General features: G+C 39.6%; 1 protein-coding gene and 1 long non-coding RNA gene across 8 annotated transcripts; one reads left to right on the forward strand and one right to left on the reverse strand.

Annotated features, from left to right (window-relative positions):
* Positions 1-64,992: 64,992 nt before the first annotated feature.
* ELAVL2 (ELAV like RNA binding protein 2) lies at positions 64,993-175,779 on the forward strand. 7 transcript variants are annotated; one of them, XM_027721998.2, is made up of 8 exons: positions 87,170-87,355; positions 131,297-131,387; positions 135,159-135,399; positions 156,515-156,618; positions 166,862-167,015; positions 169,031-169,256; positions 172,548-172,586; positions 173,050-175,779. In XM_027721998.2, the coding sequence occupies exons 2-8, from the start codon at positions 131,316-131,318 to the stop codon at positions 173,378-173,380; spliced, it is 1,167 nt and encodes a 388-aa protein (XP_027577799.1). In that variant the 5' UTR covers positions 87,170-87,355; positions 131,297-131,315; the 3' UTR covers positions 173,381-175,779. The 7 variants fall into 7 exon arrangements, with proteins under 7 accessions (XP_027577791.1, XP_027577799.1, XP_027577795.1 ...); XM_027721990.2 differs by lacking the exons at positions 87,170-87,355; positions 131,297-131,387 and adding an exon at positions 64,993-65,082; XM_027721994.2 differs by lacking the exon at positions 131,297-131,387 and having other exon boundaries at positions 87,332-87,355.
* On the reverse strand, positions 155,115-164,347 carry LOC120323087. The gene is made up of 3 exons (XR_005563230.1): positions 164,315-164,347; positions 157,442-157,508; positions 155,115-155,320 (listed from the first exon to the last, which is right to left on the reverse strand). It is a non-coding gene; the product is annotated as an uncharacterized LOC120323087 (long non-coding RNA).
* Positions 175,780-288,358: the final 112,579 nt, after the last annotated feature.

The raw sequence follows: 288,358 nt of genomic DNA on the forward strand, positions 1-288,358 counted from the left end.
AAACAGTACAGAAAGTTACTGGAATGTGTGGAAGACAACTTCCTGGCAGGCGTTGGTGAGTGAGCCAGCTGGACCTTTTTGTTTATGATCTGAAAAAGACTGGTGGGTGATGGGATGCTTGGAGGACATCTTGGGCTCAATGACCACAAAATGATGGAGTTTCTGTCTCTTGGAGAAGTAAAGAGAGGGATCAGTAGAGCCATCACCTTAGACTGCCAGACGACAGACTTAGCCTGTTTGGGAGACTGGTTGAGAGTCCCTTGGGAGGCAGTCCTGAAGAGCAACAGAGTCCAGGAATGTTAAACATGTTTTAAGAAGGAAAGCTTAGAGGTGCAGAAGCAGGCTGTACCCATGTGCTGGAAGATGAGACAGCAGGGAAGAAGGCTGGACTAGATGAAGAGAGAGCTTTGGTTGGAACTTGAGGAAAATAAGAGTGTGTATCAGCTCTGAAAGAAGGGGCAGGTAAATCAAAATGATTACAAGGATTTGGTGAGGATTTTCAGGGAGAAAATTAGAAGGGTCAGAGTCCAATTAGATCTTCATCTGGTTACCGATGTAAAAGACAATGAAAAACGGTTTTACAAATACATCAGCAAAAAGAGGAGGACCAAGGAGAATCTTCCATCCCTTGTTGGATCCAGAGGGAAACACAGTGACAAAGGATGACGAAAGGGTTGTACTTAAACACCTACTTTTCCTCAGTCTTTAATAGCAAAACCAGTTGTCCTCAGCGTACCCACTCAGACCCCCTGAGCTGGAACAGATGAAGTAGATGAATAGCAAAATTAAGACTCCATAATGAACTAGAAAATGGTTAGCAAACTGCTACGCAACTGAGACACCACAAACCTATGGGGCTGGAAAGGATCCATCCAAGAGTACTGAAGGAGCTGGCCAAGATGTTCACCGAGGCACTTCCCATCATTTACCAGCAGCCTTAGCTCGCTGGGGAGGTCCCAGTTGAATGGAGCTTACCAAATATGACTGCTCATCTAAAGAAAGGCCGAAAGAAGGATCCAGGGAACCATGGGCCTGTCAGTCTGACAGTGGAGCTGGGGAAGGTCATGGAGCAGATCATCTTGGGTGCCATCACACAGCACAACCTGGGGCAGGGGACAACCAGAGCATCAGGCCCAGTCAGAATGGATTTAGGAAAGGCAAGTCCTGCTTGACTAACAAGATCTCCTTCTGTGACAAGGGTGACCCATTTGGTGGATGAGGAAAAGGCTGGGCATGTTGTCTACCTGGACTTCAGAAAAGTCTTTGACACCATTTCCACAGCATTCTCCTGGAGACACTGACAGTCTATGGCTTGGTCAGGTGCACTCTTTGCTGGGAAAAGAACTGGCTGGATGGCTGGGCACAGAGAGTGGTGGTAAAGACAGTTAAAATCCAGCTGGTGGCTGGTCATTAGTGGTATTCCCCAGGACTCAGTATTGGGGCCAGCCCTTTTTAATATCTTCACCGATGATGTGGATGAGGGAATCAAGTGCACCCTCAGTCACTCTGCAGATATCACCAAGTCGGGTGGGAGTGTCGATCTGCTGGAAGGTAGGAGGGCTCAGCAGAGGGATCTGGACAGGCTGGATCAATGGGCTGAGCCCAGTCCTATGAGGTCCAACAAGGTGAAGTGCTGGGTCCTGCACTTGGCTCACAACAACCCCAGGCAGTGCTACAGGCTTGGGGAAGAGTATCTGGAAAAGAGCCCATCAGAAAAGGAGCGGGTGGTGCTGGTTGACAGCAGCTGAACCTGAGCCAGCAGTGTGTCCAGGTGGTCAAGAATCCAGTGGCATCCTGGTTTTGTATCAGCAATGGTGTGTCCAGCAGGACAGGGATTGGCCCTCTGTACTTGGCACTGCTGGGGCCACACCTTGAGTTCTGGGTCCAGTTCTGGGTCCTTCGCTACAGGAAAGACATTGAGGTGCTGGAGCACATCCAGAGAAGGTCAGCAAAGCTGGTGAAGGGTCTAGAGCACAAGTCTTATAAGGAATGGCTGAGGAGCTGGGAGTGTTTAGTCTGGAGAAAAGGAAACTGGGGGGGGACCGTATTCCTCTCTACAACTACCTGAAAGGAGGTTGTAACAAAGTGCAGGTCAGCCTCTCCTCCCAGGTAAGTGACAGGATGAGAGGAAATGGCCTCAAGCTGTGACACAGGACTTATAGGTTGGGTTTTAGGAAAAAAATTCTTCACTGAAAGAGTGGTCAGGCATTGCAATAGGCTTCCGAGTGAAGTGGTGAAAATCAGCAACTGGTGGAAATCTTCCAAAGGAGTGTGGATTTGGCACATGGGGACATGGTTTAGTTGTGAACATGGTGGTGCCTTATTAATGGTCAAACTGAATGATCTGAGAGGTCTTTTTGAGCCTGCAAAGAGCATTCTCTTAGTGCTTGCATTTTGACTTTTCACTCAGAATGAATAGTAGGTTGACATTTTTTGAAAGCAATGTCTGATGCAATACAATACAGAGACTGCCTTGAACTGATGTCCCTCAAGTTGTATCAGTCAGATGAGAAAGCTTGAAGAAATATAAAATAGAATTACACTGTCTTCAAAAACAAGATAGCTTTATGTATAAATGGTAAAAGAAAATAAATAAACTGGTATATATATTGTTCCGAACCTTTGCTTTCAAAATTCCCAAGCTTAAATCATGGATTTTTCACCTAATCTGATGTACAGTGTACCATCAACTCTCTAGAACTGCTGAGTGGTCTGAAAATCTCTCTGCAAAATCAGGACACTTAGAGATACCATCAGTCATCAACAACATAAAAAATGTATAAGATTAATATATCTCTGTATATGTGTATACATATATATATAAATATAGATAGATACAAATACAAACTGAAAAACATGTATATATATATATATATGCCCATATGCATGCATGTAAAATACTTTATGCATGCTAGTTCAATACTTACTGAAATTGATATGTTCTCAAGACCGCTATTTTGCTGTTTGCCATGGAAAAGTAGTTAAGTAATAAATACTGGTATATTACAGCTATGTACAAGAAGCAAGTGCTGACTAATCTCAGGTAATCAAAAAACACATTACAGAGATTTTCAAAGTATTTTCCAATTTTAAATGTAAAACTTCTATAACTTCTAGTAACATGTAACATGTACAGATATGGACAGATATGCATTTTCTATCAATTTATGAGAAAACAGATCTGCAGATGTTTCCTTTTTTTAAATCTACATAAAATTCAATGGAAACAATTGTCAGAGACTGGGCATTCAGCAGCACTAAATGAGCAACACAGTAAAAACTGGCACAAGGACAAAAGGTAAAAGTAAATTGTTGCTATCATTGTGGGGAAAAAGAAAATATGTGTGCACATTCAAAGTCATTAGGAGAAAACACTGTTATTACACTTTACCTAAGAAAGATTCTACAGGGGAATATTTGCAGTAATATTTGTCATACCAAAAATCACCTCTTAATTTTGTGCACATCCTCACACAAACTTCAATTTCACACAAGACCTGCCCTTCAGGCCCAATATCCTACCCATGATAGCAGCTCATAACACCATATGCTACAGAAAAAGGTGTCATAGCTCTGTAGTAAGCATATGTAGGATAATCTGTTTCCCCAGATAAACAGTTATAGACTCAGAAGGGTGAACGCTACAAGAATATCTTATGTAAATAATCAACATAAAAATCAGAATTTGGAAGACTGGCTGTTTGCCATTTGAATTCTGCATCTCTGCTTCTCTTCTTGTAACATTGCTAGAAAGGACATTGTCTGATTTTGCAGTATTGTCAAATGTCATTGCATAAAGCACAGCAAGGCAACTATTTCACATTTTTCTTGTGTGCTTGCTTTGACAATCCCTGCAGACTATAAAGAGCAATTGTTTAAGGTGACTTGTATATTAGCATTTACTGTGTATTCAGCCCAATCCCTTTGTTCCATTACTAATATCTGCTTTAGAATGTAAAAGCCTTTCCTAATCAAGTGAGAACAATACTCTAAAGTTGCAGTTTGATTTTTTGCAAATAGCAAATTATGCTATTTAAATAGCATAATTCAATAGCATTATGTAATGCTGGGCTGCAAAAGAAGAGAGAAGACAGTGTAAGATTTAGATTCACTTGAACATTATTAATATTTTTATTAATTTTTATTGGCATAAAAATAACCCAATTAAATAAACACTAAGCCAACATTTTTCCAGTAGTTAACCTCATTAATTCACACTACTCTAAAAATGAATTCTATGTCATTACTGAAACATTTTGATGATGTCACTGAGAATAAACTTACCCAGTTTTATATATGACCCAGGCAAGTTAATTAAATTAACCCTCTGCTCTTGTAATATGCATAACAAAGTCTGGGGTGGTAGGTGCATCCTACACAAATTATAAAACTAACATGCATCATCTGCTGATGATGTTGTGGTTGTGACAAGAAGTGACAGAGTAGTCCCAGACCACTTGCCTCTCAGCCACACTGCTATCAAAGGATCAGATCACCGACAAAACGGATCCCGATTTCTGTGGTCTAGGCATGTATTTTCTAGCAAGTTCAATGGAAGAAACAGGTTAAAAGCACCGTTCATGTTTTCTGGAGAACAAACAAACAAACCCCAAAACCACAAACAAACAATAAAAAGAACAACAACTAGGAGATTCTAATTGACCTTGACCCAAAAAAGGACATTAAAAGAGAGGTAAGGAAAAGTAAATGGCTTTGCATAGACAGAAAAATTATGTTACTGAGTAGGTGATACACATTGCTGTAATCATGCTCCAGAGATTATTGAATATTACTACAACATCTATAAATTCTTATCAATTTATAATACTGTGATTTCAAAAACATCTTGGAAAGAGACACAAAATAATCCTTGTCACTACAATATAAGACAGCGTGTCATTCCCTTTTTTTACAGAATTTGCCATTTAGTTACCATTAAGAAAATTGCTTGTGGAAATCAATGGAAACTGAGCAAACAGCAGTATAAACAAGGCAAAAGAAAGGAATATTATGAAATCACAGACATTTTGGAGAAAAGAGACAAATATAAATAAATTATATTTCCAATTGCTGTATTGCTTATTCCTAGAAAAAAATACATTTCACTATTTCAATATCTTCCATCCCTACAAAGGGGGGGGGGGAGGGGTGTCCCTAAGTAGGCAGAAAAATAAAATGTTATAATTAAAAGTGCATTTGTATAAAAGAAGGAATCATGACAAATCTCCCATGAAAATAAAAATCCGCTAGGCAGAATTTGCCCAATACACTCCAGAGGTTTCATGGGAAAACAAATAACTTTACCTGAAAATTATGCTTTGCACTTATTGATGTGATGAAGAGTGAGGATTCTGACCCTTTGTTGTAGTTGTACTGAGTTGTATTATGAATAAAACTTGTACTAAGTTTATTAAGAATTTTGTTACTTCTCATGAAAACTTCAGGAGGAGAAGAATAGACAAATCCAAAAGAATTTTTAGAAAAAAAAATATAACAAAGGAAAATACCTTTTCTGCCAAACAACTCCCCTTTGTCCTTTCCCACCTTCTTCTCACTCATGTTTGAATGTCCTAGTTTTCCAAGGTTATTAAATTCTCTGCTCTTCTTTCCCCCTTACCCCAGCTGAAGGTAACTTATAATTCCTGTTTCTTATTTTGAGGGAACAAGATGGGAGAGAGAAGAATTAATTTCTCAGTTTGTATGATCCAGTAACAGAAGAAATGTAACTGTTAAGTTACAATAAATCAAAGTTAATAATACAAATTCTTAAAATACAGTGTTGCTATAAGAAATGCATGCATGATTGAATGTTTTATATATATATGTGTGTGTATACATATATTTATATGTATATATGGGAGGGGATGTCAGTTGCTCACATTTATTTATTCTCACAGCTCATAAACAGCTAGCACAAATTTAAACATCCATGATGTTATATAGAAACAGCCATTCTATCCTTTCTAAGTAAGTATAGATTAAATTTGGCAAGGAGACTGCTTTTCCTTGATCCTTCTATGGCTATGTTTTCACTTTGTACTTCAGAAGTTTGAATGCAAATGAAATTTGTTTGATTGAAAATATTAGTTTAGTGAAACTATAAACCTTATTTAGAGGTACGTAGGACAAGAACCACTGTATAAACTGGGGGGAAGTTACCCAGAAGAGAGGTCAATCTGGGTTCAGGAGGGGGATCTGGCATCAGTCAGCAGGTAGGGAGAAATTGTACTGTGCATCACTTGTTTGGTTTTTTCCTTTCCCCTTTTATTATCATTATAAATATCCCTTACCATTATTACTGTGTTTTACTTCATTTTCAGTTATTAAACTGTTCTTACCTCAACCTACAAGTTTTACTTTGATTCTCCTCCCCATTCCACTGGGGTGTTGGGAAAAGAGAGGGGTTGAGCGTGCAGCTGCTTGGTGCTTAATTTCCATCTGGTCTTGAACCACGACACTTCACTAAGTCCTTTCTAGGAACCTCTCTAGACATGAGATCTTTCTAGAAACAAGCAAGTGAAGCATGGTTAATATGAAACTACTGTGAGACCAAGTAAAACTTTCAGACAGACCGGAGGTATGTAGTTATCAGTGGTGTATTATAAAATGTGAAGGAAAATTGAATCTTCTGCAGGTGTATGTTTGATATTATTCAATTTCTTAATTAAAATGTGCTTATTAAATTCACAGAGTGCAGAAGGACTACACACACTTTGAGCAAAACAGAATTAGAAATCAAAATTATCGTGAGAAATTGGAGAACAGATCTGACAGAATAAGACTAACATGAAGTTCATACCTGGACAAGTGACCAATCCTGAAGCTGACAGATAGGGAAGAACTGATTAAACAGATCTGCTGAAGAAGATACATAAGTTATAGTAAATTGCAAACTGAAGAACAGGTCAACAGTGGAGTGCTATTTAAAAAAAAAAAAAAAAAGGCAAATATCATAGGAAGATATATAGAAAGATGAGGAGAGTTGTCAACAATACGTGTAAAGCAATCTTCCACTCTACTCGGACAGAGTAGAATCCACAGAATACATTCCATTCCATCAAATGGAAATGATCCAGAGAAAACTAACATTCTAGAAAACATGAAGTAGGTAAAAATATTGAAGGAAGTAGAAATCTCTGGATCATAGACATAAAAAGGAGAGGCATACATTTGTCAATGAAAATAGGTAAAAAGAAATTGTAAGAAAAGAAGGGAAACAATTCTGCTCTCTTCTTTTATAGAGACCAGAAGTAATGGGCTTGGATTGCAATGCATGGTTGAAGCTTAGTATCAGGAAAAACTTTTAGTGATAAAAGATACTCAAGCATAGGACTAAGTGGCCTGGGAGATCTGCAAGCTGTACCAGTGTCATTCCAGAAACCTGCCTTGGACCTGTCTTGAAAAAGATGAACTACAGCACCTCTCAAGGTCTTTTCCAAAAGGTCCTTTTCTGATTCTGTGATGAAATACACATGAAGGCTTCAGCAGCAGATATATCTTCTAGACAGGTATGTCACTGGAATTCTTCAATAAAAAGGGATGACGTGCTTTTATGCACATAGAGCAAACGGTCATTTGGGGAGCTTCTGATGAATTTAGACTGTAAGCCAAAACACATACTCTGGATCTATATCCTCTGTCACCACAAAAAGAGTGGGAATGACTGAGCTGATAACCATTCTTATAGAGATGGTGAAATGACCATGCCTCAAACCATCCATACAAAAAATCTTATAATACAAAAAATCCTGGACATATCCTACTTGCTGAGATTGCCTTCATCTGTATTTGTCCATACATGTTCCTCAGGGGAATAGTAAATAGGCAATTAAAAAATGTCTATTCTCATACTGCTGGATTTGCCAGCTCCTTAAATGCTGTTAATTGTGAAGTACTGTTGACTTAGTTGAAAACTCTTCTAGGGGTTAACACAACTGTCTTTCAGTGAATTTATTCTTTTCTCTCAGCAGTCTTCTGTCCAATTGTTTTTTTACTGTGAGTTCTGTATCATTTATCTGAGGATCTACTGGATATCATCCTGCCTACCTCTGAGTCTGTAAGGTCAGTAATATTGTTAACGAAAAAAAAGCAAACAAAAAAAAGAAAGAAAAAACCAAACAAAACCAATCAAAACAAAACAAACAAAACAAAACAAACAAACAAACAAACAAACAAACAAAAAGAAAAAAAAAGACCAACCAAAAAAAAGAAACAGCCAACCAAAACCAAAGTGAGAACAAACTGAGAAAATCCTCTGCTCTTGGAAACACCCATTCATCTGGGACAAAATGGGGTATCCACTGCCTTGTACATTCTGTTGTCTACTATTAGCCTGAATAGCCTGTAACATGATTAGGGAAGAAAATTTTTTCCTTGTTATGTTATTATGATATAACAGCAATTTAAATAACGCTACTTAATTGCAGTGCCTTACATAGTGCCTTAGAAGCACCAGTGCCTGCATCAGAACCTGATACATTAAGCACAAAGGAAGAATTCCCTGGTTTCTTTAAAGTCTGTATGTTCTTTAAGACTTTCTACCCAAAGAAATATGAAGTGAACATGCAGTTTACACATATATCTGGAATTAATCTGTAGACTATATTAAGCAAAGGAATAAGGAATCTCATTTCACTGAGTTAAGTCTCTGACTTCCATGTTTGTGAAAGGCAACCCGAAAACAAACAGTAAGTCCATCTTTCACCAAGACTCCAGGGCTCAGACTGCATAAAAACAGATTTCAGCCTTTTTTTTACTTTAAATGTCATGATTTGTGCAGGTCTTAGGATGAAAAATATGTCAGATGAGAAACTTAAAGCACAGATTACAGGCATTTGCAGAGATAAAAACCAGCAGAGAACACAGTTAAGCTTCGGATAGCGCCAAGATGTGAACTCTTCATCTCCTGTTTCTTCCCTAACAATTTACAGTCTCCTGATCTCCCTGGTGGTGAGTAAGCTGAAGCATATTGCTCTCTCCTCTCTCGTCTTCCTCCAGCCACTGCAGAAAAAGCAGTGCACCATGCAGAGCTGTACTGATCAAGTATTTGGTTCTGAAGATGCTCTGCTGGAAATGTACCAAAAAAATTTATCAGTTCTGTTCAGACACGACCAGTGTACAAAAGGTGCACTATGCAATTCTTGCTTGCTGCCAGCAACCTGTATTGTTGGCAGTGCACAAAGGGACAGGCCAATGATCCCATCTCTTCCCTATCTTATTTCAAAGAGGTCAATAAGAACAAGGAATTAAAATGGCCTTAGCTGTGCTCTTCGTTTCTGTAGTATGGTTATATATAAAGGACAAGGAATAAAACAGCAGTTTCTAAACATACAACAGTTGTTGACCCAACAGTTTCAGAGAGGTACCACAACCCTGCAAGTGTTGAGCCATCACACATCAAAAGACAATCTAGGACCTTTGAAGGTCAAAGGCTCAAGACATTAACTTTGTGACAAATTAACGTTACACAAAAAAGAAAGCACCCGCTAACAATATATGCAGATCAAACAGCAGTTTCCAGTCCTGCAAGATCTCTACTACAGCTTTCAGATCATTGGAAGGACTATGGGATACCATTATTTAAAATACCACTTTGCAAGTTTTAAGAACGAGAATTTATTCAAACACTGATAGGAGGAAAAAAAATGCAGATAGGTAATTCTGGGGTATTATTTGACCAGTTTTATTTCTAAGCAACTTTTTTTTATTAAAATGTCTGTTGAGTGTAAAGCATCTATTAATTTTTCATAAATGGCCACTGAACTGAAGCCACAAATTCTGCAAATAAACTTGTTCCAAATATAGCTCTGTGCACAGAAGAAAACTGATTTATTCGTGATTGACTGCTTAGAAGTGCTAGGATACCCAGGAGTGATGTTTCTCTTTAGCCAACAACTATTGGGCTCTAGCTGCACCAAGCATTCCCTAGTCACAGCCGTCTGTGTCAATCTCAGGCAAATGTTTTAAGATACAAAACTATTATGGCATATCAATTATTAATTTTATTACAAGAATTTCATGAGTAATTTTATATATGAGGATTGGAAGGCTGAGTAGTTTGGGCACCTTTCCCACTATGGAAACATTCAAGTTTCCAAATACCTTTTTTTAGCTTGATTAGTGTTTCCTGCAATATTGTAAAATACCCATGATGGTTCTATTTTTATCAGGATTTTTACTTCCAACTGTATTTGGTTTCATATATTCTAATGAGATTCACTTCTCCTTGGAGGATGGTAGCTTCTTGCCCAGGGATAACAGTATCATTGCTGAGATAGCAGTTTTAATTTTTATTGCAATATTTTAAGAAAATCTTATTATTGATCCTCCCAACCAATCAAACACAACATCCTTTGTCCTCCCTCAAATCTAACTAACCACATGCACTCTACCCTCAGTGCTATTCAGCTCTCCCCACTCACACACCTTACAGAATCTCACAGAGAAGAGTTCAGAATTCCTGCTCTGCTGAACAAGTTCATTTCAATGGTTCCAGAATTCTTGCCTGAAGAACTGATTTCTCATCATCTTTGTTAGGCACATCTCTGGGCACAGGTCAACATGCTGCCCTGCTAGCATAGATTCCCTAAAAACATGTGAGCATCAGACACCTGAAGACACCTCCTGCACAGAGAGCATCACAACCTAACCTCCACCACTCAGGAAAACCTACAAAACTGCCCAGAACCAATGGCCAGACCCTTCAAGTTCAGCTTCTCCATGTCTCTGCAAGAACTAAAAGGAAATGGAGATTCATCAGCAAATAACTTGCATTTGAAGAGGAAATAAGCACTGGAGTGCTCTGTATACTGATGCTTAGCCCCGCTGTAGCTAAGGGAGCAATCAGTTCCTAATAATAGCTTTTGACTGGTGGCTAAGTATCTAGAAATACGGTTCAGCAAAGAGTAAGTGAGAAGTTTCATATCAGATAAAACAGTAAGTTGTATGGTTGTGTACATCTTAATTTGCTTACAATGAGAATATAAAAAATCCAGCACTAAAACCACTATTGAAAACGGGGGAGATACAAATTAACAACGTGACATGAACTTTCATCCTTCACAATAACATACTTATCCTGGAAGAGTTTTGCCTTAACATCATTATTCCATACACTGTCAAAAGGACATTTCCTCAGATTCCCTCCAGTTTCTCTCAAGTCAAATGTGAGTGTTTGTGAGGGTTCATCACTGTTGCCTGACTTCAGCAACTCACATGAGTTTCTGTCTCCAGAAAAGGCATGGCTGATGTATCATGAGGGGTTAATGAACCCTTACCCTCACCTTGGAGTCAGGGCTGTGACATGACCCTAATGTCAGAGCTCAACTAATGCCAGCAGCCTATGCCACTAGCTGCTCTAGTTTTCAGATGAGGTTCGAGGTGCCAGAGTATTGGCAGTGCTACATTTCTATTTCAAGTCCCATGATATCTGATGCTGTTTTTAATATCCATCCCATGCCATTGTATAATTCCATGAGAATCTCTGCTTTCATTTTCAAGAAGGCAAGTTTCTAATCTGTTTAATTTTGAGGAAAACTTGAACACATACCTCAAGTGCATCTTAAAAATTCAGAAGCAGGAAGGCTGCATTATGTAATCAATTAAGAAAAGAGGTTGACAGAAGTCGGGGGGCTTATGAAAGACAGGAGTGTACAGAAAATGGGGAAGAGATAAAGCCATCATTTCAAATGCACCTTCACGTTCTTATAACAGAGCTAAATGAGAACATGCCAACACATGGAGTGTTTTGACTGCATATGGAAAATTTAAAGGCATTACTGTGGGTGATCTTTTATTAATCTTGCCAGTGAAGTTATTTTTTGAAACAATATGATTGTGGGCCAGATCCTCAAGAGATCTTAAAGACATTGTTTCAGGGAAGAAAGATGAACTACAAATAGGTAGATAGATTAGCTGTAGGACAAGGTCCTCTGGTATTGTCATATTCATAGCTATCTCTGCAACAAAGACTGCTGGCAGAAGTCAGTTTAAAATTACAGAACAAAGCATTAGGAAAAAAGGGGGCAGCAGGAGGGTCTAAGATGATCCAGGGGAAGTAGCCTATGGCCAACTATGCAGGGAACAGTCTGCATCCGGGTCGAGATTGCCCTTCTTTCCTGGGGCTTTTCAGGACATAGCAAAGGCATTTGGGAGAAGAGCAGGAAAGGTGCTGTGAGGCTTGTGGTTTGGCCTTGGAAAGGCAGTTCCTCTCTGCTTGTTCCTGTCTCTCTGCCTGCAAAGCAAAAGAAAAATCAATGGCTACTTTCAAGTTCTCTGAAGCTGGCAAGAAAAATACTTTTTCAGAGAACTAATTACAAAGGCTGCATTCAAACCATGAATTGTGCTGACCTTTGTCCGTCATATTTCAGAAAAGGATGCCACAGCAAGACTTATTTTAAGGCACCTGTTTCTACAGCTAGATAACCAAATCGTCACTTGGACCTAGAGTGAATTGCACCATGTCCCAGCCTGAATTCAGCACTGATCATCCAAATGGTGATTTGAACCTAAGGCTGCCAACAAGAAGTGAGCTGAGGAGATGAAACTTCAGGATAAAACTGAAAAGCTTAACAAATTGAACACATGTCCACCTTGTCCACCAAACCACCAAACCAAATAAGAGCAAAGCTGCTGGGATGACAACTAAATGATGTAAGGGGAAGCCTTTTCTGTTTATAGAAGTAATATCTTGTGCTAGGTCTGCTAGCTGGGCCTGGAGGGTACACCATAATATGTGCATGCCTCCTCCTGCTGTGTCAGATGGGCTAATAGGTGGTGCCTCTTCTTGAACTATGCTCCTCCTGTTCTCTACATTGTTCTTTTCTTCAATGCCTACAACAGTGACACAAACACTACTGGTAGGAAATGGCCCTACATTGTTGTTCCCTGATATGAACTTTTTCCTCTGTGCAAGGGAGAGTGACAGGCTCATCAGTAACAGCAGTGACTTCACTCCTTGACTTTTAACAGTGTCCCTGTGGAGAGAGAGGGATGTGGAAAATATTACAGGGGTCATTGCAATATTCAAGCTCCAGATTTTAAGGCTCATTTCCAAATGCAAGTCCGCCTCCACCTCTCTGCCTAAAAACTCAGTCCATCTGTCTGTCTTTCCTAATGATCGCTCATATTTTTATTTGTTTTTACTTCTAAAGTAGCTGGTGGTACAGAAAACAAAATATGTAAAGAGAGAGTTTGTTTGAGGATTTTTTTTTGCTTATTTTTTTCTCCATCTCTCATTCTCTCTGTGAACTTGCTATAAGGTATTGGTTGAAATTGTTGCTTTTAAGTTTCGGTTGTGAAGAAGGATTTCATGATTCCTGGCCCCCAGAGAATTTTTCTTTACCCTAACACTTTTTTCTGCCATCTGGCATGTTTACTTGAGTAAATGTGCAGGGTCAGAGGCCAACGCGGACATGTGGAGGGACAGCTTTGTCATAAAAGCTGTAAGGAATGAGTGGGTGCTTCTGAATATAGCAGTGTGCACTTTATTCAGCTGCTGTACACAAAGAAGTGAGGTTAGTCATATTGCTGAAAGGAAATAAAGAAAACCAAACAGACAAGGAGAGTGTTAGATTTTACAACACAGGTTACTCAGTCCCTTTTACTTGGTTGTTTGTGGTTTTTTTTTTCTCTAAGCCTTTCTGGGGACATTTTCAAAAAATATGGCAAAGGGGACAATAAAATCTCCCTCTCTGCAATCTTTTGGCGACAGGGTTTATACAACAAGTTCAGTAGTGGCCTAGAGGCCTTGAACTGCTGCAGGTACAGGTAGGCAGGCGGCAACAAGTGCCAATACCCATGTTCCAGCTGTCAAGCCACCATCCATTTAAATGCAAAATTCTGATTTTGGCATCTAAGGACAGGAGTTAATTCAACACAACTTAGAGGAAGGAAGGAACAAAGTTGAATGGGTAATATGAATGTAGCTGTTTAAATGTGAGTGACCTTGCACCATGTGAAGGTTTCTAGGTAGAAGGGATAGGTCTGGGTAAGTCACAGACACCCTTGCTTTTTTCATTGCTAACTTTGTCCAGAGTGGGTCAGATTTGTTACTCCTATGTGACTAGTACTATGTTAGCTCAAAGTCCACTCCCTCAAAGATTTTCTGCTTTCATGAACACTTCCCTATCAAACCTCATGGCATCTCTACTACACAATTCAGAGTTGCTTTGTTGTTGCCTAGAAAGTGCCAGTATCCCCAAGAAGAAAACCTAGTTCAACTTGGGATCTTTTTGTATGGAATTTAATCAGCAGCTTTAAGAGAAAGAGGTTTACTTGGAAGTGGTCCCCTCTGAGAGGTGAAGCCTTCTATGTGGCTTCAGTGGGGGTTGGTGGCAGCAGAGATGGGATTCTCGAACCCTAGTGAAAGAGTGGCATTGGGGTTAGATCACAAAACTGGCCCCTTAGAATCTATCCCTGGGTCCAGCAGAGATGTTCAGCCTTCAGGGCAGAGGATAAGCCTGCCTCAAGATCTGCCTTCTTTCATCACAGGATAGGTGCCAGATAAGAAAGACCTGCAAGACCTGCAGGACCTGCAAGGTTTATTTACTTCTACAAACAGGAGAGCAGAGACTGATTGTGGTGACCTCTCTGCACAAAGTCTTTCCATTAGGAAAAGAGAGAAGGCTGTAACCACAGAAAGGATAGCACAAATTATTACTCTCTGAGAGCAAAGGAGAGCAGGAAAGGACACCACTCAGAAGTACAGCCACGAGAACTGCCCTTTATGAAGATTACTGGGTGAAAAAGAATTCATCCTGCAGATTTCACTGCACAGCATAACATCACTACATACTGTAAAGGGCCTTCAAAAGAGCAAAACCATCTGTCTAAAATTACTCCAACTACTTTCAGATGATATCTAAATCTGACCATATAGCAAATAACACACAGCTTAATACTGACATCTTATTGATGGATCCCTTTTTGAAGCTATGACATAACGTAATCTCTGAATCAACTTTACTGCATAAAGTCTCTTTCATTTATGTTTAATACGTGAGCTCTATTAAAAGTTTGTATTAAGCCCAGACAATGAAAAAATGGAAAATTTCATCTGAGATCCTATCAAATTATCCTTGGAAATAGATCAATCAAATAAATAACAAATGCAAAAAAAAGCCCAAGCACTATATGTTTTATCTATATCAGCCTCAATGTTGACATCACTGTGAAGTAATAGCTTTTTCTTTTGGCTCCTAGTCAAAACTCTTTCCAGGTTTCAGACCACTTGTCTCACTGCAATTCCTTTTTCCTCTCTATCTTAACATGTGCTGGTAACATGTTAAAAGAAAAAAAAAAAAAACCACAAAAAACACTGTGGACTGTTTTCTTTGAGGCATGATGGAATTAGAAGAGCTAAGTGATTATTCTGATACAAACCTGATATTCAGATGAGTAAAAGCATGCCTCTCTAGAGTCTACCCTACATCTTAGAAGGTATAGCACAAGTTCTCCAGAGATATAACTATCACTACAAGGAAATTAAAAAAAAAAAAAAAGGGAAGTGTACTAATACAATTATATTAAATAGGTATAAATATTAACAAAGGTACACTAGTCCTCTCATGATAAATGTTACAAGAAAATCCAGGAATAAAAATTAATAGAGTGACTGGACATTTACAGTGGAGAAAAGAAAGAGATGTACCTTTACACTGAGAAAGTACTAAACGACTGCTCTATTTGTGACCTAAAGTAAAAGACTAATTTCAGAAAAACAGCTTCAAAACCCTGCATTTCCACCAATTTGATCTTTTTGGGTACTTTCATAAGAGTAATTGCTATTGAACCAAGATGAGCAGGAAAAAAAAAGGGGAAATATCAGTATTTTTTATGGACAAGTCCCAAATACATTGCAGGAAGCACATGAACTCCCTCAAGGATATGCCCTCCTGGTTTCAGGTGGGATAGTGTTAATTTTCTTCTTAGTAGCAGATACAGTGCTGTGTTTTGGATTCATATTCTCAGTATGATTCATATTCTCAGTATGAGAGTAATGTTGAAGACACGTTGCTGTTTTGGCTGTTGCTGAGCAGTGCTTACCCTGAGTCAAGGACTGCTCAGTGTCTCATACTCTGCCAGCACGCAGGTGCACAAGAAGCTAGGGGACGACATGGTCAGGACAGCTGACCTGAACTGGCCAAAGGGATATTCCATACCACGGAACTTCATGTCCAGTACATAAACTGGAGGGAGTTGGCTGGAAGAGACCAACTGATTTTTGGGCATTGGATGAGCATTGATCAGCAGGTGGTGAACAGTTGTATTGTGCCTCACTTGTTTCTCTTAGGGTTTATTTCTCTCTCCCCTTTACTATTATTGTTATTGGTGTTGGTGTTGTTAGTTTTGGGTTGTTTTTTTTTAATTATTAGACTGTTCTTATCTCAACCCATGAGATTTTTCTGATTCTGCTCTTGAGCAGGAGGAGGTGAAGTGAGAAAATGACTGTGTAGTACTTGCATACTGGCTGGGCTTAAACCACATCAGGAGGTCAGTTCACTTGTCTGCCTACACAGGAATTACATCATGGGTCCACCCCTATGAGTGTCATCTCAAATGAAATGTCAGCCTAACAGATTTGTATTTGGGAATCTGAAGCACAATCCTAAAGCAGAGCTACTCTTCAAAACTTCTACACCGGGGACTTAGAAGTTGGTACATCAGATCTTGTTTACTATTTCATGTTTTCTTCTGAAATTCCTTCTATAACCTTTTGCAAAGTTTATCAGTAAATAGCCTTGTCTTTTACTGACAAGGCTATTTACACTTCAGAAATCAGCCACCAATTTTGTGTTGGGCTAACTTTAACCTTGCCTAACAGTGGTACTGGCAGTATATAAGCATGAGATACCAAAAAACCTTTTCAAGAAGCTTTGGACACTTCTGTCACTACATCAGTGGCAGAACTGATTCAGTACCATTGCAACTACAGACATTCATGTAACTCTTGGATCATTTATTCCATTTTCAAGTCTGTGATGAATAGAAAGCAGGTTCCTCCTAATTCTATTTAGAACTCTAATTGGGTTGCACTGTCAAGGGACTTCAGTGATCAAACTTGCACATGTGGGGTAAAAAGGCAGAAGGAATCAAGTTTACTCATCTGAAGGAGTCTCAAGTATAAGATTGTCCCAATACCACTCTGTATTGACAGTTAATGTTTCACCTATTGGTGCATACTAATCCAAATGGATTTTGCCAGAACAACGCTCAGCATATGCAAACATTAGAAGGACAGTGAGGCAGCACCAAGGACCAACCTCATGAGGAGCCAGAAACCCATGGCAGCCAAGCGGGTGAGCAGGGGCTTGTGCCAAGAGCAATCAGGGGACTTTTAAATGGCTCCAGGGAGAGCAAGTGACCCAGAATGTGGGAACAGGAGCAGGAAAACAGGGTCACGGCAGGGCAGTGCACGGCAGTTCATGCAGGCAGAGTGAGCAGGAAGGGCTCCTCTCTGCCCATCCAGGGGCAGCCAGTAGAGGCAGAAAACAGACTGTAGCAATAAGGAAGAACAAAGATCCTTTCAGTCCCAGTCTTATTAGCATATTAGTTAAAGCTTTCTCAGCTATGGTTCTGACTCTCTAAAGCTCAGTCCTCCGTAGCTGCCGGAGTCACTGTACCAGCAGTGTCAGAGGCCTCCAGACAGACAGACCTGCTGATGGCAGATGCAGCTCTCCAGGTCACAGGTTGCCAGGAGCACCTGATGCCTGTTTGTGAGGCTGGGGCAGACAGTTATTTTGTAGAAGGTGTGCCATGGATAAACACATCATGCAGTAGGTGAGCAATTGGCTCATGGGTCAATCACAGAGGGTTATGGTCAATGGGGTAATATAAGACTGGCAACCTGTAGGGTTCCACAGGGCTCCATTTTAGGCTCTGTTGCAGGACTGGAAGGGATACTAAGCAAGTTTGCAGACAATACAAAACTGGGAGGAGCTGTTGACTCCCTCAAAGGCAGGGAGGCCCTGCAGAGAGACCTCGACAAACCAAAGGACTGGACATTCACCAGCTGTATGAAGTTCAACAAGGGGAAGTGCTGGATTCTGAACCTGGGATGGGGCAACCTGGACATACATGCCGACTGGGGAATGAGATGCTGGAAAGCAGTGCCACAGAAAGGGACTTGGGGTTCCTGATCAATCGTAAGTTGAATCTGAGTCAGCAGTGCCCTGGCAGCCAGGAGGGACAACCCTGTCCTGGGGGGCATCAGACAAAGCATCACCAGCTGGTCAAGGGAGGGGATTGTCCTGCTCTGCTCGGCACTGGGGCAGCCTCACCTTGAATATAGTGTGCAGTTTTGGATGCCACAATATAAGAAAGATATTAAGCTATTGGAGAGTGTCCAAAGGAGGGCAATGAAGATGGTGAAGAGCCTTGAGGGGAAGCCGTATGATGAGCAGCTGAGGGCACTTGGTCTGTTAAGCCTGGAGGAGACTGAGAGGAGACCTCACTGCAGTTACAACTGCCTTGTGAGGGAAAGAGGAGGGGCAGGCACTGATCCACCTCCTGGTCACTCTGTGGTAACCAGTGACAGGACCCAAGTGAATGGCCTGAAGTTGTGTCACGAAGGTTTAGGTTGGATACTAGAAAGAGGTTCTTCACCCAGAGGGTGGTTGGACACTGGAACAGGCTCCCCAGGGAAGTGGTCACAGCACCAAACCTGACAGAGTTGAAGAAGCGTCTGGATGATACTCATGGTGTGACTCGTGGGGATGGTCCTGTGCAGAGCTAAGGGTTGAACTCGGTGATCCCTGGGGGTCACTTCCAACTCAGCATATTCCATGCTTCTGTGACTTTGTTGGGTATCAACAAATCAAATGCACTTCGCGTAAGCATTCATATCAACAATCTTATTTTAAAATTTTAGCCTTTGTAGTCAATGTTAAAACAGTATCACAAAGTCAGTCATTTCTCTTAAGTAGTGCTTTGAATTTTCTATATCAATAGGCAGTTAGAAATGTGTACTATTTGTTCATAAACATGAACACAAGAAAAGGAACTGATGTCTATACAATAATTTATTACAAATTGTTTGGTTAGTTCTATAAAAATGCTCATATATACATGGAAATGTACATGCTCTCCCATGTACTTACTCCTGAAGAAGTAAACAGAGACTTATCCAATGATTTATAACAGTATTTTACAACGTCTTTGAAATATATAGCTTAGCTACTTAGTTCTGTTTTTTAAATGTTCCCTTTATCATTATTAGACAGTAATGATATTTTAATTACAGTAATTTTTATGTTTTCTTTTTATGTCTTGCTTACTCTTCAGTGACTATTGTAATTTGTGGAGAAATGGGGTTGTCATAGTGTTTACATGTGGTATGAAAGAAAAGGTAGTTCAGGAAACCATGATGATAGACACTCTGATAGACAAAATGCTGGATGTGAGCATAAGCAGCTAGCTCACCCTATTATGCTGCTAGTTTGGGCTATGCATAAGAGTCAAGATCTTAATAACCTGAGTTTAGTTAAATATCACATCTCTGCAATTGCAAAATGAATATGTAACAAGCATGGCCTTGTTCCATTGTCATGATTAATACACATCAAAAGGGATCTATATTACCATCCGGTGGAGATCCACATGGCAGGCTAAAGGTCCAGGACTAAATTTCTGCTGACAATAGTGTTTGCTTATAATCTTGATGTGTATGGATGCAATAAGCCTTACCTTGTAATATTAATTTAATACTGCCTGGGGTATAAAGTACACAAACTGTGAAGGACAAAGGCATCACAGGGCAGAGATTTTCCATTAGATTCCTTTTTTTTTTTGTAACTTCAGTTGAGGAAGTTGAACAGCTCTGATCAATGATCCACCTCAAGTCTTGTCAACACACAGAAGATTGAACCACCTCAATTTTAGTTGTTTTTCTAGCAAAATTAAATAAATGAATACTAGCTTGTTGGTAAACATCCCTTAAGAAAAAAAATTTGCACCCATTTAGCTGAAGTTAATCACAAAATACTTCTATTAACAGAAATAACACATTTAATTTCAGCCAGCTAATTTAACTCTATTTATTAGTTAAGATCAGCATGTAGTTATATAGACAATGATACATTAAAGGTACAGAGGTTTTCTAAAAATAACAAAAACCCAGTTCAAAGAGAAATTGCCACAATGCATACTGAAGAAGTAGTTTACATTCTTTGGAATCAGCTGAAGTGTTTGACAAAGAAGTATAAAAGTTAACAAAGTTAGAATTTCAGAGCAAAAATGATCGTCCATTTCTCCACTTCAATTTTATGTTCAGTCCACTAAGTGCATGACAAAATAAGAGAATTTTGAGGATAAAAGACTGAATTGTGTGTCTGGTTGGCCAATGCCTTTAAATACTAAATACCATAAGGTAGCAACTTCAACCTCAGGTTTTTACAAGTGCGTTCGCAACTTGCAGCCCATGTGCATGGAGGTCAATCTAACCATGTAAGAGTGATTTGAGGTAGATTTGGTGCTTTAAGTGCTTGATCCTGTTTGAACTTAAACCAAGTTGGAGTGGTCCAGAGACTGTAAAAGTCAAAGAAAACCTTACTAAGGTTTATAATAGAGAGTAGAAATCATCTTGAAAGTGCCACAGTTTAAAATAACTCAGTTGCTCTCCCTCAATGCCTTAGTTGAGTAAACACATACTGCAACAGAGCCCTGATATATCTTAGATGAGAAAATCCTCCAGCCAAATGATTATCATTCTATGTTGTGATCTTTCATTTTAAAAAGTCTGGCATCGAAAAAATAGTTACATCTACCTCTGTACAGGCATTAAAGTTCCAAAAGATATGAAAATAATGGTGCCCTGAAGAATTAATCTCGTGGTCAGATCCATCCAGATGGACTCTTGTTCTCATCCAGACTCAATAGCAAATGTTCAGGCTTAAAAGAGTAATTGCCATAATTTTATGCACAGTCACATCAAATTAAGGATGTCATGTGTCATAGCCATTTCTGGCTCAAAATGGATAAATATATTCATAAAGTTGTCTTACAAGTCTAGCTTGTAGCTTTTTGCATTTCAGATCATAGCATTGTTTAGATTTGAAAAGACCTTGAAGATTATCAAGTCCAACCATTAACCTCACAGTGCCAAGACTAACAATAAATCATATCTCTAAACTCCACATCTGCACATCTTTTAAATATCTTCAGGGATGTTACCTTCCCTGGGTAGCCTGCTCCAATGTCTTAGAACCCTTTTGGTGAAGGAATTTTTTCTAATATCCAAACTAAAACTCCTCTGGCACAACTTGAGGCCATTTCCTCTCATTCTGTGGCTTGTTGCTACTTGAAAGAAGAGACTGATACCCATCTCATTATAACCTCCTTTCAGGTAATTTTAGAGAGTGATAAGGTCTTCCCTGAGCCTCTTTTTCTCCAGACTAAACACAGCTTCCTCAGCTGCTCCTCCTAAGACTTTTACTCCAGATACTTAACTGGCTTTGTTGTCATCCTCTAGACACACTCCAGCACCTCAATGGCCTTCCTGAATTGAGGGACCTAGAACTGGGCAAAATATTCAACGTGGAGCTTCATCAGTGACAAGTACAGAGGGATGGTCTCTGCCTTGGTCCTCCTGGGACACACCACTGCTGATACAAAACCAGGATGCCACTGGATTCTTGGCCACCTGGACACACTGCTGGCTCAGGTTCAGCTGCTGTCAACCAGCACCACCCGCTCCTTTTCTGATGGGCTCTTTTCCAGATACTCTTCCCCAAGCCTGTAGCACTGCCTGGGGTTGTTGTGAGCCAAGTGCAGGACCCAGCACTTCACCTTGTTGGACCTCATAGGACTGGGCTCAGCCCATTGATCCAGCCTGTCCAGATCCCTCTGCTGAGCCCTCCTACCTTCCAGCAGATCGACACTCCCACCCAACTTGGTGATATCTGCAGAGTGACTGAGGGTGCACTTGATTCCCTCATCCACATCATCGGTGAAGATATTAAAAAGGGCTGGCCCCAATACTGAGTCCTGGGGAATACCACTAATGACCAGCCACCAGCTGGATTTTAACTGTCTTTACCACCACTCTCTGTGCCCAGCCATCCAGCCAGTTCTTTTCCCAGCAAAGAGTGCACCTGACCAAGCCATAGACTGCCAGTGTCTCCAGGAGAATGCTGTGGAAATGGTGCCAAAGACTTTTCTGAAGTCCAGGTAGACAACATGCCCAGCCTTTTCCTCATCCACCAAATGGGTCACCCTTGTCACAGAAGGAGATCTTGTTAGTCAAGCAGGACCTGCCTTTCCTAAATCCATGCTTGGTGGGCCTGATCCTTTGGCTGTGCTGCATGCCACCTGATGGCACCCGAGATGATCTGCTCCATGACCTTTCCCTTCTTGCAGATGGGTGTCTAATTGGCTAAGCTCCAGTCAATTGGGCCCCTTCCGGTTAGCCAGAATTGCTGGTAAATGATTGAAGGAGGCTTGCTGAGCACTTGTTCCAGCTCACACAGTACCCTTGGGTGGATCCCATCAGGCACCATAGGCTTGTGTGTGTCTAAGTGGTGTAGCAGGTCACTGATCATTTCCTACTGGACTATGGCAGCTTCATACTGTTCCTCATGTCTGTCTTCCAACTTACAGTCTCCGTACTTCCAGAACTTCCATTAAAGACAGGCAATGAAGGCATAAGAACCACAGACTTTTCCTCGTTCTTTGTCAGTGTTTCCCTCTGCATCCAATAAAAGACGGAGATTCTCCTCAGCCCTCCTTTTATTGCTGATATATTCATAGAAACTTTTTTTGTTTTCTTTTATGGCAGTAGCCAGATGAAGTTCTAGTTGAACTTTGGACTTCCTAATTTTCTCCTTTCCTGACCTCACAACATCATTGTAGTCCTCTCGAGTTGTCTGCTCCTTCTTCCAAAGACCTTATCTGACGCTAGAAACTACAGATAACACAAATTATTTATTTCCAGTTTTAATGTTACCTAACTCCACTCTATGCAAAAGTTCAGTGTCTAACAAAGTAAGAATCAACCTCAAACTGATATTGATCCTCTCTGAAGGCAGAACTGAAGTTATCAATACTCTTAGGTGATGTAATAATGAGAGAGTTAAGTATATCAGTCTTTTCTTTAGACTCAAAAGTTTATTAATAGTTATTAAAATAAAGATGATCCTAAAAATGAACATCAGAAATACGTTATAGTGGTTGGACCTTCATGTTGCTATAGCTTCAGCTTTCAATAACTCCTTTTTTACAGTATCAAGATAAACACATACAATTTCCTCTCCCCCTCCTCTTCATACTTTACTTTATAACCTTAGGTTCTGCATCAGAGACCTGTATTTCTGTTTTGATTCCCTTGCCACACAGGTAAACATTGTACTTTTTATTCGATATATGTCATTAAAGTCAGTAAACAGCAAAAATGAATAAAACAGCAACTTGTGTATTTTTAACACCTCTGTGTTAAAACTACTTTGCAATAGGGAAGAAGAACAGATGCTCATTTCTAAATGCTAAAGCCACCAACTGGGAATATGCCAGTTGTAACTGCTGCCATCTGTTTTCAACTGTTCTTTTTACCTAGCTCGCTGAGATTCATATCCAAATTCACAGCCATACGTTCCACTAGGAAAAGGGCAGTGAGAACAGTATAAGCAGGATTTTTCCCATGTGCTCTCACCTGCATTAAATAAGAACTTTCAGTAATTACTGGTCTGCAAGATCACTGTGAAATGATAAATCGGGGGCACTTTTTTCAAGGATTCTATGGTGATAGCAGTTGTTTAATAACCATTTTTTGTTACTGCTTTCCCACATTTCATATAACTTGTTTACTTTCCCACTACTGCTGTTCATCTTCCTACCCTCTCCCTAGTCAGGTAGAAGTCAATTATATAGCTCTAGGCTTCTATAGGGGCAATCCAACTCCTGCTGGAAACAAAGCACCTTGTGCATAACAAAGTGTCTGTTACAGAACCAAGTTACATTGTGCAGTTAATACCTATTTTTGTGTAAACACATTCAGATATCCCTTAGGTGCATGTATTCATAGTTTCTGCAGTGTCTGAGACAGACTATGGAAGTATCAAATTGACATAAGTACACTATGACATATATAATTAAAAAAAAACCCCAAACCTCCCATTAACACCAGCAAAACCCCTTTGAAGTGCACAAATGTTCTTTTGTTAGTTAAAAAAAAAAGTATATCCATTATTAATTCTTCTACTGATTCCCACACATATACAATAAAAAGCAAAAGAAAAAAAAAATTCTTCATCCCCTCGTCACCCTCAACACCATTACTGGATAACTATTTGAAAGATTGTATGTCATTATCTGGGCTGTTCTTTGCTGACCTAGAGTGTATCACTACTGGATATTTTATATATAAGGGTTTGCAACTAGTCTACAAAAGATGTGTGTCTGCAACAGCTCCAGAGTGACTTCTGTTTTTCAGGGGAGCTGCTGCCTTAGCCAACATAGCTACTGAGTCAAGCTCTTCGGGCGTAAACCACAAGAGAGGCTAATATTTGCACGAAAAAGCCAAGACCTGTAGCTGGTCTCTGCTACAGTCTACATCTCCACACCTCAGACAATTTTTCTGGGGTGTTTTCATAGACAGGTTGGCCTGGGATGCTGGCAGTATCTTCATTTTTCAATAAAAGATGCTGCTGTAGGATTCTATCAATGTTTACTGATCCATGTATCTTTTTAAAAGGTGGGGATCTCACCTCTCAAAGATGTGAGCAGTTTTCAGCAGCATTGGTGGCATGAGCAATACTGAACCTCTACCTGCAATCAATCTGATCATTATCTTCTGTTTTCTCTCTCCATCATCAATTTATTGCAGTCTTACTAGTCATTTTAATGAGTAAACTTTGAGCTATAACAAAACCACCACTCCACCTGAAGGTGGAAGAGATGAATAGAGAGCACTAAAATGATGTAAAAACCATGGGTCAAAGTAAGGCATTTCTCAAAACAATATGAATATGAAGGATGTCATCTCACTTAGTCTTTGCTTCTCATGACCATTTTTATCCTGAATGTTAAAACATACAATTGAGAAAAGTTCTACCTAACTATACTTTTGCTTCCCTTTATTAGGATTATCACCTAAGAATAATAAAATTTAAAATTGTCAGAAGAAAGAAGTATTTTTCTTTTGAGCTCTGTTGTTACATTTAGTGCCTTTGACAGCACTTTGTTCCTCATTACCTTGTATTGATAACGATTCTTGAAGTGGCATCAAAAGAGAATGCAACATTTCTCACTCTACTTTCCTTTTTTTAATGTGCTACAGTGATCACCAAAAGGAGGAAAGGGCAAGTGCCACTTTTATTGAGCTACATCAGAACTGGTAGAAGTCTGTGGACCATAAGGAACAGCAGAAATCCTGTAAACAGATACAAAATGCACACTCTTACCATCTTTTCAACACACACTCTCATGTTCCTGTTTTGTAAACAATGTGGTGTCATGTCATAAAAAATAATTATATGAAAACCAACACTGATGTGCACAATTCATGAGTCAAGTTACTGTGATATAGAGCTTTGGGGTCTGGAAGCCTCTGGAACAGTGGGTTCAACAGCATAGCACAAAGCAGGTGATTTTTGTAATGATTCTGGCCTCATATCCCTCTCTGTAAAAAGGCTCTACTCTGCACCTTTTGCTATCCTGTTTAATATCAAATAACACTTTTGGGGCATAGACAATAGATATGCATGGCATTCTAAACTTGTCTGGAGCTTGCAGACAACCTATACAATACAAACAACAGCTAATTCCTGCTCATCTTTCTGATCAAGTCAATCTTTTATTTCATTGGTCTTTCAAGGGGTTATCCTTGTTGTATTAAGCAATGATGAAACAGTGAAACCCAAAAAATCTTCCTCCACCATCTGGAGAAAATCAAAGCCCCGCATTATGCAAGAGTCTCACCAGCAGTGTGGGACTGGTCAGTATGAGTTTATCATAAAGCCTGGCATGCTAAAGGAGTGGTCTCAGAGTGTCACTGACAGACTACATACTGTATGGCTTGCTTTTCCTTCTGAACATTCCAGGAGAAAGAGGGGAAGGGAGACAGGAGTGAGTCTGTGGGACAGACAATGACAATGAGATCAAAGGAAAGGAAAAAACGATTCTTTTATAATTTCATTACTAAGTTCAGAGAGAGTTTAAGTGTTGTTTTTTGCAGCTGTTTTTGGCCCCTGCATGACTCTTCTGAAAATTCATATTAAAGTGTTTAAAGGTTAAACACCACAAATGAATTTACCTCATGATAATTGAAATGTCAAGGAAAAGAACTAAATGAGATGTCCCTCAGTAGTCAAAGTCATACCTTGCACTACCAAACAGATCTTACCAGCTTTAAATATCTTCCTTTTCTCTTTATTCTTAAAATAAGTTCAGAGCAAGACAAGACACGAAAGGGGAAGAATGTGAAAAGCTAATAATAATTACTAATCAATAGTTCTCTTGAAAAGAAATCAATGTATACCAAGAGCAAGGTACAGGTAGCATATTTACTAACTACAAAAACTTACTGTGAAGAATATGAGGGCTTCTTTATTGGTTTGAGTAAATTATTTCAAAAGTGGTATGCCCTTTAAACTGAAACTTAACTTTTTTTTTTTTTAATCAAAAAAGAAGATTTAAAAAGTTCATGTATTACAGTATCATGGGAAAATATATATAGAAGACATATCACTTGGGAAATCAGTTTCTGAAATGGAACTGCTTTGTAATTAGTGTTTGAAAAAAGACCCCAAAAACTCACAACTCAAAACCAATCAAAGAAAACCACCAAAACCAGCCAAACTTAAACAAATAAACTAAAACCAAACAAAAAAAAAAAAAAAAAAAAAAAAAAAAGGCAGAACTAAAGAGGTGAAAGATGTACCAAGATCAGGAAACAGCCACTGTCATGGGAAATGTCAAAAAGGACTCAAGGCTAGTGAGCCAATGAAGATACAGGGAATGATTTATGGGCAGAGATTCCTAAACAATGCTATTGGCATCTTGAGGCATAGACACCAATCTATATATAGACCCAGAAAATTTCTGTCAGTTCTCCAGTTTAGAGGTAGAAGCTCTTCCTGCTTTTTTCCCACGAGAAAAAGTGTCCGGACAAGCATCATCCTTCTGCAGAGAACAGCTGACAGGTGGAGCAACTACAGGTAGTAGCAATACCACTAATTCCATGCCACTGACACCATGGCATGGCACACTTTTCCTCTGATGGTAACAGTAAGAAGCCACAGAAATGTCTGGGGAAAAGTAGCTGAAAATAGGAATCTCCTTATAAATGTTTTCTTCTTTCTCACTTTTTTGTAGATGGTGGTCCTGAGTAGGGTCTTTCCATATTGTCAGGTCGTTAGAGAATGAGAGCAGTAGACAATAGAAAAAGGGGTAGTGGGATTAAAATCTGGGACAGAGCCCAGGAACTGCTCAAACAGAGCTAGCAGTGCAAATTGACTCAAGTAAATCTGAATCTAGGCTCTGAGGTTTGATGAATTTGCCTGGATTGTCAATGGTGTATGAAGAATGATTTACAAAGCTTTTAATGGATGTCCTCACTGGGAACTGTCTCCTCTACAAAAGTAAATGTTCCAGTTTTTTTCTTCATCTGTTTTTGGCCTAGAATATCCATAAAATATTTTTTAATATCAGCATCTGTTTAGTCAGTGCATAAAAATAGCACTTTTTGTCTCCTTCTTGTGTCTGAGCACATATACTAATTTTCACACACCAACCTCCAGCTCCACAGGAGAGCAAAACACTTCAGAAAAAAAAACTAAAGGTTTTCTTTAAAAGTATATGTGAGATTGAGACACCATTTCTTCAGATGTAACATTACAACTGTTGTTTAACTTACTCCCCTCTTTAGAAAAATGTTTTATTATCGTCTTCACTGGCCCTTATGTGCCAAATGTTACCAGCCTGACCATGATCTAGAGTTGAATAATGTCACTAATGCTTCAGGCTTTTATTACAAACATAGAATTGATCACTGAGGTTTTCAAAAATTAGAAGTTAAATTTAGGGTTTTTCTTGCATATTTTATTATTTTAATAAATGGTTAGTTACTGATTACTGCTAATCAGCCAGAATTTTTGCTTTAACCAAGATTCTAAGTAGTGAGTATTACAAACATAGTCCAAGTATTAAAATAAATGTGGAGATTTCAAATTCACAGTGTTTCTTTTCCATCTTGTAACAGGGAAAAACAAATCTTGCTGAAACTGCCCTGAATTGCACCAGGGCAATTTCACGCTTGTGTATTTCATGAATTATTTACCCATATACAGTAAAAATGTGAATCATTCTCTCTTTAATTGCCAATATGTCACTGCTAAGTGTACATATGCAGCTGACAGACTGGCCCAACATTTGCTGCAAGGGGACAGTATTGAGAAGGCAGCTGTCATGGTGATATCAGTGCTCTGGTCAGGCAGAGCAAGCAGACCAGGCATGCACAGATTCCATTATTTTAGCCTTATTCTTAATCTTGCCACCCTACAGAGAAGGGTTGTTACAGGCTCAGCAAGCAAAGGCCTCAGCTGCAGTCTCCTGTTAGCTACCGGCCATAGTAGCCTCTCTGGGGAACTGCTAGTCCGCTGCTTTCGTCTATAGATGTTAAATGTTTTTCAAATCTTTGGCATGGATTCCCTGGGGGCTTACCAACTTGTTTTTATCATGTTTTTAAAGATTTCTCTTCAGGACGTTTGACTGTACTTTTCTACAGTTAGCTGAAATTCAGGGAAGTTCATAGGTTCTGTATGGTCGAGACCACACACAGAGGTGGGGAGCAAGGTATTTGGTAGCATTTATTGAATATTTTTCATTAAGGGAGCCTAGCAGCTTGAGGGATTGCAGGACAATTGGATCAGATAGACTACTGTGCTCACTTGGTTTGTTAAAAATCCCTTTAGCTCTGGAGTCAATGTATCTAAAGTACTGTTGCAGCTTTCTAGCAGTTATAGGTAAAGGATCTGAATAGCCTCATTTAATTTCTTTACTTCTTCAGAGGTCTGCATACTTTTATCAACTCCATTACTTTAGGGGCTGTGATTGGATTTAACTTCCTGCACATGAAATCAGTGTCAGCTGTTATTCTTTGCATACATTTGTTAAACTCAGCCTGATCCATATGGGGCTATGAGGCAGAGACATAATAGGTATATTACAGTTTACCACAGAAAGACTAAAGGACCTAAGATCTGGAATGATTGTCCAAATAAAGACAACTAAGTTCATATTTTTACTGCAGTGCTTTTAAAGGCTGACATAATTGATGTAAGCCTCTGCAGCCTGCCCCTCCAAGTGTTAGGAATGGTAAGCAATACAGAACTTTCTCACACTGAACTGCTTAGTGCCCCACTAGTGCCCCACTGCTCCCCTCCCTCCAATATAATATCAGTGAGTTTGTGGATGATGCTGGGTTAGCATCTCTGGAAAAATATACTTTTTGTCTAGGAAATAGGCATAGCAAAGACAGAGAGAGAAACTGCAGAGTAGATTCTACAACACACATAATTCTTCCTGAGCACCTTTTTTTTTTTTTTTTTTTACCAAGAGAAGCTTAGGTCCAGGCATCATTGGCCTTCCTAGCAAGGATTTCCACTCTACTACTGGAATCCTAAATGGTTTGCTGACAAGTTACCAAAGCTCTCAAACACTTTTTGTAGTTTTACTTCTATTACATCTTCAATAATATGAAAATTGCTGGATTTTTAAGATAATTAATGTGTCAGATAAAATATTACTTCTGACTAACTTTCCTGAAATTCTTCTGATGCACATACGTCTTCCAGCTCTGTTTGTTACCCTTTTCTGCCATCTAACTAGACTAAATTTCCTCCTATCCCGTGCTTCGTGCTGAGCAAGTACAAAGATCATAAGCCTAGTCGCATCTGATGGGCCTTCACGAGAGGCTGGTGGTATGCAACACTTTCAAAACAGAAGTTAGGAACTCCCTTTTTTTTTCTGTGGCAAAATTAAAGGAATGGTATGTTATCTTACTCTGTGTGCTACTGCTAGGAATAACTGAAACATGGTGGGACAATGCAGATGACCGAAGGATCACAATAGGGGGCTACAGGATGTTTAGTAAAGACAGGCAGTGAGGAAGAGTAGGAAGAGCCATGCTCTATGTCATTAAGTAAAACCTGGAGTGCATAGAAGTCAACTCTGCTGATTGTGGAAGCCCTATCAAATGCTCCTGGGTTGAGATCAGAGCAGTAGTCTTCAAGACAGGTATCTGCTATTGACCTCAAAACCAAGATGATAAGGCCAACAAAGCAATATTTAGGTCACTTCAGCATGCTTCAGTCTTTTCCATAGAAAATCAACACAGTCTGATTTTTATGGGCACCTTCATTTACCCAGACATTTATTGGAAGAACAGTGGAGCAGCTCACATGTCATCAAGTTCCTGGAACACATAGAAGCCTGATTATTCATAAAAAAAAAGTTAGATTTGCCAACTGGAAAGGAGGGACTGCTGGACTTGTTACTCACAAACCAAGAAGACCTGCTTTCTAGTGGTAGCCTTGGCTGCAGTGATTACAATATTGTGGAGCTTGAGCACATTGAAGGTTTTAGACTTTAGAAGACCAAACTTAAGCTAGCTCAGAGCTCAGTTGGGAGAAATCTCATGGAAAGATGCCATGGAAGACAAAGGACCTGGTGAGTGCTGTGTGTTTTTCAAGAGGTTCAACAGGACAGGTAAATTACCCAGTCACCAACAATGCTGAAAAGACAGATGTTCTCAACACTTTCTTCATTCTGTCTTTACCAACACTGTTGGGCCCCAAGCCTTGGGAGAAAATATCCAGGTTGATGCAAACACAAACCCGTGACCAGTGAAGAAATAGTGGGCATATGAACTATTATAGGAGCTGAAAATATCCACCCAAAGGCGTTAAGAGAGCTGGCTGACGTCATTGCAAGGACTATCTCCACAATCCTTGAGAAGTTGTGGAGATCAAAGGACATCTCAGAAGTCCAGAAGAAGGCTAATATCATTCCCATCTACAAGATAGGCTTAAAGGAAGATCCAGGAAATTATAGGCATATCAGTCTTACTTCAGCCCCTGGGAAAGTTATGCAACAAGTCCTCCTGGGGGCTGTCACAAGTCAGATGAAGCACATGAATGTGAAAATCCAAGACAGACCTGGTTTCTAAGACAAAGCAACATGCTCGGTTGATGTGGGGCAGGCAGTGGACATTGTCTATCTGGATTTCTCCAAGGCTTTCCATACAGTTTCCCACAGCTTCCTCCATGAGAAACTGATGTGTGACAATCTAGACAAGTGGTCCGTGGGGTGGGTGGGGAACTGACTGACTGGCTGCACCCAGCTCCTTTTCAAGCTGGTGACTTATCACAAATGGAATCCTCCCAGGATAAATATTAGGCCCAAAGCTGTTGATTACTTTCATAAGGGATCTGGACAATGGGATCAAATGTACCCTGATGAAGTCTGCTGATGATACCAAACTGAGTGGGGAAATAGGTACTTTCAAAGGGAGAACCACCCTGCAAGAAGACCTGGATGGGCTGGAAGAGTGGACCAACAAGAACCTTATGAAGTTCAAGAAGGCGAACATAAGGTCTTGCACCTGGGAAAACATAATCCAGGAGTGCAGCACAGGCTGAGATCTATGGAGAAGGGGAAGAGCTCTGTGGAAAGTGACCCGGGTCCTGGGGGACATCAAACTCTGTGAGTGAACTGTGAGCTCCTGTGGCAAAGAAAGCCAATGGGATGCTGCACTGCATCACCTACAGAGGAAAAGAGGCCATTATCCCACTCCACTCAGTGCTTGTCAGGCCACACCTGAAATACTGTGCTCAGTTTTGGTCCCTGGTATTTGAGGAGGCTGGAGAGAATCCAGACAAGGGCCATAAAGATGATCCAAGGACTAGGAAACCTGGCTGAGAGAGCTGAGTTTATTCAGTGTTGGGAAAAGAAGGCTCAGGGGAGACCTTGTCACCATGTTCCGTATTTAAAGGGTGGCTACAAAGAAGATGGAAACTCTTTTTGCAGGGAGTCACATGGAAAAGACAAGGAATAATGGATACAAGTTAGTCCTGAGGAGGTTCTAATTGGATACAGAGGAAAATTTTTCACAATGATAACAATCAACCATTGTAATTATCTCTTCCACAGAGAAATGTCTACCAACACTGGACACTTTTAAGATTCAGCTGGACAGGGTGCTGGGCCACCTTGTCTTGACTGTGCTTTTGCCAAGGAAGGTTGGATCAGATGGTCCTTGAGATCCCTTCCTAACCTATATTCTATGATTAAGCACATTTCCTAGTCTTTTGGAGCCATCTTAAACATGTAACAGTCTAGAGCAATGTTCTCACAAGCAAGGTTTATCAAGTCCTGAGATTCATGAAATAGAATTCAATATTCATTATAAAACTGAAACCAGTAATTTGTATTCTGCAAATATGATTTGCTTTGATTTTAAAATGCAGATTTATAAAGGATGTGCTGTGGTTGAGAGAGATGTGCGAAAAGTCAGATTACAAAGTTTACATATCACAGGTCACAGAAAATCTTTACACAGTCTACGAAAGCCTGGCACTCAGATAGGACAATTACAAATGAACCATGATGCTGAGAAATATAGGGCAGCATATATCAGGAGTAATTTTCACATGTATATGGCAAAACATGAAATGAGTTTTCACTATTCAGGAATATGTACTGGGTACAACTGAGTATACAGTGCACAATGCTTCAAGTATATTATAAAAGTATGGAACTCTTTACCAATTACAGTGCTTCATCACCTGTCCTGAGAAAAGTGCAGAAAAGGTATTTGTTAATGTTTGGCCATTTATCAGTTAATTACAAAGGTAGAAATCTCAGTTTATTTTCCTGAAACAAACTCTTTCCCTAGTCTGCCACATGGTTGTACTGGCTGGCCTGTTCAGGACTGGCAGAACAAGGAAGTAGTGGGAGCCTCTCTTCTGTGGCTTCCCTGGTGTTACCCTTATTGCAGAGCCTGCAGAGACTACGATGATATCTTAATCCATCCAGCTCTGAAGTTAGACCCCATTTCAGCATATGAATGGCTTTGAATGGCTAACTCAGCTCATCCTAATTGCAGAAACCACACTGTAATATTTTTATTAGTATATTTCCAACTCTAGGACATGGACAACACCATGTATCTTACTTACCTTCCCACAGCCTCTGTACATTGATATAGAACACATTTAGATTACTCTTTGATTCTTTTTTCATAAAAATGTGATGAAATTAACTATTTCTGCCATACTACAAAGGTATTTGTTATTACCTTTTTTTTGGCACACATCATGCATGCCAGCAGCCATAGTTTGCTTTTGCAGCTGTGAGGTAAGCTGAAAAGGGATGATGCATACTTCTTTTCTTTGTTAAAGAGTAAATTGTATTTTAGAAAATTTGTTCTGACGTTATGGTTTAAAATGCCAAAAGTGGAGACGTTCCCAATCAAAACTAAAAGTAAAAGGTAAAGGAGTTGGGTTGTGAAGGTTATAATATGCTATCTGTCATATCACCAAACACCAGAACCCTTTTCTAGTCCTGCAGTTCCTCTCCATTTTGGTCAGATATTCAACAGTGCAAGCACAGCAAACTATTGAAATAATACTTTTTTACTTCAGGGTGGAAAAGAACAGACTTCTAGTTATCCCTTTAGCTGCTGTTATATTGATGTATAAGTTAGGGCTACTGATCTGATAGAGGGACCCAGCAATGAGACTGACGAGATCCAAGGGGAGTGGTTTCTCAGGAAGGCTCATAATTTCTGAGCCTTGTTAAGATGTCTGAGTGAACACGGGGAGGGAAAAAAATCATTTTATGTGGAAACCTGGAGCAGTATTACTGCTTTCTGACACTGCTGGTTACATCTCTTGTCATTGCTGATTCCCAGACGTGGAATGCAACCTATGGCAGAAGCATCAACAAGAGAAATGCAAAGAAAGTACCTGACAAACAACTGAGGCAAGAGATAAAGAAGCTGAGACATACAATGAAGCTGACTCCTGCTTTTACCTCCATTCCTTGATTCATCCTTTCTTAGGACTGAGATTACTACCTTCAAATAGTTCAGATTAGTCTTGCAATCCTTGGATTTTCACCACTGCAGGGTACAGTGTGAGCTCTGTCTAGCAATTCAGGCATCCTCAGACGAAGGAGGTATCTGCCAAAGGCTTTCCGCTATCCTGACCACTGCCTGACTGCTATAAGGCCTGCAGAAGACTAAATGCCAGTCAGTCTGGTGATACTCCTGAGACGGCATAAGCAAAAGCAACCACACTCACAGACTTTTTTGCCTACCTTCCCTTCTGTTTCTGACGCAGGAAATAAGCAGCAGTAAATCCCACCCAAGTGTTTCACCTGAGGGATGTAACTGGCATGTTGGCTGGAGAAAACAGTTCTGCAGCAGAAGACTCCATGTTATCAGTTAAGAGTAAATCAAGTGTCAAACAAAAAGGTGCCTGAGCAGCCTTGGTTAATTACTGAACAGCATCTACAAAGACTGCTGCCCTGTACTCACTTTCTGGGCCAAAAAGTCTTGTAGACCTTGAGCAGTTGCATCTATACTGCAGGGCAGATGTGCTCTGTGTTATACCCTAACTGCATTCCAAACCCCAACTAGAAAGAAACCTGAGTACACACCTGAGAGGAAGCCAGGTTGTACAAGCTTTGTAAAGCCCCTAGGGAGTTCCCTAGCCCTGAAGGTCAGGGGACTGGGCTGTGAGTTGTCTTCTACAGAACTCATACTGAAAAATGCTTATAGCAAAAGCATTTGATATTAACTTCTTTTACTTGAGTTAAACTAGAAAGGGGTAAAAAAGCCAAGGACTTAGTTGGGCTATAAAGTGTCAGAATTTAAGTTTCAGTGCACCTTTGTTTGATCCCCAAAAGACAACAATCTTAAGGCTATAGACTCACAGACACATATAAACAAAACATATTCCTTAAAAAAAAAAAAAAACACATAAATAAAATGCTCTTTTCTGGAACATGAATAATTGCATAAGTTACTTGCTCTCCTCCCAGTGGTGTTAGCAATGGTCCTGTTCTGAAACAGCTCAAACGCTGCTTGTTGGTGTGAGGAGAGATATTCTATTGTTTGATCTTCTTTTAAACTTCACAGTCCTGTCCTCAAAGATAGCATTGCCAAAATTCCTCCTTCCTTCGGATTTTTTAAAGCTACTATATTTTAAACTTTTCAAGATAAGAATTTTGTAATAAAGAGAGTTGCAACGTCTTCTCTAGAGAGAATGGAAGCTGGATTTCTCTAACCTGCATTGTGAATCATTTTAGTTTAAACTGGCCTGTGGGCTTAAATAAATAGCTGTATTGATTTGCCTCCTTTCAAAACAAGCTGCATTGTTTCACAGTAAGGCATGCCCCAGTCTTGTTCTCTTATCTCTTGTCAAAGCTTGAAAGTACACTACTGCAGAACAGACTGTTCAGAATACTGCAGAAGAAAAAATTGGTTATTGATGATATCTTGGGCTTGTTTTGTGCCATCGAATTAGAGAGAACCATGCTTGAAATCACCACCTTTGTTCAACTTTAGGTAGCATGAAAGAAAACTGCACTTCAGGTACTTCAGGATAAGTATTAACCTTTGGACAGTCAGACAAGGTCAAACCAATTTGGAAGAAATAGCTAACAATAATAAGAAATATCTAAAGGTCAGTTACCTCACCTTTACATTATTGGGTAAGGTACTAATAACAGCAGCAATACAGATGTGCTGTTTAAAGGGTTTTATTTGTACCAGAATTGAAGAGATTTCTCTTGTTTTGGCTTAGAGCTGTCTGGGACTTTAAGGGGAAAAAAAATACCACTTGGATGAGATATATTGGGCTACAATTCTGAAAGCATTTTCCATTTATTGTCCAGGAAAGAATTTTAAAAGTATGAACTAAGTCACAAAAGACTGTTTGGCTTTAGGAGATACGCAGTTTTAGGAAAAAAAAACAAAACAAACCACAGAACCAAACCACCGATCACAAAACCACCAAAACTGGGTTCCTTGTGCTCCTTTCACAGTTCCATTTACTTTTCAGGTTTGTATTTTCAAAGTTCTCGAATTTTCAAAAATTTTCTTTAACTGAAATTGGTGCACTTTGCACCTTAAAAATTGTAGAAATATTAAGAAATGTGGAAAATTTGCAATACAGCTGATTTCAGTCCCACTACAGGTAATTGGAAGGAATTACTAAGTGAATCATACGACAATATGATCCAGGTGTAATTATGAGATGTAAAAGATCATCCATGTGTCTAAGATTTTAAACTTCTAGGACTTTGTCACTATGGCTATTAAATCAACCTCAGGATATTCACATCAGCATAATAAGTTTTCTGGAGAGTAAATCATTTGTCTCTGTAGGAGAAGAATGATATTCACAGGTCCACATTCTGTGGACATGTTTGTATGTTTGAATGACCTTTTTTGCTGCTGTTTCTCACTTAATCACAGAACATCTTCATAGCAGGGATAAGATACTATATGGCAGGCTATGAACTAAATACAGGATGGTATCATGCTGCTACTTGGATCAGTCAGAGATCCATAAGCTACTCCTAAAGGTATGATACTGATTTCAACTTTTTGGCTAGCTAGCAGTATTATTCTTACTGTATTTGTAATGTCAGGTAGCCATGACCTTGGGAGAAGAAATCTGTATTTAAATAGCTTAAAGGAGAGACACCAAAACAAACCAATAAATACATTACTTATACATTCAATTACACAGTTGCTTATGTAAGGTATAGAGGGGAATGTAAATTGAATGACTTGTTTTCTCATGAATTGTTGTTTCTTGTCTATCTTTACATGAAACAAGTCACAATGCTTATGTTGTTTGCCCTAGATCTCTTTCCAGCAGGCAGTACTGAAACATGAAGGCACAGTGAGAAGCTGGGACACTTAGTATCTGGAAAGCTCCCGTGAACCTTGACCTCAAGTTTCATATTATTGACAGGACTTTTTTCAGCAGCCAGTTTGTTGTTTTGTTGGTTAGAGAGTTTAAGGAATATGTTGAAATAAATTCATTGTCCTGTTGGAGGTAGCAAGGCAATTTTTTCCCTTTCCCACAAGACTTCAAGTATTCCTGCATTTTGTGATACACTATAGCAGGTCTCTCCATCTGTTTGGTGAGACCCTTGATGTTTGAAACTGTTGGAAGAGATGAAGATGAGTGGCAGAGATACGAGGCATGGAGGAAAATCTACAACCCATGATTAGACATTTATATATTGGACTGGACTCATTTATACCGGATGTGACACCCCATGGATGCGACAGTTTCACCCTAGTTCTCCCCAGTTTATTAATGTATTGTTGTATTGTTATGAGTACCCCCAGCTGTTGTTTTTTAAATTATCTTCCATGTTGTCTTCTCCTTCTCCCCACAGTTTTCCCGCCTTTTCCCTGTTTTCCCGCTCCTCTGCCTGCCATTGGTCAGTATTTGGTGCAGTGCAGAGGTAGCTGTCATTGGTCCATTCTCCTAGTTACACCCTAACTCCTCCCCTCTTTACTCCGTTGCCCAATCACCTTCTTCCCTAAGTTGTCAGTCTCTTGCTCCTCCCTAGCCCAAACTCCACCCTCAAACCTACCCTATATAAGTTGTTGTTCCCTCAATAAACTTTGGCATTGCACCTTGACCTCCATTGTGCAAAACCAGGATGTTTAGTTAACCACAACCTACTGGCTTTGTGTGCCAGAGAAGGTGTAGCATGTGAATGTCACGTGGATACCAACACTTCAGCCTATAGACTTTAAGCGCATTATGTGAACGTGGTGTGAACACGAGTACCCGCCTGCAGTAAACGCCATTGCTGGCTGACTACATGGCAAACATGCTGCTGCCATCACCTGTCGCAAAGTGTGCCACTCAGACTCTATAGAGGTAAGTTCCCAACGCGCTCAGATGGAGATCTCCCCCTCTGATGGACAGAGGAGGGACCGGATCTACGGGACGCTGCTGGATGGTGGTGACTATCCTTTACTTTCTGTAATTACTCTTTGCTTTTTCCTACTTTTCTCTCCTCTTTAACAGAGAATAAAAGTGAATTATTGTTTTGGTTACCAGCATCTGACCTCATTTGTGTCTTAATCTCTCTCCAGGTATATTCGAACTTTTCTGCTTTCCGCACTTGCGTATTGAGACAAAATTTGCCTCTCCGCACTCTGTGGATTGGAACATCACCCTGCAAGAGGTGATCAGCATGAGTCCTCTTCTGATTGTTCCCTGACTCTGACAGTAACAGCCCCATGAGGATGAAGACAGCTGCCTCTCTGCAGCAGCTGGAGTCAGACTAGAAAATGAGAGGGAGGAAAGAAAAACATGTTGCTGTCAGTAGCCAGACTTCACTAGGACAAAAATTTTATTTCTGGACAAATTCTTTATGCCCACACTTGACTGTGCCAGGTAATCAAGTGCAAAAGCAAACACACAGATCAGTGACTTTCTACAGGCCGAGGAGAAGAGAGATTTCCTCTGTACGGGCATGATTTTGCACCAGCATCCTATGAGTCCTCCAGCAGATCAACGCTGCCTCAGAAGACGAAGTAGAGGGTTACATTGAATCACAGAAATGTTAGAAGGTTATAAACACTATGAGAAGGAATAGTTAGAGTCAGATCTCAGCCTCTGTAGCAGCAGCTAGACTCAGCAAGCAGGCAGCAAGGGCTAGGGATATGAATTTCATATCAGCCTTTAGCTAATGCAGATAAGAACCCAAAGCATTTGGTATTGATTTAAATACGAATAGGAACAGGCCTACAGAAACAGCTACAAAATCACCTTATGTCTTACTGGGATGAAAAAAGCTTAAATTTAACACAGGAAGATAAAGGAAAGTCACCATCCTTTATTTGACTGTGGAAGAAGGACTCATTTCTAGCTCAATTAAAATAATAAATAATGTTACAGTTGGATAAGAAAGAGGCCAATGGTCTGGTAAGCTATTTAACACCAGTTTTTATGCACTCCACTGAGCCAGCAATAGAAAATTCAGACTTTAACTCTGTGTAATGACTGTTGTCAGAGGGTATCACCAAAAAAATGAAATTCTAGTGCACTTTAGCAGAGGAAATAAGTAATAATTCAACATCAAACAGGAAACTATTTATAAAATGACTAAATGAAAATGGATGGTTTACACATAAAGAGAGGGCCTGTTTAATGGGTTGGTGGCTGTATTGTGTTTTTCTAGATTGAAGATCTTTTCTTGTCCAAACCAGCAGAGGATTCCAGTTTTATGGAATTAAGGTGTCCAAGATAAAAATGAAAGTTAAAAGTATTGAATTAGCTGCAATACTGACTGCCAAAGAATGAGAGACTACAAGCTAATTTACATTGTATTTTTTATCTACATGCCAAAATGCAAAGAGTTTTTTCCTCTGTCCCATAGCCAGGGAAATTGAGGCATAAACAAATCAAGGGATTTGTCCAGGGAAATATTATTACAAAAGACTTGTACTCAGATCTCCAACAGCAGAGACAGTTCCGGAAAGGGAAGAACAATATGTGGAAAAAAAATAATTTTAAAACCAAGGTAGCTGAAAATTAAAGATGTAGCTACTTTGTTCAGATCTTATGTATGCAGTTGTTGGTTGGATAGGCTAGAGGAAACTGAGCAAAGTAACAAATACTGTAGAGAATTGATACATGTATATCTTTTCTGACTCTATTTGTGCTCAGCAGTGGAAATCATAGTGATGTATATTACTGATACTTTTTGGAAAAGAAAAGGTGGCTAAAACTTTTGCAAAGACTCCTTCCTCTGTAATACCAGATATGTTCGTAACAGAACCATCTTTTTGCATCAGAGAAGAGGTCTGCAGGTATAAACACCGAAAGAGGTATTTTTATGTGTATACTCTGGAAATATTTGCCATGAGAAATGAATTCTTTTCTCAAAGTTGAGGAAGCAAAGAGGCATATTATTTTTCAATACTGTCATGGTGACAGCCATCTTTTCAGGTTCTCACATAATCCTAAGAAATATTGAATGTTCTCTTCGACTGTTTGCTGGCTCCAGCCAACCAGTTACTGTTCTTCCTCTGGTTTAGCAGTCATGAAAGCCTCAAGCTATTATCTTCTGTTTCTACTTTAGAATCCTCATCCATCTATTTTAGTGTCCAACTATATTGAAAGCAGACCTCTCTTAGCATAGTAGATACCTACTTTTCAGTTACAAAAGTTGTAAGTGGTTGTACAAATGATAATTCTGGTCTTCTTATGCTATTATGAGGAAACTGATGGTACCCGATTGTGGTTTAATCCCAGCTGGCAGCTAAGCCCCACATAGCCAATCACTCACTTCCACACCAGCAGGATCAGGGAGAGAATTGGAAGGGTAAAAGGTAGAAAGGTCTTATTTTGAGATAAAAACAGTTTAATCGGGAAACCAAAAGCCACACACATAAGCAAAGAAAAAAAAAGAATCACTTCACTGCTTCCCATGGGCAGGCAGGTGTTCAGCCACCTCCAGGAGAGCAGGGCACCATCACATGTAACGGTGACTTGGGAAGACAAACACCATCACTCTGAATGCCTCCCCATTTTTTACTGCTTCCCCCCAGCTTATGCACTGATCATGATGTCATATAGTCTGGAATAACCCTTTGGTCAGTTTGGGTTACCCGCCCTGGCTGTGTCTCCTCCCATCTCCCATGCATCCCCAACCTTGCTAGTATAGCAGTATGGAAAGCAGAAAAGGCCTTGGCTCCATGTAAGCAAAGCAAAACCAAAGACATCTCTATTATCAACACTGTGTTCCTCTCAAATCCAAAATACACCTCCATACTAGCTGCCCTGAAGAAAGTTAACTCCAGTCCAGCCAAAACCAGCACACGCCATTATATCAACTTTCTGACTGTAAAATTATGACTCTCCTAAGAGAATGAAGTCATACCTTATCAGACTTTACAGCTTACAGCTACATGACAGCTTAGCCTAAATTTACCATTATAGAGAGGTGCCTTCAGGTATCTTCCGTGGCCCTGCTCAGAGTCCAGCTAAAGCAGCCTGAAACCTTGCTCCATTTTATGATTGAGTTGATAAGACTGAAGTAAAAATAAAGGGTGGGGGAGAGGGAGAGAAGGGTGCTGTGTTGATTTTAGTATCGATGGAACCTTTATTACAGTGAAAAGTTGCAAGAGTTCCTTGAACTGAAGGAAGGCTCTATGACAATAAGGGCTTTAAGAACAGTTTAATGTAACAGCATTAAAGCCACACTGTTATCAGAAACCTTCTAAAATGTGAAAAGCAGATCCAAAACCACCCACTTTAGGATTTCATCTGAATTCTGACCTGTACTTTTTGTTATTTATTAGACTAGGAATTATGAAACACTGTAAAAGGAGTACAATCATTTTTCTGTCCCCTTTTGGCAAAGTATGGCATTTCCTGCTGTAGTTGTAGCTACAGATCCTAGAATTAGAAAATAAGAAAGCAAGAAATGTTTTGACATTTAAATGTTATTTCATATATTCTGGATTGACAACATGGACAGGTAGACAATTGTATTTTGAAGCTGTAACTATTAAAATTATTACAAAGTCATGAAAGAAGTTCTATGTCAAGAATAAAGAACCCCATGCTGCTGTTTCTCAAGAAAAACATTTTTGAAAATTTTGAAGCTTTGAAAATATCATTCCCCCCTCTCTGGGTTTTAGTTGTTTGGGTGGGTAGATAGGTTTTATGGTGGTTTACTTTTTCCTGTGAGAAAGCCAGTCACCATTAGCTTTCATGATTCCCCCCCCCCCTTCCTGCACCTTCTTGTTGCTCGTTAGTGCACAATGACAGGTTTATATGTTCATATCACTACTTATCACTACAGCAGTTGGCTGAGGCATGTCCCTAACTCTGCCTGGCTGCTTGGCACCTCAAAATTGCTGCTGGAAGCCTCAGCATTAAAACACAGTATCAGTTTGAGGTTTGAAGGCAAGAGGCCTCTTCAGGATGGCGTGCCAAAGTGTTCTTCCAAGCTCATCTGTGAACAGGCCAAAGTCGGATCTCTTAAACCCAGGATTGTGGTCATTCTTTTATACCCTGAACTGTCCTCTCAAGAACTCTGAACACTGTGTCCCATGGCTGCTGCTGACTTCACAGTTGCACTATCTACCACATCTCCAAACAGGTCTTCAGAGTTTTTGAGGTACAGAAGTACATTTTCCCTTGTTGACTCCATGATCACTTGTCATGGAGTCAGGGATCTGCTGTCAATATACTCCAGAAACCTACTTTGACCAGCTGTGTTGTCACTCCAGAAGACACTGGAGTGGTTCAGGTCCTCCAGGAAAACCACAGCTGGCAGACCTGAAGCTCTGCCAGGATGAGTTTGAAGAATATCTCATCCATTTTCTTCTCGACCAGATGGTCTGCAGCAGAGACCCAAGACAACATAACTCATGTGGATCTGCAATTATCTTCACACACAGGCTCTGAGCTGGTTCCTCATTAATCCTAAATTAGAGCTCCATACATCTCTGCTGCTCTCTCACATAAAGAGCATTCCCCCTCCTCACAGTCCCATCCTGGGTTTCCTAAAGCACCTGTATCCATATATGTCAGTTCACCAGTTGTGCAAGCTATCCTACCACATCTTCATGATCTCCATAAGTTCACAGGCCTGCAGCTGCATGCAGACTTCTAATTCCTCCTGCCTTTTCATTTTGCTGCACACATTAGTAGAGGCACTTCAGACGGACACAATCTGTTGAAAAAGGTGCTTTTTCTCCTCTTCTTCAGTTGGACCATGCCTCTTCCAAGCAGCAGTTAATCTCAAAGATCATGGTCACAGAAGTCAAAACCCCATTGCAAACACCAGGTGCACAATCAACTGTTGACTTACAAGAACTAAACCATCCTTCTCAGGTCCTTTCCCCTCTCCAGCAGGATCAAGGAAACACCAGCTGATCCACCATGCCCTTGATCACTGCCTCTAGAGCCCTGTAGTCACACTTGATACTTCCCAGGTTATCCCTGGATGTATCACTGGGGGAAAACCAGTAGACAGTCATAATCTTGAGAGCTGCACCATCCCCAGCAGCCTCTTCCAAAAACAAATCCACAGCAAGCAGCAGATCTCCCTAGATGACAAAACAGGCAGACAGATGGGGACCTCTGTCCTCTGCAGCAAGGAGTCTCCTGCTACTATGACATGCATCTTCTTCTTGGTGCTCCTGAGCAGCTCAGGCTCAGTCACTGAAGATGCACATTGGATGGCACTTACAGCTCCTCATCAGTTAGAAGGGTAACTGCATGTTTTCAGAGGGAGAAGGAACCTTCAACTTTAATCATAGTTGGAATTTTCACTTCCCAGCTTCATAGTCAGAGACTCTTTCTGCCCTTCCGCTACAGCTGGAGGGCTGGGCTTTTGAAACTATGGGCACTTGGAGGAGACTCAGTCAGTCTCTTCCTCGTCCTTACCAATGCTCTCCATGTTGCTGACCTCCTCCCACAGTTCTTTCACTTGGTGACAAAGCTCCTCAGCAGCTGCTGACCTCCCCAGGCCAGAAGATCCTGTGTCTCAGCCATAGCAAGAGGGTTGACTCTCTGTAATCAGGGGTCAGCTAGAACAAAGGCTGCAAGCATCCTTTGTCAAGGGCAGCTGACATAGTCCATTAGAAGACACTATGTGTACTCTGTTGTTACCTTAGCCTTATTTCTGTCTTTATCAGGCTGCAGGTGGAGCCTTTCAGTTCTTCAGAGGGATGCTAAGAATACTCCAGTCATCCTATACAAAGTGGCCAGAAGCTCAAGAAGGTCTCAAGAGGATCTCAAAGAAGTGGAGTACAAAAACTGCAGTGCAAACTGCTGCATCTGTCTGGGACATTTGGTCTATAGTCAAGAGTTATGACCACTGGGATCTGTGAAGACACCCCATCACCAGGAAGTCCTCCCCTTAGATCCAAGTGGTGGGAAGGGGTAGAATGCCTGAAACCATGTCCCTTTGGACCTAGCTCACTTTTCTTTAATATGTATGAAACACTCTCTTTATGGCATCTTGAAAAATGCACTTTCTGCACTCAAAGCAAAGTAAACAATGCATTTACAATAATCAGGTCACACGAAGCTTACATGAAAAAGAAGGGTAAGTATACACCCTGGATTTAGCCAATGAATTGACTACAGCTTGAAAGATACACATCATAACGGCATAAAAAACAATCAGGGTTCCCAGCTGACTGACATTTAGGAGCAGTGTTCTTATAGGGTTATTTAGACTTTGGTATATTACAGGGACTGACATTACACTCATCAACATAGGGCTCATAACACAAAGCAAAAGGCTTAACATCCACTGTCATCATGTTCTCAGACAAGTCTGCACTTTGCAAATGGGTTTGCTTACATAGATCCAACTCCAAGACCTAACCCTGAACATTTGCAGTCAGGACTATATTCTTTATTTTCACTGCTGCACTATTTCCCCCTCTACATCTCTCAATAAAAGGTTCATGGGAAGGTTGTGGCACTGTCTGTAAGTCATCACTGCAAATTCAGTAGTAACTCACGGGTTCCAAGGATGGAAGGGTAGATGGGGTATACCCATGTGGAGACAGCACAGCAGGTTTTGATCTTTTTTTAATTCACTTCCAATACCTTCCAGGTTTAATTTATTTCATTTCATTTATTTGTGGGAACAGATATTTTTTGAAAAGTCTTCCAATTTTGCCTTTACTTCATGAGCAGATGCAGTGTGGAGCTGGATCTTTTTTAGATGTGCTTGCTCTCAATTTCATACGCTACTCCTGAAGTGGCTCACATCAGCCAGAGGTCCTGCACCTCCACCTCTCAAGTCATTTGATATCATCAAACGAAACAGACAACAGACTCCCAAAGGCTTTCTTTCGGTGCTGTGACTTAGAAATGTGGCAGTTAAAAGCCTTAGAGAAAGGCAGGCAGCACTTTTTTGAGTGCAAAAGCACAGGGAATGCAGAAAGATTATGTGACCCATTGTAAAAAAGTGGAATTTCTTAAAAGGTGTTTCTGTAATTTGCATCTACTCTTTGAAATCCTAATGGAAAATTGAATATAATACATTGGGACACAGCTCACCAAACATACAGATATTATGTTGTACTGGGTTTGGACTTGGTATCCTATGAGTACTCTGAAATTGTTGAAAATTTCAAACTATGAAATGTGTCCAAACATGACTCCTAAAAATCTGAATTACTTCATATTCTGAGTAAGCAATAAACATGAACAACCATATTCTGCTCAAGAGCTATGAAACACAAAGTTATTGCTGCACTACACATGAAATTAAATAAAGTTATCTTTCAAATACAATGGACTCCTATAGGCAAGAGCTTATTCCTCTACTGGTCAATAACAACATGTGAAGATTTAATTATTATTTTATGCTATTTTAGTATTTATACACATACATGCATCTATTTATATTTATTTCAAGTACGTTTATTTGTTTGTATAACTGAGATAAAAAAAAAATCATCACTATTTGACTGATGAACATCCCTGGTCTTCTGAAATGTGTTCAGAATGACTTCACAGCTTTGGCATTAACACATAGTATTGATTATAATTTTCTCTTTGTGAAGTGAGAAGTTAAATCATGGCAAGAGTTTTCCACTTCTGTTGGAAGATCCTTTGACCTTTCTTCTCTGTGTCTACAGGTATATATACTGGAACCCAGCCAGTCTTGGTTTTGATCTTTGATTTTCTGTCAACATACAGCATGGGCTCCTGCAAACTATCATACTCTTACCTCAACCTGGGTCTAGAATCTGTGGATAATGATAATTAGCTCTTTTATGCATCTCATTTAAGTGAGGAAAAGAATTAAAAATGTTAAGATTTATGTAATGCCACTTACAAAATACACTATGTCAAGAAAATATATTCCTACATCTTTCTTAATTTATTTCTCAGGCAGAGATTGGGAAAATAAACATGAGTTTACAGACTCTACATATTGAAAATAGCACAGCCTCCCATTTGCAGTCTCTATGTTGCTCTTTTTCCTTTTTCAATAAGAATTTCATTTCTATATTCAAATTGACATTTTGAATCAGAAGATTATAAGATTTTCACTGTATGGGAAAAATTGATTGACTATCTCAACATTTTCATTTTACAAATACAAAATGTAGATTTCACAGATAAAGCACTAAAAGCACTGTTGAATCTAAGTAGTATTTTCTTTCCACATTTTCAAAACAGGAAGGAAAAGTAACTGCAGGTTTGTGTGGCACACAAGTGAGCACAAATAAGGAATACGTATTGTTGTCTCCTGAATAGACTTGTCACATTACTATTCAGAGCTTTTGTCTAGTGACAGTGGAATATCAAAAAGATACTGAAAAATACAGCAAAACTCTATTGTGGCATGAGATCTAATCTTTGTCTGCATGTAATTGCCTTATTAAAAGATTTCCAAGCTTCCTCTTTCTGTGATTCTGAAGGAACTCAAAAAAACTTGTGTTTTTAAAAAAATAGCTAAAGCTTCTGAAACTCCAGTCCCTGTGATATGACAATACTGTGTAACTTAAACTGATAATTAAAACTACAACCCTCTAGTACTATTACAATGGTAAAGATGCTTCCAATGCTGCAATTATCATCAAAGATAGGAGTGGCACTTTGCCGCCTTTCCCCCTCACCCCATCTCCTCTGAGAGTCTCGTGGGCAGTGCTGCAGGAGCTGTGTATGTAAACTTGACAATCCCATTTATTTTGTAATATGTGTTATGTGGCACCTCATATTCTGCCTGCTGCTTTGTCCCTGTCTGCCACAGCTCACAGAGAGCAGATAGGACAGGACTCCCCAGATTTCTCAACTACTCCCCAGCTTCCTGCAGTGTCACAACCCAGAAGCAGAAGAGAAGTAATTGCACCTTTCTGTTGCCAACATCCATTACAAATTGTCAGCTTTCATAAATAGTATGACTGGATGAAACATTTCTTTCTGCCCTTCAACCCGTTTCCTTTTATTTATTGTGATGGTTTACCTTTTGATTGTATGGAAGGCATGGGATTGCTACCCTTAGCAACCAAAATGACTGGGTTTTTTTATGTGCAGATAAGGCAGCAAGGTATAATGCAAGCTTCCATACGCAGAGCTGTGTTAATTCAACTCATGCTTGGCCTGGACACACCATTCTATTTAGACAAGAGAGTAAAAGCCAGTTTAGTTGTTCTTGATGTCCTAGGTGTTATTTCAGAAACATCAGTTGCTTTACAGCTTTGCCTTCTGCACTTGATTTTCAACTTCAGAACTTAAAAGCATTGTTTTGGCAGTGGTCACATATAAAAATTGTGGCATTATTATAGAATCTAGCCTGGGAACATTTTACTCCTTGATAACTATATTTTCCCTTTAAGATAATCAAGACAAACTAGATAAAGACTTGTGAATACCTAATCCCATGATTTAACAAGACAGTGAACATCTACTTCCAGGATCACAAATATGTACCCATGACTCAAACACGATGAAATCTGAAAATTAAACATAAACGTTTAATCATTAAACGTGGTTGATCATTTAAACTTCCTGCCATCCCATTCAAACTAAAATGATACAGGTATTTTTTTGTTCCAAAATTTTTTCCCTGTATTTTTAATATAATGAAATGCAAGTTGAGCGAAACGTCTACTTCACACAATGAGAATCGGGTAAACACAAGAGATTAAACGTAGGTGCAATGGCATATCTTATTGCATATAGATGACGTGAAATTTGAAGTGCTTTAAAAAAAACCTGATAATCTTACTTTAAATTTGATACCTAAAATCTACTTTTAATTAGTATCATTAAGAGGAAGTTGAATAAAATGTAATCATAGATGTTATTTATAAGTCATGCAACTTACACTAGCAAAGGTGCCTTTTTATGGCAAGAAACTGAATAAACTGTAATGAAAAGTTCATAGATATATTTTTCTTTATTTGCATTCCATATGACTGTGCCATTTAGACATTTAGACTACCAAAATGCCACGGCCCGCAGGAAAAAGGGAATGGGGACGCGGCACTGCACTCAGGTTTCGGACACAGTTGAGATGAGGGAAGCAATGCCGACTTTATTGAGTGTAACAGCGACTTAAATAGGGTAGGTTCAGGGGGCGGACTCAGGCTGGGGGAGGAGCAAGAGACTGACAACCCAGGGAAGCACTTGATAGGACAACAGGGTACAGGTGGGAGGAGTTTTGGTGTCTCTGGGGGAATGGGCCAATAGGAGCTACCTCTGCACTGCAGCAAACCACAACCAATCGCAGGCAGAGGAGCGGGAAAACAGGGGAGAACAAGGAGATAAACAAGTTTAGGCGGGAAAATGTGGGGAAGAAGGGGAGACAAAATGGAGGACATAAATTTTTAACAATAAACTGGGGTACATGGAACTTCATAACAACATAACAACGAACTGGGGAAAACTGGGGTAAAACTGTCTGTCCAGTGAATGTCTAATCCGGTGTAGGAATGTCCATTTCAGTAATACAGTGTCCATTCTGGTATAAAAGTGTCCATTCAAGGATCATAAATCTTTCTCCATGCTTCATATTTTTCCCATTCCGTCTCCTCTCCTCCAACACCAAAACATATAAAAGTCTACCAACAGTAACCAGCAGCTATGTAAGGTGCACAGAGAATGGGTGCTTTAAAGCAAAGTTTTCATGTGCAATGCAATTTTCTTATGCCAAGGTAGAAGATGAAAAAGTATTCCTGTGGAAAAGAGTTTGAATCTTTTTGCTACAAAGCTGGAGCACGTCTGGATGTGATTTATCCATATTTTTTTGCAATAACAGATATTGGCTGTTGTGAGGGAAGTGTGATTGCTCTGCTTTTCAGCCCAAGTCTTTGATATACAATTATAAGAAAATCTTTCATTAAGGGTCATTTTCCATGTAAAACTGGTATGAATTTTACAAAACTAAAAGAATAAAACAAAATTGCTCTCTCATATTTCATCCATGAGTGTTTCCACCATGTGCTTCTCTGACAGAAGTAGCAGGTGTTGCTTGGGGAGCATCATCACTCAGGTGTTTTCTTTTGGAAAGAATAAAAAAACTCTACTTACAAAACAATTTAGAAATTATGTAGGTTTGATTCATGATACTTTGATATCAGAGTGTTATTATCTCTGTTAAATCAAGACCTGGTGTATATGATGAAATGGACAATAAATGAAACCTGCAGAATTTGTCTTTCTAAAATCCATCACTCACAGTAGTAAAGATCAATTCCAATTACTTTCTTTTGAGTAATTACCAATATGCAGAAATAAAAATGTCCGTTGAGATCATAACAAATTAACAAATCCTCTGGAAATTGCAGGGGTCTGACACTGCAACAAATTTCCTGGGAAACTTGCAGAAACTAGAGAGTCTAAAAAAAAAGGACAGTTCCCAGGCCTTTAGACTGATTGTTCTTCAGGGTGTAGCCCCAAAACAGGAAGAGAAATGAAGAATTTCAGAAGTTTGGATTTTTCTTTGAAATGGAATAAAATCTTTTTTTCTTCCTTTTTTTTTTTTTTTTAATAATAACCAAACATTCATCACTCACCTTTTTGCACTGACACAACAGATATATGATAAGAACACAGCCAAAAATCAAAGTCCCAGAGCTGTCAGTGGAACAGTGCCAGTGTCAGTGAACAGTAAAACTGGCAAGAACTTTGTCTGAGGAAAATAACCAGAACACATACAAGCAGCCTGGACAAAAAAAAAAGGAATGGTTTTTACTGTGCAATGATGAGGCAGTAAGGTCAAAAAACCCCCAAAACTCCTGAGCTCAAAAGTCCTGACTTCTGGTCATGATTCTGCTCTGTTCTGACATGACTAAGGACAAGTCAATATTCATGGTACTATCTTGGTACTGTTCAACCCTTTTGCAGAAGAATTTGCCAAAACTTGTGATCAGAGTCTTAATACCAGGAAGCAAATAACTGAATGAAAGGTCTCTCTTTTTTATTATTTTATTATACTTTATTTTTATCATATTCATATAGCAGCCATCTCTCCAACAACTATAATTATCACCCAGGCAGATGTGATATGCTTGAGGACAAATAATTGACATTTAAATATTTCATCTTCTATCATCAGAAATTTGCTGACTTTGATTATCATTAAAAATAGTAATAATATAGTGCAAGCCTTTAGCTGTCATTTAATATTTTAGAGACCACCTTCCTAATTTACAAAGTTGTGTTGTCGAATATTCCTTACGCGCTTTTGAAAGATTGCCCTCTTTTTCCCACAGCAAGTTAACACAATTTTTTTTTTTCTGTAGAGGAAAAACTACACTGAGATAAGATGAAAGTCCTTTGGTTTACATTTATTCATCCAACCCACAGGAATACACAGCTGTAGAAAAGCAAATGAACAGACTGCTTTGTCAACCTATGTGACCAGGAGAGCAAAAGTCTAAGATTTGCTAAGCCAAAGTCCTGAACAGCAACCAACATAGAAAACAAGTCTATTTTCAAGTGGCAAAAAATCTTTTATGCTGAAAAAGCTGAGGGTTTGACCCTCATCTAGTGTAAACCAGGTAACCAATGCCTGAGAAAGCCAAGTTCTGATGCAGAGCATGAGCACAAGGAAGGGATGAAGGTAAGAAGAGGTGCAAGGGATGGAGTACAGCAGCTGCTGACATGCAGGGCATCCACTGGTATCTGGGAACCTTTGAGAAAGCTTTTACATTTCCATTTATTGGTGGTTTTTGAAGAGAAAGTTAATAGTGAGTGCCCCTGGAGTTTCCCGGTCACAGGAAACTGGTTATTTCTACAGTCTCAACCTATTGATGTCAGCAGGTGGCTGTCCAGGTACAAAGATGAAGTATTAAAATAATAAAAAAGACACGGGTCTTCTTTTTTCTCAGTGTGGGAAGGCATGTTGAATGGCAACAGCTTGAAGTACTATACTTGGATAAAACTGTATTTAAACAGTAAAAATGCTCACTTGATTCTAGTATCTAAAAATTTAGAACAATCATTCATATTGCAGCACCTGGGGAAAGCAATGGTGATTCACTTCCACGTATTTTACATCCGTCACCTTCTTAACCCCTGTCAATTCCAAATTTTATTATTTTCCTTACATCCTTTTTGTGTCTCTGCAGCTTTCAGTTTCATGCACTGTGTCTTGACTTTGAAAGGACTGTCAGCTTTTCGGAGAAGACATAATGTGTTTCTTCGTGCTTAATGTAGATCATGTTTTCAAGATGGGTGCACATAGCAGAGATGTGCCCCTCTTCATAGTATCATATTTAGGAATTTCAAATTACGTTCACCGCTACTGCAGTGGCTCAAGCAAACTTTGATTACTCAAGATTCAGCTTTGAAATCTCTCTTTTAATAACTTTATTTAAGAGCACATCAAACATCAGCTTGCGTGTAGCAGGTGTCAGAGCATCACAAGTATTTCAAAGTACCAACTGTAAATACATAGACTTTTCTTTAACAGATTTAGGATGAATCTAACAGCACCAGAGAAGCGGCCTGGAACGAGCTACTATAAGCTCAGCTCCACAGGAGGTGGATGTTAAAGTTTTTGTTTTGGGGGGACACAGAGCCATGGTAATTCTGAACATTTCTCAGATGCAAACTGTAAAAGCAGAGAGTTTATATCTGTGATATGAATAAAAGAATAGATCTGGAAAGTCATATAAAATCAAATCTTTAGGAGCAGCCACTGCCTAAATGGGTTTAGAGTCTGACTTTCAAAGGTCATATAGACCTACAGAATCTGCAGGTATTCAGGGCTTTGGAAAAATAATGACCTCTGAGCTTCAAGTCAGAAATAACCATAAGAGAGGACAAACTCTCAACGATGGATCAAAAATGTAGGCCTAACTAGGTATTTCACAGTTTCAAGGAAAAAATACTAAGTCTCTCTGGTACACTGCAATGCTCGTTTTGTGAAAAAGTGCATCTTTATGACCCTCTAAGAAAGAAGTAAGACTAATAAATAATGTTGGAGGGGTTTCTATCAATTATAGTGCATTCTTTCAGGCTACAGAGATAACTAGAGGATGTTTCCTATAGTCAGCAAAGGTTTCTTGGCGTCTATTCAGCTATGTTAAGGGAAATTGCAGGTTTGTTTTATTATCCACGCTTATCTTGTGTTATTCTTTCAGGATTTAATGTCTGACTTGTTACATGGTTTTGAAACAGGGATATATATACCAGAAGTATTTTACTAGTATAACATATGGTGAGGATACAGTTTTAATTTTAATCCTTGTTTTTTCCCATGCTAATGATTTTTTGTTGAATATAATTGAAACTATATTTATTCAAAACTATAACCTATTGGGATACTGAATGTTGTACAAATTCATGAAGCTGTAACTAAGACCAGAGTGACACAATCGTGTAGAAAGTGGTGTAAAAAAACCTGTCTCTAATGGGTACATTTCTACAATATTTCTCAAATAAGCATGGAGTTTTGAATTGACAGAGAGGTTGCTCGGCAACTCTAAATATGTTAAAATGTAAATTCAGACACATTTAAATAAATATGATTTTTAGTATCTGTTTCAAGTTACCACCACCAGTTTGGATGTCAGCAACAATGTATGAGCCAAAATAAAAACAGTGGGTAGAATAAAATCGGTGCAAACAGATTGGCATCTACCAACTTGCAGATGCTGTAGTTTGCTGACTATCTGAATATTTTGGTAGAACATGGCACATATTCAACGTAAACTTTTTTTTAAAAAGACAAACAAACAAACAAAATGCAGAGCATAATGAAAGACCAAAAAACATGTAGTCCATATCTCTCCTACTGTTCAGAAGTCTCTTTCTTCTACAGGGACATCAAGACATTTATCTTTTAGAGATAGTAAAAACTATCTCTAAAACTGTCTCTTTATGTGCATCTTAGGTTGTTCTGCAAAAGACCAGAAGCTTTCAAAGATACTACTGGTTGCATCCTACAGTCAATATTAAAGCAATATCAAGAGCAGAGAAAGAGGAATTTCTGAAGGCATGACTTTTCTTGATTATATCTAAACATGGCTACAGCCCTTAATGAAGTAATTTTGAGCTGTTCAGATCTGCCCATTACAGGAGGAGCTCTGAATGCCTTTGGTAGATTAGGCTGTTTCATTTAAGAGCAGTCATAAATCTACTAAAATACACAATCAGCACAGTAAATAAAAGGCATCCACACTGCTCTTTAGCCCTTATGTCCTTAACCTCTCAACCTTTGGTGAATTATGACCAAATCCTCATGGAAGAATTTTCCTAGGAATTACTATCCTCAATCAAGCAAGCAAAAGCAGCAGCTGATTTCATTCCTCACATTGTGTGCACCACCCGTTCTGCAGCATTGAATGACAGAAGATGAAGTAAAGTGCTGAAGTGAAATCACATCTCTGCCTTTGCAGGGTTTGCACATTCACAGGGTTAAATCTATATTTACACTGGGCCCTTTGTATAAGGCTGAGTTAAGTTTCATTGCCCCAGGGAAATAAATACCACTACAGAAATTGAAAGACAGCAGTTGTCCACAGCGTACTCACTCAAATCTTAAGAAGGAAACCATAATTTCTGAAACAGGCTAATATTATTTCATCTTCAGAATACATAAAGCAACATAAGTGATTGAAATGGGATCAATTCAGGGTTTTTTTGGATTCCAACATAACTTCATTGAAAAGTTGATGGAGTAGGATTATTGTACTGCTTCAACCTTTATTCCAACAAAAGAGACAGTATAAAATGCATCAGCTGAAGCAATGAAGTGCTAAAGACAACAGAAGAGAAATATATATTTCATGCTGCATCAAAAAAAACCCCAAGCATTTTTTACTTTTTTCTCTTGATAAGGACACTGACATTTGATCATAATTTATAATACACATGCATATATTCCAAAGAAATCATAAATCAACAGGAAACTGTGTAGGATGCCGGAAATCATCTTACGTGTAATTAACAAGAACCTCTTTAGAGTAATAAAAGAAAGATAAATATTGAACAGCACACTCTAAACCACACCCTAAAACTGAACTCTGTGAGAACAGGTGCTCTCTGCCATATCCTTTAAACACACAAAAGAACTGGGGCTCTGCTGAGGGACAGAGAAGGAAACTCTGGGAAAGTGATCCATTCCAGAACTTGTCCTATGACTGACTATTCCAGACTGACCAGCAAAAGCAATTCTGTATGTGCTCCTTACTTATGCAGAACTCATGCAGAACTCATTTGGTCCTGTTCTGTTTCATAAAATTTCTTAGTTGAACTGGAGAATTAAGAGGATTATGAGAACACATAAATTTTAAAATTCAACCTGCATCCTTCCATTCTTTTTGATATTAAATTCTAAAATAATTCTGATATTTTTAGTGGCTGTTTGCTTTAAACTTGTAGAAAATGTAGGATTTTTTTTTATTATTATTATCTGCTTTCCAAGCATGTAGTGAAAGAATACCACAAATATTGGCTTAGAGAATACATTCAGGTGAAGTGGAAGATCATGAAAACATAGACTAGTAGTACTGCTGATAGTTAGTGACTTCTAAAGCAATTAAGAAGTTTCTAACACAGAAGGACAACATTTAGTGTGCCTCCTTCTAAACTATTTTGGGACACTTTTTTCCCATTTTGATTTTGTTATAGCTGAGACAATCCCTTTAAATCATATTCTTACCTTTCCTGCCAAAACACACTTTTACAATCTTTTATTTTCTAACTGAATCTGACTGAAGAAATATTCAGATATTCAGACTCTTGAGAATTGAACACCATTTGAACTGTTTCTGCAGCAATAGATACAAATCAGGGATGGTATCAGTAGCTAAATCCTAGCACGAACCCTCTAATTTCCCCTTGACAAATATCATAGAAGGAGGGATTTGGATTACTCAGCAGAAATGGAAGGAACTCACCTGTAAATGCTTATCAAAAAGGTGAAGTGGCATTGGTATCTCTTGCCCAGAAGACAGAAGAATCATGGTCAGTAGTGAAGGTAATAAAATTATTCTGGTGTTATTTGAACAAAATTAATGTAAAAACCTAATTCTAACCATTGATCATAGCAAAGTTAATGAGCACTTAAAAATTTAAGTAAAAAGTAAAAAAAAAAAATCAATAAAGTCCTTCTCAGTCCTAAAACCAGCTTTCATTGCATTTTGAGTTCACCTTTTTTTTAAAATCAGGTTTTTGCCTAGAGATTTGTAATCAGACTCCATTATGCTATTCAGCTCTTGCTAAATACTTGTTTGGAGCATTTCCTTAAAGAAATAACATTCTGTCTTCTGCTTTGCACATACACGTTTATACTCCTTACACATGTGAAGGTTCACACCTTCACTATTGGGATCTCAAAGCTTCTAGCAATGGCTTAATTTGAATTTAATTGAAGTTAGAAAGGGGAATCTCTTACATTTCCTTAAATGGATGGGAGTTGCAATGGTGAATTATAGAGTTTCTTTATCCATCAGAGAAAGAGCTATTACTGCTATGTACACTAACCAGAATGTTTACAAATTTGAAAAATCTTGTATACACTATGTAACATCATTCTTATTGAGATCCCTAAACATTCATAAGCTACATAACATTTCTCCAATGAAGAAATTGATCAAAGAAAATTTATAAAAGACACAGCTGTAAGTTGACTAAAGAACTGGTGGTTTGACCCTGGCTGGATGCCAAGTGCCTACCAAAACTACTCTATCAGTCCCCTCCTCAGCTGGACAGGGGAGAGAAAATACAACAAAAAGGTCATGGATCAAAGTAAAGACAGGAAGATCATTGAGCAATTACCATCATGGGCAAAACAGTCTTGACCTGGGAAAATAGTTTAATTTATTGCCAATCACATCAGAGTAGGATAATGAAACATAGAATCAAATCTTAAAAACACCCAATCCTCCCTGCTTCACAGGCTCAGATTCACTACCTATTTCTCTCCCTCCTTCCTCTCTAGTGGCACAGAGGGATGGGAATGGAGGCTGCAGTCAGTTCATCACAGGTTGTCTCTGCTATTCTTTTCTCCTCAGGAAATTCTCTCCTCAGGGATTTTTCACACTGTTCCTTTGGTCCAGTGTGGGGTCCCTCCCACAGGAGACAGTCCTCCATTAACTTCTCCAGCTTGTGTCCTTCCCTTGGGCTGCAGTTCTTCACTAACTGCTCCAGCATGGGTCCCTTCCATGCAGTGCAGTCCTTCAGGGGCCCCGGGGGTTACAAATCTTGCCAGCAAATCTGCTCCGGCATAGGCTTCTTAATCCATAGGTCTACAGGTCCTGCCAGGAGCCTGCTCGAGTGTGGGCTTCCCACAGGGTCAAAGCCTCCTTCAGGCATCCACCTGCTCTGACATGGGATCCTCCAGGGTCTGTAGAAGTGTAAGGAATCAAAGAGCACAGCTGCCTGTTTCAAACACTGTTAAGGCCACAGAGATAAGCACAGAAGGGAGAGACAGGATGGCACTAACTCCAGGTCTGGCAAAGGTGAGATCTGGTTAGTACATCCTGCATAATGCATCCAGACAAAAATTCCCACTGTGGCAAACTGTGTAAAGAAGTAACTGCTCATACACATATCACAGGTCAAACAAAGACCAGTCCACACTGTGGGACAGATGGCATTTGAGACCACCAACGACCACTGAAGATTCCCCAAATATGCCTCCGTGGACACCTGTAACTTGGACTGTAAATTAAGCCACCGTGAGGGGAACTTGAGATAAGATAAAGGTGGTACCATTGTCCAGGTATTATCTCAGACCTAGGGAAAGATTAAAAAAGCTTAGGGAGAAGAATGTTTCACTGATAAAGGACACAAAAAATGCAGAATTTACAGGCCACAAGGAAAGACAACTCAGCAGCTATGCTGAAATCAGCTCTGATTGGGTAGAAGGTAATTCCAGCAGGGAGAGATCATGACCGCCAATCCAAGAAACCCACCAACTCAAAAGAAAAGAAAGACTGAGCATGTGGACTAATTACCATGAGAACTGAGGGAATCATTTAACCAACAGAATAAGAGAATTTTGTAGCCAATGAGCATTAATTCCTTTGTTTGCTAAGATGTACAAATAGTGAAAAGTTTTGAATGACCGGGGAAGGGTGAAGAAGAACCACTGGGATGCTGCTGGACCCACAGGTGGTGACTATCTCCTGCTTGATCTCTATCTCTCTCTCCTCTCTTTTCTATTTCTTTCTATCTACCTGACATTCCTTGTTAAATAAAATCCATACTATTGACATTGGCAAATGGTCTCATTTGCACCTTAATTTGAGTAGAGACATCTCTCACTGATTGGTTCTTAACAAGAGGGACAGCCTGCCTCACCGTGGTCTTCACCACAGGCTGCAGAGGAATTTCTTCTCTAAGCACTTCCTCTCCCTCCTTATTCACTGGTGTTGGTGTCTGTAGGGCTGCTCCACTCACATATTCTCTCTTCTCTTCCCAGGCTGCAATTTTCTTCTGTCCAATAACTTTTTTCCCTTCTTAATTATCTTATCCCAGAGACAACAACACTGTCACAGATGGGGTCAGCCTTGGCCAGCAGTGGGTCCATCTTGAAGCTGATTGGCATTGGCTTTGCTGGACATGGGGGAAGCTTGTAGCAGCTTTTCAGAGAAGCCATCCCTACAACCCCCTCTACCAAAACCTTACCACACAAACCCACTACAATAATGTCCATATTGGAAAAGTCAAGAATGTATCATTTTTATGTAAAATTATATGACCCGCACCACTGAGATTAGCTGTTGTTTGATGGTTACTGGTTTTGCCTCTTCTTTCCTTCTACTTATCATTATCCTTTCATTTTACTTATCATTATTTCTGGGACAATGTTCAGTATTTAAATCTTGTTATAATGATCAACTGTTTCCATTTCAACACTAGTTCAATTGTCACTGCTCTGTTTAGTGGGACATTTTGAATAACTAGAATGTTTTCAACACACCATTCATCCTACATATTTGCATAGGCCATAACTTAATGGTGCCACTCACACTCAAGACAACCTTATGGTCATCTACTACTACTACTACTACTACTACTACTAATTGAAATGAACAGGAGAGGGAGAGAGAAATAAAACACAAGATAAGTGATAAACACAATTGCTCACCATCAGCTAATCCCCAAGGAGTGACCAGCCACTCCTGGTCAGCTCCTCCCTGTTTATATACTGGGCATGACATTATATGGTATGGAATATCCCTTTGGCCAGTTTGGGTTCCCCATCCTGTCCATGTTGCCCCCTGGTTCCTTGTGCACCTGCTCGCTGGCAGAGCATGAGACACTGAACAGTCCTTGATTCAGGGTAAGCACTGCTCAGTGTGTGTTATCAACATTATTCTCATACTGAATCTGAAACACAGCACTAAGTACCTGCAACTAAGATGAAAACTATCCCACTTGAAATCAGGAGGACAGGTATGTTGGTCATCTCTGAGTAAATGCTGATTTCAGTTAGACACCTGCGGACCTTACAAGGACAGGAACACCCTGGGGAATGTGATTATAAGAAAGAAGTGGTAGCTTAAAAAAAAACAAAATTAATCCAAATCCAAGGAGAACGCTAGTGAAAACTACATTTTAGTGCCCATTACAAAGTTTGGTGCTCATACTAAAATCTCACTAAAGGTCTGTGGCTTTTTAATGGAAATCTAATTGCGTTGTGAATTTGTGCATTACCAGTTCCATTACATTTCCTAAAACCTAAATCATTCAAAATATTAATTAATTATTAAAATGTCCGTTAGTTATAAGAAAGAAGAAGGAGAAAAAAAAAAAAGCATTCTGGATAGAGAAAACGTCCTTATTTTAAGAAGTCCAAACTATGCAACCAGAGTGCTGAAGCATCAGTAGGCCATGGATCTGATGTAAAAAAGAAAAATTTGATCTCCAGGGAACAGTACAGTATTTATGTTAACACAAAACCACAACGAGTCAGAGAATGGAACCTTCCATATATGCACAGCAAGCTCACTGTCCTTCAAATTAAGCTACTTTTTCAACATGCTGTGAAGAGTGCTCTCTGAGATTTGTAAAGCATTCCAGCTTAGGAAACAAATCTTGTAGTCCACAGAAAAAAAAATTGATTATCCCTCCTTTCTGTTTTACCTGTGAATATGATTTCTGAATTAAATATAATCACAGACTTGGTGTCTGAGGTGACAATAGAAATTAATAGCTCTTGTTATTGATCCTTCACACTTTGTAACCATTCACCAGATTGCTCACAACATCATTGCTTGGCTGTCAAGTCCTGCTGCAGCCAGACTCTCACATAAAACCCAACACTACCTGCAGTGTGCTGCATTCCAGGAAGCAATTTACCTGCACTCAGAAACCACTTTTACTGTGGTTTGAAATGCAAAGATCTTGTGACAGTCAGCCAGGATGTTGTCAACAGATTGTGAGGGCACAGGTTCATTGAGCTCTTCCTGCCACCAACCTTCTTATATCAAGGTAAAGTTGAACTAAAGCTAAAGGGATATCAAGTCAGATTTTTGTGTGGCACATGACCAGATGCATATTTCATGCATTCTTTCAAATTTTTCTCAATGACTATTCTAACATTAAAACATCCTGCAGAGAAATTAACTATGTATGCTCATACAATCTTTCTACATATTTCTTAGTTTTCGCCTCCTCAAAAGCCTGGTCAATTAGTATAAAGTATGACCAAAAGCCTGACTTCAGCAAAGTGCCCTCTGTCAGAACATATCACCAAATTAAGTTGCATCAGTAATAAATAATAGACATTTTAAATACATTTAATTTAAAAGTAAGGTTTTTTCTGAAGAACATTAGGTACCTGTAATTTGAGTAGTAATCTTTTTTGATGCTACATCAAAGACTTCAACACATAGTACAAGTTTATTGCTATTAGCTGTAGAAATAAAATGTATGAGATAGAAAGGTTTGGACACATACAATTTTGCACATGTGTCCTGGTACTCACTTTTGGTAGGAACTTCTGTCACTCCATTCATTAGCTAAATTAACAAATGTACCAATAGCAGGGTTTGTATATATTCTATTTGTTTCTTTTTCTTCATTTACTGTGCATATTGATGAAGTCTTTAAGTATGTCCAACACCTATTTTAGTTAGTGATGGGAACTGGCATGGAGGAAAGAGAGAATTTGTGTTTGAAATGAAGTACATCTGCAAAGACCTCTTTTTTCACATTTTTTGAGTATATAGTAAAGTCACTTTTTCAGATTTTCATGTTTCATGATAGGAATCTTAGTGATGATGATGGAACTAGACTTTCTCATGCACTTTGACTGGGTTTACACATTTACAAAATGGACTATAAAAACGCACTTATCTCACAAGACCAAGAAGACACCAAATTAAATTAATTCTAAGATGTTTGAGTGAAAGGTACTTTGAAAATAAAAAATAGTTTTACATTAGAAACAAATCTCTTGAACTGTGTTACCAAAATAAAACAAATACGCCAGTGTACTGATCTGTCTTTAAATCTTTCTTTGCCTAAAGTCTTCCAAATACCTCTTTCATCAAAATGTTTGTAAGTTTATCTCCTTCTAAAGGAAATAATGGATGCCCATATTCCCCCTAAGATTACAAGTTAGTATGAAAGACAGTGTAAATTTTGTCCAGCACCACAGTCTCATGGTGATGACCGTACATGTACTAATGCCCATATCTAACTGCAGTTCTCCTAATGAGCCTGCTTACTCTTCTGTTCTGTGACCAGACTCCAGAGTGGCTTAAGCAATTCCTAAAAGAGAGAAAAAGCTCTTTGCCATGTAAGTAGATAAAAAGGAGCGAACCACATACATTCAATACAATGAAAAGCATTCCCATAAGGTGTTTTTTTATCTAATGGATGGAGAGTAAAAGGGGAGGAGAAATAAAGGCAAAGTTATTTCTCAAATGTAGTGGTGTGATTCACATGCTTCTCAGTCATTGTTACAACGGATAAATAATGCAACCCTTCAAAGTGTTCACAATTTGGATGTGCAGACATTTTATCAGCCATCAGCTACATGATCTCTTATCACATCTCTTGTCTATTCACTTTCTGAGTGAAAAGTTCTTTTTTTATTTTATACTCTGGTGATTTTTAACTACATCTTTGTGTTTTCTCATTTAGTGGGGTTCTTTTCATTTCTTAACTGAATCTAAAACCTGCAAGGATGGCTGTCGTGGACTGACATAGAACAGCAGCTGGAAGGACCAAAATGAAGGTTAATACACTTCCTACTCAGGTGCTCCCAAGTGAAAATAGGTACAACCTTCTGTAAAAGAGTCACTGACATTTCCACCCCCTCCCCCACATTTCCTTAAATACTAACTTTGCAGGGTGGACTATTCGCAACAGTAGCTTTTGTAACATCACAAAACAAACAGAGATATCAAATACTTTTGGCAAGAGGAGCGAGAGGAAAGATGGCATCTCCCTGACCATCATAAGGACGTGAAGTGTGGTGAATCTCAGTGCATTTTAACCACTGGACTTGGAGTGAAAGGAGTGGAAACTAAATAATGTTGCATCTCTATCATTAAGCTGAGTAAGTATATTACAGCAACATCTAAAAATGCTGATGCATCTCAGCTATTGGCACTAATGCAATGGTTTAATGGGTTTGTGGCTCTCTGTAGTACTGTTTGATGACACGATGACAGAACTCCTACGGTTCAAGACCGAGTACCTCTCTGTTTAGAATAAGAAATTACACTTCTAATAAACAAAATTTACATATTTTATTCTGACTCTGCTTTCCAGATGGTACCTAATATGACCAGGCCCCAGAGCAGGAGAGAAAATTTGAAACTGCGTATATAGAATCCCAAAATTAAAAACAGAAAGAAAGAAACAAGACAAGTCCTGTCATTTCAGTTAGGAGACTCACACTCTTTTCTGCTACAGATGTGTCTATAACTTAAGTGGGCAGTTCACCTACACTAGGGATGGTAAACCAAAGTCACCTCAGGTACCAAGAGATATATAAAGCAAAAAGCCTAAGTCATCTCATCTGGGCAGAAAGCCAAGACCAAACATTTATAATTTATTAATATTCACTTTCCAGAGTCCTGAATGAAGACATATTTTCACCATAATCCACAATAAACATTGTAAGGCTTAGATATATATTTTTTTTATAATGCTATTAATAAAGCACTTGAGTATTTACGGAACTAAGAGATATTCAGCAAGTTAGATCTAAAAATAAGTTCATACACATGAACTGAAATGACAAATATTTGCCATTTTCTTAGAGGATATAATGAGAAAAACATAGCAAATGGATTATATTCTGATGATATATCCATTGTCTGATTAAAATCTGAGAGCATGACATTTGCCTAGCAGCTAATGAAAAACTAATTGTTCTTTGTTTATCGTATGTTCCATAAATAACATTGACCTAAAACTACAGATTTTGAGATCATAAAATCTGTTGAAACAGTGAAGATAGATATCCAAATGGGAGATTCTGGCTTTGAAATATGTCATAATCAAACATTGTACTGATCCAAGAGCTGAAGCCTTCTATCTCTACTTCACTCAGATTCAGCTACCTGTAATCTCGTATAAAATCCAGAAAAGGAGGCGAACAAGAACAACCTCCAGCAAGAAGACCAAAAAAACCTCTCAGTCAGAAAGGTAGGTGATCCATAGTAATCAATATGGTGGCATATTGTTTTAATTTTTATTCTCAAACACATTTATCAATACATTGGTAGGTTAAACAAAGAGAAATCTTTACCACCTACTGTAATGTTATACATTAATTACATTTTCTATTTTTTTATTCATTACATATTTGGAGGCATAGAAATATTGTCAGTGTAAAGGATGCATCTTGATCTCCATGAATTCCTGAAAATATTGAGAAAGTGCACTAATTTTCCAACTGTTTTCAGTAACTTAAAACTGGGTAAATATAGAAGCAGAATAGAACAGAGTAAAGAAACATTACATTCAATTAAACACCCATTGCAGAGTACAGCAATCTCTCCTTTGACTTCAATAGCTAACAGGACAGACCATCAATGAAGCAGAGTGCTTGTAAAAGCTGCAGAGAAATTAGGGACATTATAAAATAGGCAGAGAAGGACATGGCTTTCAAAAATCAGTTGTCCTTGCAAGTACTACAGGACTCTTGCCTAGATGGTCTTTTGGAGCCAACATAACCAGTTTATACTTTATAAATAAAAAATAAAAAGGGGAGTATTGCTCAATATAGCTTCCATTTTTTTCATACTTTTAGAATTTCTTCCATCATGAATTCTTCTCTCCTTTTCCACATCTCTCTACAAACATTGAACACAACAACTTTGTGGCCACTAAATGCTTAAGGACTTTGCCGAGGACTTTGTTCCTCCTAACATTCCATAACAAGCTATCATCCCCTTTCAGTGTGCACCAGGCCTCAAAATACAGGAGCAGAACACCATTTCTATGTGGGCTATGGGTAGAATGAGCCTTCCTCCAAACACAAACCTCTCTGCCCATGGGTGTGGGTTTCTGTAGAGATCAGCATAATGACTTACTGTGAAAACATTAAACTTGCCTCTCATCTCTGTTTCCCTGGCAAAACTGGGGTCCAAAACCCTAGTTGTCTCTCAAGCATAGTTGTCACACAGCCTATGCACAGTATATATATTTATGCATAAGAAAAATGCTAATTTTTAAGTATGCATTCTGTGTATATGATTTTTGGAAGAAAATTGGTTGAGTTTGTTTGTTTGTTGTATTCTGCTCTCCAGCTCAGGCATACAGAAATGCAGCTAATACACACAGACTGTCCTTTCTTATTCTTTCCTAGATTCAAGGGTCTCAGCAAGGTTAACAACAGAGTATTTGTGGTGCCCGTCATAGGTGAGGAAACAACAGAGAGAAGACAAGCTAAGGTAAATAAAGAACTTCCAAAATTTCAACTCCTTTTGATTTGATTTATCCAAACTGGCCCATCCAAACTCCCACCACGAAGCAAGGGAATGAAGCGTGCCCTTGTGCCAGGACAGGGCTTGTCTACAGAGGACCTTGGGTCTTCAGTGGACAGCCCAGGGGCATGAAAGGAAGTTGTTGAGTGAAGGAGGAGGAGGCAGCAGAATGAGTTCAGGATGTGTGGGAAAGACAGAGGAGGAGGCAGTATTTTCCAGCCATGGGCTGCATAGCTCCATGAGCTAATAGACTGCTTGTAACAGAAGAGTGCTGCCAGTCTCTGGGAAGGAAAGGACAAACAGTGTGTGAAGGGCGAGGGTGTCAAAGGAGGGTGTTTTGCAGAGGTAAGAGTTTATGTGTGGATGTGCACGTTGACCATCAATATTCCCCCATGGCATTTGACAATGCGAAATCCGTCCTGCAACACATGCCCAAGCAGCATCTTCCCAGAGAGGTATCCTGGACAAGATTCACTGAACTGTTGGTGTCACACCTCCCAACCTCCGGCGGCAGAGACAGGCGCAGACGAACAGTTTCTGGCAAAGGCCAGAAGGCAGCCATCACAGGTCACCCAGGACAGGGGACGCCAGTCCCGCCCGGGCAGCGGTGCAGGACGGCGGGTCGCTGATGATGCTGTTGCACCACATCAATTGCATGGGGGAAGATGAGGAGACCAGAGGAGTACTCTTAAGTAACCGGGGATGCTCAGATCCGCCGAGGTGACCCGCGGCGGGGACGGTGCGCCCCGACGGTGGTGCGGGCTCTGCCACGTGCGGGCTCCGCCAGCATCACCCCCAGGGCTGGACCGCTGCCCGCCCTCGCTCCGCACGCCGGCGGCTTTCCTTGTCTTTCTTTTTTTTCTTTCTTTTTTTTTTTTTTTTTTTTTTTTTTTTTTTTTGATAAGGCGGATGTTTCCTTTAGTCGGATGGGAGAGTGGGTCCCTCCCCTCTACCCATGCCTCTCCACCCACCTTCCTCGCTTTCCCAGCGTGGTCTGTAGGGGCGTGGGGGAGCGTTCAGTCCGGGCCGCGTGGCTCGCCCTCCTTTTGTGCGCTGATTTCTGAGTGTCCGCCGCCGCGCAGCAGTTTCCCCCATCCCCTTTGCGACAGCTGTTTCGAGAACGCATAAATACGCGCGCGCGTGTGTGTGTAGATGTGTCTGTGGGCTTTTTTCATAAGCCCATGACAAAGCACTATGAGGTCAAAATGGTAAGTGTATTTTTTTTTTTTTAAATTATTGAAATTTCTTCCGGAATCGGGGTTAAAAAAGAAAAAAAAAAAAAAAAAGAAAAGCGGCAGAAAGCACCGTCGGTGGGGGCGGGTGGAGGAGAAAAATCCTCGCACGTAACATGAACCTCGTGTACAGGCGAGGCGCAGGCGGGGATGCTCCGCGCTGCCCCGCCGGGCCGTGGGCGGCGGGACGGGGGGCGGCGGAGCCGGCGGCAGGAGGAGCGGGGCAGGGACAGCGGGAATGCGGCGGGTGCCAAGGCAGCTCCGCGGCTGCCGGGACACGCCCGGAGGGTCGGCGCGGCCCGGGGGGGGCGGTCCGGTCCGGTCGGGTGCCGCCTGCAGGCGACCTTCACAGCGCCCGGTGTCCTCTGCAGAGCGCTGCGAGGCAGCACCTTGGCACGCCGAGGCAGAGAACCCCCCACCTCCCTCCCGGGGAGCAGCAGCTCACGGAACGAGCCGGGCAGTGCAGTGTGAGGGCTGATTTATTTATTTATTTAATCGTTCCAATTGATTTTGGTTTTTTTTTTTAAGGGATGGTATACTTAGAGGTGCTTGAGCCAGCTAAAGGAATAGTAAGTTTCCTCGCTTCATGATTACCATAGGTAACTTTGCTCATTGCAATATTTAGCAGTCGGTTAGAATTTCATGTCGGATGATAGGCAGTAATAGTTAACTTGCACCGACCTCGTTCTGTGGATATCAGAATAATAGAATGATTTCTGTGGAAAGTAGCAGTAAGTCAGTATTAGTTAACTTCACGATGACTTAAAGCAATACAGATAATTTTCAGGAGTTATGAGTCTAGTCACTGTTCTGGTGACACTTTTAGGCTATTGAGTGTTGTTGAAAGGAGCAGAACTTGCTTGTAGTCTAAAGAGAACTACTCCAAAGTGAGTCTGACATGGGTAAGGAGACTCCAAACTACAGACTTTTAGCTGTAGCTACAGTCAAGCTTGTTTTTTCCTATGATCATTTTATCTTTAATAAACAAATTTTTGGTTATTTTATTTTATTTTACTATCTATACAAAGGCAGTAATGTTTAGCTTAATATTTTCCACAATTACAGTTAGGTGAATGTGCAGGTGATGCAGTATTAGTTTTCCTTGAACTATCTTCTTTTCAAAAATACTGTCCTTCCTCTGAAGAAGACAGTAACATGTGAAATATATGAGCATATTCAGGAATAGTAACTTCTGGAGAGTTTGACCCTGCACTGGTGGCAGTTAGGTAAACCATTTGGATAAACTGCAGGTGGTAAGCTGTACACATTTCTGTACCTATAGTTCTGTAGCCAGGCTTTTTTTAATTCCTATCAGAAAGGTTGTTTCTCCAAGGAAACTGAATTCTCCATGTGTGTTAATATTTTCCTTTTATAGCAACCACACAGAATTTAAGTGCTATAAGTATTTATAATTTTGATGTCTTCACTAATGGCTCATTTACCTTTTATTTTCATCGTATTTTAAGCTCTATGCAGGAGAAAAGTGGTGAACCTGGAGAGGAAAAGACGTTGAATTTATCAGGAAACTCCTCTAACTAAAAGGGAACTCACTTTCCTTGCATATAGTCTCCCCAAATGCCATTAAGTTCACGGGAGGGAATAGATAGATTTACCTGTGCCCATGTTTAATCTGGGTTTGTATCCCCTCTCAGACAGAAGCACTCAGACACGGTGGCAGCAACCACCCTTTGGTGCTCTCTGCCCAGAGCCCACCCATTCTGCAGCAGTGTAGTGGCACAGGCAGTACCTTCACCTGCATCTGGTTGTGGAGATATCACAGGTTATGCATTAGTGACTCCGGACATTAAAAAGAAAACCAAAAAACACACCACCACCAAAACCAAACCAAACCAAAACCAACCAACCAACCAAAAAAAAAACCCAGTAAAAAAGCTAAGAAAGCTGTAGACCAAATTCAACCCAAACTGCTGATAAAATACTTTGGCAACCAAGAAAACTGGAAGACTTGAGGATGCAAGATTTGACAGAATTATCTTGCTTGACAATGGCTAAGAATTCGATTGGGTAGATGACTGTAGAGGAAAGGTTTTATATTCTTCAGTGATTAGAAATACCTAGGAACAAAAGTCTGTGTGCTCATGCAAACAAATAGTGTGTACTACCTTCCTGAAGGATATGTGGATTGATGTTCTGATGAAAATATTACTAAAAATTAGCGCAGCGACAGTGAACAAAATGTACACAGGGACTTATGTATGAAATTACAGGGAGCTGGGTGGGAAGCCCATGTACACACCTTCCAGCAGGCAAGTAGGAAATGAATTTAAATTCTTCTGATATCGTACTTTCTAACTTCAAAGTCCAGCCTTAGTGTGAAAAATGAGAGTAGAAATTGAAGGGCAATAGTAAAAGTACCAGAACTGCATCAAATAGGAAAGATTTTCTTGAAAATTTAAAGGTGATTTTCTGGAGCTTCCTGGTCACCCTCTTCTGTGTCCCTGTGAGTTTTTAAATAACGTGTTGGGATTATTTCCTTACCAAATCACTTAAAATCTGTGAAAATCCCTGGGAATTGCTGGATGCCAGGTTCCAAAAATGCACAGAAGGCATGCAATGTTTATTCTGTTAGAAGAGTTAATTGCAGCAATTGTTTTATACTTAGGACACTTAAGAAAACAAAGTAACAAGCACCTCTTATTTTAGCACCTTAATATAATTAAAAATTAAAAGTAAGCACAGTTCAATTTATTTCCTTTCTGCCAAAGTGTTTGTATGACTTCATTAGATCTCGATTTGTGATACTTTCCAAGTTTCTGTTTAGAAGATTATATATAATCAAAACATGATTTCATATTGAACTACTTACTGGTTCAATTACTAATTTTCAGTAATGATTCTGCTCCTCAGAAAAGAGTTTGAAATTTTGGGAATCAAAATTCTAAATGGCACTGCCTTGCTTATTTCTACAGAACAGATTGGAAGTAATGGAAAAATAAGATTGCAGTTATTGCAGGGTTTCCATATTCAGATAGTGCAGATGTTTATTAGTCAGAAGTGTAAGAATCATTTAAGAATTGCTCAGTTTCATTCAGGAAGCCAGTGCAGCACCTTATAAATTTTAACTTAGTTAATTGCATGCTTAAGTCTTCCATCTTCTAAGATTTCACATGCAGGAAAATAGAAAACAAAAATAAAAAATTGCATTGATTTGTTTAGGAGGTACCTGGGTCTTTTTGGACAAATACTATTCACGACAGTTAATTTTCCTAATCAGAATGTTTGCTGATTCTTGTAAGGAAAGCTGTTGACCCAAATCCTGCAAATAATTTGGCATGCCTATAAAGTAAAAAAAAAAAAAAGCTTTAGAAATGCTCTTAGAGAAATCTTTGATTCTCCCAACAATACTTGTAGGTACCGTGAATCTACTTCCATTCTGTATTAGTAATAGGATATTGGTGGACACACTTGCATAGATACATGCCTCATATTTATTACAGAGAACTAAGCATTTGTAATTTTGCCTCGTCCTTGAAATTAAATCTTTAAGCGTCATAGAAGTGCAAAACACATTATAACAAATACTTAAGAAACTATCCTTTAAGTCACCAAGTCTCTTAAAACCTCAATGCTTGAAACTTTTGCTTTTTTATGTATTGGTGATACTAAGATCAGTACTTCAAATTTCAGGCATTCAGAGACCTCTGGCATTAGAAGAAAATGTACTTAAGTTTCTGTGAAGAAGAATCGGTATGGAAATGAAACTATTTAGGTGGTAGAGAGTGGCATTCATGAGAGCTGTGTTCTTCTTGGAAGTTCACAAGTTGTGTTGCTAGCCCTGGGTGTCATTTGGTGACGTGGTGACAAAAATGTCAGCCTAATCTAGCTTAGCAGAAATAGAGTATTTGTTAGAAATTGCAGGTATAAGGATAGGGTTAACGTGGTCAATGTGTTATTCTACTGAGTGGACAGCAAATAGTTTTTACAGCTAGACAAGTTCTTTCTGTGAATTGCAGAAGGTGTGTTGAGAGTGTTGTGGTGCTGTGCTTCTCTCAGAGTTGTGAGAAGACTCCCTTCCCCTATCACCTGATCCTTATGTTAAGTCTGAGAGTTAAGACTTACTTCTCTTCCAGAAATTAAATCCTCACAGTCATCTATATTTATGGCCACAGACATGCAAAATCGACACATTTCTGAGAACTATCTTTTTTTAAAAATATGAGGTCTAAATACTTAATGTCATTAGCAGTGTCAAGAAATAAGGCCACATATGGCCTCAGCATAAGGTCAAATCTACAAATATTCCAGTTTCAAACACTTCCCCCTCCCTCCGCCCAACAGCTCAATTTAATGTGTATAAAGTATTTGCTGCTTCAGTGACTACTTTTTCCACGGTGTGTCTTAGCTGCTGGGATCAGCATGGCTTGAAGTAAAGCTGGTTATTCCCTCTAGGCATGATTTCACACTTTCTTGTTCCTGTAGCCCTATTGACCATTCAGACAATCCGCAGAAGTGATAATTTATAAACAGAGTGGCAGGAGTGGGCATTGAGACCCAGGGAGTACAGGATTCTTATTTCTGGCCAATATTTACCAGTCAATCAAGGTTTTGGTTCTGAGCTGTATGAAGATCTTAATGCCTGTCGAGTTCACTTTGTCTTTTATTTATTAAAGCAGGCTGGGATACTAAACCCAGATGACGTAAAATTTAAATTAAAAAAATTTCAAGGCAAATTGGGAGGGGAGAGGGGGAAACAGGTAAAATAAGTTCCCTGATTAGTGTCCCACCTTCAGTTATGATTTCTTTAAAAGTGAGTGACCATTGGATTCCACATTAAACTGAATGTGCTGTGATGGGTTTTTACATCCCATGGCACACTGTGTTGTTCAAAACATGCAGAATATGAAACAGATGGCTTGGGAAGACTGTCAAAAAAACCTGCTGGGCCTTCTCTGGTATTACCTTAAAGCAAGAGAGAGGATGAGTAAGTGTGCTGTAATTTTTGGCCTTAACACAGCATTCAGGAAGCTCGGGCTTCCGAAGACATGCTTTCTCAATCACAGTAACATGTATAAAAACAGATATCTGTTTGAGGATAATGGAGCAATAAAAATTACTTGCAATTGTGAGGATGAAGTAATGGAAAATTGCAGTGGGGGAGGGGAGGAGGGCAGACATTTGCTTCAAGGTGCTCATCACAGAGCTAAGCAATGCAGACAAATTTATTCAGGAGTTTCACAGACCATCTTTAAATATATTTGTATATGATATAGTGGAAGGTAAATCCAGCAATCTCTAGTTCATTTTTTAAAATTATGATTTCAGAGGTCTCCTTATGGAAATAACAGTTGCGCCTTCAAGACCTGCTTGGTTTTGGTTTCAAAATCTCTAAGCATGTGGAATCTTCTAACCAAAGGCAAACAATGTATTTTATACTAGAGACATGAAAATCAGACCCTACTGTATAAATGTGCATCCACAAGACAGTGTCTTTTTAGGAGATATTTCATGTACTGATAATATTATAAATATAAGCTACCCAAATTCCTGATCTTATTTTCCACAATAAATTTTTACAAGAAGCTGAGTGGGTTTTTTTGAATCTCATTGCTGAGATACTGTCTTATTTAACCTTTGGTTAGAATAGCTGTACCTAGTATTTCAAGTCAAAATTACTAAAAGTAATACATACTCAGTGGTATTAAAAAAGAATTCCATCTTTGAGTTCACAGTTTACTGAAATTAAGATTTATTTCCAGAAGCTAATACTATGAAGTTACAGTTCAAAATGTGGACATTGCAGCATAAGGAAAACAATTTTCTTTACTCATTGCTGAATTTCTGTTAACTATAGAAATGATTGTCTGAAGCACTGGAAGTTTCACAGCTATTGTCATTTTTTGCAGCTTATTATTTTGTCGTTGGTTTCTTTTGGGTATTATCATTGCTCAGTTGTCTGATAAAGCTGAAATATGTAACACTGTCTCAGCTGTATTTTTATTTTTCAACTCTGAAATATAGCGCATGACTTAGCAATACAGTTAAGTCAGAGCTTTGGGAGATTAATACCTTCTAAAATAATGGTTTAATACTTAAGTTTATCTGTTATTTTGAAAATGCACCTTTAGCCTATTTTTACTTAGTCTCTTTCTTGACAATGGGTTTTCATTTCCATGTTTTAGGAAAATCCTATAAATGTTGTTATGTTACTACTTCAGAAAGGGAAAAAAGGAAGAAACGTGAAATACTCTTGTACTCATTTTGCTTGTGATTTTGAATAGCTTTCAAATTAGAATGATTTTCCCAGATTTTTATAGGCTTGCCCAATCCAGCTGTATATTTTATATGCTAATTTAAGTTCTATTTTTGTTCCCCTTGGGATTTTAAGTGATTATAATTGTTGCTCTTCAAAAGCCAAACAGATGATGATTGCTGCTTCAGGAATATACCAAAAGAAACCGGCTTTCATTAAACCTGCTCATCCACTTCATAATTATCTCCATTTTTTCTCAGTAAGAAGCAGGAAAATGGCAACTACAGTTCATTGAAGCCAGTTCAGTTATTTAAACATCACTTTACTGAGATAACAGGAGGTGTTAAAGCAGAGAGGTTTTTCAAATGCCAAGATGTAGCCAGTTACTGCAGGGTTGCCAATTGGGAGATGACACTCTTCGTGTCAGTTTGATATACAATGCTAGAGGCTAGATTCAGCAGAAGTTACTGTGGTCTCTGCTGTGGCTGGGACCACTTCTGGAGGACAAAATGTAGATTGCCAGTGATTTTGCCAGGCATCTGATGGTCTGACCGCTCCGGAAGAAATGAGAAGTAAGAGCAAGCAGAAACATGGGAGAGGAGAGAGAAGGTTAGAGAGAAGGTTAGAGAAGGTTAGAGAGGAGAGAGAAGGTTAAAGCAGGCACAAGCATAGAGGCTAAAGAAGATAATAAATGGGGAAATAATAAGTAGGGAAATGATCATAGATCATGATCAATGATCATAGGTTCACTTTTGATATCTGTCAGCCCTAGTGATGTTTGGAATGAGCCAGGCTAGACCAGAAGGTTTCTCTAGAACTTTTCAGCAATAAATTTCAGTTCAAATCCATATTAAGAACATTCATAGTGAAGTTTTGCTGTGAAGATCAATGCTAGAGAGGAGCAAATCCCTGTGAATTGCAACAAGATGCTGCAATGTCTGTTAGCCCATGAACACTGGCATAAACAGGAGTAAAAAGACACAGAGGTTTCTTAAGACCTAGAAATATGTAAACAGTTCTTTAGTTCACATAATTGATTAAAAACCTCACACATTTAAATTTTTGCAAGTATCTTCTGATGTTTTCCTTATCTTACAAAAACAGTGTTGCTGAGGTTTTTTCTACCCGCCTTGTGAAGTTTGACTCCTGCAATTTACAGAAAGAAGTCTGACCATATGTGTTGCCATTTGTCCTCTGCTGCTTTCTTTATGCAGGCAATCAGTGGCAGCGTCACTGTATAAATCACAGCTTACCACTCAAGAGGGCCTGTAAAAAAACAGTTCCATCAACAGTTTTTTTTTCAAAGACAGACTGCAGCAGCTGTCTTAAAACATGGTTCTTTCATCAGAGAAAGCAAGAATCTTTTACAATTTTAGTCCCCCGTATGACTCATTTAGGCAAAGGAGATGACCAGGAAAAAAAGAAGGAATTCACAAAGGGATGAATTTGGTTTCTTATTTCTTAAACTTAAATGCCTGTATGAGAGCAGAGGTTAAACTTGGCCAGCCATCAAAAACTCCTTTCCATCAATTATAGAAACAAAACTTCTGGCAACATCATCTTTCTATTTTACCCAGAATGTTCCTGATCTTTAGCTGTAGTAGTGTAAGCTGAGAGAAAAATTATGTGACCTGTAGACTGGAGGGGAAGAAAAGGTCTTTCAAATAGAACAGAGCTGTAACATCCACTGAGTGCAGTTTTGTTGGTACAGCCTGAGGATTCAGGTTGTCACTCTTGTAAACTAACAATTCCCTGTAAACATCAGCAGTATGCTCCACATCTTGACACCAAAAGGCAGAGGATGCAATCCCAGAGCACAGGCAGCAGACTGCCAGGAATGTGGCTTTCTTTCTCAATTCCCAAGCAGCTTTATTCAGTATGACCAGCAGTTTTGGATCAGTTTCATCTCCAGCTAGAGTGTCTCATAGAACCAGGTTGAGCATCCCTTGTTTCAGCACAAGTTTTGTCTGAACTGAGCTGTTTTCCTCCCTTCTTTGCCCACTGGGGCAGGAGGATTCCAGACGCTGCAGCAGCGCTCTTCCTTGTGCAGCTGCTGAGGGAAGTGAATTGGATTGCCAGAAGAGGAACGGTGACACAGAGGTCAGTCCTATCTGTAAGGCAAGTAAAGAATAGGTGAAAAGCAGCTAATGCAAGAGTTTATCAGAGCTATTGCCTACTTTTCATTCATTATCAAGAGGTGATTTATCGTGTCACCGCTGCCTAAAAATCAGAGCTCAGTCCAGAATGATGGGGGTCAGGAAATCCTGAGCTGTGAATCCTGTCTCCATGTTTTAACTTCTTTGTTTTGCTTTCCGTCCTCACTTGCCTAATATGAATTTATATTACATCAAACTCTAAGTTTATTTAAGACTTAGTTTTCCTACTGCTGCTAATTCAGATTTGCGTTTGCAAAATGTCATGCACTTAACGAGGAAGGGAGCAGGAAGTAGCTTTAGAAAAGCAGATGGTAGAAAGAGAATTTTGTATTAATTCTTTTTATAAATGGTTTATTAAACAAACCACTATATCAAAGTTCTAAATTTATTACCTTGTCTAAGGTAGCTTAATTACATATCTGCTTCCTGAACTATTCAAGAGGCGTTTTTGCGCTAGTGAGTTTATAGCATAACAACGTGCATTTCATTCTCAGACCAAGCTCTTTGCAGATGGTGCATTTTCACAATGGCAAATGGTGCGTCATAGTCCTCATTGCAAACTAGCCACCCTACATACTTCTGGTAACAATGTTCTTAGATTCTGCAGCTGGAGGAGTATTTAGGCAGCTTCTGTTATTGCTTGCTTGTATTTCCTTCTTATTACATTATCATTCAGAATAAGCATCTTGAGCCAAATTAACATGGAAGGTATTGAAAATATATGCAAAACAAGCATTGAAAGAAAACAGGGCAAAAGTAGAATATTTCATAATGAATCAAAAAATATAATTTTCCATGTTAGGAGTACCTGAATAAAATGGAAACAACTGTAGTTTGTAGTTGGCTTTCTTTGCATTACTTTTCAGGTTTTTGTTTTATTTGTGCTAGATACCTGATCTTATCCCCACGTAGTCTGCTTCTGTTGTGATTTCCTTTTTAATTTAGAAACAAAACTTGTAGAATTAGAAAACATTCTTAGAGAACCAGAAAATTAGCTGTGATGTTATACAGAAATTGATGAAGATGATGCCTCAGTACTTGACAGTTACGAATATAAATTGACTAGGTATGTTGACGAGGAAGGTTTATTTTAAATATATTTTTATTTTTAAGATGTTTTTGCAGAGTTCTATAAATTGAAAAAAAAATCAGAGAAAATTAAAGTCTACTGTAGATAATAGCAATGAAACCAAGGCAAGAAGAAAGAAAAGGCTTAACTGAAAATTCTTGGCATAATAGGAGTTAAAAGATGTAAGACTAGAAAGGATTCTTCTTTGTTCTGTAACCTAAGGGCAGCACAGTAAGAATAAAAGAGATGTTCCACGGTATATAATGTCAGAATAATTAATGAATATATCTGTTGCTACTCAAACAATATTAAAACATCTTCATTACATTTTACATTAAGGCAATTGACTTATGATTACTAAAGAGGTTCCTAAAGCAACAATAATATTTATTTCTCATATGAAACTGCAAAATTAAGTAGGTGGTACATTTGATGTACATTGCTATTCCATTTGAGAACAGCTCTTACGGAGAATACAAAAATCATCTCAGGTAAAATGGCGCATGTATAAGATATGTGTGTTAAGCAATAAAAGTTCTTAAACATTAAATGTGTGAGAATTGTTCTACACATTTGATTTCATATGCTATAAATATTTCCATTTATCTCAGTAAGATTACCATAACAAGGAGAGCAAACTATATGTTGAAGCTGCCGCAGTATTATGGCTCTATATCACTACTCCTAAGCCTTACCCAAATGGAAATGACGGAAGTCATTTTCCACAACAGCAGCAAAACTTAAAGACAAGAAAGAAGGCATTCTGTCCACTCACTGGGTCTATGCAAACATTTTCTGGATTTGTAACTGAGTTTTTAAGGAAAAAGAAAAAAGCATAAAATTCTGTAGTTTACTCGTCTTTCTGTTCAGAGCATTTTGGCTTATCCAGACAATACCTGGGTATGGCTGAATCAACACTTGACAGTCAGAGCTGGGAGAAGCAGAAATTATATAAAGACTAACCCCAGCTCTGTTATTTTGAATAACCTTCTTTCTCCTTGTCTCAGTATTATCAAGAACCAGAAAGACATAGTCTCATGGACTGATGGGAGATGTTAGGGAAGATGTCTCCAAACAGCAGAACCTGATCAGTTATTATGTGTTGTGGAGATAAAAGAAGGGCATCACTGTCTCGTATTAGCTTGAGGATGAAGTTCCAGGGGAAAATACCTGTTCTGAATTCAGTCTGTACTTCCCCACTTCCCCTCCAAAGCTTTACTGAGGTAACAGCTGTCTTTTTATCTTGTTATCTGGCTCCTTATGTGTCCAGAGTCTCAGTTTCTTGCTTTTCTTGCGCATAAAAAAGGTAGTCTTTCCCAATTCAAATACCTACAGCCTAAAATACTTTCTTCATTCGTTTCTTTCCCTATTAATGTCTTCTCAATAGAGAAGACATTGAATGACCTCACACACAACCTCACTACTGTCACTTGTTTTCTACAGTGACAGAGGTTGATGCAACATTGCCACAAGTTAGCACCAAGTTATGGCAAACTGGGTGGTAATGCTGTAGAACCAGCTCTAATGAGAAACCTTTTTGCTTGTGACTTTAATAGCCTTTTTATCCCACAATGTGAAAGTGGACAGTACTTTAGTAAACCGTCTTCCTCAGGGTATGCAATTAAATACTGATTCACTTAACCTGTATATATCTTACTTGTATATATCTATCTATCTAAATATCTATCTATCTATGTTATGTATATATCTTAACACACACTATATTGAAACTGTGGTGATTCCACGCAGGTACAAGCTATAAATAGTTCATCCCTCCATCTTAGTCTTTCATGGAAAATGCAATTATTCCAAGCAGAAAAGGCTGCAGAGTAAGTGACTGAACATTGCATTACACAATGTATTTGCATGGCATAAAATGCTCATTTGCATAGTTATTGCATAGTAGGTTTTTCAGGCCTTAAACACTCAGTCAAGATAGAAAAACACAAAAAAGTATTAGCCTGTTTGAACACGCTAAAAAAATATGGGGGATCTGAATCCATAAAACAAAGACTGGGAGAAATAATAAGATCCCATTTGAGGGCAAATAAATATCACATATCCGACTGTTACAAAGTGAGAAGATGGCTGTAAGTTTCACAATTCAGTTAGCTTACTGTTGTTCTGAGTGCTCAGCGACAGTTACAGGGATGTTTTACAGGGATTAAGGAGGAATCGTAGCCAAAAAAATATTAAATGATTGGAGTGTAACCTGATATTTACCTTTTGTCTTACTGTAGCGTGTAGGAACACTGATAAAGTGGTAAGTAGAATAAAAATATCTGGTATGAATCTTGTAAATTTCCAGATTTTCCAGGCAGGGAAAAAGAGGAAAAAGGCTGTGGATGGAAAGACTAAGTTAGCCTTTTTATAGGATTTTTAATAATTGTGGCTTAATTGCTTTTGTTGTTTACATCCTCTTTCATGCACATTGGAAATGTGGATCTTATGTCTTTCAGAACAGCAGTATGTTTCAGTATGATTCAGTATGAATCAAAAAGCAATATCTAGTCATCCTATAATGCTAATTCTCCTTTTTCTCACTGTCAGCGCATTTAAAAAATAAAAAAAAAATAAAAAAAGGGGAAAAAAAGAAAATGAAGGAAGAAAGTTAAGTTCTGTATGGTTAAAGGTGAGTTGAAGGAGGAAGGCTAGTCTTAGGTTTGCAATGCAAATTTGAGTAGCAAGAGAGATATTTTACAGCTTTTTGAACCATGACATGACTTTGTTTTCTGTTTTGTGTTAAGTATCGCATGGTTTAAATCAGCTTTAAGTCTCATAATGTATCTTCATCAATGATGAAGATACATTATGAGACTATGAGCATGATTGGGGAAACATTGTGGAGATCTAGTAGAATTTTGCACTACAGTGAAAGCACTGTTCAACACCAGTTCCCATCATTAGGAGCTATTTCTAGATCATGAAAATTGAATCCTGGCCCTTAAATATTTTCCAGGATTTTGCTATTTGAAGGTAAAAAGCAGATTTCTTACTGTAGTTTCACTTTCTACAGATTACAGGTACATCTCTGGCATTGTTGTACATGTCTGATAATGATGGCTAAAATGCAGTTTTTCCTTCTCATAGAGAAGGAATTTGGTGTGTGCATTTATGTTTCTGATGCAGTTTTTTTTAGCCCGAAATTCTCATTAATAAGTTAATATGTCACCATTTTAAGTGCCCAAATAGGAATTATGAAAGGATGCATGATTTTTCAGAATGCAGACTGACTGCAGCTAGTTTAATTGTGGATTCCCAAGTTTCACATGGACCAAAAAAAAAGCAAATTGAGAGTCAACAGTCAAATGCTGAAATGCACTTTGAAGATAGAGGTCTGTAAGATTTAAAAAAAAAAAAATCAGTCTTTGAATTTGTCTGGAAAAAAAAATCTAGAATGCAAATAGCTTTGTTCATCAGACTCTTGTTTGCTTGGTTTCAATGCTTATTGACAAAAGCAGAAAAAAGTATAGAGAAGTTGTTTAGTACTTTACCACTTCTTCTCCTAGTGTCTCAGATCTATTTCTTTCTTGGGGTGTTTTTTGGGTTTTTTTTTGATTGGTGGATTTTTTTTTTGGGTGGTCTGGTTTTGTTTTTTGGTGGCTTGGTTTGGGGTTTTTTGTGATTTTTTTTCCTCAGACGTTCAACTTACTTTAAAAGACAAAAAGGAAAAAAGCACTATTTAGAACTTTAGTCATTTTGGTGGTGGGAAATGATACCTGATTGATATAAAGGTCTTATTCTCCAAGGGAAAATAAGCTGTGTATCCAACAGCAACTTCTTAAGTAATGTGGTCCAGTGCTTAACTACTCTTAGAGAATCTTTTCCAGTTGTTAAACTAGATTTTATGCGTTGTGAATTAAGCCATTTGCTTTTTTAACTTACAATGCATATGAATACTACTTGATCATAATCTGATAATAATGATGATTTCTAAAACCATTTTCAAATATTCTTTGTCACTGTTTCTCTTTCTAAACAATCTCTCTCTTAAAATATATTAACGTTTTCTAAAATACTTTTCAATACCCTTTTATGGGCTTTTTCAGTTTTTTTTAAAACAAGGAAAGACTGGATACAGTGTTCTATTTTCAGCTCATCGGTGTCAAATAAGAAGAGTATTCATATATGTCTTTTCAAATTACACTCTTGTTTATACATCTCAGTGTGAAATCTCTCTTTCTTGCAACATCATATTCCCATGACTCCTAGTAGTATCTTACAACCTTTTCTTCAGCACTGCTGTTATTCTCTAGTTTTTATTTGCACATTTGTTTATGATCTTACTTTTCTAAAAATCACATTTGCCTGCCACTTGTCCTTATTGAGCTTTATCTTGCTGGTAGGTGTCTCTGTTTTGAAAAGATCATTTTGTATTTAGCACTTAAACAAATGTGCAGTTCACAGTTTTCATAACCAGTTACTATGTTCCATCTTCCAAAATATGGACAGAAATAACATCTTGACCCTAAAAGTTAAACTCCAGTAGGTCCTTATTTGATACAGTCATTCATTTGGCAAGGAACTATCTCTAAGTATTCTCAAGATATATTTTTGTATAACCTTTTTACAGCAATTTAATTAACACTATGCTTCTTTTTTATCCCATGAGATGCAATGCAGGTTGGCAACAAACATTTAGAAATCAATGTATATTACTTCTCCACTTTATGCAACATGCTGTGATTGTAGAATAAAATAGAATTTGCCCAAAAGCTTGTTCCTGGAAGATCTGTATTTCTTAGTGCTGTAATTTTGGGGGCTTATTTTGAACTAAGAAGCAGAAATAAGACTGACTAGTGTCCCTTTTTCCTGAATACCTGTTAGAAAGAAAAAAAAAAAAAAACAAACCAAAGAAAGAATATAATAGCTTCATATCTGTTCTGCAGTGTGTATATTTATTACCTTATTGTCTAATGACCAGATACACAAAAGAACTTTCAGCAGGGTAAATGTCCATGACATCAGTCAGAATAATTCACCCTAATTTTATCACATATTTTATTGTACTAAACCATATTACATTGGGGTACACTACTGTTAGTCTGAATAACCTTTTAGATATTTGCAGCTACATGATCATTTACAATTTGGATTTTGCTGATGACTCATATCCAGCAGAATCAAAGTAGTACAAAGCTATGCATAGTACTTCTGATGCAAAAACTGAGTTGTATAAGCAGATGAAACAAAACCTCCAGCATTTAAAGACAAGAAAACAGGGCCAGCACCAGTGAAAGACCATTAAGTCATCTACAAGTGAGCAATTTTTACATTAAAAAGAATAAAAACTAGTTATTTAGATACTTTTTAGATGGATGGATCAAAGAAAAATCTTAATGATCTATGGAAGTAAGATAAGGAAAGTGTTTTTTGGAAGTGAGATTTATTTTTCATATCTAGTAATTACAAGGAATAATTGGCAAAGTGTAATTCCACATCTTTTGAATATTAAGCCACTTCCTTATAAACAAGTTGTAATGTGTAACATACAGAAGTAAGCAAAAAGAACTATCTGAAGTTATGTGGCAAACATGGACTGCTCATGAAAAAGGAGGTAACTGCCTTTAACATAATGTCATGAGAAAAGCATTTTTAATATCCTTTCTCAAGAGTGTGTAGACACTTGTTCACTCACCACGCTTGGGCAGTTATAGCAGGTGCTCATTAAAGATGAACTTCATTTGGAGAAGGAGAAGGATACACTAGTTTCATGCACCTTCTGAAATCCTGCCGGTGTGAGTGCAGAACACCATGTGTACCTGTGCTGAATCATAATTGCCAGCTGGAGTCATATTATCTTAATTGAATAAAACAAAAGATTCAAGTTGATACTTAAAATTTTGGGGAATGTATTTAAGGACTTTTAAGGTCAGAAAAATTCCATCTATGTGATCCGATTATCTGAAAATGATCTAATTACATCTTATACAAACACTTTGGAATTTACAAGGACTTCTTCAATAAAATAATGGTAGCAACAGCTGCTATATTGCTTCACTGTGCTGTCAGCAGGAAATATGCTGGCATGCTAAAAAAGCTATCTTTGAGTAATACGCGCTTTCCACCTCAACAAATGAAAACAGACACAGGCTTTTGAAAAAAAGTAAAATGCTTCTTTTAAGTCAATATTTCCTGTAGCTTTAATACCACGAGAGGATATACTAATTACAGTTACTTTATAACTATACATCTTTCTTCCTGGAGAAACTTATTGTTATGGTGGAAGTCTAACTGAATTGACAGTATTTGGGATGATTCACTGGAGAACTTAAAAGGACTTGTTATTTTTGGATAAAAACCAGCATTAAAAATATTGATTACATTCTTGCTTTTCATTGTCTGTTGTACACAAGGTTATTTCTCCTCACAGTCACATAGTCTCACTGGCAAGGGTATCAGTCACTTCAGGCTCCGGTTACATATTGCCCACAAAAAGGGGCAAGGGCAGATTGTTATAATTGAGTTTTCTGACTTGTGAATTTCATCAAACTACCTACCTACCTACTTGTGAACTCTAAAACGCGTCTTAAAAACCAAGTGTTTTGCTAATTTTGGGATATCTACTAGGTACTAATTTGCATGTGTTAAGACTGCACAGTGGACCTAAGTTATCCACACCTGCCTTCTGCTCTGTCACACTCACCCTGTATTTTTACTTTCTCCAACACCATTAGAAAAGTCCTCAGATCTCAAGGACAAGCAAAAAGGTGTATTTAACAAAGTGCATGTGCCAAAGGTGCCTCCCTTCTCCTCCCCATCTGAGGCTGCCTTTCCTCTTGGCTCTGTCATAAAACATGAATAAATGACTCATCTTCTGGGTCCTTGTTACTTCTCTTCCTCTTTTTTCTTGCTAGCTCCTGCTGTCAGATATGTCTAAGTGACAAGCTAAGGCCAAATAGATGGGGTTAGATTGTCGGAGAACAGAACTACTCTTGCTTCTCTGCCCTCCATTTAACAAGTCTGAGCAGTAAGTCCTTAGGTTTCTCATCAGGTTTCAGGTTCCTCTTGGTTTTAGTACCTTGTCTTTTGTTAAGAAATAAAGTTAATCTCGTCTTAATTTATTATTCAAAGAAGATTGAAAGTTAGCCTTAGTGGCCAATAAATAACATTACAAGCCTGTGCAGTTACTCTGGCTCTTCAAGAATCAATCACAAGGAATTAAGTGAATGTAGCAAACCCTTCCTTCGAAAATAATGCTCTGTGACCTCAAGTTATATGCTTCAGCTGTATTCCTTTCAATTGCATTTTCTACAAAGCTTTTTTTGAAAAAACACAGATCAAAGGTAAGCTGAACTGAGTCTAAACAAAGTATTTCTGCTGATAAAAGGTGGAGCTCCAGTATTCTAATCTGATGCCATTAGTCAAACTGAAAACACAGCTTGAAAACAGGATTTTTTTTTCTGCTGTAAAATGTATTATTGTGTACCATGGCTCATGTTTTGTCAAGTGAATAATTTCAAAGGTCATTATAGATCCTTTTCACAGCAGCAATTAATTTTTGTTTAGCTGTGGTCACAAACACATGCTTGTATTGTCTGCTACAAAATTGAGCTTGTGTGCTTTAATGTTAGTTTGACTGTTGTTTATTAAAAATCACAGTGCAGTTCCTTCTCCTGCAGAGGAAATGGGGAATTGAAAATAAGCTACTGCAGTTTCAATGTGGAAGTGTTTTGTCCTTTGTAAGGAACTTGACAGCCAAATGGATGGTTTGTTCTGGAACTCAGACATGTCACAACAGCGAAACAGATGAGGAACCCTCACCCCAGTTCAGGTACTGCTGGGACAGTGATTTGGGACAGGGATGTTAAGGTGTTTTCATTAAAGCAGGATCAAGTAAGAGAAACCTATTTCTCTTTGCTGAAAAGATTGTAATGACAGTTTACTTCACTGGATTATCGGCAACATACTGGCTGCTGTGCCACCTGAATTTCAATTTCTTAATTTACAGCACTGATGAAATAGAATAGAGCTCGATCTCTACTGCTCTCTACACTGGGCTGGTCTTATCAAGCGTGAAGTTTGGCGCATTGCAAAGCTATTCAAGTCATTATCTGTTGAGGACCTCTTGAGCCATCTCTATCTCTGCAGTGTGCTGATAAGACAGCTGTTTCTGTTGCTGCAGTGTCTCTCTGGGCCTCGGTCTTCATTCCGTGCAAACTACAGCTTTGTCACTGTGCCCTGATGCTGTCACTTTCTCTGTTGTGCAATAATTTGATCCAAGCACAAAAGAGGTTGATGGCAGCAACAGACTGGCAGGTGACACAGTCTTATTTTACAATTAAATGTGCATTTTGCACCACTGGAAATACAAATCCTCAGTAAAGAAGCTACATAAGCTGTGGTGCAGCAGCAATCTGCCTTTCCCTGGTCACAGTAGGGAACAAGCAAAGATACAATAATTTGGATAAATAGACAGCTTCTTTCAGGTATTGTATTTTTCCAGGTGAAGTTGTCTATAGAAAATCTGAGCAGCTGTGATTACCTTGTGTGAAACAGAGCTTTAAGATACCTTTTTAGTCTCAATTGAAAAAAAAAGTGAAACACCTCCCTTACCTTTCCCCACCCAAATGCTAACCTCTTTTTGAAAAGTAGTTTTTATTAATATTCAGACACTGCTGTATAATAGAGAATGATACAGCAGCCTCAGCTGCAGTATTCATATTGCTGTAGTTTTGTATGATATCCGTATCTTATCACCACAGAGAGGCTCAGAGAAGAACTAGGTAAAACAACTACGCTCCTATACTGAAGGGCAGAGTGCATGCCAGGTATGCTTTGACCCAGGAGTTGTGTGTCTGAAGACTGGGACTGGAACCTACATGCCTATTGCCGTTTATTTGTCAAAGTAGTGGAAACAAACATTAGTTGACACTGGAAGAAGGACCCCGTGGAGTCTCCCGGGTTACAGTAACACAAACACACACACAGATATACACACACACACACAGACATACCCACACACGGACATACACGTACACATTCAGACACATCCGTGTGGCAGTAGATGAACACCACGAGTTTATCTGGAGTGCCCTCGAGAGAGATAAGCCCACATCGACATCCTGTGCGTTACCAGGGTGTTTCCTGGGGGCAGGGGGGACACGCTCCCCGTTGGTGCCATGGGGCCAGGGCCGAGGCCGGCGCTCCCGCAGCCGCAGCCGGGCCGTGCCGTCGGGCCGCGCCGCTGTCCGTGGTGCTGACGGGGCGGCCGCGGGGTCCGCTCGGCCCATCCCCTCCCTCGGCAGACAGCCCTGCTTCTCTTTTTTGAGTTCTTATTTTTTCGTGCTGCCCCCCCCCCTTTTTTTTTCCTGCTTTTACTGCCATTTCTTGACCACTCAGTCCCGGCCAGGGGACTCAAGAAGGTTCAGCATGCCTGAACAAGCACCATCCTTTCCTCCTGCTGTAGCTGTTCCATGTCCAGCGCCTGTGTAATAATCCATACATGTTTTAGCTAAAGGCTGTGTCCAGACAGACAACTACCGCTAATCATAAAGATTTCTTTACAGACATATTAACTAAGCAAAGAGGAACTTAACAAGAAAACGTGTTTTCCCTGGGAGAAGGGAGAATTTAGCTTTCCTTCTTCTGCTATTGCTGGAATCAAGGGCCTCTGAATAGAGATGAGAAGGGCTGATGACAAGGCAATTCGATTTAACAGCTATTTTCTGCCTAATTTCACTTTAACACCATATATTGACAAACATAACAGATGCAAGTACATTATCGGTAGAGATATTACATTTCTAAAGAAAATGCATAAAGTTTGGATTTTGTCTCTAAGAGCTGGTCACTAATTATAGATGGAGATTGTTCCTTCTGAGTGGAGGAGCAGGGAGCAAGATGAAGTTGGAATTCTGAGTATCACACCTGAGAGGGAAGCTGTTGAAAGCAGAGTCCTTTAATTTCCTGAAGGTTCAGAAAGACATTGTTCTGGTTTCTAATAGCATACATTTTGGTTTTCCCTTTAAACTGACTTTTTTTAGTTCTAAGAACAGCTGTATATGGTTTTTTGGGGGGTAATGGAAGGGAGTGAGGTGTCAATGCACAGATAAGAATTGTAAAGAACTTTTTTATTTTCTGCCTTTCTTTCTCTTTTGTCATACATTGCTGATGTTCTGCTAAGGAACACTGTTGTTTACTTAAACACATTCAACACAAGCTGGACAAAACAAGAAAGTAACCAGCAATTAAATCTAGTAATTCCGCAAACAGCAACACAGGGCAGGGGTTTTGCAAATGTTTTCTATTTGGTATAACAAACAACATTTTAATTTTTTTAAGAGAGATATATATAAAACTTTTTGATGTATGCAACCACAGCATAAAGAACCTGAGCAACTTGAGTCTAATATCATTAGGAGACTTTCAGAAGCAGCTTTCTTGTATCAAAAGGTAAAAGTTGCCATAATTAAACAAGACTGAACATCAGGAATAAACAGAACAACAGTGTAAACTCAGAGGACATTCTTCAATACTAACAGACACTGCTGAGAGCACAATTTACACATGGAATTCCACAAACTGTGTGTGAACAGACATCACTTCACGTAGGACTTTGTATAACAGCTTTGAGGAAGAAGCCACCCCCACCCCGTTCTTTATTCAGTCCTTAGAGCCAGTAGCTTGGCACTTGTTCCACCAGGGAATTATTCCCCTCTTTGGAATGCTGCTGATTCAAGACGTTGGTGATACATTGTAAATGATAAGACTGTGTGTTCTAGAAAAACATCAGATGCATTAAGCATAAAACTAATTATATAAAATGTAAAATTAGTCTCTGTATAACTCTCAGTTGTTGTCACAGTGGTAGAATAGGGAGATTAGAATAGAGAGATGATACACGATTCATTGTATTAATCATTTATAAACACGCAAGGGCACTCTCATTGAAACACTATGCCTCTATTGGAAATTGCATTCTTCTTTATTTTTGCACCTTGTTAAACACAGATGCCAGAATTCTAATTTAGAATTCTATTCCAAATAAGCATTTCCTTTCTGCAGGGTGTTCTGCCTTTGCTGTTGGAAATACATGATATGCACTTGGTGTGTTCTGTGTCAGAAAAGACACAGAAGAAAAGCCACATCTAGGAAGCACTTCTGATTCTGGAAAGAAATGACAAACTGTGGTGAAGGTCAAACAGTTTAAGGAGTAAAAGGCATGCTTCAGAACACCATGCAGAATTGTTACTTCTATACCACACAGTCTCTTTCTCTGCAAACACTTATCTATGAAAGACATAGAAATTGCATAATGAATACAAACTTTTTTCAACCTACTTCTCTTGTCTCTCCCTCCTTCCCTTCCCTCTTCCATTCCTTCCCTCTTTGCTTCGCTTCCTTCCCTCACTCCCTCTCTCCACTGCCTTCTTCACTTTCCTTCTTCTCACCCAAAATGTTTGTTACAAGAAATACCACTCATTAATACACCAAGTCCCAGAAGGGCAAATGTCCAGAGCAGTCCCCGGGCGGCGATTCAGACTGGACACGGGCGGTGCGGACACACGCACTGCCAGAGCTGCGGGAGCCGGGTATAAAACATAAAGGCTGGAGGGCGGGGAACCAACAAAACCCAACCAAGCCACGTAAAAAGCCCCAAACCACAAAAAAACCAACACACATAAGAAAAGGCTGCTTTCGCGGCAGCTCGTCAGACGAAGGAATGGTGGCACCGAGAGCCGGCCGCCGCGGGCGTGCCGCGGTGCGCCGCCCCGCTCCCACGTGGCCGACCGGGAGGACGGGAGCGGCCGCGGCCCCGCGCAGTGTCGGCGCTGCGGGAGCGGCGGCCGCCCGACCCTGTGGGCACTGAGGGCCCCGCGGGCCGCGCTGAGGGCGCTGGGGGCGGAGGGGCCGCCGCGCCCTGCGGGGGCGGGCCCGCCCGCGCGCGGCCCCGCACGGCGCAACGCAGGCTGAGCCGCGGCGCCATGGGCCCGCCGGAGTGGCGGCCCGCGCGGCCAATGGGCGGCCGCCGCCTCGCCGGGGGCGGGCCGGGTGGGCGCGGTCGGGCCAATGCGGGCGCGCGGCGCCGCCAGCAGCCTGCGTTGCGCCGGGTGCGGGGCCGCTGCCGCGCGTGGCGCCGGGGTAGGCGCGGGGCGGCTGCGGCGCGGGGGGGGCGGGAGCGGCCGGGCGGACTCGGGACGGGACGCGGCCGCCCCTGGACGGACACACGCCCCCCGCCGCGCCCCCGCGGCCGCGCCGCCGGGCGCGGCACGCAGACGCACGCAGCCCGGCGCGGCGCGGCGGCGGGCAGGAGCCTGGCGGCGGGGCTGCTATAAATCTGCGGAGCGGTCCGCCTCCCGGCGAGGCACGGCGCGGCATCGCACCGCACGGCGTCCTCCCCCTGTGGCCCCCCGCGCTCTCCGCGATGCTGCAGTTGGCTCGGGTGGCGAGCCACTAGGAAGTGACCGGCAGGGAGCGAGGGGGAGAGAGAGAGGGAGAGAGCATCTTTAAAATCGCCCTTCCATCCCTCTTTTCTTTGTTCCTTCATTTCTCCCTCCCCTCTTTTTGTTCCATTGGGTTGCGAAGGGAGAGTCGTCCTGTCACTCTGTCTTTTGAGTTCTCCCTTTTTCATTTTTTATTTTTCCATTTTTTTTATTTTTGATTTTTTTTTTTTCCGCCAGTATTGGACTGTCGGGGGTGGGGGAGGGAAAGGATTTTTTTGGTTTGGTTTTGGTTTGGTTTTTATTTGCTTCCTTTTAGAACTGTCCCCAATTTAGCTCTTGTCTTGAGAGAACTATCCATCTGCCTCTTACTCCTTATTGGGAGAACTGCACCGTTACTTTTTTTTTTTTTTAAGCCGAGGAGAAGAAGGTAAGTTGTGGCTTCATTCTTTCATTTATTATACGTGTGCGATAGGGTCCACGCTTCCCATTCCGGCGGTGCATGCTGTGTAGAATTACATTGATCACCTGTGTTTGCTCCGTATTGACACCGTTCGTGCCGACGGCGCTGAATGAGGCAGTTCGTGGGTATGGCAGCGTGCCCGCGGAGCTGAGTTGCTGGAAGTATTTGCAGCGTGGGGAGGGCAGCCTCTGAAACTGGGGGACCGCATCGCGGCCACGCAGGACGGCGTGCGCATCCCCACCTGGGCTGGCCCAGCTGTAAAGTTCCAGCGTCTCCGCGCCCCTCGGGCTCTGGATACGTCTCTTTGCGGGGAGCATCCGAGGGGACGGACCGGCAACGCGCGGGTGAAGGCAGACGGTATCACTTTGAGGAGATAAACCCGCATTTGCAGATTAGCCGGGATAAGGCTCCCCGCGCCTAATTGCATTAGAGCCGCACGGCATTTCGCGGCTTCCTGCGGGGCTGGGAGGCGGCTGCGGGCCACGGCGCACAAAGACGCGGCCGGTCGTATTGTCAGCGGGCGCAGAGGGCGGGCGGCGGGGTGGGGAGAGCCGCTGAGCTCTCCCGGAGAGAAGTCGATGACCGTCTTTGGAGAGGGGCCACGTCTTTTCGCGGGGATGAATAACCCGCCGGGGAAGGGGGCGCGTCCCTTTGTTCGGGGCGTCGGAGCGCTGCGTGGGCGGGGCGGCCCCGATCTCTGTCCGTGGTCCTACCGGAGCGGCGGAGGCGCGGACAGCGGTCACCGGCGTGCGCGGGGGAAGTTTGCATCCGGCAACCGCGGCGGGGGTCCCAGCGGGGCGCCGGGCAAAGGAAGGGACAGGGCGTCCCGTCCTCGGGCGCGTCTCCCGTCCTCTCGTCCTCCTTCCCCGCGGCAGTGGGAGGGTCTGGGCAGAAGGAGGAGGAGGAGGCGGCGATGGTAAACGCTGGCGCTGCGGCGTGTGCGCTACCGGCAAGGACCGGCCCCGAGCACCGCTGTTGTTTAATTTATGCCCAACACGTTACACCGTACCTACCTATTTCACGTACGAAAATAACTAATGTGAGAGCTGTATAAGCGAGGCAAATTGGTAGCTGAACGTGTTCCGTCGTTTCCAGGGACCGGCGGTGAGAAGATTTATTTTCACTAGTCTTTGGAGCGCCAGGAGGGCGGGGAGCACACCAAGCCATGCGCTCCCGCGGGGACAGGACTCCCCCTTCTCTCAGCGACATTCCCTCGGGCACTCGCTGGAGCGCTGCCCGCGCGGGATGAGCGGCCCGAAGGAGCGTAGCCTTGGGAGTGCGGCCGCGGGGCTCGGCAGCCGAACCTTGCGGGGGGCGGAGGGAGGTTCCCCTCGCTGTCGGACGCCGCCGGGAAAACGGGACAGTGCTTTCGGAATGGCTAATGCCCGTGGCGGGGGGGGGGGCTCTGAGCCAGCACGGCTGCTCGTCGCGGGTCGCTCGCTCCCGCTGCGCCCCCCGTCGGACGGGCGAGTTGCGGGTTCGTCTGCCCCACCGAGCCATTTTCGGAGAGGAGGGTCAGACCTCCGAGGTTCGGCATTTTACAGGGAAAGGCGGCTAGTCGGTAACCTTGGGGAGACGAGCAGGCATTGTGGGGGTCCTGCCGCTGACCCCACCGGGGACTCGAAAGGCAAGCTCCCGACCTATCCTGCTCAGCGGACTCCGCTCCTCGCTCTCCCCAGCGCCCGCAGGTGCTCCGAGATAGTGGTGGCATAGGGCCCGCCCAGCCTTGGCTCCGCGGAGGGGAGCGGGGCGGCCGCCGTGGGGTGCCCGCACTACCCGGGGGCGCGGCCCCGAGGGCGCGGGGCTTCTTGAGTGGCCACCGGCAGCGTCACTCAGGCGGCGGCCAAGGGGGCGGGCTGTGGAGCCTTTATAAGCCAGTCACTGGACCATTTGCCTTCTGGTGCCGCTAGCGTGGTTGCGTCGGTGGGGCAGCGGCCGCACCGGCATCACCGGAGCTATCAGGTGAGGTGGCTGCGGGGCGCTCCGCGGCTCTCTCGGAGCAGCGAACACCTTCCCCCCGCTCCGCTCGGAGCATCGGGCGGCAGCAGCGGTGACCGCGCTGCCCCGGGACAGCGAGCACGTGCACCGCCGGTCCTGGGTTGCTGAAGGAAGGGCAGGAGGAGGGGCAGGGGACGGAGCTGGGGCTTACGGGGAGCCGTGTGGTCCTGGGCGCGGGGCGGTGGGACGGCGGACTCGCCATGGGGCGGGAGAGGAGAAGTGGAGCCGGAGGGGGCTGTATCCCACCCGGGGAGTGCGGCGGGAAGGGAGGCGGCCTGGGCGGGGGCCGCGGGCGCATGACCAGCGTCCCGCCTGGAACAGGGGTAAAACATGGCGCGAGTGGATCACCCTGTCCTGCTGCTGTAGGTGGTCGGGGGCTTTCCGCCAGGACCGGCTTGGTGCGGTGTCGGTTGCAAACTCCAGGATGCTGGTGGTGTTAGATCAAGAGGGGCTTCCTGTTGCTGGCAGTTGGGGCTTTTTTTTTTGAGATCAATTCTTTTATCTCCTTCCTCCTGAGTCATACTGTATGGGTTTAATCGCTTTTTGCTTTACCCTCTAGGATTTTCTGACTGTTTGTTCTGCTCCGCTCCCCTCTTTTCCGTGTGGTGCTAATTGGGCGAGTCAAGCACCTGTTCCTCAGACAAAAACTGTTCAGTAAAGCCTTTGTTTAGTCTGCAGCATCCGTTGAATGATCTTTCACCCCACCTATTTCTTTAGCGTGGCCCTGCCACTGGAGCGTCGCTCCCTTTTTTCCCGCAGGCTGCAACTCCCCTTCCCCTTTGTCCATGCCTGACCTCGCACTAATCGGAGTGCTCATGTCCACCCTACTGTCTGTACCCATCCTCTGACCGCGCCCCCGGGCCTGGCGGGGCAGTGGAGGGGCGCGGTGGAGCCCCTCGGGGGCTGTCGCTGGCTGCGGAGGTGCTGCCGCCAGGGCTGCGCGGTGCCCGCCGCTCCCGCCGCACCGGTGCGACCGCGGGGCTCGGGGGGAGCCGGGCCGGGGGCGCTGCGGGGCTGTGGCAGCGCTCCCGGCGATGGGGAGGGGAGCGGCGACCCCGGCAGAACACCCGGTGCGCTCTGGTCGCCGCACCCCGCCCTGGGGGGGAGCTGTGGAGGGTCTCGCCCTGGGAGTCGGCCCTGCCGGGTCTGAAAATTGCCGCGCCGGAGAAGAGAGCCGAGGGGTGGAGGGGGATGGGGGCGGCACGGTGCGCGGTTCATCTGCTTTTATTTTATTTCGGGGGTACTTTGTGCTTGAGGAGGCGCGGCCGCCCTGGGTCTGGCTGAGCGATCGTCCCGCCGTCATCGCTGCTCTTTGCAGGGGTGTGTATTGCCCGCTTTTCTTACCACTAGAAAAAAAAAAAAGAATCCCGTTCCCACGTTGTGTGCGTGAGGAGTGAGTTGATTTTGTTTAATCGGCATAGCTCTGGTGGTGAGAACTCCAGCAGCCAAGCAGCTTGGTACCCCTTTCACCTCTGCAACCTCCATGTGCGCCCATTTAAATACAGGTGTAACTTGTTAGGAGAGGAAAGCTGATATATATTAAAAAAAAAAAAAAAGCTATCCAGAAACCACACAAAACAATAGGCAGCAAAATTTTTTTTTATGAAGTAGTCTTGTAGTTGATTTGATTGAAGTCTGTAAGGCTAAAAGGCATTGTTATATTTGTGAAGTTTTGAAGACAGTTTTGGTAATATGGTTTAGTAGCTGCATAGGGCAGGACTTCAGGGGCTGGTTTTCTTAAACGCTATATTTGGTAAAGTGGCAACACCTGATGAGGTGTTTGATGAGGTGGGTATTTCAGGACATATGAATATTTTCTTGAAAGGTTTCTGATTTTTTTGGGCTGAAAAACTCCACACCACTTGACTTGATTTGTGTCTGCTTTGATGGCCAGTTTTAAATTAAACCGAAGGAGCCCAGAAAGTGTTCCAGTAAGTGGGTACATGTTTGGTTGAGTAAACAGACACTGGGGTATTAGTTAGAGCTTCAGTTTTCACTTTTTTCTTTTAATCACTTGTAACTATGGACACATACAAATGACCTTGAAACTGCTAAGGAATTTTATCACACATGTTATAATCTGACAAAGTGCATCTTTAATGCCCCTTTCAAATGTCTTCTGTTTGTACCTATGTGGATATTTCTGCTTCAGCAATAGATGTCTTAATTTTGTGGGTTTGTTCTCGTGGAGTGGTTGATCCTTTATATGTGCAGTGGAGATTCTAATTGCTTTAGTCTTTGTGATGGGTACTTCTTCGATATATTCCTGTTTGTGTAAATCTCTTATTAGTTTAATCATGCTAGTATAATGTTTCTGCATGTAAATTTATTGTGACTATACATTCTAATGCAAACATTGAGTTTCATTCTTTTCTGGATTCATTCCAAATGCTGGTTTTTAAGTGAGAGAGAAAGATGCTTTTATTAGTATTTTGTTGTCATTGATTTACTTGCTGCCTCTTCAGAAATTGGGATCTAGAGTATTTCAGATTGAGCTGGGTGATCCAGATGTTCTGAATTGAAATTGTTCTAAATAGCCACTAGATCAGGAGCATCTGTATAAAAAAAGAGAGAAAATGCTTTCGAATTATGTCCCAGGTTTCTGCATGGCAATATTCAAACTACAGTAGAGGCCTAGGCTGAGTTGTATTAAAGTTCTTGTAATAATAAGCTAGATTTTTGGGGGAACAGAGCTAAGCGTGCTTTATTTGGGGACTAAGTAGGAAATAGATGATATGTGATCTAGTGTTCTAAAAGCCCAAGGAATAGTTCAGCTTTTCTGTGCTTCTTAAAATAAGTCAATGCCACTGCAGAGGTGGACTTTACAGTTAAAAATAGTACAAGGATGCAAGCACAAGCTCCTTTCTAGTAGCAGTGATGCTGAAATGCTGCTTTTATAAGTAAAACTTGCTGTCTTACAGTGTAATGACTTTTGATTATATTTGTGGCCACTGATGTTCTTCATAGCAATAAAACTGATCCTGAGCTAATGGATAAACTGAGTTTTTGATGAATATACATTTCAGTATGGCTTTATTGCCATCTTTGCTTTTACTGAAATGCTTTTCTAATAGATGCTAGTATCTACAGAGGGCAAGTGAGTGTTATCAGCTGTTGCGAACACTTGAAAAGTGAGAGAATGTTGCCTTAGTGCACAAAGATTTCTTTTCCTGACAACCCTGAAATCAGTTAAAAAATCACAACACTATCCAGTGTTTAGCTGAGAGAATGTTGCCTTAGTGCACAAAGATTTCTTTTCCTGACAGCCCTGAAATCAGTTAAAAAATCACAACACTATCCAGTGTTTAGCTGATGGTGTTTTGGATTTTGACATCTGTAGTTCCCGTTCTGAAGGAAGATGCAACATGTTTTTTTGATCTGTTGCCTGTGTAAATCTACCTAGTTTGATTTACCCAGAAGGATTAGTTCTAGACAGACTGGTGTAGGAGAACTTGTAAGTTTTAGCTACTACAGCTGGTGGGGCAGATCAAGATGTCTTGTGGCCTCATCCTTGTTGAAATTTTGAAAGCCATCTTGAGTGTATTGTGGCTAAATAACATAGGTAGGGTTCCTTATTGATTCCCACTGAAGCTCAGAGAAACTGCCAATATTAAGCAAGCTGCTTTTGCCCAGTAAGCATTATTGTTAATTTGTAGGGATTCTTTGTATCTGATAACTTTGCCACTGAACAAATAAATGTAATGCTAAATTTGACAGTCTCTGATCAGAGAACAGCTAATTGTTGGTTTTCGTTGTGTTTGGAAGTGCATGTGTTTCACACAGACTTTTTGGCATACAATAACTACACGTTGGAAAGATGACCTCAATGAAACACTTGGCTTTCATAGTGTTTTTGTATGGAGTGCAGTTTTTGAGCTTTAAAACCAAGTGAAACAGAAACAGCTCATGGCAGAAATCTTAAGCACGCTTTTCAGAAGCTTATTTAAGGATTCTAACCCCACATTAAGTTTTTGAAGTAGCTCACAGTCTAAATCTGACTTGGCTGGCAAAATATGTGGAGTTTTAAGAGCAGTAATTATGTAATGTGAAAAACTGTAATGGGAAGGTCTTACTTGCATACATTTGAAAAACTCAGGTTGGGAACAAGCTGAAATTTTCCAGATGGAGATTAAACTAGTATCGCACTATTTCCTGTTCTGTCTGAGCCACTGTTCCTCATGGTCCTCCTATACTTAAGCAACAGGTGTTTTACTTTGTTTTAGTAGTCATAGTAAGCCTGGATGTAATCAGGGTTTGAAAAAAGCTATATTTGCTTAATAAAAGTCGAGATGAGAGTTAGGTGTTTAAATGTGCTGGCGGTGAGTGCACCAGCCTAGGATCAGTTCCCATTCTAGGAAGTTCTAGACTTCACTTTGTAAAACAGTGGTGATACTGATTCTCCGTTCCCTCACGCAGTCCTGATATTGCTCATGGCTCAAGTAGTCCAACTGGTGATTAGAAACAGCTAAGAGATTCTTGGACTAGATGAGGCTGTCAGAGATTGCGAGAACAGTTAACTTGGATTGCTGCATTTAGCAAAGAAATAGGTATATCCCAGTAAACCTGCAACAGCTGACTATGACTCAGAAGCTAGAAAATACTAAAGTGCTGAGATGTTGTACTGTAGTCTTAAGATGCCTTCCTGACTTCTTCAGCTGATCATGGAGTACAGGTAGAAAGTGTTATACTGTGAAAATCAACTGAATTGCTATAACATACTGTAGAGTGTGTATATGCAGTTTTGTGAATGCTTACTGCCTGAATACTGGTAAAACAGGGAATTTTTTAACATTCAATTATGTTGCAAAACAGTCCACACAGAGGTAGGAAAGGGTATTCAGGGTGTACTGGAATATTCACTGTGTTGACTAGCCTTTCTGGTAGGTCTGTGCTAGCTGCATTTGCTTTCAGAGTCATCATGATGAGTTTCTTTAAGTAGGTACTTACTCAGATTTATCTGAATAAGCTTTATGCATTTTTGTGGAATGAAATTGCCATTGCATGACTGCAGGACTACTGACTTCAAATCTTGTGGTCAGAAGTGAAATTAGTAGGATTTATTTTGCAGAATGGATGAACAGAGTTGATTTCTTGGAAATGCAATTAAATACTTGTAGACAAATGCCTTAATCATTTTAGCTTGTAAGGTTTGAGAGGAGGAGATTGAGCCATGAAAAGGGAAAAGTAATGTAAATTCAGCTTCTCTACCAGTAGTGTCCCTGCTGATTGTATTTTCCAATACTGTTCTTATATATTTTTTCAGGAGTAGAATTGTGTTCAGAAGGGGGTAGTTGGAGTCATCTTTCCTGTGGTGTTTTTTTTTTATAGTTGCCTGTTGTTTGTTATATGTATTGATGAAAACTTATGGCATATTACCTGAAGTGAGGTAGAGGAGGAGGCCTGACAGAAGGTACTTGGATAGTCTGTGCCATTTCCACCTTCCTGAATTGCCATGATGAGGTAGTGATTCCAGTGGGTTTTTTCAGGTACTTGGACTGTACCTACATGCCGTGGGGCATGAACATTTGAAAGGGGACTCCTTAGGCTGGCCTTCTCTTTAATTTCAGAGTCAGTAGTGGATACGTTCCAAACATTAGCATTCATGGTATCTAAATGGAGTTTTGCTGGGAAAAATATGTTTTTGACAGTGTTGAACCTAGACCTGTCTCTCTGTACAGTGAGATTTGGGCAGTCAACCTTTGCGAGTAGGAGGCTGCAGGGTTTTGTTTTTATGTTATGTTAGCTCACTCTTAACATATCTTCATGTTGACAAAATCGGGTAAGGATTTCATTATAATGTCTCTTGTTAATAATAGAACTATAAAATGCCTTCAAGAAGTTAAATTCACTGTTTTAGATTTGTTGCAATGGAACAATGAAAAATGAAAAATGAAAAAATAAGTACCTAAACATCAGAAAAGGGGGCAAGGCTTTGTATGCCTGCTGTTCAAACTTGGCCTTGTAAGCTTGCCAGTTCTGTTTTTTTAAGTGTTTGTGGCATGTGATTTTTAGCTTCAGTACCAAAGTGGAGCACTCCTTCAGTTCTTATTTGTTATTAACTTATTTTCAGGGTACCTCTGAATGCATTCTTGAAGTTAGTCGTCTCCCTTACATGCTGCGGACACAGCTATGCCTGGACTTAAGCAACTTCTTTGGAGAAGGGTGTGCTGAATCACCTTATAGCTTTTGATAACTCATGGAACAGTGGGGCATGAATGTACTTATTTACCTACAGAAGTAGTTAAGGTTCCTGCAACACTGCTCCAGGTGACCCTGTGACAACTGCATGCAAGCGGTGAGGAGGAGAAGGTGGTCCCTTGAATCCCTGGTCTGCTAAAGAGTGTTTCTGGCAAGGAAGATGAGTGCAGGAGGGAGTAGGTGTTGGGGCTATCCGTCATAGCAGACGAAGAGATTGCGAGTGCAGTGTTTGGATTTCTGAATTTTCTTTGAGCACATATGTGCATAGCCATTGCACTGAAATGGGTAACAGATTGCAGGAATGCTAGTAGCATATATGCCTTCTTTTTATGTTCCCATTTTAGTTTTGTAATGGACTCTTTGTTTCAGTGCCATCCATTTCATTTGTCCTGTTGAAATGCCAGAAAACTACTGCTCTGACCTCTGTTTTTATTTATCCATTAACATTAAATATGCATCAGCTCAGTTTAAAGGCAGAGTAAGATCTTGGGATTTATTTAAATTTTCTGTATCTACTGTTCGTCTCAACTCTTGAAGCCAGCAAGCATAACTAGAGATGAACACTTATTGGTTGTGTCACAGTTGATTTAAGAAGAGCTTTTAAATCTTTTAAAATTATATCTTAGAATTGTAATACCCACTATAATTGTAATTAAGGCATTATTTTTATCTCTAGTAACGTGTAGAAATCTCATCAGATGTCCTGCTGTGGTTCATTTCTGCCCGGATAAGCATTAGAAGCTTCTTTCTGTTTCCAAAAGAGGGATAGCTAAAGTCATAACTCTAAAACACCATATGCTGCTTGTAACAGACTATGTATGTACTGCTTGCATGCAGTAGAGAAGAAATTAGTTTATTAATGAGTGAACTTTTTAATTTTGATGTGCTTTTACCTTGAACTGCAAGCCCAAATTGAGATCGTGACCTAAAACTGCTGTTGCTAATCTGGCCAGAGCACTCATTCTGAAGGGAACTGGAAAACTGCTGACAAAGTGAACTGCATAAAGTGAAGAAGACTTTAGAAGCTGCTTTTGCATTCAGATAGCTAAACTGTGAAACTTGGCATAGCAATAGCACTTGCCTTGGACTGCATCCATGGTTGAGATGTTGGTAGGCAAGATGAGAATTACAGCCTCATTAACCAACTGAGTAGCTGAATTTTTTCTGTAACAGTTGAGCAAACTGAAAGAAAATTTAATGGAGTCATGCTTGTCTTTTGATAGAGGCTATTTTTATAAGGAGGTGGTTCTTGTAGTGAAATTCCGCTGAACCAGTGCAGCTGAAGGACATAAAACTAGCCATCGTGGTGGAGACCAAGGCTCTTTTTTTTTTTTCTGTTATGCCTCTGATCAAGGATTTCTTTGCTGAAATTATAACTGGGCTGTAGGGTTTCTTTTTTTATGTGGAAGATTTTGTGTGCAACTCAGTGTCTGACATGGTGACTGCTTCCACCTTGAGCAGTGGAACACAGATGACACATTCAAAGGTTTGAGCCACCTCATTCAGTGGAAAATGTCCCTCCTTATGGCACAGGTGTTGGAACTAGGTGATTTAAAGATCATTTCCAACCCAGACCATTCTGTGAGTCTAGGAGGACTGCATCTCTGAGGGGTACTTTCTGCATGAGTTTGTTAGCATTAGGAGAAATGTAGATTTCAGTATTAATTATTAGGTTTGATAACCTAGTATTTCAGTAGTAGCTGTTAGAAAAGAAGTAGATACTGCAGACTTCTGTTGTGGTAAAAATACAACCTATTTTTCTTTTGTGGATATGACTTTTGGGATCTTTACAAACACTGCGTGCTGTGTTAGCAAGTGGAGTAAGCATTACTTGTTTTGAAACATGTTTAGGTGTTCTGAAATGAGGGATGTCAATGTTCCTAAAGAAATTCTAAGGGAAATTGCCTGTCTTTGGTGTGAATTGCATAAAATGATCAGGTGCATCAGGTTTCCTGTTTGAAACAATGCATGAGAACAGAAAAAGGGTTAATAGTTTCTGTAGGAACAGTTTCCCTTTTTTAACTTAAATTAAATGTGCAGTAGCAGATTTAGCTTACACTTGTGCATACCAATTTTGCATAATCTTTGCATGTCCTGAGTGAGTGACCAAGATCAGGGACCTAATTTTTGTGGCTGTTGCTACTACTTGCTCAAATATTCAAGCACTGAAAATTAATGATCGTCTAATTGTAGCTGTCCTCCTATTTGATAAATGGGGTTGACTTGCCTTTTTAAAAACTGATTTATGTATCTCTCCATGACTTGCTTGACCTGAGAAGGCTGTGCTGTTTTTATCTGAATACATTTTAAAAGATCTATTTGTTAGGCTATTAGGAAGAGCTGTAGACATGTGATTTTAATCATATGTTTAGTCCAAATTAAGAAAACAATGAATAAATTGCTATCAAATGCAGTACACGTATGCAGGACTTTACATTGACCTACACAAATGCGTGTGAAATGGTACACTCATGTACAATATGATAGTGCCTGGGCGGCTTTGAACACTTGAATGTGAATGGTACATGTTTGCTGTGCAATGTATATGGACTGAAGAGTTAGTTAATTGCTGCTTGAAAAATATGGAAGTTATACAACAGGATTAATAAATGGGAATAGGAGCATCACTTTCTTGAAATGTAGAAGTATTGTGGATGTAGCAGAGATGAAGATACTTTTCATATTCGGATGCAAGATGAATAGTTTGAGCTGTGTCTGTGACCCAAATTTGTGAACTTGTAAAGCTAATCAGCCTCCCGAGACATCTGTTTAAGGTATGCTTGACTACATGTAACTTTTAATGCTCTTTGAAAACTCTGCAGGTGCTGGCTATAGCTCATGAGGCCTTCGGTTCCAGATGACCCTTTCTTTCAGGTACCTGTTAGTCATGTTTTTTCTTTCCTGACCTGAGGGAAACAATGAGCTTACCTGCAGTCTTACGACACTACCATATTAAGTCAGTGACAATCTCCAAATCGAAACTTTGGTGGCTTCATCATGCTCACTTTGTGAAACATTTAAAAAGATTTGCTTTAAAGCTTGTGCTACGGGATGGTCTATTCACTACAGAGGTTTTGCCCTCCTTTGACTTGAAGATAGATGGGTGAACAAACACCGAAGATTCTTTCCAAATCCTAGGTGATAATGTTTTTTTAAGGCCTTCAGGTTTGGCCAGGGAAGTAATGCACTCTGTCTCCTAACCTGAACAATTATTTTCTACACCTTTTTTAACAAAAAAAAGTATCAGACCAGACTTTGAACTACTGGGTCAAGAAAAAGTGTTCCCTGAGCAATTTCCCACAGGTCGCTCCTCTGTGTCAGTCAGTTTTAGTTGAAAGCCTAAGCTTTTCTTGAAGCTCCTGTTCAGAAATGGATGCTTTGTGTAGCACAAAGCTAGATGGGACTAAATAATAGTGAGAAGCTATTTCTATAGAAGAGTGGCCTCTATGGCCAGCTTCTACTGTAGATAGTTTTTGAAGTAGGCTAATTCCTTGCTTTTTCTTCCATGGAGGTTTCTAAAAGTAGATTTTCTTCCCCTTACTCTTTCTCCTCTCCAGCAAAATAAGTCATCTGAAGATTGAGGGTTGAGATTGATTTAAGTGAGCTTGGACATGCCTTATTTTTAACCAGCTGGTGTTGGTTCCCATAGAGACTGTTTGGTGTAGCTGGTGTGTGACAAGGAGTAGAGGTGCCTCCCCTTTCCCAAGCCCCCTCAGGACCTACTGTGATGGTGTGGGATGTACTGAAGAAGTGACAAAGCCACTAGGAGGAAATTCTGGGCTTGAGGAAGCAGGGAGGAGAAAACACCATAAGTACCACTGTACCATCCAGATCTTGCTTCCCTGAGGGAGCAAGGGCAAAATGACCTGTTTTAGTCGCTGAATTAGTTTGAAGTTTGGAGCCACAGTAATGTGGGGAAGACGATCTTTGTCCAGTTGTTTCGCATGCTGCGTGTCAGTGAAGGACATCAGATGGTGGTAGACACCCAGATGGGGTACTTAGGCCCAGTAAAATACTTGTGTTACTGCTTATGTAGATCTGTGCTGGCTGAGAAATAGGAGTTTTGTTCAGAGTCTTAGCAAACTTCATAAATAGCTAGGGTTCTCCTGAACACTGTAGGAAAGCAGCAACCAAGGAGCCTTGAAGATTTTGAGGAGGACCTGGAAACTTTTTAGTTGGCTGGTACCAGTCTGTGTCTGGACTTGTGTGGGACTGGCTCTTTAACTTCATCTCTGTGGAGTTGTAGCTCACTACTTTGGGTGTCTGAGGCGAGGTTTTGAGGCAGCATGAGTTCTCTGGGAAGAGGTCCAGGGCTGTCCATACTGGACATGGTCAGTGCCAGCCAGATCCGCGATGGTCTCACTGCTACAGAACCCAGCCAAGCCTGTTGTGGAAGTCTGTGGTGCCTCTGTGAACACCTGCTTAAAGGACAAAATGTGGGGAATGGGTGAAGAAGACTGATGGGGGGGAAGTGTGAGGAAGCAGCCCTGCAAGCACTAGGTTCAGAAGAGGAGAGGAAAACTGAATCTCCTGGGCTGGGGCAGGTGTAGTCCTGCAGCCTGGGGGAGGTGGCCATGGAGGAACAGGCTGTTGCCTGCAGCCCATGGAGAGGGCTATGTTGGACGTGAGCTGCAGCCTGTGCCGCAGCAGGGGGATGTTTCCTGCTGCTGGCGGTTGAGGGCCCTTGCTGGAGCACGGGGTAAAAGCATCTGTAAGCCTCTGTCCTCCTCACTTATTGGGTTGTGGTGGGCAGGAGTTGGGAATGAAGGATGGAAATTGATCAGAGGAAGATGGGAGTGGAAGGTGCTTTAATTTTGCTTTTGTTCTTACTAGCTAAATCCATTTTAATTTGCAACACACTGATTTCCCTCAAGTTGAGCTGATTTTGCCCATGACTTTTGTTGTTAAACGGTCTTTTTCTTGACCCAAGAAGTTTGTCATCCTCTTTTCTCTCCTGGCTGGTCCTGTTGTAGAGTGGATGTCTGGCAAGGCACCAGGTAGGTCACCAGTCAGTGGCTCAGTCTGTCAGAGGGCATTGAATCTCTGAAAAACCAGGTGTGTGCTGGTGGCTGGACATAGTTGGCTAAGCAGAATGATAAATAAGGGTGGATATGGCTGTGCTGTCTGTTAAAATGCTTGTGAGTTTTAGGTGTGTGTGCTGTAATGTTTGCCTGCCTTTGAGATGTGGTTTCTTCAAATTCTGTCACCTAATTAACAAGGAATAACTAGGCTTTAAACTGGACCAGGAATATGCATACAGGGTATTATTAGTGAAAGACTTTGTATTTTCTTCTGTACTCTTGTGCTTGCAAGAAGGGATGGTTGATTTGTGTAAGTAGTGCATTTCTGTATGAGTACCTGACCTGAGAACAGATTTGTCTTCATTCATACTGGCGTTTGATAAGGCTTTTAAGTGTTTGTGGAGCAGGTATTTCTGACTCCCTCCTTCCCAAGAGGGAGTCAGAAGTTGGACAGTTTCTTAATTTTTAGGTAGGAAATAGTTCCATGGTATATGACTTGCTCCATTTTTCTTTTATTTGCTAGGCAAAAAAATCAGTTGTTGAAGTTTGTCCTACGAACAGTTTATGGCTCAGGCAACTGTTGTTACTGTCTTGTGTTCACTGCCATGATTAAAGATAGGCAATCATCCTTCGCCAGCAGTGACAGTCTTTAAATTGTCTCTGTCTGCTGGGTCTTTGTCCTGTGTTTTGAGCAGTGAAAGAGTTACGGTTCATGTTATGTGGTATACTCGGATGCACAGTATTTGCAACTGAAGTTTGCAAGTCAGTCTCTGTTAATAAGTGACTGGATGGTAAAACTTTCCCACTCAGGTGTCTTTTCTTTTTAGCCAGTCATATACTGATGGTAAGGCCCCATTCCTATTCATGTCCTGTTTTTCAGTATCCACAGTAAATGAATGATGATCTGAATCTACAGTGTCAGTGCAGAACCATAATAACCAGGAGTGTATAGAAGTAGACACTGATGGTAGGGGTCAGAGATTGACTTTAGCGAGCAGCAGAGGTATATGCCTCACAGATGTGCTGTTCTGGAAGTGTTGTGGCTGTCAGATCTGTGATTCAAGATGCTCTAGGGGTCTTGGTGAGACTCATCCAGCTCCTGGACAATTGACCAGTACTTGCTGCTTATCCCTTTGGACCATAGTGGTAGTCAAGGGAAGACTGAAATAAAACAAGTGGGCCACAGAGCTCTGGGAGTGCAAGCAAAGGACATGGGAGTTCTGGAGGAGGTCTAAATTCTAAAGTTGAAGGATAAGAGTTTTGGTGGAAGTACATAGGGTTTGTATCAGAAATGGTGTGTCCAGCAGGACCAGGGCAGTAATTGTCCCCTTGTACTTGGCACTGGTGAGGCCCCACCTCAAGTGCTGTGTCCAGTTCTGGACCCCTCACTGCAAGAAAAACATTGAGGTGCTGGAGCTTGTTGGAGAAGAACAACAGAGCTGGGGAAGGATCTAGAGAGTTAAGTCCTATGAGAAGTGGCTGAGGGAGCTGGGGTTGTGCAGCCTGAAGAAAAGGAGGCTCAGGGGGGACCTTATCACCCTCTACAACTACCTGAAAAGAAATTGTGTCAAGGTGGGTGTTGGCTGCTTCTCCCTGGGGAGCTAATCACAGGACAAGAGGACATAGCCTCAGCTGGGCCCAAGGGAGGTTCAGGCTGGATGTCAGGAGGAATTCATTTACAGAAGGGGTTGTTATACGTTGGAATAGACTTCCCGGGGAGGTAGTGGAGTCACCATCCCTGGAGGTGTTCAAGAAACAACTGGATGTGACACTTAGTACCACAGTCTAGTTGACAGGGCAATGATCAGTCGAAGTTTGGACTCAAGGATCTTGGACATCTTTTCCAATGTAAATGATTCTGTGGTTCTAGCTCTTAGGAAAATGAATAGTCATACATAGGCTTGGTGGTACAAACAACTCATGACTGAGTTACAGTACAAAAAAGAGGTGTACAGGAGCAGGAAGTGAGGGCAAGACATAGAGAAGCACAGGCAGTGAATAAAGACTGGTCTTAGAAGGAGTTAGACAAGCTGGAGGCCACTTGCGGTTGGTAAAGGATGTTAAGGGCAACAACGTGAGTTTCTACCAATAATGTAGCAGCAGAAGAATAAAAAGAGGAGACTGGGCTTCTGCTTGAATGGAGCGGATGAATTGCTGGCAGCAGGTAGACAAGGCTGTGATATGCCACATTTTTGCCTCAGTCTTCGCTGGCAGGGTCTCCTGAGCTCATTTTGTGTAGGCAGAGGGTGCAAGGCGGAGAAGAGATGCTGGGAGTAGGAGGAGTACCAGGTCTGTGATCTCTTGAGAAAACTCAACTGCTCTAGATCTGGATCTAAGGGTATTGAGAGAATTGTCTGCTGTCATGATGAGGCCACTGTCCAGTATTTTTGATAAATAAGACAATCAAGGTTTCTTGCAACTGGAGGAGAACAAGTTTTGCTGCTATTAGAAGTGAGTTCAGTAAGGATTATATGGGGAGCCTCACTGTTGTCCCTGAGGAAATTGAGAGAGTCATCTTTGAAGTAATTTCTGTGCACATTAAAACAAAAGTAGCTAACATTGATTTACCAAGTCTTAGAAATTATTAGGTCTGTGGATGAGAAGTGATAAATGTCATCTGCATTGAGTTGAACATAAGTCTTTGTGTGGTTACCCACAGTATCTTGGTAGCAGAATCCTTCAGATAAGACTTAAGTGGACAACTAGATAGGTGGAAGACCGGTAGGATTGTTACAATTGGAGGTCTTGGGGAGTCTGTGCCACCTGTTGGATTTACTATTTGGTGATGTGGGGAAAGGGAGAAAGTTGATCTTCATCAAGTTTGCAGAAAGCAACTGAGAGGTGAGGCTGATGTTCTCGAGGTCAGGGCTACTGTCTAGAAGGACTAGGGACCGGTGAGAGGAAAGGGCTACTGGGGACCCTATGTAGTTTCGGCAGGAGCAATGTGAAGTCCTGTCTTGGGCAGGCAGAGACGTGGCAGTGATGCCAGGAAGACTAGGGGTAAGAGGCCCTGAGCCTGGTGGGCAGCAAGCTGAGTTGGGCCAGTGAGGCAGGAGAAAAGGGAAAACTTTTCCTCCTACAAGAACAGCTGGGCTGTGGTTCTGGCTTCCATGGAGATGGTGCTGTCTCCCTTCTTGGAGGGTTTTTAACCTTGAAACATGGCTTATTTTACTGTGGGTGGGATGCGAGTCTGGAGACCTCCTTAAGTTCCTACTGGCCCAAATTCATCTCTCTGCCACTTTTGCCTACAAAATGCACTAACTGGAACTGAGGCATGGCAGTGTTTGAGGCTTACAGAAGAAAGAAACATTGAACCAGAAGTACCAGCACAGTGCCTTTCAAGGTGAAATTTATTTTTTTTATACTGTTTAACAGCTGTAACACTGCTTAGACACTCTTCCAATCCTTCAGAATGTAGACATTTGGGGTGGTTATCAGACAATTAGTATTGTTACTGCTCTATGAATCTACTTTACATATAATGCATATCATCAGTTAACAGTTTTCCCACAAACTTTTTCATTGATGTTAGTAGAGCCAAATGTTAGCTAATTCTGAGGGGCTGTATGCTACTGTTCTTTTGAAATACAAGCATTTAGTAGCCTCTTTTCCTAGGTAAGTTGGCTTATTAAAAGAATAAACAATGATGTGTTGGAACATATTTTTCTTGTGGGGATCAACCTGGAGGCAGACAGGCTCCATATTTAGAATTTAAGTAGTTTTAAGAGCCCTCTTGAAGTTAAAAGGATGCACCTCTGCATGAACCACTTGAGAGCAGTGGTTGTCTGGAGGCTTTTCTGAAAATCCTTAAGGGCAGTTCTAGGCCAAATGGCAATCCTTTGACAGCTGGAATGACAGGGTAACAATGGTTGTGATTGCCTCTGTATAAGAGGTGAGCTGTAATGAGAGAGCTACTGGCCAACACTGGCCCAGTCTGTGTAAAGTAGATGTTCACAGGTGTTGCTTCTGTATTGGTGTGAGAGGTTTGCTGCTTTTTTTTTTTATTTTATTTTGGAGAATACTGGTCCAGATGGCAAAGGGTGTTTTGGACGCACTTCTAGGAGAATGTGCCTGAGCTTTGGCCTGGTTCAGGCTTTTTCAGGGGCAGATTTTATGTCTTGTGGAACAGGGTAATATGGTGTAGGTAATATCTGTCTGCTTGTTAAAACAGCTTTTGGTGCAGTAGGAGAGGGAATGTGGCTTAAAAGGAGATGAAAAATGGGAAGATTTGGCAAATGACTCAGAAAGCTGTAGTGATCAGAGTAAGCCTGTTCATGCTGCTTTATTTTATGGTGTGTTAGACTTTGATATCCCCGTTCTTCCAGACATAACTTTTGCTGCTTTTCTAGTTTCCTGATTTGTGGCAGTGACTGTGGCATCATATAGGGTAACTTTAATAGGGGAGGCAAAAGACTCTTATATGTGCTTTTATGCAACAGGGACTTCTGTATAGCAAATAAAAACTGTGAAAGCTTTGTCTGTAACTACTTATTTTTGACAATAATGCTTCTGGCGTGTACTTCTGTTCCCTGTTATGAGCTGGTAATGTGTGAAAGGCATGCCTCTTCGGCAATTAGCAGTATGTGGCCAACTGGTCACAACTTGTTTGGATCAACAGTGCCTTACTTACTGTCTGTTCTTCTATACTGTGTAGTACTGAGTGATCTCAGGAGGATTAGGGTGCAGAGATACAGTGAATTACTTCTCTGACCATGAAAAGCAGTGGTGGCAGAGGGGGTACAGAGGGGGGTTGTAAATAGTTACGGTATTGCTTCCAGCTCAGATGTTTTAACAATAGCCAGCTGTCCTTGTTCGGTGTTTACTTCACTTTGCAGGGTAAATATTTTTTGAAGCAATATAATGTGGACGGTTTTCTTAGGCCCCGAAGGTAGGAAGAAATGGAATATGTGTTTAAGCAGCTTATCCCAGTGTTTTCTGTGGGACAAACCATGAAAACCAGATAACTACCTGGAGGGTTATAAACTATTGAAAAATGTGACTGTTTTAGTGTGAATGGCTATGGGTTGTGCTTCACATTCTTCACCCTCATACTGATGTGTTCTTCCCTGCCTGCTGTCCTTTGAGTGCACTGTGTATCTCATGTGAGTGGCCTCTAAAGGCACTGAAAAAATAAGGATCATAGAATGGTTTGGGTTGGAAGGGACCTTTTAAAGGTCATGTATCCAACGCCTCTGCAAAGAGTAGGGACATCTTTGGGTTGTTCAGAGTCACATCCTACCTGACCTTGAATTTTTCCCGGAATGGAGTACCTACCACCTCTCAGGACAACCTGCTGTAGTGTTTTACTCATCCCTCAGGTGTGTCAGCCACACCACTTGGCTTGGTGTTGTCAATCCTAAACTGTACTTCTGGTGCTTTCCACTTCATAGCCGTTCTTCCCACGTAGCTATTGGGATTGTCTGTGCAGATCAAAACCAAAATGGTTGCTGTCTTCCACAGTCATGTTACTTCTTCAAATGCATCTTAAGATGAACAAGAAATTTTTCTCCTGTAAGAGGAGGAGCTAAGTGGATCTAGAATTCTCACGTAGGACTGCTAGTAACTAGCCATTGTTTTGTTATCCCAGAGGGTCATAATTAGTGGCATGAGGTCTAGCTGGAGGCCTGTTGCTAGAGGTGTCCCCCAATGGTCAGTACTGGGCCCAGTATGTTTTACTTTATCCATCAATGCCTCCTCAGCAAGTTCACTGGTAACACAAAGCTGGGAGGAGTGGCTGATACCCCAGAGGGCTGTGCAACCCTTCAGAAGAACCTCGACAGGTTGGAGAGATGAGCAGAGTGGAACTGTCTGAAATTCAACAAAGGGAAGTGCAGGGTCCTTACCTGGGGAAGAATAACCCCAGGCACCAGCACAGGCTGGAGGCCAACCTGCTGGAAAGCAGCTCTGTGGAGAAGACCTGGGGGTCCTGGTGGACAACAAGCTGTCTATGGTTCAGCACTATGTCCATGTGGCCAACAAGGCCAGTGGTCTCCTGGAGTGGAATAGGATTAGCATTGCCCGCAGGTCGAGGGAAGTGATCCTTTCCCTTTGTTCAGTCCTAGTGAGGTTGCATCTGGAGTGCTGTGTCCAGTTCTGGGCTCCTCAGTACAAGAGAGACATGGAGCTCCTGGAGTGGGTCCAGTGGAGAGCTGCTAAAATGATTAAGGGACTGGAGCATCTCTCTTGTGAAGAAAGGCTGAGAGAGCTGGGCCTGTTCAGCCTTGAGAAGAGATGTGTGAGAGGAGACCTTATCAACATCTCTAAATATGTGAAGGGAGGGTGTCAAGAGGAGGGAACCAGGCTCTTAGTGATGCCAAGCAGTAGGATGAGAGGCAGTAGGTAGAAACTGATGCACGGGAAGTTTCGGTTGAATACGAGGAAGAACTTCCTTACTGTGCGGGTGATTGGGCACTGGAACAGATTGTCCAGAGAGATTGTGGAGTCTCCCTCACTGGAGATACCCAACAACTGTCTGGATTAAATCTTGTGCAGTGTGCTCTAGGATGACCCACTGTGGTCCTTTCCAGTCTCACCCATTCTATGAGTTTGTGTTGAAATGTGGCACCTTCTGTCTTGGCCTTTATAGAATTAAAACATTAACTTCATTTAATGTTTCGGTCTAACAGAATTAGTGGTAAGGCCTTGTGTTCTCTACCTTTCTGATTCCACTTTTCTGAGGAGAAGCCTGTTGGTCAGGATTTAATCCTGAGGGTAATTTTTGTGCATTGGAGTGAAGTAGACCCAGCCGATGGTGGTGGGGCTAGCAAACATCCAGCTGTGCAACCAGAATGTGGGAGTGATGACGTGGACAAGCTTGCTCTATGTATCCAAGCTGCTGAATCCATTTATGTGAACAATTACAAAGGAAACTTGAGAGGCTTGGAAAGAGGCTGATATTGTAAGGAAGGATAAACCTGCAGAGCTGTGGCAGTCAGATGAAACTCTTCCATGTCCATAGTTAATGCTTGTTCTGTGACTAGATGTTCAGAGGTGGTTCTGTCACAGAGGCTGCTTACTAAAACGTAGGAGAGATCATCAATCTCATCCTTTCCAAGTGATGTCAAGAAGGAATCATATAAAAGGAATTCTTGATCACCCTCTTCTAAAATAGCTCACCTGAATTTTCATAAATCTTTTCAGTCCAGTGAATTGTAGGAACTTTTCAACTGAATTAAAAATAGCCTCTTCTCAAGGTCAGTTTCTGTAGTGAACCAGGCTAATGTCATCTATGTATTAAGGAGAGTGGCACTTGGAATATTCTTAACTGCGTGCAGCTGGCAATCTCTGTGGCTCTTTCTCTAAAAGCACACTTCCCGATAGTTATCTGCAATATATTTTCCTGGAACTGCTGTGCTGTTACTTAATTAGGAATTGCTTACGACTTACTGTACTGTGTGGGTGTAGCCAGGGCACAGCTTTTTGCTGTCTAATCAATATTTTCCTTTTTTTTTTTATTATGAAACTCCTCTTGCTCAGGCTAAGTCTATCCACCCTTAAACCCGCAGTACTGCTGCTGTGTATCAGTAAAACATCACAGGAAATGATGCAAGAACCCAGACCTGTGCTTGTTGTCTTTCCTTATTTTTCCACATCACAAATACTTGGGTAGGAAATTGTGCTAATATATAGATTGTAAGTGACCTGGGATTTACACATTGTCCACTCATTTCTGAGAAGTAGAATGTAATGCTGTCCGTTTTAGAGATGAGTGAAACCTGTGAGGACTTCAGGTATCTGTGTTTGCTGTGGGACCTCCGACCAATTAATGAACTATTGATATAGCAGTTGTGTACTCCTCAGTCCAGTAGCAATAAGCTATTGTTGTTCATATTAAGGTACTAGCTTAATAAAGTACCATGTAAATCTTCTGCTGAATTAATACAGGATGAATTGAGAAGTTAAATACACAGCTGTGGTGGCGTTCTCTCACTTGCCTGATACACTGTGTGGAGCTCCTGGAAGCAGAGGTGGCCTCTTGTGAATCGCTGTGGTTGATTCTGATATGTGTTGTTTCTCATGACAGCTCTTTGCATTGGCAAGAGCCAAGCTAGTAAGATACTGGTAAGGCTAAGAAAGCCATTGGTTATGTTCCAGGATTGTTTCTGCTCTGTTCTTAATGCCTCCTTGTGCATAATGTGTCTGACATTTCAAAATTGTATTCTATGTAAAAAATGAGTGCACTGAATTACCAGCAGAGTTATTTGTTTCTAGGTATGATTTTGTTAAGTAGGCATATTTATCTTTAGGGGTAGGTATGTGGTGAAAGTCAGGTTGTAGACATTAAGGCAGAAGTAATTAGGAGATGGCTGATTTGAGTGGTAATACTGGACTGTTGTCCAGTCATTTGGTCTGTCAGCGCTTTGAAACACTGTTTTAAAATTTCTCATTATTGCATCCATCAAGATGGAGGGTCAAAGCAAAACCAATGTCAATAGGTAACTAAAGTTGGAGGTGTTTGGTAGCTACAGCACTGCAGATGTGTTTGTAACAGAAGAACACAGGTGTGCTCAGTCTAACAAGTGCTCCAGGCAAGAAGCAGATGTGGGTGATAGCAGTGGAATTATTTCAGTGTAACAGCGCTTTTAAGAGATGTTGGTGCAGACTCTGCTTGATGAAGAATTACATAAGGCAGGACTTGCTACGCGTATGGCAAAAATCCTAGAAAGCCAAAATGGTGATGATGAACTTGCACAGTGGATCAAGCAACAGTTGCTGTTTGAAGCAATTTCCTTCTGCTTCAATTCATTCCGAAGTGTATTTTTTTCCTTTCTTTTTATAGCTTGCATACAGCTGTTCCTCAGCATTGAAGAATTCAGTTCTGAAGCCTCTGTAAAGGCATGTCACATCTTGTCTGTCCTTGGTTCATAAAGACGCTGTCACAAACAGCCTTGAGGAGGTAGCCTGTGCAGTAGAAATATCAGAGCAGAACTGGGGAGATACTGTTCCTTGTATATCAAATTGGCATATCCTTATAAAAAAATTTTGAAGCGTAAAGCCTTATTTTTCAAACTTCTTTGCTAAGTCTGTTAATTCATGATTTGCATTGCCTTCCTTAGAAACTAAGGGTAGTGTTGGCAGGACTCTTTTGAAAAAGAAGGGTTATCTTGACACAGGTCTTGGATTCACTTACCTGTTTATTCTGGTAACAGTGGCAAGTCTGTAAGCCTGGGGGGAAAAAGTTGGGCTTATAAATTAAAAGTGGGCTATTCTCCAGAGTATAGATGCAATGCTTTAATGTACTGTCTTTGTTCTAGAATGTATTTTATGTGATGAACTGGAAAATGGAATTGCATGGTAAATGGAAAACTGTGCAAAGAACTGTAATCTAATGAGTTCATAATCAGCAACATTGAGCTCATTTTAAATGTTGAATGCTGGTTTACTAAGTAATTTGTTCTGGAGTCTTATGTGTGTGAATTCTTCATCCATTTATGCTGGTTAATGGTGTCACACAACTAAATCCTTTGTTTTATTATTAGTGCTTTCCCTAAGAGTCATTTTAAAAGTATTAGTCCATGATGAATGTATGGGTGATATACCATCTTTCTATGCCAAAATTCATGTGAATTACATCCCAATGCTAGTTGGAAACTTCACTAAAAAATAAAAAAACCTCCACTAAACCAAAAAATACTAAAAGCATGACTTTGGTCTGGGAAATAAGGTCTTGGGTACCCCTTAAAGTTCTCTTTTCCTGTTTCTCATTGCCTTATCTTGCCTGTTAAGCATTGTTGCTGTTGACAAAATTGAGGAAGGTAAAAGTTGATGTGTAAGTTTGCCGTAATGTATTCCAGTACCTGCAGGTCCATTTGAATGTTAATTAAATACAGTACAAATGAATTCTATTTGTAGTGCCAGTAGAATAATAGGATGGCACAGAAACCTCTCAGTAGCTCTTTTTCTAGTTGCAGGAAAACAGAAGGGCACAGATGTGATATGTTCTTATTGTGTTCAGTGCTGTTTTACTGACTAGAGCTGATGCTAGTGATTAATAAGCCCTCTACTACATACTTTAACTTTTTTAGTTTATTAAAATCTATCAAAAGTAATTGAGTTATATTAGTGACTGAAATGATTCAGATTTGCAGAGATTGGCAGGCACCTCAGGAGAGGTGTTCTGGTTCAGCCCCCAGTTTAGAGCAGGGTCAGTGGAGTGCAGGCTGCCCTGGTCAGTGCCCACTTGGGTTTTGGATGTCGTCTGCTCTGCCCAGACAGGCTCAGTTCTCCGTGGGCGAGTTGTTTGCGCTTGTTAGTATTCACTGTGGAAGTAACTTCTTGTATGTTAAAACATAATATGTTGTCCTGATACTGGTTAACTCTAAAAAACGTGTCTCAATCTTCTTTACCCCCCCTTTCATCTGGTATTTATACTGGTCTTACCAGTAAAGGTAGACTGTCTCAGCTTCTTCCCTGCCCTGTTCAGCATCAGGCCCACATTTTTGTAGTCTTGCCTTGCTTTTTCCAAACATCTTTCTTAAGCTGACATAAGTCTCTAGCAATGCTGAGAAGTTGAATTAACTTCAGCAGTTAAAAAGTACAGATGGTGTAATCATCCAAGTTACTAGCAGCTTAAAAAATGCACAGAATGATTTTTTTTTTCCTCCTTCTATATTAAGATATAGGTGCTTGCTTTATAAGAGTTTATTTGACTTTATAAGAGTTTATTTATTTTGCTTTTTGCACTCTTATGAACAAAATGAGGTGTGAAGTACAGAACTACAAACTAAATTTTTCTAAAGTACTGAAAAGTTAATGTACTTTCCACCTTATCTGAGAGCAGTTAATATGCTTGTATTTAAAGATGCAACTTGGTAGTAGTGCAGAATCTTGTTCACCATGAATATTTACTCCTTTTTGTTTTCTTTGCAGGATGCTAGGTTATAGTTGGAGACTTACTGTGGTATAGAGTGACTGGTTGAGTATTTTTTAAGTTAGTGTTTTATTTGTAATCTACTTTCCATATTGTGAGTTGCATGAAAAGGATGCAGTAATTACTAGAGATCTAGTTTTGGGAAAGCTCTAGAGGTGCAGTACCAGCTAAGTTCTTTTTTTTTGAGAACTTGCCTAAAGAATGTGTCTGGTAGGAGCTATAAAGTAAGGTCTTTTTGACCTTGTCAGAATGCCAATAACAATCAACTGTATCTAGAGTTTACTTTTCATCTCAAACCTTTAGTGGAAAAACCTTGCACTATCTAAGTGGTTGTTTAGATGGGGGGGGAAACTCTGGTGCTGCAGAGGAATAAAGTGCATTATTTTTCATCAGCAACATTGTCTAATAAAATGGTGAAGACTCAAGACAATTGATGGCTGAATAAATGTGCACTAGGCTTGTTGTCTTTGATACAGTAGAAGCTATTGCTAAATTGCAAGGTAGACTTAGACAGCTGTTAGACCACAGCTGTCTCTTCATGATTTTTTGCAGCCTTTGACTGAAAGTGCTTTGGGGTTAAGAGGTCTTCTGTCTGTGTAGTACTTCCCAGACGTGTTAGAAGACATTGGTTCTGCTATGTTAAGGCTTTAGCTGCTAACATGTAATCATCAGAGTCCTAATCTGCCTGCAGGACTGATTGAATTGTAGCGGAACCTGAAATCATAGTAGGTGGTTCTTATTTAGAAAGATGACTTTCTTTTCATAAATTTGTGTTTTAGTTAAGAGCTTAATGGAAGAAGCCCTGATTTGTAATGTTCCTTGAAAATCTCAGTTGCATGTTGGCATTTATCTTTTCCATTTGTAGTGTTTGCTCTTTCTGCTTGTGTTTTGCATCAGGGATGCTACATGATGGCTTTCTGTCTGTGAACTGATGCGCCAGTAAAAATTACAGATAATACTAAAGGCACAAAAAATTTCCTTGTTACAGACATAGCTAGATATCTTTCCTGAGCCAGTTTTCTAGTATCGTTCCTATTTTTAACTAACTCAAGCATTTTATCAACTTAAACTAAATGAATTCTAATTAAAGGGCAAAAATACTAATGATGAGACCAGAAATAAACTTTCGGAAGTCTTTGAGCTCAGCCAGAAGGTTTTGTAGTGCTTCTCAATGTCACCTCTGTAAGAATCACAGAACCATAGAATGGTTGGGGTTGGAAGGTGCCTTAAAGATCATCAAGTTCCAACCCCTCTGCTGTGAGGGGTTGCAGCAACCTTGTTGCAACCTTCCACTAGATCAGATTGAATTCCATCCAGCCAGATCTTGAACACTTCCAGGAATGGGGCATCCACAACCTCTCTGGGCAGCCTGTGCCAGTGCCTCACCATTCCCACAGTAAAGAATTTCTTCCTAATATCTAATCTAGACCTACTCTTTCAGTCTGAAGCCATTTCCTCTTGTCCTGTCACTACAGGACCTTGTAAAAGTCCCTCTCTATGTTTCTTGCAGGCTCCCTTCAGGTACTGGAAAGCTGCAGTTAGGTCACCCTGAAGCCTTTTCAGGCTGAATAAATGGTTCTCTCAGGCTTTCCTGACAGGAGAGGTGCTCCATCCCTCTGATCATATTGGTGGTCCTCCTGTGGACTTGCTCCAACAGGTCGATGTCCTTCCTGTGGTGTTGACTGAAGACCCCAGAGTTGGATGCATTCAAGGTGGGGTCCCCAAAGTGGAGTAGAGGGGCAGAATCCTCTCCATCAGCCTGCTGGCCACACTGCTTTTGATGCAGCCCAGGATAGAATTGGCTTTCTGAGCTGCAAGTGCACATTGCTGGATCATGTCCAGCTTCTCATCCACCAGCACTCCTAAGTCCTTCTTGACAGGGCTGCTCTTGATCTGTTCATCCCCCAGCCTGTATTGATACCAGTGGTTGCCCTGACCCGGGTGCAGCACCTTGCACTTGGTGTTGTTAAGCTTCATGACATTCCCATGGGCCCACTTCTTAAACTTGTCCATGTCCCTCTGGATGACATCCCAGGTCTATTTTGATAAGTTTAGCTAATGGTGACGTGTATGGGAGAAAATGGTACAGCATACCAAAGGCATGATGGTTAGAAGCATCTCTTTGTATCTCTGGGAAAACTTTATAGACAATACCATAGATTTTGGACTGTTACTCTATGAGAGTGTGCTGGATTTGGCTGGATAGTTAATTTTCTTCATAATGGCTGATGTGTGGCTGTGTTTCAGATTTCTGTTAAACACCATGTTAATAGTATTTTTAGAGTGTTTCTTTTACTGAGCAGTGCTTACACAGAGCCAAGGCCTTTTCTACTTTCCATGCTGCTATGCTAGGAGGGAGCTGGGGAGTGCATGAAAAGTTGTGGGGAAACATAGCTGGGACAGGTGACCCCAACTGACCAGAGGGATATTCCAGACCATATGACATCATGCTCAGTACATAGAGCTGGGAGAAGAAGGGAGAGGATGTTTGGAGTTCGGTTTCATGTCTTCCCAAGTAACCACTGTGCATGATGGAGCCCCACTCTCCTGAAGATGGCTGAAAACCTGCTTGCCCACTAGAAGTGGTGAATGAATTCCTTGCTTTGCCTATGTGGCTTTTGCTTTGCTTATTAAACTGTCTCTGTTCAACTCACAAGTTTTCTAGCTTCTACTTTTCCGGTTTTCTCCCTGGTCCTGCCAGAAGTGAGCAAGAGACTTGGGGTTAAACCACAACAGGGAGAAAAATCCAAAGAGTTAAACCCACCCTTCAATTGTCTTTGTCCTTAGTCATCCAGAGTTTGAACCGGAGCTACTGTTTGCATGGGTTGAGCAAGACTGAAATACTTTTGACAGAAACTCTTGTATTGGCTGACTCAGTAGATGTTGGCCAGCTTAGCTTTTGTGACACGAATAGGAACTCCTGTGCTTTAACAGGTTTTGACTGAAGTAGGGTTCTTTTGAGTACAAGAAATAGCAAAGGTCTGGTATCTATTTCTGTAGTAAAAGATGGTGATAAAAAGGTAGAAGATGGGTTCAACCTGTGTGTGGCAGTCTTTCAGAGTAAGTCTTCTAGTCTTACAGCTTCAGAAAAACAGGCTCAGTGAGCACATCCAGGCTTGCACGACTCTTTCTTAAGTCTTAAGCTCAGAGGAGAACTGGCCATCTGTTTTAGGTTGTTTATAATAGTCAGTTTTTAAATAAATTCGTTCTGTGCCAAAATTTTGTGTCCTGTGTACCACTTGAGCTGAGCTGATGCAAAGAATAGAAAACAGAATTAAAAACACTTTGGCAATCTGTACAAAAATGAAGTGTTATAAGCTAAAGTAATGTTACTATTCTGTGCCTCATGCCCATTAACACTTCCAATAAGCTTGAATCATTCATTATGTGAGATTTCCTGGTTGTGAGACAGTGTTATCCCCTGTATGACAGATTGTGCTAAGGAGGAAGGTAAGAGTTTAACTCACTGAGGTAATGGATGAAAGAAATTCAGTATAAACAAATTTGAATGGCAGTAGAACATTTGATGCATGAAAATTACTCTAAAAACTGATTTAACAAAGGGATTGGATAGGGTGGTAATTTGGGAAAGATGAAGTTGATGTAGCATGTTGGCATAGCCTGGCATGGTTTTCTTTTCTTTGTGGCTGGGTTTTTTTTTGAGGTCAAGTTTCTTTTCAGACACCAGGTGGTATGGTGCACAGGGTGCTGGGTATCTGGTATGTTAAAACTGGATATTGAATGCATACAACTTCTGTGAAGAGCAGGTAGTCTAAATATTTTCAAAGGTAGAATGAATGATGGGTCTGGACTTGCTTATTTTTGAACTCCAGTTGTCTCCCAATGAAAGCAAGTGTTCTTTAAGTGAGATTCTTTTTTTTTTGCAGAGAATAAAATTAGGAACTTTTTAGAAGTCTCTTATGTGACAATTTATCTGCTTAGAAATGGATGAGATTGTTAGTACTGGTATATGAGAGGTGAAAGAACCTACTTGAAGAAAAAGTTTGTTGCAGCATTGCTGCTGCCAGAGGTTTATTGGAGCAGTACTGTAAGCAAATGGTTTGCTGTAGGTTTGAGACATAAACTGGTGATGCTGGTGATTATCAGTAACTCTTGATGCCTGTAAATGGCTGCTGCTTACCACTGCCAAATTTTAGATTTCTCATGTTAGTGCAAACACTATACAGTTGGACTTCTGAAACTTCAAGTGTAAAGAAAGTTGCCTTTTGGTCATGTTTAGAGTTACGGGTGAGATGTCAGGGGTTATTGTTATGAAAAGACACAAAAGAACTATAAGGCTGCTGGGGGTTTCACATGATAGTGCCCTTGGTAGTTAACACAGAGTTATGGGGGTTTTGTCCCAATTTGTATCTTTTGGTGTATGTGTACTGCTTGTAAAAATGCAGGGGGTCATTGTCAAGCTCCTACACTTAGCATGGTACCCTATGGTTCTCTTGCATGGCAGCAGTGAAAGAAGTGCTCTTAAAGCACCTAGAATGGGGAGAAAAAAGATCTTGGATGAATGTCTTAGCAAAGCCAAACGTGGGTAATGGTATGTTGGATTTGCACTATTAACAACTGAAATCAGGTATAGTTGTGTTCTGCCCACCTTTCAAGGAAACTCCTTGCAAGTAGGTCATGGGGATTGCTGTTCAGGTCTTCTGGATTCTGGTTCCTTGTCAAGCCACTGAAATGGGAAATATTCTAACTGTCATGGCAGGGAGAGCACTCAGATGACTTTTGCCCACAGTGGGAAGTTAGAAAATTACTTATCACTTAAAAACAGAAACAATGTCCTGAAGTTACTAACTCTTCAAAACTTGACCAGAAGGCTCTGATGGTGAAATAGTTGGGGAGTGATAGTAGAAGGTTGAGTCTGTTGCTTTTCCTTTTTTTAAATGGTGTAAATTTTACTAAAGTCCTAAGTTAGCAGCCAGTGGTATCTTATAGAATCACAAAATTGTTAGGGTTGGAAGGGACCTCTAGAGATGATCTAGTCCAATCCCCCTGCCAGTGCAGGGTCACGTAGAGCAGGTGACACAGGAATGTGTCCAGGTGGGTTTTGAATGTCTCCAGAGAGGGAGACTCTATGACCTCCCTGGGCAGCTTGTTCTAGTGCTCTGCCACCCTCAATGTGAAGAATTTCTTTCTCATGTTGAGGTGGAACTTCTTGTGTTTTAGTTAATGACCACTGTTCTTTGTCCTGCTGCTGGACACCCCTGGAAAGAGTTTGGCACCATTCTCTTGCCACATGCCTTTGAGATATTTATATGCATTAATGAGATCTCCTCTGTCTTCTCTAGACTGAACAGGCCCAGGTCCTGCAGTTTCTGTTAAAAATAGAGGTGGTCCAGACCCCTGATCATCTTGTTGTGCTCCACTGGACACTCTCCAGCTGTTGAGATACTTCCGACTAGGCAGACTGTAAGGGTTGATAGCTGATTTTTAAAGAGGTAAATGAAACTTTCAAATATGTAAGGGTTGGAAATCAGGATTCTGTGTACTGGAGGGCACCCAACATCCTAGAGCTTACCTGCTGAAGAGTTTGTTGATTTCTCACTTATGACTTACATTGTATTTAGATGGTTTAACATTTTATGTCAATTCTGACTTTGAATATACTTCTCTTCTTGATGCTTCTTGTAAATATTGATAATGCGAAGTTGTTGAGGCTTCAGTTAATTTTTTTAAGCTTTCAGAAGCACCTGTTTTTAGCTAGAAAAACTTGACTGACGTTCTTTCTATTTTGTAGTCTTGCGTTTGGGGGACGCAGCTTCATGAGATTGGGTTTGTTTTATGGAGGTGGTAGTAAGAGCATTTACCTCCATAATCCTTTCCCAAATCTTCGTTCGCGAAGCCCAGCCATGATATTGGACTCCCAAGATCCCATGATTATGTGGAGTTGAATCACCGAATCACAAATACTTGGCTGAAAACCAGAAGGAACAAGCAGTCCCAGAAGCAGATTGCTCCTTGAGGTGAACAGAATCTCCTAGGTCATCTTACACTGGTGCAGTTTATTCTGGATCAGATAATCCAATTGTGGTAGGCTTGCAAAACAACTGATGCCTCTTTCCTCCTCTTTGCTTCTCAAGTGAGCTCTCTCTGGAAGCTGAATCATTTACACTGCTTACTGCTTCCTTAGCCCTGTTGAAAGATTCCTGCTGCTGCTTTTTTGTGCCCTGTCTCAATAAATGCAGAAATCCACCTTCAAAATCATACCTCTTTGCAGTGCTTCAGAGAAGATTCCTGCTAATAATGTTAGTCTTTGTAGCTAATCCACTTACTGCAATGGTTTCTGTAGAGAAATATAACAATCTGTATTTTGCATAAGCAAATTAGAATGCAACAGACTGGTGTGACAGTTGGGAGACTCCACCACTTACTGTTTTTTAAAATATTGGAAATAAGAATAATTTTTGTGGTTTCTTTTTTCCCCTCTCCCATTTTATATTAGTTTTTGAGTTATCGTTCAAAGACTGTTTCTCATCTGACTTTCTCTCTTGGTTTTGGGAACCTGTGGGAGGTGGTAGGGGAAGAAATACTTGCTACTTTTGTGTTGTAAATTGGCTGTGAGGAAGGGCTTCACTGAACAGCTGTTTGTTTGTTTTTTTTTTTTTTTTTTAATTCCAGATGAATAGAGCATAAAGTGATTTTGGTACTGTGTGAAAAACTAAAGGGGTAGAGAAATAAGAGCAGTTCTGAGGGAAACAATCTAATTTTAGCCTGTAGTGGTTGAACACATACTGAGATATTTCCGAAATACCTATTAGTGTCTCTTCAGCTGGAAGACTGTTTAGAGGCATTGCTACTGTGTGTTACTATTTGGTGTGTGGTTGATTTACCTCTTTTCCTTGATGTTTACCTGTCTTCTTCTGAAGGGTTATTTAAGGATGCTGACTTACCTGTACGTTTTCTTTGACTAATGAAGTAGAAAGTTCAACGCTCTCTGTACTGTAGCACAAACGAAAAAAAAGTAGCTTATTGTTAAACTTCCTGGGAGAAAATGCTTTTTGGTCCTTGTTCATTCCGTTTCCCCAGCAGATTTTTGAATCTTTACATGTGTTAAATACTGCTGTGAAACAGGAGTACAACTGTTGAGTTAATTGGTGAAGTTTCTTGTTTTTGGTGTGTCACTCTCCTTTTACCGGGATTGGATGGGAGACTTTCCATCTTACTGATTTTGATTTAGACAGTGTTTTTTGGAGCACCTGGTATGAATCAGGCATTGTCAAAGCTGAAGGCATTGAGTAGCTTCCGATGCTTCTCCTGTACCACCTCCCTTCCCTCTCCCCCTTCTGACATAGGAGGAAGGTGGTGAAGCTAATGCATTTAACTTAATGTTTAATACTTAGATCAAAAAACATAATGAGTAAACCTATGTATTTTATGTACTATTCTATTTGTGACTAGATAACTTGCAGTCAGATACTTGGGAGACACTGTGGAGACCATGTGTTCTGTTAGGCTGTTAAAATGCACATAAAATTTTGGAGGAGGATATGGATGAAGTTCCTGATGTAACCCTGGTCTTAAACAATCACTGCCATAAAAACTTATTAGTATATTAAAGGCCAGTTGATGACTTCCAATTGTTAATAATAAACTCAATCTCAGGACTGAAAAATTCCTTATGGGGAGAACTGACAATATTCCAGAGTCTTAAGCTTGAGTTTAGTAATCTGTCACTGAAACTTAGCATGCATTGGACACATCTATTCAATTTAAATGAAACTTTTACATAGTTCGGTGTGGAAATCCCTAAATGACTTTTTGTTTGTGAGGTAATACGTGGATCTGTTCTTAACCAATATTTAACCAAGTTGCATTAAGACCTGATGTTTTTAGATCACTCATAGTCACCAGTTGTAAAGATGAGCTTGGAAGTCTTGCAGAGGCAGCTCAGGATGCTCACCTGACTTCAGTGTGGCTGATTACAGTCTGTGTACAAGTCCCCTTTGCAAGGACCCGTGAACTCTTGTTCAGTGTTTAAAGCAGGTGAGTACTTCAAGGATCGAGGAATGCAGAGGTTCTCTGCCAGCAGCCAGCTGTCTGAACATACATGGTAGCGTACCCTGCCTGATACCCTCTTGATCATATTTCCAAAACATTACAATTTGGGGAGGGGAGAGTTGTCTGTGGTGGTTTTACATGCTTAGCTACAGTACAGAGATCATTCAGTAGCCGATGCTGAGTACAGCCAACTGAAGGATGTTGGAAACTTGGAGGGTGTTCAGCCACAGAGCTCTAGTGCTTCTATTATAGTAATAGGCTTTTCTTTTTGGTTCATTAGATGCAGCTGCAGTGAATTAGAACCAGGTTAAGTAAACTCAGCTAATCTGCTTTTAATACTCTAGGTGTTTTTGTCAAAAGTTACAGGCTTGCTTTCTTTTCAGGTCCTTACTACAAAGAATGGGTAGTTATGGAAGCTAAACACACTTTAAAGGGGATAGAGTTTCTGAGTTTGAGCTATGTTAGTTCTAAAAATTATCCCAACTTGCCTTTTCTTTATGCAAAGGATAAAAATCAACTGAGGAACTGGTAGTTTGGAGACATCCATGTGATTTCTCTAACCTCTGATACTTAACAGTCTAAAAATAGTTGCCATATGGGATGTCTTTATTGTGAGGACAGCCTCTGCTAGTTGAGAACCTTTCTATGTTTAAGCACTTTCTGTACCTAAACATTTTTAGCTATTTCTTATCTAAGTGAAGTTGTCATATGGCTTTAAATCAGAGCTGCTGTCATTGTCCACAGATCTAGGAGGAAAGGGAGTTATTTTCTCTGAATTTAATAGGGATGGTTATGGCACCATTCTGTCTTGGATCCTTTCTCTACTGGGTGTTTTAGATCTCAGTTAAAAACAAATTGGTGTTACACCAGTGAAAAATGCAGCAAATTAAGACTTAACACCTGGCTTGTTTGTTTCAGGCCTTTCTGTTACAATTATTTAACCTTCTAGCAACCTACTGAGCCTTTGTGGGTCCATTGAGTGTTATTCAGAGATGTGCCTGCCAGACCCTACTTCAGTAGTTTTTCTTCCTTCTGTAGGGAATTCAAAAACTGCTGAGAGAAGTAAGAGAATACTTGATACTTGCTTATGCTGAGTCCATTTTTCAGTAAGCTGTTGTATGCAAACCAAATAATTCTTACAGTGTAGTTGCGAGTCCTTTCAAGATGCGCAGTAAAGAAAGCAAAGCCAAACTTGTAGTTGGTTATAATTAGTATATGTAATCTCTGGTGTTTTTCTGCTGGGAGATTGTGGTAAGTTTGGAAGATAAGTTACTAACAGTCTACTTTTTGCAAAGGGAAAAATTACTGTATTACAAGTTCTTTTCATAATCAGTCAAATAATGCCATAATCAGTCAAATGATGCTTGATGGCAGGTCCTCAGTGTCAGAATGCTGACATTTCCTGATCTCGTCCTCTTTGTCCCTGTCTCTCCCAATGTCATGGACATTAGATATAGTGACTTGTAGGTTTGTGACTTTACCTTTGACTTTAACTTTTTCAGCCTTGCTGTACACTGACTTCTTAAAAGTCTTCTCAACATAAGACTCCAGAGCTTTGGTGTGGGTAAATGAACTTCTGCAGTCACAAGATTCAAACTAGTGTTCTTTTAATATTTTTTTCTATAAATTCATAGAGTCATTAAGGTTGGAAAAGACCTCCAGGATCAGCAAGTCCAAACGTGGACCAGACAACCACACGAACTAAACCATAGCATGAAATGCCACATCCAGTGATTTCTTGAACACTTCTAGGGATGGTGATTTCACCTCCTTGAGCAGCCCATTCCAATGTATAACAGTGCCTTTCAGTGAAGAAATTCCTCTTCATGTCCAACCTGAACCACCTCCCTGGCCCAGCTTAAGGCCATTTCCACTTGTCTGTCACTAGTTGCCTGGAAGAAGAGGCCAACCCCTTCCTAGCTACAATCCTCCTTTCAGGGAGTTGTAGAGAATGAAAAGATCTCCCCTGAGCCAAGCTAAACAATGCCAGCTCCCTCAGCTGCTCCTCATAGAGTTAGTCTCTAGACCCTTCACTAGTTCTGTTGCCCTTCTCTGGGCACGCTCCAGCACTTCAGTGTCCTTCTTTCAGTAAGGGGCCCAGAACTGGACACAGTACTCGAGATGGGGCTTCACCAGTCCTGAGTACAGGGGGACAAGCACTGCCCTGGTCCTGCTGGACACACTATTTCTGATCCAAGCCAGGATGCCACTGGCTGTTTTGGCCGCCTGGGCACACTTCTGGCTCATGTTCAGCTGCTGTTCACCAGCATCCCCAGGTCACTTTCTGCTGGGAAGCTCTCCAGCCACTCTTCTCCCAGCCTACAGCACTGCAAGGGGGTTGTTGTGGCCCAGGGGCACGACCTGGCACTTGGCCCTATTGAACCTCATGCCGTTGGCCTCAGCCCATCGATCCAGCCCGTCCAAATCCATTTGCAATGCCTTTCTACCCTCCAGCAGATCAACATTCTCACCCAAGTTAGTCTTGTCTGAGAACTTAACTGGGGGTTGCACTTGATCCTCTCATCAAGAGCATCGATAAAGATACTGAACAGGACTGGCACCAGTTCTGGGCCCTGCGGAAGCCTCAGTGCTGATGGGCTGTCAGTGGGATGTGGCACTGTACACCACCATCCAGGCCAGGTTTTAACCCAGCAGAGGGTGCACCTGTCCAAGCCATGGACTGCGAGCTTCTCTGCGTGGAAATGACAAATTTTGCTGCAGATGCAGCTACTGCTAGGCAGCTTGCCCTGATGTGCTCTGTCTTCCTAGAGTAGAAGAGCTGTAAAGCTACAAGGTCTATGGACTTATGGGTAGTGGCAGTGTCTTGCGAAACTGACCTGTGTGTAACTTTTGACAGTACGTTTAGTACAGAATTTATACAGTAAGAAAAGCTTAAATTCCTTTTTCCTTACTCGTGCTCTGAGGAAGCATACTTGAACATATTTTTCTAGTACTTTGCCCAAAATCAAAGCAAGAAATAAACTTTTGAAGATTAAAAGTCAAGCATTGACTGAAAGGTACATTTAGTGTAGAATGGTATAAAATATCTGCAGACTGAAATAAGTAGATGAAAATGCTTTAACTTGTTGGTTTAAAAATAACCTAATGACCCAGTGTTCTTTAATGTTGTATCTGTATAATGGGACAATGAAATACAGTTTTGATCTTTGAGGCAGAGATGGGTCACTGATATCAGGGCTCTAAGCTTTATAGGTGCTGGTCTTTGTTTTAGAAAGTGGATGGAAAATAGTTACCTACAGTGCAAAAAAGAAAAATCCTGGCTTTATGGCTGTGAGACAATATAGCACTTCTCCTTTCAAATTTTGCCCGTCCTGACTATGAGTTCATTTCCAGAAATGGGTGATTCTTATGACAATGTCCTTATGTTCTTGGTTACACTGATCTTTTAAATACCTACATTTAAAATGTGGGCAGAAAAGTTTAAATTAAAAGCCTATCCATCTGAATAGTGAGAACTAAATACTTCTATTCCTAATAGGAATAAAATAGCTTCTTTTAGAGCTAGTCTGGGCTGACACCGAAGGAAACATACTTTGTTTCAAACTGATCTGCTTCTATTATAATTAGAAGAATGTGTTCCAGTGTAATAAGGATGGCACTTTTTCAGCAATGGAATCTATGAAAGTTCAACTCATACAAACAAAAGCAAACAATGCAAATAGTGTACTTTCTACCTCTTTAACTGTTTTGGCCCTTCCTTTAATGGGAATATGTGACATAGGACAGTGAGAGCCCATATCTGAGCAAGGGTGGAACTTGCTGCTTTTTTGGAAGTAATTCATTATGAAACAAGGTAAAAACATCCAGACTTGGGGTCCTCTCTCTGTTAGTTTTTATGCTGCAACATTCCTCTGTCTGTTTATTTTTGAGGTATTCCTCAACACTTGAGAGGTCAGCTTTGGGTGCCATGACAAATAATGTGATTTGACAGGTCTGCTACAAAGGGTACCAGAGATAAACAAAGACTTAACTTTCTGATCTCAAACTTCTGTGCTTTGTCAAAGTAGATGCCCTTCTGCCATGCTTCAGATTTGGTGCATTTCTGTAGTGAAATGGTAATAAAAATACACAAAAAAATTTTTACCATATTGAAAGAAAGGATATCATAAATCAAGTAGCACCAGCATCATATCTTTCACCTGTTAATGTTCTCAAAGTAATTTTTGTACTTCTGTGTGTGGTTTGTTTTTCCAAGCTCTTTTTTTGTCCTCTAGCAGGTATTACAGGGAGATTTTTGGGGCATTGGTGATTTTGAAGAGCTTCATATGCATTGATAGAGAGCAGAAAAGTGTAAGTTTATTCAGAGCTGTGTGCTGTTGGTGTGACTTTGTCCTTGCTTTCATGCCATCTTGAAACTTCTCACCAACTCTTTTGCAAACAATTCACTTGATTTCCCTTTGATATTAAAGCTTGAAGATGTACTCAGGAGAACAAAATAAATTGGCAAACATATGACTCAAAGTATTTGGGAGCTCTGCTACAGTGCTGTACTTTTGTGACTTCTCTTTCTCTAGCAATTGAATTAGGCATATAATTAATTTTACTGTGATCTGGGGTATTACTTCAGTTTTTTGATGCAATGATAAATCTTGTAACACAATAAAATCAGCTTTTCAAAACCAATTTGAAAGAAAATTGCCTCATCTAGAATTTATTGTTAAAATTTTAGATTTCAGTAATACGTATATACAATGTTAAGACATAGAAATATCTATTGCATAGAAGTTGAAGTTCTAATAGGTTTGGGTATAATACCTAGCATAGGATAATGCATGAAATAATAAAGCATGAGAGTAAAAGTAAAACATGTGGCTTGGACTATGTAAGAAACAAGGGTATATATTAAGTCAGTTGAAAAAACTTAGAAGTGGGAGACAAACTAGATATGACTTTCCATTAAGAAAAAAATAGAAGAGGTAGAACATATGGAAGCCAAATGGTCCCAGAAACTTCATATTTATGGACAGAATGATAGGAAACTGACTAGCAGTATTAATGATGATGTATTAAATTCCTGAAAGTATTAACAAAGGGTTCTGGCATCTTGGCTGCTGTGTTTCTCTGTCCTTGAATTCATATTTGTGCAAAGATTCCCATCCCCAGAGTTCAGAAACCTTAAGACTTCGACAAGATTTTAGTGCTAACTGAAAGCAAGAGCAAAATTATTTTGAAGTAGGAAAACTTTAAAGTATTGATTGCTCTGCATTTTCAGTTGTATTATAGAAATAAAGATTTCTGCACATAAGTCAGCACAGCATATGGATCTGTCATGTTATATCTGTGTTGCATTATTCATTACTTGTGGTATATCAGGATAAAGAAATAGAAGTTTTCTTTGTCTGCTGTGGGAAGCCTTTACAGTGCTTTCATGGAACCACAATGACTTCTACTCCAGATGAGGCAGGAAGGGAGAAGTCATGACTGCCCTTAAGCTTGTTGGTTTTTCTAAAAGATGTGATTATTAACTTCAGACCATTAAGAATGCTTCTTAGAGACTGAATAGTCAGTCTTTATTTGTAATAGATTTACAGAGTAAATTGGCCTTGGCCATATTTTTTTTGTATTAGTTCACTGTGAGTTGTTAACACGAATGGTTTGTAGATATCTTCACTCTTTATGGTTGATCTTAAATCTTTTTTAAAGAAGTGATTAAAATGGAAGCCTTGTAAGTGAAGTCTGAGCTTCTCTTGACTGAAGAGGGCAGAATATACAGACTGGAAGTGTTTTGGTTTGAACAGTGTTCTTTCTGTTCTTCCAACGCTTCATGCCCACCTGTGGAAAAAAAAAGCAACTCAAGTCAGTCGTTGCCACAAATTCCTGGTTTTTTGCATTACATGCTACTTTGAGGACATTCACTGAAGAGTGAAAGCAAGTATTCAGTATTTAAATAGTGTTTAACCTCTGCAAGATGTGATCCTAAGCCATGGAAGCAATTTTGGACATCATATTGAACACTGTTGAAGTAGCTTGTTTGCTGTCATATCTCCTGTAATGCTGAATTCATGACAAACCCCAGTACCTCTTGCCCTGTGTTGCTAGCTGAGCTCTTCTCTTAATGAAGATCTCTTCTTCCCCTTGATAAGGAAGAACCTGTTTTTCTAACTTTTTTTTTTTAAATTTGTGTATCTCTTCAGTCAGACAAACCTGGTTTGCTTCTTCTTGTCTGTTGGTAAAAGGTCAGATTTTGAAAATGCCATTGGGGCAGAAGGATGTAATTGCAGTGTGAAAGGGGGAAAAGTGGTACACAGCCCAGCTGGAATAGAGGTAAATGCTGAAAAATTGAAGTAGGCATCCTAGCCAGTTCAAGCAGATGTTGAGTTTGAAACCCTCCAACCTATGAGGATGCTGTATTTGAAGAGTCATCAAGTTGTCTGCTTTCGCCCCACTGAACCTGTTTTCTTCTGTTAGTAGGCTCAAGACATCTGCAGGTGTATAAGGCTGAAGGGAAATGTCTGTAATAAGATGCTGTTGTTACCTCTTGAAGAGTATATATGCATTTTGACAGAGTTGCATTTCCTTGGAGAGCACTTGGCTAGAAGGCTTAGAGCTAACAAAGGAGACTGGGATAGCAAATAAGAGCAAAATATGTAGTTTGCAAGATTTTGTAACTGGTAGGGTACAGTTGAAAAGTCTTTTCTCTTAAAAAACAGTTTTATTTAGAGTATTGATTAAGTCTAGAATTGTTCATGGATTGCTCATTTGAAGCCTGAACAGCTGTTTGTGTGATCTAGTGATAGTTTTGGTGGAACTCTTGCTGAACGTCAATATTGGCTGTGTTCAAACAGGCTTGACACTTAATTAAATTTCAAATATAACAAAAGTAATCATTTTCCTTCAGCTGGCTTTGAACTTTTTTATATGAAAGAGGGCAATGAAGAGAGAGTATAACTTCATGCTAATTAATAGTGCATGTTGATTCTGTCTTGCTCAGGGAATAAGTTATCTTGGTAGAAATGGTTGTTTGTCTAAATCGACCTGAATAACTAGGAACATAAAAATGATTATGCTTCATTGGAGTCTCACTTGAACTTATCACTTAATGGGCTGTTTCTTTTTTTTACAGAAGACTTAAGAGTTCTTTCTAGTATGGTTTCTAAGATAACTTAAATTACCTTGTATGTTTCTGTCCCTCTACCCCAGCTGATGCAATAATCAGTAATTGCAGTCAGAAGAGTTCCTGTGTGGTCTCTAGACTATTCCATTGTCAATTGATGTCCTTGCCTTGTTGTACATGCATTATTTTTTCAGAACTGCTTGCAAATATTTGTTGGCTTTATTCCTAATAGTAGTTTCAGTGGGGCATTGTTTAGAGCAGTATTAGAATACTCTTAGGTATTTTGCAGGAATGTTAAGTTTCCAAAAGCATTTCATACCAAGTGGAGACTTTTAATCTGTGTATATGTTTTCAGTGTTCCCTATATATCTTTTTTTCTTTCTGTCCTTTTAATGTCCTTTCATGCCTATACTAATGGCTATTTCTTGCTCAGCTGTCTGCAGTTGTCCACTTGTCTTCTCGTTGCCTGGATTGCACAAATCTGCCTTACTACCTCTTTGTCCTTGCTTAGAATTTCTTCAGAATAGCTTCTGCAGCACCAGTCACAAGGGTGAATTGCAATCCTTTTTCCCTACATCCTGTATGATTTTTTTTCATATCCATCTTCATTCTTAACTCACTGTGACTTTGAGGCCAAGGTATGGAAGTATTAGGTGGTCTTACTTGTTCAGTGATTCATTCAAGAATCAGCGTGAAAAGTTTCCCCTTCTAACCTTCTACTTTTGAGAGCATATGTAATTGCTTTTTACTGTTGGGTAGAACTCCTGCTTTCTGGTCTTACTTGCCTGTGTTTACACAAGTAACTTTAAGTTAATTAAAAATTTCGAGACCACCTTATTATTAGAGGAATTCTGAGTTTTCCGTGAGGCTTTTTGGTCTTTGATGTGTATTTTATCAGAGTTCTTCCATATAACTTTGCATAAATCAAGAGGTACTCTTTTCTTTGATTCTCTTGAGCTGCATGAGTTTTCTCCTCAAGCAATACCCTGATCTAGTTTGTGCTGCAGATTTTTACATAGTGCAATGAAGGGAACAACAAATGAATGGACAAGCAAGTGGGAAGGGCTGAGAACGGAGAAATGCTGGTTTATACTATTAAAGAAAAAGTGAAAATACAGATGAAGTAGTAAACATTGTTTTAGCCTGTGCAGACTCACCAAGTTGTGCTGTTAATGTATGGATAGTAGAGTAACCATCAAGCTTTCCTTGACAGCTATCTTTCCTGCAGGGAAACTGAAAGAATGAATAGTGTTTTGTTCTGACAGGCAAGGTTCTGGACTGAAGAGATGCCCTCTGATCTGTATGTCCCTTTAACCATAAAGAAGCGTGGGCTATTCTGGTAACCTGTGTAATGGCTTTTGCATATGCTAAATTGAACAGCTGCTGTTATCCCTTATTGTTTTTTTGAGCAAGCAAAAAACCAATTTTTGCTTTTTTGAGTATGCATGAATTAATGCTGTGCTTTCATGCATTTCATGAATCATCAAATAATGAAGTTTTTTGGGTTTTTTTGGTTTTTTTTTGTTTTTTTTAAGGTGTTTGGGGTGGGAAGGGGGGGAAGTTTTATGCCCGAGCCAGTTGTGTAAGGACATTGGCATGATTAAAAGCACTATCCCACCTCCACCGGGTCTGCTTCCTGTTGGCCTTCTCCCTTCACCCAGCTTATAGCCTTTGGTGCTGGGTGCTCACCCCCTCTGTCTTATGCAGATCAGAGGTTTTGCCACCGCACACCCAAACCCTTCTCATCCCCCTTCACCAAGGGGTGCAAACCCGGACCGACAAAGCACCCTGTTGCTTTTGCAAATGACCCATTGTTTTGAATCATTAAACATTAACATTTCAGCCTCTCAGAAGTATACAGCTTAATGAGGGCAGGCATCTGTGCAGTGATTTTTTTTTTTTTTTTTTTTTTTTTTTTTTGGTGTGGTATCTATAATAAAAATAGAAATAAATTCTGTATATGAAACCTTCATGAAATCGCTTTTTGCCCCCTCAGTGGCAGGGATGCACAGGTGTGAATCAAACTGGTGGTAGGGAGATTTTGACCAGAGGTGTGAGGCACTGAAGGTTTCTCCCTAGTGTGTGTGTGTGTGTGTGTGTGTGTGTGTGTGTGCATGTGTGCATATATACATATATATATATAAAATATATGCAGGTGAGGTAGTGACGGTGGTTGAAGGCTTATCTGTTTTGTCACCTCCTTGGTTCTGTCACAACACTGCCAGGATCCAGCCTCAACCTGCATTTTCAGCTAAGCGTGAACAATTCAGTATGTTACGCTACAAAATACATGTGTCGCAGGGAAAACTAATAGCCCACTGGGACTACTATTTTCTCCATCTTCATCTTGCTACCTCTGCTTTGTTTTCTAAAGCTCTCATATAAAAATCTACTGTTACAATTGGAACTGTTCTATGGCAACCAGAACTAATTGCATAAATCATATGGCTTTTGAACTCCTGATGTCTTTGCTCTTGAAAAACAAAAAAACCTACTTGCTTTTTTTTACTTTACTCATGACTGCAGCTAATTAGAAACTGGGATTCAGTTAATGCTATAAATAGTGTTTAAGAGTGTTTAGGTTTAAAGTCTTAACTGTGCCTGGTGAACTAAAAGTAAGTTTGAGAAATAGATGGCTCCCATGCATTGCATGTCAACAAAAGAAACCACTCCATTTGCCTAACTGAACAACTTTGTCTCTAGCTCTGTTTCCTTTCATTATTGTAAAGAATGAGCAGATTTACTTGATCAGCTTAACTTTGTTGTTCTCCTCTTAATTTGAACGCATTTTAAGACAAGTTACATCTCCTCAGTAGGCATAGAACCCTGTTTACTGAACTTAATGGTTTCATAGGTTTTGAATGGAGTAACTGCTGAGCTAGTTTAATAACCTGAAGTGTAATACTGTCTCGGAGGTTAATAGTCAAAAACTGAATGAGGTCTTTTAATGGTACTAAGGTTTCTTCAGTAGTTCAGTATTTTAAAAACTTGTGTTGAAGATTACTCACAGCTCAAATTCTGTGGTGATGTGCTGTTTAGTACACTGTTTAGGCTGACAACTGCTAGATGTAAAGAGTAGTCTGCAGCTTTGAAAATAACAAAAATGGTCAAAGAATTGCTAGAGCAAAATATGGCTTGGAGACATAGTGGTGTGATAGTTAGAGAATTGACTTGCACTCTGATGCAACTACCTTATAGAATTTTTCAGTAAAGATAGATGTGTTACACAAACTGGAATTACCTCAAATGAGAGGTCCTCTTTTTTTTGAGAAGTGCTGCAGTGCTCGAGAGAATAGTGAAGTCTGTAGTGAGTACACAGAAGGCTGTACATACAAGTGAGCTGTCCTATTGAAGTTTTCCATTGATATAGCCTTTGGTTCACGGGAAGCAAATAATCTATGGGATTACACTGCTTTGAGAGCCACAGAGATCCTAATATGTCATCTTACACACATCACTACAGTCCCTGTAGGACAGAGAATTTTGGAAAGTGCTACTTTAATGCACTCTCCTTAATAAAGCTTATCTGGACTTTAAAGAAGTTGGTTGAGACTCTTAGATTTTCTTCATGTAATAAGCAGTTCATCAAAAGTACTTGGCTGTAAACAAGAGTGCTTCAGCAGTGCAGTTGTTACTCTTGATATTGGGTTGACACCAGAGAGAATGGCATGCAAGCTTGCGGTTGATACCAAACAGTCAGTATTTTGCATAAAGAGACGATTGACGGTCTTTATTAACCTAAGTTAGAAATAAAGACCAGATATGAAGTCAGCTAACCATATGGACTTAGTAGCAAACTGAAATGAAAAGTAACTTCTACCATTTTAAAACAGAAACAGAGAAAGTTTTGAAGTGTATCTTTATAAACCCTAGATGCACCAGCCTTCTGAAACCTAAGTATTTTCTCATCCAGTTTAGACTTGCCCTATCTGCTAACCAAGGGCAAGATAATAGTCTCAAACTGTGGCAAGAGTCAGGAGTCTTCCTATTTGTGCCTGTTTTTCCTACTGTGGTTATATTTCACATCTGGACTACTTGTAATCATCTGCAGATGGCCTCTTGGCTTTTGTGGTATCCTCCTAGCACTGTTCAATGTAAATCCAACTGGATTTGCAGCAGTCTTTTAGTTGAAACAGAAAATGTTCTTGGGGACAAAGATACCATTACGAAAAACACTTGCATGTTTTACTCCAGTTATTCACTTGAGAAATCTTTGATTCTAATTTACTTAATTTTTAAAACCTGGAATTTTAAGAACAGATTGGATTCTAACAAAGTAGTTTGGTGTAGTTTTTTTCTGTGGGCTGGGAAAGACTTGCATGTAAGGGGAGCTGTCTTTCAGTGGTGCATGGTCATCTTATGTACTGATGGAAAATCAACTCACTGTGGTTTCTTTCTTTACTCTTCAGTCTTGAAGATTTAAAATTTCTTTTGTGATTTAGTTTCTTTTAGGCATGCTGTCGTTCTGGAGGTAGTTTCCAGGGTAGACGCAGGGGTAACCAGACTGCATTATCTTTTAAATCTTCTTAAAAATAAGCATCTTATTTCATGTAAGAAAAATAATTTTAGAACTGAATTTGGAAAGATTAGATTGGAATTGCCTCAAATCCAATTAAGCCACACTGCATGGACGTGCTGGGAATATAAATGCAATTACTGTAAATTTGTACAAACTGATTTGTTGCATTATCTTGCTAATCTAACATACGGTACTTTTTGTGTCCATATTGCAGACGGCAACTCCAAACTAACATGGCAGTCAGACTGTGTGATGTGGCTTCTCTGCTTAGAAGTGGTTCGTGGGCAGCAGAGCCTTGGACTGGGGTCTGTGGGACTTTTTTTAAATTCCGTAGGCTACTTTTTTTACATGTTAATAGTGCTGAGGCCATACCAAAGTCTTTTAATCTTCCATTTGGAATGCTAACTTGTATGTTCCATTATAGGCTGTAGGTTGTGTTCTTATTCTGTGATAGCCTAGAGCACACTGACATACCAAGACAACTTTTTCTATAATATGGTGATCTCGTGTAGAAATTATACTGCAGTGGCTTGCCTGCTTTCTAATGTCAATTAGATTTTAGTACTAATTCAAAATACCCGGTGGATAATTGAAGAGGAGTATTGTACTAAAATGGTTTTGGTATGGTCTGAATACTAAGTTGCAGTAACTTTGAAAACCTGTATACTTTGTGTTTATGATTACTATCTTAAAAGTATATTTACCAGTCTTATTCTAAGAAATTGTTCGAAAACTGTAAATTTATCTCAAACTATTTTTCTGAGTGAAAAATATTTAGTGCTTTATGCTTTGTCTTTTATGAACAGTTCTATTCAACCTATCAATGGGATATGCATTATTTGTAAAACATATTAGTATCACTTTATTCAGAGCAGATGGTTCTGTAGCTGAGAAATGCTGTAATTTTCAGCACACACAGGCTACTGCAGCTGTTCACTTGAATGCTGGCTTAGGATCCTGTTCTTGCCACCTGAACATGAAAATAAATGTGCAATTAAGTGAGAATTGTTTGTTGTTCTTGCTAAATCCTGCTAATTTTGATCAGGGAACACTTCAAATTTGAGAGTAAAAGACAAAAAGGGGAAAATAGCAATCCTAGAGAGCCTCAGTTGCAGCACGGCATTTGTGGCTACTAGCTCTACGAGATATGTTAGTCTTTTGAAAAGTAATTTATCTTAATTGTGATCATCTACTTTATCATCTTTTCAGTGGACTTGTTTCATCAGTGCCAGGAGCAGGTTATCCCTTGGAGTTTGTCACAAGAGAAGAAAACGTCATTCCAGTTGCAGCTCTTCAGAGAAACTAGATCACGCTTTTTTAGTAAATGTTCTTAGCAGATGCATCCCTTTTTTGCATTGTGCTGAAGTAACCTCTTGTAAAATACTTCTGTATGCAGAACATAGAAATGTGTTCCCAGTAATGTCTGAAATGTACTTTTAGAAACTCAACTTTTACCCCCTCTCATATTTTTAGGGAGTTCAATTATGCACTCCCTGAGCATAGTTGACCTAATCAGCTCTTTGGGTATGCATTGACTGCATATTGTGCTTTAAACTCGACTATTAGTGCAGAACCTTCAGAGGTCCTGATGCTACACTGTGATTTTACAGGAGGCTTTTGTGTGAGAACTCCTCCCTGCACTTAATTATGAGGTTGGATTTCAGTGATTGATGGATTTCTTTAGTAAAGTTCTTGCTAAGTCTTGCTTCTGTATTGAAATGTGTGTCACTGGAGAATTAACTTAGTAATTTTCTCTTGAATGTTGTCCCTGAATAGTTGGACTACCCTCTCAAAGAGGGTAGGCTGCCCAAATCTTGGATATTAGGCTGCCTTTAAAAATCCACTGTATTTACCAACTATTGCCATTCAGTCACTGACTGAGATATCAGAGAGCCTTTTGTATATGTGGCAGCTGGTGACAAATACTTGTGTACAAGTACAGTCCTCCAAATTACTTCTGCTGCATCTTGCAGTCATACGGTCAGTTACTTTGGGGTGAGACAGAATCATAGAATGGTTTGAGTTGAAAGGTACTCTAAAGATCATCTAACTCTAATGCACTTTGCCATGAGCAGGGACACCTTCCACTAGACCAGGTTGGTCAAAGCCCCATCCAACCTGACTGTAAACATTTGCAGGGACGGGGCATCCACAGCCTCTCTGGGCAACCTGTACCAGTGCCTCACCACTGTCACAGTAAAGAATTTCTCCATAATATCTAGTCTAAACCTACTCTGTTACAGTTTGAAGCCATTTCCCCTTGTCCTGTCACTACAGGACCTTGTAAAAGTCCCTCTCCATGTTTCTTGCAGGCTCCCTTTAGGTACTGGAAGGCCACAGTAAGGTCACCTGGAAGCCTTCTCTTCTCCAGGCTGAACAACCCCCATTCTCTCAGCCTTTACTTGTAGGAGAGGTGCTCCATCCCTCTGATCACCTTGGTGGCCTCCTCTGGACTTGCTCCAACAGGTCGATGTCCTTCCTGTGGTGTTGACTGAGGACCCCAGAGCTACATTCAGCACTCAAAGTGGGGTCTCACCAGAGTGGAGTAGAAGAGCAGAATCCCCTCACTTGACCTGCTGGCTATGATTCTTTTGATGGAGCCAAGAACACACTTCCTGAGCTGCAAGTGCACATTGTTGGATCATATCCAGCCTTATCCACCAGCACCCCCAAGTCCTTCTTGGCAGGGCTGCTTTTGATCTTTTGATCTGTTTATCCTCCAGCCTGTATTGATGCTCGGAGTTGCCCTGACCCCACCGCAGCACCTTGCACTTGGCCTTGCTGAACCTGATATTACCATGGGCCCAATCTTCCAGCTTGACAAGGTCCTTCTCGATGACATCCCATCCTTCAAGTGTGGCAGCTGCACCACTTAGCTTGATGTCATCTGCAAGCTTGATGAGGGTGCCCTTGATCCCTTTGTCTGTGTTATTGATGAAGACATTGAATGAGACTGGTTGGGGTGTGGACCCCTGAAGGACACCACTTGTCACTGATGTCCATCGAGACTGAGCCATTTACCAGTATCCTCTGGATGCAACTATCCAACCACTTTCTTCTCCATTTAACAGTCCACCCATCAGTTATCTCCACTTTAGAGATCAGGATGTTGCGGGGTGCAAAGCCTGTGTCAAAGGTCCATATAGATGATGGACATCTGTAGCCCTTCCCCTGTCCACTGATGCAGTGACTACATCATAAAAGGCCTCTTGGTTGGTCAGGCAGGAATTGTGCTTGGTGAAGTTGTGCTGGCCGTCTCCAGTTACTTCCTCTTTCTCCCTGTGTCTTAGCATAACTTCTAGGAAGATCTGTTCTGTGTTCTTCCAAGGCATAGAGCAGTTCTTGGAGTGGTGATCACTCCCTTATTTTGGTGTGTAAAAGTAAAAGATTCAAATTTGGATGTTTTCAGAGTTCAAGGGAGGGAAGAACTGAGAACCAGGAATTGTCAGTTTAGTCAAATAAAAGCATTTAGAAACCTAATTCCAACCTGTGGTGACAGAGGTTTGACATAGATGTTGACAAGGAAAAGTATGTTTTTCATTCCAGCACATTTACGTATCCTCTAAGTATCTCTTTAAAGTACTAATCTTGATTTCTGTTACTGCTTATGAGAATTATACTCAGGATACAGTTAATACCCACCTTTCTGAAAACAGTCAGATACTACCACCTTAAAAGCTGCATTTCATGTTGTTTCAGTAACCAGCTGTAAGTTTATAGAAATTATTACCCTTGCAACAGGCCAATTCTACTTGGTAACTTCTATAATAGAAAGGCTGTAATGCCCCTAAACACAGGGAGTGGCAGAGGATGGAAACTTAAGCTTTGAGTGTTGATGTCATTGAGTGAGCTTCTAGAAGATACACTTCATTTGTCTGCAAGTTTTTAAAGTATTGCCTTGACTAACACTTAACATCCTTCTGTATTGATGGGGAGGGGTTTTTTGCGTGTATAGGCATTATATGGCCTTGGCAGTACCGTTTCTGCATAGTGATAGGTCTTATATTGCTGTCTGGACTCTCTTACTGTATAGTAAAGTAGGAGGTTTGATGCTTCTTGTTTTCTGTGTTTTTCAGCAGGTAATTGCTGCCATGGAAACACAGCTGTCTAACGGACCAACTTGTAATAACACAGCCCATGGTTCAACCACCATAAACAATTGCTCGTCACCAGTTGATTCTGGGAACACAGAAGACAGCAAGACCAATTTAATAGTCAACTACCTTCCACAAAACATGACACAAGAGGAACTGAAGAGCCTGTTTGGCAGCATTGGGGAGATAGAATCCTGCAAGCTTGTCAGGGACAAAATAACAGGTATGTTGGTTTTGGAGTTTTCAGAATCTTTTCATTTTTCCAGGCAGTGAACTGTCAAATGGTGTTTTACAATTCTCTTAAGTCATGGAATAAAGGCAGAAGAAACCAATGCTGATATTGCTAGTCAGAAGGACTTAAGATTAATTTTTTAATCATATACACCAACATTAAGAGGATGTATTTGTATTTCATCCAGGTTTTTGTTAGTGCTATAAGTGCTAACAGGACATTTGAAGCTGAGCTTTTGAGCCTTTGGAAAGATGACTCAGATGTGGAAAAGCAGATTTTTATCCAAGGTTTCCTTGAGTTTTAATTCAACCTCATTGGAGTTAGATTTTAGCCCTAATTGATGCAAAACTTCCTTTTTCAGGGATGCAGGTAATTGTACCTGAAACTTGTACCTTGGAGAAAGGGCAGATTACCTTACTTGGGAGGTAAAGCTGATTTTGCATTGCAGCACTTCAACAATTTCTTTAGAATGTACAGTTGAATCAATATATGCTCTTTGACTTCCTTCTAATTGAATTGTCTCTGACTTCTGTGCTGCTGGATGAAGGTGGCTTTGCCTCCCCTTCGGCTCTCTATGACCAGTGCTTCTTACTGATTTGTTCTTAAGATGTTAGGTAGTGGAATGGGTAAATCTGTAAAATATCCTGCTTCAACGTGGTAGTCTGGGATACTGAAATCGCTGCTTTTTAGTCCTTCTGGGTTGACAAAGCCTCAAACTAATCTCTGCTCTTCAGTGTGAAGAATACCGAATGTTTTAGGGAATGCCAAAGAAACTAGGCTGGGCTGATGCTACAACCTTCTGCCTTCAGGTGGGGGCTGGTTGATGCAGAAAACAAGCCTATTTTCTTTATAGGTCATGACTTCAGTGCTTTTAAGCAAAAGGTCCTTTACTTATTTCCTGACCTTTTGTTCTGGGAGTGGAAGGCTGTAACAGATACTTCATCAGCTGCTGGGATGGCTGTTCAAAGTGTTTAGTCTCTGTCTTGCAGATCTCAGTTCACATATTTAACATTCCTTATTAAACTTCCTTAAGAATGACGTGCTTCTCCCAATTAAGAGGCTGTTGCAGGCCCAAAGAACTGAGTCTCAAAGTCTTAATGATCAATGGCCAAATCACCATGTCCTTATATTATGGTTTTGATGTTTTGTATGCTAGAAGTGCACATTGCTGATGCATAATTTCAAAGGAGTCCTTATCTGGGAATGGAGCAAGACTTAATTGTAGACCTCTTGTTTTAAGGTGGGATATTTTCTGTATAGCATGAAGTGATGCCTAAGAAGGATCCTGAATTCACAGGAAAACTTTGTGGAAATGACATTCTCAGTAGCTGAGAACTCCAGAATTGGAACTATTGGAGATAGAGCTGGCTTTATTACTTTACCAGAAAGCAACTCCTCAGCTTTGAGCCATAATTTCAGCTGCCAGGAAAAATACTGCATCAGTCTTGTTCCAAAAGGCTTTAATATTATAAGTGAGATTAAGAAATGTGGTGTCTTGCCTTATAACTGCATTGGGAGCAATACTTCTGATTTAAGTAGCCTGGAGCAAGATTACCTTTTGTTTGTGGATGCTGAGGAGAAAACTCTATAGCTTCAGTCCTGTTCTTACTCATTTCCAGGTTTTCTACAGAGTTCTTGAAAAGCAAATTTTTTTTCCTTCTAAATTCAGAACAGGGGTTGTAACCAGGTTTCTGTGAAGAAAAAGATTTTGCATGAATTTCAGAATTTTATTGGTTTGATTCCTGTGTTAAAGCAGAAGTTTTTTTCCTCCTTAAATGAACTACCATGAGTACTAGATACTTTTTGAGTACCTTTAAATGATGAGAAATTTAGGGACGCATAGAAGGTGATATATATTTTTATGCTGGCAGCATCACCAAGGTCTGGTATGGCTTGTCTCTACCACTCCAGGCCTACTAGTGTGCAGACAGAGTGGAGTTTGCTGGTGGCAGCACACAGCAGCCAGTCCAGTCTTGGCCTTGGTGTAGACCATCCTGCAAGCTTGTTTTCAGAGACTGTTTCACTTTCTGGGGACTGTCACTGGTGAGCAGGGCCAACAATAGGGAAGAAGAAAGCACAACCCACTGATCACTGGGGCAGAGATCAACTTGGTTACCCAAAAGGGCATCTAGTGGGACCATGTGGAGCTGTGATCTCTGCAGCTATGCCCAGTTAGCAGCCACAGTCCTGTCCTGAGAGTCAGTTACTCCTGCCATGGTTAACTGGATCACCAATGCTATGTGCTGAAATTTAGAGGAGTCAAGGACAGTTACTTCATCTCATTAGAGCATCCTGTGAATTTGAACCAAACTTTTTCCCATCCTATTATTGAATACTTACTCTGTGGTTACATCTGCAACACTGGAGTGCATTTAAGACTGCATTATTGTAGAATCACAGAATGTTTTGGATTGGAAGGGACCTTAATGAGCATCTGATTGCTACCCCCTGCCATGGGTAGGGGCAGCTCTCACTAGAGATGGAAGTGCCCCAGTTACTTAAAGCTGTCTGCACACTTTAGGATTGAGTTGAGTTGAACTTGAAGCCCTTCCTGCGTCTGGAAAACCTAGTTGAGGCAAAGGAGGCACCCTGGAGTTCACTTACTAATTTCATGTGAGCAGTCTGAAGTCCTGCTTATAAAAGGCAATTCCAGTAGTTTCAGTAATGCTTTTTCCATGGAGTACAATTTGTTAGAACATCTTAGTTGTGTCAACCAATGGTTATAGTTCCTTTCAGTGTACTGCCAACATAAAGTTTGTGTCCCTTATTGATTTTTAGCTAAGGGTTTACTTGTGAAGGGGGTAGGGGAGAACCTCAGAAGGTTCCTGCTGGTCATCTCGAAGCATGCACCTCGATGGGCACAACTTGCTGTTGGGGCAACACTAGCAGCTGAGGTGGAGTTTACTTTCTCTATTAAAAGAAAAACACTGAAAGTGCTATCATTAAGAATTAAAATAGCTGTTTTGTTGTTTTACTGAAGGTAAACGAAACATTGATATTAATGAAGATTTTAAAGGGTGCTGAACAAGAGTCTCTTCACTTGATAATCCCATTGGCAACATAAATGATAAGTGGGTCATGAAGGTCACTTATCTTCACTTGCTAACCAGAGAAACTGTTTGGAATGAGTCATTGTGCCTACATATTTTAGATACATTAACCCTTATGTGCTTTTGACTAATGTAGGTGTATGTAAATACAAATTACAAAACTCCCAAATGAACTAATTATAGTTGTACAATAGATGGGAGACCCTGGTCTCAACAAAGCATCATAACTGAATTCTGATCAGCCACTCTAGGTGGCTGTTTAATTCAGTTTAAATGCTTCTACATATTTAAAGGCAGCAGAGACAACAGTTATCATATAATGATAACATTTTACATAATCTAATGTTAAGCATGCATGCATAATTATAAAAAATAAGCTAAAAAGACTCTAAAATTAGTTGGGGAAGAGGGTAAAGTTGGTTGAAATTCAGTTACCTGAACTGCCCTTGTGCAAGCACCTGAAAGCACAAGCTTTCCATTAGCATGAGACAGATGGGTTTAGTAGCTTTTGACAAAATATGGGACAGTAATAATTACCACTTAATAGTTACCTTAGTATGACAAACTACATTTTGTAGGCCTACTTTTCTGAAACTTGAATATAGGTAAAAATGTGATGAATGTGGTATCCTTATAAAAGAACACGGGGTTTTTTTTTTGGCTCCCACTGCTTTTAGTGCATGTTCAGTTGTACATGTGGAAGATAAATGCATAATTTTCACATTGTGGAATAATCTCCACGTTTTCAGGTATTTACCTCTTTGTCATTCACCCAGTAGTGTTTATGGAGTTGTTAGCTAAACTGAAACTTGTGGAATTCAGACTCTAATTTCAGAAAGCAGCTGGTGACTTAAATTTGGGGAAGTGTCTTAGTTTTCTTGGCTTAGAACAGAATTCCTGTACTGTTCTCAAAATAATCATATGCTCATAAAATATGTAACTTATTTGATCTAAAAGAGAACCTTTTTATTAATAGGTTTGGTTTTCTTTTCTCTTTGACTGTGTTTGAAGTAGTAATAATGCTTATATGTGTATTTGATTTGCAGTTCAGCATGCTGGCTCATTCTATCTAGAAAAAGAGGCAGGATATATTTAGAGACCTAGCCAAGAACAGTGTAGCACATCTGTAGACTTGTGTGGTAGACTTGTGTGGTCGTGAAACTGTGGTACTAGACTGTGCCATTTAGTGTGAGGAGACAGGTACTCCATACCTGAAGGCTTCTTTTTGTATCACTTCCTGCTGCCAAAATTTCAACCATCTCTGACTGAAGATAAATCTACTTCAGGACATTCTTGCTGATCACTGTTATGTGGGCATTTCTTTCAAACTTGATCCAACTGCCTTACTGTGAAGCTTACATGTTGGTTGAAAGCCTGATCCTCTTACACATCTTCTCCCAAAATACCTGTGCTCCTGCTTGGACTGTGACTGGCAACTATCTGTCATGTGGTAGGGTTTCTTTATGGTTGACATTACAGCCTCACAGAGTACAATTCTTCAGATCTTACTATGTGACCCTTAAAAAATTTCATAGACATTTACAGTCTAGAGTATTGTAGTCTAGTCTCCAGTACACTGTGAGGAACAGTTGTGTAGAGGAAGGGTCATGTTTCTGTGTCCTGTCCTGTCAGCTTTAGTCTTATGGAAACAGGTGTACCTTATTTAATTTTGCAGATTTCTTCTTATCCTCTGAAAATTATTTTTCAGATCCTTTGAAGTGTTGTTTCATACCTGTTCTGCATATAACGCAGATATAAAATGCAACACACAATTGAAGAGGTTTCTAGAACTGTAGTTTAAAAAAACTGCCTGGAAGTTGAGCACTTCCAGAAGATTGTACTTATGTTTGCAACTGAAGTTTGTACGGAAAGCTTCAGTTGTTAACATGGAAATTTCTCTTGCATATTCTGTTTTCATTGAAGTAGCACGGTAATAAATGCAAAGGATTCTGGGTTGGTCACAAAAATAGAAAAAAAACCGTATGGAGTTGGACGTGATGTCATCAAAGCGCGTGTATGTTGTTCACCATGGTAACATTGGTCGTAATTTAGTGTATGTCATGTATATGCATATAGTCAGTGCAGTGTTAGGAGACTGTGTTGTAGTATCTGTGCTGTCAGATACTTGGTTATGGAGCACTCTCCTGCAGTGCAGAGAAACTGAGGAAACACTTGAGACAGGGCTGAATTACAGTCTGCCCGAACAGCTGAGACCATGAGTGGGAAAAGGATTTTTCTTTCTGTAGGTTAGGTGCACTGTTTCAGCAGAGCATGGGTGAAACACTGATGGCTCTTATGCTTGCTGTGACTTTTACAGCAATCTCTTGGTAGTCAAGGGAAAGCTGTTTGTGTCCTGAGTGGAAGCAATATGAAGTGTGTTGTTTGACTGGCTGCTTGAATCTAGAATATATGAAACTTATTAACCTGTGTAGTGTTCTCTACCTGTATCATACCAGTGTAAATGTTAGTGTCTGGCAAGAGCAGAGCTGTTGGAAACCTATGCTAGGCTGGCAGTTTCTTTCAAGTCTCTTGTCACTGTTACTTTGAGCAGTGTTAGCTTTCTCTTGAACCCTAAATATTTTACTTACCTTAATGCAAGACTAGTTCTAGGGTATTTAAACTAGACTTTCAGGAATATGGGCAAAAAGTATGGTCATATACTTATGCCTTAAGCTGAGACTTTTAATCTGAGACTTGTTGCTGCCTTAATGTAGGAGACAAACTTGGCAGGTCATTTTCCTTTTTCTTGATGTCCCAGAGGAAGCTAGAGGAGAAAAAAACCCATGACATGTCTGTGAAGCGGCTTAGTCTTCCAAGTTACTTTATTTGGAATGTAGAAAGTTTTAAGCAGTCCCATGACAAGGAAAGAAAAAAGAAATTTTTGAGGATGGTAGGGCAGTGAGTAGCTGGAATTTCAGGTATTTGCTTGTATGGTACCAGTGCCTAATACAGGGAGGACCGCATGAATGAACAGTGCTGCAACTTTTGTCACTTGGCAAAAGAGCTTTGCTAGTCTTGTGAAACACCCCAGCAGTTACTCCAGTGTGTTTGATATTTTCAGTCCTCTAGCACTCTAATCCATCAGATGTTTTTGCAAGGTTTTGAATGCACTTGGATGGGAGAGTAGAGTAATTTGGCAGTTAAAGGAGGAACTAGTTGAAGCTGCCTGCTCTTTTTGGTGTGCTGAGTCTGTGAGATGCAGGGGTACTTGCTAGCTACTGCTAAGTGGTGTGTTCTGAGATAAGGAATGAGTTTTGTCAGCCTGACAGTAGGACAGGGATGTGGACAAAAAGTGTTGCCTGGCAAACTGTGTCTTGCCAGCAGAATGCCTTGTGCAGAACTTGACTAAAATCAACAATAAAACCAAGTGGCATTGGAGGCAAGCTTGAATTTATATATAGTGACTGTTTGATCTCTTCTCTGGAGCAACTTCCTTTAAGACCTTGAAGCATAGATTTTCGGGGGGGGGGCATGAAAGAGTTGTTCTTAACATCACTTTCTTAATTTTCGAGATAGTACATGTTTTCAACTCTGCAGATGTTAAAATGCAGTCTCTGATGTGGCCTGGGGACTTGGTGTGCTGTAGCACAAAGTTAATAAATAATTTTGAATTTTGTGTGCTTGTTGGAGAAAAGTGCAGGAAGAGTGTTGGTCTACTTAACCATCTTGGGTGGTTAAAGTACTGTCCTATTCAGACTGCAGGAACAGTCCTGAAGGAGTTAGGTTTCAAACAAGCCTTATGTGTGGATCCAGAGCCCTGGATCTCCCTTTAATAGTCTTAAATCTGTTAAGGGAGATTGGAATTAAATGTTCTGTAAGATCCTTTCCAACCCTGGCCATTCTGTGATTCTGTGAAGATTCTGTGAGACTGTATCCTGTAGTTACTTTTCTCTGATTCTGCATATTGCTATTTAATGTTATTGAAAAGGATTTAGCAGCATTTACTGTGCCTTTTCATAGCAAACTGCTTGATTTATTGCACTTTGCATGTCTCCTGGAAATGAGTCATATAAACAGGTGAGGATTAAGAAAATTGTTTCATCTTGTGTATGCAAGATAGAACCTGATTGTCTTTGCACTTACACATGCTTTTCACTGTTCCGCAGGCACAACGCTGTTTTGACCTGTCAGAAGTTTATAGGCTTTGTTTTTACAAGTAAAAAAAGGTAGAAAAGTCCTGTTTGACTAAACCTACATGCTCGGTTCCAGGGATTCATTCTTACTGCCAACGTTGCAGATGCAAGCTATTTGTAAAATGATTGTTCATACGTATATTAAGCTGAGTTAATGGGCTGATCTCAAGGTACAGCATAAGCAGGGACTTAATGGTTTAAAAATGGAACTCTTTTTCTATGACTGAATACGGTTAGGGGTCTTTCTGAATGTAGTGAATTAGAACATCTTCGTTAAATCGCTCTACACCAAGCACTGTGCTTTTTAATGGGGATTATTGTGATACACATTCTCTTGCACTTTTCTGCAAACAGATTCACTCTTGTCAGTGGTTACGATAACTTCCAAGAAGCCTATGAAAATCTTGGGTCTTGAAAACTGGCATTAATCCTATAGTGATGGGGAGTAGCTTGTGTGTTTTCAGCAAAGGTAGTGCTCTTTGCTTCCACACTGGGAATCACCTGGCTGCCTGTCTGGCATATTTTATCACTGCTCACCCTTTCATATGTTTTTGTAGGTATGTATTGCTGTTATGTCATAGTGATTTTAGGCCAACTGTTTGAAAAAATGTTAATTCTAGTGGAAGCTAGTGTGTGTTAGAGACTCAGTGATCTGAAGTTTTTACAGTGTAAGTGCCTTTCAGGGTAACTGTGCTCCGAGATTAGAGCAAAGTATTTATAATAATGAAGGCATGATTCAGTGAAGTCTAACCTTGATTTGGGTACACCTGCACACCCTGAAGCCCTTTCACTCCAAAGATGTGGTGTGAAGTATAAGGACTGGATAGAAAGTAGATACTTCCTTTCAGCCTGCACAGGCTGAGTGGTAAGTGGTAAGACTTCAAGGTGCAGATGTTTTTAACGGGTTCATGATTGGTCCATTATGTGTTGATGCAACCAGTATATTGAGTTACAGAAGCAAGACCTTAACACACATACAAGGAACTTTCTTCAGCTTCATGTATTTATTTTCTATAAAATATATGTATATCTACATCTTATTTTCTTTTATCACGGTACACTTCAACTGTCTCTTACAATGAAAACTTGCCAGATTCCCATTATGGTTTTCTATACTATTGTCTATGGAATTTTTGTCTTCCTGGAGTATACCAAGTCAGAGTAGAGGTAACTAGAAGGCTGTAGAATGCAACAGAAGGAAGCAGAATATGCAAACTTCTGGTTTTAGTGACCTGATGCTTTAATCCACAATAAAGAGAAAATATCTGATAGGACTTAGATCCTGCATTTCGTTTTATGCCTTTAGCAGTTTCTGTAAATGTACAGCAGTTATCAAAGGCACAGCCATGTTAGCTTCAAGATTTCTACACTATTGACCAGCTGTTTCAGTTACTGTGTAGCTACCTTTTTCTTTCTTATTTGAGACATTTGGTAGAACTGAATAAAACAGAAAGATATTTGTAATCTGAATTCTTTCCTGTCTTTTGACTTTTTGGAGCTATTGAAGGTAAAAGTTGCTAGCTTTCTCCTGGTCTTTCTAGTACCTGTGGCTTCATGCAGGTTAAGCCAAAGCCCTTTTTGAAATGCACTTGTAGCCTAATAATGCTGCACAATGGTAATGAAGTTTTGCATCTATAGCAAGATGCAGTGATTATCCCCCATCCCCCCTCCTCCCCACCCCGTTTTAAAATTAAAAAAAAAAAAAAAAAATGCCTTACCGAAAAATTTTGCTGTGTTTGTGTAAGAATTAGCTTGTGGAGACATACTTGAGTTTCAAGTAATGAAAACAGCTTTTCTCAGCATATTCTTTTCTTATGTGTATTTACCAATTGCAAGGAGAAATGTTTTTTTCTTGCTACTCAGTCTTGCAGATTAGTAGTTGTTCTTGTTTGTTAATTAGAGCTGTTAAAACTGAAAGGATAGTCCTTTGGAAATACGTGGGAGGACTGACTTTTTGAGTTGACAGTTAAGACTTATGTGAGGGAAAGAAAGGATGTTTTGAGTACAATTTATCACTTTGTTACTGTTTTTCAATCATCACTAAGGACCAGAAAAAAAAAAACCACCATACAAAGCAATACTGGAAGTTAGCTTCTGAAAAATGTTCCCTAGAAGAGGGAAATATTTTTCAAAGTTGGGATCATAGCATGTTTCAGGAAATCTTTCAAAGCTCTGAGATTAAGTAGCAAATAGAGTCTGAAAGAAACAAAACAACTCCCGCAAAATAGTATATGTTACTGTGAAGTTTGGGAAAAGAATTTATGTTCAAGTATGTTCTGGTTTCAGCTGGGAAAGAATTCATTTTTCTCACTGGGTGTTACAGTGCTGTGTTTTGGAATCAGTATGAGAATAATGTTGATAGCATACTGATGTTTTTGCTTTTGCAGAGCAGCGCTTACCCTGAGTCAAGGACTGTTCAGTCTCTTGCTCTGCCAGTGAGCAGGTGTTGGGAGCATAGCCAGGATAGGGGACCTGAACCAGCCAAAGGGGGATATTCCACACCATAGAACCTCATGTGCAGAGTATAAATTGGAGGAGCTACCTGGAGTGGGGGCCGATCACATTTAGGGGACAGGATTTGGCATCAACCAGCAGGTGATGAGCAGTTGTGTTATCCATCACTTCTTTTTCTCGAGGTTTATCTCCTTTTTCCTTTAGTGCCATTAATATATTTTACTTTGTTTCAGTTATTAAACTGTTCTTCACTTACAAGTTGTTTTTTTTTTTTATTCTCCTCCCCATGTCAGGATGAGTGAGTGGCTGCTTATTGTTTAGTTACCAGCTGGGTTTAAACCACAACAAGGTTTTACACCAGTTTTATACTTGGATGAACAAATTACTTCAGGTTTTGAAACACCTCAGCAGTAGAACAAAGTGCTTTATGTCTACTTGCCTATTTAAGGTGACTGGGTGTTACAGTAGGGCAAAATATTTAACACTGCTGGCTGTATTCCTGACAATTGACTGTAAAAGACAAAACTCTAGGTGCCTAAAACACGTTACTACTAAATGTGGTAAAAATTAAAGGGTAAAGCTAACTTTATATCTGACCCTTTGAAAGTCATTCTATAGATTCTATAGATCCCTCTCCTGAAATACTTTGGCACCATATTAAAAACAGCATCCTGCAGTCCTCTGAAGAATCCTTGGGGTTCTCCTTCAAGAAGAACAAGGACTGGTTTGATGAAAACAATCAAGAGATCCAGGAATTGTTGAGGAAGAAGAGATCCACTCACCAAGCACACCTTGCACTGCCATCCTGTCACATAAGAAAAGCAGCCTTTCGTCTTGCATGCAGCAAGCTCCAGCAGAAACTCCATGAAGTGGTGGATCAATCTAGCTGAAAAAACACAATTATGCACAGACATGGGTGACCACAGAGGATTCTATGAGGCCCTGAAAACAGCTTACGGGCCTACATACCAAGTCCAAAGCCCTCTGCTCAGCGCTGATGGGCAAACGCTTCTGACAGATAAAACCTCCATTCTGAATTGATGGTCTGAACACTTTCAGACTCTCTTCAGTACTAGCCGTGTAGTCCAAGACTCAGCAATTCAGTCCATCACACAGAAACTGCTGAAGAATTAATCGGATATTGCCCCCACTTTGGGAGAAACTCTTAAGGCCATACAGCAGGTGAAAACTGGCAAGGCAGCTGGGGTTGATGGAGTTCCACCTGAAGTCTGGAAACATGGGGGCCCAGCACTCCATGCTAAATTTCATGAGTTTGTGGTGAGCTGTTGGGAACTGGGCAAACTACCATCAGACCTTGCTGTTGCAGCCATCATCACTTTGTATAAGAAGAAAGGAGTTAAATCAGACTGCTCAAATTACCGTGGTATTACTCTGCTCTCCATTGCTGGCAAAATCCTGGCAAGAATACTCTTGAACAGACTAATACCCGCTATAGCAGAAGGAATTCTGCCTGAAAGTCAGTGTGGTTTCAGAGCCAACAGGAGTACCACAGACATGGTATTTGTTCTCAGACAACTACAAGAGAAGTGTAGGGAACAGAACAAAGGTCTCTATGTAACCTTTGTCGACCTCACCAAGGCTTTCGATACTGTGAGCAGAAAAGGTCTGTGTCAGATTTTGGAATGTTTAGGTTGTCCCCCCAAGTTCCTTAAAATGATCATTTCACTCCATGAGGATTGGCACAGCCAAGTCAGATGTGGCAATGCACTTTCTGAGCCCTTTCTAATAAAGAATGGTGTGAAATAAGGCTGTGTTCTTGCACCAACCCTATTCAGTCTTTTTCAGCATGATGCTCCAAAGGGCCACGGCAGACCTCGATGATCAGGACAGTATCTACATTCGATACCGTACTGATGGAAGCCTATTCAATCTAAGGCAACTGAAGGCCCACACCAAGACCTTAAACCATCTTGTCCATGAGCTGCTTTATGCTGATGACGCCGCCCTTGTTGCCCACACAGAAGCAGCTCTGCAGCGTTTAACATCCTGCTTTACTGAGGCTGCTGAGCTCTTTGGGCTGGAAGTCAGCTTAAAGAAGACAGAAGTTCTCTATCAACCCGCACCTCAGGAAGTCTTCCATCATCCCCACATCACCACTGACGAATCAGAGCTCAAATCAGTCCAGCAGTTTAATTACCTAGGCAGCCTCATCTCCTCGGACGGTAAGATTGACGGAGAGATAGACAACAGGTTAGCAAAGGCATACAGTGCCTTCGGAAAGCTTCATAACAGAGTTTGGTGAAATAAGCACTTGAAGAAAAGTACAAAGATCAGTGTTTACAGAGCCATAGTGCTGTCCACTCTTTTATATGGATCTGAATCATGGGTCATCTACTGCCACCACCTGCGACTCTTAGAATGTTTCCATCAACGCTGCCTCCATACAATCCTAAACATCCACTGGTCAGATTATGTGACCAATACATCTCTTCTAGAACAGGCAGCAGTCACAAGCATTGAGGCCGTGTTGCTGAGAACACAGCTGTTATGGGCAGGGCATGTCTCAAGGATGAAGGACCGCCACCTTCCTAAGATATTGCTTTATGGTGAACTTGCCACTGGCTGCCACAAGAAAGGAGCCCCAAAGAGCAGATACGAGGACTCCCTGAAACAGCATCTCAGCCTTGACCATATCAATTTTCATCACTGGTCTACTCTGGCCTCTGATTAGGAGGTGGAGACACACCATCTATAACGCTGCTGCTTCTTTTGAGAACGTACACAGGGTCACTCTTGAGGAGAAAAGACAATGCAGAAAGAATCGTGTTCTGCAGAATATTTCACCTAAGGAGTCTTTCTGCTGTGCCTTTTGCAACCGGTCATGCCTGTCTTGTATTGGCCTTTTTAGCCACCAGCATGCTTGTAACAAATGTGGATAGAGCCCTTCCCAAATCTTCAATTGCAAAGCCTAGCCATGAAAAAAAAATGAAAAAAACCTAGCTTTAAAAAAAAGTACTTGATTTGGCAATTTTCGTGGTATTTTTTCACCTTGTAGTGATAAGGAGCTTCTACTTGTAATATGACAAGTTAGTTTTTAAGAAAGCATGCATGTCCAGGTCAATTATTATTACAAGAGGCAGTAACGGGCAAGATTGTCAGTGTTCAGCCTCCTGTAGTGTCCATGAGCAAATGGTGTTTCTTCTGCTTGTGCAACAGCATGCCCCTTTTCATGCAACTCTTACTTTCAACTCTGCTTTTTCGAGTTGAGAATTTCCTATTTGGACATGGTGTATCTCTGTTTGTAACCTTCAGTTAATGTCTCTCCTGGCTTACCGTTTTTGTGGAAAAAGTGATTACCTGGTATCATTAATTATCTATTCTGTATGGCCTGCAGACCTCAAAGTAATGTTTAAGAATTCCAGACAAGATGCAGGATTATCTGTGTACTTCAGTAATGTAATCGGTTGCTTCCAAAAGTTAGCTTGCTCAGCCCTTGCACTGGGTATTTGATAGCTCTGACGGGAAATGGCAGCCAAGGACTCCCTCGTGTGGTGGGTGTCCCAAGCTTCCAAAGGCATCGTGCTGCATTGTCAAAAGGCGACTGCTCTGGTTCATTCGACCAGAGAGTGAGTGTTGGAATAATGCGAGTGGCTGACTGCGGGAAGAAATGCAGCAATGGAAACTCTTCCAGTATGAAGTTGCTGGATTTTTTTAACACTGGTTGATTGTCTGATAATACTGTTGCATACTGATGTAGAAGTATTGGGGGGGGGGGGAAATGTACCAGCTGTGTACTCAAGCACAGATAAAGTTCTACAGTACTGGCTCTGGATTTTGTCAGGAAGGACAAGCTTCTTAGTCATGCATGTAGGAAAATTATCTTCAGCAGTAGCTATTTAGAGAGGGAAATCACGAGAACACATATTTTAGTAGCCAGCTGGGTGGCAGGAGACAGACACCAGGAGCAGGTGTAATATTGGCCAGAAATTTCTGGCATCAAACTTGATGCTTCTGCCCAAAAATCATTCAGAGAAGATCTAGAATACCAAGATGCTTTAATCAGTCATGAAACAAAACTACTATGCTAATCAGCTGTTCTCCAGTCATGGTGTTATGCAGAAAGCAATATCCATTCTTTTCAGGAGCTGTAAAATATTGCAGGACTACTGAAAATGCGACACTTAAATTCACTGTGCTTCTGTGAGGGATTTTGCCTACTCTTGAAAAGACTTATTTAACAATTGTTAGGTTAAACATTATATTTGTCTGCCTTTCAAGCCTTGAGCACTTTCAGGCAAACTCAATAGTTCAGGTAACTGAACTCTCTTAGAAACAGAATGGTTTGGGTTGGAAGGGACCTTGAAGATCATCTAGTTCCAATCCCCCTTCCATAGGCAAGGAAACCTTCCACTAGACCAGGTTATTAAAAGCCCCATCCAGACTGGCCTTGAACATCCCCAGGAATGGGGCAGCCTGTTCCAGCACTTCACCACCCTCACAGTAAAGAATTTCTTCCTTTCACCTGATGTAACCCCAGCCTCTTTCAGTTTAAAGTTGTTTCCCCTTGTCCTGTCACTACATACCCTTGTAAAACGTCACTCTCCAGCCTTGTTTTAGGCTCCCTTTAGGTACTTGAAGGTGCCATAAGGTCTCCCAAGAGTCTTCTCTTCTCCAGGTGAACAAACTCATCTCTTTCAGCCTGTCCCTTGCCCTGCTCTTCATGCTTCTTCTGATGCAGCTCAGGATACCATTAGCTTTCTGGGCTGCACTTGCACACTGCTGGGTCATGTCCAGCCTCATTTCCACCAGCACCCTCACATCCTTCTTGGCAGGACTTAATCCATTCTTTGTGCAGCCTGTACTTGTCCTTGGGACTGCCCCAATCCAGGTGCAGGACCTTGCATTTGACCTTGTTGAATTTCATGAGGTTTGTGCAGACGCACCTTTTGAGCCTGTCCAGATCCTCTGGATGGCATCCCTTGCCTCCAGCGTGTTGCTGGTGCCACAGAGCTTGGTGTTGTCGGCAGACTTGCGGAGGATGCACTCGATCCCATGGTCTGCGTTGCTGACAGAGTTAAACGGTGGTGGTCCTGTTTTTACCCCTGAGGAGCATTGCTTGGCACTTGTCGTAGGCCTCTATTTGGACACTAAGCCATTGATTCTTCGAGTGTGACCATCCAGTCAATTCCTTATCCACCAAATCCATGTCTTTCCAGCTTACAGACAAGGATGTTCTGTGGACAGTGTCAGACTTTTTTGTGCAACTACAGATAGGCCAAGTCAGTCGCTCTTCCCTCACCCACTAGCATTTTAACCTTGTTGTAGAAGGCTGCCAGATTTGTTAGGCACGATCTGCCCTTAGGGAAACCATGTTGCCTTAGCATAGTTTCCAGAAGGATCTGCTTCGTGATCTTCTCAGGCACAAAGATGAGACTGACTAGCCTGTAGTTCTCCTACTTTATCATATCGTTATTTCCCTTTTTGAAAATGGAGCTTATGTTTGCACTTCTCCAGTCAGTGGGAACTTCATCAGACTGCCACAACTTGTCAAATATTATGGAAAGTAGCTTAGCCGCTTCTTCCACCAGTTCCCTTAGGACCCTTGGGTGTATCCTACTAAGTCCCATGGACTTGTGCACCTTGAGGTTCCTTAGATGGTCTTGAACTTGCTTTCCTGCAGTGGGTGATCGTTCATTCTCCTAGTCCCTGCCTTTGCCTTCTGCCAGATGGGTAGTGTGGCTGAAGCACTTGCCAGTGAAGGCTGGGGCAAAAAAATTTCCAGTACCTCAGACTTTCCCATGTCCCTGATAACCAGGTCTTCAGTTCCAGAGAGGACCCTCATTTTCCCTGGGCTTCTTTTTGTTAGCAGTATACCTGTAGAAGCTTTTCTTGTTCTCCTCAACATCCCTGGCCAGATTTAATTCTTTCCAGGTTTTAACTTTTACAGAATCGTAGAATTTGGCTGCTTGGACAATATTCTGTGTTCCTCCTAGGCAACCTGTTCTTGCTTTGACCCTCTGCAGGCTTCCTTTTTGTGTTCAAATTTGCTCCTTGTTCATCCATACGTGCCTCCTGACATTTTTGCCTGACTTCCTCTTTGTTGGAATGCATCACTCCTGAGCTTGAAGGACGTGATCCTTGAATATTGAGCAGGGTACTCTACTGTGCAGATCCCAGAAGAGGCCAAAATCTCTTATCCTGTCTAGGGTAGTGAGGTTGCTGTGCACCTTCCACTCTGCCCAAAGGATCTTGAACTTCACTGATCTCAAACTCCACCATTACATGGTCTCTGCAGCCCAATCTGCCCTTGAGCTTGACATTCCCCACCAGCCCCTCCTTGTTGGGAGAAAAAATCCAGCATAGCACCTCTCCTTAATGGCTCTTCTGTCATTCAGAGAAGGAAGTTATCATCAGTGCATTCTGGGAACTCCTGGATTGCTCTGTGTTGTCCCTTCCTAAGGTACTGGGTCGGTTGAAGTCCCGCAGGACAACCAGGGCTTGTGAACGCAAAGTTGCTCTGATCTGTCTGTAGAGGGCCTCATCAGCTCAGTCTTTCTGGCCTTATTATGCACCCTGCCCTGTAGCATTGAGTAAAGAGCACTTGAAGATGATGCCTTTGCTGTTTCTATCTGAAACAGTATTTATTTTTCTTGGTTCTGAAGTGCCCACAGGCTTTAGGGAATATTGTTCCTGAAACTGAGTGATAGCTCATAGGTGGAAAATATAACACAAACATTTTTGCAGCAATCCAGCACTCCAGTGCCTGCTATAACATAGACTGCCGTTCTTTGGCCAATGCACAAGGAAGCAGCTACACAGACAGTCCTCTGTATCAATCTAGTTAGAGAAGTTTTCTCTTTTCGGGTGCTGTATTCCCACTTTATTTACTATCACGTGTTTTCCTGGTTTATGGGTATAGTAGTCAAAGGGAGAGGATCTCTTCAACTTTGCCATTAAAGAAGCTGTCTGATTTAAAGACTCTTGTCCTTTCTGTTCCCCCCTTTTTTGTTTTTTTGACAGTGCAGCAATGGAAGAATTAAGCTGTTATGGTCTATTAAAGCTTTAATAAGCTGTGGCTGTTGTAACTGCTTCCAAAGAGAAAAATGAAGGAAATTATTGTTGGCAAGTATACTTTTTGTTGCAAGAGAAGTTATCAGGCAGGCAGATTCCCAGGGAAGTTGAGAGAACAGGCAGATGTTCAGAAAATATTTGAATTGTTGACCTGATGTGGTTGGGTTAAATGGCTTGATCTGTGTAACTTTTTAACATAAAAGTAGAATCTTATTAGAGGTTTGTTGGAAGGAACAAAGTGTGCTTAGTGGGGGTAGATAATGAAGTCTGGAACATCTTACAGGTTTTTTTATTTTCAAACAGGGACTCAAATACATGGGAACATAGGTTCTGGAGTTCCCAGAGAAACAGAAGCTTAGACACAGTAAGAATTATTTGAAAAGAATAAACTGCTAAGACATGGTAATTGTGTATGGATTATTTAGGGAGAGTAAAGCCTTTGTCATCTTACCGTGCATCTATACCTTCAGCTGTTCGTTTCTGTTTACAGGTGCTGTCCTCTGTCCTGTTGAGGCATAAATTGCTGCCTTGGATGGGTGATCACCGCTAGCAGCCCAGCCCTTAAAACTGTCTTTCAGTAGACAGGCGGTAGCAAAGAGACACCACCAGGTTTTAGAACTCACTTCATTTGAATCTAGAAAAATAATTTTGCCTCATACTGTAATCAGAATACATGATCTTTAAATTGATAATGAAGTAGAGAGGGCTTTGTATGCTGAGAACAGCAGCAGACTCTGCAAAGAACAGTGATGAGCTGTGTTCACTGTGGAAGTGGACTTCAGAGGAAATGTTTAGACTACAGTAACCAGCAGAAGAAAAACACCAGACGTGTTGCTTCATGCTCATAAACAATAATGTCCTATTAATTGTGGTATCTAGAGCAATCTCTAGTCTTACATGACAGATTTCACTAGTTGATCTCCTAACACTGAAGTGGGGGATGCCTCAGGACACCTGGGCTGTTTTGTGCAACCAAGCGCTTTATGCATGAATGCTTTTTCGGCAGGGGACTTCTCTAGGTAGTAAGATACATCAGTATTCAGAAAGCTCCAGGACTTAGTTTTTATTTCTTTCATGTCACCAACTCTTATCTTTTATGAATAATTGGGTGGTAACAGGGCAATAGGAAAAATTACCTTGTCTCTAGATCTTATTCCTCTGAAGTTCATGAGAAGGCTTTGCATAGGTCATTAACAGTGATGAAGTGAAGTCAGCTGTCTTATAATTGTCTTTGAGCATTCAGTAATTCAGTGCTTCTCCTAGGTGGTGCAAATAGCTGTGCCTCATGGAAACGTACAGTGCAGTGACGCATCTTTTTTTTATCCCACAGTCCTTCTGAGTTACCTTAAAGTAAAACTAGACTTGGCTTGGATTTTGCTAAACAATCAGTTAAGTTTCTTGATCTTTTTGTCATTTATTCCTTTGAGTCTTGTCTGCTGTAATCCAACCTAAGTCTTCATTGTGATTTTTATTTCTAAAATTGAGTTCTTGCAACAGGAATGTGCTGTAAACTTCTGCTTAAAAATGTTGAAGCAGTTGCTGGAAATAACCAAGGAGTCCTTTCACGTAAGTTGAGTTCTAGAGTGAAATTGTTATTATTCAGGAAGTTGAGTTATTTTTTGTCAGGAGGAGAATACTGGTTTAGAAATTCTATTGAAATGGCTGTATTCTGCTTTAGGGAAATTGCTGCTACTTTTAAGAGCAAAACTTTGAAAATGGACAGGTGTCACTTCTATCACATCCAGTTTGCTTGAACTCTTTTTCTGTAGACAGCACTTCTTTGTGACTTTTTCTGGATATTGTATAGCAGAGGATTTTCTTTAGACTTTTACAGCTGTGTACATTATTTATAGTAAATGTTTACAAAACAAGTTGGGCAGAATAAAAAGAATTTATTCGTGATTCTTTTCTGATAAGTATTGTGAATTACCCTGTGCATTTTTTATCATTTTTACTTTTCCTAGTTTGGCTGACTGTTGTAACAATAATTTAGTTAACTGTTGCATTTTTCTGCACCATATTGTCTAATATTTGTAGTGTTCCAAGCATAAAATCTGGTAGAAAGTTACAGAAACAGCTGTAAACAGGTCTGTGAAGTAGCCACAAGAACTGTCAAAGAGAATAAGCTCAACTGACAGCTGGAGCATGTAACTTCTGAAATATTGCTCACCTGCACATGAGCACCCTTGAAGGTGGTGAATGTGTTCTTCTTAACAGCACAAGTACAAATTCACAAAAAAAATAAGAAACTCTTGTCACTCCTTTGTTTAGGATAAGCTAAGTTTAATACTGCTTGTAGATCTGTTATGGAATAAAGAGCTGGTGTGCTCAAGTAGTCAGTCTCTTGTCTGTGTTAAGGTTGAGTAGGCTGTAATTTTGAAGATCAGCAAAAGGCTAAACTGACTATTCAGAATACCTAAATATGTAATAGCACTTGGAAGCACACTTGGAAACAAGTGTGTGTTGTGCAGGGGATTTCTGTCTTGGTGAGTGGAGTTTGGTGCAGAAGAGGCACAGATGAAAGAGTCCAGAGCTATTTTCTGTTATTGTTCGACTTAACTGTAGAATGTCTCCAGAACAGTGGTCATTAATTAAATCCTTTATAACAGCAGGGTATGCTCGTTGTCTGCAGTGGTCTGGGTGTTTTTAATGTGAAAAGTAGATCACCTCGTCAGAGGGGTAGTAGAAATAACTTCTGCCCATCTTTCTTTTCAGTCTGGAATTAATGAGTTGGAACATCTTATCTGAAATAGCTTTCTCTTTTAGAATTTAACATATTTTAAGGTTGTGGTTTAAATGGGTTTCTTAGGAGATTAATAACAACGCCTAAAATCAGCATTTCTATATTAGGATAAGACTAAAATAAGTCATGCACAAAAAGACATTCCCTCTTTTTTGGAGACACTGTTGGGAAGAGTGTCTGTAGACGGTGGGAGCGATGGAGGTGACAGGTATAGAAATTGCTCTACTGTCATCAAACTAATAAGGAAAAAGGCATTTCCAAGACAAGAAACTTGGATATATCTAGGTAGAGGTGTAAATGAATACAGAAATGCTTCTGTATATTTCTGTATGGTTTGTTACAGGAGCCTGAAATTGTTGAGGTTGAAGGCACTTCTGAAGATCATGTAGTCTAACTTCCTGCTCAGAACAGGGTTCTCTAGAACGAGTTGCTCACTACTTTATCCACTTCGGGTTTGGATTCTTTGTTGATGCATATATTAACCTATCTTCTGATTTCATCTGAGGAGGAGATAGAAAAGAATGGAGGCAGCTTTGGGGGGTGGGGTGGTGATGGTGCCTGTGTTTCTTTGGTGCCATGGTAAGCATAATTGGTATAAAACTGTGGATGCCAGAGGTGATGGGCTTGTTAGTAAGCCCTCTCTTGTCATAATGAATCAAGTACCAACTTCCCATCATGTTTTTGCATTACATGCTGTTTAATACATACTGTATAGATACCATATAAGAACTTGATACAGCATAAGTTCTTTTTTGGATATAAATTGCCATTTTTCTTTATATATAATGATGTTTATCCTTTTATATTGTTCTGTATCCAAAATAATCTTTCTAATTAGCATTTTGTGAATTAGATATGTTGGATGCTTCCCTATAGCTATTTTTTTTTTTTTAAATGGTCAAGAGTATGGGAGTGTCTCTGAAAAGGTTTGCGCTAATAAAAGGGTAATATTCTTACTAAGTGGTATACTATCACTATGTTAAAATTTTATACCTAATTGCATTCTTTAGCACTAAAAGTACTTCTAAAGGAGAATGCTCGTTAGGGATGGCATACTATAGGTTTTGAAGTTGTTGACAGGACTCTTATGCTGAACTCAAGAGTTTAATAAGTGCTTAGACAGAATGCATGGTTAGAAATGGTCTGTTGTTCAGAGATTAAGAGCTAATTAAAAATGCTTTATGTCCATCTGCCATCCAAATTTCCATCACTAAAACAACCTGAAAATAATGCATCTTTGACTGATATTTAACTCATAAACAGTTACTATTACCAGTTGTTTTGAATATCGTAATAAAAGAAGCCTTTAAACTCCTTGTTACTGAGAGGCTATATGTACTGTATGAATGACAGCTGTAAAAGTGTTTGGCTTCAGATTTGGCTCAAATTCTGACACTGAAGTACATTTAAAACTCACTCATTTTTAAGTCTTCCATTGAACTGAATGTAGCCATTTCTGCGTTGAACAGAACAAGTACTGCAGTACACAGGAACAGAGAAGCTACTTAAAATCTACTAACCTTACTGGAAAATGCCGTGACCATTACAAATTTTGTATTTGTATCTGGAGCAGATACTGTTCTTCAATACAAGCAATGTTTGCTTAGTGTGTCTATGTAGCGTTAAAACAGTTAGCTACCCATTGTGTGGCACTGCAGTACTAATGATGACTTTTATTCCTTCTTTTTAATCAGGACAAAGCTTGGGTTATGGTTTTGTGAACTACGTTGACACCAAGGATGCTGAAAAAGCTATCAACACTCTGAATGGATTGAGACTTCAAACTAAAACAATAAAAGTATGTAGTGTTAATATGATTTAAAGAAACAGAATTGTTTTGAATTCCTGATTTGTTTTACTTTTTCAAGTGTAACAAAAATTCTGCTAATGTCAGTAGAATAGAATAGGACTTCATGAAGCAAATGTTAGTCCTTTCTAGTCTGCTTAGATTTGGAGAGTTAGATTACAATTCCTTTTTCTTGACATTCTGGATGTACGTTTGACTTTTTTTAACTGTCAAATTATGTTGCATGCTTTAGGTGAAGAAATGCGATTTTGCATATTATCTGAACACTATGTGCTTCCTCCTTACCTTCTCAGAGATGGTATAAATTCCTTATTAATATTTCCTTTTTAAAGGTTGCTGGTTGTCTTGTTTCTCTGACAAATCCTTAACATTAAATGGTGAAATAACTATTTCAGTTATCTATGAATTACTGGATTTCTAGGGCCCTAATCTCTAGATCTCTAATGTTTGATATTCCTATCTTTTTCGGTTGTGTTGTAACTCTTACTGCCCTTGTTTATTAAATTCAGTTTCTCTAATTTCTAGAAACAGAAATCTTGAGAGTTTTTCTTATTTACTGTTCTAATGCATTAATAGAAGAGTGAGGATACTCACCCATTTTATGATCCCCAAAAGGGGATGCCACTTCTTGTTTTCTTGAAATAAAATACATTGAAAAGGTGAATTTGCAAATGCTGGCTTAAGCTTTTTTGTAAGGGTAGTGATATAAAAACCTATTACCTGTTACCTTTTTAAAAAAGAACATCCTGTGGAACGCTTTATGGAATACTTCATTGAATAATTTGTAAAGTATCTTAAACTTTCAGATCCGTACCTCCAAAGCAAGTCATAGCAGTCTTAGTCTTGTACCTGGTACCAGTTGTGTTGCCTTCTGATTTCACCTGAATATTAAAACATCAGAGTGAGTATACATTAATGTTGAAGGCACTTATAGGCGTGTTGGATACCTGAACCCTGCTCTGCTAGACAGTATGCTTCCTCATACTGCGTGGTGCCCTCTGTGGCATAATTTATGGTTCTTTGCAATGTAAACATGGTTACATCATATATGTAGTGAAGTTTGGGCTTCATTTAATTGTGCAACTTCAGTGTGAAAATGAGTTGTATCTTATAAAAGGTAAAGTGTTTTCTGTGGATTTTTCTCTTTTGGAAGATGATGCTGCTGACAGGCTCTTTGTTCTGTTTGAGACAGTAAAAATATATATTTCTGTGCAAGGAGTGATTTTTCTGGTTACCTGCTTGTTTGTCCATGGCTCCTTTTTTCATTTGAGTTGTCCTGGAAAGATAAGTTCTTCCCAAATGTGGAGAACTCAGAGAAGCAAGAAGGTAATGAGTCACTGACTTACACAGAGTGATAAGAAAATTCAGTGCATGTTTTTATTGGATTGGCTTTTGCTCGGGAGAGGAGAAATCCTCAGTGGCTTCCCCTCACTGTGTTCTTAGGAAAACTCTTAAAAAAAAAAAAAAATGAATTTATTGTGAAATTATATAAATAGGAATATCTTTCAAGGGAGGAATAAAATGTGGAATAAAAGACTCCTGCATTAACAAGAAGGTGTACTCAGGTTCTTGGTCTGAAAAGGAGCAGGCAAACAAATGGCCTGTCTTTAAACTGGCTTAGAGCTGTGCAAGGTAGGCAGCTTTTTACCTGCACTGTTAGGGGTAGCAGAAAGACACAGGAAAATATCTGGCTTTTCTTCATGAATGCCAAGCTGCTTTAATGCTGGGCACAGTCCTTTGTGGATTGTAGCTGCCAAGGGGACACTGAAGATGACAGTGTCATCATGTGGTGCTCATTCCTCCCTTTTAAGGTGAACTAGAGCTGAGGAGCTTCCACTGTTCTATCCCTAGCTCACTAGTGTGAGAGGGCCTGAAGTGGCAGAGCCCCTGCATGCAAATTTTGTTAATCAAGAATGCCAGTGAGATGCATAAACATGTATGCAAATATGTGTTTGAAAGCAGAAAAAAATAGTCTGTCCAGCTAGAGGCCTGGGAGTAGACCTTTTATTTTAAGATAGCATTGATTATCTAGCTGTGTTTTACCTAGCCTAGTGCTGCTTAGAAGTCAAATTTAATAGGGTTTTCCTCCTCTGAAGCTCTTTGGATTATTGGGATGTTTACATGGGTAATTATTACCTGTCAAGGGAATAGAGATTTAAGAAATAATTTATCTAAAGTATTAAATCCGTAGGTTTTCTTCCCACTATTTTGTAAATTTGCATATATTTTAAATAAAAACAGGCTTAACATGTAACATTCTGCCAACCTTGGTGCTGGAATGAAGTTTGACAAATTCTTTGGCTACAAGTACAAGATGTTCTATTTTGTCATCATCACCTAACTGACTGCCCTCCTGTAGAAAACAGTGTAATGAGAAGAACTAGTTAGGACTTGAGTAGAAGAGTGAGTACTAAAATATCAGCTTTATGAATGCCCAAAGAAGTGCAGTACAGTATGGGAAGGCTTTTGAAGTGAGGGATGTGCTGCAACTTCATTAGTGTCCTTTGAGTCAGTGTGTCCTTAAAACTTGGCATAATGTAATGCAGTTTCACTTGGTGCCCTGAACCATTACTTAGATTTACAAGAAGATTCATTTTAAAGGAATTATACTCCAATTTAGCTGGTCAACAGCTCCACCCTTAAATTTTACCAATGGTACTGCTCTTGAAAATGCTTTTTACACTTAATGGAAAATAACAAAATACTGAAAAGAAACATGATGGTTTGATTTCTGAGTTTAGTGTAGCATGTAAAAGATTGAGATTGTTCCTGTCTTTGCCACTGATACTTGTGGAGAAAAAATTTGGTAGTATCACTTTGTAGTAATTTTTTCATTAAGTAATGTCTCTGGGTAGCAATGAAATACAATGAATTGTGTAAAAAGTCTATTAAAATGCCAGAGGGCAAGTGAGCTGTAAAGGTGAGAGAAACCCTCCTTACCTTGTTATTTCTCACCCCCATTTCCCCCAGCATTAAAGAACATTGTTCTAGTGAGGGGCAAAAGGGAATTCTATGTGGAGGTTTAATTAAAGCCAGTGATTTTTACTGATGTTATCAATCAGCAAAGATTGAGAGAGAGGCTGAACATGTAGTGGTCTTGACAGGGTAACTACATACTCAGGACTTAAGGTATTCTTAAGGTAAAATTTTAACTGCTCTAGCAGATCTGAGGCAGAACAATTTGTCTTGAAACAAAGGTAAAGGTAGGGGTTTTTTCTTAAATTTCTGCAGGAGTTTTGTAAATTGTAGTTATGCAGGTTTTTAACTGTGTTAACAGTTAAAGCTTTGACAGCATTTTCATTTTAATACTGCACATACACACACACATGCCTTTTCACCCCCAGGTAAAATTCGTTCTTTGCTGAAATTCAAATCTCCTCTGACTTTGAATGTTACTTAACTAGCTTAAACTGACTGCTTGTTTTTCCCGTAGCTGAATAATACTGAGAGGAGGATTCACTTCTAAAAGCATGTTGTTGTCACTTCCTGTAAACCACATTATGGCCACACGGTTGTTCATTTGTGTGTCAGACCAAACCATAAAATGTGCTAATCTCACCTTCACCAATGACATAGTCTGTTTTCTGTTTGAGCCCCATGTTGCTACTGATTGGAGTTTCTTACAAGAGTCCATCCTTGCTTTCTCTGAGGAAGAGGATCCTTGGACCAGGGCAGGTCATCATAAGGCTGCTGAGCAGGTTTGCAGACATAAAGCCTCAGTAGGTGCAGTAAAGTCCTTTCTGAGCTGCATTGGGTGTTTCTAACACAGAAATGGGCATATTCAAAGGGGCCAGCAGTACTGTATGGAGCTGAAGGAAGACTGCAAGCTTTGCTCAAAAGCCAAGCTTTAAGCAAGCAAAAAAATGCCAACAAAACTAGGGAAAAACTGCTTGTTACTGCTGAGATTGATAGTCCATCTTTTGTACTCTGATTTTTCCCATGCTGTACTAAGTCCTCTAATTAGGCAAAATCCTTTAGGTAGGCTATGGCTTTCCTAGGTATGGAGGTTTTTTACATTCTCTTTGGAAGAATGCTTTAAATTTTGTAAAATATGGTTTTGCTTACCTTTGAAATTATGGAAGTCTTGAGATAAACAGATCTCTGTTAAGCTAGCAGCTTCCAAGTTAGTGTTTTCTTTTGCTTGGTTTTTTGTTGTTGTTTGTGTTTTGGGGTGGGTTTTTTTAACATATTAAATATTGACTCTGCGTGTCTTTTATCTATGCAGTAATAGTTTTTCCTGAAAGGCTGTGAGATACTTCAATGAAGTGATAACTGTGGCAATAGATGTTTTGTGTGCCTTTCTAGGAGATGTGCCCATGGAATAGTGCAAGAGAGACCCAGGAGATGAGCTTGCCACAGTTTCTGTCAATAGTAGCAGCTCCCTCGACAAAACACAGAGAAACTGAAGTTCATTTATTTCCTTCAGAAGAAGGGAAAATGTGTGAACAAATCTACCTCAACTCCAAAAGCATGAGGATAATTGGGGTCTGTTGTTCAGAGACTTTGTTCTGTTGTATTGCGTAGAGGGCTTAATATTATGCTGCATACCCTTATTCTCTATGAAATCTGACTACTTTTTCCATTCTAAGTGTCTGAAATTCTTGGTGCTCTCACTGTTTGGGCATGAGTGGGAAAAGGGGGTGTTACCAGATCCGAACCATGAATGTAAAGTGTGGAGAAAGGTCTTTTGACAGTAAAAGTATGTGAGAAGTAGGAAAATGAAAATGTTTGGAGATTGGATCTCCTTTTGTTTCGTATCTTTTGTTTGTACTTAAATTCTAAGTTAAATGCTTATTTTTAACAAGACTGCAGATTTTAAAGTATTTTCCTGTATTGATCCCTTTAAAGGCAAAACAGCAGAACTGCTATTCTGTGATTGTAGCGCATAATTCCCCATCTCATGTTTTAGTGTAGAAGCTGAACTTGAGCAGCTAGCTCATTTTCCTAGCTTTGTTGTGGTGATAGAGCTTTCAGCTTGCTGCATGCTGGAAAGTGGGGTCAGTGCGGGGTATGCTGCAGGCAAGTAGCACAAGAGGTTGTGGTGGTTGTTTCCTGACTAATGAGAGTTAAATAAAGAAACGTGGTCAAAGAGGAATGAAAGTAAAAAGTCTTTCTGAGCTCCAGTACTCATTGTTGTCTCAGCAGACTGTTCTCTGTCCAGTAACTAATCTGAAATTTGGTGGAAGGCTCTATACTGTATGCTAACATGCTTAGAGTGAAGGTTCTAAATATGTAAAATTAGAAGACTTTGCTATAAACAGCTACTAAAAGCTGCGAAGGACTTTCTGTAAGGAGACTTCACTTTATTTCAATGGAAGTTACCTGCAGAGTGCTCATTCCTTAATTTTGTAAAATAAATACTTGTGTTATTTTTTCCTCTTACTCAAAAATTGGTGTTGGGTTTATATTTGTGAGTCTTAAATAGTTATGATATAGTTAGTATACAGCTCTTTGGCAAAACCATGTTATTCAGGTAAAAATTGTTCCAAGAAAGAGCTTTATAAAATACAGGTAGTTCTGTGTTGTCTAGTCATGTTCATGTGAACTACTGTGCCCATCAGTAATCACTTTGAACATATTCTAAGCCTGCTACTACTTCATGGCCAAATCTGATTCTGATAGTCTGGTTTTACAGAGGAGCAGCCTGTCAGGTTGGTCCATTCATGCCCTCAGCTGTTCCCTCTGGGAACAGAGCAGATGTGGATCCCATGACCGACCTCAGATTGGTGACACTGGCACAGGCACTCTTCTGATAATGCTGAAAGGCTGTGACTTTGGTGTCCCTTCTTTGAATGCATTGCCTGTTGCACAACAGGCTGTGAAAGCACCAGCTTCATCAGATATGGTTATATTGATTATCTTAATCTACATACATAAGTGAAACTGTGTTGAGCAGTATGCATTGGTAGTTCTACAGAGTTGAGTGTAAGTCACCTTTGCAGAGGGAAGTCTGTGTCTGAGTGGAGCTATCTTTTCATTCGAGGGGATACAGGAAGTAAACTTGATGAATATACAGCAATGTACTCTCCTGTATCAGACAATGTATTGCTGGCTAGTGACAGCTCGGACCTCATCTTTGAGGTGTGCTGCAGCATCTTCTTATTAGAAATTGAATTAAGAAGAGGTCTTGAGTCATGGTGTCTCATACAAATTTAAGTGCACGGTGCCTGGCACAAAGGCCTCTGAGAACATTGCTGTAACAAAAATACGTCCTTGTTTTTATTATACTTGTCAAGAGGGCTTACATATTCCTAATGTTTTCTTCTTCTCAGTATAAATCTGTCTGCTTTGCAGATAGGTTTAACTCATTTTCATCTGCACACACTGGATGGTAATTTTTTACTGGATTTTTTTTTTCCACTGAAGCATGCATTTTAAAAGAACTGGATACTATCCTGAAGGGCAAGCAGTGTTCTAAGCTGAAAGATTACACTGGTAGTTAATGACTGTAAACATTGACTGAAATCCTGATTTTAATATTTAAAGATTTCAGATTTAAAAACTTTTGAGAATATGTTAAGCAGAGGTGCTTAGGAGAAAGTGATAGTAAATTCTGAAGTTCTTTGAGAGAATACAAATACTACTTCTATTTGCGCTTTATACTAATAATAAGCTATAAGAAAAAAGAGCTTCAAGCGTGGTACTGAAGTGTCTGTAGGAAGTAGCAGATAGTAAGAAACCAAAAAATTCATTTGTAGGAATTGTGTCTCTTATTTTTGGCAACTTCTTTGCTTAACCTGCCAACTCTCACAGCTGTCACTTGAAAATTGTAAACTAGTTCATCGTGATGTTAAATGAAATATTAAAGCAGTGGTGAAAATGCTTGAATTTGGTGGTGTAATGTTTGCATTTCTAGAAACAAGTGTCTTTCCTAGTAACCACAGTGGAAAATTTCAGTAAAACTGTTTTTTAAATTGATATCTCCAGAGTAGTGCTGTTCAGTGTTGTACAGTGTGTGTCATCATCAAATATTTAAAACCGTAGGCTTTCAGTCGGTTTCTTGACTTGCTTTCTGTTCAGTGGTTTTGACATTGCATAACTGTAATTGTTCACTTGTTGAAGTAGCTGTGGAATTAAAATCTTAGCACAGCTGTTAATTCAGTCTGTATGTAAATTGTTTGAAGAGACTAAATCTAGAACTATCAGCAAGTAATTACAGAATGATCAAACTGACAGGATACAGGTAGGGAGGTGAATCTAGGGAGTCTCTGCTTTAAATTTGTATCACAACAGAAATCACTGGACTTTGACATCAACAGAGAAAAGAAACTGTATATCCCTTACTCCAGGCAATGTTCTCCTGCATAGGAATTAATTCCCTTACACCAGTAATATTTTATGGTGTCCTCGTTTTTCTCTATGTGGTGCTGACTTACAAGAATCAAAGATGGCTAGTAATATTTTGCCAAAAAAAAAAAAATCAAATTAAATTACACTGGGTTTCTGAAGTTAATATTTCTTTGATTTCTTGCCTGGCCAGAACTTCTGACGCTTAGCAAGATGGCTAGATATAGTGTTTGGATATTGGTGATGAACTGCTGATTTTGGTTTAATGTGTGTTATTCCTGTGACTAATTGCCCAGATTCAAGTATATGTCAGTTAGGATACATGAGTAGTCACTGGGGTACTTTCCATGAAGGGTAACCTGTGATTGGTGTTATATCTTAGGTGTAAAAAATATCTTACTGCACTGGGGAGCTCAGAGCTGGAGGCAGTCCCATGCAAGTGTCTCACCAGTGCTGAGTAGACAGGAAGAATGACCTCCCTTGACCTGCTGGTGATGCTTTTGCTAATTTAGCCTAGGTGGCTGTTGGCCATCTGTGTCACAAGGGTACATTCCGCTGGCTTATGATCAGCTTGATGCCTACAAGAACTCCAGGGTTCTCTGACAACCTGCTTTTCAGCCAGTCAGCTCCCAGCACGTAGTGGTACATGGGATTATTCTCTCCAGGGGGAGGACTGATTTTCTTGAATTTCTTTGAGTATCCTGCTTACCCAGTTCTCCAGTCTGTTGAAGTCCCTCAGGATGTCTGGTCTGTCAGTCACTCGTCCACGTTTTGTAACATCTGTAAAAGTCTGAGTGTGCACTGCCCCATCATATAGTGAGGATGTCCTGTTTGAAAAGAGCTTATACTCTATAACCTCTGTTGTGAGTACTTGCAAGAGTGCATGTAGAAAGGAGCTTTGTAACATATATTTACTTAAGTTCAAAGCTATTGTAAAGTCCACAATACCTACAGAAAACCATGGGGGTTTTAGTTTCTCAGTAGTGAAATATTGATTAGCAGTTGCAGAGCTGTTTTGTTAAATTTAGAGAAAAGTTACTGTTGTTCTTCCTTCCTTAGCTGACGGTTGCAGGAATTTGAAATTTTCTCCAGAGGACCAGACAAAATGCATATAGGAAGAAAAACATCTGACAGCTTAAAAAGGATTGGATAGGACACTGTTCAGTGTATCTCAATTCCAAAGATAATTTAAAACTATAAAACAGTTCATTGTGTTCAGTTATAAATGGACTTTGTTGCTGTCCCTGCCTACTGTGTGGAGTTAAATTCTGAGATGTTGGTGGAAGGGTTCCTTTTGAAAACAAACATTGACTTAGCTATTCAGAACTCCTTGGTTTTGCTAATACATGCATTTAGTGTGTCTAGGCCTGTCCCCAAGGCAGTCTGACTCCGTTCTTTGGCCTTTACTCTCCTGAAAATTATCCTGCCAAGTTCTGAGACATGGAACTTTGTTTCTTAAAGAAACTGAGAGCCAAATGGGCAAGTTGGGCAAGTTTGTTCATTCTTTAGCTGTTGTTATTTCTCTACCTGGTAGAAATGGGTGGCCATCACTGTCCTTGTTGCTACTTTGACTGAATGCAGGCAACCTTTAGTCTCATGCTGTAACTTTGAACATAGGTCTTCAGCTCTTGTGTGGCTGTCATGTAGAAAGAACAAGGCAGTGTGGCTCACAAAGCTGGACAGCTATAAGTGAGCCACACTTACAGCTGTGTTGGACAGCTATAAGTTTTTTAGGTCAGCCCTGTTCAGCCAGCACAAAGGTACCTTGCATAAAGCCTCTGGGAAGAACTTGAAGGATCACAGCAGTGTTCAGGATAGTGCTTGTTTAATCTCCAGGGTGCTCTCTTTTGTTTTGCTACCACAGGAGTCTTAGGAGTCTGCTGATCTGCATGAAAATGAGACAGGAAGGATTTGAAAAGAAATATCAAAGAGTTAGGCAAAAGACAGATTTACAGAATCAAGTTTCAGCTGCCCACTGTTGGGTAATAGTGCAGGCTAATTGCAGGGGAGGGAAGGAAAGGACATAAATCTCACTACTTCTTTATTTTTATGTTTTGCACGGTGAGAACCCCAGATAAAAGTATTTTGTCATGTTCAAGAAGCACAGATGTTCTGTTTTAATCATTCCTGTAGTAATCATAAGACCACTTGTACAGACTTCAGCGGAAAGTAATGAACATGCTGGTTTTGTAACATGTCTAAAGGTTGAAGGATATACTTGATCATCTTAAAATATTTCTGACTGACACTTGGAGGCACGAAGTGAAAAACTTTCTATCCAAAAGGATCTGAGAATCTCACTGTTAATTGACATTTAGTTGTAAGACCTCTGTGTTGCTAAAATTGGCAAGCTGCTGCTGAACAGTCAAAATAGAGGTTGGATTCCTGCTTCTGCCATTCATTCTGAGGCCTGTGAAAGTGATATAGCAGAGTTTATCTTGCCCTCATGAATGATTGTGTCATTTGACAGGATGCTCAACACATGTATATGCACTTGAAAAACATTTGGAAACCTTTAAGTGCTTCGGACTGCCTTTTTGTGCTTTTGGCCTAGATATCACACTGAAATCTTCATTTCTTGTATGTTTTAGTGCTTTTTAATGAGAATTAAAAAGACATTCTTGGAACTTCTTAAATTTGTCTTTTTAATCTTACAGTAAGCTAATGGAGAACATTTTCTTCACCAAGGCTTGCTGGAGTGTGTACTTAGCTTTTTCTCATTTATTTGAAAGTAGTTCTCCAATTACAGAGAGTCCATGCAGTCACCTTCTTCTATGTGGTCTATGTTGCATTCCATCTGTATTTTCAGAAGCCGGCTCCAGAAAAATAAAAAACAAATCTAAAGGCCCAGTGACCCACGTTCAGAACAAATTACTAACCTATTTCATCTGGTTTAAAAGTGTTGGTTTTCTAGGGGGTTTTTTTTGTTTTTTTTTTTTCCCCTAAGGTTTCCTATGCGCGACCAAGTTCGGCTTCTATCAGAGATGCAAATTTGTATGTTAGTGGACTTCCAAAAACAATGACCCAGAAAGAACTGGAACAGATCTTTTCCCAGTATGGACGCATTATTACTTCTCGTATTCTAGTTGACCAAGTCACTGGTAAGTAGGCAGTTTTGCATGGCCTTTCCTTTTTGGACTGGCAGTTTAAGAAATATTTCATCTTTCAGTACGGTGATCTTGTCTCTATAATGTAGACCAGAAAGTGCATTTTTCTCCTGGAATTGTTCATAAATATGCATGGGCAAAAATAGACTGTGGAGTGTACTGAGCCAGCTTGAGTCATTTCCACCATGAAGGTGCAGGTTTGAAGACTGTTTGATGACTTGTACTAAATTTACAGCTGCTATAATCTTCCTCGCCAAGCTGCTGCATGAAAATAGTCTCTCAGCGCCTTACAAAATGCTATTAAACTTTATTTTTCTAAAAAAGAAAACTTTATGCAAAAATGCACAGCTGGTTCTCTGAGGCTAGGATTACAGAAGACCCACTCTTGTAATTGCTGTTAAGATTGTTTTCAAGGTTGACTCATTAACTTGGGGCATATGCATAAACTTTGAGTTCCTCAGGAGCAGGTAAGTTCTGTGATTAGCTAGGTTTGACTTTTTTTATAGTTGTACCTTTTCAAAGTCAGATGTCCTTGTGCGTGAAAAACAGCTTTCAGCTGTAGGAGGTCATAAGCTTTGCAAACTGTCTTACTTTGAAAGGATTGTAGAGGAATTGTTCCTCTGACCTGCAGAGGAACTTGTATGTAGTCCTTTGCAGTTAAAAGAAATCTCAATATTGACACATTATACAGTGTTTTAATAGTGTGAATTGCTGAGAGTGTAGAGAGCCATGGAAAGGAAAGCTAAAGGCCAAATACTTATGCATAGAAGTAGCAAATTTGTGGGTCAGATTTCCAGTCTTTGCAATAAATAATCATTTACAGTATGTTCCTGTATATTCTTGCATAGAAATAGATGGAGTCTGACAAATGGGCCAGTAAGTAAATGTAATTAAACTTCTAATGTGCTGGATAATTCTAAGTGTTAATAAATCCTGGTATTTGCACAGTAGTTTTCTAGCATAGAGACTGTTGTTCAGGTTTAAGCTTTCTTCCTTCCTTCTTAGTAATTTGGGAGAGGTAGGCTCAAAATGATATGAATAATAAGGTTGTGACACAAACTGACAGATAAAAAATGTGAAGTTGAAACTGTGACATTTGCCTCTTTGAAGCTTTTTTTATACCCGCATATTGTCACTTTGATGGTTTAAATCATTATTGTTTATGAACCAAAACATAAAGGGCCTCTAAATGGCTCTAGGAATATTACAACAAAGCATTCAAGTAATGTTGGCTGTTAGTAGCTTTAACGTTAATTGATTCAAGTGTTGACACCTTAGTGTTTATGTCTAAGACAATATAAATTTTTGATGTGCAATGTTCCTAAGACCTTCCTTCACTTTGCTGATCCCCTTGCATGTTGTGTTTGACTTCTCTATACCAAGAAAAGTGTCCTTCAAAAATAACACTTAATGGTGTATGGTGATACACTGAAAATGAATCTTATACTTAAAGGTAACCATGGGCTGTTAAGACATACCCATAATTCCTGTTACTGCAGTCTAGAACCTGCATGTCATCATCTTCTCAGCATATTTGCCCCAAAGGGACCTTCAAGGGGTACTGCAGGAGGGCATATGCCATTTTTTGCTGCTGGAGAGCAGATAACTAAGCTATTTATGGAATTTCTGTGAATGTAGATACTGCAGAGTAGTGTAAACTGACCGGAGGTTACAGTGCAGCTGGTTCTGAGTTCATCTCCATCCTCACCAAAATTGCTTTGTTTCAGAGTTCTTCTTTGACTCACTAGGTTTAAGTTCTTTCTCCTGTTTTCCCTCAACCCTCCAAGCTTTTTGCACAAATGAGTCTTACATCAGTTAAATTAAAAATTAAAATTACAGTAGAAAATTATTATTCTGAGCCAAAGCTCGGCTCTCTTATGCTCAAAATTTGTCATGTCTTCACAGTGATTGACCATTAACATAGCAATTGGCCTTGAAAATAAAATGTTGACAACTAATATTCTGGAGTCTCTGAATTAATTATTATATGCTTCCTTCACGTTGTGCAGGGGTATCAAGGGGCGTGGGGTTTATCCGGTTTGACAAGCGAATTGAAGCAGAAGAAGCTATCAAGGGCTTGAATGGCCAGAAACCTCCAGGTGCCACAGAGCCCATCACTGTAAAGTTTGCTAACAATCCAAGCCAAAAAACCAGTCAGGCTGTTCTTTCCCAGCTGTACCATTCTCCAAACAGAAGGTATCCAGCACCTCTAGCTCAGCAGGCTCAACGTTTTAGGTAAGTCAGATAACGTGTACAGCTGTGCTGAAACCTGCATGTTCCCACAGACGTGTTTGTTTGCCTCCACTGTGGCGCTTTCCCGCTTCTCCAACTTCTGTGTGAACTTTAGCTCTGCTCCTACAGTACAGCTAAAGCAAAAAATGGATGCCATCCTACTGATAGCATTTCTGTCTAATAAACCTCCTTAGCTAAACTAAAGTGTCATCTTTTTCTTCTACTCAGTCAGTAAAAACTTTTTCGAAGAAACTTTTTCATTTCCTAGATTATTCTTGAGTAATGCACAAGTTGATTCAGTTAACAATTGACCTAGGCAATTTAGTTTTCTTCTTAGCCATACAGCATGCCACAGCCAGCCTTCTCTTCCCCACCCTCTATTTTCATTCCCCATTCAGGCTTTGTTTTTTCCCTTGTCGGTTGTCTAAGCCCTCCATGCTACACTTATTGCAAATTTTCACGATGAAGATTAGTCAAATTTTTTGCATGTGTTTTTTGGGGATATATGTTCCCATCACGTTGAAACTGCAGCCATACAGTTCCCTGTGATATTTAGTGTGTTGAAAAGGACAGATGGTGAGAACAAAGCGAAACAAATACTGTATTATCTACATTCATGAGTACCTTGAGTTTTGTTTCAGTGATTTTGATTGTTTCTTCCCTCCCTCTGCTCCTAAAGGATGTGACTGGAATGTGTTAAACAGTAATACATTTCAGCAGTTTCTATTTTATTTTTTCAAGAAGTAAAATCAGCTGGCAGTTTTCTTCAAAGAGAATGTACCAAATTTTAAAAGCTATGCATTGGCTACCCTCACTTATAGGCTGAATATTCAGAGTTCATGGACTGCACTTCATGCTGACTGGGGTAGCTATAGTATTTAACTGATACTCCAGGTAGATCTATCACTATTAGTAAAAATTCTTCAACTTCCAGAGTTTTTTCTTTGGATAAGACCTATTTCTTTGCACTTAAGTAATTTCCGTAGACTACCCCTGTCCTTCAGCTTTAGGCTTTTAACCTTAAATTTTTATTGGTGGAGGTTTATTTTTGTCTAAAAGGCAGTGTATTTTTATGAATATCGCTGGCAAGTTGATTTTTTTTCTGAGATATTCAGTGTAAGGTAATGCTTTAAACCACCTTTAGAGATACTATGATAGCTCCACGTTACAAGTATAATGGTAACAAAAAGCACTGAATAAGTACGAAGTCTGTAGTAAATAGGAGAGAGAAAATAAAATCTTTTATCAGTGTTGAAGGAAGGAAAGGGTTTAACTGACTGATCAAAAGGTAAGCTGAAGTTGCAGACAAAATGAATTTGTTTTTTTTTGTGAAAGCCTTAAGAGACTTATCCTTCTTCACTAAAAGACAGTCTTTTCAAATTTTTAATTTTTTTAACTGTAAAGGGAAATCATCTTTTCTTGCTTTTTGGTCTTTGCTTTGCATTGTTGCAGCATTCCAGATGCGGTGCTGACTAAATAGTTGAGATGGCACCAATGCTTCAGATCTTTCATTAGTTACATGTGAAAGAAGTCTTAATTCTTGACATTTGTTGACGTTTCAGACAGGATTAACTGATGTAGTTGCCCCATCTCTGTTAACAGTTGACAGAGGCCTGAAAACAATCAGCATAAACTTGGATAGTAAAAGCAACAAGGATCAATATAGTGCCTCTTTTTTTCTTACTAAGAGAAAACTTGATCTAGACTTTCAAAGGCTGCTCTACATAATTGTTCTATAGGATGTGTAAATCAAAGCATCTTTAAAAGTTTCCAGTGGAAAGTCCCTGAGAATTTTTTCAAAATATTTTCAAATCTTCAAGGTAACTGATAGAAAATCATGCAAGTGATTCCATTACTGAATGAAGTCCTCAGCTGACTGCTTTATAGCAAGGACCTGTAAGTGATGGTGTTTATAGAACTCACCTTCCTCTCCCCCTCCCAGGATGTCAATGACAATAGACCTCTGTCATTGACACTGAGTGTACTGATGGTAGTCATGTATTGTTTAATTTCCTCTTTTCTGCTCTTCTAGAGATTTGGTGGCTTACTTTCTTGACAGTGTATTACACAAACCTGGCTTACTGCAGAATCCTAATGCTCTGTAGTTTGAGAAAACTAAGTCAACTGTACTTTTTTTTTTAACCTAAACTCATATTTTGTGGAGTCCTGAAGAAAATCTGTAATAAGACTTTCTCTTCCCATGTCTGAGATTTGCCAGGAAGAAACAAGAGCTTCTTCAGGGTAGACATTTTCCTAAAGAAACATTTTGAGGGACTCCATGAATAAGAATAATAGGTGTGGTAGGCACTGCGTGTCCCAGGTGTTGGCCAGGTAATTTCAAAGGGTTTAGAACTGCAGTGTCATACTACAGTTTAGCAACTTGGGGGAAGGAGAGGAAGGAAATACAGGGAGAAAGCTTACAATCTAACATATATATGTGTGTGTGTGTGTATATTCAAAAAACACTGGGACCCTTTTAACCCCATTATCATTGTTGAAGACAGGCAAAGAAATCTCTGCCTGTTCTGTGTCCCTGTTAGTGAGGTGAACATCCTCATCCTGTAATGGTCTGATGTCATTTTTGGACTGCTCTTTGTGACCGACATATTTAGAAAAGCACTTTTTGTTGTCCCCCAGATTTCTGGCCAGTGTCAACTCCAATTAAGCTTTGTCTACACAAATTCACTCCCTTCAGTGGCCAGCAGCATCTCTGTATTCCTCCTGAATATTATCACCCAACCTTGCTTCCACTGTCCCCATATGCTTGCTTTTTTGACCTTAGCTCCAAAAGCCCTAGCTAGCCTTCTGCCTCACCTGCTTGACTTTTTGGAATTATCAAAAGGAGTAAGAAAATGAAAAATCCTTTTTGCAGTTCATGTTATGATGTTTGCTACTGCTCCAAAATACTGCATCTGTCTTGGTAATTATATGTGCAAACTGTCAGAAGCCTCAATAAAACTCTTCATCTAACCCAAGTTAGTAAGGTGGAAAACTTAACTAATGTGCTCACTGACTCTAACTTAATGCTAATGCTATTTGTTTTAGGCTAAACTTGTGGTAGTGGTATACTTTATGAAATGAACTTCTTATGGTTGTGGTTACTACCCAAAAACTATTTTGTATTCATTAACTGTATCAGGTGTAGTAAGGTGGGACAGCTCTTTCAGTGGTGATACATTAACATTGCATGAGGTTCTGTAGGGTATAATGGATGTGACTGTAATATACCAAGTTTCCTTAATCTTAAAGGATAGAAAAGTCTGAAGACTTAACATGTTGCTAAATGTTTTGTAGGTTGGACAACCTGCTCAACATAGCTTATGGAGTAAAGAGGTAAAAAAGAACTATTTGGTTTATAATAACCACATTCAAAATTATTTTGAAGTATTTTGCCAACTCTTTTCAGTAAGACTTATGTTGGATTTTTGCACGTTGAGACTTCAGCTGAGATTGTTCATTTTGTTGCATTGTGCATGAAATAGATAAACGTTTTGTAGCAGTTCCATGGAATTCCTGTTTCAAATTACTAACCCTCACCACGTTTATAGCATGCTTTCCATTTGATTTTCTATGTTACCTCATCTCAGACATACCTAGCACTGTATATAATTTTTTACATGATATTTGTCCAGTTGGGGGGTAGAAAATGTTTCTGATGTTTCCTTATTAGCCTGAGCAACATGTGCAGCCTGTGAAAAGCTCTGTATCGTTTTCTTTTTTATTTTGACATTTCTTTGCTGGGATTTTTTGTGAACAGCCACCTTATGATTCTGTTTTGCTTTCCCTCATTCGTCAGTAGGTTTCCTCCAATGACCATTGATGGAATGACCAGTTTGGCTGGAATTAATATCCCAGGGCATGCAGGAACTGGGTGGTGCATTTTTGTGTACAACTTGGCCCCTGATGCTGACGAGAGTATCCTCTGGCAAATGTTTGGACCCTTCGGAGCAGTAACCAATGTGAAGGTCATCCGTGACTTTAACACCAACAAGTGCAAAGGTTTTGGATTTGTGACTATGACAAACTACGATGAGGCAGCTATGGCAATAGCCAGCCTGAATGGATACCGCCTTGGTGACAGAGTATTGCAGGTCTCCTTCAAAACAAACAAAACGCACAAAGCCTAATAAGTTATTCTCAGTGCATTAATACATGAAAACTATACAACAAAGGCAATTTACAAGAAGCTTTATGCATTAGTAAATGCCTTTGTTGTATGTCAGTGTGGAAATGGGGATAAAATGACTACTTAGCATCCTAAGAATATAAGAGATTTTTTATTGCTAATATTTGAATTAGAACTTCTTAAATATCTTTTGTGTTTGAATATTGACAAGAGGTACAGGGTTTTTACCTGTTACAATACATATTCTATTGCCTTCTTTGAAGAAGGTGGACCTTTTAAAATGTTTCAGCTAAGGGAAGAAGTTTTTTTCTTTATACATGACTGCCTTGAACCTATGAGTAAATACTGAGGCTTTGTGTAGTAGTTTTAAGTTGTTTTTTTTTTAAATTTTTTTATTTGCTTTGTTTAATTTACATTGTAATGCATTGTTATTTTGGTTTGTTGTTCAAGAAAAGTATCTGAAGTTTACATTTTATTTATAAAGTTTTAAGCAGTATTTATTTTATAATTATCGTTTGGGTTGGGGAATGGGAACACATTATAAAAGCTTATTGTAAGAATACTGGAGAACTTTTCGTAAAGCAGTACCTTGCCAAAGAGATAAGAACCTCTTTGATGTGGGTTTAGAAAAAAAAGCATCTATTTTTGTAAAAAAAAAAAAAATTTGGAGAAACTTTTTACTGGTCCTGGAACAAATATTTTGACTTGAATACTTTGAGAAATCTCTTCATATGACACCTAGTGAGCTTTTAAAACTTACCAGGAAATTTGCAGTTGTTGGGAAAAATTTGGAAAGATTTATGATGTAGAAATACTTTTGAGACCTTTGTATTAAGAAGTAAAGTCAATGGGATGCACTGTTGGTTTCATTTTTTGTAATCATCAGTGGAGTCATTGATCATCCTGGTTATTAAGTGATAGGAGGCTCACATTAATTTGTGATTTTGAAACAAGTGAAAATTTAAAAAAAGAATATAAGAGCAAGCAGAAAACTTAAAATACTGAGAGATGGGGGAAAAAAAAAATCTGTTCTTCCTAAAGAATTCCCTTCAGATAGAGCTCACGGTGTTTAGTGATGTACTTGCTATTGTTTGAAGAATTGTTTTGTCTTAAAAGACATTGAGCATGGTTTGCACAGTAGCAAATCAGCAGAAGTGGCCTGAGTTGGGTACGTTAGGAGATGTTTTGAAGGTTAAGTTCAAGGCTAACACCTGAGCTTTGTGTAATGTAAATAAGACCTTAAGTTATGAACCTTTCAGCCAATTTTGATTTTGGTTTATTTTTTAAGTTACATGCCAAGTGATGTTCAATTTTGAATGTTTTTGTATGAGTTTTTTCTTTGTAAATGGCATTAACATTGTTACTTGAGGTCTGCTTTTTTTTTTTTGTCCTGAGGACTTGAATTTACAGTGCATCAAATCTGTTGCTCTTTTTGTCTGTAGATAGTCTAGCTTCAGCTGTTTATGGTGATGCAACATTTTTGTTTATAAATATGTTTGTGGTAAAAAAAAACAAATATAAACATATGTTTTGAACAAATTTCCTTACATTTTTCATATGAAAACCATAAATACCTGTATGCTATTGAAGTTTAACTTTGTATGATGCTTAAATCACTATTTGGGGAAATAGAAAAAAAGTCTTTACCATGTATTGAAGAAATTTAAGGAAAACAAATACAGAATATTTTCTGATTAGCATCTAGCTTATAATTAAATTTTTCAAAAAAAGCTGAGGGTTTGATGCCTTCACCAGGATGCACTGACAACTATGTAGTTACGTCCTGCTTTTGTATAAACTGAGATGCTCATACGCTTCCCCTTAGAAAAAGCGATGTTCTATGCATAACATAGTTGTACACTATATTTGCAGTTGGTTTTGGTTCTTATTCATTTAAATTGTAGTTATAAAATTTTCAGTATAGTACAGTACATATACTGTGAAGCGCGTGCTAAAGTGAATAAGCGAGTTTTCATGCTGACCCACTCAATGCTATTCAAAAGTCAATTGGCTTCCTGAGCACTTCCTCATTCTTAGGTGCATTTAGATTGTTAAAGCTACTCCTCTGCATTAAAAGTTGTATATAGTATATAAATCACAAACTTTCCAATGTGGGAAAAACAGTAGCTACATGCTTCTTTCCTATACTCCTGTAGCAACTAACGGCATTGATGAGAAGGCATGTAAATTGGGCTTCACTTTACAGTGTTTATCAGAGCACTTAGTAAAATATAAGGCTGGTATTTATTTGAAGTTGTATAGTATGACTTAATTCACATTTGTTGGAATAGAGAATATATTCTGTTGAGTATTTAAAAGGTTGTACATGTTTTCTTTTGTGTTTGGATTCTTTGTACTTTTTCATGTTCAGTACATCAATAAACAAAGTTGAAGGGAAAACAGTGTCATGAGCAGGTCTTTTACCATATTGTCCACTACTTTAAGGAATAAGCAGTCTGAGTGAAAGACTTTTTTGCAAAGCTCTTGAGCTACTTGTAAATTGGCTTAGAATTCTAGTTACCAACAAGGTTCAATAGGTATGGGGCTCTGGATGTGGTAAGGCAATCACAATGATTAGGACAAAGGTCCTTCTCCAGCAGAGGTGTTGCCAAGTCAAGAAAGGACTACACCTCCTATCAGGTCCAGTTGCATGAGGAAGAAAAGAAAGATTGTAGTGATACGTGATTCCCTTTTAAGGGGAACAAAGATTCCAATATGCTGGAAGGACCCTCACCTCAGGAAAGTCTGCCTTCCTGGGGCCTGGGATTAGGATGTTGCCAGGAAACTTCCTAGCCTGGTTCAGACTTCTACCTGTTGCTAGTCCTCCATGTGAGTGGTGACAAACTGACAACACATAGTCCAAAAGCCATCAAAAGATTTCAAGGCCTTGATATAGTTGGTAAGGGAATGAGGGCAGGTTATTTTTTCCTCTTATTCTTCCAGGTGCAGGTAGTGACATTGAAAGAATCAAGCTGACCTAGTGTATTAATACATGAGTCTGTGGCTGGTATCACTGCCAAATTTTTGGTTTCTTTGTTAATGGGATGGCCCACATAGCACAGGGCATGATGAGTTCAGGTGGGATTTGCCTCAAAAGGAGAAGAGGACTAGTGGGACTTACTGATAAGGCTTTAAACTGGATATGGTGGGGAAGGGGAGTGTTGTTTAATGGTGATAAGGTGTGGAATGATGTGCCATCCCAATCATATCAGCTAGTTTCCAGAGTCAGCAAGAGGTACCCAGAACCTGGAGGCGGTGTTGCCCTCTATATCAATCACCAGTGCTTAGAGCTCTGCCTGGGGATGGATGAGGAGGTAAATGAGAGCCTATGGGTCAGGATTAGAGGCAGGATGGGGACAGGTGGACATTACAGTGGGAATCTGCTACAGTCCATCTGTAGATTGACCAAGGAAGACTGAGCAGACAAGGCCCTTTACAGACAGATAGGAGTGGCCTCGCATTCACAAAACCTGGTCCTCATAGGGGATGTCAGTTACTCCAGTATCTGTTGCGGGACAACACAGCAGGCCACAAACCTCTTGGATTAGGAGCTTCCTCTAATTCATTGATGATAGCTTCCTTCTACAAGTGATGGAGGAGCCAAGAAGGAGAGGTGCTACATTGGATCCTGTTCTCACCAACAGAGAGGGCCTGGTGGGGAATGTGAAGTGCAAGGGCAGCCTGGGCTGCAGTGACCATGAATTGGGGAATTTGGGATCCTTGAGGCAGAGAAGAGCACAGAGCAAGCTCACTGCCCTGGACTTCTGGAGAGCAGACTTTGGTCTCTTCTTGGTAGAGTACCAGGGGGACAGAGCTCTGGAAGGAAGAGGCCCAAGAGAACTGCATGAAATTCAAGGTTTGTCTCCTACCTATGAAGAAGAAATTCGGCAAGAATGGCAGAGGGCCTGCATGTGTGAACAAGGAGCTCCTGGACAAACTCAAAACACAGCTTACAGAGGGTGGAAGCAGGGACAGGTAGCCTGGGAGGAATACAGAGAGATAGTCGGAACAGCCAGGGAACTGTTTCACCTTGATGAGTGGTGATTCATGGCAGGTAGATCATATTTAGATCAGCCACCACTGTTGGCTCCACCAAACATGGTTGCCCCAGCTCTAGAAATTTGCCCTGCTTCCCTCAATCACCTGCTCTGCTGCAGATGTGCCTATAGCAGGGCTGTTTTCCTTGGTGAATGACAGTTAATGATCTTAAGGTTCCAACCCTAACCTTTCTATGACTTTATTAAGTACAGAGAGAGGATTTTCTCTTTATTTTGATGTCTGTGTTGTTTAATTGCTGTATTAGTTGGATATTGAGTTAACTATAGCTTGCTGGTTTTTTCCCTTCCCAGCACTTGAGTTGACTAGCTTTTAAAGATTTACTTCAACTATCTCTTGTCTTTTTAAAGTACATATATACCTTAATTCATATGCTTTGCTCAGTTGAATGAGAGTGAACTTCCACCAGTGAAAACACAATTACAAAAGTGGCTTATGCAATATAGCTTTTATTTTTAACTGTTTTCTTTCACCTTCTCTTTTATGTCTTTACTGTGAGATTTTTCATACAGAATCTTGTAGCACGTGTTGTTGAGTATCCCACTACAGTGTGATGGAACTGCGTTTACTTGGATGATGGGCTCTTAAGAACAACACACATAGATAATAGCACCTGTGGTGGTTTGGAAAAAAAGTTTTCAAAAAGCTAATTTCAAAAGGTTTTCTACAATTTGTTCTAATGTGAGAGAGAAGAAGTTTTCAGACAGGCACACTTTAGTATGGGGGAAAGGGAATTATATTACAATTTATTACTTACACAATAAATACTAATTTTCATATATATACATATATATATATAACAATTTTAACTATCTCTTCTATGGTGAAACAATATATATACATAGACTGTCTCTCCTTTCCTTCAAAAAAAGTCCAGAAAGAAGAAGAAGTCTTCTTTTCACTTTCAGGCCACAGCTCTTCCAAATTAATTTCTGCGGCACTTGGAAGTGCCTCTTATCTTTAAGGCAGCAGTTTTGATTTGTCGTAACTGGAATTATTCTTTTTTCTAAGAGGTGTGGGGGGTCTGCCCCCACTTCTTGCTTCTCAGCCACCTCATCCGAGGGTATTACTGTAGGGTTCGGGGGAACACCCGTGTCACCACGTCTGCAGCACGAAGTGCAAGGGGTTTAAGTTTAAAGTCTTTATCCCCTGCTCTTGCTCCGTGAAGGTTCCGAGGGACGAGCTCTCGGGAGACTTCTTTGGGTATTTCCACCCCTTCTCCCTGGGGTCAAAGAGTTCTAAGGGCTTTTAGTTTAGTCCTTACCCTAGAACTGGTTCCAACCAACTCTCTCTCTCTTTCCCTCAGACGTCCTGTGTCTCTTGGTCTGGTCCGTGCCTTATTTGCCTTTGCTGCTGCTTTCCTCTCCCCCTGCACTGCGAGGGGGGAAAGATGCAACCCAAGGGGTCTTCCCAATCTTTCAGGGTCCCCCTCGGTCATCAGCTTCAGGGGGGCTTCACTCAGTCACTGTGCTGCTGAGGGCAAAGGCCCCCTGGCCCCACGCTACTCGTGGTGTTTCAGGGCATGGCTGCTGCTTCTTCCAGCTACGCAGTTAAAATAAACCTCTTCCGATTCTGTGAGTATGTAATTTCCGCAAGGACGCACAAAGTTTTTAATTGGTCCAGTGTCAAAAACACCACCTCTGGGGCAGACTATCACCAGCCCCAGGGGGAAAGGTTTTTTTCAAACCACCACAGCACCTCAAGGGGTCAGTCATAGGGAGTGTTGATAGTACTGTTTCTTTACTTACAGAAACAGTGTGTTCTAGTGGCTTTTTAAATGGTTATGTTCTTTGGTGGCTGGACTAATGAGAGGATGCAAGACACTGTACTTGGCAGTAAATGAGGAGCTATATTTGGAATTCATATTCCAGCAGGGACATCTGGGTGTTCAGCTTGCACACTTTCACAGAAGTAGCTTTTAGTTCTCAGCTTACGCCAATTTGAGTATAGCATAACTAGCCACAGTTGGATTATTTTGTTATATGGAAATGAGGACAAAATATGTTTATGTAAATGTCTTCAGTTTAAAATTATAACTGCTTTACTGTAGAGAAGCTGGCAGTCAAGGAGCAGCACTAAAATGTATCATTTATAAATGCAATTGCCCAGAGGAAATGTCAGTGCTGAAAAATACAGATTTGATTATGTGTAGCTGACCACAAGTAAGGAAACCTGATGCAAATTTATACAAAGATAGTACTTTTCTTACTATAGTAAAGTTTTATGATAAAGCTAAAGAAGATGTGAAGGTACCTTATGCAGTTTGATGGAGGACTAGTTCCTTTTGTATGTAAATAGTAGGAGTTCCAGGAGTGTCTGTAAATATCTGTGAGGGACTAGTAGTGGTAGATAAGCTTGGAAGCAGGATCATGACAGAGGATGAGCTGTAACTGGGGGACATGAGTGTTTGCTGGGACACTTGTGCACGGGCTTTGTTACTGCCAAATATGCTTGAGGATTGTGGGGACTCTTCTGCAAAAGGTGTGCAACAAGATTGGTCATGACAGATAACCTTCCCACCTGCATCTAGGAGAACTTTGTTTGGCAAGAGAGTATTTTCCCATCATGAATGAGAAAGTTGCATTTTTTAAGTGGCTGGCTGTCCACTGGTTTTGTATGTGGTGTGTGTTCTCTGCATAACACCCAGAGGCATCAGGTACTAAGAAGTCTGCGATACTCTTACCTGCACAGCTGAGCAGGCCTGACCAGTATTAAAACACCTTTGTGTTGTCACTTCAGACACACTACATGAAGGTGACTGAATTTATAGGAATGGTGACTTTAGTTAAGTCACCATTAGTCACTAGTTAGGACTATCAAAAGGGTTATGATGTATTTTGTTACTAGAGATAACATCTCTGTTTTTTTAACAGTTTGAGAAACGAACACAATTTGAGCTATGCTTCATCATAGGTAAAATAATAGCCTGGGATTGTACAATTTCAACCTGGGATTGTGCAATTTCAACCATGTCAACACTGTTGATCCAATTGTGCTTGCACATTCTTAGGTGTTGGGCTTTGCCCCGTTGTGGCATTTGGACTTTAACATTTCAATGTGTACACCTCAAAATGCATCTTTTTTTTTTTTTTTTTTAAGCTGACATTTCCCTAATTAAACTTCACTGTAAAGGCACCTGTTTGCAAAACTACTCCTGTGATGGCTAGTGTTTTGGGCTAGCAGATGTGCTAGTACATGAGAGGTCAACAAATTAAAGCTGGGGGAGAGATGATCTCTTTTGGTGGGATGAGGTGATAATCTGTGATAGTGTTGGAAAGTCTGCTTTTGGGGCAAAGAGCAGTTTTAACCTGAAAAGCTTGAATTGTTGCCTACACCTTTAGTCACTATGACAAAAATTGAGGAAACAATGTAAACTTCTGGTACTTTTAAAACAACATGATCAACTTCTGTGGATTAGGAGGTTTTCTAACTTTATGCTATGAAGTCTGATGGATTACTGTCTTACTTTGTAATTACTCTCCTAATTTCAATCAACTTTCTGGTCTGAGACATAAATGGGAAAAAGGAGAATATTATCTTTTTTTTGTATTTGTAATATCAGTGTAAAAACCAACATAACTGCAGAAAGTTAATAAAATGTAATTTCTTATTGCATGTACTAAATCACGTCATTCCTGTACATAAGTGAGTCTATATCAATGTGACCTTTTCAGTGACCCTGTAATACTGTAAGTAAAGTCACTAAGAGTGCTGTAAGAGTATTGATTATAAACACTGCATACTTTACAAAAACATAAGAGCTGAAATTAAATTTGAAGTCATTCTTATTATTTTCATTTACTCAGTAGGACACTTCACTAGTACAGAACATGTTTTTCTGTTGCTTTAAGTGCAAGAATGTTCTTAAATGCAAGTGCTTACTTGAATTTTAACAGTTTCTACTGCTCTTAAAAGCTTCTTCTGTTAAAAGCCCAGATACAACAGGCCCAATTGCCAGCACTTATGAAAGGCAGTATTCTCTAATAAAAAATTAAATAGCCTTGAAACCTAGTCCACTGCTTCTTGATATCTACTTGTCTCAAAAGTTTGGTATTATCTTTTAGAAATACAAGATACTCTGTAGCAACCTGTTCTGTCAAAAGGAGTGTGAAGATAGGTCTAAGTGAAACACTTCTTTCCTGCTGCTGTCTGTGCTTTGTGCCATCATTCAAAGTACAACAAGCTAAAGAGTGGTGACTTTTTTTTTTGTCCTTGATTAATATTGGCAGTATATCTGATGAATCCGAACCATTTTAGTCGTAGCCTTCAGTTCAAACTGTCTGCCTTCCCTGTTTAACAGTTCATGTTTCTGAGGAGTTTATGGTTGAATTACTCTTTTCTTGAAGTATTCTGTTGCATATTCATTGCAAATAGATGCAGTAACAAATTTTATTGCCACAAACTCAGATATGTTATAAATCTGAATTTTGAAAGTGAATGTAATGCTTACCATAAATTATGTCTATTGTTAGTGGGCTTTTTTTTTTTTTTTTTTTTTTTTTTTAACTAGGAAAAACATTTAATAAAGTGAATTTAGGCTTCCTTAGATTCCTGTTTGTTGTGCTTACACTCAGCAGTCACACATGACATGTTGTGACCCATCCCACCTCTCTGGTCTATTGTTAACCAACCCATGCACTGCACATCCAAGCCATGCAAGTAGATTTGTGCAAGTAGCAGAGGAGAAGGAATGTGTCTATGTGTTTTACAGATTTCAGGGAAGACCAGAAAGGTCAAAGTTAATCTTCAGTTAGTTCCATGTTGCCTTTCCAGAACTTAAAACAAACTGCTCCACAGCTGATTAACAACTTACTTTCAAGTGTACTCATTCTGGGATGATAACTGGTTGCTTTCCTTATTGAGAAAAAGGTCTTCCATATTCTAAACAGCTTAACAATATTTACCATAACCCTGAAGTTAACGCCTTAGGATCGTATGTGGCCATCCCTCAGAACAACAGAGGAAAGAGAGGAGGGAATCCCAAAAGGGACAATTCGTGACCAAAAAAAAAAGCTAGCAAAGTTGTTGAAAATTCAGGTTATGTCTGAAGATCATCAAGACTTCTCTTATTTCAAAGACTACCCTCTTTGGTCCTTGGGCTTCTTCTGACTTACTCTGGGAAAACAGGTATTTAATTTCCTGATGCCAAGATAGGTTCTCCAGAAAAACAGAAGCAAAGCTAAAAAGGCTGTGAAAAAACTATAAGCAGAGGCAGCAGAAGCCTGGAAAAGAGCTTTCAAATTGTGATACCAAAATTCCAGCAGTTCTGTTAGTTGATGATGTGCTTCTTTGAAACTTACACAAAATATGAACAGCAGGAAAAAACACCTAGAACTAAAAAATTATAATAAAATAAATTAAAAGTGAACTTTTTCTTGGGTTGGCTGTATTTCCACAGTGAACACAGTGAAGTGTTGTATATTTCTTGAGAACTTCATCATAAGTCTTGGAGAAGACTTTGAGAACCTCTGTTCTAAGCTTCTCTTCAAAGTAAAATTCTGTAGCTTTCACCTAGAAACGGAAATGAAGAGGTGCAAGAAAGTGATGATCAGATTTCCTTGCTCATGATGGCATTTGAAGTCATTATTAAATGAATCAAAATAACTTACCTTATACTCTGTTCCACATGGACATTTTGCCTTAGCAGTGGCTCTAGATGAGAATTTTTATAGTACAGTGAAGAAATTGGACCATCCCAGGTGCTTAAAGGCAAACTTGGTTTTCTTGGAAAGTGAAAAAATCTTTGTAAAATTCCTGAAGATGCTGCTGTAAACCATTTCTTTCACCTCTTGTCTCAGAACTAGCAGGTACTTTCTTCCATTGATAAAGATCTATTTTGTGAAATACACCACCTGGGAATGTTTTTGTTTTACTTTAGTGTGCTGAACTTGTGAACATCTTGTAGCATTGTCTGGTTCTTTTGCTTTTATGAGCTTTGAAGTGTAAACAAGCCTTAAAAAGTTTAATTTGAGGAATATGTGGTATGATTTCAGAGGGTCTTGTCAAAGCATTATGTGACCATGTTTGCTGCTGTTTGACAGAATTTTCTCCATAGATGGTTCCTGAACATGAAAGGTCTTTCAGTAGTATGGCAGTATTGTGACAGATGTCACAAAAATATTCCTCCTCAAATTCTGATTGTTAGTTTTTCCACTTGCCCTGTTTAGAAATCACGTAAATCTGGTGAGTCTGCCCTCTGTTAAGTATTCCTTCAGCAGAAGGGTTTTTGAAGAGTTGAGTAAACTTGCAAAATCAAAGTTATTTGAAGAAATACAATCCAGCAGTAGTCATAGTAACAGGTACCAGGAGATTTTTGGACTAGAAGCTTGTTTGAGATGGGATGATTTTGGGCAAAGTAGTCTTCTCCAAGTGTCCACACACTGGAAGTAGGAAGTGTCAGGCTCTGGGAGAGACCTCGTTCCTAAATAATCTTGTTTCTCTTAGCCCCCAAAACAGGTGGAAGTTGCTTTGAACTTCTTTAGTGTTTCTCCAAGAATTCATACACAATGTAGTGGAAGTCACCAAACTGGCAGTAAAAAATGAGATGAAGTGAGCAACTCTGCACTGGGTTATAAGAACCTATTTAGCCAGAAGACATGCACTTCAGCTTCTTTAGCAGCTCAGCCTGGTGGTGGAGGACAGGAGACAGAATCTGTTGGAGGCATTTAGTGTGAATCTTCCATCAGACATGCTGATATGCTCTTCTTGATCTAAATGGACCTATTTGCTCACCAGAGCTTTGGGAATGTAGATACATTTTTCTTCATGTTGATACTGATCTTTGGATATTGGCAAACCCTACAGACTCTGGACTGTTCTTTCTTAATCTAGACAACTGTTCCCCATCTGGGCTCTATCAGCCCTCTTAAAATTCAGATTTTTTGGGGAGTATTTTTTTGTTTCATCTCTCAGCTACCTGTGTATTGTTGCTTCCGCCTTTGGCCTGATGTTTTGTGCATAATTCTTTATGAAAAGAGCATTGCCTCATGTTGTGATATATTAATATTAGTATATCAGTATAGCCAGTGTAATGTTTTCATTTCCTGGAGAAGAAGGGAACAGAAGGATATGAGAGCGTCATTTCACTTTTAACACTGGTATGTTTCTGTCTCCTTTTGGCTCCTACCATGAACCTGCAAGCCAAGTGTGCTTCACCAAGACTGTGCTCTTTTCCCTACTGTATGGACTGAAATGCAGCATTTGGCTCAAACAAGTCTATATTCTTAATTCCTTCCTGTCCTAAAATTACAGAAGCGCCCTATTGCATGTATTACTGATGCAATCAGAAGACTGTAAGCTCAAGTTATGAAGGAAATCAGGTGCTTTGGTACTACTGCAGCTTCTGTAGATATACAGAATAAAAAGATAACTCTCTAAACATGAGGGAACATTTAATGGGGGTAAGATCTAGGAGGGAATGAGAGTTACTTTGATGCGTACATACTCATTTTTTTATCCTTCAATTTAGACTGCACATGCTTTTTCTGTTGCTGCAAGATATATAGTTGCAGTTGACAAGATGCATGTATTCAAGGTGCCAGTAGGGAGAAGACCCCAGGAAAGAAGATCCAACCACCTGTTGACTGAGAAGGGTCAAAAGACGCTTCTTAAACAATTGGAAACTCATCTCAATTCCCTGCCAGCCGAAGTCTTTACAGGTAAGAAAAGATTGCATTGTTCACATCTTCAGTGTAATCTTATTCCTTCTGGCATTTAATCACAATCTTTTCACTACTCCAGAGTTGAAAAGAAGATTGGGAGGAGTGTAACACCAATAAACCAAGTGGTTTTAAATATCAAGCATAGAATCATAGAATCATTAACATTGGAAAAGATCTCCAAGATCATCGAGTCACAGCCTTTGACTGAATGCCACCTTGTCAACTAGACCATGGCACTGAGTGCCATGTCCAGTCATTTCTTGAGCACTTCCGGAGATTGTGGCTCCACCATCTCCCTGGGCAGACCATTCCTTTCAGTGAAGAAACTTGTCCTAATTCTCAACCTGAAATTCCCCTGGTACAGCTTGAGACTGTTTCCACTTTTCCTGTCACTAGTTACCTGGGAGAAGAGACTAACTCCCACCTCACTACAACCTCCTGTCAACAATAAGGTCTCCCCTGAGCCTCCTCTTCTCCAGACTAAACAACCCCAGCTCCTTCAACCACTTCTCATAAGACTTGCACTCCAGACCCTTTACCAGCTTCATTGCTCTTCTCTGGACATGCTCCTCACTGTCTTTTTTTGTTGTGAGGGGCCCAAAACTCAACACAGTACTTCAGGAGTGGCCTCACCAGTGCTGAGTATGGGGAAGAGTCACTGTCCTGGTCTTGCTGGCCATGCTATTTCTGATCCAGGCCAGAATGCTATTGACCTTCTTGCCCACCTGGGCACACTGCTGGTTCATATTGAACCAACTGTTGACCAGCACCCCCCAGATCGTTTTCTGCTGGGCAGCTTTCCAGCCACTCTTCCCCCAGCCTGTAGCGCTGCATGGGGTTGTTGTGACCCAAGAGCAGGACCTGGCGCTTCTCCTTATTGAACCTCAAACAGCTGACCTCCGTTGTTGGCCCAGATTCCTCTCCGGAGCCTTTCTACCTTCCAGCAGATCAACACTCCTTCCCAAGTTGGTATCATCTGCAAAGTCACTGTAGGTGCATTCAATCCCCTTGTCAGTAAAGATATTAACAGGACTGGGCCCAACACTGACCCCTGGGGGACACCACTAGTGACCGGCTGCCAACTGGATGCAGCCCCGTTCACCACCACTCTCTGGGCCCGGCCCTCCATCCAGCTCCTAACCCAGCACAGAGCACAGTCAGTTTATCTAGGAGAATACTGTGGAAAACAGTATCAAAGTCTTTACTGAAAGTCCGGATAGACTACCTCCACAGCCTTTTCCTCATCCTATAGGCAGGTCACCTGGTCTCACCTGGTCATAGAAGGAGATCCAGTTGGTCAGGAAGGACTCACCTTTCCTAAACCCGTGGTGGCTGGGCCTAATCCCTTGGTTGTTGTGTACATACTGCATGATGGTACTCAAGATGGTCTTTTTCATAACTTCTCCCAGTGCTGAGGTCAAGCTGAAAGACCTGTAGTTCTCCAGATCCTTCTTCCAGCACTTCCTGTGGATGGGCGTCACAGTAGCCAATCTCCAGTCATCTGGGACCTCCCTGGTTAGCTAGGACTGATGATAAATGATGGAGGGTAGCTTGGCGAGCTCTTCCAACAGCTCCCTCATCACCCTAGGATGGTCCCATCTGGTCCTATAGACTTGTGGACATCTAAGTGGCTCAGCAGGTCACTGCTTGCTTCCTCTTGGATTGCAGGGAGTCTGTTCTGCTTGCTGTCCCTGTTTGCCAGCTCAGGGTCTAGTTGTCCTGAGGGTACCCATTCTTACTGTTAAAGGCTGAGGCAAAGAAGGTGTTAAGTACCTCAGTTGTTTCCTCATCCTTGGTGACAATGTTCCCTCCCATGTCCAATAAAGGATGCAGATTTTCCTTGGCCCTCCTTTTGTTGTTAATGTATTTATAAAAGCACTTTTTATTATCTTTCACAGCACAGGCCATATTGAGTTCTAGCTGAGCTTTTGTCTTCCTAATTTTTTGTCTACATAACCTAACAATGTCCTTGTACTGTTAACTGCCTGTCCCTTCTTCCAAAGTTCATAAGCTCTCTTTTTTACCCTGCATTCCAATGAAAGCTCCTTATTCAGCCAGGCCATTCTTCCACACTGTCTTGTCTTTTGACACAGGGATGGCCCACTTCTGCACCTTTAAGATTTCCTTCTTAGAGTGTGTCTGGCCTCCCTGGACCCTTTGTTAATAAGGACTCTTTCCTAAGGGAACTCAGAACCCTTTTTTCTGTAGCTATTCATACATTCTACACTTCAAACTGAGTTTGTAAATATATTGAAATTTTTGAAAGCTGCTAGATTATTACTTTTCCTGAAGGTAGGACACTTAAATGTGTTTCAGCAAAGGTCCTAGAAATTGTATCTGAAGAGTTAAGGTTAAAACTTTGATTAATGAAGCTACTAACCTGTGTGGTGGTCTAGCCTCTTGATGTTCAACATTTTTCTAAGGTGTTAATGATTGTGAAATCAAGAAGCTGATTTTCATTAAAGAAAAGGTATATAGAAAAATCTTTAAGGTTAAACTAGTCTTTAAAGGCCTGTATCTATGAAAATGCTTTCTCCTTACCCAAGATGCTGGATCAAAGGGAGATGCATTTGTTTAACATTAGGTATTTGGAAATAGTAATAATTCATTGCCCTTCAGTAAGAATTATCAATTGTTCTGTTCAGTAGAGGTAAGAAGATTCCCTATTTCCCAACATAGTCAAGGGAAAAAATATTTTAACCCTGTCTATGTCAGGAAAATAAACTGTGCAAAAACAAACCACGATTTCCTTACTGCACATTGTGGAGAGCAAAACCAGACTTCACACCCATTTCCGCTGTACCCTTGGCAAGTGAATCTGCATGCAGTTTTGTTGGAATTGCAAGATCAAAGACAAAATGAGCTTTTCACTTCTGTGCTGTCAAAACAGTGGTTTTGTGCATACCAAGAGATGTTATATGATGAGCTGGGTAATCAACAGACAATCAGTTGAGTTTGATATTAAATGCTGTCATCTGGGAACACAGAAGCAAATGTTCTGTGTAAAACCAACAGGAGGTAGGAGAAAAGAGACAAAGAGGTTAAGAAAATGAAATTTTTATCCAGGTATATGCAATTCCAAACAGATTTGTTCTTTATGAGATTCATTGGAAAATTGGCCTGTCACATGAAACAGACAGATTGGTACAAGCAACTAGAGGCCTACCCATTAGTGGAAATGATGCAAGAAAACAAATGGGGTTTTTTTTGGGAAACATTGTTCTCAGAAAGCCATGTGCCTCCTTTTCCTGATCAAGAAGACCTCCAGGCTTTGAAGGGTAGTGATGATCAGCCATGATAGTTCAGATAATGCAGATAGTTCAGATATTAATCTCTAAAAACATGTAGTAGAATACCAACTAAGAGAAGGAATTTTACCTTTGAGAAAACTTGAACCAAGATTCAGGGCAAACAGCTGCTGCCTAAAAATGCATTAACATTTCACTGGCAGAGAGCCTTCTTCCTGTAGTGATTGTTTACATTTTTTTGTTGCTGGGAGTAATTGGCTAGAGCAGTCACTTGCAGCTGTTAGATACTCTGAGTTCCAGCAGAGATCATCAAGGCTTTGTGTGCATTACGGTTCTGTTTGGAAACCACTGAGTCTCAAGAGTAGTTTACATCAGAGAGTACTTCTGGCAACTGGATGGTCCACTGAAAGAAATGAGATAAACTTATGCTTTAAATTTTTAGTTGAGCAGATGGGGTCTTACTGCACAAACCAATTTGGTGTGTATGAAAACAAAAAACTGCAACCAGATTGACCTGTGTGAATTTCCTAGGTTTTATCATCTGAACATCTGGAGTATGCGCAGTTTTGGCAAGCAAAAAAATCTCTGAATGCCCACCAGGCCAGGTAAACAGCTTTTTCACAACATCTCCCTTTTCCCTTGGGTGTACAGAAAGACATTTGCATATGAAAATGTTTTCTGGAGTGATAGATATGGCTATTTCTCACCTGGAAAGAGGCAAACGTAAGCAGCACTTGCTGGTTTTCTTAGCTTCCTGCAGAGTTTGAAAACAGACCTAATAGAAAGCCATTGTTTAGTTCTGGTTTTAGTATGAATTCAGAAAACAGGCAAACTTATTTACTGTTCCTGGACCTATGCAGCAGCTAACTGCAACAAGTTACATGTATGAAACTGAGTTTCCCTTCCATGTTATTCACACAAGCAACATGCAAGTTCTATCTTGAAGTTCCATAGTTTGCTTTGTATTGAGTTATCTCTCAAGAAATATATTGTGTGAATGCATGATAACTTCTTTAGCTATTCAGGTTTAGTTTAGCTGCCAGCTTCTTTCAAAAAGTGAAAGAACACCCAAGTCAAGAAGTCTTCATGCTCTTCAAGTGTGTTAAAAGAGCTGGTGGAGTTGCACCTTTGATTCTTTTATTACTTTCAGTTTTACAGCTGTGTGAGGAAGGAACCTCAGCCCATCAGGCTGCCAACCAGTCAGTAGTAGTGGGGTTCTGCAGGGCTCCATTTTAAGCCTATTTTTCTTCAACATCTTTATGAATTACTTGGATGCAGGACTTGAAGGAATGCCAAGTAAATTTGCCACTGACACTAAACTGGGTGAAGCTGTCGAATCCCTTGAAGGCCAAGAAGCCCTGTAGAGAGATCTCGACAAATTAGAGGGCTGGGCAATCACCAACTGTATGAAATTCAACAAGGCGAAATACCGGATTCTGCACCTGGAATGGGGCAATCTGGAGGTACATACAGATTGGAGAATGAGAAACTGAAGAGCAGCACCGTGGGAAGGGAGCTGGGAGTCCTGGTCGATGGCAAGTTGAATCTGAGTCAGCAGTGCCCTGGCAGCCAGGAGGGACAACCCTGTCCTGGGGGCATCAGGCAAAGCATCACCAGCTGGCGGAGGGAGGGGATTGTCCCGCTCTGCTCTGCACTGGGGCAGCCTCACCTTGAATATTGTGTGCAGTTTTGGGTGCCACAATATAAGAAAGCTATTAAGCTATTGCAGAGTGTCCAAAGGAGGGCAGTGAAGATGGTGAAGGGCCTTGAGAGGAAGCTGTATGAGACAACATACCAAGTGGCTGAGGGCACTTGGTTTGTTCAGCCTGGAGAAGAGGAGACTGAGGGGAGATCTCATTGCAGTTACAACTTCCTTGTGAGAGGAAGAGTGAGGGTAGACACTGATCTCTTCTCCTGTCCAATGACAGGACCAAAGGGAATGGTATGAAGCTGAGTCAGGGGAGGTTTAGGCTGAATATTAGAAAAAGGTTCTTCACCCAGAGCATGGTTGGGCACTGGAACAGGCTCCCTGGGAAAGTGGACACAGCACCAAGCCAGGCAGAGCTCAAGAAGCATTTGGACAATGCTCTCAGGCACATGGTATGATTCTTGGGCTTGCCCTGTGCAGGGCCACAAGTTGGACTTGGTGATTCTTGGGGTTCCCTTCCAACTCAGGATATTCTATGGCTGATTTTCTAGGATTAAGTGGTTTTAGAATATACATACAGACATATGTTAGACTGTAAGCTTTCTCCATGTATTTTTTTCCCTCACCTTCCCTCAAGATGCTAAACTGTAGTACGACACCTTAACTCTAAACCCTTTGAAATTACCTGGCCAATACCTGGGACACACAGTGCCTACCACTCCTATTACTCTGATTTATGGAGTCCCTTAAAATGCTTCTGCAAAATTTGAGCATTTGTTTGAAACATAAATATCTGGGAGGGAGAGGGTTTGTTTGGTTTTATTGTTGGTTTGTTGTTGCTGTTTTTGGCTTTTAATAGGGCAGTTACTGTAGCCTTCCTAACCTGGCATCTGGTCAAAGAACTTAAAATTCTAAAGTTCTTGTCTTGATGGAGAATTTGTGTTACAATTTATAAGCATGAAAATTTTTTAAAGTATTTTGAATTTTGTGAGAGATGGAATTTCCCATCATTTGTGTTTCTATTGACATAATACTTAAAATAATTTCAAAAGGAAAGACAGATAATGTATGTGGAATGATCTTGAAGAAAATAACTCTGGTTGTTTGAGACTGAAAAACACTGAGAAAATATAGAGGAGTTCACAAAACTAATATCTACTGATGTCTGGATTAAAATTCATAATAGTTTATATGTATGATAGGTTAGTGTATGATTTTCTTGTGGCTTTTTAAAGGTGTCTTGGTTACAAACCCATGTGTATGCTCAATTGTTGTTTGCACAGTAATGTATTTTAATTCATCCCTCCTTTTTGCATTGAAGTTGTAACAGTTGTAATAGCTAAATGTTTAAAAATTTAGAAAGTGTAGTTTTAATAAGATGTGGACATATTTATTTATACTTTAAAAAGGACTGCAGTCTCAGCAAGTAGTAGTTTGTCTTCATTAAAGAAACATTTGAAATATGATGTGTAAAGAATAGAAACTGCTTACTCAGTTTATACTTGTTTGTATGTATCTGCTTGCTGTATATAACAAATATATCTACAGAGAGCACAATGTAAATTAAAATATGGATTATCCTTGAAAGTGGTATTACCATATGGGAGTATGTTGTGTTATCTGTAAAATATAAAGCAAACTTTACTGTGCTGTAAAATAGAGCATTTTGTATAGTTTCACGTTTTGGAAGGAGTTACTTTTTCTCACCAAGATGAGAAAACATTGTCACTTGTTTGAGGTCTGTACAAGCATTTTACAATGCACAAGAGAAAGGTACTATAGCTAATTACTTCAAAATTAATTACATTTTAATTTTGGCTGCGTTTTTTTTTCAAGATACATACTGATCAGACAAGCAGATGATCAGTAACACTGAAAGGGATCATAGTTCTACAGCTTGTATTCTTCTTCTGATCACAGCAGTTTACATTCTCTATCACTTAACCAGTGTGTGTGTAGGAATTAATGAACGCTGGACACTAAATACCCAGAAGTCCTCTCCTGGTGAGTCATGAGTATGGCTTCTGCTTCCTATTTCATGCACAGTTACTTACTCAGGTCATCTATATGGCTGCACTCAGTGGTAACTAGCAAGTAAACATCTGACTTGTTTAACATTGCAGAAAAATTTGCTTTTAAGAAACAAAATCCAAGAAATTTCTTCATCTTTTTGTTCACTGGGCATGTTTTGGAGAAGACAGTGGTCCAAATTAAAGATTTGTTTTAGTAGTAGTCTTTACTGCTGGCAAGTGAACTATCACTTAAAGGTGCTGATCTCAAATTCCACTAGGGTTTTCCAGGAACTGTCCCTGGACTTTCAGAATGCCAGTTCCTATATTTTGCTTAAGCAAAATGCTGTATGGAAGGATTTTGTGAGTGCTTTGTGAACCCTTCAGTGAGCACCTAGAGGTTAATTTGTCTTGACCTCTAATGTCCAAGTCCTCATGTTTTTTTCTTATTTTCTACACTCAGGAAAGTCAATTAATCAGAAGTTGCACCTCATAAACAGCAAAGCGCAAACAGCAGCTTCTGTCCTTGGATTAGAGCAAAACCTACAATAAGCTGTCAAAGATGCTTGACTACCAGGTGTAGCAATACAATCTCTCCTCCCTACCCACACATGGACCCTGCAGCGAGGGGGCGACCTTTCCGAAAGAATAGCACCACATCCAGATCCGTAAGAAAGCTGAGGTCCTTCCTTTTTTTCCTCCTGTGTAGAAGCTTGTCTCTTACAATATAGCATGACACTTAATGGTAATATGTTGTGATTGATCCCTATTTCAAGTGTGAACTGTGGCTACCTGCCAGAAGTATGCAAGCAAATCTGTGTTAGTTTTGGAGACAAGAAGTGATACTGCAATGAGACGGGGAGGTGTGACTGTAATTTGCACCTCTACTTCGTTTGCCCAAAGGATCTGTGTTTTCTTTGTGAGTATTTCAGAAAAGTGGCAAGGGGACACCAGCCAAATGTGCTGTTAACAGATGTAGCAGTGGCACTCAGTCAGACACAGAGTCTATCATTAGTGCGTAAAGCTTTCCTCTTAAACATATGCATTGCAGGAGGCAACCAGCCGAAAATATTTGCTAATTGTCAGCCAAAGGCTGAGTTGTTTCACTTGTTGTAGCACTTCTAAATCCAAGCTGCTGAGTTAAGGAGGGAAGGGTCAGCATTTATTCTCGACAGTCTTCTGTCAAACATCCTGGTTTCCAGTCAGTGCACGTCTAACACGAATAGGGAAATACCATCAACCCTTGCTGAACAGCAGATCTAATTTTGCTATTAAGTCTCTCTCATTAATGCATGTCAGCTTTTGTTAAACTGATATTATAGCCTTTGCCCCTATGAGGGACTATGTTTAATGGAGAGATTTAAGCAGGAGCAGTCATTATTCATTACTGCAATTGTCAATTTTGCTCACACAAAAAAGATCACAATTCGAACAAGGAAAACAAACTGTGGCTGTTTTGAGGGACAGATCTGTGGCCCTGGTTTGCTTTGTTCAGCTACAATGGAGCAGATGCAGAGAGGATTATTCTGGGCACTCTTTAGTGATAGGTGTTATTAGGATGCCTAACAATCTGGGCGCTTTGGCACTTACCTAAAAACATCCATGCTTGCATGGATATTGTCTCAGACTTTCCAGCTGGACACAAGCTGGGGCAATTCCTCTGGTTTTTAAGGTTGCCATGCAGGTGACTGACTGGGGAAGGAGGCTAGGGGGAGACAGCTCCCACGGGACATCACCTCTCTAGGTGTCCTTGGTCAGGCTGTGAGCAGAGCAACCCTGCTTTGTCAGTGACTCAGTTTGAAGAAGAAGGATTCTGGTTTGTTTCCTAAAAGGAAGTTCCAATCTTTTACTTAATTCAAAGTTATTCTGGTATGGATTGTTACAATTTTTTCAGCTGGCACTATATAGTGGGAGAAGTCCTGATGGAATTATTCTGGTAAAGTAATGATCTCTGTTTGACAGGTATCCTAGAGGCTGTAGCTACTTACTTCTCGCAGCTTGTGTGCTCATTGTCATGCATGTAAGCTCTACAAAGTGCTGGCTTTCCACACACTTTTCCAGCTGTGCAAAGTATGTAAATTATTCAGACTCGTTCCTGGAGTGGGGAAAAAAGCCTGACATACAGCCAATATGTCACACACATGCTTTTGTAGAAATCATGCTAACCAAAATATCTTTGCTGATGTCTGCACACGTGTGTATGTGAAGTTTAATGTTGCCAGATGTTTTGATTTTGTTGTGTTAAAGCTAAGTAACCAAATGACACCTGCAAATTTGGACCACCTCTTGCATTTCTCAGATCACAAGCACAGTCTATTCTTAAGTACAAACTAACCATTCTCCTTCAATGTGTCTAGGCTGATGGTGAATCCTAGTTTGTCTTTGCATGATCATTTGAAGATAATTTTTGTAATAGTACTGCATGCATCTTTAAATCAGTAACACCAAAGGGTTTTTTTATGAACGACTGAATAATTCATTGTGCAAAACTTTATCAGTAAATGATAAAAAAATTTTATTGCTATGGGATCATATTTGATCACTGTAATGCAGGAATATGGTATCATCTACCAATATAGCTTTCTTCTACTGTCTTGAAATGCCAGTGCTTCCTTTGCACGCTGCTATCTAAGAGAGCAGCTACTTCTCACGTAATTAGTTAAGGTGCATGGTTGAGAGTGGAGAAGTGGGAAAAGGAGTACTTACACCTATGGTTACATGTAACTGACACCAATAAATCATGTTTGAAATAGTCCCTTAAACTGAAGTCCATACATTCACTAGGAAGAGGTTTTTCTATACAGAAATGAGGCTGAAGGGAATCCTGTGTGCCTATGTATTCTGGTTTAGGTTCTCCAAATATTTTTGTTACTTTCAATAGGAATAATTTGGAGGTTTCGTGTATATGCTCTTCCTGCATTTTCCATGGTTGTCTGTGCTGATTAGATTGTCTAGGCCAATACCCAAACCCTTAGATTTATTGAAATATGGTTTTGAACATTAAATGTTGCTTTATTTCAACATTTGAAGATATACTGTTTGAAGAAGGTATACTTAAAATAATTCAGAAGCAAAAGCTTTTTTTGGTTTAAGAAATTATTTTGAGTATCTTAGGAAAAGAGCAAATTTGGCACCTTTGTCTTAAAATTAAAAAATCCTTTCATAGCAGAGCAATTTAGATACATTTAAAGCAATTCAGCTAAAAATAAAGCAAGTTGGGTTTTGCACTTATTGCTTAAAGAAAAAAGACATTTTTATGACATAGTGGGTTGACCCTAGCTGGGTGCCAGCTCTTTTTTAAAGATTTTCTGAAATGACCTTTGGTCCTCTTGATTACTTTATGTTAAAGTAGAATTTCAGGCACAGAACTCCAGAAATGTTTTATTTTTATCTGAGGTGGAACTCTGATTTGTTTGCATGTGTGCTCCTGTGCTGCAGCCTTTAGAGTAAATGAAACAACGATATTATCATAGTTTTTGTGTTCTTTTTCCTGTTGTCAACAGGAGCTAACTGTATGGAGGAAAACCGAAAGGTTCCTAAAGGAATATATATGTAAGCTGTAGTATTAGAAACTTCTTGTGAAGTTGGAAACTTCCATCTATATTAGTAGAAAGTAATTAAAAATGAGCTAAAATTGCTTATAGAATTTAAAGCTCTTTAAAATTTATATAAAAATTCACTGAAATTATATAGATGTGGTGTATATATAAAGCTAAGTTTGAGCAGTGTTGGACTCTTAATGGTATTTGGAAATAAAAAGCATCTGTTCAGTCTAAGTACAAAATTAAAACAACATATGTGATCAACTTTTGCTGATTTTATATTTATTTTTTCCCCTCACACTGTTTGTGCAAGCCAGCTCACTCTTTAGGGGGCTAAGGGGGTAAAGGTCAAACTTACTAAGTCAAATAGATGTTTTAAAGCATTATAGTATATACAGTTTACAGTAGCCACTGACATATGCTGATATCAGTCATGTGAATGATCATTTTGCGGTGACTTAAAGCCTCTCTTAAGAACAAATAAATGATATAGTTTATATTTGGGTGACCAGAGAAGCTGTTTCAGAAAAGATTGCATATTGCAGTTGTTAATTTACAATAAATCACCAGCAAAAGGTGCTGTTGGAGGTGTAGGAAGGAACTAACTCTTACTCTCTTCTGTGCTTAGGTCTATCTTTAAGCCTGGGAGGTTTTGAGGAGGAAATCAATGTTACTGCTGGAACAGGTTTAGGATGAAAATGAGAAATGTCTTTGTATAACGGTGTTTGCAAGGGGCCTCATTTTATCAACAAAATCAGTCTATTGCACCATTAATTTTTTTAAATTTTACAAGTGGCAGGGACTACACTGAGGAAAGGCACAGGCCAGAATATATGACTGCTGTCATTTTTGTTCAAGCAGCACTTTCCATTCAATGTCTCAGCTCAGCTCCTATAATTGACTTCTTGTTCATTCTATCTTCTCTATGTGGCGGGAAACTGAGGCACAGATGAGGTGAAAACTGTTGTTCAAGGTCATGCGGGGAAACAACCCGTCTGAAAATATAATCTTCTACTGCTTTAGTCATTGGATTGGTTTGAGCACCTTCCAAGAAGAGAAATGGTGCTAAAGGTGGCGTTTTAAAACCATTTCCACTTACTGTTGCTCTGCTTTACAGACTGATTTGTTATTTCTTCACTTAAGAAAGTAAATTTAAAAGAAGTTTGCAGATGAAAATTTCTTCACAGAGACATTAGAATTGCTTTGTTGATGTAAGATGATCCTTATAATTTAATCTGTAAATGTTCCCTGCAAATATGTTAGGTAAACTGATAAATTACAGTGCTTTTAATCTTCAGGAAAGTGGTAATGTTTGTGCTTTTTTTCTGCAATTTCTTTCCTTAAATGCTTATCGAGTCTCAGCTGTTGCTTTAAATATGTATGTTTGTTTGTGTTGTGGTTTTTTTTTTTTAAATAAGGTGCTGCTGTATAACATTTCCATACAGATGATGGACAACTTTATATCTGCATTCATAGACTGATGAAGAAGCTGTACTGGAAATACAGGTTAGGGAGTGAGTAATGTTTTTCATTAACAGTGATGTAGGATTAGATGCAAGGAGTCTGAAAGCTCCATTCCTGTTCTGCTTCCAAATGGATTTGAAATGCTTGGTGCTTTTTAGTCATAAATCATGAAGCCCACAAGTTCCATTACTGTTCTTTGTAACAGTAGAGGCAATTCTAGTGTTATCCATAACTATAATTATTTATACATCAAGACATTTAATGCTCTTTTTCCTGTACCTGGGGATAAATAAAAATATCCCCCTTAAAAAAGGATGCATGTGGATGCACTTTACCCCAGAATAAGTAAATAGCATTCCAATTTGTTTAATTCTTTAAAATTCTTCGAAGTTATTTTTACCCAGCTTGAAAAGAATAACTGGTTTTTGAAGACAGATTCCATCTTCTCGCCTAAGATATATTTATTCTTTATTTGAATTGAATATACTGAGAGGACACTCAACTCAGTATTGGTTAAAAGACTATGAGGATTCAAGTGTAAGTGATGTGCATTTTCTCCTGAATCAGAGGAAGGAGATCATTGTGGATCTCGTAGTAGTGTAACATTTAGTCTTTTTATCATTTCCTGTTACTGGCATTCATGCAATCATTCTAGTCCTCTTGGTGCTCTTGAGATTATTTGTACCATGTTATTGAGGGAAATATGGTATTGTATTTTTGTTGTGTGAGATATTCAAATGATCTTTTTCCAGCTTAGGTTCCAGAATCTGGGCAGAGAATCCCAGGTGATGACAGGCTGGTGAACACCTCTGTGCCCTTGAGAAGGCCATATTGGAGATACTGAAACCTCGGCTAGGCAAGTTTCTGGTGAACCTGATCTGGATCAACCTGGTTCAAGCAGGGTGTTGAACCAGGTGATTTCCAGAGGTTTCCACTAATACCAGTAAAATTGTCTCTTTTTTACCTTGACCTCACTTCAAAGCCAAAGGTGTTTGGAAGCACCCACAACTAACTTTGGTCTGCCCAGATAAACTGAGCACTTCACTGTCATTGTGTACACACAGCCATGGATGGTGTGTCAATGCATTTTCTAATGCCACATTCTGCTGCTTCTAGACTTATAGTAACTTCTTGTGGTGGTTTGGGCTAGGCCTTCCTTGGTGACCAGTTTGTAACCAAGGAAGGGTCCAGATTTACCCAGTATTGGATTGTAGCTGGAAACATGAGACCAGCTGCTTGAAAGTCTTTTGCTGACCACTGTGTCATTTACTTTTGCCTGCTTTGTAACAGGGACTATATTTGGACAAGGAAACTATATTACATTTCTCTCTGAGTTTTGCAGAAACAGTAGACAATAGAACTTTTAAATGGAATTAATTTTATTTACAAGTACGGCATTTGTTTTTCAATTGCTGGTGTTTTCCACTGTGGGCATCTTCACTCATCTCAAATTCAAATCAAAACCAAGAGTAGAAATGGCTTATTCTCTGTTGTCCTGACAGGTTGAAAGGTTTCTTAAGTGTATGTTTGGTTTTTGTTAAGTCTGTTACAATCCCTTTGAAGACAGAATGGCAGTCTGATATGCTGGACAACTCACTGCCCTAAGTAGGGCACTTTTATAACAGTTCATATGTGACACCTGCAAGAAATGTGAAGCTTATCTGTTTTCAGATAATTTGTTTAATGACTGGCATCTGAGGAAACTAATTTTATTGTACATACACAAGAGGACATTTTGTCTCTGTGCAACAGAAGAGCAGGTGACAGACTGCCAGGTAACCTAGTGAATGCTCCTTCCTCTTCTTTGTTGGCTTAATCATTCTTTAAATGGTTATAATTTTTTCCTGTTTCAGCTGCTTGCTTGATATCTCTGTTTATACCTATATTAAGGGGGAGATAAAAAATTCAGCCTCTTCTTGAACATGCACACATCTTAAAATTCATAACAAATGTTCACATTTGCTTTGAGTGTTTTATCTATGTTTTGCTGAGAAACCAAGTGCCTGTAGTTCCATTTGAAAACCTTGTTTGTCTTTTCTAACTGTAAAACAGGCTTTGTTTCATAAAGAACACCCTGCTTATTTCCTCCAACTCTTAACTGTGAGGCTTCCTTAGTGCTAAAGCACTCTAGTTTCAGGTGGTAAAATATTTCAAGCAACTGAAAAGAGTGGGAAGGGATAGACATTCCTGTTATAAAGCAACAGAGAACATGACATTTAATTTCTTCGTTATAGATGGAACTGGACTTAGAAAAAATTAAAATAAAATCAGATGCCACCGAAAGACTAGGTTACTTCTCGTAATTTTTGTATGGTCAAGGCCTGTTCTTATACTGAGTTCAACATTACTGTAACCAGTCTAATCTCCATGGGACTGCTTCTGGCATAGAATAAAAGTCACCTGCACTGCTGTCAAATTGGTAGCATATTGTTAAGAGATGGTGATATCTACTCGTCTTAAAATAGTTGTAGAAAATAGGTCAGTTCTAGTTACAGAAACTATCATTTGCAACTTTTTTCTACCATCCTCCAGAAATACACAAGGTATAGTTGGAAGAAAAGTTTGGCTAACCTTTACTATTTTTCAAATGCTTTGTTTATGGACACAGAATAGAAAGGATCTGGATGAATATACCAGCTGATAGCGAAGACAACCTAGCTCTGAAAGAGCTGAGTTTCTTTGCTACAAGGTTTTGCTTAAGCAGGGCTCTGTTAGCCTAAATACTGAATCCTGCTATGTTCCAGAAATTAGGACGTAGTGCCTTCTTTGTGGCAAAACAGAGCTCTGTCTTTCCCCAACTGATCTCCCAGTATAATGGAAACATCTGCAAGAGCCCCCATTTTTGGCTAGCCTTGATTCAAAGAGTTTGCAGAACTTAGAAATTTGAGGCTTCTATCTCTAAGACTGATAAAGACTCTGTGACCTGCTGTAGATTTGTATCTTAAAAAAGAACATCAGTGAGCTTCCGACAGCTACCTGAAAGCAGAATTACATAACACGACTGTTTGTGGATACATGTTAAGTATAAAACAGAAAACAGCAATCTTGTAAAACGGCCTCCCAAACTAGCAGAGAGGTATGAAGCTTTAAAAGCTGTGGAAGAATAACCTGCCTGAAATACAAAGTAAAGCGTTGTGCACTGCAATCTTACACACATTGTTGCTCCATGGGCTGCCATTTCTACCTTTTAGAGGTCCCACATCAAGTATAGTCTGGCCTAAACCTATGTTGTGTGCATATCAGATTAAATTAGCTGATGTTTCTTCATCCTTTAACATACAAAGAGTAGCATTAAAGAAACAGTGAAACCCGGAGATCAGTATCCTTGGAAATATCGTCATTTTAAAAATGAGCAATTAGCATTTCCTCTTAATTGCATATAAACTTTTCAACCTTCAGAATTACTCATAAATTTATGGTTTACAGTATTTATGCTGTGATTTTTGTAACTGATGTGCTGTAGCTGCATATTAATGGTGAAAGATTTTCTACCTATGCAGATTAGCGAGCACTTTGTAAAGGGAAGAGTTGCTTCTGTATGATGCGTGCAGCAAATCTAACAATGAGAGTTAATACTGAAACTTTTACATTACACCCCCAAAGTCCTTCTGTTCAGGACTGCTCCCAATCCCTTCATCCCCCAACCCTTGTTCACACCAGGGGTCGCCCCGACCCAGGCGAAGCACCTTGCACTGGACGTTCTTGAACATCATGAGGGTCAGATGGGCCCATTTCTTGAGCTTGTCCAGGTCCCTCTGGATGACATCCCATCCTTCAGGTGTGGCAAATGCACTGCTCAACTTGCTGTCTGCAAATTTACTGGGGTGCACTTGATACCATTCTATCACTGACGAAGATGCTAAGCAGTACTGGTCCCAGTATGGACCCGTAAGGGACACCACTCAGCACTGATCTCCATCTGGGCATTGAACAATTGACCACCACCCTCCATTGCATCCATCCAGCCAATTCCTTGTCCACCAAAGAGTCCACCCATCAAATCCTTTTCACTCCAATTTAGAGAGAAGGATGTTGTAGGGAACCATGTCAAAAGCCCTACAGAAGTCCAGATAGATGACATCAGTAGCCCTGTCCAAAGGTAGGCAACAACAGAATATTCTGCAAAGGTAGTTCCCAAGTAACCTAATACTAAGTGTTTAAGAGCAAGTGCTAATATTTTGATAAATCTTGGAGACCTCAAGGGAGGGGAATAGTAGAGGTTAGCAAATTTTTTGTTGTACAGATAGCACGTTTCTAGATTGTTTTTGGTTTAGCCATATATACGGACTGAAGTTATGGATAAAGCGGGAAATGATTCAATAAAGGGAATTTATATAAATATTGCAACCGAGTTTGTAAAGACAAATACAACTTTAGTTGGAGCTACCAACTGTGTTCATTTTAACAATGACCATACAAATTCACAAATTTATTCACTTTATAGCTGTGACTGCACATCAGAATGGGCTTTTACCCTGAATATTTATGGTCTGCAATAATCTGATTAATCATAAAATTAGCTCCATGACCTGCTAATTCTTCATCCTTGCAGGGTCAGTGATGCATTTTCATTGATATGAAATGATCAGAATTTACTGGAGGTTTTCCGTGTTTGCTCTGTGACAGGAATATAACTAGCTAAATATGTTGTAATATGAATTACTGAAAGCAGTGGATTTATCTAGCCAGTGCTTTTTATTTTTTTTTTATCATTTCGAAGGAAAGCATAAATTCTTCAGAAAGTATCTCCTTTTGGATTGCTACATAGAATATGCAAACTGATTTTTCAAAATTATGACTCATTTGACACCCTTTGAATTGTATTCTGAAAACTCCAGGATTCTGAAAAGCACAAACTGAACCCACACTATTGTTAGTCAATTGTTTGCATGAATAACTTTTTACTTTTTCAAAGCTTCAGTTTGCTGGCTGATTCTAGAGGACATAGATATCTTAGTTGTTTGTTTGTCAACAGGTATTCAACACAGCCATCTGGCTAAATTGTCTGGCACTGCGTTTTTCAAGTGATATTGCAGTTTTCCAGGTACAGTCCTTTGAAAAGTATTGCCTTCTGTCTCTGCTACACCTGCAGAGTGGCACTATTGGCCTTGCCCAGAGTCGGAATATGATCAGTTCTCAAGTTAAAGAGAATAGAGGAAACGTGCAGGAGCAAGAAAATTTGTTTAATTCAGTCTAGATTTTCTTTAAGAGAGGCAAATTAGTTTAGGAAGGCAAATAGTAATGGAGATGGATTTTTCTACATTTCGAATAGATGATTTTAAATTATCTGTAATATCTATCATTCTCAAAGAATGTGCATGAAATGGTGTAACCTGAAATACTCTATTGTATGTCTTAAATGAAGAAACTTAACAGGTTTTAAAACTTAACACTTTTTAAAATTATATTGCTTTTAGTAAACAAATTTGATAGCTTTAACCCTCTTAACATTTTTTAGACCTTCAGTGTCAGACAGAGAATTTCTGATGGTACTTTTCTTTGAAGTACTTTCTCCAAACCATGATGAACAAATGCTTCTTAAACATTCTCTGTAGTCTCCGTTTGTGGAGTAGGGAGATTGCCAGATAGACGAACTTGGAAATTTTATTCAGAGCCCTACAAATGTGTCGTTTCAATTATACTTCATAAGTAGGGCACTTTCTGGTAGTTCGGTATTGTACAGCCTGTATTATTATGTCCATATGAATTTACTTTTAAAGCTAACTATTGTTATTTCACTTCATCTGTATAATATGATTTAAATGTAAAATTAAAAACTAAAAGTTCCCTCTTGATCTTTCTCAGTGTGCTGGTAGCATTCTTGTACAGCACACGAGACAGAAGTAGAAGAACAAGTAGTTCTACTCACACTATTTTTTTCTAAATATAAAAGAATGGCAACTTGCTAATACAGCAGTCATTGTATACCTTCATGGGCTCCTAGACAAGCAACCTGAGAAAACATTCCTAGATTTTATTGAATACATAAAACCTCAGGAAATTTCAAATGTCCAGCAAAAGTAAGTCACAAGTCTGATGAATTCCACAATTTCTTTGGAAGTAGTTTTTCATCAGTACAGGCCCATCATTAGAGAATAGTGCTTAATCTTGTTCCAGTTCCTTGTGTTTTCATAAAAAGATGCATGGCTCAGAAAAATGAATAAGCACAAATGGAAGGTTAAAGAGAGAGATTAGTACCATTTTCTATTCTTTTATGAAGATGCATGAAAGTCATTGGGATTGCACACTTACATGTGTTTATCAATGTGAGCAAATCTCAGCTGCCTGCAGTGCTAAGCAGGACTGTGGTCCCTGCCCTCCTGAGACCACCTTTCCTAGCAGATGAAGTACTTTGAAAGGAGACAGGAGGAGCAAAAGGAGGCAAGAGTAGCAGTTCAAATACTGCTACTCATGGACTCCACGTGCCATTTAAAACACCAGGAAAACTGAAAACAACTTTTATTTGTCCTGAGTAGTGAGAGGACACCTCTGGATGGATGACTGACTATCACCCCTTTTTTTTTTTTTGGAAGTCTTGCCTGGACAAAATCAATGCCACTTTCAGTGGATGCTCCATGAGTAATATGTGGAGTTGCATTAGCATGTAGCTGTGAGCATTCGCAAATCAGGAAGAACTTACTTGATCTGTGGCATCAAGCTTTCGCTTTTGCTCTCTCTGGAGGTTGTGATGAAGTACTCTGGTCCCCCTTGGTCAAACCAGAAAGAAATAATTTTCTTCCTGCTAAACTATTTTAAACTTGACAGGATCATATGAGCTTAGCCTAGCAAAGGCAAGACAGTAAACAGAAGTATGAGAACAAATTAGTCAAGTCCCCAAAGATAGTCTCATCTAATAGGTCCTCTCAAAAAAAAAAAAAAAGAACCAAATTTAACATCTAGTTATCTTACACTTAGTGAACTAAATGAAGTTGGACGGAAAAAAGAATCTTACAGAAAACTGAGATAAACTGTCTTAACCAGAAAGATAAAAATTTTCATTTTAAATGAGAATTCATTCTGTCTACCTCAGTGAAAAAGAAGATGCATCTTGTTGACTTTTTGTCACTTTTGAATAGTAAGTTAGAATTCTATCACTTCCAAGTAGTTTATTTTGTAGGTTTAAAATTGCATTTATTTAATAGCATTGTGATGTTTATTTAATAACTTTGAGTTGTTATTCACTAGTGAGAGGGAAAGAGTAAATTTTGCTGTTAAAAAGCTTTCAAACAAAATCAATCTGCATATAGTATTCTGAAGTGAATAACAAATATTCAAGTTACAATATAAGATCATGCAAGATACATTCAAGGGTAGAGAGGATTGCAAAAACTGCACAGTATAATGTAGGGTTGTTCCACACTGCATTGACTTTATATCTAAATTTGTTTATTGTGTTTAACTACATAAGAAGGAAAAAAAGCTGTTGGGTAAACCAGGTCTCTAAAGCTGATTTTTAACAACACACATCCCATCTCATACCCTCAATTAAACCAAGTGCTATTAATGGAAACACTGTGTATGCATTAGCTCTACATTACACCCATGCTAATTGCTAGCTTCTTAACAGAAGTGATCAACTAGGAATAGAAGCCTGTGTTAAATTGTGGTACTTTGTAGTTAATGTAGCTTGCTTACCTCTGCACAGTTTTATTATGTTGCATAGGCATGCCCTTAATAATGTCATTCTGTTCAGTTTGTTGTCTTTGGCCTATTATGTGCTCTGTCAAGGAAGATAAAAATCTCAACTTCATGACCAAAGTCATTATTTTTGGCCATCTAGAACCAGTAAAAAATTTTCCCTTAAATCAATGAGCACACTTGCAGAGAGAAGCAGTCACTTTTAATTACATCTGTTTTGTTCCTGGCTTAAGATATTTTTATAACTATGAATTTTCACAGTTAGTATGGAAAAAAATTGAAGTCAGTGTGTCACTAATGACAGCACTTTGGACTGGTGGGAAGTTAAAGGTCTTATCTGTGGTAGCTGGATACTGAGCTGCCTGTAGCTGGTCAGCATGCATTACTCACTCCTGTGCTACAGGCATGAAGGAAGACAAAGAAAATCAAATTCACATGTAGCAATGGCAGCTGGTCTACAGAGGCCAACTCCAAGCACCCAGTTAAGAGCCTTCCTTGACTACATAGTGACACAAATAAAGTGAAAGCAGAGGGTGGCTTCTCTGAAAGTAATCCATCTTCGTAGTATTAACCTCTACTCTCTTTGTAGTCTCCAAAAGAAGCTATAGCAGGTAAATGGTGGTAAATGTTTTGCTCTCTGTCTGCTAGTGTGATAAAACATTACCAGATAAGTCAATTTTTTGATTGGAAATACCAGCTTCTCTGTACAGAACTAGGGTATTCATGGCAAACAAGGAGTCTGGGTACTTGCTCAACTAACTTACCCCACTGTTATTTTGTTGTGCTTAAAACACCTGCCTTGTAGACAAAGGCAGTATATTCCTCGTGGGGAATTTCCTAGTTGGAGACAGTGCTATTTGACTAAGTAAAGGGAGAGCTTTATTGATGCCAGTTTGACTGGCTTTGACCAACTGTACTGTGAAACTTTGGGCATCTTTATGCATCAGGCTATGTCCTGGGAGAATTAGGAGTTAGCAGAGTGCTTTTGGATGTTCCGCTGAGTATGTAATACCACAGCAATGAAAGAAGCTACTTATCTGAAATTACTAGGAACTTATAGACAGCAAAGTGTGTTCACAAACGCAAGGTTATGCTGTTTTCTGATCACGCTGTCCACTACAACAGCTTCTATGCAGTGCCTTGATTCTCTCCTTGAAGAAGCCTGTATTGTGGTCTATAAATTCTTTAGGCTCAGACATCTCTTGTGGTATATATAGCATTTATTATTACCAGGCCATTATCTCAATCTCTATAACTGCTGCTTTAAAACAAAAAATTAAGAACAAAATGCCGGTTATAGCGTTACACAGAAATTTTTTATTAAATGTAGAATTCAATCGATAATTATATAATAACGGAGCACAGTAGCTGGTTGTAAAGATAGAAACAATATGAGCTGGTGTAGGATTCTTTAGTGATAAATGGGTGTTGAGTTACTTTCATTGGGTTGGCTGGATTTGTGGGTTTTTTTTTTAATCAGGAATGCTACATGTTCCACTACTTCTGCAACAGATATTAAACATATTCATTAAAGTTGAGCATCAGTTAAGGGATCCGTGGAGAACGGATAAATTGTCTACAGTAAATATAGTTTAAACACATTAATTTTAACAGTTTAACAATCACAGACCTCCCTTCACAATATGCAATTTACTTGAAGCCTGAAAGTGGATTTCATGAGTATTTAAGTTACACGTGCCTCTTCTCCATTAAATTACAATGAAATTGCCTCCTACAACTAAAATGCTACCCACAGGTGTAAAATAATATGATTTGTAAACAGACCAAACAACTGTTATTAGATGACAACTGTGAGAGATGCAGTATTTTGTTAACATTTGAGTATGTACATTTTCCATTCGTGATATTTAATCAAAGAGTGAATTCAACAGCAACATAAGGATCAGAGTTAAACTCTCCTGCTGTCATGTGCATTAGCCACTGCAAATTTTAACTGCAAAAATTGCCTTTCTGTCTTCCTGTAACATGAAGGACCTAAAAGAATAAAAAAAGGGTAAGGATGTGAAAATCAGGGAAGTTTAGCACCTGTCTAGTCTCAGGTGGTAATTTCAGGAACTAACTAAAGATTTCCCTGGGGGAAGACTTGTGAGCAAAGGGGAAGCAAAGCAATGCATGAAAATGAACTCTCAGGAGTGACTAGCGGCTCCCAGAATTTCTGCAGGGTTTCTTTAATATTTGTGTGTTACATTCCTGGTTGTAAAGTTGTGTGTTGAAGAGCAGAAATTTAATTCCCACGTTAGTGCAAAATCCAGATAACACCACTTTGTCCCCAGTAAACTATAATAGATTATTTGATTAGTTTTCCTTTTGAAACTCTTTGGAAAAATTATGCTGTGCCCTTACACATGAAGCACAGGCCATTCTGTGATTGCAAAAACAGCTTTTTGTGGTGGGTTGACCTTGCCTGGACTCCAGATGCCCACCCATCCGCTCTATCACTCCCCTTCTCAGCTGGACAGGTGAGAGATGGAAAACAGCTCATGGATTGGGATAGGGCAGTTTATTAAAGCAGAAGCAAAGAAAAAGCTTGTGCACACAAAAGCAAAGCAAAAGATAGCAGGGTTTGTTCTCTACTTCCCATCAGGAATGATGTCCAGGCACTCCGGAGACACAGGGCTTTAGCACATGTGACGGTTCCTCAGCAGGCAGACACTGGAGACAAAGCAGCCTTCCTGCTCCTTACCTTGGCTTTTATATCTGAGCTGATGTCCTATGATATGGAATATCCCCTTGGTCAGTTTGGGTCAGCTGGCCTGGTTGTGTCCCATCCCAGGATCTTGCCCTCGACTGAGGAAGGAATGTTACAGCACTGATGCTGTGCTGCCCTGCTCAGCAGGAGCCAAAACACCGGTGTGGTATCAACACCCTTCTGGCTACCAATGCAAAGCACAGCACTGTGAGGGCTACTGTGGGGAAATGAGCTCCAGCTCAGCCAGACCCAATACACATTTTAGTTCTAAGTCTGGTAGCAACCCTGTGAGATACTCTCCAGCTGATCCCTGGATTACACATCTACACCCTGAACATCCTTGAGATGAGAATAGAAGTAAATTGTGATTAGATTTTAGCCTCTTTGACAGATGTCTGTCTCTTACTATCTCTTGGTTGGCTCCATTAAGCCCCCTGAGTCAGTGCTGAACTGTGAAGATACAATAGTTGTTACTGCATCAACCTGGAGGACATTTTGGTGTTTAGGGACACATGCAAGTTGAAAGAGGCAACATATGAGGTTTATAATGACTTCATACAAATGTCCTTTGAAAGTTATATGAAACTGACTTTCCATGGCTGATTTCCTCACCAGAATTTTGGAGTATGATCAGAGACTTTAGGAGCATACCAGAACACACTTTCTATGGCTAGGTTAGTTCTCAAATTAAAGTGTAATCATGGATTAAAACATCTGCTTCCTGCACCCTTGACAGGCATATGAGGCAGAGGGCAGAAAAAAGATAATCATAACGCATAGGGATATGCAATTTCATGAGTCAAGTTAACATTCTTAGCTTGAATATAGGTTCACAAGGTTTTTACAGGTCCTCAAACTGCAAAAAGGCCTTATCAGTTTAGTCAATTCGCATTTGGAAACTGGAATTAAATTTCCAAGGTTACTATCAGCCTAGCCCTTACTATCAGCCCTAGCCCAGCCTGTCCCTTACTGAGGGAAAGGCAGATTGAGCCATATTGTTAACAACAACAACATCAAAATGGAGTATTGAAGGATAGTGCATAATCACAGAATAAATAGGAGGTTGGCATTTGAGTATTTCAATTTGCAATCTTCACACTTTTTCAGAATGAAAATTTACTTTTCTTGAGTAACCTTACATAGGTTGCTGCCTTGCAGTGATGAATACACTGAGGGGAATAAAAATGGGGACAATTGATAGTGATCTCCCTGGTTCCTGGCACACTGCATTATAAACCCCAAAGAAATCTTAATAGAAATATATGAAGTGACTGCTTCATTAATACTTTTATGAAATCCCACGGTTTTCAGGAAGAACAACTGTGGAATAAAGAAGCGTCTTTCTATCCCAGAGTTCAGTTTCACTGGATTTTGGACACTTCAGAGGTAAAAAATGTTAACTTGTGCTTTCATTCTTTCTTCAAAGTTTGGCAGCATCTCAAAGCATCGGAGCGTTTGAATACTAAGACTGAGCTTGTGCCACCACTGATGCAGGCTCAGAGGTCTTGTGCTGCAAACAGCTGGAGGCCTGTGACTGCAATCATGAGGCCCCAAGGACTCAAGGTTTCCAGACATTGCCAAGTCCATGCTGCTTTCAGTTCCTGTCTGGAGCTGCAACAGTTTTACTGCCAGGTTCAGTATGTAGTGCTTGCTGCAATCAGTTATTTTTCCTTTTCAATGAAAAGTATACAGCACATATTTGAAAAAGAAATTTAAGACTGCTAAATCCAGGTCATAATGGCAGGGAAACACAACCTTGAATCTTTTACTAGATCCTTCACATGCTCATTAATTCCATTGTCAGACTTACCCTAGTAAGTGTTCCGTCCCACAGTACTCAAAGGTACATAGGATCATAAACAGTGTTAGATGAATGTTGTTTCCTGATTTTAAGTAAACTCTCCTGCATGGTTTAAAATTTTAGTATGTGGGTTTACTGTCCAGGCATGTAATCTTATAAGCTAATATCCAAAACACCAACATACTACAAAGTAGTCCTCATATTAGGACCCAGTTTTCCTGAATCAGGCAATTAAAAATAGAAAAATTTAGATTTATCTAGGTATGTTTCAAGTGAGTGGTTCTGAATTGTTTTCTGATATTGAGAGTATTAATGAATAAAAATAATAATAAATAATAATAATATAAACACACACACAAGAACCCAAACAACAACAAAAAAAACCCAAAACAAAACAAAGAAACAAGCAAAAAAACTAACCAACCAACCAGAAAACAAAACCAAAGAAAAAGTCCACCACACTAAAATTAAGCTGTTATGCTTATTCCGATATATTTTTCTTGTCTGGGAGTGTAATATACTTGGCCTGTACTGCTTTCTTTATTGCCTAAAAAAAAGCTGTTTTGAACAGGAAGAAAACTGGAAGTCAGCCAGCCAACAGAGCATTTATCAAAGGGATGTGCAAGGTGTTGTATTTGCCTTCAGACTGGTGCATGAGGAGTAGTGATTTTTTCTATTCCTTGCACCAATAAGAATAGACTCAAAAAAAAAAAGGCAAGCAAAACAAAACCACTTCTGACTAAGAAAAGCAGGACTGTACCATGTGTGAGAAAGGCTTGTGGTGTTGCATCCTCAATGTGCACTACCAAAATAGGCAGCAAAGATGAATGTGATGTTTCTGTGCAGGGAGGAGGCCGGGCAAAGTGATCCTGAAGGGAAGCACTCTGGAAGTGCAGAACCTACAGCGAATGTTGTTTCATTTTTTCTCCTCCCCTGTGCTTCCGAACATCTATACCCGCCTTCACTTTGTTAATTGTTACTTTATTTCACATCAATACTTACTGCAAATTGGCAGCTGTAGGAGTAGAGACTTTTTGACACCATTGAGCTGATCAGATCGGGAACACAGATACTGCTGTCACCAGCTACTGAACGTGAGAAAACACAAATGGAAAAATACTCTCTTAACAGTGCTTGTAATTAGCTGTTGCAGTAAATGTGTGATTTGTCAAGACTCTGTCAAGAGACTGATCTTTGTTTCTTGTCTCCATCTATGCACCATGATTCAGGGTTAGGAAAGCCTCCATCTGTCATGGAACAGGAACCACTGTTTCTGTGGTTAATACTAGAGGTGTTTCAATAAGCAGCTTTTTACCTCACCTGCTGTGTTGTTTTGCTGCTGATGGCTCTTCAGTAGGAAATTTTTATTAGGGAGACTTTTAAGAATACAGTATCTTTCAAAGGGCATTAGCAGTCTAAAATATGTTTAAATCCTATGCATGTTATTCCCTGAAAATTCAATTAATTGGGCAATGTGTTCCAGTGCCTCACCACCCTCACAGTAAAGAATTTTTTCCTAGTATCTAATCTAAACCTACTCTCGTTTTGAAGCCATACCCCCTTGTCCTGTCACTACATGCAAGAAAATTTAAAAGCATAACATCATTTTTTCCAAGGTTTTGCTGGAATGACTCAGATCAACACGAACTAATGTAATAGAAAGTAAAATGGGAACCATGGACAACATTAAAGGGATGTTCTTCAATTTGCAAGCAAATATTATGTTTAAGCTGAACCAACAAATAAATTTGTTATTGGAAATGCTAGTACTAAAAGTGAACTTAAATTTAGTAATAGGTAAAGAAATTTATGGGTTCACTCAGGCTAGCTTATTCTTGCAAAGAATCTAGATGATCAGAATGTATGAAAAAATGGCACATGGCACCAACATGGAAGATTTCTTTTTGAGAATATGGAAGCTGAATATACTGCAGAGCTCTAAATGCCAAACTGTCACAGCCATCTCACCTGTAGGAAGAGCCTGGAAGAGATGTGTGTAAGTCTGATTGCTTTCAGCATCATAGGTGAAGTAGAAAGAAATGGCAACAAGGCTTCAGCTGCACAAGGGGCAAAGATGAAACTTTTCTGATATGTGTTTCCAAATTTGTTAATAGGACATTGACCTCTGCTAAACGGAGAGAGACCCTGAAAGAGGAGAACCATTTTCTGTTTGAATTGTCACTTGAGAATTCTGATAGAAGCCCTAGAAAATGTGTATTTGTGAACAGTCACACTTGTGAGAGACAGCCTTTTTAGAAACATGGAGCAGAAAATAATGAATGCTGTTTCAATAAGTTGTTCTGTTTTATTTCCAGCTTCTACTTGATGCACTGTGGTGGGTATTATTAACATATGAGGGCCTCTGTCTTGGTGCTAACAGAAGTTTTGTTCAGAAAACACCATCCTGGTTCATGGACACTGCTGCAAAAAGTGTTGAACAAGACATGTAATCAGATGCAAGAAGACTGCAAGACAGCAATGTTTTATCTTGTTCTGAAATGAACAGTGACACTGAGAATTCTACTAGTGCTTGTCATGTATGCCAAAAGATCAGAACAAATTAAGGAAAAATACCTATGTAGAAATTGGCGGACACTTTTTTCCTACTTGGAGAAAGCTGTATACTTTTTAGAGACAATTAGAAACTATTATGGACTATTGCTGTCATTTCCCTCTGATGATCTTACTAAACAAAATATCATCAAAAAGGTGAATGAGTGACCAAATGCTAGAGTTTAATGGGCATGAGTTCAAGGACCCTAAACACTTTCAGCTGCATGGTTGCCATCCCCTGTAAGCCCTGATCCCACAGAATGGAGCAATGCAATAATATAGAGCTGTTAAAGCTGCAGAAGGGTGCTGATGAGACATGAGTTGTTCAAACAAACGATGCCAGTAAAGGCAACTTTGACAGCATTTATGGGTCACCAAATACAAAGTGGCATGAATGCTGTACAAGCAAATTTGCCAGAGAAGACACCAGAATGCCAATTACTGGGCTGGTCAGTGTCATCATTCATTTTGGTATGTACTCTCTTTTGTTCCTCCTACTCACGCATTCCCCTTAGTGCTGCTACGTAGAGAACTTGATTTTTCTATGCTATAAAAGTATCTTAGCTAAAGTGTTCTGGAATTTCAGGACTGTATTTGAGCATATTGCACCTCACAGCTGTGGTTTTTGCCCCATTTCTGCAAGCAAAAAGAGATCCAAGAGGTAGAACCATTCATCCATTGACACAAAAAAATTACCTCTGTAGCCTATTTATTTGCTTGCAACTTGGCAACAACAAACACAGTTTACGTAAAAAGAAACCACACAGCATGGGAAATTATTTGGAGATTACATTTCTCTACAGAGTTATTTGTTTTTGAAACATTTTTGGAGTGTATTTGATAAACATAACAAGTAGATCACATTCCGTAATTTTAACTTGCATTTTTATTTCACCCAGTCAGTATTCATGGCTGCCTTTCACTGTAAAAAAAATAGAATGAAAAATTTCACTTCAAATATAATCTCTGGGCTTAGAACTCCTTGTTGAGGTAAAGGTACTGTTTTCCACTGGAACACCATTTAAGGTAATTAAACTTGCCACTTACATTGATTTTCTGGGCTTAAATAAAACACTATGTATTAAAGTCTCTAAATCTTATTATCCACCCAATTCTTTTGAGTTTATTTTTGCAAAAAAAAAGGTGACAATGTCGCTTACTACCATCTTCTCTATGAGCCTTCCTTCTGTTCCCAGCTTTTTGCCACTGTTTTGATGATAAAGGTAATAAATGGGAAAATTGTGTCTGTGGTATGCAAGCCAAGGTATTAAAAACCTGTGAAAAAGTTTGGGGTTGGCTCATTTATTTTTATCTCTGCTAAATAGGATGTAATTAAAAAGATAAAACAGGATCAGCTCTATTTTGTTGGCTGGTGTTTTATTGAAATAAAGCTAGTAATAGGGAGAAGAAATCAGCTTTAATTATATGATTGAGATTTGAGGGGGGAAAAATCTAATGCTCTCATTTTAAAATTTAAAAAATGTTGTGGTTTTGTTAATCTTACCATCTTTCTTCGAAAAGCAGAAATCACATGTCCTATGTTTACTGTTCTATTTTTTCTGGTATTGTATATATATTGTATATATGCTCTTTATATCCTCTGGACTTTTTAGGTTGAAATAGAAAATTCTTATCATCTGTTACATCAGTTTTAACAGTGTGACATCAAGTATCCCTGTGCAAATGAGTTTTTCTTAGCTGTCTTTGCTGGTCCATCTGTTCTGGGCCCACTTTCTGCAACCTTTTGGTTTTCTGGTCTCATACTCTGAACGGTTTCTTGACATCTGCTGCCTAATTAACATGAGGATTGAACACTTTCTGTTTATCAACAATTTCTAATAATGATTTTTTATGTTAAGTCTTGTATGTATCCTGCTGAATACCTTTCAAGAGTTATCAGGGTCCCCACATCTGCTAGTAAACTTGGGAAAGAAGGTGATTGAGCTGTGGCAGGGATAAACAATATATTTGTCTTTTTCTTCTTCTAGATTGTAGGTAAGTAAACAATATTCTTAATATGTAAAACTAAGCCAAACTCTCCTGTATTCTGATTTTGTAGCAAATTGATATTGGCTTTTTTAACAGCTGCAAACACAAGTCTATTTTATATGCAGTTAGGTAGGTTGGTATTCTAGAGATGTGCAAAATTAAATGTTTCTTTGCTAACCAGGCTTGGCTAAGGCATACCTATGTTTTCAGGTGCAGATTACACAGTCTTGCAGTGATATCTATTCATGATGTTTCTAAGTCTCACACCCCTATGCACAACTGAATCAAGTGTTTTTGATAGGAATGTCTTACAAACTGTGTGGGAAAGAAGGGGTCCCCTTTTCCTGTGAGCAGAGAAACTTCTACATACCAATATTTTTTGCTCTGGATGCACAATACTATTGCCATGGTGCGAGAGGAGGTGGTATTGGACATTGGTGTCTCCACTTATGGTCATGTAGAGCTTACCTACATTGGTCCTGTCCTCTCTGGCAACTTCATCACTGAGCTGTTTGATTTTGCATATGAACACAGTAAATGGGTGTTATGCTCCAGCAAGCAACTTGTAAGTTGTGATTAATAGTACTGTCACCTTTGCAAATATATGTTCTATAATACTCTGCTGAACTGAGATTTAGACACATAGAAAAAAGTATGACTCTTGTGAACATTATAGCTTGGATGCTGTAGCACAGCAAGATTTATTCTACTAAATACACTTTCTGATCTCTTTTAGAAGGTCCTAACAAATCCAAGACAAGTCATAGTCTGGCTATGCTGATTGTGCATCGCTTTTATGTGAAACACTAGTTTTGTGAGACATTAGAGCTGCAAGCAGGTCAATAGAAAGGAAGAGAAAAACATTATTATTTAATCAGCTGTGCAAGGGCTTGAGGATCACTTGTGAGGAATAACAGACTGGAAGGGTTGCAACTATTCTGTTGTACTCCTTGATGTCTCATAAACACAGTACAGACCTTATTTTTCTTTTCAATGTTCCGATTATCAATCCACAGCATTTTTTAAAGAAAAAGGAAAACGAGCATTTGATATTATAATAGAATATGTAATTACTATATTAATAGAATATGTAATTACTATATTACTATATTATTAGATATGGGTGGATGAAAAGTGTGAAAGCTGCTCTGAGATGCAAGCAGTATTCCTCAAGCAAACCTCTGCAGAAATAATGTTATCACAAAAAAGACACGGGTGAGGCTCTTACAAAACAAAGTAATATGCCATATGGAAACCTAATGGATTCTGTGCATATTTTAATACTTCTTTCCATCTTGATAATCTATATTTTGAAAATGAAGATGGATTCTTTTGTGTAGATACAGCAGTAGTAAATATGAGAATGGGAATGGGCTAGAAAAGGTAGTAGTTTTCTGTTGTCTCATGTTCTCATGGTGCAAGATCTACAGGTAAGCCAAGCAGGTTATTCTGCAGAAACAAGAAAGATTCAATCAATCTTCTGTGTTTTGATCTGGAAGATTATTCTGAAGTTTCCATTCCTGATAAGTAGTCGATCAGTTTTCTGCTGGAGATTTTAAATCAGTTTCAGATGATATTGGCCTGGGAAATTGGTTCCACTGAGCTATCTTGTTTATGAGCTAAACTGACCCAGTTAGCTTAAAGAATTTATGTAAGGAATTTACAGGTTCCAATTTAATCTTCTCAACCTATTTGGTCCTGTTTTTTTCCAAAACCACCCTACCTATCTTTTCCCACAATTGAGATATTCTGCCCTCCTCCCCCAGGACATTGTGTCATATCTGGAAACAGTGGCTCCCAGGTACAGAAAACAGCAAATCAGTGTTTCAGTGGGGTGCAGGCCAACTCTGGCAATGCCAAATATGTCTCATAATCTGGTCTTTGTCCATTTCTAGAACATAATTGATGCATGAAGGAAGTCAACAGAAACCTACATCTTGGATAATTTCCAGCTACCTTCTGTAAATGACAGTGTTTTTCCTTTCTCCTTGCCAAATCCACGTTTCAGAACCATTTATTTCCATATATTTTCTTTGATAATAAGACAGAGTCTTCAAATTCACTTGTTAATAGAAACTTTAAAAACTTTTCTCTTTTTTTATGCATGAGCTGGGAGCCAAATTCTGTTTGAGCACTTTATATATATCAAATTAACCTCACAGTACTCAGTGAAGCTGCATTAGTTTTATGGCATCATTACTGAAAGATAATTTGGTCTCTGGCCACCAGGAATGCAATGTGTCATGAAACAAAGCCAGTAGGGAGATCTTCTAGAATCCATCTCTGGTTGAAGCAGAAATTCATGAAGAAGGAGGCAAATGCCAAGGGAAGTTTAGGGTCTTTCTAAAATATGTTGAATTTGGGTCATATTTGTCTACCTAATTTCCAAGTGTTACATTTACTAAGAAGATAATATGCGCAGCTATTTGCAAATAAATTGTTCTGTCCTTTGTATGTAGTTATACTTTAAAGGCAGCTGCTGTATGAAGTATCCTAGCTTTCTTGTGATGCTAACCACAAGAACAATGCAACACTCTCAGTTCCCATGTAGCTTGTGTTCTACCAATATGGAAATACTTACTGTAATTGAAATAGACCTGCTAGTGTACAGAGTAATTGGTAACATCACCCTATATTTCAATATAACCACACCATCTCTAGGGCTTTTTTTTATTGGTAGAAAAGGACAACTAAAACCCTAAATTAAATAGCTACTGGCATCCTCGTTTGAAGTCCAAATGTAGATGAAGCCTTGAAAGTTTAGGAGCTTGTTCAGTGTAACTTCCATGTCCTTGCAAACAAACATGAAGGCAAAGTCAGCTATTTGCCTTTTCATGATTCGTTGCACCAGATAAATGAAAGAACATTTAAATTTTTTTTGATTGAACACTTCTCATTTGAAGAACTTTGCATACCACTCTCTGGCTACCTACTAATGAAGAGAAAATAGTAAATGAAGAGATTTTTCCTTATTGAGAAGTATCTTTGAAGAACTTGAATAGTTACAAAGTTTCTGAAACAAAAAATTTCAGTAGATTCCATTTCAAAACTGCGCATTGCGGTCTTTTAGACAGTACCCAAACTTTTTCCTGTCCCTTTTTTGTTAAATATTCTGTATTAGCAAAGAGATTACATTTTGACTTAATAGTCTCAAGTTGCAATTTTATTTTTTCTGCAGATTGGAAAGGAAATCTTGGAAAATCACAAATTTCCACAATGTGGTAATGCACTGTTAGTTTATTAAAGTCTCAGTGCTTTGCACCAAAGGTCCACTGGCTGTAAGACTGCTATGCCACTCTCCATCATTCATCATCAGTCTTGGCTAATCAGAAGAGGCCCAGACAAATGGAGGTTGGTTGGACACTCATCCACAGGTGTGGCCCAAGAAGGGCTGGAAGGAGAATATGGGGGATATGGGGGACTACAGGTCTGTTAGTCTGACCTTGGTGCTCAGACAGGTTATGGAAAAGATCATATTGGTGTGGTCACATGGCACATACAGAACAACCAGGGGATCAAGCCCAGCCAGCATGGGTTTAGGAAGGACAGATCCTGCCTGACCAACTCGATGAGGGAAATGCTGTGGATGAGGGAAATGCTGTGACATTCTCCTGGAAAAGCTGGCAACCCATGGCTTGGACAGGTGTACTCTTCACTGGGTATAGAACTGGCCAGATGGCTGAGCCCAGGGAGTGAATGGTGTTGCACCCAGCTGGGAACCAGTCATTAGTGGGGTTCCCCAGGGCTCAGTATTAGGTCAAGTCCTGTTTAATATCTTTATCACTGATCTGGACAAGCGGATAGAGTGTACTTTCAGTAAGTTCGTGGATAACACCAAGTGGGGTGGGATTCATGTTTTGTTGGAGTGTAGCAAGATTCTGCAGAGAGATCTGGACAGACAGGATCAGTGGGCTGAGGGCAATGATATGAGGCAAGTGCCGGGTCCTGCACAGGCTGGAGGAAGAGTGGCTGGAAAGCAACCCAGTGGAAAAGGACATGGAGGTACTGGTCAACAGCAGCTGAACATGAGCCAGCAGTGTACCCAGTTGGGCAAGAAGGCCAATGGCATCCTGGCTTGTATCAGAAGTAATGTGGCCAGAAGGGCTAGGGAAGAGATTGTTCTCCTGTTCTCAGCACTGATGAGGCTGCACCTCAAGTCCTGTGTCCAGTTCTGGGCCCCTCACTACAAGAAAGACAGTGAGGTGCTGGAGTGTGTCCAGAGAAGGGCAACAGAGGAAGGGAAGGGTCTAAAAAGTAAATTGTACATGGAGCAGCTGAGGGAGCTGGGGTTGTTTAGCCCAGAGAAAAGGGGACTCAGGCAAGACTGATCTCTCCTTACAAATACCTGAAAGGAGGTTGTAGAAAGGTGGAAGTCAACTCTTCTCCCAGGCAACTGGTGACAGGACAAGAGGAAATGGCCTCAAGTTGGGCTGAGGGAGAATCAGGTTGGATGTCAAGAATTTCTTCATGGGAAGGGTTGTTTTACATTGCAATAGGCTTCCCAGAAAGGTGGTGGAGTCACCATCCCTGGAGATGTTTAAAAAACAACTGGACATGGCACTTAGTGCCATGGTCTTGATGATAAGGTGGTGACCAGTCAAAGGTTGGACTCCATGATCTCAGATGTCTTTTCCAACCTTAATGATTCTGTGATTTTCTATGAAAGCTAGGCTATCACACCATGTGGAACTGCAATTCCGTTCTTAAGAAGAGGAATTGTTAAGGTGGGTTGGACATGTGCAGTCTCCATTTTCTGGCGAGTGGATACTTGTTTTAGGAGAGAGATGGATGACATCTTCAAGAATGTCGCTGAGCTGGAAAAAGATAGGCAAGGTACCAGCTGATGATAGTGATATCTTCTTTTGTGAAGTTTATGATGACAACTCTAAAAGTAATTCAAGACTTCTTCATTTTTGCAGTAGAAATAAAAGGTTACAGTGTGGATCTGTGGCTTATTTTCTTGTAATCTAGCCTGACTATTGAGTTTTCTCACTAGATCTGCAAACTGGTTTCCTTTGCTAAAGGAATGTGGGCCTAGAAAAAATTAATTATGTAATTTTCTTGTGTCCTGTGAAATATTATGCAATGCCTGTTCAAGCTTCCTTCTGAAGCAGTGTTAATATGCATAAGCATACATCCACAAAATCAAAAAGTCATACACGCTATCTCTACATTTCTCTGGTTGATGTTTCTTTTGTAACTTTTTTCTTCAGTGACCTTCTACTGCCACCTGCCTCTGAAGGATTTTTATAAAATCTGCAGTTGAGAGTCCTCCTCTCAGGAGGACTCCCTACAGTGTGCACAGAGCTGGCACAAGAGATTTACTAGTCAATCTTTTAAGCTTTTCATAACAGAAGAATAAATGTTGCACCTGTTGAGTACAGAATTTCTACCTTTATCAGAGATGAAATATGATATGATAGAATGACTACACAACATGGATGTGAGTTTTGCATGGCTATTTTTCTGTGAATTTGTGTAAGCTGTGAAGTGTTCAAAAGCTGAAGCTGATGTTTCTAGGAGCACTGGAAGTCAGCGCTTCTCAAGTGATGAGATAATAAGAATGAGAAACAGATGTCTGCACACACACATACACACACACACACACAGACATGCAGTGCTCAGAGGATGAATTGTTAACCTGTTGATGGGTTAACATGCCTGAGAGGTGCTGCCAAAGCTTCTTTAAGGTCAAGCGGCTGCACTGGACAAAAATGCAAGATATAGACTGAGAAAACTCAGCTCTTGTGGTCTTGGTTTAGTGGCAGAATCACTAGATTTTACAAAACATTGGAGCACACAGATATATCTTTCACTAAGCCTTGAACACATTTTAGCTGCAGGCATCCTAAATAACATACCTAGGTTTTTTCTGAAAGTAGCTTGTTGATGAATTCTCTTCCATCTGCTCAGTACAACATCCAGATGAACCCAATTACATTTTTTTCTTGTTTTTTGTTTGTTTGTTTGTTTGTTTGTTGCTGGGGGGGCTACTTAGCAGCAAATAATGAGGTTTCATAATTTGATAATCTGAATGACTTTACAAGTATAACCCAAACACATATTGCTGGTCTGTAACCTGGGGTGGTTGAATGTAAATTCATATAACTATGATATATTAATATGTTTGAAGCATACGTGGATGGCCCTGGAAAAGTGCCTGTAAACTTTGTTTGTATGAGATTGCTGAACAGGCTTATAAATAAATTAAAAAAAAAGTTTAAAAAAGTATCTTATATGAGTGTGGAACACCACAGATAATGACAACTCCAACCGCCTTTGATAGCCCTTTGAATTGAAGTGTCTGCAATCCTCTTTATACCCATTGCCCTACTTGTTTTGTCTCTTTCTATGTGAGACTTGTTATTTCTCCTTTTCTCTCACTGCCTCATGTTCAGTTGTTTGCTCCCAGTTCTTGCTCCTTTCAGACGTTTACCTCCTCTTTCTTTGTCTTACTTCGGTTCTCCACGTCTGACAATTCTACTGCTGCAGAATGACTTTAACCTTACTGGCCTTCAAATCCATTTCTTGCTCAGACATCTCTGTTCTGCATCTTATGTTAACTTCCTCAGTGGCTAAAAAGTCCTCTTCTGCAGGTATTTTGGTGTGAAAGGAAAATCATACGGTCATGTGGTGCAAGGTCCACTGGTCTGACTGCTACCTCAATACAGTAATTTTGGAAGGCCTCTCTCACAGATGGAACACTTGTTGTCGGGTGCAGGGCTTGTCAGAAACGAGGCAACAGACAGCTAAAGGAAACAGTGGCAGATGTTATACATGGCTCACTTTTTAGCAGCTGCTGCTTCAGATAGAATAACCAGGTGCTTTCATATGACAACAACAGATGATTGATGTATTTGCCAGCACTTGGTCTGTTAGCAATTTCTTTTCTGGATTTCAAGAAATCCATGCAATGATCTTCGAAGAACAATATGTAACTATTCTTTCTCTCACTTTGGAAGAGAGTAAACTTCTGCAATAAATTTGCTCAGTGTGTTGTTCTTCCATGGATGACTTGGCAGAGTTCCATTTGGCAGTTGGTGTAGACTATGCTGATTCTTCATTGAGAAAGAGGAATATCAGGAGCACAATAACTTATATCCCCTTTCTTACCCTTCCCTGTCTATATGTTGCTTTGATTTTTAAGCTGTGAATTATTAGGGTGGCAGGGAGAAAGGAAGAATGTGAATTTTAGCTTTTTTGGATATTTATCCATCCAGGTGCACCTAGATTTTCACTAGAGACCCTCAGTTGCCTGGTCTTTGACTGTCAGCTTTGACTTTCTCAGCTGCTCCTGTTTTCTTCCATGACAACCATTGTATAAGCATCAGTACATCCTCATATTTTCACTTAAGAAGGCTTTACAAAATATTTTGTTACAGGTTTGGTTGAGATGTTTTCTCTGGAGATGTTATTCATGTTGTATTACTGGGGTTTCAATCTACTCTGTTTAGAGGCTTTGGGATATTTTTTTGTGTATGTGGTTTTCTACATCCCAGGAAAAAATGCACATATTTAAGGCTTGTGCAGAAAATATACTTTTGTCAATTTTATGCACAAGAAAGCTTAAAAGCTGTGGAGGATGGAATCTTAAAAATACGAAATAAGTTCTTCTCCATTTAAAATCTGTAATGCCTAAAAGATAACATCCAGGCACCCCTTTTTATTTTATTCCCATTGAAATTCTATGGGGGTTTTTTTGTTCTCTCTGTCAATAAAATCTGGCTGCCCATCCAGACCATGAAATAGTGAGGAAAGGAAGGCATTTCCTATAAAACCAATGTGGAAGGTCTCTTTGTCTTTTGTGAGTATCCATTTGTATCAGTCATGCAGAATGTTATTGAAATTGGTGGGATAAAAGCAGAGGTCCTGTCAAGGGAGTATATGAAAGATTTGTTTTCATGGATGGCTTATACCCACCAGACACTTTCCATTTAGCTGTAATGACATGAACATTGATAGCTCTTTGCCAGAAACACAGAAACCTCTGTCATTTGACCTTCATTAATAGCATTAAATGTTCCAGGACTGATACAGCACTTTCTGAGCTATATCACTGATTTTCTACATAGATGGGAGTATGAACTAGGAGCAGCCACTAAGTCTGATTCTTTTCCTCCCATTTTCTCCTCTTCCATCTAAGATGAATTGCCTAGGATCTTCTTAAAACCACAGGAGTATCTTTCCTTACCTCTCTGAGACATGTTCCAGGTTTGACATTGGGCTGATATTTTGCTACCCCTAGATAAAAAAAGTTGCTTTGGGGAGTCTGGTTCCCTGTACTGCTCCTTGAGCTTGCTGTTAGTGTGATTAATGTAAACTTTACTTTACACCTTCAGTCTTATTTTATCTTTGCAATACAACACAAACTAGATAATAGTTATGTCAAAGCAATTAATTCCACAGATATTTTCTAATTTTTAACTTGCACAGAGTGCATTTGGTGTGAGAACGTAAAGTGTATCAAGGAATAATACTTATGTCTGTAAAGCAGGATGGGTGGTTGCCATAGTACAAAACAATCCACCAAACAGAGAGTGACATAAACTGATTCAAAGACAAAGACTGATTTAGGTCAGGGAATAACACTTCATAAAAGAGAGACTTCTATGTGACTTGTGATGGTTGTTTCATGTGAATGCATGAGAAAATGCCCATTTGCCACAACAAGTGTGTTAGGACTTGAAAGCCCTTGAATACTGTGAAGAACCTGCACTCTGGGCAGCTCTAGTGTCAGCTGTAGATAAAACAATGATGTCTTGCTTGTTGTATGTTATTTGTAAGTTCCCTCCTCTCTAAGTGAAGGAAAAAACCATTCCTAAGACATTACGTGAGTGCTGGCCTCTGCTAGAAGTTGGACGAGCTCATGCTGACATGTTGGTCTGCTCTGAATTGTGGGATTGCCTACTTGCCTCTGATAAATGTCAGTGGTATTTTTGATAGTTATTCACATGTGTGTGTGTGTCTGTGTGCGTGTGTCTGTGTGCGTGTCTGTGTGCGCATGTAGACAAATTTTAAGGAGATTCTGGAGAAATGAAGTTGAGTCACAGTGAAATCAAAATGATAACCGCTCCCCACACCTATTTGTACAAGTCTGGAGGTGTAAGTACTGAGGATGTCCAGTAAAAAAGACTCCAGGTCCATGATGTGATCAGTCCGTGATGTGGCAGCCACTGCATCATGACGTGAAGGTCTTGTGCCCACAGCTCAAGGCAGAGGTAAATAAATGGGATTGCTGAAGCCTAAGCAGTGATGTATGAGTTATGGAATTAGGTAACCTCCATTACAGGGAAAAAATAAAGTCAATCCATTCAGATTGTGGAAGGGAAGATTAATGACTGTCTTGGTCAGTCTTTTAATTGAATATTTACATGGGGAATAGAAACTTAATAAGAAGGGCTCCTCACTCTACTAATCAAAATTATAGCAGTAATTGAGGGAAGTTGAAGCTAGACAAATTCTAATTAAAACTCTACACACAATTTGGGCAATAATGAAGTTAATCAGAGAAATAATTTGTAAATTCCTCCATGAGGTGCTCTATCATGGAAAGTTTTACATTGAGACTGTAGACTCCTCTAAAACACATGCTTTGTATTAAGTCCTTGCTACAGAAATCAAGATGATAGGGCTCAAAATCGTGGTATGCTATCCACAGAGGTAGGGTTAGACCCTTCTCAGTCCATGTCCCGAAGGTCTACTTGTTCACACTGCTCTACAAACCAAAAGTAGGCCTAAAAGCACAGCACAGATGAACACATCTATCAGGTTGCCTGGAAAATCCTGCTTTGGAGAGATTTCTTGATCTAGTTCAGCTTCCTTGCCAACTTAACCTCTGCTCAAGTTGAAAGGAAACACATCTGTTATGGTGATGATTTTGTTTTTTATTTAGGCTAAAAACATCTGCCTGTTACTTTTGAGACTCCAGCTACTAGCTTGGGTTACGGTGACTCAAGACCTGCTGACAGTGAATTTAGGCCTGGTTGACCTCGTCTGGTATCAAACTACTGACGTAATGTGCAAGATGTGTGTCTTATTGTGTCCTATTAACTACCCCCACAACCATCGGTGCCACATACTACTTCTTTTTAGTAATTTAGTAATTTATTTAGTAATTATCCCTCCTTCCATTTTTGTATCATGACATGATTATGGTATACCTTTCCACGTGCACGTATAATAGAAATATAGACTGTATGAAGACTTATTTCCTAGGTAATATATTTTCATAAGAGCAGTATCCTTTAGTGCTATTCTCTTTAGTAGCCTGACTACAAATTTGACCTAAAAATTCCACAGACAGCAGAGGATGCCAATTGAGAGCACCCCCAATTTAGTTATTTCCTTGTCCCTATAAACTGACCTCCACAAAATTTATCTGTGAGTGCTCTCCTAATGTGGTGAATTTTGTGGTATAATAAAATTGTCTGGACTTCCTAGTTCTTGATAGCAGTCTTCCTGTCCATAAGCTTTCTTCCACAGTGCAAGGATTTTGAAAAATGGTGCCTTCCTCCAGCATCTGTGGTGACAGCTTAAATGTGAGATTACCGTATGAAATATCAGTCTCTATATTTTACCCAGTAATCAGTTACAGTGGTGAGGTTATTTTTTTACTGCTTCATTTATATGTACTAGCTCCTGGCAATGTTTACTAATTTATACTTTATCAAACAAAAATAAAAAGCTCTTAAGAAGAAAACAAAATGAAAGGCAGGGTGGAAGGTAAATGAAGTGGCTGAGAAACTAGAGCTGTGAGTTGATATTGCTCTTCACTGCTGTTTCCACCTCTTTTTCCCCCATGTCATGGTTTGAGATTCTCCAAAATCCTAATTCCCTAGTCCTAGCCCCCTCGCCCATCTCAATCCAATGTGAGATGGGTTTTCCAGACAAAACACACCAGACTCAGAATGGGGAAAGGGAATATATATTGCAGTGACTGTACAAATAAATATTATAACACATTATACACACGATCACAACTATCTCTATCATGACATATAGTATTTACAATGGATCAGATCTCTTCTCCCCTCCAAATAAAAGTCCAGGAGAGAAGAAGGACAGATCCCTTCCAGTCTCTAAGCAGGAGAATCTTCTACAGCAGCAATCTGTCTTCTTCACATGCATGCAGCAGCTGATAGCTGGATTTCTGCCAGCACTCATGAGGGGGTATCTCCCTCGGCCACCCGTATTCAACGAGGGTCTTCCTCCATGGGCTACGTCACCCCAGACAAGGTTGTTCCACCACGGTCATATCACGAGCACAGGGGGCTTCGTGACAGTCTGGTATCTCCAGGAGATTCAAGCTCCTTGCAGGGCCTCTGTGCCCTGTCTCAGGCTGCGAGCTTCTTTGTAGCTTGCAGCAAGGGAGGGCCCCCAAGGCCAACCTCCCACACCGTCCTGGCTGAGCTCTCAGGACAACCGAGCTTCTTAGCTCTTCTCTGCAAGTGCTGTAGCACTCCAAGGCTCTTTCAAGTAAGAGTCCATCATCTTCCTCCTTTCTTGGAGGTCTCAAAGGAGTTTGGGGGGGGTCTGGTTCAGTTCTTACCCCCAAAACTCTGTAGCTCTGCTGCTGACTCTCTTTCAGCTTGCAGAAGTTCTGTCTGCTTTGCTGCATGTTTTGTTTGCTGCTCCCTTGTCTCTTGGCTCTGTGCTGCTGCTTTTCCTCTGGTCAGTGCTGGCTGTTGCTACTCCGGCCACTGCCCACGGTGGAGGAAACATCTCCCAGCTTAACTACAGACACTTAACCCAGTCTAACACTGTCCCAAGTCTCTGCAGTCCTCCCAGCTGGGGGCTGGGGGGCCAGAGCCCTCCAGGGGCTCTGCCCTTTACTCCTCGTGGCCTCAGAACATGGCTACCTTCCTCTATCACCACACTACAACTCTTCTCTTCCGTTTACTTGTGGTATGTTTACATTTTGCAGGAGCGCCCACTGGACAAAACTTCAAAACTTCCAGGGGTTTCCACCCCTTGGGGTTTTACCATTTTTCTTAGCCTCTGGGGGAAAACAAGATTCAAACCACTACACCCCAGATTTAAGGATTATTACAAGAAGAACTCATGTTTGGTGCTAAGGCACTTTCCTAAATTTAAATCATACTGGGGAACCAGATATTCATCCATATTTACTGATATTTGAGCTAAAATATCACTAGATTGCCCACTCCCCCTTCCCCCCCCAAAAAAAAAAGAAAAGTCACCACCACACATAGACTAATGTCATACTCATTCCTTTGGAATGAATGTGTTCCCTATTCTAAAAAAATTCTGATGCACACACTCTTGACCGGTGAGGGAAATGGCTATGCAGAAATGATGCCAGGCTCGGCAGCTGGTCAGTCTGGGGAACATAGTCTCTTCCTTGACCTGCTGAGCGTTTCTTCCCTAAATCCCTTTAAAAATTTGTTTGGTTTTTGTTTTGGTTTGGTGTTGGATTTTTGGTTGTTTTTTTTTTTTTTTTTTTTTTTTTTTTTTTTTTTTTTTTTTTTTTTTTTTTTTTTTTTTTTTTTTTTTTTTTTTTTTTTTTTTTTTTGGTTGTTGTTGGGGTTTTTTTTTTTTGGTTTTGTTTTTTTTTTTCCCCGGCTTGGAGTAGAAAGGTTTTGGATTAGTATCCTCTGCCTCTGGTAGGGAGATTGGTTTGGTAAGAGCTCTCACTGCTCTCATCACTGTGTCCCGTATCCTGTGCTTCAAATATCTTCTTTGCCCTTGCCAACTCAAGTCACTTTTTCAAAACTGTTTATTACAGTTATTAGTGAGACAGGTGTCATTGAACTATTGGCTCAGTGAGCACTGAAAACATCCTTTTTGTGGATGATTTTACTCACATTACTTAGCCTTTGGGTATCAAATCTTTTCAGTTCTTGAGACTCACAAGCCATCTCCCTGTCATTGCTGTGCTTACTGTGTATAAGCAATAATTTATCTCTTTACCTGGACCTGGTCGGTCCTTGTTTTCATACCCTGCCTTTCATTTGTTATAGTAGGTGACAGAAACAACATTGCAATAAAATTTGTTTCAGCTCTGTGATTAGAGTTCCTGCAAGGCATTAGGTGTTTATCAGTTGACTACAGTTATTGTTCTGGTAATTGAAGAGCCACTCTTAATCCTGACAGTGAACAATTCCAGTCTTCTTTTTTTAACATGCTATTTGTTTGACTCTGTCCCTTCTCCATCTCTTGGGAATAAAAAGAAAAGAAAAAAAAAGGCTGCTTGTGGAGCAGGAAGAATCAACAGCAGTTTCCTAAAACTCCTAAAGAACTTTTAAGAAAATTCACTCTCTACAATAAGTTTTCAGCCATTACCCTGGGGATGATGGGATGGGTTGGAAAACTTCCAGGAAGGTCTGGCAACCTAAGGGGAAAAAACTTCATTTCTTCTAATATATAGGCAAGTCATGCAAGCATGAGATTTTCTCTCTGTGGAGAAAATTACCTGTCCACAAAAGCAGTATTCTGACATTTGAAATTGAAGAATAGTCAGAGATTTAAAGCTTTATCACCAAGATCATTTGCTCTGTGCTGTTAAGCTTGAAAGACACTTAACATAACTCAAGTTATAAAGTACACTTCAGCTGATGATGGTTTAGGTAATCCCATCATTTCATTTCAGATGCAGCTTGTACATTGTGTTAGGCAAATTGCACGTGTGTTAAGTGTTAGCTCTCATGGCCTTCTGTCCCATCTCCCACGTAGCTGTATCAGTGATGTAAACCAACCACACCCAGCTGAGAAACTCAAAAAACCCAGTTTACGTTTGTGGGGACAAAACATCCTGCAGTATCAGGTCCTTCCTAAATCTGTGTAAAACTGATACAATTCCAAACCTATGTTTGGTTTTTTTCCCTGCTTTCATATTTTGATGATGTAGAACCATTAGTTACAGTTTCCCAATACAGTAAGTTCCTGGAAATGGATGTGCAGTCAAGCATAGGCAAAATGTTCTACTAATATTAAACAACATATCATTATACTTACCTGCAGGTGTTTTAACATATATTAAAATTTTGAATTGCATAAATAAAATATAGTGGCTTTGGTGCTAGCTGAACTGATTGGCCTAGTTTTAAAGTTGTTTCTGCCAGTCACTGTGCTTTGGAGAAGGTGATGGTGAGATTGACAATGTGATTGAGTGCATTCTCAGCAAGTTTACTGATTACACCAAGCTGTGTGGTGCAGTTTACATGCTGAAGGGAAGAGATGTCATCCAGAATGGATGTGGGTTGATGCAAACCCCATGAAATCCAACGAAGTAAACTACAAGGTCCTACACCTGGGTCTGGGCAATCCCAGACACACCTACAGGTTCTCTGGAGAGGTGATTAAGAGCAGCCCTGCAGAGAAAGACTTGGGGGTGATGACTGATGAAAAACTCAACATGGGCTAGCAGTATGCTCTAACAGCCCAGAAAGCCAACAGAATGCTGGGCTGCTTAAAAAGCAGCGTGGCCAGCAGGTGGAGGTAGGTGACTCTGTCCCTCTACTCTGCTTTTGTGAGACCCACCCCGAGTACTGTGCCCCGTTCTGGTGCCCACAACATAAGAACATGGAACTGTTGGAGCAAGTCCAGAGGAGAACCACAAAGTTGACAGGGGGACTAGAGCACATCCCCTATCAAGACAAACTGAGAAAGCTGGGGCTGCTTAGAGAGGAGAAGGTTATGTGGAGACCTCATAGCAACCTTCCAGTATCTGAAGGAGGCCTACAGGGAAGCCAGAGAGGGACACCTCATCAGGAACTGTAGTGACAGGAAAGAGAGTAATGGGTTCGAACTGAAAAAGGGGAACTTAAGTTATATATTATGAAGAAATTCTTTACTGTGAGCAAGATGAGACATGAACAGGTTGCCCAGGGAGGCTGTGGATGCCTCAGCCCTGGCAGTGTTCAAGGACAGGTTGGAAGGGACTTTGAGCAACTAGGTCTAGTTGCAACTTGGAAGTTGTCCCTGCCCATGGCAGGGGGGTTGGAAGTAGAGGGTATTTAAGGTCCCTTCCAACCCAAATCACTCTATGATTCTATTCTATAATTCTAAGGTAGAGTTTGATAGTCCTGACTTTTCCCAGTATTAATGCTACAAATTTCAGAGAAATAAAGCTTCTAAATTCTTCTTTTTGTTTTTCATACTGTTAAGAAAAATTATTTTTGTCATAACTTTGCATAGTTCAGGATAAATAGAATTACAATGAATTCTTTCCTATTAAGAAACACAACCAACATTTCAAGATTCATAGTTGTGAACTGTTTCGTAGCTGGAGGCACAATGGGTTTTTCTGAGTGATGTTTTGTGATTTCCAATTTTGCATTTGGGCAATCTGAGTTCAGTCACTGCATCTGACCTTGGACAAATCTGAATCCATTATAAAGATCTATTATCCTTAAAGATTTGAACAATATTTTTTACTACAACCCAGGTCTTCAGTTTCGCATTTTGGATTTTTTTAAACCTTGCTTTTCCTGCAATATCCCAGGAAATCTCTGGATTTCTGTGGATCCACCTGGAGAATAGGGAGAACTTTGATTTTGCAAAGACATCATAAAGTTTGGGACTATAGGATCTGAAGTCAATTCAGGCCAGTAGGGAGTTCAGAAGGTCTTCAGTCCAACCTCCTACCTAAAGCAGACTCAGACCAGATTTCTCAGGGATATATCCCGTGATGGTAGAAAATCCTCCAAGAAGGGAGATGGTACCACTTCTCTGGTCCACTGAGTTTTGTTTAACTCTGGACAGACTGCCCCTGGTTTCAGCTGCTGCTCACCCTCCTGTCAGGCGCCTCTGTGATAAGCCTGTCCCAACCCCTTGATCGTGTCCCTGGATGCACTGGGGTCTCTCAGTCACTGCAGGAAAACCAGAGTTTTGTGGCTGCATGTGGACTTCCAATCCCTCCTGATTCTTTTCCCCTTCTGTGTGCATTTGTGTGCATACACTGGGACAGGAGACTTCCACTTGAGATATCCTTCCTGAGATCTCTTGCTCCTCTTGCCCTGTATCCTGTGCTTTCCAAGCAAATTGCTCCATGACTCTCATGTTTTAATTGACAGACCTTCTCACCAGTTGCTTCCCTAGACCTAGAACAGTTTTTGTAGGGAGGTTTAGTTTTGTTATCTGTATGTCAGTGTTCTTGTGCTGAGTGTAGGAGAAAATATACTTAACTAGTGGAACTTTTGTTTTCTGTCAGTTACCAGTCTCTCTGGAGCATCCTCTGCCTAGCTCTGGGCAGCTTGCAGTTTTCTAAGCTCAGCAGTGCAGCCCAGCCATTCATCCTCAGCCCTATAATATGGTCAACCATGACACAGGTTCCCTCAAGTTTTGTAATAATGCTCTTCAGCAGACCAAGAAAAGAGGTGAAGTTGATATGTCCATATATTACTTTAGAAGAGAACCATTTATCAGTGTAAATGAGTCCCAAGGCAAAATAACAAGACTGAAGTGGAAAAGGTAAGTAACAGTGAAGTGTCAGAATAAATTACGAACATGGCTCTCTGTGTAAATGCATTTCTTTTAGATTAAAGGGATTGCGCCCTGGGGATTGCTCTCTGCCAGAGGGGCAGCTGATACCCTCCTGGCTGTCAGACACTGCTGCAGAACCAAACACACCTGGCTCGCAGCTCACACCTGATCCTGGGGCTGCATCCCTTGTATTTGGCAGTTTTGTGGACCATGAAATTTAGCTACACTAAATTACTGTTCCCGTCTGGAAAAACCAGCTGTGTCAATTTCAGCTCCTTTCAGAACACAAGTTTAAAAATACCCCAAACCCCAGCATCCAAAGGGACAATGTGCTTAGCAGAAAAGAGTGTTTTCAGATTTCTGAAAGGAAAACTGGAAGTAGAGAAATGCACATGGAAATAAAACGGTGTCTTTTGGTGGGTTTGATTTGGCTTTTTGTTGCTTTTGTTTGTTTGTTTGTTTGAAGTAAAACTGCTAAAAATGTAGATCTTACTGAGCAGATTTACAATACTTATTTTAAACCCAATACTTAGTTTTAACCCAAAGTGTAATCTTCACATTTCTCGTTTTCTGACTGTCACAAAGCACAGAAAGATACACTGTTTGGTTGCTTTATCTCAGTGTAACTAAGTAAAAAAACTGGAAGAGAAACTAGCAAGACTGTTTCCGTGCATGTGCGCGTATCAGTAAACATTCTTTATCCAGATGAGTGAAGAAAGCCTTTGAATTATATTTTTTTATCAAAGTTATTTTTATCTCTCAGGTAGAAGGATAAATACTTGGTATCTTAATGTGATTGTAGCAAAATGGTATTGAAAATTGTTATTTGTCATCAGTGTTCTCTTTTTTACCTTATCTTTTTTACCAGATGAATACATAGTAGGCAACTTCACTCAAGCAGTGAATTTGAAAATGAAAATGAAAAAAACCCTTTATTTGTTTGGCTCATAATTTCATTATTATTACAATGGTGTATTTGTACATTCACAAGATGGGAATGCACACAGAACAGTTTGGAGTCAAGTGCTGAATATTGTAGAAACAAGACAGAGATAATTCATGTCCCACAGAGAAAATGGGCATTCTCACTGCTCTCATCCACATGAACTAATGCGGTTCCCTTGAGTAGAATGAAGTTGTTTCCGTAGCTCTGGTTCAGACCTCGCAGTGGTAGAAGAGACAAAAGCAGGCAGAAGAAATTATACTATTTCCATACACTGCTATGTACCTGTGATTTGCTCACCATGGCGATCGCAAATGTCTAATTAATTTGTTTGTGTTCCAAGTGACATGAAAAAGGCAATAGAATTTGTCCCACTAAAGAGAAATGCTGTTACAGGCAATTACAATGCAGTTATCCTGCAAGACATACAAGAAGTATTAATTTGGTGTTCTTCTGGATTTCTGGCAGTGATAAGTTTGCGTATACCGGTAGTACCGTGACAATTGATCTGAATTACAACAACCTGGTTTCCTTTTACTATGTTTTGGAAAAATACTGAATTAAATGAAAATCAACCACTCTTAGCATTTCAAAATATTTCTCTTTAATTTGCCTGTGACTGAAATAATACTCTCAGTTGAGGTTTTCATTCAACTTTTTTTTTCTCCACTTTTTTTTTCTCATGTTGCTTTCTGTTCTGTAAAAGAGCCATATGGCTTATTGAAAAGTGAAATTTTATACATTGTGAATGACCATGGTACATACAGAGTTACTTGTACTTGTCAGTGAAAAGTTTGTGCTCGTAATATTTTGTTGATAGCACAAATACCAGAGCTGTGCTGAGAGCGATACCCTTCTGTTAAAATCCATATCATCTAAACTACCTTCTTTGTGTTACTTTCAAGCAAATAAACACAAGCTAATACATTGTTTTTCTGGTGTGTGCTCTTCGATGGTTCCAGTGGCTTCAAAGAGAGGTTTGTCAGATGTTAATATTTCAATCACACAGTGATAATTTATTCCTGGGAAGCAGCTTTGAGGATAGCTGTTGAGGTGGGAATTTTGACTTCTTACAGCATATTTTAGTTTGTTGGGGAGGAAGTGTTTTATCTTCTTCCTGGTTCCTGCTAGGAGGTAATAAGATACCTAGTCTGCTTTTCAGGCCTATTCAATTATTTTGCATCTCAGAATACCTGTCAAATGTCTCTTCAAACACCTTTTCTCTTTTTCTAAACAGCATAAATGTGACTTCCAGTTCTGTCAACAAGTGAAAATTAATGTCTGGAGCTCTGTTTTACAGATACTTCTCATAAATTTTCTCTAGCCCTATATTTTCAATTTTCTCAGAAGTATATCAATTTTTCACACCTTTGCAGCCTGTATAATTGAGAAAACCACTATTTCATATGTTCTGAATAACAGGGTAAGAACAAGCCTTAGAAAGCTCCTACTTGTCCTTTCATTGTCTCATCTGTAATATGAGAAATTAGTGGTTTGATTGTTATGGATCAGAAGAGATCACCAGGCAGAAAGAAATATATGTAAGATTAAGATATATCTTATCTATAAGATAAATAAGATAGATAAGAAGGTTGTGCAGTATTTCTAGCAAAATATAGGAGGAAAAATCTACAGAGTTTAGCTTTGACCCCAAGAGAGTTGAATCTAGTTTCCTCCTCTGTATACAATGGGTACATTAGATGTCAAAAGTTGAGCCTATATTTCACAGTAGGTTTTGAATGATATTAAATTTGTAGAAAGCTGAAAGATTGTGATTGCTAAATTATGTTACACAGAATAATCACATATAGGGATAAAAAGGAAGGGGTCTGAAGGTCGTGGACATGTCTTGATTACTGGTGTGCCATTTCTATTCTCGTTCCAGATATGTAACTTTATTCTTCTTTACAACTGATATAACAGCATATCATTGCTGATAAGCAAGGCTTCCCTTTATCAGTATTTCTACCTTAGAGAGTTTTTCTATTGTTTAGCTTTTATGAGTATTTTGTATCCCCCTCTAAGATATCCATTGTTTCCTATCTCTGTTCACAGCATAATATGCAGTCTAATTTACAAGCGACCATTAATTTTAATTCCCTGGTAATCTTACAAAGTATTGAAAGCAATTTTCTGACAGATCAATCAGAAATTTTTATTTAAAAACAAATAAAAACAAACAAATGAAACCAACCCAACAACAAAACCCCAACCAAAAAAGACAAACAGAAAACATGCACACAAAACCCCCAAACCGACAACAGAACTACTAGAACTGTTGAATCTTGGACACTATATAGATTAGAGTCAAATAAGCATAACTGTTCATGGTACTGTGTAAATCGTAGACAATATGCATGCAGAGGCTAACTGTGCTTCAGCTAGTATTCAGCACTTACACTGAATCACATTGGTACGGATTACAAAGCCCAGCTTTCAAGTCTTAGACCTCAAAAAAATTATGGTTTGTATAACATAAGCACAACTAATAGGTTTATGTAAATATTAGTATGATTATGAAATAAAGGCAGCTTCAGCCTTCTAAGTATCATCTTCTTGCAGTCTGATTTCATCACACAGGACGAGCCTATACTCATTATTAAAATTAGGATTATGGTGGTGTCCAAGTAAGCATAGGTATCTTGGAAATGCTGGAAACTGCAGAATAGGGTGTATTTGGCTCAACTCTGGTTCTCTCATATTGTCTCACGGTTTGCCTCAGCATATTCCTACTCAACAGGAGGGCTAAACACACTAGGAGAAGAAGACAAGTTAGTGGCACTTATGATTTCTTTCCCTTAAAAGTAAATAACCTCCTGCATTCTCAAAAGGAGATTAGTGGAAGCTATTCCTGCAGAAATACTCATCAGCCAGCCCTTCTTCTTTCCCCTACCTTCTTTGACAGATGCTGGATTTAGTCTTGTACTTTTGCTGCAGACAAACTAAAGAATTATATAATGTTTATCTTGCTCCAAAACCTCTTTTGCCAAAAATCTCCCAGAAGTTCATGGTGTCTGAAGAGCACTGAGAATATTGGAACTACATTTGTAGAACTCTAACTAATGTGTGGAATCTCCATTCCCCTCCCAGAAAAATCTGTTGCAAATTAGTTGACTTTAATAGGAGTGTGCTTGGTCCAACATAATTTGAAATCCAGCACCACCTTCAACATTATGGTCATACTTCCTACAGAAATTGGAAAATTTTAAAGTAGAGTTTTAGAATTGAAAATAGCTTTTTACTAGACCTGTACATATATATTGTACAGCCTCTTTAAATACAGTTTATGTACAATTATTAAAATGAGATAGATCTTGAAATGGAAATTAAATGAGTTCTGTTTATGTCCAGAGGACATTTAGCATCACCTATATAATGTACATGAAATGTGCTTGATAGAACTCTTCCCTTTGATAGGAAATTAATATGTATTAAATAAAGCATTATTATAGTTGTATCTAGCAGACTTGAAAAATTGAAAAGGCAGATTATTTACAGCTTGTGCTATAGTAATTGTATCTGCTGTGTCTTCTTTCCCCTTTTTAGTCTAGTTAATAATATATCAGAACTCTAATGGCATTCTAAAAGTGTTACATTAAGTATGTGCTTTAAGAGCCATTTCCTGCTAGACATGATCACATTGATTCCAGGAAGATTTGAGTGCACTTGGTCTTTCACCATTTCTCCAATGGCTGTCTTGCTATTTCCCTTACTATATAGCCATGAATGCCATCTAAGTGGATTTTTATTGATTCTTTGTCCTATTTAATCCTTTGTTGCCCCGGCCAAAGGCAGAACCAGTTGCTGCACATCACACAGGAATGAGGGAAGATGCAAAGATGAAGGGAAGATGCAAAGCTGGAGCTCTGGTTCTCGCTCTACTCTTTCTGAGCAGAGTCAGAATGGTAAAAGTAGTGACCCTGTGCTAATGGATGCAGGGGATACTGAGTACTAGTGCATCCTGAGCAACTGGAGTCAGAATCTAAAATAACTGCCACTGTAACAAGAAGGTGACCAGATCCCCTATTACACACAAAATCTGCAAACGCTGATAGAAACGAGATTTCATTCATAATGCAGCTTCTGGGGAGGCTGTGGAAATTTGTCTAATGATTCTCTTAAGACATCACCTTGTTTTCTTTGGTCTTGGTGACTTCTCCCCTTCTCACCATAATGTGGCTGGTGCAGCTGAGTCAATCCCTCTCTGACAACCTGTCTAATGCTCAAGCACCTTGAAGGTAACAGCCCCACACTAAGAACTGTGTATGTTACTACTTTTTTTCTGCTCTTAGTGCTTTGTGTTAGGTAGAGCTGGAAGGAGGCATGTAGGACTTCCAAAGCCAGGTCTGCAGTGCAAAATAAACATTCTGTTGACCTGGTTGGTCTCTGTGGAACTGGACTCAGCAGACACCCACTTTGCCTGCAGTAGGAATGAGTGTTGTGCTGGTGATGGAACTCTCTCCCTCCAGGTTTGGTTAAAATGATTACTCTGAAGCAAACTCCATTTTTTCTTTCAGATTTCAGGCTGCTCTTTAGGGGCCCAGATTGAGCGAACTAAATACCACTGAAGATGGCTGAGACAGCCTCATTTATCTGCCTAAAGACTGAAGTGAATTCAGAATGCTCTGGAACCTCAGTGGAAAAAACATGCTTTTCTGGTGTAATTCTGTTAAAACTAGGTTTTCCAGCCTTTGTAGTTTCCTGTTTTGGTACACACCTAGATGGTTTAAATTTTGCTGTGTTTATAGCATGAAATGAAGCAATACACAGACCCTAGTATTTCAGCAACTGCAGACCAAAGACAATCCATCAATCAGTACAACACCTAAAGATCTTTGGTCTTTTCTAGCTAGGCTCTGCTTTTGTTCTTATTGTTGGTATTTCATTGGTGGTGGTGGTTTTTTATTGTTGCTGCTTGGTTGGTTTTTTTTCTCTACAATCTGCTCAAGGACTTGAAGGATCACCTAATAGATCCAGTAAAATAATATTTTTTTAATCTCTACATTTGCATTTAGAGTGTTGTAAGTTGTTTTTTGCTGTGCTGCAAGGCTCTTGTTTAATATTTTAAGTCATGCACCATATATATGCCAAAAATATTGCTATTTGTAATAGAAGATTATTGCAGTGGGAGGTTGGGGGAGAGTTTGTTGTAGGGTTTTTGTTTGCTTGTTTTTGATTGATTTTAACATGTCTAATGAGGAGCCTTTGTTTGCTTTAAAGGTGTCAAATATAACAGAATTTTTTTTATAAGGGCACTGTTTCTTCACCTCCTTCTTATGCTTTATGATCTTTCTAGAGACGGATGTATGTGCCCCCATTTCCTCAAAAACTGCTTGATTGCTTATGATTGTTTAACAGAGTAGACTTCTTGTGCGGCTGTAAATTTTGTAAGTAGAGTAAATTCTTCCACACCACTGGAAGTGTAATAGAATAATAATGATATCTTGCAGCACAAAACCAATGAAGAATGGGCTAATATTAACTCTATGTGATATGCTACTCATCAAGATGCTGTGAAGTCCCCAGTCAGCTGAAATTCAAGGCAAATCCACAATAGCTTTCAATTGCACCAAAATTTCGCATTTGGATTAATTTTTATCTTATCGGGGTATTTCTAGGTGTGCAAATGTATTTTCACAATAAAGCGGTCAAAGTATACAAGCTAATTATTGACACATAATGGCATATATAAAGGTAGCTGATCAATTTTAATTTGGTCCTGTGACTATTTTGAATAAGGATAGTGTGACTTCCTTAAACACAGACTTTGGGAAAGGGCTCAGAAAGATTTTTCAGTCCATAGGTGGGGCCTACTGAGTCTAAAAACGTAGCCTTATTTTCCTGGTCCACCTTCATGCTCACTTCTGCCAATCTTTAATTCCCAGCCATTTATCCTGATTTGTTCTTTTTGCCACTTTTGCACAAGTCCAGGTGTTATCCTCTATTCCTTGCTTAGATAAGTTGAGGCATGCATGGTGGCAGGATGGTCGTTCAAAGTAGAAAGGTAAGTTCCCTTGTGTTAGGATTGGACGTGGATCCAGTGTGGCTCTACAAGTATGGAACTGTGATCATGAGGAAAGTGTAAAGATTGGAGCATTCATGAAGTAGAGAACTACCCTTACTGCTGGGCATATCTGCTGAACAAGTGAGAACTTATGGTACAGTATGCTGAAAATAAAGAGCATATTCTTGTCAAAAAGTTAACTCCCCAGCAAAATTGTGCATCCTTTCTCCAAAGAATAAGAGGATAATGCTTTCTGTTCAGGGATGAGTCATAGAGAGGTTTTCTCTTTTTTCTTTTTAAATTGGCTAAACTCCCTTTTTTTTGCCTTTGTCTCTTTCTCAGAAGCATATGAAACATTTAAACTTACCAAAAGTATTCAGCCTGAGAGAAATCCCTCAGCATGGAATATTTCAGGCTGAGATATAAACAACAGAAAATAATCTTTAAATCAGGATTTCTGTGATCAAGTGTGTGTATTTGTGACTGACACAACAATTCATCACGAAAATTTCATATACTCGCGGTTAAAGGAAGTGTGTATGTGCAAATATATTTGTTCCAGACCAAAAATTCTTATTACAAATGTTAATTTTTATATATATCACATGCACATCTTTCAGAAATATAACCCACAGATTCATATTCTTATGAGGAAACTTATAGAGATGAAGTAGGAATCAAAGTTTAAATGTTTAGCCAGATAAAAACACAAGAAAAATAGTTTCTACAGGTTGATTCACTGCTAATTTTTCAGTATGGATAATCCTAAGACATATTCTTATTTATATGTTACCTATGAAAAGGAAAATTGTATTGACAGAAAATAGTATTACAACTCTACTTGAAAAGACTGACACTTTTCTAAGAACCTCCCTTACAGTTAATTGCTATTACCAATTTTCCCTAGACTATTCTCACTCACAGCCCACGTACAGTGTCTGAAGATAATTTCAAACAAGGTTATGATCGTTCAAAATTTAAAACACTTAAAAGAAAAATGAAACATAGTTTGACAGTGCTAGAAGTGCAGGTTGGAAACCTGTCAGAGAGAAAATAGGAAAGGGCAGTAAGAAGCTGCTTTTAGGGCTCTGAGCACTGCAGACATCATGTGGGCTTTCACTACAGGCAGTCATTTTCTTTTCTTAATTGCCCAATCAGGAGTCAACACTGTACAGGAAGCTTAAGTCACATTTTTCAAATTCGTCATCTCCCACAGTGCATTCTTAACCTTTATTAAGACCACCCCATAAAGATCCCACTCTGTCATATTTCAAAGTATAGAGCCTTTCTGGTACTTCATACCTGGAACTGAGGGATTCTTCTTTCTCGTCTCCTACCATTTCCATTAGGGAGGGGAGGAGATGCATCTTTTCACATGCTCCTCTTCATTGTAGAGTTGGTCATGATGTCTAACATCCTAAAGAAGTTTTATGTGGATATTGATTACATGAGTGAGAGTCACACAATTTGACTACACTGTCCAGCCAAATGAATTGCTAATACAGAAATTTCTCTGAAGAGTCTGAAGTCCCTCTGTACCAGATATTCATAAGAGAAATATTGGTATCTTCATAGATATGAAGATAGTATCCCCAGCTCATTTACTTACGAGTAGGAATATAAGATAAATAAAAGGTAAGAAAATATACCATACGACTGAGTTTGGAAGGAGTGAGGAATGAACAGGACAGTAGGTTTGCTGCACTTTACAACATTATGGCACTTTGCCTGATGATTTATATGATAATTATGGATGACTGCATTAAAATTGCTCCCATTAAGTATACAACATGAAGTCACTTTGTTTCAGAGAAGTAGAAGTACGGATGTTAGTAGAAGCCCAAAGGTGTACCAAACCCTGCATTGTCTAGAGGAGGAGAGATTAGGAGGAAAATGCATGTAATCTAACATTCAAGTTCTGCACCTCTGTCATGGGAGAAATCAGACCCTAGCTCTACTTCAGGTTTTAGGCTGACCAAGCATGGCTGACCAAGCATGGCTGAGCCTGGGCCTTTTTTTTTTCTGTTACTTCTTCCAGCTTCCTGGCACTGGATGGACCTCACCAGCTTTTCAACTCTGTTTGAACTCTTGAAGGCTTGAGTCCTAGAGGATATAGCATTTATCTGTCTCAGGAGTACCTGAAGGACCCTTCCTTTCCCTGGCGTGTTTTTTCAGAAGTACTTCCTTGCTTGCTGGACTCTCAACAGTACTACTGGTTTCTGTAGCACTCTGAGTGGATGAAGTCAGAAATCCTATTTGAAGAGGGCTGATTTTTGGTGACAGGTAATGTCTTGGCTGAGGAGATGTGTAGTGGTGGGGTATTGTCTTATATCTTCTGTCTTACAAGCTACCACTGCCAAATCTGTTCACTGTGCACAGCACTAACTTCTGTGTGTGATATTTTGCCAAAATTGTGCTATTTTTCATCAACAAGATCAGTGTAATGAAAATGGTCTTGGTAGACAGGAGCTGTAATACATAAAAGAGAGCTTATTCAACTGACAGGCTTTTTTATACTTCACAGGTACTATCAACAAGGCCATTTGGTTTTCTGTATCTCAAATGCATGTATTTCTAAAACTTTCCTCCAGAAGAATTCTTTGAAGGAAGTCTGTGAAGGCTCAGGTAATGTGGGGCCCAGCTGGAGGTGATGAAAGGCAAATTGTCTTGAATTTTGAAATTAGTTCCATGGCATGACTTACCACCTGGCCTTTGGGCAAAGCACTTACTGTTCTGATTGCATTACAGAGCAGAAGAAGTAGTGCTTCCTCAGAATGATGGTGTTTAATGAAAATGAGAAAAATTGGCACCCAAAACAAGATGAAAGTGACAGTATGGAACAGAACACAGTGGGAATCTGAGGGCCAGGAGGGGAGTGTATGTATTCAACAGGGACTCTATAAAGTAAAAAGGAAGAAATATGACATAAAATTTTTGTAAAATGAGAGCTCCAGTGTAGCTGATTGTCTCAAAAGTATTTAATGATAACAGCTTATGAAAAAGATTTCATGAAAAAAATTATTTTAAAATGAAATGCTGTGGATTTTGCTTTACAACAAAATGTTATTTTTTATCAAATGTGGCTTTTGATGCAGATAATTTTTTTGTCAGCTTGTCTATATTTGTCTCTTTTTAAACTCTGCCAAAAAAATAATCAGAGAAATATTTGTTTAAATCTCCATGTGGAATGTTTTTTAATGTTTTGCTGTGTAACAATGCAGGGAAAAATAGAGAGAAGAACTTTAGAGAGCATGATGTAGAGCTAAGGAGTATCAATGACAATGCCATGCTTAGAGTTCAAGTATTTAGTCTTTCCAGGAACATGAATCCTTTGCTGAATTGAAATCTAAAATTCAATTTTTATCTTTTTAAGGTTTTTATTTCCTAGCAACACTTCTTAGCTTTGAATGAAATCTCTAATGATTTAAGCTCATACAAGAGATACAATTTTGTATACTGTAACACTAAGAACTGTGATTTTGAAGACTTTTTTTCCCCTCAATTGTAAGATATGCCTGTTGTGGGATTTTGCACAAATACTGCATAAATATGGGATCCATTTCAGACAACAGAAGGTAAGGTTTTCATTGCAAAGAGCATCAAAAGGCAGGGCAACGATTCTGTCTAAGAAAAGGTAAGAAACAGGAGAAGTTTGACCAACCTCACTCTGTTGCCAGCTAGGTGACAAAGTTACATGAAAGAGTGCAGAACCACCACTGTAAAGATTCTTCCTTTTCTCAAGAACAATGTTTCATATTCCAGGGTCCTTGGCTTGCTTTGTTTGGTCAGAATAAAGATAGGCATTAGAGAACATTTCAAAATTATTCCAAATCAAATTTCCAATGATCAGAGGGAAGCCGTGATTCTCACTTTTAGTCTGTCTTCATCATCACCATGAGGAATGAAGATGTCCATGAAGCTAATGTTGTGCTAAGCCCACTGGCAGCCTTGCTGCTTGCATTGTATTTTGCTGAACCACTTGAAACAATCAGACATGAGCATTTTAAGACTGAAAACAGCCTGGGAGGGGCGGACATTCATGATACTCTGATTTTTATTGTTGGTCCTATCTCACGTGCAATGTGAACAGAATGCAGTAATTTGCTACATCCAAGGCTATGTGTGTTTGTTTGCATGTGTGTGTGTTTGTGTAGTCAGAACTAAATAATATTAAATGAAGTTTTCTTGCCCTCCTGAGAACTCTCTATTCAACACTTTCAGACAGCTCAGTGCTGGAGACAGAAGAAAGTGTAACCATAGTGATGGAATGGAAATTATTTCTTTGTTCCTAGCTGCAGTATCCTACAGACACTGTCATTTCCAAGGTCAAATATATATTAGGAAGAGATAAAAACTGAAGAAAAATATGCTGGCTTAACTACAAAAGCTGATTTAGTTTATGCATTTTAAATTATGTTAAAAATTACTAAAATGAGATTTCTCAGCAAGAACTAAATGTGTGGTTTCACAAAACCAATTTTCAAAGATGAACATGATTACAGAATTTAGCTTTAAAAGCTTTTCAGGCCATCAGAGAAAACAGCAAAGCTATCAATTAGCAGATTTCAGTGGTGCTTCTGTCAGAAATATAGTGGTAATTTTAGCATTCTCCTCAGCGTTTACTAAATCAAGAATGTCTGCTAAAAGATCAATTAATTGGAACATTATTTAATTTAATGGAAAGTGATCTGTCAAGGAATGGTAATCAATCTTTAAAATTAAACAGTCTGAAATCTCTTTCCAAATGGCAGAAGTAGTAGGGCCCTGACATGATGAGATGACAGCCGTAATTTTGAGAATTTGAGAGTAAGGTTGAGGATTCTTCTGAACAATCAGAACCCCTTCTCATCAAGATATTGCCCAACGTTGAGCTCTGATACGCAGTATTGCTAAGCTCTCCTGAAAATGTACAGGTTGTAAAGGTTGTTGAAATGAATCCCTTTCTGCTGAGTGCCCTGCGGAAACAATCCAGGCTCCTTTCCTCATGGCACATTCAGACAACCACAGTTCCATTCTGGAGAAGGATTTAATTTGATTTTTTAGTACTGTAACTACCACCTGATCCTTCATGATATTGATTTCCTAAATCAAAGACGGCTTTTCTCTTTCTGCATACTTCGATAAAATTTGACATGTTTTATTTAAATGGTATTTTAGAAATACCAAACCCAGATGTTTTAAGTCATATTATTTTCAAAAAGTGTAATAAATTGATTTTGAAATAGATATGACTCTCTTTGCACAAGAGCAGACCAGCCAAGTATCATCACAGTCTGGCATGGATCAAATGATCAGAGATTGTCTGAGACACACTGGTGGTCTTTCTGTTCCTAGTCAACCTGACATTTCAAAAGCAACTAATGGCCACCAGTGCCATACATTTGTGGCTAGACAATCTGAAACATCATAAAAGACCCCAAATTTTTCGGAAGCTGCAGCACAGGAGGTATGAGGACAGGCTGAGGACCTGGGTTGGTTCAGCTGTGCAGAAGTGAGGTGAAAGGGGATGCAGCTAGTGGTCCTCACCCTATTGATGTGCAGGAGGTTGATAATGATTGCCATTTGTAGCAAAGCTGTCCTGAACACCAACAGGCTAAATTTATTTCAGTGTACTGTGTGAGCTCCAAAGGTATCTCTGTGTGCAACCAGTCAGGATGAAGCAGCCACTGCCTGACTTTGTTTCTGCTTCTTATCTGCACTTAATATACCTCTGTTCATTTAAAGGTGCTAGAGAGAAGATGCCTGCATGCTATTATGAGTCTTAGCAGTGTTAATTTCCTGTTATTTTGCCAGATATGAAGTTGGAAAGTATTGTGGGATTTAGTATGCTCTACATACAACTCGTTATTATGTTAAAAACTCAATTTTTTTTCTCCAGAAAGAGATTGAAAACGTAAGTACATAATCCTTTCACAATTTGAGTAACTTCTTCACTCAAATAAGTTACAACTGCTATAGTAAATTAATCCTGGGATGAATACAGAAGCAGATGGGAGTGAGAGAAAGGGAGGGGGAACAACGTGATGAACCCTCTCTGGAAGGGATTCCAATTTCCACATCCATCTCCCATGCTTGACTTCTGTGGGTCCCCCCATGGCCCTCCGTTGTGTGGAGACCTGTTTGGTGACACAAACAGCGAGCCTTGCTTTGTCTCAAGGAGATGGACATCCGTATGTGAGATGGGAGTGATTGCTCTGGCAAGAGGGGATGGGGAAAGGCAATAGGGTAAGATTTTTTTCTGAACTATCGCAATGGATAAGAGGTTTAGGGACAGAGTCAGAAGCAACACAAAGTATTTTGTCTCTTCATCAGCTGTCAGGTAGTACGTGGCAGTGCTGCTAGTGTCCTCACCAAGTTAGTTGGTCCATTTGCTACTTAAAAATAATTATTCACTTTCTGAATATGTTATAAAGACACTGACAATGCTGTCAAAGAATAATTAATCTCAGACTCTGCTCAGAGAAATTGTTACTGATACTTCAACTTCCGTATGGTATCAACAGATAGAGCACTAAGCTGTTGGATGTCTTTACGCAGCCGATGCTGCAAAAACACCTCTTTGTCATGAGCCTCAGCAGCAAAGAGGAGTGTGGCAAGGCCAACATCGACGGAGTGAAAAAATATTTGAAGTGTTCAGTTCAGCTGCATGAAGTTTAAGCTGCTGGTGGCATATTAGAAAGGTTTGTCATCAAAAGGTTATGCAGTGGAAATGTCTAGAGATAATGAAGAAGAATTCTCTTTCTGTGTTTTTTTCGTTTTTGTTTTTTTTTGGTTTGGTTTGGTTTTTGGGCAGGCATTATGAAATTAGGTTAAAGTCAGAATTTCAGTTCAAAAAAGACATTAAAGACATCCAGGCAGATGTCTAAATCTCACGACCCCAAAAGAAAACTGATGATATTTCAAACCTCCAAGGTCAGTTGTCTTCTACAAAATTGAAAAAAGGAACAAAAAAAATGTACAAAAAGAAAGGCTGAGAATCAAAGCAAGATCTCGGTCTGGCAGCAAGTCTTGGATTTGTAGACAGCAGTGGCGCAGGCCTCCTCATGCCCAGTGGGACCCTTGGTGGTCCATTTAAAACAGTGTGGCAGCAAGACTTCAGCATAACTTGGGAAAAAAAAGTGAAAACAATAATGCAAATTTATCCTGCTAATTAACAGAGCCATCCTCAAATATTTCTTTCCCTTCTTATCATTGATTTAACAGCACTGGCTTGTTAATTTCATTGCAAGCTACTATTAAAAATTAAATGCAGGTCAGTTGAACATGCTTTATCAGGATTATAGACAGTCACTCCGATTAATGCAAAATCAGGTGCTGTAAAACTGAAGTGAAGGGTCAACTACCCATTTATTTGAACCATAAAATCACTGTTAAATGTGCTGCATACTTCTTCCCTCCCTCCAACCCCTCACACACACGCACTTTCTCTCATGCTACAGACCATTCATAACTAAAACAAAATTACTTCATTTTGACATAATTATAGATATCATTTGGCTATGAGAATTTGTTCCTCTCTTGAGAACACGCTAATGATGAAGACTTCAGTCTGACTGGTCATAATTGTTGATGGAAGTCTGGTTTTTATTCTGCCTCAGGCTGATAGAGTATGAGACTGTTTCTCCTTTTCTCCTAAGTTTTAATGCTTCTAGAAAAGACTGAAAGATCCCATGACACAGCACTATTATTGACAAGTGCATAGACTGGCACAGGGAGAACTGAGAAGGAATGAGTTCATGAGGATGTTCATGTTCCAGTGAGAGCTCACAGATTCTGTACAGACACATCTCATATTTCTGCAAGGGGGGGATGATGATGGTGAAAAAACATTCTTATATTGCTGCAGAAATAGAATACATATTTCTGCATGCTTTCAGGGATTCAAAGAGTGCTTTTATAGAGATTGAAGAAAGCTAATTGAGTTAGTGGAAGATGAAAGAGTTCTGAATTGGGCTATAACTGTTCCATTACTGTACATGAAAAAAATCACAGATTTTGTTTTTGATGATGGTTGTATCACCAATCCCCCTGAACACAGCCTCCATGAGACTGATAGGGAAATGTTTTGGTTCTGATGCTCCAACAAACAAGTCAGCCAGCTCTCAACACTGTATTCTCTACAAAGGTTTCTGTCTATTCCTACATTCTTTAGGTTTAAAAATATGGTTTCAGGACTGCAAATGGATTTATTTGAGACAATGTCAATGATGCAGTTTGTTACCATAAGCGTGTTTCTAACTAGTTTTCAAAATTGAAACACAAGTCATTGGGGATGTAGAAAGCAGAACTAAGTCTTATTAAAGAACTATGTAGCAATGAAGAGAACTTGAAGAGATTTGGTGGGGACTAAAATTACAGATTTTGTAATGCCATGTATTGACTTTTTCATCTCTCATCTGAATGTAGTTGTTGTTTCATTGATGATTGTCTCAATATTGCTTGTCAACCTTTCTGAAATGAGCCTGTGGTATTAACTTGTTTCTTCAAGTAGAACATCTGTCTTGAAGAAATCACTTGGCTCCCAGAGTGGCTGTGCTTTATTTTTCTTTTCTCTAGGCCTGTTCATTGGAACAGAACTAAGCAAGGTAGTAGGAAGATGGCATGGGGATTGTGGTGCACAACTGTACAAGATTCTCCTTATTATCTGCTCAGGTCCTAGCACACTACATGAACTGTTCTCTTGTTATGTCCATTCATGATTTCATTCATAGGTTCAGCCATGTGCAGCAATGTGGCAGATTGCTGATGACATGGACACACAGAACAAGGCTGACTTTACACTTCTTTGCCTCCATACCCTGTCTCCACGTCCATTTGAATAGAAATATTCACATTCAAGTGTGTCAAAGACCATTAGCTCACACCAGAACATGAAAGATATCTGGGTAGAAAAGAGGTTGGTGTTAAAGAGGAACATATATTGAAATATTTTACTCTGTTTTAACTATTCTTGAATGAAGTATCTCTGCTATTCTTACTTATACATGAGTTAATGCTACAAAACATAATCCTTTTTGTTGGAATATTTTGTCAGGAAAAAATACTCAAGCCTCATAGACCTGAAAAGAGAATGCCAGAAAACAGCATTCAGGACTGGAGAGAAAAGAAATTCTCTTAGGTTGTCTAAACCATCTCAAAAAATGCAGAGAAGCTGTGTATAAATTGCATTGAAAATCCTAACAATCACAGTGTCATTCATTGTTTGCATTTGCATTGCAGTTTTTTTAAAAAAATAATGCCTTCTCACAGCATGCTATTTCACAGATCCACAGATATTAATACCATTGTGATAATCAGCTTTCAATTTCCTTTCCCAAAATGTATTCTAGTATAATTTCTTGTATGTGTTAAATAGTTCCTTGATCTGAATGGAATTAAACATTCAGATACTTGTGGAGTATTAGTTAAGTACACAGGAGAGAAAAAACTCAGATGCTTTTGTAGTTACTTATATCTTGAAGAAATTAAGTTCTGGCAATTGTGGTCATATCTGCAAATTCTCATCTCTCATATATTTATTGTCTCTCTCTCTTAAGGCACTCTTAACTTGCCAGCTAAAATGTCAAAAGAATTTGCAACAATTATACCAGCATCCCTTTTGGGGTGATAATTTGTTTGGTTTTTTTCTTTTTTTTTTTTTTTTTAGGAAAAGATGCTTTGGCCGGATGGTGTTAGGAATGGATAACTCATTTATTCTCATTCCTTCTTTACAGGGAGTATCAGCAGAAATTAAGTGAGGGAAAGACTGAAAGATCCTCAATAGGTGGAAAATATGAAAGCTCTTCTTCCTATAATTTCCTTAGCCATCTGTATTCGTAACACCTTGTCTTGCCTTTAAGTGCTTTTCATAGTGGGAAAGTGCAAATAAAAGTGGCACTTTATCTGCAGAAACTTTACTATGTGGAGTCTTCCCTGCTGATAAGAAATTGCTGGAGCCAAGAAGCAGAGAAGCAGCATGAAAACCTGGGATAATCTGGGATAACCTGACCTTCGTAAGTACCACTAAAGGACACCGGTGCTGTTTTTGAAAATTAAACATAGATGCAGCTGGCAGGTGTGTTACATGTGCTGTGGTCTGCCAGTGAAGGCACCAGTGTCCTGCACTGAGCACCCGAGAGTCCTTGTGACTGTGAGAGTCCATGCCAGAAGACAGATGACAGGACTGAGTTTCTGCTTTTAAGCTAAGGCTCCAGAGTCTTGTTCTCAATATTTGCCAGAACCTGTTGCTAACTGACTTTTTCAACATTTGGAATAAGGTTATCACAAACAAAGGTGTTGAGACAGACCTCTAGGAACCTTAACAAAGGGTATTCCTCCCCTCCTGGCATTAAGAACTGGAAACAGGTGGCTATGGGGCCAGCAAAAGCTGTTCTTATCTTTGCTATCACACTTTAGGTCCTGATTCCTCTACGAGGCCCTCACTGCCTTACAGACTCTCATCTCTGTTAGGTTTTTTTCAGCTTTGTAAAAATTTCTCTGTTCATTTTTGCCACTCTAAAATGAAACAAAAATGCCTTTCAAAACTTCTCATAGAAACACAAATCTTCCCATCCATGCTATGCAATCACTCAAAGCGTTCTCAATGTTTTACATGGTAGCATTTAGAAAAAATATATTACCTGGAATAGCGATTCTGAAATAATTTTATTTTAAAGTACCTTTGTTCTTCTATCCATATCATAGACTCTGGGCACGAAAATTGTACCCTGGAGGCAGAACTTGCTAGTCAGTTGCCTTAAAGATTACTCTGAAGATGAGCTACCTACACCTTCAGCAAAATCTGAATCCCTAACAGAGTGGTGCCTACTGACCTATCTGTAGAAGTTAATCTCCCTTAAAACAACAGCCTATTTTGGAGTCCTCTTTTTTTCAGACTGAGTGGATTCTTTACCACATCATATAATGCTTCAGAGAGGATGCTGTATCACAACAGAATAGCCACAAGAAAGTGAGAAACAAAATATGCTATGTAAAAAGAAACAAACCTTTCTTTTATTTTTCAGATTTAAAACCTCCTTTGCTCCAGCTCTGCAATAAAACAGATTTATTATAATCAGACTTTTAGGAGAAGTGAGTGAGTTCAGCTGTGCTCTGTCGGACAAAATAAGGATTATCTGTAAGGAAAATGTACATATTTACTCAGATATCAAGTTTTACATCTGAGTTTCTAGAAAACAAATTAAACAAGACATTAGATTGGCTTGACTCATTTGGCTAAGGAAGAAGAGTAGCCCATCAGCATTCATAGAAAACAGAAGGTGTTTATTTACTTCTTAGCGGTGTTCTTCATCTTTGAAACCAAAATAGAGCCAAAATTGTTTCATTCTTGTTTATATCAAGCTGAGTGTTTATGTTGAGTGTAAAGTAAATCTCTGTTGCCTCCTCGTCCTGAAGTAGAAACTAGCAATATTACCAGAAGGTGTCTTTGAATATCCTCAGATGTTTGTTTGTATCTGAAAAAAAAAAGTTAATTTGCTTGGATTAAAAGATATTTCCTATACCCTTTTTAACCTCTAGTTTGAAAGGAAATGTGTCTTTGTTGCACATGAATAAATCACTCTGTGTGTTTATCCTACCAAACTAATCTGTCAAGATGAAATCTATAATTTTTTTACATTTATAATGCATCTGTCTCCACAGTATCTGGGAAGTGAGTACACAGCTTAAATGAGAAAGGCCTAAAGCAGTCATGCTTCCCAGTCTTTATGGGGTTTTAGTGGTTTTGCTTTTAAGATCAAGAGTCTTCCAATATTTCCTGAAGAATTTGAGGATTTTCTGTGGTTGATTTTAGCCCCGAATGTATTTTCATTGCTCTCTGACAGAAGTAAAACCTGAGCGGATCATTCTTCTCTCTAGGTCTACCATGGCCAGTGTTTTACTAAATATTTTTGCTGCTAAGGAAAGAAACCTTTATGATTGACCCAAGCTGTAAACCAGGACCTTGCACCGGTATCTACCCTGGACTGGGATTGATTGGAAACTTCATACCAGGTGTGCTCTGAGTATCAGGTGTGCATGTCTTAATTCAGAACCAAGGGAAACATGGACAATGGTCACAACTGGACTGAACGGGAACCTGCCGTACCTTAGTTGTTGGCATTAAATTGTGAAGAAACTCACAACGTTAATAAATGCTGTGCAAACAATAGCAGTAGGAATGAAAGCCAGAGTTGCTCCAGCTTTCAAGTACTTTCCACTTTCTTTTGTCCTTTCTTTCTTAAGCATAGGCTGGGATTGGAATGTCACAATGTCTTTAGTAACACAAATGTCTTTAGTAAAAGCTGATGAAGCAGCTTCATTTTAAGGAGTTTTTAAGTTTTCTGAGGCTTTTCAGCCGACACGAATTCAGGAATGGTTTCTTTCTAAGAGTTTTCAATACGTGTGTTGATGAGAGGATGTTACATTCATAAAGCTGGAAGCAGTTTTTGTTCAGTCCGTTTTGGTAATGTAAAACAGAAGAGAATTTTTCCAGCTGTTTTGTACCAACAGGCTTGTATTTGATAACTCTTTCTCAATTGTAACATTTTAAACCCTTTCTGCTCTCATGGAATAAAAGTGCATATTGTGGATTCATGGTGAATACTCTTTAAGCAGCAGTAACACTTTCAAGCCTGGTCATCTGTGTGTTGTGTACAAATGCCCCCACAGTGGTTTTGCATCTATTCAGGATTTTGGTTTATACCAACAATGTGTCAATCCTTTCTTACTGGTCAGTCTCAACTCAGTGCTTGTCGTAAAAGAACACTGAGAAACTGAAGATCAAGGAATCAGGGGTAGGGGTTGTATTTATTCAGGAAGTTAGAGTTAAATTTTCTATCTATTTTTTTATGTGTTGAGAAAGTAAATTTGTTTTCTTTAAGGAGGGTGGGAGTATGTGACAGTACTGTTGGAAATGTCAAATTTGCATTTTATTCACTGCAGTCTGGGTAGCAATTTCTTTCTTCTGAAATGCTTTTCACATCGCAGATTATGATAAAAATTTTTCAATTTTTTTTTAATAAATATAATTTTGACTAATGAACTCTGATTTCTCTGGCAACTGTGCATGTGAACAGAGTCTTCAATGAGCAAGGCAATGTATTTAATTCAGAGAGTATAAACTGTTGTAAATATTAGAACCTCTTCATCCTTATTATCAAACTAACAGACTTTTTAAATTCCTTGTTAAACAATGTTTCACTTTACTCCATTGGAATATTGAAAAAGGCTAGGTAGACTTGGCAATATGGGGTAACTCCAGAAGTGTCTCATGCATTTGCAAGAAGCAAAGTGATTAATTAACTCTGTGGTTATGTTTCTACTTCATTCACAAGCTTGATTGGTTCACTCTAGCGACTGATTTGCACGAATGTTCCTGGGACTGCATTACTGCTTGATGAATCTTTATAGCCAAGTGGCCTTGTTTCCAGATGGATGCTGCTTAGAAAATTACATTCAGTTTCATCATGGGGCATCATGGGGTGGAAAGGTTGAAAGGAGGAGTTCACCCTCCACTCTGAATAGGACCAAATCTGAGTTTGGTTTTCATGTGGAGAAGGAGGATATGATCCAGAGCCACACTACAGGCATGCAACATCTTTCTGTGTAAAACACATAGTCCTGTTTAGCTAGAATTGGTCAGGTCAGAAATTTATTTTGTTCACAAATATGAGCTACTTTTTCTTGAAGAAAACTCACTTAAACCATAGCTGTCATACCTGCAGAAAAAAAAAGTTCTCTTAAGCCTCTTAAGCTAACAGCTTTCCTTTTCTTGCTGTGCCTTTACACTGACCTCTTGCAAAAAATTTTGTTATAGGAAACAATTAAAACAAATACAGCTTCCTTTAAGTAAAGACAGTTTTTAGGTGTCCCTGGACTTTCTCTGTTAAGTTGATCTCTGCTAGTTCTCAGCTAAAGAGGATATCTGAAGAGGTATGTTTCAGATTCCATTATCTACTAAAAAAGCTGCTAGAGCAAACAATTGCCAGGCATTCTACTGACGAGACTTGGGTAATATTTACTTTTTTTCCTTTTTTTTATACTTCAAAACTTTTCAAATTTGGCATATTTGACAATTTATACTTTTGCACTTGAGATCACACCTTTAAATTGTGAAAAGGAGGCTTAATTCTTCATTTAAAGTCTTTCAACAGATTTCTAACTGGCTTGGGGTATATTTGTTCACAAATACCTCCAGTTTTCCCAATCCACTTCACTAAGCTTACCAAGATAGTGGTTAAGAATCTCTACCAACTAAACATGGCAATCGTGGAGGTGGTAACCAGCTTTATAGAATGGTTTAGGTTGGAAGGGACCATAAGGTCATCTGGTTTCAAACTCCTTGCCATGGGCCGTGACACCTTCCTCTACCAGGGTGGGATGCTTAAATTTTCGTTAACAAGGAGCTGAATGAAATCAGTCTTTTTCAGCCTCCACTTGCTGTGGGATCTGTTTACAGGTCAGGCTGCCATACAGTAGGCGTGAAGAATTTAGGTATGTAAAGTCTCTTGCTGGGTAGTTCTTTAGCAGATTTCAGAGCTGTCTCTGCCTTTCACATCAAAACGACCCAGAAAGGAAAGAAGGCCAAGTCAGCTGTAGCCTTCATTGAGGTCTCCTGTTTCCCTAAGGTTGTCCTAGACATAAATTCCACTTTCTTGAGCAAAGTACATGAGGATTTATTTTCTTTATGTTTTGTCAAAATACATTATTGAAAACTTTGTCTACAGCAGTGTCATGAAGTTCATAATGATGAACCCATGAGAAATACAGTCTGGGATCAACTGTATGGAAGGACAATCTTAATAAGTACAGGAAAGTTGAGTCACTTTGATCAGTGACTGCTGCAGAAGAGAATGAATATTTAAACTCTGAATCATTTCACAGAGGATGACAATTGTCAATTATTATTCTTTTCTGAAGGCTATGCTATTTGCCAAAGGTTTCTACTTAGCTCTCTCAGTCTGACAATTGCTGTGAATAAAATATGGTCTGAAGTGTCCTGGAGCACTTAGTACAATTTTCATATTGCTTAACTAGCTAGTCTTGCTGGATGGGGAACAATCCCACTACTGTGAAGAGCAGCAAAGACAACACTAAGTCTTATAGAGGATCTTCCTTATACCTTCCTCTAGCAGATTTTTTAGTGTCTGATTTTAGAAAAATATTTCTTCTTCTGTCATATTGGATTAATATAGTTGTAGAAGAAGTTGTGTAATATAAAAAAATAAACATTTAAAACATTCTTGCTGCTATTATGATTAGATTTGAGCAACATATGTCTTCCTTTTGAATCATACAGACACGGAAGTATGGTCAGTATTAGCCTTATATACTTTCCCTGCAGAAATTTGACTGCATCCTGCAATAGCTTGGCATCTTGATGCATCTTGCAAAACAACAAAAATTTACCACAGTGTACCTTTCCTCTCCCTCGAATATTTAAAGATACATTTCTCAGCTTTCCTACATCTTCTGTATCTAGAGGTACTTTATTTCTGGTTTCATGGTCGATGTGCCTGCAACAGTGGAGTGTCCCTTGCAGCAAAGTCATGAGAGCTGGTAAGTTCCCAGGACCATTACCAACATCGGTCTGGGAAGTAAATAAAGATGGGGTTGTCTTTCTTTGTGCTTAATTTTTTTGGCTGATATTTTTCAGAGATCCTTCAAAAATTTGAACAAACAACTTGAGATTTCTAGGATTGCTGTCAGATGTGCTGAAAACAACTTATGAGAACAAAGTCTCTTTAAAGTGTCACAATTGCTGCCTGCTCAGAAATTACTGTTGAAATTCTGCCATCCAGAGATCTTTGGAAACCACCAGTTAAAGTATATTGCAGCTGCGTGTACAAAGTTATAGCTGCTCAGAATTTGGAGCTATTCCTCGTCCAAGAGCATGAGTTATGGGCAGTGCTGAGTTCTCAAATTGTTTGTTGGTGGAAACCACCTGTTTGGTCACTTTTATAGCTCACCCACCCCTGAACTACACTTGAAAGCTCATTACACAGTTTAATTGTGGATTCACTGACACAGTATTGTGTACTGAATCAAAACTCCAGTGAAGACTTCATGCTTGTGCCCTTCTGATAAAGAACATAATAGTCTATATCACAAAGAGTTTCTGAGGAGTGGGAGAAACAGCCAGGGATTTCTGAAAACATTGCAAGACAGAAGCAGGTATTTAAACATCCTGTGTGAAGACAGTGACATGCAAGACAGTGGATATTAATATTTTTAACTGTATCTGAGATAATCTAACTTGAATTTAACATCAAACATGAAGAAAAACAGTTTCCTATACAGTTCTGCTAGCTCCAACTGTGTGAAAAATTGGTTTTGTAGATTAGCTGTTAAGTGCAAAAGGAGGAGGTTTCTGTCCTTGTTACAGCTGAGAACAGAAGCAGGAAGATGATGGTTACCTTACTTCTCTGCATATTTCAAGTGTAAAACCATTCAGAAGAAGCTGAAAATATGTTCTTCAATTATTAGAAAGGGATCGATAAAAAAAACCAAGTTGCTAGGTTAATTTTTTATGTCTGGACTAAAAAAACCACACACATTCATGTATGTCAAGAGAAATCTGGACTCTTCCAGACAAAAGAAATTTGATGAGAGAGTCAAATGGAATGGTCTGTGATGTTTGTAATAATTTAGGCTGGTATTTTGGTGTGATTGGATTAACTAAAATGAACATGGGAAAGAGAATATATTGCAGGGAAATAAATTGTTAAAAAACCTGCATAGAAATAGGTCAGTAAAGGGAAAGAGAAGAGAAGAAAAGAATAGGTAGACAAAAGAATGATGTGAAGGTTTTAGATAGTCTTCAGAAGGGGATGGAAGCAAAGCACCAGAAGTATTGTTAGAAAAATGTTTAATGATACCATTCCTAACAGAAGATCCTAGTTTCAATACTCTGGTGGCTCCTGCTGACTCAAGTCTCTTCTCTCTACCCTCCCTTTAAAATCCCAAAGTACCTACTGCAGTGAAGCTGCCAAGGAAATTGTGGCTAGTTATTTTAATAACTGTGTCATCACTGTAGTAAGTGCTGCCAGAAAGATCCTTCTGCACTGCTGCGTTACCTTTCTTTCTAAAGTGCATCATTATTAAAAAAATCCTTTGAGGTGTTTATATAGGTTTTTTATGGCCACATTTCAATATTTCTACTTACTCTTTCCCAGGCACTTCACCCTCTGAAATTCATTTACCATTCTGAGAAGAGTGAAGGAGTGTAAAAATTTGAAGTGAAGTTGTTCTGTTGATCATCTTGAGGCAATTTTAATAATAAATGACTTAAAATGCTATAATTTAAATAGTAATTAAAATAAACAAAGTTAATGAAAATAATTTATCTATATAAACTCTCTGAAGAACTTAGGGTAATAGTAAACTGTGCTTAAACTGTGCTTTCTTGTGCACAGTACTAAATAAAGATAAGATGTATTTTAATGAAGAGGCTCTTTGAATGTTAGTCAAGGCAGAAAAATTGTGGAATTATAGCAGATGTTTGGTAGTCCTGATACCCTTACAGCATCCTGAGGGCTGGAAAGGAAGACCAGGAGGACAAGTCACCCCTGTTGCTCCTATGGCTGGATTGTCTTTCTTTCTCTCCAAAGTCAGTCTAAGTAAAAACTTCTATGTAAAATTTTTTTGAGTCGCCAGCCTTCTGTTTTATGTACATAGCCACCCTGTATGCTAAAGACATTCTGGTTCTGATAAATACTTGTACAGATGAAGAATAAGCCAGGTTCAGGCCAATCCAGGTGTAGAGTGAGGACCATATCTAAGGATTAGTGCTACATTTACAGTACACTTTTACTTTTTAGTTGTTTCTCTTCTTAGTCTTCATGTTAACCACAAGCTGCACCTCACATATTGATTCGTACTGCCAGCAGCCTGCACCATGAGTTCCCTGCCTTACCTTAGTGATATTCAGATATGGGGGAAGCTCACTTGGAGGACCAAGAGTGAAGAATGATCAGGTTTCAACAGCAAGAATGACTCTGACTAAGAGGTGTGTATGCATTTTGGACCACATACACTCTTCTGTAGAGGAATAAAATTGCTTTTGGCAAAGGAAAAAGCATTTTTATAAACAAATGTACAAGTAGATAGTTTTTTAAGTTGCATATTAGTGACTGAAGTAAATTTATAATGAGACATATTTTAAAATATGGTGTCTATTATCCAGAACAAATATTTCTTTTTCATAAATTTGTAATTGAAGCAATAAAATTTCTAACAATTTTTCTGAAAAAGCTATGCTGCTTGAACTGTTAAATGTTTCTGTCCTTGGATTGTAGATATTTTTAATGTTTTGATTTATTGTATAATCGCCTGAGTGATGATCAACTCATTTTCCCATCAATTCACTTGTCACTCTCTTTTAACTTCATTTTTCGTGTCTTAACTATATTTTTTTATTGCTGAGGCTGCCAGTCTTTGGATGGCCATCTTTTTATCAGTGATTTAATTTTAATGAAGATGAGTAAAATTAAAATCCAAAATTTAAACGGAATACATTTATTTTTAAAAAAATCATATAGTTGAATAAATATTTATTCATTCAACTCTTTCTAAACTTTCTCGTTTCTTCTGACATTGAAAGAAAAAGGGCCAAGTTACATTAGGGAAAATTTCAGATCTATTTCTGATTTGACTTAGTGCAGATGAAACTGGAAAAAACTTCATGCTGTTACTGATAATTCTGTGTCTCTAAGTTACTAGTCCTCTGACTTTCCCTCAGGTAAATTTGTGAGCTATTCTGTTAATTCTTGGACATACCTCAGTTCATGTTTTCAGTTGACTGGTTGGTGGTTTAACTTCACAGTGAGATAAGTAAGTAATGCTATACACTGCTACAATAATCCAACTCAATTTGTTCTACTTAGCATTGGCTAAGTGGCCAGGCTTGTGTGCTCCCTGTACTCACTTCCAACTTTCACTGTTAAAGCCAGAATAGAAGGATAGACAGACCCACCAGTCTGACCCTGCAGGACATCACTTTTTCATCATTTTTGAGGTTTTATGTTTAAGAAAGACTGGAGACAAAAATAGTGATAGGAATCACTATAGGTCTACAAAGCACGACTTCTAAAGAAACTGAATTAACTGGTGTTGCATCGTCCACAGAAATGAAAACGGGGCAGAGGAGGGGAAAACATGGTAATAATCTGCAAATATGTACCTAACTACAACCAAGAAAAGGGATAATCTCTTCCTGATGACTGTATTAGCTAGGAAAGAAATAATAAGCCTTTATTTTTGCAAAAACATTGAGGACTTGGTATCAGGTAAATCATTCTAGTAGAACAGGGCTGATGAGAGCAGCTGCATAATACCAGATACTGCAGACTACTTTAGAACAGGGAATGTAAAAAAATAAGAACAACACAGGGATAGCTTTAGATATGTCTAGGGGGCTAGAGATGTAGAGTTGTTAGTTGCCCTTAGCTGAGATGTTTCTTTGTGGTTTTGTGAATTTATGGAGATCATATTCTCCTTCCAAAAAAAAATACAAACTTACAGTGGAGTTACTAGTGTAATGCAGAGATTCAAGATCTTCTCACAGCTTTGCACCATGTTTAGATAGCAAGTATCAAGAAATCACATGCTGAAAGACGGAAGTATGACTACTTATATTACTTACATATGCAACAAGAAGGTAGCTTTTGTCCCGGGAACAGCCTAATTTTTCATGAAGTTGTACTTTTGTTGCATGCAGTAGCAGATATTTATCTACCATTTTCTTTCAGTCCTGTAGCATTTCTGCAGTAGAGTTGCACCTGACAAGGACTAACTGACCTAGCTGAGATGGAGGCTTCTGTGTTTCAGCTGCTTTATCTGCCTGGGTGGGCTCAGTGGCTCAGATATCTCCATCCAAGTGGTTTCTTTATCACTTAATTGTAGGGAGTGTACTATATCTGGCTGGGGTGAAGTTAATTGCCTTCATTGGGTCTTGTATAGTGCTGTGGTTTGGATTTTTGACTAAAACCTTGCTGATAACACACCAATGCTTTGGCTATTGCTGAACTGCGTTTTCACAGTGTTAAGGCCTTCTCTGTTTCTCACTCTCATCTTCTCAGACTACGGGTGGGCAGGAGGCTAGGAGCGCACAGGGACTTACAGTTCACCCAAATTATCCAACGATGTGTTCCATGCCATGAAACATCATACTTAGCACAAAAAATTGGTGGGGGCAGGCAAATCTTTCCAACGTAGTTGTTGCTCAGGGACAGGCTGGGCATTGGGCTGCTTGTGGGAGGTGGTGAGTGATTACATCTGCATCTCTTGTTTGTTTGATTTTTTTCTCTTCCTTCACTTATAGAACTGCATTGACCTCAACCCACATATTTTTAATATTTTTGCTATTTTGATTCTTTCCTCCATCCTGCTGGGCAGGGTAGGGGAGAGTAAATGAGTGGCTGGGTAGAAGCTTAGTTGCTTAGTTGCTTAGTTGCTTAGTTAGGGTCAAGCCACCATAAGAGGTATGAACACAATCTGGCTCAGGCATGATGTGGATCTTGAGCTGGGCCAGTGTTGCCTTTGGCGGATGTGTGGTAGCACAAAATATGGTGGATTTTCTCAGAAGAAACGTGGGTGGAAAATAGTTTGGCTGACAAGGCTCCATGCTGCAGTAGGCAATGGGGATCCATCCTTGGAGATGATTTGTTAGTCCAAGTCAAGAGAGAAAATTATTTAAAAACCCTTGAGAATACCTACTTTACTGTTGTAAAACAAAAATAACACAAACCACACAACCCTCTCCTAAAACTCAAACCTGTTTCATATAACTCTAATAAAATTTTGTATACATATGCAGTTTGAATAATCTGTCCAAATTAAAATTTATATAAGACTCTCTGAGTCAGTTGAACCAAAGATAGAAGGGTTGCATCTTGGGGAAAAGACAATTTGTCTTCCTGTCTGAGAAGAGCCGTGGACATCTGAGAGACGAAAACATATTCCCATATATTATGAAACACCATTTTGAAATTGCTTGTCCAAGAAGACATGTTTTATTTCTGTGCCAGTTCTGCACAGCAGAGAGCATTAGAGTCAACTGTGGAACTATTCCCACTAGGAACTGTAGATTTGGCTTTGTTATTCTATTTGAGAGCTTATACAATGTCAGAGTGACCCTGAACAGTGTGTACTAGCAGGTGTTTGTGTAAGATTTAATCAAATGAACATAAATACTGCAAAATTTCTAAATAATTACTGCCTAACTGAGTAAAACTGCCTGCCTGAATTGGTTCTCACAGTTCGAGTGGAAAGAAAACTTCAGGGAGCCTCAGGAAAAAGCAGGCAATCAGCTCATAACATCACAAAATGTGCACATAAATCTTACTTGTGTTTTCCAAACATGCTGATGAGTCATTGGAGATGTTATTGTCTCCAAATGTCCCAGTTTCCTGGGTGCAAAGGGCCCACCCTATGTTTATTCCAAGAAGTTAGGCAGCCCACAGAACGTGGTCAAAAATCAGATCTGTGAGACACTCTATCAGCTGCATGGACTTCCTCCAAAGAGAGATGAGTAATTAAAACAAGTTCATAATCTCTTTTAAAGAGAAAGATCCTTCAGTCCTAAGCAGAAAACACAGAATTACGTACTGGATCAAAAGATTAGGGAGAGGAAATAACACTGAGATATAATATCCTTGTGACACCTCCATTCATGTCAGAGCACCAGTGTCTCAGTTTTATTCATTGTTTAAAAGTGTTAAAAGTTCCACAGAGCTAAGAGACCTTTTTGCATGTATGCTTGCTTTCATTAATATATAAAATTCCTTGTAACCCGAGCCCCTGTCTTTGAAATTCCAGAAAAGCTCAGCAATTTTCAGTGGTGAAATAAAAGTCAACTGGTAGAATCTGTTCATAACTTGTGGAGGACATGGAGCAAAAACAGGTGAGGAACTGAAAACATCTTTGTCTTCCAAACAAATGGGGATAAAAATGTGTTTCCTCTCATAAGGCCACTGTTATCCTGGAACTTACACTTGTTTCTCCAAAATTATGATCACATGCAGAAAATATTGTGAAATTCCTTACAGACATGAGCACACATATTTTACTTGTACAGCCTTTGTTTGAAAGAGTAAAATCTTGTTGCTACTAAGTTGCCATCCTATCAAGGTTTAAAGGCCCTGGTAGCCAGGGGCCATCCCACCATCCTCAGCCAGGGGGGTCTAGAGGCAAAATTTTTCAGGATGTTTCTGTGAAGAAGAAAAAAAAAAATCGACATTGTATAGAAGGAAGGGAGTGAAGCCACAAAATGAAAGACTTGAGGGCGGCCTGCATTCCTCGTATTAGAGATACATGTTTTATCTGCCAGCCTCTGTCCTGCTGTGTCGCAGCCCATGCTCATGAGAGAAAATGTGCCTTACTTCTGCGCCTTATCTGTGCTCACCTTGGTCAGTTTAAACATGCAACTGTCATCAGAGAACGCCATCTGCAGGATGCATGGATCATGGGCTTTTGCAAAGGCAGTATTGTTGAATACTGCCTGCTTCTTAACCAAGATTGATATGGCTTGTTGTTGTTTTGTTAGAAAGATCTGCTTTCTGTCTCCATAATTAGTTGCTGTCTTTTACATAGCTGTGTCAGTGCATGTTTTCTTTGTTGGGTTCTCTCCCTTTCCTGAAGTAAATTTTTATTTAAAAAGACGCTAACTGGACTAGAGATGCCATTTGTTCAAAGAGCCTGCAATATGTTAATGTTCTGAATGGTAAAAAAAACCTTTGAAATAAAGTGTGTTCTCTTAATCTTTTTATGGAAAGACTTGTTAAAGTCTGTTTTGAAATTAATTCCCATGTGATAGCTGCATTATGGATTTCTCACGAGTTATGATTAAGCTTTGAAAAGTACTATATGATTATATATGTGAAATACTTGGTTATCCATTTATTAGTCAAGAGACCATACTGAGTGTAGCAGGTAGGTGCAGGAATGAGATCTCAAAGGGACATATGTTTGGAAAATTACCATTTTTCAGTTGTTGTGCACACTTTACTACAATGAAAGTTAAAATAACATCTGTGACTTATCTGTCTTAGTGTGTGGTACCTTTAAAAACTGGAGATATCCCACGATGGAATCTGGAAGGGGATGTGCCTGTGTGCTGAACATTGCCTGTGGATGGGTAGCTGAAATAGGGAATTACTGATGCCTCATCACATCGCTGATAATTGCACAAGGCACAAACACAGAGCACAGCTGTGCTGACAGCAGCTTTACACTGCTGCCATCTCATCCTTCCCAGCGGTGCAGGGTGAAAGCATTTGCACCCAGAAATCAAACAGAAATTTCAAAGGGACAAGTAGGTGCCCCAAAATAATTTTTGTTTAGAAAAGTCCAGCACAGGGACAAAGCTTTAGGAAACTCATGATATGGGCCTTAAGCAGTTTGATTGATGGACTTTGACTTACCCAATCTGCTGGTTGTTGTGTAAAACTTCCATAACTCCATAGGAATGAGTCTTATTGCTTCAGGCTCTTGCTAAATAAAAACCACTTTAGTTTGATTCTGCACATTTCATATACCTTGATTTATGACAAATGACATCCAAGGGATTATCTTTCTTTCTGTAAGGATGTACACATATGTCAGGAGCAGGAGACCATTCTGCACTTTAAAAATCTTCCTTCCAAATCTCAAAATACAGGCAAAATAAATACAAGCAAAATGAACCTCCCTTTTTTTCCCCTCAACTTTCCCACTGGGAAGCTCTTTCTTGTATGTCATGGGAAAGGAGCATTTCTCATGTGCTGTTGTTTGAAAGAGTAAAATCTTGTTGCTACTAAGTTGCCATCCTATCAAGGTTTAAAGGCTTTAAAGTGTAAACAATCCAGCCAATGTGCAGGTCTTTAATGCCTTGGAAATAGCTGTAATTTCTCCCCCCCTCCCCGTTGATGCTTTTAGTTTAAAGTTCTGCAATCATTCAGATTATTATGTTTTGGCATTTGTAGATTATTGTTATTACCTAGTTGATACCTATATGGTTGATTTTAAAATGTTTCTTAAACCTTAGGATGATACAATTTTTTTTCAAGAAAATACAGAATAGAAATATTTTGCCAGCATAGCTGCAGTGAAGAAGGGACTTATTAGCAAATGGCTTAAAATAATAATCACAAATATGACAGCAACATAGTACTGTTCATGAGGGCTTACCATTTAAAATGAGGAGAGCTGTAGCAACTTAAGATTCTATGGAAGAGATGAAGATGAACCTTTGATGGTGATATGAGTGGGGTGGTTTGAATGTCTAAGTTTGTTTCATGGAAAATTGCTCTTTATGAATTAGATGAATACAGAAGGCCAGTGAGCACAGAGTTGTGGTGTGTGATAGGCCATTTACTAACGTCCATTTCGTTTTAATCTGCCATCAGGATAAGCCCCCGGAAGCTGGGGATGGGAGAGACAGAAGTGACAGCGGGGCACTGTGCCTGTGTGCAGAGTGCACTCCTCTCCATGTAGCCCAAGGAATGTGTATAGAAAGTCCCTTGATCTTGCATTGTTAACTGATCTCATCCAGGAGATGATTCCATTCATCCAGGAATCCACCCCTACCCCAAAGTCTGGTCAGATCTGAGGACGTACTGGGAGAAGGGATAGCTAGTCTGTGACCATTTGCCTCCCTTTTCCTCCCAGATATGTATATTTAATTAGCAATCTGTTCAGTGCATACTCCTTACAGCTGCCTAGCACTGATGGTCAGAGGAATCCAAGACTGCTGTCTTTAAATTTCAGAACAAATAACACAACTCAGGTGTGGTGAAATCCCTCACTTGGCACCCTTTGTGGAGAATGAATCTACAGGAGGCAGACTTTGTCCAGGCAGAACTCTCTTGTAACTTTTTTACTCCATTTATATACAGAATAAGGATCTGAGCTATCAAGCTAGGCCAGATGCTACTTATCTACACACATACCATACAGACAGTCCTGTGGCCACCTTCAGCCACAGAGAACAACCATGCTTCAAGTGGCTTTCCAGCTTGACCTTGCAATTCTTTTCACACACACACACACACTAATCTTAGCTCTAGCTGGCTCGGGACCACAATGCTTTTGCTTTAATATTTTCTTTTTCTGTCATCTAGGTGGCTGGTGTTGTCTTGTTTAGCTGCTCCTACACTCAGGGGCCTCTTTTTGATGTAATATGGAAACCTTTCTAATGAAAATAGCTTCATTTTCCTTTTGCTCTGACACTACTACCTTTTCTTGGAAAGCATTGAGCTTTTTGCTTTGCCTAAGGCCTCAGACCCTTTTTTACTCTGTTGAAAGATTAGTTATACTTTGGACTATGACAATCTCAAAACGCCAGCTTGCAGAACACCTAGCCAGAGGTAGGTGAGACATTACCAACAAGCCTCCAGCAGTTACTTTTCCTCATGAATGCTTGGGGTTTCAGAAAAAGAGCAGAACATAGCTTTCTCTGTGTCATCCTTTATTTTATGTATTGTCTTGATCTCCTTTAATCATCTTCCCTCCTTACAAACTGCTGCTTATCTCTAACAATACCTCAAGCAACTGCATCAAGCTTGTTGCACTTCCATGTATTTTTCCCTCTTTTTTTGTTCATATTGAGAAAAATGTAGTAGACCAAAGTAGAACACAACATGTTAGGAAAACAGATGAGTATAGAGGTGCTATGTTGTGAGTTTTTAAAATTAGGTTTACCTGTGATGAATTTGACTGTGTTTAATATGATAGCTTTCAGATCTCAATGTAAATATAAGAAGAATAGAGACAGAAGTTTCAGACACACATACATAAAATAAAATCACTTAAATCCATTTTTGGATGTGAAACTTCTTAATCCCAGCTTGCACCAAAGTCAGATCACGAAGTTAGGTTAGTCATCTGTAACTTTTACCCAGGGTCACCAGGGACAGGAAGGTTGTTTTTCTTTACACTAAAAATGAATGAAAAGGTACAAAACTGTTGTATAACAGTGTCTCTTTGACAACACAGTAACAGGTGACGTTAACAAGAACAAAGATATCTGCCTCCTCACAACATAAGATCCCCTGTGGTTACTTGCCTAAATTCGGACACATCAGGAGACTGACTCAGGTACACAGTACTGCAAACTCCTGCCATATTTACTACATGTTCTTCAATAAGCTGAATGGAGAAAATAATCCTGAACTTTTTTTCAGGGCAAAGCCATTTTCTTGCAGTTTGCTCAAACAGCTTGTCTCATTTTCTCTAGGTGAAGAAGACTAACCATATTCCTTTCTCTCCCTGTTATGGATTGGACTGATGATGACACCTAAGCCAACACTTTCAAGAGCCGAGGTTTGCTCAGCATCAAGAGCTGAAGCTTGTGACGGCAGGAGAGATGCTGCAGAGAACCTGTGTTCTCAGAGGGAGGTTTTGGGTGGCCACCGACAGATGACAGAGCTTGACCAACCTCACCTACTGCCCTCATCAAAGCCAGAGAAGTGTTTCTCTGAAGGGAGAGATGTCTTTCTCCACTAGGTTAATATTCAAAGCATGGGCAGCTTAAGGAGTCTGGCCTATTTTACTGACAACAGCCATTTATTATGGGCTGGCCAGTGGGTACAGATAAATGGTGCAAAGTTGAATCAGAAGCAGTAAGTCCACTCCAATCCATGTCAGGCATCTACAGATGAAACAAATTCATACGATTGTTCTCCCATGGAAAGTCTAGAGTGTAGGATTAATGTGATTAATGGTCTCTGGTATGGAAAAACTGGAACATGAGGGAGTGAAATACAGTTGATGGTTAAACAGTGCAGAAAAAAGAAGGTTCAGTCCAAGGTCAAACCTGAGAAAACAGAAAGAGAATTAAGCACCATTTGATGTAGTACAACAGAAACTGTTTTGACTTCTTGAAAGCTAATTCTGTCAATTAACAGGTACTATGTGTTCACCTCTTAGAAAATATGATGGGAGATTACAATAATAACCTTGAGTGACTGGAGAAAAGTGTTTCCTGTAGAGAGGCTGGATGAGTTCAAAGGGTAAATAATATTTCTTATGAAAAAAAAATTCCATGTCCTGATTACACAAGTTGTCCTAATTGATGATGGAAAAAAACAAAACTGAAAACAAACAAAAAGACCCCACAAAAAAAATCTAAAACAAAATAAAAACACCCAAACAAGCAAAAAACCTCCCAAGAACCCCAAAGCCACCACCAAAACAAAAAACCAAAACAAACGAACAAAAGAAATCAAAGCTACATTGCAAGAAAATTGTCCTGGTTTCCTATCTAGTGACCAAAGTAGGATGTGAGGAAGAAACTATATAGTCCTTGACTCTTATGTGATAATGTAAAAAAAATGAAATCTTCCTCTGAGGCTGAAGTGTTCTGCAGAAGTTGTTTGGTGGAAAAATTTCCACCAGAAAGACTTTTATATTGTCTAGGCAATGAAAACAACTAAAATTTATATTCAGTTGACAGAAATTCCACCTGATTTATTTGACTAGGTATAGCCATGAAGCATGTAGAATCAGCAGACAACCCTACTTAGCTTTTAGTACCTTGATCTGATCTCCCATCAGGGATGTATCTTGGACTGTCTTGGACTCAGGGAATAAGACTGAGCAGCTCTCTGATTAAATGAGTGAAGGAAAAGCCTACATGTCTGCTATGAACATTCTAGGTACCCCTGAGAGACACAGAAACTACATGATTGTACTTTGTGACAAAGTGTTGAAAACATTTTGGATTATTCTTATATTAAATAAAGAGAAAACATATTTTAAAATTTTAAAAGCAGATCTCCATGCAGTTCTTCCTCCTTCATCTTCATTAAATAAATTTCAATCCTGTGGAATTTTCCCTATTTAAGTTTAATGTCAGGCTAATAATTAGTTTGTGTTTGCCGATGTCCTTCTGCTACAATGTAAGAGTACTCTTTTAGTGTCAGAATTTTAATCTTTATGAGTCCTTCTGGTCACCGATTCACTTAAACACAGTGAACTCCAATAAATGCAATTAATAAAATCCTTTTTCTTGGGATCTGAACTAAATCAAACCTCTGAATCTTTTGAATTGACAGGGAAAGCTGTTTTTAGACCTGTACATGGAACTTTTCCTATTTCTAAAAAGTTTCCCAGGCAGAATGGCCTTAACTCTTATCTGGTCACAATTAACAACTTTGTCTTCTATAAGAAAAGTACAGATTTTATCAGAATTGTTTGATGTGCAGGGATTTGTTAATATAATAGGAAAAATAATTGTGATGACATTTAGACTTGTCTTTGTTGTTTGTTGGTGAAAGCATGTTCTCCAGTCACTTCACTTACATGCCAGAGATGCTCTGGCACTTATCTGTCGATAAGTGACACATTTGGCAGTCTATCACAGGAGAGTTGAAGGTAGACAGCCACAGAATTAGAAGGGAAGGACAGAACACTTCCACTTCCCAGATTGGGTCTTTGTAGGTGACAGAATGAGATGTGAGTGGGAAACAGACCAGAGATCTGTTCTACCCTTGTGGGTGCAGATTTGTTATTGGAGCAATGAACTAATTCGTGATTAGGATTTCCAACTCTTTCATGGATGTGAGGAGCAAAAACTGGAATTGTTTCATGTAATCTAACATTCATGACAGATTTTGGAGAAGAGTGATGCTGAAATAATGTGTCTGTTCATAAAGTCTTTCTTGTGGGAGAAGTGTCACTTCACGGTGCAGTGAGGCGTTTTCCTCTTCTTTCTGGCTGCAGCGTGGCTGTTAGAACCATAACCTTTCCCTGAAACTGTATTCTGTCTCATTTAGAAAGGGACTGTTGATCTAAAAAAACCACAGAGAATATCAGTGACAGTGAGAGAGTCTTCTAGTGACGTCTGTGGAAAGATTAAAGACCCAGTATTCAAAAACTACACATGCTTTTTCAAGTCTACACCAAACAGAGGTGAGCAAACACCCCCAGCTATGTTTGCCAGCTCATGACTAGATTTGACTCTTCACCAGAACTTGCAAACATACACTGGAAAAGTTGTACAGCTAGGTCATATGTGAACTTCACGAATTATGTATTTCTTTAATGAAAGACAATGTTACTTTACATTGATAAAAGAGCAAGCACCAATAATTGATGCCTTAAGCCCCTAATGTTTTTTTATTTTTCTAATATTGGTAAGCCTTATAAGTTTTATAAGTAGATTTTAAAAGCAGCAACCCTCCCTCCTTTGTCCCTTGTCCCTTTCCCTTTCCCTCTAGCACCCTTAGTTTACACATTCCTTGACCCTCTTACCCCATTCTATGCTCCCTATATCACTCGTACCCCCGAATCCAGTAGAAACGTTTAATCTTTTGTCAAGGCAAGGCCTAGATTGTTGGCAGAACAGCATATCAGGGCCTAAACCACAGAACACGGTCAAAAACTGGGTGACTATGTACCCTTTGTGCTCTGATGAAGATGAAGATGTGATGAACAGAGGGTCCCAAAAAGCCCCCAGACCCATTTTTCAGGGGGTGGACCCGGGGTGGTCCAGAGTAAAGGCCACAGGGTGGACACATCTGGGATTGGATGGAGGGTATTATAAAATGTAACATCTCAGGCATGGCCTGTGTGCATCTTGTAACATCTTTGCCTTGGCATAATAAACCCTTTCTTATCTCACCCCTAATTAACTGCTCCAGGAGATTTTTTCAGCACCTAACTCCCACGGCAACAAATGAAGAACTGTTATTTAGGACTCTTAAAGGAAAAAAGGACAGAGTGAACAGAAGGCCAGATAAGGTAAGTTTACCACATGGGTTGCATGAACAATACGTTCCAAAAAAGCCCCCCTCAAACTCTCTATTGCTTGACATACTGAAACCACCTCCAGATAAATGACATGAAAGCAGTACTATAGAAAGTAATTCCTGGTGTGAAAGGAGATGGAACAAATGACCCCTTCCTTCTATTTCTTGCTTACATAAAGTATATACTGTACTTCCCTGTGTAATTCACACAAACTCAGTACTGCAACTTTCTTCCCTTTGTAAAGCAGTTGCGGATCTGCGGAAGAAAATTGCTGCATAAGAGTTAGGTGGTGTGATTTATTGGAGTGAAATTGCTTTTCATGTGGAATTGGTAAATTGTAGGTAGGAGATGAAGGCAATAAAGAGAAAATGAAATGGTAAGAATGAAATATTCTTAAATGGAGTACTTTTGAAAGAGAAGCAGCAGGTAAGCCTATGAAGGAGAGGGCTAGAGTCTTAGAATCATCTCTGGGTTTGGGTTTTTTGTTTGTTTATTCATAGAACTCTTCCTAATTTTCTTGTTATGGAGAGTAGATTATACTCTGTCAGAAGAAATGAAGCCTCACATTTCCATATTATGAGCTTGAATATCAGGCTTACTTCATTTTCCCTTTCTCTATTGTTTTAGCCCAAACCACATGCCTAAAGTAAAACTGGATTGTGATTTTTCCTGGGGTCCATTTCACATCTCCTCTAGTACAGTGGACAGTGAATTGGGTAATAATCTTGTTTGGAATTGAACACAACTTTAGGTGATAAATTTGGAGAAATACTTCAGGTTGGTCTGTTTATTAATTTTATGGTGGATGGATGACACTAAACTGGTGCAGTGGACACACTGGAGGGAAGGAATGTCACCCAGAGAGACCTTAACAGGCCTGAGAGGTGTGAACCTGTGCAAACACCATGAAGTTCAAAAATGCCAAGTGCAAAGTGCTGAACCCAAGTGGGAGCAATCCCAAGCACAGACACAGGCTGGGCAGAGAATCGATCGAGAGCAGCCCTGAGGAATGGATGAGAGGCTGGACACGAGCTGGCAGTGTACACTTGCAGCCCAGAAAGCCAACTGTACCCTGGGCTGCATCAAAAGCAGAGTGGTCAGCTGGGCGAGGGAGGTGATTCTGCCCTTGTACTCTGGTGAGAACCCAGATGGAGCGTTGCGTGGAGCTCTGGACCTTCCAGCGTAATAAGTTTTGGAGTGAGTTCAGGGGAGGGCCATGAAGAGGATCAGAGGGCTTGAGCACCTCTCCTGAGGCTGAGAGAGTTAGGGTTGTTCAGCCTGGAGAAAGAAGACTCCTGAGAGACCTTATAGCAAGCCTTCCAGTATCTAAAGAAAACCTGCAGGAAAGCTGGAGAGAGACTTCTGGCAAGGGCCTGTAGTGATAGGACAAAGCGTAATGGCTTTAAACTGAAAGACAGCAGGTTTAGATTGGATATTAGGAAGAAATTCTTTACTGTGAGGGTGATGAGTCACTGGAACAGGTTGCCCAGAGGAGCTGTGGATGCCCCATCCCTGTAAGTGTTCAAGACCAGGTTAGACAAAACTTTGAGCAACCTGGTCTAACTGGAAGGTTGGGTTGGAACTAGATGATCTTTAAGGTCTCTTCTAAACCAAGCCATTCTGTGATTCTGATTCCAAGATCATGGTCTGAAAAAAGCCTGATGGACAGCATTATCACCTAAACAGCAGCTGTCATGACTGTGCAGTGAAAGGGGCTACTTCCTTACAGAATCTACACTGTTGTTAACAGTGCAAGCTTTCGTAGAGATTCATCTCAGACAGAAAAAAAATGAAGAATTTCTACCTTCCCTAGTTTGCAATTCCTGGTATCTCCAGAACCAAATGGAGGCCCTCAGCCTCTATGTGTGGCTGCACAAAGAGTGTTTCGTACAGATCTTTCGCTAAGCTGACTGTAACCAGAAGGTCCAACTATGCCGAGAAACACCTCTAGCAAAAGCCAACAACCATCAATGTTGTTGATTGATTCTACTACAACTGTTAGTAGGCCTACAACTGTACCAACCTCCAACCAAGCAGAAACAGGACTTTTTAGCATTGCCTTTCTTCTTTGGTAAGATAATCTAAGAAAGAAGTCAGCACAGCTCTACCTTGCAGCAGTTTAGGCTTACAAATATTTCTGTTTAACCTCAAGGGGCTAACACAGGGAAGAAAAAAAGAATATTTTTTTGCTAGCAAAGGTAAGAGGGGGAAAAATCATTTAGTCAAATGCATTGTGATAGTATTAATTTCCACAGCACCTAAAGACAACAAGAGTATTCTTTTTTTTCTATTCATCCGTAATCTGTTGCGGGGTTATGACAGCACACAAAATGACAGATGTTTTATCACACTTTCCAAAATGTCCTGTTAGTATCCATTGAGTATTATTAGTTTTAGCCCTGTTCAAACACATAGATTCCAGCCAGGGTTTTTTTGCACCATTTGAAGAAATTTTCTCATCCCTGGCCTTCCAAGTGTTGAAAGTGACATTTTCCTCCTTCAGCAGCTCTTAAAGTACCAGCAAAAGTACTTTGATGCATTACAGCTGCCAAAGTCCCCCTGGGATGAATATTTTAGTGAAAACACTGTCCTCTCAGTCACAGCTACATATGTGAAAAGTGTCAGTGATATATGAAAAAATGTGGTGTACACTCACCAAAGTACAAAAACTGATCTATACTGGTACCTTTTTTCCTTAATTTGAATTTCCTCATATTTTCTTTTACATAGCTCTTCTATCACCCTATCATCATAGGAGTGCTGTTTTGGTGTACCCAGTTGAGTTACTAAGGAATCTCAAATTTTGACTTGCCTTTATTCTCTGAGTCCAACTTTTCTCTTTTTTCCTTTTTTTTTTTTTTTTTTAAGGTGGCATGAATGGGAGGCTCACATTCATTATGTGAATGTGATATTCACATTCATGTAATTATACAATAGATCAGCATCATCTCCTGAAATCTAGGTTTCTGTCTTCAAGTGTGCTAAATAGAAATACCAGTAAAGGATTACATACTAATCAATAAAACAGCATAAATGCCTACTACATGGGGAGTCAAACCCCTAATTTCAGAACTCTTAAGCAGACAATAAGACCTTAAATCATCTTGTCCAGGAGCTGCTCTATGCTGACGACGACGCCCTTGTCATCCACACAGAAGCAGCTCTGCAGCGTTTAACATCCTGCTTTGCTGAGGCTACTGAGCTCTTTGGGCTGGAAGTCAATTTAAAGAAGACAGAAGTTCTCTATCAACCCGCACCTCAGGAAGTCTTCCATCATCCCCATATCACCACTGGCGAATCAGAGCTCAAATCAGTCCAGCAGTTTAATTACCTAGGCAGCCTCATCTCCTCGGATGGTAAGATTGACAGAGAGATAGACAACAGGTTAGCAAAGGCATACAGTGCCTTCGGAAAGCTTCATAAAAGAGTTTGGTGAAATAAACACTTGAAAAAAAGTACCAAGATCAGTGTTTACAGAGCCATGGTGCTGTCCACTCTTTTATATGGATCTGAATCATGGGTCATCTACTGCCCCACCTGCGACTCCTAGAACGCTTCCATCAACGCTGCCTCTGTACAATCCTAAACATCCACTGGTCAGATTGTGTGACCAATACATCTGTTCTAGAACAAGCAGCAATCACAAGTATTGAGGCCATGTTGCTGAGAACACAGCTGCGATGGGCAGGGCACGTCTCAGGGATGAAGGACCACCGCCTCCCTAAGATCTTGCTTTATGGTGAACTTGCCACCGGCTGCCACAAGAGAGGAGCCCCGAAGAGAAGATACAAGGACTCTCTGAAACAACATCTCAGCCTTGGCCATATTGATCATCATCTCTGGTCTACTCTGGCCTCTAACTGGGAGGTGGAGACACACAATCCATAACGCTGCTGCTTCCTTTGAGAACGTACACAGGATCACTCTTGAGGAGAGAAGACAATGCAGAAAGAATCGTGTCTTGTTGATACCACCTAAGGAGTCTTTCTGCTGTGCCTTTTGCAACCAGACATGTCTATCTCACATTGGCCTCTTTAGCCATCAGCGCACTTGCAGCAAATGTAGGTAGAGCCCTCCCCAGATCTTCGTTTGCAAAGCCTAGCCATGATGATAAGCAGACCAAAAAAGGCTTCAAAAAAAAATAAAAATATTTCTGGCTTTCTAGTTCCTGTCAAGCTGGTACTATGCCACTCTATAAATTTGATACAGCTGCATTAACTGAATGTATACTACTTAAAAATTATGTCATTAAGCAAGTGTTAACCATGTTGATTTAATACTGATTATTTCAACAGGATTGCATTGATATCCCTGCTAAAAATGTTTCCACAACAGCAACTTGTTTGAGAAACATGAATGCTTAAGGATTGCTACTTAGAGTTGACATTGCTTAGATTTTCCAGTCAAATGTCAAGGTGCTCAGAGTACCCAGCCAAGAAAGACAATGGAGTTATGTTCTTACTTAAAAGTAAAATTAAAAAAATAAGGGGAATAGAGAAGAAAAATTACATTGATTCATGAAATTCAGCAGAAAAAAATACCATCTATCAGCTGTGAATGCATATTGAGAAGTATTAACATTTACATTGCCCCGTTTCTTAGAAAAAGACATGTCTAAGCTACATAACTTAATTAATATTTAGGTCTAATCTGTGTAAAGAATAATTGGCTTATTTAAAAGCTGATTAGATTAATATTATTATGGTGACAATAGTGCAGCTCTAAGCATATTCCATTAAAAAAAAAAAAAAAAAGAAGTGATTCAGTTCATAGGAATGCTGGAAAGAAGGAAAGTAGAAGGAGTTTTATCTAGGATGCAACAAATAGAAGAATATTGTGCTTTCTATGTTATGGCACTTTATCAGTATGGTGAATAGATAAAAGGTACCTTATCAGGTACCCTGACGCTGAGAGTAGGGAGATGCATATCTGGAAGCCTTTGCACTAGGAAGAGAGTAATTCAAAGTTTCTCTTATATGGCAGATGAAGAAGCAGACAGTTTGGGAGCAGTATGAATAAGTTTAGTTTCAGTATGCAAGCCTCATGGAGAGAAATTTTACAAGCTCAAAGATTTGTCAGATTTGGCAAGTAGGAATGAGAGAGAGTCTATACTAATCCAGGAGGTGATGTTAATCAAAACTCAGCAATGGTTTTCTCTAAACTAAGAATTTAATCAGTGCAAAAATCATAAGGATGATCACCACTACTCCATCCTTATCTAACTGAGGCAAACTAAAAATAATTTTTTAAGAATAATGTCTGGGTTTGGGTTTCTTTTTGTTTAGTTGGTTTGTTGGTTGGTTTTGGGGTTGGTTTGGATTTTTAGTTTGTTTTTATTTTGGTTTTTTTTTGCTTTGTTTTTTTTTTTTTTTTTTAATTTAGCTGCAATTTGTATTTTGGAGCTCTCTCCAAAATTCTAATGGAAAAAAAGCTACTAAGGAATAACAGTCAATTTTTTGTTTGGTTTTGTTTGGGTTTTTTTCAGATGTTAAGAAAAGCAACTGGTGTTTAAAGAGCTGTGATAAAACTGTACTGGTTTTGCTGCAGTTTATTGTGTCATCTCCTCCCATGAGAAAGGGGAAAACATACCCTGTGAAGCAGTTCTCCTTTTGCCAGAAGTACCTGTATGACTCTAGTTTTTTGTGTTGTTGTCAGACAGCTTTAGTGTCTAAAAAATTTTTAGTTTCATTCTGTGTGGAGACGCTAGTTCATGCTTTAGCCTTTCCCCTAAACAAGAGGAATTTACAACTTCTTAGTTCTCAATGTAGCAGCTATCTTTGCAAAACCTGTAGGGGTTTAATAACCTACAATATCTGTGTTAAATGGGATTGAAACTAGCTACTGAGGTAAAGAAGTTACTGGGAATATTCACAGAAAAAGGATGAATTAATAAATCCTGTTTAGACATGTAAACAAATCAAAACCAGAGAGAAGCTGAGCAACTTATGTAAAAATGAGGTATTTCTTTATACTGTTAATTACACTGTTGTCTGGAAGCTTGAGGACTGAAGTTTTTTTGTGAGTAGGACAAGTTCTGAAGACCTACATCTTTTATGTTTTCTATAGACCTACATCTTTTATGTTTTCTATATATGCTTGTATCTCTTTCTCTGAGAAAAGTCAATGCAATCAGTCTTAAAGTCAAGGGAAATTCGTTGCTAATATCAACCCCCTTGAGACTATAGGGAAAAAGCCACAGTCCTCGTAGTCAAGGTGAACCAGCTTCTGCTATGGCTTGCTTTGTCCACTGAAAATAGCAGAAATTAATCTGATGCCCATTGACTTGGCTGTTGCTTCTCTGCAAGTGGAAGTTGTAAACATATGTCACAGTAGCACAACCAGGCATGCGATATTGTGGCTGCAAACAATTTGTCATCAACCACTGTTCCTGAGGGATCCTCCCTGCTCCCTTGCTGCTGCCTCTGGCAGGAAGGCTAGGCTGACTTCAGGAGGGGGTGCTCAGGACAGCAGAGCACTGCTCTGCAGCTCCTGGGGACACAGCCCCTTCTCTGGCCACCTCACAGTCACCTTGCCAAGGGGACTGCTCACTGAACACACTGTGCCTGAGGCTTTCCTCTTCCACCCACAGTGTGTGCTAACCTCAGACCTGCCAGACACACAGGATACTTGGCGTGAGGGCAGCTTTGGTCTCCCTATTCTGCAAATGGGACGGACATATTTTTTTGTGGATTATGCAGCCTTATTAATATGGGTTGTTGGGCTCTAGTTTTGAATTTCTTGTTTAATACGTCAGTCAGGAGACTGCAACCACAAAGGGAGAAGGGGTGTTTGTATTCCTGTTGGCCAGCTATGTCTGTTACGAATTGCGCTAAAGTTACTTAACTCAAACATATCATTTCATGGGTTTAACAGAGTGGATGTTTGCAGTACTACCACTGGTTAAAGCAAGGAACTGCACTGATTTATTCTTTGTTGTGCTTTCAGATTGCTGTGTATATTTTTCAACTCTTTTTTTCACTGGGCAAAGTCAGCCTTCTTAAGTTGAGCAGCCATCTTTACACTGGGACTGAATAAAATCAGCACTTCTTTGTCTCTGTGTGTGCTGCTCTCTTGCTAGAATTTACCTTGGCTCACACAATTTGATTTTGCTCATATTTTCAGTCATTCAGAAAAATACCATGGCTGTCTATCTTTTAAATGGTTGATTTATTTTATGGGTCTTGAATACAGGTCTAAAGGAATACTTAGTAAATTTGCCACTGACACTAAATTGGGAGGAACTGTCAACTCCCTTGAGAGCAGAGAGGCCCTGCAGAGAGACCTTGACAAATCAGAGAGATAGACAATCACCAACATATAACGTTTAACAAGGGCAAGTGCCAGATTGTGAACCTGGGATGGAGCAACGCTGTTTTGTGTACAGCCTAGAGAATGAGATGCTGGAAAGCAGTGCTACAGAAAGGGACCTGGAGGTTCTGGTCAATGGTAAGCTGAATCTGAGTCAGCAGTGCCCTGGCAGCCAGGAGGGACAACCCTGTCCTGGGAGGCATCAGGCAAAGCATCGCCAGCCGGTCCAGGGAGGGGATTGTCCTGCTCTGCTCTGCACTGGGGTGGCTTCACCTTGAATATTGTGTGCAGTTTTGGGTGCCACAATATAAGAAAGCTATTAAGCTATTGGAGAGCGTCCAAAGGAAGGCAACAAAGATGTTGAAGGGCCTTGAGGGGAAACCGTATGAGGAGCAGCTGAGGGCACTTGGTCTGTTCAGCCTGGAGAAGAGGAGACTGAGAGGAGACCTCATTGCTGTCTTCAGCATCCTCACGAGCAGAAGTAAAGGGGCAAGTACCGTTCTCTTCATTTTCATGACTAGTGACAGGGCTCGAGGAAACATTGTGCAGCTGAGTCAGGAGATATTTAGGTTGGTTATCAGGAAAGGAATTCTTCACCCAGAGGATGATTATGCAACATTACAGGCTCTCCAGGAAAGTGGTCGCAGCACCACGCTTATCTGAGTTCAAGAAGCATTTGGACAATGCTGTCAGGCACGTGGTGTGATTCCTGGGGTGTCCTTCATAGAGCCTGGAGTGGGATTCGATGATCCTTGTGGGTCCTTCCCAACTCAGCATATTCTATGATTCCATGATTCTAGGTTTTACAGTCAAATACACTCATGTATACAACACACAAAATCCATCAACAGGCCAATATCGCACTGTTAGTAAGAGTTATTTCCAGTTCCTAATCCATACTGTGTAGTGTAAATTAGTTAAACACAGTCTGTATGTGTGGCTGTTAAGGTTTTCTGAAAGACAAAACAGTAATTGAATTTCACAATGTACCATCATAGGACATGAGTGCTAAAATAAGTAATGGAAACAACATGCTAAGAATTTCCTTAACCATAAGGAATTGTATAAAACCTATAAAATTTTATTTACTTTCGTTTAAGAAGACCCTTAATAGAAGGAAGAAATAAATCCTTAGGAAAGAAAGCAGTCTGAGGGCATACTCTGATATGGTTTATCTTTCTGATTCAAAGAGCAACTGCTGACGCTGTAGAAAGGCAGAATTGGAAACTGAATTACTCTGAACTGCCAAAAAAGATGTGCAATACTTAATCTGCAGTGCAGCAGGCAGCTGGCAGGTTCTTGGTAACAAAAAATGTAATTCCCTAGCTATCGTTTTCTTCTTGAGGGAGCATAGTGCAACCACTGACAAACTCTGTATCTGTGTCTTCAACTTTAAGAAGTGAATAATATCTTCTCTTTTGTTTACAGAGTGTGAGGAGGCACAGTTGAGCTAAAAAATACAGATGCTTAAGAACTAAAAGTCCAAACTGCATTGGCATCTGCAAAACAAAGCCAGAAAACCTCTATTCTCTAAAAAAAAAAAAAAATTCTGCATTTTGTAAAGATCTATGCATTTTCTCTCTGTTTAGTTAAACCTAAAATGACTGATAATATTCCAAGGGTTTGAAAATCAAATATACACATCTGTGATCTTCATGACAAAGAGAAGGTCTAAATTGTGAATTGAAAACGAACACAACATATTGCCTTACCTGTAACCACACCCTTTCCTTTAATACATACATGAGCAAAAAGGTACAGAAAATTAAGTGTAACAAGGGAAAACCTTAAGCCCTCTCAGAAAGCTTTTTCTCCTTTCTCTTCATGTTACTGCATTGACTCAAAAAAAATGCCAATGAATATGAAGCTTGCTAACCTGGGGACCTGCAAAGCTTTTAGCTGGCCATAGTCACAATTTGCCATTTGATCCACATTTAAGTAATTTTCACTCTTCATACAGGCTCTTCATAAATACCATCCAGTAGGAGTCCAGCTACTCTGAGGTAAGAACATTCTAAATTAAAAAGGCTTATTTCACATCCTGTGCACGACCAGAAACTAGAAATTCATCCCCTAGCTCTCTGCTCTTACAGAATGTGAAGCCACCTTTTCTTTTCTTTTCTTTTCTGAAAGAGTTTTATTCCTTGCTTCATTGACTATGTCAGATAGACAACACTGTTCCCCTAAGTACTAAGGTGTTGCAATGTTTCTCATGATCTTGGCTTTAGTTTCTCCACTGTCATGCATTATTTTGCATCTCTCTGCCTTCATATTTGAGTAAGGACCATTTGGAGCAAATTAGATGACATCATGAAAATGAAATGGTTTTTACTTCAGCACAGTACTGGTGTAAATGGTCAGAGTTTCCAAGGTACAGTGTTTTCCCTGTAAGGAGTCAGGATGTTCCTGCCCCCTCGGTGCCTGCAGGAGCAGACATAATTTCAGAATGGTGAGGAACAGGGAAGTAGTGATGTAATTATCAGTGCACTAGCACAAGTCTCTATCTTCACATACTGTGTAGAAGTACCTGAAGATTTGGACTGAACCCCATGATATTCTTCTCAGTTTCCTAGGTATCTCACTATGCCTCCATTGGCTCCACTGCATGACATTGCAGTGTGCTGCAATAAAACACCTGCAAATATTAGTGCATTACAAAGTCAAATTCCCATTTTTAGGAAAAAGAAAAGAAGAGTAGGCTGGTAGTTTCTGGCTAATTTGCCTTCAATGTTAAAGTAAAATATTGTACAGAGCAAATTAAAGAACAGGAAGAGTGAGAATGTAGTTGGTGGAGGGAAAGGAAGGAAAGAACTTGACTGTGAGTGGCCTCTTCTCCATGCAAGTGAAGAGGATCCACCCCCAGAAACTCCTCCACCAGCAGGAATTTGATTGCAGCTAGGGCTCACTTCAATCTGTTCAGGGGTATGGCTGTTTTAGTACACAACCATTTAAATATGCTCAGTGCTGGAAGAATGAAGACGTGAAATATTGTGCAGCAGGGACAGTGGGATACTTGCAAGTAAAGAGCTATAGAAATATTTTATGTTAGGAGGCAGGAAATATCTAGTTGTATTTCTCGTCCTGCAAAAAGTTTCTAGACAGAAAGCTGGTAGGGCATACACTCCCCTTCATAGAGTGAGTAAAATCTGAAATTTATTCAGTTGAAAGAATGTGATTAAAAGCTGTGTTCCAAGAGATGACCTTTTTCAAAAGATTCTGATGTGCAGTGTTTCAGCTGCCGTTTTTCCCTGCTCTGCCTGAGTAATTACCTGCCTGAACCTCTGTATATATAGCTGAGTGAAAAAATGGTGCTGAAAACATGGGCATCATGCACTTCTTAGATATTTCTGAGAAAAGTATGTAGTCCTTTTTCAGAGTCTAAGTACTACACAATCACATCTTATTGTGGAGGTCTTTCCACTGATCCAAACAGAGATGTGCCCAATTTGTCTTGGTGTAATTACCCAGTGTTTATCAGATATGTGCTTCCTTGTATTGATGAGTATTTCCCCCTTGTAAGGCAGGGAGAAGGACAGGTGGGCAGTGTGGAGGCAGTATGGACTTTTCATCTTATCAGAATGACTAGCATTTCTGTGATAATTATAATTTTATTCAGTCTGGGGTTCCTGTGGAACAATGCAGATGCTAAACTATTATTTGTCTGTGGTTATTAGCCAAGATAAAATTGGAAAAGGGAAAACCCCCCAATCTTCTGTTATTTTGTTATATATCTAATTAGACCTTAAGACTAAACCAGCATTTTTATGAAAGGATGTATTTAAGATGCAGTTTTGGAGTTGCAGTAGTAGCAGCATTCGTTCTGTGTGGTAAACAGAAGCCTTTTGGCAGTGGGATACTTTAGTTTTGAAAACTGCCAAAAATTGCTTGCTTATATACAGAACTACAACTACTCACTGTGCCAGTGAGTCACACAGAAGGGGGACCAGGGTAAACACAGAGCTGTAGTAAAAAGGTAGGTGTGCAGGAAACATGCATTATTATGCTGGCAAACTAAGATACAGGCTGCACCCTGTCATTAAGAGTGAAGACAGGGGGAGTGGGGGGGAAGAGTTGAAGTCAAGCCTGGATATTCTAATGTAATTTGGAAAGGACTGCAGAGTAGTCTAAATGGTAATGGTTTTTGACAGTTTGATATGTATTTATAGCTGTTGCCAGCCCTGCCTGAATATTATATAGGATTATCTGAGATTTTCCAGGTTTATCACCACAGGCATGCAGGATTAACAGTGTGATGAAGTCAAAAAGAATTACTCAGCCAATCCAATCCCTATACTTATACAACGCCCTTCGCACAAGGTCCCACTGAGCTGCACGAGAAATACAATAACTGCCAGAAAGGATGGTGAAATAAAAATTTGCCATCTAGGCTTGAAATCCACCGTGGAAGCGGGCTACAGATTATCTCCTAATAAAAGCCTCCAAAGAGTCCGGGCCCAGCAAAGCAGGGAGTGGGCATCACTCCTCCTACTCCCTGTTGGTAGCCTTAAAAACATATAAGACATTTTTAATGCTCAGCACTTTCACAATGGGAATATACAGATAGATAAAAACTCCTTGGGGCACTTAGAAGCTAGGTGAAAGAAGCTTCAATTAATAGTAGATACTAGATGCACAGGATTTTCCTTTGACACAAAACCACTGTCCTACCTGCAGCTTTTATCTAGTTTTGTCCAATTACTTTAATTTTTCCTGTCACGTATTCCTAAAAATCTTATCTTCAAACTGTGCTGTAGCATCCACGATGCAGACACAGGAGGATCTCTTGATTTTGCATGTGTAGCACTAATTTGAGCTGTGCTGTGTCAAAAGATTTTCTGACCCTTCAAACACAATTTCTTCAAACAGAAAAGTATATTCAAACAACAACAAAGCAAATACCTTTGAGCCAAAGTACATATTACAGGCGCGTCACTCACGACAGGGCAGTGGTGAAGACCCTGTCCATGTTCCCCAGCATAGACTGGTAGTGGAGTCTTGTGAGCCACCTATCAGAGTTTGTCTGTATACGGAGATCCTGAAGGGGTCGGCCATAAATCCTAAGTATTAGAGGAAGGGTAAAGGGTTGTTGATGTTGCAGCTGAAAATGAGGGCGGATTGAAAACCAGCAGCTTCTTTCTGCTGTTGTAATTACCTGAGCTCATCGACTTGCTATTGTTCAGGATTCTTTGTACAGACTTCAACAATACATAGAACCGGATAAAGCTCCAGGCTGCCTGAGATGAAGAGGAACAGTCTTTAAGGAACAGTGTTGAGCACTGTGTCATTTGGGGGAGGATGTCTTGGAGGTGATCCAAAGGAGTAGAAGCACCCATAAAACTGGATTAAAGCATGTACTTGGCCTAATATTTGGAACTTCTCCAGTCAGATGGAGCAGGATCTATGGGTAGGTATACAAAGTCAGAAGTATTTGTCCAGGGTTTTGTAGGATGGAGTACATGCGATCTCAGCTCTTTAATCAGAGCACGTCTTCTACAGGAGACCTCTGGGGACTACAGCCTCTTTACTGAAAAATCATGTTAGTACACTTAAGGCTCATCAGTGTCCTTCCTGACAGTCTGTCTTCAGCTTTAGAACTTTTAACTTAGACAGACTTTGATACTGTTTTTTTAAAGTCAATTATAGAGAATATAACAAACGAAGCAACAGTTGTATGCAATGCATATGTTATGGGATGAAATACAGATGTCACAGTAGCTTCAGTACTTGAGAAATGGTATCAATGGTGGCATTTTTCCTGACATAAGAAAGCAATCTCTTTGTTGCTCAATAATTATTACGATTACTACATTTGTAGGTGAAGGGTGGCTAGCCAATTTTTCCTGTAAGATAAATCCATTTTTTAGCATGCAAGTTTTGACATACGCTTTGAAAGAATAATTAGCTAAATGTTTTCCTTGAAAGTTATTTTTCACTACTTTCAATAAAGATTTTTCTTGTAGCCATGTTTTAATGGCTGTAATAATGAATCAGCATCATAAGCACATTTACTTATAAGAACAAATTCAAGAGCAACTCTTCCCCAGGCTGCCAGGTGTATGCTTGGTGTGCTGCTCATGATGTGCTGACTCAAGGAGGTGTGAAAAGTCTTGTTCTATTTAACATACCTGGATAACTGGTTTGGGTCATTCTCTTTCTGCCTGCCCTACATGCTATTCTGAGAGGAGTTTTCAATGCCTTAGGTTGTTCAACATAAGCCTATTATCTCAGGATGTGTATCTGACTGCCTCTCTATAAACAGTAGGGCATACCACATTAGGAATTTAGATATGCATCTATGGAGCAAAATAAAGGCTCATTCATGGCATGGGTTCAATACTTGTAATCTACTCGAAAAAGGTACAAATAGCTACTAAGTCAGTGATTAAGAAATATCCTGTACAATTAAATAGTAGGAAAAAAAACAACACTTCAGTTAGTAAAATAAAAATAAAAATGTTTAATTTAAAAAAATATTGAATCATTGTCTTCTGATTCTGTTCCAATTAATAAGGTCATGTGAAACAGAAAAGTTCAAAACATCCTGTTCAATTATATTTAGTTTTTTCCATTTTTCTTGCAAAATAGAAAGGTGTTGCAATTTAATTATTTCAGCAAGAGGTTTTGCTTTTTTCAGAGTGCCATTTTTTACAGAAAAATATTGGATAGGTACTGATGAGGTCGTCAGCTCTGTCCATAAGAGGAAACCAGTCTGTGTTTCAGAATAGACCTATTTTTTCAAGTTTGCAATAACTTCCAGAAAAATTCCCTTCACTAACAATTCTTTTGCCTTATTGTCACAATTTTGGTGCATAAAACCCAGGGAATAACCAAAAAATAACCATTTCTCTTTCATCTGCCGTTTTTCTGGAAGGCATTTGTTGGATTTGTTCCTGTATTTATGCTAGAGTGAGAAAGGATAACTAGGTGGCTTTTGTGCTTAGATCAGGATGGTCTGGGGCTGAGATGCTCTTAAGTGCCTGTGTGAAAATGTCAACCCCTGAGAAAACTTGTCTCATGCTGATGAACTTTAGCATTTTGGTCCTCTTTGCTGATGTATGTGTGAGGTCTTCTATCCACAATGTGTCTTATGCATATACTGATCACTAGAAATGATTGGATAGACTTCATTTTTATCCAAAGTATGCTACACAAACATACGCTGAGATACATGAGCACAAAAAGTACATGTGCACATGCATACACATCCACACAGTTCTCCAGTGCTTCATGATAAAGAAAAATTATTATACTCATTTTTATGAGGCCAGCAATAGGGTTACCAGGCTAATAAATGAAGCATGAATTATTCATCAGTCTGCATGTCATATGGATCTTTCAAATTACAGCCAAAGAAATGGTAAAACTGTAAGTTTCTACTACTCTTACAGAAACAATTTAATTGCAAAGACACAATAAAGTTCCTCCCCCTATTTTAACCATTTACTATTTTAATGAAACTAGATGCAGCAGCTTAGCTAGATTTCCATAATATACAACTAATGAGATACAAAGGACATTAGTAATTTACAGGCCTAAAGTGTTCTGGACCTTCATGAAAGGACCTTTCATAAAAATTATAATCACAAAAAAGTGATTTCATGTTTCCTGAACACTTTTTTTAACAGAGACATTGCCTGTATTTATGAATTTTGTATATTAGAGGATGAATGTTGTGAATATGCTGGAGAGTACTACACTAAGCCAAGGATACCCTTTTTTAATACTTCTAAGAAATTAATTTTAGTCAGGCCTAGCACAGGGAGATAGAAAAATCATATTTAGAGGTATGCAATTATTTTACAGTGAAAACATCTGGAACTATCTGTTGGTACATTGTGATTCTCACACCTCAAATTTCTCTATCAGGATATGTGTTTTCCTTCATTTTATTGAAAGTGTTTATATCATTGCATAAAAGACTGCATAAACAGTCCTTATACAACTCTATAATAAATTGTTAATTACATTTCTATCCTTTTTGCTACTCAGCAAACAGATAAAAAGGTAAGGCTAAATTGAAAAGGAAAATTAATGTGCAACATTTCAAATGAGTGAACCAGGTATTTCATAACAGCATAAAAGACTTACATTTGTTTATGCAACAGAGTTTGAGAGTTTGTAATGGGGAAAAACAAAATTAGAACAAAATTATGGTATAAATAAATATTCTGTTCTGCCCTCTTCTTTTCTAGTGTAAGCTCATATTAAGATTTATATTTATGCTATCAATTTTTGTGCTTAATCGGAATCATGAAAATAAACTTCACAACAAGATGTGCTGAAGGGAACTATACAGAAAAATACAGAGCAGAAAAATTTTCCTTCCATGAATTATTGACAATGTTTAAATCCCCTATTTGGACAGAAAACCTGCTACCCATTCAATGATGTACCTAAATCAACCCTTTTCTCAGACCACTGAGTTACTGAGGGTATCCAGACTCTTCTAGGGGTGAATTTTTGGTACATCAGTACCACTCTGGATCAAAAGCCATAAGTATACTCTTTCATAGTTTCTGTCCTGGGTTTATTGTTTGTTAGGTTTCCTTCCTTATGCTTTTAAGCTTCTGGAATACAAGATGGTCTCTCCGCAAGGAAGGACCAACTTGCGTGTTCTCCCTGAATTAGTCTACTGTAGCTCCACATCTAGCACATCATAAAATACCTTCCAGAACTAGTAATACAACTGATGAAACACACACATTTTGCCAATTCCTCCATTTTAAACAGACCTCAAGCTCCCAACCATAAATAATTTCATAGCCATATATGAAATGGCCAAAGTATAATTGTAGGCACCGCTCTCTTCTCTGTCTTGACAGGACCTGAGGGAATAGCCTGAGGTTGTGTCAGGGGAGGTCTAGGTTAGTTATTAGAAAAAGGCTTTTTACTCAGAGAGTGGTTGGGTGCTGGAACAGACTCCCCAGGGAAGTGGTCACAACACCAAGGCTGAGAGAGTTCAAGAATCATTTGGACAATACTTTTGGGCACATGGTGTGACTTTTGTGAGTGGTCCTGTGCAGGGCTGAGGTTGGACTCAATGATCTTATGGGTCCCTTCCAACTCAGCACATTCTATGATTCTGTGATTCTGTGCCATATATGCAACTTGATGTCAAAAAGATTCTGTTGATCAGAAGTGATGGAAATTACATCTCCTTTTGTGCTGGTTACAAGGAGACCATTTGGTCACAATGCCCATTCTGGGCACCTTCAGAAGGAGATGAAGCATCCAGCATGCACAGTACAGAAACAGGGATGTGAGGTACGAATAAGTGGAAGACATTCAACTTCAAAAATCCACTGAGATACTAAATCACTGAAAGCACAGTAGAAACCATCAATATATAAACCACTTCTGCAGTGGTTTGCTAACCTCTAAACTCTCAGATTAAAAACTCCAGTTGGTATAAACTCATCAACAAGAAGCAGATAACTGTCAGTGGAAGTCATTGGTTTAGAATAAACAGAAGAAAAGCTGCATTTTCATAGCTTCCAGTCTCTTCAATTTGCTCATGCAAAAATATCACCAGAAGAACAAACTAATGAGCTGGGTGTCACCCCGCCTTACTCATCATAACCAAATTGTCAGTCAAGTTCAAGCTGCCAATTTTGTAGCTACAGACAATTTAAAAAGCAAAAAGATCTCAGCTTGATTTTTCAGGTCCCTGGCTGAGCTTGCTCTCTGACAGCAGGAAAAAGCATCTTCTAGCCTTTAAATGGAGCAAATTAAATATGAAAGAACATTGAAATAGAACAAATATGGAAGCTGTCACAGACAATCACTTTTAGGGAGTATTTCTGTGACAGTTACTGAACTGAAATCAAGGCTGAAAACACCATAAAGCCATCACTTTCATTTTATGATGTTTTGAAGACACACGTCTCTGGAAAAGTTAAGGAAGCGATTCTTAGACCTTGTGCTGGTTTTGGTTGGAGTAGAGTTAATTTTCGTAACAGTGTATATATAATATGGGGTAATGTTTTGGATTTTGGATGAACACAATAATGATAATAGGAATGTTTTTGTTATTGATGAACACTGCATACACAGAGCCAAGGCCTTTCCTGCTTTTCATACCATCACACTGGTGAGGTGGCAGAGGGTGCATGAGAGACTGGGAGGAGACACAGCCAGGGTAGGTCATCCAAACTGACCAAAGGGATATTCTGGACCATATGACACCATACTCAGTACATAAGCTGGAGGAAGAAGAAGGAAAGGGGGGATGTTCGAAGTGATGGTGCTTGTCTTTCCAAGTCAGCATTACTTGTGATGGGGCCCTGGTCTCCTGGAGATGTCTGAGCACCTGCCTAACCACAGGGAGCAGTCAACTAATTCCTTGTTTTGCTCTGCTTGCATGCGCAGCTTTTGCTTTCCCTATTATTGGGTTTTCTGGCCTTTACCCTTCTGATTCTCTCCCGAATCCCACTGGTGGGGGAGTGAGAGAGCAGCTGCACAGGGCTTCACTGCTAGCTGAGGGTTAAACCATGATATAGCCACAGAAGGTTGTGGGGAAATTAAAAGACAGTATAGTACTTCAGTGACAGCAACCAATGCTGAAATGGACCATACTAGACGTCTGGCAACTGAATTGCTGCTTCATGGAACTAAGAATTAGTAGTGGCATCATCAGTGATATTTACTCTTTTTTTGGCCTGATACATTTGATTTTTTTTCCCTTGCAATACATCTTCAGCAGAGGGGAGGAATCAAGACGCACTTCTTCCATTACTTTGAATCCTCTTACTTTAAGACCTTACACAGTTATAGGTCATGTGTTGGTTCAGCAGCATACAAGGCTTTTGTGATATCATGCACCATGTTATTCTCACAGGTAATTTGTTTTAGGACACTAAATTAATCCTCATCTTACTTGGATATGTCTGCACAGCCACAGAGTAAATGTATCTGCACAAAAATTATTCTAGCTATGGCAATAGCAATCGATGCAGAATACCAAGGGCTTTTACACAACTCAGAAACTATAGTATTTGGGAATATTTAGGGTCCTCAGAGATTTTGGAGGCATAAAATTAATATGAAGTCCTGTATTGGTGTTTTCATTTCTTTTGTTACCTTGTTTTCTACCTGTTGTGTCTAGCCTTACGTTTGCTGAAATCTCACCCTTACTTTGATCTTCAGGCTCCACATCTGGAGGACCAGTGCCAAAGACAGCATGCACAAATGCCAAAATGGGAAAAGGAAAAAAGGCATTTGTTGAAGTTCTTTGGTAGGTTCTTCTTTATCTGGAGCCTTGCTCATTGAACACCTTTTTATAACCATCAGGAAATATAGCTAAACTGACTTTTAAGCAAGAGGGTCAGTTCTGCTAGCTGTGATTTTTGTGGCAAATGGAGTACAGGCAGCATTTCTTTTAACATTGAGTAGTTGAATTCCTCCTTAAAGAGAGTGCAAAACAGAAATCTCTGTAGCTGATGATGCCAGTTTTGGTAATGAAAGGTTTGTCTTCTGAGAGAAGAAAGACTGTGCAGAAAATTGCAGTGGAAATGCAGAAAGAATTAATGAAAATTGACTTTGAGAGCACATAATCTTTTCAATAAAAGTTTTCAGTAAAATAACAATCTCTTTTCAAATATGCAATTCAAACTATTATTTCACTAAAGACTCTGGTAACTGTTAAATAGGTCACAATTCCTGTCTTGTGCTCTTCTTCTGCAACATTTTTCCTTTTCTTTCCCTTGAATATGTGTTTGTAGATTTCTCATATCAATCTAAATCAAAAGACCTTATGCAAACCACCTACCACATAAGTCTTCTTAAGGCAAATGATCAAGTAGGTGAAATATTACTGCAACTATTTAGGAAAAGATATCTTCAAAAAAATGCCAGTAAATGGGAAAAGAACATTTTCACTTTGAAGATATCCCCATATGCTTTTGGGATTGTTTGTTCATTAAGCAAACATATAGAAGGTAAGTAAAAACAACTTGGGCTTCACCTTCCCTAGAGAGGTGTCTGCTTCACACACAGAGCTCTGTTTGTGCCATAACTTGTTGGGAATTCATGGTCTGACACTGTGGCTAAGCCTAGTTTGGGCAGGATGTTGGACTAGAGATTTCCAGAGATTGCTTTCAGAATGAAATATCTTAGGACATCGTGAAAGTGAAACAGTGGGAAATGTTACAGTAAACTTCTTCCAGGAGTATAGGAAATGTGGTGGATGACATCCCTAGATCCCCCTGTCTGTTTCTCAACAATTTCCTCACCTGGTACTTCCCATTACCATTGTGGCCTCCCAAATTTTCCTTCATAGCTGCACAAACCATCTCCTCTTCCTCCCTCTATTCTCAGCAAAATGATAAACAAGTAAAGCCAGAAGACATTTACATTGATTAGATCTAGAGATTTTAAGGTGATAAAACTGTGCCTTTATCTGTGTGGAAATACTTTCTTTCTAAGTGATATCAATACACTAACATTTAGTTTGCTTTTGTATTTGGCTTTTTTCCCGCAGACATTTTTGCTGTTTTGCACATAATTGTTAAATAATTTCACGTTACTGTTTCACATCGTTGCTAACGTGGGGCCAATATCTCACCACTCAGCAGTGTCAGATCATTTATCCAAGATTCCCTCTGACACTGAGTAGGGAAAAGCGGCTTTTCTCTGTTTTCATGAAATGTACATGCAGACGGGAGTGGGGAGGATAGCTTATTCCAGATTTCTTCTTCGAAGTGTGTGCAAGTGACATTGCTTTACCTTGAATTTTACCTCAGTGGAGAATTTGCTTGCACAGTTTTGCATCTGTGCTCTGTCTGGGCTAGGAGTTTTGTGCAATCTGCCAAGGGATTGGGTGGAAAGGAAATCGTTCTTCAGCTGGGGGAAGTCACCTATATTATTTTCTGGCAGAGGATGCTGAAATGTTTGCCATGTGTATTCTACCTTTGTGTGCAAGATGCCAAAGGGAGGAATCTAATTAGAAATACCTTACTCCTTCAGGTGTTCTCTCTCTCCTATTTTCAGCTGTTTCTCTGTTATGATCCTTGCCTTTTTATATCTCCACCCTGCCAAAATGAAAAGGAATAGTAAAATGTCCCTCCAAAGGTATCTCTGGCTTGTCAGTCTGCAGTGTGTGGTGTGAATCCCACATCCCACACCAAAGAGGACTTTATTATGGGAAGTCCCCAAACACCGTAAACCCTGAGCTTATAGCCCACTTCCAGCAGTCACATTTTTGTCTTGCGATCCTCTCCTTTTGAATCACAGGAGTGATTTCCCAGAGTTACTAACCCTCAGGCAACAGGCAGCTCTTTCCTAGGAGACTCCCCGCCTCTCTGTCTTCTCCATTCCACCCTTTGCTCACCTTGTCCACCTTATTTGTGTCATTTTATCACATCCCTTAGAGCTAGAACACTGCATCCTGGCTGTGCCACACAGCTGGTTTTCCTTCCTTTCCCATATTAATTTCAGGCAACCGAATACCTGCTCGTGTGTTTGATCCCTGACCAAATACTGATGCTGTGAAGCTGGCGTTTGAAAAGTTGGTGTTGGTCAAGAGGTAAATTCTTTGTCATACACATTTACTTCATGTAATGGTTATATTACATCATTTTATATTTCTAAATTATAAAAATACATTTATCATCACTTTTGTAAACTTATATCCTTATGCTTCAGAGACATTTTTATAACCTTTAAGATTCACTTCTTTAGGTGACTCCTCTGATCTCTTCGGAAAATAACCTTGCTTTGGTGTTACTGCCATCATGTAGATGATGCTCAGCAGCTGTCGTGGTGTCCACCCACTTGCAGCCATTTTGAAACAAGGACAGTGTGAAACTTCAGGGGAAGCCTTTGCAGCACCAGCAAAGGATAAAATTTTCTGAGTATTTTAATCTCCATACCATTACTGGGATCCTTCTTCCATTGCCATTGGAAGTATGTGTGGAATTCGGATGGAGAAGGGAAAATGAAGCAGAAAATGGGCACATTGAAGAGTTGGGCAGAACTCCGTCCTCAGCAGCCTTGACCTTCTAATTTAAAGCCACACACCTTCTAATTTAAATTTCAAAATCTTTCATAATCTTTGGGGCTGAAAAGAGAGCCTTCAAAAAAGTATGGCTCCTTCCAGAGATAAATTGCTTTTAATACATACCAGTATGCAAGTTTGAGTGTTTTCTCACTCTAAGATTTTTATTAAATTCATAAGAAAAAAACCACCGAGACTGATGAAGAGCTCTAGTAGAAGAACATAATGTTACTATAAAAAAATATGTTCATAACTCTACTTAT

The sequence above is a fragment of the Pipra filicauda genome, unplaced genomic scaffold (assembly GCF_003945595.2).
Source record: "Pipra filicauda isolate LSUMZ 115617 unplaced genomic scaffold, ASM394559v2 scaffold194_size2289513_pilon, whole genome shotgun sequence".
NCBI lineage: Eukaryota > Metazoa > Chordata > Aves > Passeriformes > Pipridae > Pipra > Pipra filicauda.

Bases quoted from the DNA above. Each gene is read 5' to 3' on its own strand.
- ELAVL2 (XM_027721998.2), top strand. From the start codon at position 131,316: ATGGCAGTCAGACTGTGTGATGTGGCTTCTCTGCTTAGAAGTGGTTCG. The intron at 167,016-169,030 runs GTAAGTAGGCAG...CACGTTGTGCAG, and splicing joins TCTAGTTGACCAAGTCACTG to GGGTATCAAGGGGCGTGGGG. The intron at 172,587-173,049 runs GTAAAAAAGAAC...CTCATTCGTCAG, and splicing joins ATAGCTTATGGAGTAAAGAG to TAGGTTTCCTCCAATGACCA.